This window comes from Pholis gunnellus (assembly GCF_910591455.1).
Source record: "Pholis gunnellus genome assembly, chromosome: 3".
In the NCBI taxonomy this organism is placed as follows: domain Eukaryota; kingdom Metazoa; phylum Chordata; class Actinopteri; order Perciformes; family Pholidae; genus Pholis; species Pholis gunnellus.
The window spans coordinates 17679789-17935435 of NC_136529.1; the positions used below are offsets into that span (position 1 = coordinate 17679789).

The following is a 255647-nucleotide window of genomic DNA, read 5'->3' on the forward strand; positions in this document are numbered from 1 at the left end:
GGGGTAGTTTGACATTTTTTTTAACCAATTCATATTACCAAGAAACATTCTCAGTTACTTACATTAAGACAAGTTTTCTGAAATTGTGAGTTTAGAAAATGCAAATGAGAAATGATTTAATGGTCTTGGTGAATTTAGGATAAATCTACAGACAATGTGTAGTAAAATAAACACCTAAATGTGTATTCTGGATATCTTTTTTTAACTAGTCTGAAAGAAAGCATGTTATGGAAACAAAATAGCCCAAAATCTGAAAATGTATAGGTGCATGTAAAACTGCCTGGCGTGCCTCGCCTTTAAAACATAATGGTTTACTTGCAAGCGATGAGAGGTATATGTTTTGCTTTTTGGGGGTTTACTTGTTTCTTGTTTTGGTGTCTCCCGATGTTAATGTTTTTGATAATGTCTGTGACAATTTTCTTTAAAAATTAAATTTCAATATTGTGTATGTATGTGTAGTACAAGTTAGGGAGGAAATGTGAGGTATTAGCTTGCTACATTTTGCTGCGTATAGGTTGATTGAAGATATGTAGTGGAAAATGGCATATATGTACCGTGGAATAGTTCATTGATTGTTAAAAAAATAGTAAATTTTTGTGAACTAAAAACATTTGTGTTTTTATGGAGATTTGGCTTTAATAATCTCTTCAACAGTATATTTTTTTGCGAAGCGAAAAAAAGAAGAAACTCTGGCCTCCCCAGGCCTCTGCCACCTCTCTCCCTCCCTCCCTCCCTCCCTCCCTCCCTCTCCTCCTCTCCTCGCCTCTTTCTTCATTTTCTGCTCTCCAGACGGCATCTCTCACCCGCTCCACTTTCCTCTCTGCTTGTTTACAGTAAGCAGGTCCGAGCAGGATGGTTTTACCTTTTATGGCCATTCCTCATCCACGGTAAAAGTGCACTAATACAACGGTATGTTGCCCACCTCCCCCTCCTTGTTCTGACCTCTCGGATGGGGTACCAGGGTTCGGTTGACTGTGTGTGTGTGTGTGTGTGTGTGTGTGTGCAGAGACTGGATCACCAAGTCTGTGAAGCATTACATTTCTGATGTGCGGTAAAAGCACCTTTTTAAAATGTCCCACTCGTCTACATAGACAGATAGTGGCGGAGGCAGAGGTTTGTTTTGAATGTCTGGCTGTTTAAAAAGCTCCTCTCACAAGTGTTTAGGTTAGACCGGGGGTCCCTGCGTCTGACACACATACACATGCGTTCATGCACGTATGCACACGCTCACAAAGCAGGCAGGTGTTATTGAGTAAAACCTGCTGTGAACACATGCAAGCATTAAAGGGAGGAATGAGTGTGAGCAGGAGAGAAACCGATGACATACGGCAGGCATAGTGGGCACAGACGGGAAATGTCATGTTTCAAAGCAAAGTTAATTACAGTTTCACACTTTAATTGGCAACCCACATTCATCAATACTGAGTTCACTTCACCCAGTCAGCACAGCAGAAGTCAATGTGGACTAAGCTGTGGATCACTTTCCATTGCTTTGACACAAAATGAAATCAATGACTGCATTTTAAAATTCACTGTTTTCTCACTCGCCAAACAGCTACATAACACAAAATGACTGTAAATTAGACAGCAATTTGCTACAATCTGCTCGTCATCATTTTTTTGTGATCAAATATAATTAACGAAACATTATTTAAACATTTTTGATCTTTTGATTTACAGATCATGACTTTACAGGGCAAACATTTCCATAGACGAAGGCTGCGACATAAATAATAGAATCATTATTTTACTTTTATTATGGTCTGAAATGGTGTGAAACAGCATAGTTTTCTTGTTAAAAATCTTCGGATTTTCTTGGAGTAGTAGCCCCAAACCCAATACCTCCCAGTATCCTTTTCTTCATTATAGAAATTTAGAATGTAATAAACGATTCCTGATACCGGTCGATATACACGCCAACATGTGAATTAGTGAAGTACTGGCACGTATTTATTTACACCTCAAGCACAGATTCTGCTACATTTTAGATGTAAAAAAAAAAAAAAAAGAATCCTAATTGGGACAGGCGATCAGTCAGTTAAATTATAAAAAAACGAATAGTTTATGCGACTATCATCTTGTCTTAAAAAAATGTATTTGCTCTTGATTTTACTGTTGTAGGCTCTGGTGGGGTTGTAACAATACTAGAATGATCAAATAGTTCCCTGTGTAAAAAGAAAATATATATAAAATAGTATTTCTGCTTAAAGGGCACACATGACCTCTATGAAAGCTTGTTGTAATTGAATGGGACTCTCTCTTCCAGTCACATGGGGGTTTACAGCCCATCCCGGGATGGAGTCACTTTTCCTTCCACTTTACTCTCTCTTCCTCAACCCCATGAGGGAATTATTTTCTTCATGAGCTGGAAAGTTTAAGCCCACCAGCCACATGATCATTGATGGATCAGGCATGTAAAAAGAGTTTGTCACAGGAACATTTCAATAATGTTCATTGCAAATACCCCAGGGCGGAGGCGTCGCTGTTGGGGGACAAATGTTGTCAGTGTTCTGGTCTAAGAGTTGATCCTGAGTGTGTCGGTAGCATCATTGAATTTTGAACGTTAGATTGTTCTGAGCCGCATGTCGTCTTAACAGTTTTGAAAAAGTGAACTCTGTAAATACAAATGTGTGTTACCAATTGTAAAGAACTGTAAAATGTAAAGATTTACTCACTTTGTCGTTTAAGCTCTGTAATGCCAGCCTGCACAGTGTAGCATCAATTCAAACCCTCCACACCTTCTCCACTGATGCTCTTAGCTGCATATCAAGGTCGGCATGTTGACTAAAGCCATCTCACAGATTTCTCACTGTCAGTACGAGCTACAAATGCTTCCCGTAAAAGTCATTCAAAAAATAAGGTTGTGTGTGTGTGTGTGTGTGTGTGTGTGTGTGTGTGTGAGAGAGTAAAATGATTTTGTGTTTTTGTGTGTTTTATTGATATATTTGGGGTCTATCTGCAGCAGTGGGGACTTAAGTTAGATAAGGGGGGCTACTGGGATCTGACCTCCACTGGTTATGAAATGTCAACGTGTGAGTGCGAGTGTGTGTGTCCGTCTGTGTGTGTCCGTCTGTGTGTGTGTGTGTGTGTGTGTGTGTGTGTGTGTGTGTGTGTGTGTGTGGCTCTGGAATGCCAGTGTCAAGGGCCTGAGAAACAGCCGTGTACAAACAAACATAGGCTCGTCTTTCCCTGTTGCCCTCCTCTGGTCCCTATCACTCACATGAAAAAACACACATACACACACACACACACGGTGTGGTTGCATGGGAGCGGTGTTTATTGTCTCAGTGTTAGCTAACGTTGCTGCCATATCTGGCCTCTGTAATTAGATTTACCTTTCCTTGTTTTTCTTTCCTTTCATTCAGCCCTTTCCTGCCTTTTTCTGTCTCTTTCTCCATCAAAGTTGTTTTTCTTCAGTGAGCGGCCTGCACAGAGGGATGGGGTGAAGGAAAGGAGGAGAGGAGGAGAGGAGGAGAGGAGATCCCACCTACTTTACTTGCCAAACATCTTAGTCTACATTTTCCCCTCTCTTTCCTCCCCCGACTCCTTCACCTGTCCTCTGTTTCCTCTGTTTCTGTGGGAATAGCAGCACCCTGCGGTTCCTCCCAGAGCGATGCCAGCGGGATCCACGGTCTCCCCCTGCCCCTCAGCACCCTCACCCCCACCTGGAGGGATGGGATAACTTGCTGGGGGGCGCACACCCACCCACCCACACACAAATCCCCAAAACACAAACATACAGTTGCATTACAGGCTGAACAGGCCCTCAATGAGTCCCTCTCAGTCCCTACTGAGAGAAGCAATATCTCTGCCGCGCAGTTGAAAGCGAGTATGTTAGTGTGTGTTTTTCCCCACAGAGGTGAAGTTGCAACTAACTGTCAGGGGAGATGTTGTGATCTCTCCATTGTTGTTTAGCCTTTTATCTCTTTCCTCCTTCCATTATGTTTCTCTTCTCTTCATCAACTGTTCCCGGATGCTTTGGGATGTGGAAACAAACACACACAGAGAATCTGAGAAACACACTCTTACAGTATACACGAGTGCTCAGCGAACCATGCGCATAGCAATCGTAAACCCAAAAAGTTTATTTTAATACTCATTATCTTGTGACCCAGGAGAGAGCACTTGCACTAAGTTTTGTTTAAAGTAAACGGTAATGTCTCTCTCTCTCTGTGTGTTTCTGTTTGTGTGCGGAGGCAACTGATTTTAGCAACTCTGTTTTTAGTGACACAGTCTCTGGTTCTGTTTTGGAAAGAAAACCTAAAAAATGTCCCAGTCCTGGTTGAAGTGACCCTGCCAGTGCCAGCTGTAAACTCCTCTTATGGTAGTGTTACGGCCATGTGTACAGCACAGTGTGTGTATGTCTACATGGGCTATGCCACTTTGTTTTCCCCTCTAGATTTAAGGCCTTACATGGATACAAACAGACACCAGAAGCTACATGGAAGTTCCCCAGACAGGTTTTTGTTGTGTGTGTAGATATACGTGTGTGTGTGTGTACACAAACCTTAGAGGCCCATGGGCTACCATATCAAAGGTTCAGTAAGCAGGGATTAAATATCACTCCCCCACTAAAGAAGGTCTGGTCCTGTTTAGAAGTGACAACAATAGGTGGCAAAACACAAGACTGTCACTAGAGGGGTGAAACCCAGTCCGCTATGCCCCGAAGTACGAGGGTTTTAATCTCCAGTTTAAATTTGATGGGCCTTCTCCAGCCAAAAATGAACAACAACCTACCACGTCCACCTTCCTCTCCTTTCTCCTGCTATTTTCACCTGGCTCACTCTTGGTTTTAATCATCTGTTTTTGAATACCGACACACATGTCTGGAAGGACCAGAATGAAAGACAGGAGAGTTGAGTGCAAGAGGGAATAAAAGAGAAAACTACTCAGCTGCCCTCTTTTCTCCCTCCCTCCCCTCTCCCTCCTCCTCAGCCCTCCCCTCCAGGGAATGTTTTGGGGCCCAGCTCATATTTTGTTTGCACAATGCATTCCTGCAGGCTCTTTATTTATGTCAATCTTCCTTTTGATCAGAGTCCGGTTACCACCGGTTACCCACTCGCTGCTCCTGTGAGTGAAGGAACCCACCTGTGATGCAGGACTGTGTGTTTGTGTGTGTGTGTGTGTGTGTGTGTGTGTGTCTGCTTGAGTCATGGGGCCTTCGTTCCATGGCAAGTTTACCGTCAATTAATATGGCTAAATGATTCCCTCACATGGTAAAGTATTTATGTAAGGTGAGCTGGCTGGTGGCGGAGCTCGGGACATCTGGCTGTGATCTACACCACAGATGGTTCTACCTGCTCACACACTAGCTTCACACACAGAAACGCACACACACACACACACACACACACACAGAGTCTGTTGGTGGAGAGGTGAGGTAGATGTTTTGTGTGTGAGCATATGCGTGGCGAACCCTGTGTGTGTATGTGCTGTACATGTTGGGCGTTAGTGCCCCGGCTGCCGCTGCTAAAAAGGAAATGGTGAAGTCGAGCCTTTCAATGGGATGCACGCACACACTGCTGAGAGAAGAGGTCACGCATGCTTGACTTCTGGGCTTGTTTAGGAGAACTAGAGCTTTGAGTGTGCACATAATGACACAGAAATAACAGATTTTAGGAATAACTTTTCAGAGATTGTGCTTCATGTAGTATGTCTTCAAGAGAATGGATAAGAGAAACCCAAAACAGTTTGACAAGAAGGAAAAAGCACAACACACTGTCTATGCACAGTAAACAATGGATTTGATTGGCTCAATTGAGTGAAGCTATTACCGTATTAACTGAATAAGTTACTCTTCACACTGGATATACAGGGTAATCATGTCATCTAGATTAGATTTAACAATGTCAAAGTACCAGCATCTATTTTACACAGTACAACATTTTTAACAAGTTTAATTGAGGATGTAGTGACAGATTGTTATTGTACTATAGTTTTTATTTGATATTTGTCATTGTTTCACATTCGTAACATAGAGAAGAAGCTCTGGAGGAAGTTGAATCATATCACATTGTACATGCACATTCATATACTGATAATGAGACTGATCTCGTATGGCAACAAGTAACCGTTTTTTATCTGCAAAAATGGAAAAAGTATAATATACCATCTCATAAACATAATAATTAAGCTTTCCAAATACTAAAGGTGTATACTCTTAACATAATAGAGATACAATGTCTAATGAAAGATGAATGTTGGACAAGCCAATATATGAATACATGAAATTGACATAAAGGAATAGCAAAGACGTGTTTTGAAACAGTATCGCCATTTTATATTTTGACCGCTACAGCGTTAGCGTTATTAGCGTTATTCTTCAACCGTAACATGTCCTGTCCAGTAGGTGTCAATCGTTTTTTTAACCCACTTAAAATTAAACCACACCCACTCTCATATGACGAGAGATCTGCACAGCACCGACATTGCATTGACTAATTTAGTGTTTATCACATCACAAATGAGACAAGCGGTCCCTCCGAGACGGACCTTCAGTTAGCAACTTGAATTCAGCCAATGCAAACCCCAACGCCAGGGTTCACAGCACTCTGGTGGCCACTAGTCTCCTATATATAGCGGCGGGGTAGTGAGGCAAAGTGACTGACTAGCGCTGCTGCTGGCCACCAGCCCTCTGATTGGTTAATTTTCTGAAACCAGTGTAGCATGAAAGCATGGTGGAAGTAGCAAGCTAGCTTTATTACCATAATGTTGTCTCGTTGCCTACATGTTCATTTCTCAGGCTTGTGCTGTGATTTTAATGCTACACTGGTTAATAAAAATTAGCCGAACGACGTTTTCACTCATAATTCCTCTGGCATCCAATCACAAGGATGAGGCAACGAGTACTAGTCAATCACAGCTAAGTCAATGCCGCGTTTCAACCGCGTTTCAAACGGAAAAAAGTTGGTTGGATAAACGATCGATGCGCCCAAGTACATTTCTTGGTCAGTCGAAGTGAAAGAATAATGACCTGAATAACTGCTATGGGGAGGCGATTCACCTCTGACTGCTGCTCGGTAAGACACCAGTTGAAGCATGTGGTTGTACTGGGCAGCTTCCAGGTGTGAAAGCGTGTACTTGTGTAAATGTGAAGCAAGGTGTTGTTGGAAAACCCTCACTATACAGTAAGACAAATTTCCCTGGATGAATAAAGATGAAAATACCGAAGTAAACATGACTTCAATTCAGATGTCGTCCGCTGTCTCTCCCGCATGGATGATGTTCATGTTTGTGCTGTTCTTGGTGGCTTGAAGATGGATGCCAGTGAATCTTTCCTTGAAACCAGCCTTCTACTCTCCACTCTTCCTCATCTCCCCCTCCTCTCCATCCCTCCATCCTGAAAGGGCCCTTGAGATGTGTGTACCCTCTCGGCGCCCGTATCCAAATAATTAATCCAAAGCAATTACTCTCCTCCTTCATCTGTCCGTCGGCCCGCTAACAAAACATTTCGACACGTGTCCTCATCACTCCCCTTTAATTAAGGCAGCACTATTTATCACTCCCCTTTAATTATCCTAGCCTGTTTATCAGTCTGCCTTTAATGGAATAGGCACCGGAGAGATACTCGTACAAAACACACCCCGCTACGCTTTCCTCGCTTCTGCCAGTTTTGAACTCGAGACGAAGAAAAAAACCCCAACAAAAAACAATTAGTCAAGGCACGAAAGAAGGCAAAACAGAGAATTAAAAAGAGGGTGAGGAGAGAAACTCGGAGAGCTGAAGGAGATATAAGTTGTTGTTTTGCTTCCTTTTCTGCAATCAGGGTGATGGCCACACTCACACACTCCGCTGTGCTTTTGTTCCTCTCTCAGAAAGCTTCCGCAGACTCCATGCAGTTCACACTGAGTTCAAACACACACACACGCACACACAAACTGAGATCAAACACACCTCCACAATAGTTCTTTTGTGTTCAGTAACCATGGTTTCTGTCAGGTTTAATGCCTAGCAACATGTGTCACGGGGCAACCACTCACTGAGAAGGGGAGGGCCTCTGGTACACTTCATAACAGCACAAGTGTTTGACCATGAAACAAATGTTACTTGCTCAGAGGAGCTGAGTTCGAACATGGCAGTAGCAGCCATTTTTTTGTTGTTATTCAGTCTCTAACTACACTCAACGGTATGCTTGTGTGTGTGTGTGTGTGTGCAGCTGATGTATCAGGAAAGACCATGTTTGCCACTCCTCACAAGCTGCGTATTAACAGAGTTGTCCATCAGCCTTTAACCACCTCAGACAGAAGAGAAACCCACAGGAGAAGGGAGGCAGCTCCAGAATCACCCCCATACAGAGTGCTCCTCCCCTGGATCCAGAACTCACTGGCTGGGCCGAGGCTGGCTCAGCCTGGGAGCAATTTGGTTGAATGTAAATTTTATCCACACATGGGTTGGACAACTAGTAGGTTCTCACACATACACTCACGGACGAACTCACACATGTACACGCACACACAAGCTGCTGGTAGGGTCAGAAGTCTGGGTGTCACACCCTGTCATTGCAGATTAAGTTATGCAAAGTGAGGTGGTCGGGCAGCCAACCCCTAGGGCTTAACAAGCAGGAAACACTAATTGGGTCGGCTTGCTGATTGCCATAATTGCTACTGTGTGGGCATATGTGTGCGTGTGTGTGTGTGTGTGTGTGTGTGTGTGTGTGTGTGTGTGTGTGTGTGTGTGTGTCTTCCTGCACAAGCCTTACTGAAAGCTAAACAACCTGCTAGGTAACATGGCAGCTTTCAGCATGGACCACTACCCTCTGAGGAGAAGAAGAAGAAGAAGAAGAAGATAAAGAAGATGGGGAAGAAGGAGAAGGAGAAAGATAAAGCAGGGGATTAAAATGATCATTACACAGAAATTCATGATAAACCAAAAAAAAAAAATTTACAATTTATTTTCCATATGATTAAGTTGTGATTGCAGATAAATGAGTTGGCGTTAGAGACAGTCACACAACTGGGTTATGATGTTTTAACCAAACAAAATAATTGATCAAATCAGTCATATTGATCATTTATGTCGCGGTAGCTTTTTAAAACATATTTTTCTCCATTTTAGAGAAGGACAAAATGATTACGGCATAAGTCTGGAATTCATATATGAAAATACAATATGTTACAATACAACAATTAGATGTACACTTCTCCTCCTATGGTATCAGCCTGAACATTGCCGAAATTGTTTTTTGTAAACTAGCTTATTTTTTCTAATGCAAGATGAGACGTAATCCTTTTCAGCCATTGTGACGTTCTACAGCTCTCCTCTTTTATCCATGAAGCAAAAAATAAATTTCATAAAGGCTTCAGGATCATTGCATTGGATATAATCACCATAATCACTTCAACATCCTTCTAGGTGTTAATACTTAACAGTAAAGAATAATCTCTCTCTGTTGATGTTGAATAGTGCAGCTTAATTAGAAAATATGGTATTCAGTAACGATTTGTAAGAGTACGGCGACCGCTCGAACATGAATTTATTTTCTTTTGAATCGAGGCGTCATACTGAAGTAACAGGATACGAGAAACATCTGAAATGTGTAAGATTCCTCTAATGACAGAGAAAATTGAGTGGAGTACTCTGATTGAAGAAAAAACTCATCAGTTAAAAGAATTATGGTAAATATGTCTGGTGGCTGCAAAACTATGTCATCAAAAATGACTCTTAAAATTCAGCAAATAGATCAGGTGCTTTAAGTATGTCACGCTTTGCTGAATGAGATCATTCAGAGCAATGCCGCTGTACAATCATACCACGCACTCATAATTAAGTGCATCTCATTCTTATGCTTTGTTTTAAAAAAGAGCATCCTGCTTCACTTAGAGAGGAAAAGATTGTCGGTCACACATTAATGCTAATAAACCCTGAGGCTAGCTTGCTTATTCAATTGCAATAGACTGCATCAACACGACAGAAAAATAATTTTCGAGACCGATTGATGGAAGCAGCTGTTGTGTGCACAAAGGTATGACCTCTTCATATATTCTCATCCAGCCAGCTGAGCCCTTACTGTTGCACATTATTGTAGTAGAGAGCTTCAAGAAGTGCATACTTTCTTTAACCAGAACGTAACTGTAATCCAGAATTTGAAAGTTTGTGTCCGTGCATTATTCATCTCAAAATGTGTATTCCTTTTTGCTCTCTGCATCTGCTTCTTGGCTCGATCTTCATGGACGAGCCATTCACCCACACACGAAAAGGCATCTTAACCTACACTGTCTCTCTGCCTAACTTCCTTATTAATGTGCTTTGGATTGTTCCACTTGTGGAACTGATTGAACTAGCACACTCCTCCAGTCCTAATTGCCTGCTTTCGTCAGCCCTTCCCTGACATTTACACACACACACACACACACACAAACACACACATCTACACAACCCCTCGTGCACTCACACACCCTCTGTGAGGTGCTAGTGCCCAGTGTGGCTAACGATGCACCGCTACAAAGGCAGTGTTGGGCCCCGTTAGGCTACTCCTTTAGCCGGTCTCCATACAAGTGTTCCCAGCAAGCGTGCTGGATTTTAGGGTTTAGCGTCCCACTGAGACAGAATAATGAGTGTATGTTTCTAATCTGTGTGCATGGCTGTGGGTGTGCATGTGTGTTTGTGTGCAACAGCAATGCTGGAGAATAATGAGTGTGTGTTGCTAATCTGGGCCCTAGGAGACTACCTCTCCCTGCTCCTCTCCCACTGTCTCAAATCAACGGCCTCGCTCTCCCTCCGTCTCTTCTCTCCTCCTCCTCACTCTCTGTATGTAGGCTAATTTAGCGCTGGCTTTGATGCGTTCTCCTGCGGGCCTGCGTTTCTCATATCCAAATGCAGGGATTAGCCGTCTTTTATTCTCCAAAGCCCATCTCATCCTGTTCTCCCTCTTTCTGTCTGCTTGCCGTCTCCCCGACCCTTGGAAACAGTGGCAGGGACTTAACAACCTGACAACAACTGCTTTGTTGTTGTGTTTTTGTGTATCGGTTGTTAGCTTAGGCGCTTAGGCCTTTGTGGGCCTGGTGTTTGCATGTGCGTTCTGGGGATACGTGTCAATAGGGAGTGGGATGTAGGGGAGATTTGCCAGGGATGACAGCGAATAAAGATGAGGAGAGGTGAGGAGAGGGGAGAAGAATGAAGAGGAGACTAATTTAACAGCCACTATCTTGTTTTAAGATTCATTAGGAGGAATAATGGGAAATTATGTGGAACTAAGTTACGTCTCTGGGTGACATCATGAATTCCTTTGTAGCAAGCTTTGTGCTGGTATTTCTACATGTTTGTGTGCGTGAGAGAGAAAAAGAGATGGCAGGTCTCTTGGTGATATTCTAAATCCCTTTGTAGAGACAGGGACTGTCACTTCTGAGCGTGTGCGTGATGAAAGTGAGTGTTAAGCAGCAGACGCAGCCAGCATGCTCCCACAGAGACAACACACACACACACACACACACACACACACGTACACACACGCACACCCTCACACCCATAGATTGGGAAAAAGTCTCTTGATGATCTTTCAACAGATCTGCAGAAGTGGCTTAGGCAGCTAGGGCACCTCTGGGACCCTTCACAGACTTAGACACACATGTATACACCACACACACACACACACACACACACACACACACACACACACACACACACACACACACACACACACACACACACACACACACACACACACACACTCTCACACCTTTTAAACTCAGACAGCACTCTGACAGACACACGTACTTTGTATATGAGGGTCACAGAGGGGCTACTGACCTGATGGGTCAGTTGTGAGAGAAAACTCCTTGGACCCATCAAACACACAGCCACACATCTACTGTCTCCCCTACTACAATCGCCATAGACAATGCTATGTTGAGCACACCCGCTAATGGGACTAAAGGCCGCGACAGGCCAGGCCGGCGGTCAGCGTTCGGCCATTGTTGTCTGGCCCTGTTTTTTGTAGTGTGTCCCTCACTGTTGGCACTATTGAGAGACAGAAGGGATGAAAGCAAGCAAACAACCGAATAGGGAACACACAGAAGGCTCTTCCCATTTTTCCCTCTTCATCTCAGACGATGATTTCAATAAATGCCTGCAGGTATGAAGAGTTATTTCCTTTCACGCAGGCACAGAGGGCTCGTGCTAGTTTATCGTTAGCTATAGTCTTTGCGGTCTGTTCAAGTGCAACTTTTTGGCAAAGACGCATGCGAGGCAACAGTCGGCCTTTGTCACTGCTCGTTCTTTCATGTTGGTTTTCAGTGTCTGGGCCTTAAGATTTCATTAACTGTAGTTAATTCACAGTGGAGCACAGACACTCACTTGCTGAGCTGCAGGTCTGTTTAGAAATAAAGAAGAATACTGCAAAAGTCGTGGGATTATTTTTTTGTGTATAAAAAAAATATATGATCGCGTAATAAATGGTGTATGCTGTAGGTAACCAGTGGTACCAAAATATTATTACATTTATTACATTTTCTATTGTATTCTGCACCTACATAGGAATAAAGGACATGCATTGGGCTGATACTACACTCATTGTCATTGTCACCATAACAACAATCACACACCTCAAATATCTAACTAATCAAGAAACATTGATACTAAACAACTGAGAATTGTAACAAAAGATGTGTACCTATCCTGTTTTGTCCACAACAAATTGAGGTATGCGCACAAAGGTGAGCTAGCGCTCTACACTTGTGTGCAAACAGCTTCCTGTACTGAACAAATGTTCCTGTTGAGAGCAATTTCTCAAAAATATGAACAGATTTCTTGACCTTCTTGGGAATCAGGGCCACAAAATGAGAGTGAAGCAGTCCTCTTCCACTGTCCTCAGAGCAACAAAGTGCCACCTGTTCAGTCTGCTTATGGTCTAACTGATTGACTGACTGACTGACTGCTATGTCTACTGGTCTTTCTCCCAGTCGATGCTGTTGTGTTGTGGCTGAAACTCCTGATTCTTTGCTCTGCGTTGACTATGATTGAGCATGACCTCTGACCTCTCTGGCTCTATGGAATTCCATACATTGTGCGTCTGTGACCCTCCAACCTCCAGCCGTGCTCTGACTCTATTGGCCGAAAGGCTCCCTGTGACTTACAGCAAAGTGCCGCCAGTCAGAATCAACGGGTTAAAGGTCGAGACGAGTGGAAATGAGGCAATGGAGCACGGTCTGCCTTTTACAGCATGGCCACAATACCGTCATTCTGTACACACAGTGGTGCACATGAGAATAAGAGAGGGAGAATGAGAGTGATAGATGGGAGGATTTAAGAGAAGCAGAAGACATCAGTCTATTTCATCAGGATGTAGTTTTTTGCAGAATGAGACTGTGAGAAGGGACAAAGTCTGTCGTCTGACAGCTGACAGTTTAGGTTATGATTCTACCGTTCATCTTTGTCTTCTCTCGTGTGTTTTTTTGGTTGTTTTAAACATCTGACTCATTTGTTTTAGCGATGCTGACCCGTTCAGAGATCGCAGCATTTAATTTGGTGAGTACAATATTATAATGGCTGAGAGAAATAATGTCTGAAACCACAAGAATAAGATAAAACAGGAGCGTGCCAGTAAGTGAAAATGTTGTTTTTGAAAGGCTAAATACCAGCAAATATAGATTGGAGCAGAATATTTCATTGGATAGAAACATGTTGTGAAACATGTTTAGAAATGCTAATTTTTTGGGAAATCACACAAGTTCCTGCCTTCCACCTCAGACGCTATTGTCCCAATTTCTTTAGTAGTTGTTTTACAACTTCACTGCTTATTTAGAACAACTTCACCGCGTTCTCCATGGCAGTATGCTGATGCCTGTCAATTTTGAATGAATCTGATTTACTAACATATGCACGGTGGGAAGAACTAAATTGTCCAATGCACACATGTCATGAATCCGGTAGTTTTTTTACGGTAGTTTTGCATATTCCCCTAATTTATGCGCAAGGTAAGAACATTTCTACAGACATATTAGTGAATGGGATCCAATGTCTTACACTTTTTGACTTCAATTAATTAAAACATATTTTTTAAACAATCGCTGAAGATGTTAAAATCTTAAAAAAAACGTTTACACCAAGATCACAACAACCCAAGCTATGTCTTAACCACTTCTCTACATAAATCAATTGTTACATACTTCATATTTGACTCGTGATGTGATCCCACACTTCCGAACTTACTTCAAGTGCAGTAAAAACTGTTTCCCCAAAACTCTGTCTTTCAGGTTATAGGAGAAATTCAAAGATCCGATAACTTAACGCACACTCAACAACGTCAATGTCCAGGTTGTCCAAAACTTTCTGTGATTCCTCTGTAGTCAAACTGCACTATTCCCCACCAGCCTTAGCCCCAAACCTCTGTCTTTGTCAAAGTGAAATGCCCTCCATCCTCAGACAGTAGGGGGGGTGGGGGTGGAGGTGAGGCTGTCAGCAGTGGCAGCACCTGGCTGTGGAGCGGCCTTGATCAAGGCCCTGGATTGGACATGAACATCGAACGCTCATCTCCCCGTACCGCTCAGCCCGTGACACCGTTACAGGACAGGCTGACAGACAACGCCTTCGCTGTCTCTCCGCTCGGCTTTGAATGTCCTTTAAAAACAGGCAGGTACAGGAGAGTGGAGACGAAGGAGAGCCGGTCCTCCTTCTTTCTGTCTTCATGCTGACAGGTCAAAGACAAGTTCCTCTCAGTTTGGTCTTTGCACTTTTTTTCCCCCTCTTTTGTTGCCAACCCCCCTCTGACTTCACCTGTCTCTGTTCTTCTTTTCCCCTCTTCATGCAGAAAGAATGAGCTATAGTCACCCAACACATTATAAACGCCACTTGTATACCCTCAGCAGAAACTAAGCTGCATCCAACCCCCTCTGCTCTGCTATCCCTCCATCCCTAAACCCGTCCACAGCATGCTGTTTTCTGTTGCTTCTGTTGTGGGATTACTTTTTCATTCGAGAGAGGGAGGTGGAGAGCTGGTAAGAGGGAAGACAAGGTCCAGAAAAGAGCCCTAAAATAACTGTCATGCAAGTGGACAGGCGGTGATTAAGGATTTAACTGATCATCCTGGGGCTGACAGTGAACCAGCTATTATCTAGCAGGAATCAAACGCTGCTCAAAGCCCTGGGAGGCTCTCTGCGCCTCTCAGCATCTCTCAGCTCCTCTCAGAGGCCTGGCCAACATGAAAGGAGACGTCAGGGTCTGGCAGCTGACAAGCCATGGTGAGAGAGGGAGAGAGGGAGAGAGCGAGAGAGAGAGAGAGAGAGAGAGAGAGAGAGTAAAGTAATGAGATCTTTATTTTGGCCGTTACCTCAGGGACTGTTGATCTGTGTTGTGGTGATGTGCAGCGGAATACAAAGACCCACTCTGTTTGTTTATGTGGGAAACTCTGTCTACGTGTGTGTGTGTGTGTGTGTGTGTGTGTGTGTGTGTGTGTGTGTGTGTGTGTGTGTGCGTGTGCATGTGCATGTTGGATGTCACTCAAAATTAGTGGAGTAAAAGTAATTCATTAGTCTTGCAAAGCCTAACAAATTATGGGAAAATAGATACTACCAGATGAATAAATGAATAACCTGATGAATAAAAGTAAATCTTATTGAGACTGTGGTGAGAACATAATTACAGTTTGGAGGGAATTAGTGAATTGGTCTGTGTGTGTGTGTGTGTGTGTGTGTCTGTGTTATGTTTGTGGGGTTTCTCTGTTTGTGTTCTTCTTCATCAAAGGCCATTCCATGACACAAGAGACTTTACACTTGATCCTCCTGCTGATCTCCCAGCCGAAGTATGTGCTTCTCTCTGTGTGTGTGTGTGTGTGTGTGTGTGTTGTGCACTGTGCGGCCCCATGTTGTGCTACACTGTAGTAGTTAAGCTTTACTTCCTGGATGGGTTATACATAGCACAATACTAGCACTGGTGTCTGCTGTTTTTGAGACAATGCACTAGCAATTAACAGCAGTGGTCGGGAGCAACCAATAGGTGGCCCTTAAATCTGAATGAATGTTTACCAATGTAGACAGACACCGACGGTACATTTGTATAGTGTTCGTTTTTCAGGTAACGCAGGTACAGTCACTTGTTAGATAACTGTTTCGACTCCTTTATATGGCATGTGTGCTTCGGGTTGTACGTCCGTCCCATTCTCGTGAACGCTTGGAGGGAATTTCTTCAAATTTGGCACAAACAGCCACTTGGACTCAAGGATGAACTGATAACTGTTGAAGGAAATGGCATAAAGTAGTTTATGACAGAAATGTTGAAGAAATACCACGAACATCATAACGGGCTTATCTGTACCACATCTTCTCAAAATGCCTGACCCCATGGTGTCCAAGGTGTGAGGGTCCTTCACATAAAACGCCACTTTTCTTCTGTATCAGTTTCTCCTGCGTCGCACTGCACACACTACAGCAGCACTACGTTCCTGTGTAGCAGCCTTGAACTTGGTACTTCTAGTTTCTCAGTGTCTTTAAGGACCACTGCATTTTCTGTGCTTTTGTCGCAAGAACACGTACACACATGCATGCATGCACGCGCATGCCCATACACACAAGCTCAGTCACTCGTGCAGAGACGAGTGCTGTGTTCCTTCCTGAGGTCCCTTCACACATTAGACCAGCTCTAATAATAAAAGGGAGAGGAGTCAGAGTGGATCCTTTGAGTGTTCAGTTGAGGGCGGGTGACCCACTTATCCATTCCTCAGGCTTTGTCTGGGCCTCTGGGTTAACCCACTTACCCACTCCCCAGGCTTCTGCTGGGCCCTGGAGTGAAGGCCGGCTCCTTTTCTCATCAAACAACTGCTCTTAATAAAGGCCAGGGGCTGGGGAGCCTGAAGCCCACAGAGCCCTGTGTGTGTCTGTGTGCGTGTGTGCGTGTGTGTATGTACATTCATACACAAACAGACATACACAACAGTGCATTCAGAGGATCAGCAAAAAAAACAACACTTACACGGGCCTCAATAGTTTTGTGCTCTAACAGCGAATTTGTTCTAAACCTTCATCAACGTTCGCTACATCGACATGCACAGTTTCTGCTTGTGTGTGTGTGTGTTGTCTGTAAGGGTTTGTGAGTGTTTGCGCGCGTGTGTTTCTTCTTCTGGGCTTCTGTATCTGTGTGCATATCAGCTTAGAGATCTCTCTCTGTCTCCTCCACCACCAAACTGCATTTGCATTTTAATTATGTCAATGTTTGTTCAAAAGCATGACAGGCGCTCAGACATGACAAAATGGAAATAAGGGACTTAAACTGGGGAATTACAGCCCATTCGCACATGTTTTGTGCGACGCTAACATGATGTACATCCCTGTGTCCCGCATGTGAAACCTTTCTTTTTCACGCTTCTTAATCCTGCTGTGAGGGTGACAGAGGAGACTCGCTCAGGAGAACCTGAGAACGGTATCAGGAGCACATAGGAAGGAATTTATTATCGTTCATCAATTAAGCTACGTTCTATTATTTTAAATAGTTTTGTTTCATGCTCTGTTCCTTTTGTGTAACCGTTCATCTTCAGTGTTCACCCTCATTTCCCTTGGTGAACAATGCAACTTGTCTGTACAGTGGCCAGTGTGTCAGTTGAAGCATAATGGCATTTAGAATTTTCCTTGATTTCTTGACTTTCAGTTGCTTTAACGGAATAGTTCAACATTTTGGGAAATATGCTTATTTGATATCTTTTGAAAGTATGAGTAGATCAGTATCATCTAGCGTAAAGACCGCAAGGGAAAACGGCTACCCTGGCTTGAAAAATGCGCCTACCAACAGCTGACTAAATAATTTGTTGTTGACATGATTCTAGGACACATTATGTAAAACGGAATAGCTTTATGAGAATTTACAGGTGTATTTTTGAAGTTCGCCATTGTCAGGCTAGTGGTTTCCTGTGCCTCCAATCGCACGGGAAGAGTAGAAAAGTCAACAAACTTGCACTCTTAAGCCAGTTACACAGAAATGTCTTTATCTATTTTAAGTTTGCCAACATACGCTAACAATACGCTAACAATAGCAACTCCCCTGAGTGTATTGAATAGGCCTTTCACAGACATGTCATAATAGATAAAAAGCACACTGTATGTGTAAATAATAAAATGAACGATGGCTGAATTCCATTTTCATTTTGGTGCTTCGGTTCAGGGTCCTGGTATTGTGCACGCTGGCTCACTGTCACACTGTCATGGCTTACTGGGATGCTCGAATAGAACAGCGCCAGCGTTAATGTTATTAGTAACACTGTGCTTTTACTACTGTGACGAGCAGAAAGGCCTGCAATGGAAAAAGTCTGTTGAGCAAGGGCATGTTTTATTGCTATTGTGTCATTTCTTCTGTCAAAGGTTACACAGTCCCTCTTTAACCGCACATGCATCCAGACGTGAATAAACACCTAAACAAGAGAGTACACACATTTCCCCTGAACTCCTGACACGCTACCTATTCCCTACACTCCCTCCCCTTTATCTCGGCCTGTCCCCCCCCCCCCTCTCCCCCCCCCTCTCCCTCTGTCTCTCCAGTGAGTGGCAGGGCCAGGATGGTGCTTCTGTTGTGTGTAATAAATGCTGTTGTATTGAGCCCACAGGGAAACCCTACTCTCCTCTCCCAGCCATTACTGTCTAATGGCCAGATGATGGGAGAGACACACACAGAGCCTGTCGCAGACAAGCTGATATACTGCCCTGCTATGTGTGTGCTCATGCACATGTGTGAGTGTGTGAGAATGTGTGCGTGTGTCATATAGAGGCTGATATACCACCCTGGCCCCTGGGCAAAGGAGGAGGGGGGGGGGGGGGTAACAGCAGTAAGTCACTCGCAACCTGATCAAGCAGTGATAAATCTTCTGAAGCCATCCTGTTTCCTGAGACACACAAAACACACACACACACACACACACACGCACACACACAGCTCCACCCTATCACTCCCTCTCACCCACTCAACCCTTAGGGCGACATTGAAAAGGATACGCGCGTCACTTAAACTGTCCCCTATGTGCATTGCATTACAGGAGAGATGTTATGGTTCTGACTCACTGGAGGTATTTAATAATATATTTTTCTTTTTTACCAGATGTATAAAACTCACTCTCTCCATAATATTTCCCTCTTAATCAATATGTTTTAATTGGATAATGGATGTGAAACATGTTGTTGCTGTCAGTTAATGTAATGTTCACAGTATAGCCTTACTACTAGACACACTGTCAACATTTCAGTCATTGGCTAGAGGTTGGGATGTATTTTCAGGGACTAAAGGCTCGTGAAATTCTGTCTTGTGCTCAGGTGGTTTAAGGATCTCAATCTTTCCTCATGGCTATATTTTGGAGGGAATGTATCGATGTTATTCTGTACTCAAATAATGCTCAAGGACAAACAATTAAAGTTGTTTTTTTTAACCAGTTCAGTCTTTGCCAACAACAATTTGTGAAAACAGTTTTTAAATGATGTTGTGCAGAAGTTCTAGGTAGCGATTATTCATGCCTGCGTCAAGATAATGGCAGCCTCTTTTAATTAGGAGTTCACTTGAATATTTTATTATGTTGTGTTGAACTGAGTTTGAGTAAAACGGTTTAAACTTTGCAAGCCTTCAACCTGTATTCAGTATTTGATATTGTTGTCTTGCTGTATTGTAAAGTGTCCTTAATAAATTCCAGACATGGAATTCAGACTTCTTTTGTATTGGGAGCACAGTGTCTGTCAATAAAAATGTTTTTCTTTAAATTTTGTGTTAATATGAAGATGCATGCAAGCACATGCATGGGCACACACACACACACACACACACACACACACACACACACACACACACACACACACACACACACACACACACACAAAACATCACACACACACCTGCACACAAATACAGCTTCACAAACACTAGAGAGAATACAAGGACTGGACAGTGCAAGGACACCAATCCACTTCAACTACAATCAGACCAACCTTGAGAGGCACTGGTCCTTTCTCCTCCACCAAGCTTAAAAAATAATTTGAATACCTATAACTCCGAAATTTGCTTGCTTTGAATGGCACAACTCATAAATACCCAAACATTTTTGATTGCACGCCTTTAAAACCTTGTCTCTAAAGATAAACATTGAAAAGGTTTTTTTTTTTTTTTCAGCTTTGACTTATTTTACAGCACAAATTGAAGCTGTTTAAACCCTCAAAGAAAGCAATTGTGCAACCTGACAAAGGATTCACTGCTTTTTGTTACTCAAATTGTCGGTGTGTGTGCATGCATACAGGCACACACTAATACTCTAACAATATCCTAGCATTTGCTGTTTTGAAGATTCAAAACACACAAAAAGTCTGTGTTAATATAGATATCCTTGTTAGTCTTTACTAGTGTGTGTGTGCGCATGTTCGTCCACCTTTTATAATTCACTTAAGGTGGTTATTGCAGTTGAGCATATTACATTTAGTTTGCCCGCTACGGACATCAGATTTCATTTCTGATAAGTCCTTGAATAGGTCCAAACAATGGACACCTATACTGTCTTCGCCAGAGACACGTGAAATTAATTCAGATCGTAAAGAAGATGTGAGTCGCTGTCTAGGGTCAGATGTTCATGTGTGTGCGTGTGTGTGTGTGTGTGTGCGTTTTTTCTGTCTGGCCTGTGACAGTCTTCCGTCGTAAAGCTCCTGTCTTACCTGAGGATTAGGTGGATCAGACATTGATTGACAGATCCTCCTTTTTCCTCCTCCCCCTCCTACCTCTTCCTCGAGCAACGCCGTGTTTGGGGTTACGGAAGAACACAGGCGGGAAACCATGACTACGACACACACTGCTGAAACGCGGGGTCTCCTCGAATTTGTGCGCTGTGTGTGTTTGTGCGTGCCCGCATTGGCGCAAATTACTGTACAGTGTATATAAGCACGTGTGTGTTTGTTATATGTGCATGTATATGTGAGAGCCTGTGTGCCGGTAAAGGAAGATGAAAGGTGCGTGTGTTGAGCCCTGCTGTCAGTCCCTGCCATGTTTTACAGCCCGTCCGCTCTGCACAGTGATTAGAGCTGTCGACTCTGATGTGATGACATGGGCTGAAACCACAGCAGGGGAGTGAGAGAGAGAGAGAGAGAGAGAGAGAGAGAGAGAGAGAGAGTTTGAGGGTCAGTTGGAGATCAGAGACAAAGTTTGAGAAAGAGAGGGTTTAAGAGAGAGAGTTGACCTTGACAACAGCTGCAGCAGTAGCTCTTAAAAGTGCCGGCCGGCGTTGGACCGCGTCTCCAGCCCCGATGGTTCAACATAGAAGTCACTACCTGCCACTGTACAGCTCTCAGCCCACCCATTGCTTACTAAAAGTCAGCATACAGGAAAACCTTGTATGGCAGGGTTGCAGAGCAAACTGATGATGTGCAGGTGTACTGTGTAACTGCATTAGTCCTTTTGCGAATACATTCCATGACGGCTATAAGAGAGAAGAAACAGATTTTCTTTTTAGATTTACAAAGCTCTACTTTAAAGCATCAAGGAGGGCATATACATAGTTGCTGACACTTCTTCACATATGTGTACTTCACAGTCGTTCCCCTCCCCTCTCTTTCACCTTTAGCGCGCCCCATATCCATATGTTCTTAATCGGGCCAGAGGGAGGGAAGAAAGAATTGACCGGGGGGGAGCACCACTCAGGGCCTGTTTGGGTTTAATGTCTGCTCCTGCTCTAATAGAGGATAAATAAACACTGCTCTGTTGTGGGTGCACAGCTCCCATAGACACACACACACACACACACACACACACACACACACACACACACACACACACACACATAACCCACCTTCTGGTTGCGTGGTCAGTCAAGCTAATACAGCAGAAAATGGCTTGCTCCCCTGTCCTCCCCATGTGCTGGTGCTGTTATTACTGGAGGCTAATAAGGCCCAGATGCCTAATATTAGACGTAATCTGTCAGAATAGTTTTGTTTATGTAATTTAATTTTTCCAGGCAGTTGTTTCCAATTAGGTTGTTTAAAAGTTTTAATTGAATTAAATGGGAGATATCTCCATGAAGACAAATGGCAAAAAAGCAGGGCCAGGACCAGGGTAGACATGTGGGAACAATGCTGTTTTGGCCTGCGTGTGTGTGTGTGTGTGTGTGTGTGTGTGTGTGTGTGTGCGCGTGTGTGTGTGTGAGTGCTCCCATGATACACACCTATCATTACAGCTTTCCCATTATTGTCAAGCCTCTCAGTAGTGAGTGCTGTAGCGTTTATGGTAATTATGACGTTATGAGGTGGCAATTACATTGAAATGTGTTTGACTGTCAAACGCCCACTACAATGACATGTCAGCCTGCTGAGATGAGCATAAAATGGTTGAAATGGAGAGAATGAAAGAAATAATGTGGAGTGACTGCTTTGCTGAGGAACTGACTCAGAGCAAATTCTATGCAAGAAATAAGAGGCGCTGCATTGTGCAAGGCATTTGACCATTTAATAACCTTTGGTTGTGACAGCCTAAAATAAGGCGCTCTTGTAACTTATAATGTGTAACTTTGTGTTAAGAAGTGCAGAAGTTGGATTTGGGGTTGCATTGCTTTCTTTGCCTGAAAACTTCCCATGACTCTGTGGGAGACTTTGGAGAATATGTTGACCCGAATCTAATCCAATTTCGACGGAGTACACAGTATTTATAGTCGTTCTCGTTTGTAACCACAAGGGGCACACATGAGCAGATATGAATGAGTCCTCCCTCCCTGCAGCTCATGCCTCGGGCCTGACTGTAGAGCATAGCCAGTGTAGTGCACGCATTACGCTAGAAGATGTGTCGGTGAATGTGCTCATCTCTGTTTATGTGGCACCTACCCACTGAAAGTAGGAAAGAGTTGCCAGGTAACAGCTGAAGGGTTTGGGAGTAGGGGTGGGTGGGTAGCGGGTTGCTGGTGGTACGGTGTGGAGTGGGGTTTGGGGAGCAACCTGTCATGTTTTTGTATAAAGAAAGAAAAGGCGAGTGCGTGTTAGAGAGCATTCCAGAGAAAAAAAAGAGGGAAGGGAAAAAGAAGAAAGACAAGGATCCCTTCAGCAGTCAGGGCAGTGTTGCGTGACTGGCGTTTCATAAACACACACACACACATACACACACACACACACACACACACACATGCAGCAAACACAGACATCGCCCAGCTATGAATTGTGTCCTGATGTGTTTTCTCTCACTGGTAACTTTAGTATGGATGATTTAACGCTTAACTGCAATCAGTGTTAAAGCGTTCCACAAGGCTCACTCAGACATAGCTGCTGTGTGTGAGTGTGTGTGTGTGTGTGTATATGTGTGAGCGCCTCGCTCAGCCATAACAGACTCCTGGGCTGTTTAGAGAGGCTGGCTACAATGCGGAGGACAGATGTGGAAAACCCCTGGCTCTCCAGACAAGGGCCTCCTTCATCCCTCCTTCTCCTGTCCTTCACTAAGACGGAGGGACGGAGGGATGGAGTTACTGAACTAACTTCCTGGATTACATCAAACACCCCTCTGCATGCAGGGCTGCTGTACCTCCCACCTCCTCCCTCTCTCTTTCTCTAACACTCTCTGCCTCTCTCTTTCTCTCTATCTCTTCCTTTTGCAGGGAGTCTATCTCTCCGTCTTTCTCATCCAGACATTGCTGTGCACAAACACAGCAATGTCTGGCTCTGCCTATATGGCCTTTTTTCTGCCCCCTTTGTGCTCATGGGTGTGTCAGAGTTCATATATATACTATAAGTACATTCATGTTTGTCAGCGTGAGTGTGCGTTAGCTTATGCTGGCAAAAAGGAAGAGTGAGTAATTATTATGACATTATTCCGAACTGGATGAATGACAATGAAATCATTAAACAGCTGCACACAAATTAGAAACCACACTAAACATCATGGAAAAAAAGGCTACAGATGGGGAGAGGTTTTACACAACCAGGAAGAGAGAAACTTTGCTGTGATTGAGTGAGTTGAAGCATTAAGCAGCAGGTGTTTGTGCTGTGTAGAAGGCATGGCCAAGGCAGCGAGCTGCAGAGGGCAGTCAGTAGCCACTGAGCCACGGAACAAGTTGGGGATAGGGATTGGCTGTTATCTGCCCAGCCGTCTGCAGCTGTATTTACCGCTTTTGTTTGTTGTTCCCTAAGCAGTCGGCGATATGTGTATGTGTGTGTGTGTGTGTGTGTGTGTGAGTGTGTGTTTGCTGTTCCCTGTGCGGCCTGGGGAGGACTGGGAATTTTCTGTGTCAGTGCGTTGGAGGATTTTGGCTGGAGCTTTGTTGATCCTGTCTTTGTTGATCCCGTGTTGTTGTAGCGAGGGGGGCAAGAAGATTGAGGCATTGGCCATGGCAGCCGGGACTTAACCCTCTCCCTGCCCCCTCTCTGCCTTTACCCCACCCCTGAGCTTGGCCACTGGGCAGGGCCAGACACCCCCTCTGACCTATCCCAAGTACCTACTAACCCCCGCACAAAAACAGTGCGAAAATGCTCTTGGTTCCCCTCTTGGTTTTGTGTCATGCTCTCTGAAGCGAGCCAACTTTCAATTATTGCCCCTCCGGTTCACCCAGGCACCAGTGGCCAGAGGTGTGTGGTGTTGATTGTGTGTGTTAACGCTCAGTTTGTTTGTGGCTGTGAGCCAAGTGATCCAGACACCTTTTTGCTTGTCTGACCAGTTAAGAGATAGCGAGTTGTGTGGGTGGATGTTTGTATGATGCGAGATAAAGCCTCTGTTTTCATTAAGCTGCACTTCTCCACATCTGATGTGGCACTGTGGTCTTGGCACTGTGTTTTTGGCATCGTAAATACATACATACAGTGACTTGTTTCACATTCACTAGTTCCCAGCCCTCTGTGAGCTGTGACCTATCCCTCTGTGAGCATCCTGAAGGTCAGGATAAAAAGTGGCCCAACTGACAAGTAAAGTGGAGTGGAGGCAGGCTGGAGGCTTTAGCTTTCCAGTGTGAGCCTGCAGTTCCAACCCAGCAGTGGAAGACACACTGCTCTGCTCTGCAGGACATCCTAATACCACTAGAGAAAGAGCAGAGAACGAGAAGAAGCTTCTGCACCTTAGGTTGCATGATTTAGCATGTTAGTGCTGTGCATGTGTGTGTGTGTGTGTGTGTAAGAGACAGAGAAAAAAGAGAGAGCCAAAGAACATAAGCAACCATAGAAAAACAGGAACTGAGCTAGTTAAAGACAGAAACAGGAAACAGTAGAGAGAGGGATAAAAGCTTCATTTTACAGAGAGAGTGGAGAGAAGGCAAAGGCAAATAACTAGAGAGAAACACAATTAGTCTCTGCTGTATTTCACTGAGTGTGCAACATAGTGATGTGCAGTTTAATTAAACTGTGACCAGAGGCCAAGGCACATCAACCCACCAGCTTTGTCCAGACAGGTGCAAGCATATATGTGCATATTTGTGTCTTTCCTCTCCGTCTTTTAGTGTTTGCAACATTGCCCAGGCTTGCCAAGAGTTTAACCCTCAGTCTGTGCTTATCACCTATAAACATGTGCGTAACAGTGTTGAAGACACATTCAGGCCAACCCACCAACAACCTTTGCTAAAACTGCTTTAAATTCTCAGCATTTCAAAAGATTATGCTGAAAAGGCTATTCTCCTGATTGAATGGGCCAGGTGAGAGTAAAAAGCCACGGATTAAATCACCAACACCTGTCACTGTCAACAACAGCATTTGGCACACCTGCTAAATCAGAATATTTTTACATCTAATGTGACAATGTTCAGATCCACAATTTTATGCCTGCAGCCAACTTTCCATTAAAATTGACTCAATTCATCACATAGCACACACACCCACTGGCACAGCTGCAGTTCATACAAAAATATTACTCTTAGCCTCATGCCAGCACATAGTTTAATACCATTTGTTGGTATGATACTATGTCACCATCATTATCATCATCTAACGGTAACTAGTAACATTATTAGAAACTACAAAAATGAAATTTGCAGATCAGTTTTTGCACATGCAGTTTTCCCTTAAAATACCCCCCCCCCCCCCCCCCCCCCCCACCCCCCCTCTCTTGTTATAAATAAGCTTATGTATGGCTCTTCCTCCCTAACCAGCAGACACAGCAGTCACCTGCAAAGGATTAAAGGGCTGTGGAGTTGGCGGTAGCCGGTTATTGTGTGTGCTATGGTTGTTTATGTGTCTGTGTGCTTGACGGGTGGTGGGTGTTCAGTGACCTATATAGTTAGTCTCTTTGGAAACCTTGACCTGGCTGACTCTGATATATTGGTTGATCTCTCTCTCTCTCTTCTTGCCCAGACTAGTTGGTTTTAGGCTCATCTTGTGGTACAGCTGTGCTTCCACCAGTGTATTGCAAGCCTGGCGTAACGTTAGCGAGTGTCCGGTCGAGAGAGAGAGCGTGTGTGTGTGATGATGAGTATAAGGGCTAGCAGTAATGTTACAGCTGTGACCGTGGCGGTGCAGTGTGTGTACAGTTTATTTTGTCGGTGAATAAATGCTACAACTCCTCCAGACCAATTAGGAGACCCAGGCCTAGCTCCTGCAACTTGCTTATCAGCCAGCTGCTGATTAAAGTGAAGGCGGTTAGCCCAATGTTAGCAACAACTCCGGTGCACTGGGTGGTGGGCTGTCCTTGAAGGTGGACCGGCTATTCTTCTGTATGTGACAAGCTGCTCGTCTGAGTTTTGCTCCGTTTTTTTCAACTTTTGATATTTCTTCTAACTGTTTAACTGATAGCACAGTTAAAGGGACCGTGTGTAACATTTAGGGGGGTTTATTGGAAGATATTGAATATAATATACCATGTTTTAATCAGTGTATAATAACCCCAAACTAAGAATTGTTATGTTTTCCTTGGCTTAGAAAAAGTCATTTATAGCTACGTAGGTAGCGGGTCGTCTTCCACGGAGTCCGCCATCTTGCACCGCCATGTTTCTACAGCAGCCCAGAATGAACACCGACTCTAGCGAGGGCCTTTCGCGTTTTACGTTATCTGAAGTAAGGGTTGCGTTACGAAAGCCGGTATTAAACGGGCCGCGGTGATAAATAATTAAAGATCGCTTTTTATTCGTACTTTTTCATGTTTTGATGTCATTTATTATCACGCTGCAGCGCACATTTGCTCTGCTCTCTCTGTCGGGCTGAGCTCCTACAAATGCACACACACAAAGACACAAACAGCCGCACGAAGCGCGAGCAGATAAGCTGCTCTGCTGAACCAGGTGAAGTGAAGGATACTTGAGTTGACCGCAGCTACGCTTGTTACTGTGCAATTTAGTTGGTTGAAACCTGCCACAAACGACTATTGTCATAGCTGGCCATTTCACTGTAATTTTAGCACAGCGTAAACACTGTGCCCGGTACAATATATTAAATGGTATGACATTGTGATTGTCCCCATAGCATTATGTGTCCCCATGCATTAATGCAGAGTGAAATAGATTTGATTTAATATAAGTAGTGTGGGTAAAATCATTGGCAGGTATACAGATCTATAGGCTAAAACTAAGTGTAATTAGTAAATGTAATTATTGTAATGGCTGCTTTGGTTTCATGGTCCTGGTATTGGCCATGCCGGCTCACTGTCACGTCATGGCGTAATGGAACACTTGAATAGAACAGAGTCATTGTTAATATTATTATTCACACCTGTGCTTTTTTTCCTACTCTGACAACTGAAAAAATCTGCTGTGAAAAAAAGCCTATGGGAAAAAAGTACAAGTGTTTTGTAAATGCCCCCTCCCAAATCATTGCTGTTAATGAAATTCCTATGCTTGTGTGCCTCCAGACAAGTATGAAGCATGCACGATACATTAACTGCCTACAACCTGTTTGGACACGCCATCCCACTAAGCTCTCCGTTAACACCACTCTACCAGTAGCTCCATTGGACACAAAAGAGTATCAGTGGAAGAATCAGTGTACGAATGGGCCGGCCATTCTTTGCTTTTTATTTTGATACTCCTGTTTGGTAGTCAAATAACGTTCGCTAAAGAGCAAACCAATTTCCAAGAGGTAGTATCAATATTCACCACAAAAGAATGGTGGGACTGTTGTTGCTCAAAGTTAGCTAAGCTGCTGCTAACTTAAAAAACGTCATCTTAATGTTAATTATAAGCGAACACAGCTTGTGTTCCTGGCAGGCCGAAAACAAAGGTATGAAATGGCCAAAGATGACTTGCGAAACACTGAAAACTGCTCATTAAGGACCTGGCACCAATATGTGGTATCTGCATTATGAGAAAGGAAAAGGACAGGTTGTTCCTGTTGTATACATTAATGAAAAGGTGACATCTAATAAACAGTTGTATTGTTATTTACCAGTATATATTAAAATGACCATCACAAGGGGCTCTGTAAATGAATATATACCGAAATAATAGATATTCTTTGCGACATTTACTTTGTTAAACAACTCACTGATACTCGGGTTGCTGGGCCAAGTTGCTGAATGCCTTAATCAAACTATTATATTTTAATGCTGGCCGATGCCACTGACTCATTTCTTTATCTGGGATTTTTTTGCATTTCATTTTCAGTCCGTCAATTTATTCTCTTCGTTTTGTGAAATCCATGTTCGTCAGTGAACTAAACAAAAGACTCACTCGTCACCGTTTCTCCCCTCGTGCTTCTTCTGTCTTAGCAGATATTAGGCGAGGGCTAGGTTCAAGGTTTCTGTTTTGATTGACTCTCCTTTTGTCGCTCGGCAAAGTAAAAATCCCCTCAATGCAGTTTACTCAACAAACTTGTGGAGCACAGCGAGGGAGAGCACGGAGAGAGAAACTGTGTCTCAATTTTGGGTAACAAGAGGAAAACCAAACAAAAGACAAGGAAATACAGAGTGAGATAGTGAAACGGAAAACCAGATATTAAAAGAAATACGGAGAGAGATGAAGAGATCCGTACACTTTGCCAGTGTGTGTGCTAAGGTCTGTCAGGTTGGCTCGGTGGCAGCGGTGTGTGTTTGTGTGCGTGCGGTTTTTGTGCGTGTTGGTGAATATGTGTGTGCATATGTGCACTGTGTGGAAAAGCAATCACACAAACAAATTAATTAGTCTCCCCCAGCAAAGGGGTTTGATAAATTGAGCTGCTCATCTCTTCCACCACCTCCCCCACCCCTCCCTTCCTCTCTGTCCCCCTCTCACATCCCCTTTTTTCATGTCCTGGTCTCTTCTATGCAATAAACATCTCATTAGATTGTCCCACAATTAAATGTATTTGTTCATTGTCTGGCGTTTCCTTGCTTTCCTGTTTTGCATCATCTGTCTCATCGCACGTTTTGTTTACATCATTGCATGTCCTCCCCCGCACCTACACACACACACACACACACACACACACACACACAGAGAGTCGTGTGTTTAAGCCTACAGGAAGCATTGTGGTACTCCGAGAACATACAGGCTGATTCTCAGCCCGAATGGCTTATTTAGGCCTCCGTACCACAGAGCTATACTCCACCTGCATTCAGATTAAATAATATGTTTTAATTATTCATATTTTCTGTTTTTATTAGACCAATTAACTGCAATATTATTCCCCCAGTTCATCAATGGGCACTCTATATAATAATCGTCAGGAACAGGAGAGAGCAACTTGAACAGCGGAAATGTGCAACGGACACACAAAATGTATTCATGAGTTATTTTCCCTGTGCGGGTGCTGGGGGCTGGAATGAAGACTGTGTCTCTATTCAATTATCACACTCACGCACACACACACACACACACACACACGCACACACACACCCACACACACACACACACACACACACACACACACAGGCGTTAAGCAGTGTGCACTCATTAAACACTCTCATTATACACAGGAGGAGATCCCTGCAGGTGCAGTTTACCAGAGTTTAGTTCATTTCCTGCTCCTCCTTCTCCTCCTCCTCCTCCTCTTCCTCTCCCACATCTCTTTCTCTCTGCTGCTCTGTCTTCTTCCGGCGTTATTTACTTCATGAACCAAAAAACGTAACCACATGGGGGTGTGTCATTGTGTGTCCGGTGTGGGGGAGCGAGGCTTTCTGACCCCTCCACTTATGTTCAGAGGTGTGTACCACATTCAAGACTTCTTCTGAATGTGTCAATGACTTTGCACGAGCAGAGTCTGGTGACCGTGCTGCAGGTGTATTCACATTTTATAAACCACATTGGAAATAAAAAAAAGGCTAGCATCAGATCGCTACTTATTTATTCTGTTTGGCACCTCTCAACACTGCTGCCATCTAATTTAAAGGCCTGGTAGAAACTTGATTATTCACTATGATTCATATGCTAAAGTGAGAGAGTCTCTGAATGGCTGCTGAGCGGTATTATTTTAGGCGGCTGAATGTTTCTTTGTGGCAAACCTCTCATTTTCTCTGCATGCTCATAGGCTTTCATACTTCTCTGATTGACATGCACACAAAAAAGCCCTTTATACCTGACCCATTAAAACTTCAGATGAGCCTGTTCAGGAAGCATTAGGCCGTTCTCTGTGTGCAAATGCGCGCATGTGTGCGTACATTTGAGGATGTGATAATAAGGACAGAGAGCACTCGCAGCTGGTGGTGCTGTTCAAATAGTTTCACTGGACTGTGGCTACCTGAGCGCAGATATTTCTATTGTCTGTGCTCCGGCAAAATTTGCATTTTATGTTTTATAATCTTAGTGACGGCTTTGTCCCTCCCGAGGAGAGTAGATTTTATGACCTTGAGTGTAAAGAAATTAAATTAGCAGAAAGTTATAAATGTATGAAGTATATGTGAGTACATCAGTGTCGGCAGCGTTCAACCACACATGTTTTATTCTGAATAAAGTAAGCATTATGAGTGACAGACGTTTGGTGAGATCAGTTTTTATTTTCAGGTTTTAGCTCTACATTAATTCCATGTATACCATGCATCACTCCATTAGGTAAAAAAAATTGTACTCTTTGTACTCCTACAGAGAAAGTAAAAATGTCACATTTCAAAATTTAGAGAAGAGTCCATGCCAGATGTTTTAATTAATTTACTGTAATTCATTCATCACTGTCCTGGCTTTTTTTTCCTTTGCAAAGTGAAGAAATAATCCATTTGTCTCTGGTGTGCAGCAGCACTGCAGTCCTTCTGACCTACTTTCATTTTCTTTTTCCGCTCCCTGCTGCCATCTTCTTTCTTCGGCAATGATGGAATAAGTTTGCCATTGTTTTTGCTCCGTGGCCTCTCTTTCACCAGGTCGGTGAAACTAAATTCCAATTAATACAACTTGTGTATATTTACCTCAGCTCTAGCCATGAACTCGTCCCACTCAAAATAAAATAACCTCTTTTGACCAACAAAGTGATTTAATAATAATGAATTTGTAAGAACACACATCTCTAGGCTTTAACTTCATCTTTGGTCAATAAATTACAATAAATGTTATTAGTTATTATTTAATATTTTCCTACCTTTATATAGTAGAATACACATATTTTTCAATTTTTTACTACTAATGATTTTTCTGTGAAAGTTGCGATTTAATTTCAAACAGAGACACACTATTTCCACTTATTTCCAATTTTCAGTACTATTTGCGGGTATATTCAACCTGTCAATCTCTTGTTCTTTTGTGTCCATGAGAGTTAGTCATACATACAGTGACAGGTGCAGCTCTATCGACACCTCCAAGTATAACAGGGAGTCAAATTTACTTGGGATAGGAGGGAAACAAATGTTGCATTAAGTATCACTTCACTCTCCCGACACCCCCCCCCCCCCTTCTCTCACTGTCAGTTTGTCAAAGCCTCTCTCCCTGAGCTTGTTGTCACCTATAACTAATTCCTCACCTCGCCTGTCTCCCTCGTCTTTGTATCATCTAATTCAGCAAAACTGGATCGAAACTTCTCTGCAGGAAGGCTCAGGATGTCAGATGGCATAAAACCCTTGTTCCACAAAAAGCTAAACCCCCCCCAACCCTTTAGGTTCAAAGCAACAGACGCACTTCACATGACGCAATCATTTTGCATTGATTGTTCCGATTCTCACTCGCATTCAGCTGTTTTTGTTCAGCGAGAGATAACATTCAGGGAGTGTGTGATTGTGAGTGTGTGTAAGAGTGTTTGTGGAGAGGTGGGAGTTGAGGAGGCAGCATCCCACTAGGGTTTGGATTCTTAAATATGCCTCCCTTGCTTTTGATAAATGTGATGCAATAGTGATGTAGGGCTGTCTGTGCGTGTGTGTGTGTGTGTGTGTGTGTGTGTCACACAATGAATGAGCGAGTAGCTGGGAGTCAGTGCAGATCTGAGTCTGTGTTTCAGGCTATTTTTCAAGCTGGAGGAAATTATAGGGTCTCTATTGATGAGAGAGGGAAACCCCTCCCCTCTCAACCGTGCCATCTCTCAGTGTGTGTGTGTGTGTGTGTGTGTGTGTGTGTGTTAATAAGAGCATGTATGCCTATGTACATGCACATAGATGTGTTTTGCACATGTGAATGTGTGTGTGAGTGGCAGGGCTGCTATCTGTGCCATCACACGTGGATGTGTGTGTTAATAGAGAATGCCCCATGCTGCCACTGCCTTTGTTTGCCAAGGACATACATATGCATGAAGCCCGTGTGTTCGTGTGTGTATGTGTGTGCATGGGGGGGTTTACTAATTACTAGATTTCTATCATGAATATGTATGGCCGCATCCTTTATTATGGGATTGGCTTAAACACATCACACAGACGGACGAGTGGCAGAGAGAGGAGGGGGGGGGGGGGGGGGCAGACGCCTCTTCAGGAATAAAAATATAGAAAAAAATGGAGGTTTTCTGCTGCCATTGATTTGAACCTTCAACTTCCACTGTGCTTGTTTTTATTCTGCAAGTATATAAATTCATGTTTTCCAACTATCTCAGATACTTAACCGTACCGTGTCCTCTTATTAGGGTTACATTTTATTACCATCTACATGACAAACCAGTAGAAAGTAGAACCTTGATTTTTCTTCTCCTAGTGATTAATTCCCCTCATGCCACATTGTTATGCCACTGATTTCTCAAATAAACCCTGAATGAGCTTCAAGTTGTTATTTAATGGTTGTAATGTCTTTGGTAGAGAGGAACCCTTTGTGTATTGTGTGTGCTAACTAAGTGTGTCATTGAATTTATTTGAAATAACTCTGTTATTAGAGGCATGTAATAAGTTCCTTTCTGTGTGGTAGAGGATAACACGAAAATAATGAAAGCTTTTCCACATTGGGTTAAATTCTGCATTATATCAATTGACAATAATAAAGCGAAGTAAACAAATATAAGTGATAATCTCACACACAGCTGTGGAAGTATACTAAGATCCTGAAAAGATCCAGATAAAGTAATAAAGTCACAGGGAAAATATTCCCTTACAGGTACAAGTCCTGCCTTCCAAAGTTTACTGAAGTCAAAGTACATAAATGCAGAAAGTATACTTTTTTGTGCTTTGACCCATACAGCAAGAACAAGTCCTTTAACCTCCCAGCCGCTCGGTCTCAGGCTCATTCACAAGAACATCAACGGTTGAAGGAAAATAATATATTTAGTGGTCAATTAATCTAATGACTAATTTATTGATTATTCCAAAGATTTCTTTTTTTTAATTCACAGTTAATAAAGCTATTTAAAATAAAATAAATTAATAAATATAAAAACGTGTCAATATGTTTTAGTCAATCATCTGATTGCTGCAACACATAGATTAGTTTAATCACTGTAAGTCAGCAATCTTGTTATCTTTTTACTCAAGTACTTGACATAAAACTTAAAATGGTTTTGGGATGGATTGATTCCATCACAACAGCATCACGCGGCGGACCTGCAAGTTGTAATTCTACTGTTTGGCCACTTTGGATATTGGATTTAGATGGATTTGACGTTTTGTCCGGCACCATCTTGGTTTTTTTGGAGCCACATAAGTGACAGTATTGTATCCAGTCTATGGTCCAGCATTATACCCAATCTTTGTGGTCTTAAAGAGGAACCTAGTGTCAAAATCTTGTTTTAAAACTTAGTTTTAGTTAACACTGTCATCACATGGGACCAGATAGTACCCCAGCAAAGCAGCACTGGTTGCTTCCTGGGTCGAACAACAAATCTTTTCCTCAAGGGTCCCCTGACAGGTTAATCCAGCCATGCCGTTGAGTATTTCAAACTATAACAATCCGTCGTATTTTTTAGATAATTAGTTTTGTTAAAGAAAATCTTGATCTGCAAAATAACTAGTAACTAGAGCTTTCCAATACATTCATTAGAGTAAAAAATACAACACTACCCTCTAAAAAGTAGTTATGTAGACATATAAAGAAACAATAACAGTCCCAGTGTAGCGCCTTTAGCTTTATAATGTGAGACTTCACAGTGAAACGGAATATTTGAGCGGTGTACAGTCACATGAGGGCTTTAAATGAAATCCTATGCATTTGATTGGACAACTAGAAAGTGTAGGCTGTAGCGCAGTACGGAGCCACAGAGGACTGTGGCTCCACCTCCGTTCTCGCTAAAAGAAGATTGATTGATGGATGGGTGTCATGGTATTATTAGTTGAAATTGACTTATGTAAGCACATTTCATATTTAGTTTTACATGAAGAAAAGTGGATTGATTTAGAAAAATAAGAACAAATTGTTTTTTTTTAAATTTGTATTTGCATATATTGTTAAATAGGTGCATAATATGATATAATGGTTAAAAAAGATAGTTACAAATTATGGAGTGTGGACTGGTGGCTGGAGAGGTGCTAGTTTGCCTCCTCGCTGACATCGCTCCAATAATGCATGTGTATATGTACTGTTTGTGCATGAGGGGGTATTTCGGGCTTGTGTGTGTGTGTAATGTGTAAAAATAACAACGGCGTGAAACAATTTAATTTCCCTTATGAGATCAATAAAATATGTCTTCTTCTTCTTCTTCTTCTTCTTCTTCTTGAGTAACTGTACATTCTCATAGATTATATAGATAATACAGTCAGAGATATCATCTGTTTGGTGCAAACACAGTCTCACATACATTTATCTGTATCACTTACTGAAGATAAAACTGAAGAAGCGTTTCCTGTCCATGTGTAGCGCATTTAAGCAACGCGCCACTTCATCTCTGTCTTTTTTTCTCTCCGTTGCCTCCTCTCTCCTCGGCTCTTCTCCCTCTTTTTTTCACACACAATGCACAAACGGTCCCAATTTAAACTTACACTCATGCGATCTGACATGTATACAAAATACCAGGCATTAAGTATTTTTCTGGCTTGTATTGTTTTTCCACATGGACAAACTCAATTACAAGAGCCCTGTCGTTTGCTCTGGAAACCTGTCCTTATGAGAGGTGGAAGGCAAAAAGAGCAGAGGAAGTGATAAGAGATGTAAACAGTGTACACGTAAGGTAACAGTAGGTGGGGGGAGGTTACTTTGACTTATTGACACTGTTATCATGCTGTTTTTGTGTAGCGGGCCTAAACAGGAGGCCGACTTGGATCAAGTGACACCTATTATCCACCTTTGCTCTATCTTACTTTTTGTCTCTTTTATTCTTTCCAAACACTTTTGCTATACCTCCATTCCACTCACCCTGAAACCCGGAAATCACACAATCAGAGGACTACGAAGGCTGCTATCTCTCCCTCCCTCCCCTCCCTGCCTCCCCAGTGCTATACCTCTGACAATAGTCTGGCAATCTGAGCAGAGCGAGGGAAATAAAGCAGAAGGACAGGTTTTTAAAGAAGAGAGAATGTCAACTGTCAGTCTGGCTGTGACGTCGGAATCAGTGCAAGCCATCAAACTATCCTGAGAGAGAGAGAGAAGAAAGAAAAAAGGAAGCAGAAAAAGAACTCGGTGTGTATTTAATCAAGCTGTAAAAGAAAAGAAGGGGAAGGAAAAGGGCAGCTAAAGAGCTTGGTCATGTTATTTTGTTCCAACGCTGCTCTCAGTACCTCTCCACGTCGTGCAGAGGCCGGTGTGACAGGTGTGAGCGTTCGAGAGGGCAAGCTCATTTTTGCATGGGAACGGTACTGAGGTGAGAGAGAGAGAGAGAGAGAGAGAGAGAGAGCGAGAGAGGTGATCAGGGCCGCCGGTGTTTGTGATGCGCTAACACAGACATCACAGGTTCCCAAAGTGAGAGAGGGCAGCGGGGTGCAGCAGGGCATTGAGCTGGAGAAAAAGAGAAGTTGCAGAAGAGAGCAGAGGAGGAGAGGAAGAGAGGCGGCCGTGTTTGAAGAGAGCTGTTGAGATAAATCAGTATGTTTACGTTCCGGAGGAACAAAGTGTTCCGTTGGCAGAAGAGCACTCGACTGTCCGTTTCCCCTTGGACTGTTTTTACCGGACCCTTTCGGCGTTCGTGCGCGTGCACGTGTGTACGTGTTTAGCGGCAGCGTCGAGGCCGGTTCTTGTGCCATTTGAGTCTAAGTAGGGCAATATTTAGGGTATCTTCCTGGTTGATGAGAATTAATATATTATTAATTCATATATTTAGATGTTAACATAATAAAGACTGAAACAACCATAAATGATGAGGCCACTGAGTCACACAGTGTTGTATTTGCAATTGTGGGCCTAGTATATGTGTGTGTGTGCCAGAAACACAGAGCTAAACCTCGCTGCTTAGAAATATTTACTGTATATTCTGGAGGTTTGTGGATGGGTGAAATTCAAGAGGTCCTTATGCTTTCTGTTCGGTGTCGGATGTCTGTGTATGTTATATAAAAGCACACTTTTAACAGTGTTCATGTAAATCTCATCCTGTAAATACTGAGGCTTTTTTTAGCACTGTTTACCAATGACGAAGGGCTGGCTCTCGACCCAAATTATAAAAACAAGTGCATTCCTTAAAACAAAGGTTTTTTTCTTTTTCTTATTTTGGCTCTGCTGCACTAACGCATAAACAATTTCTAATGATCCCAAGCCCTTTGAAAGCAGGACAGCATGAGTAAGAAATGTGCAAGATTCGTTCTGTAATTTTAACATTATTACAAGTGTCATTGTCCTAATTTACACTTTTTTCATCCTTAAAAGCCTGTTTAAACTCACAGTCAGCACCGTGTCAAGAAGGCACTTATTACACCCGAGGTGCTGGAATAAACGTCACTGACTGCTGCCATTAGACGGGTTAACGGTGTCAACAATGTGGGAACTGATGACAAACACACGTACACAGAATATTGCATTACTGGCATAGACAGACAGAGATTGTGAAGCAGAACAAGGACTAAAAGCAGAGAATAAAACTGGACAGGACAGACAGAAGCTGTATAGCTGATAGCAGAACTTGAGCGTTATCTCCTCCCGAGTCTAACATGTGTGACACGGCCAAGTGGAACGGTGCTGCAGTAATGCACGATATCAAGCAATGAGACGGGAAGGAAAGCGTCTGCATGTATCCGTAGCGGCTCCCTCTCTTCCTTGCGCCGTCGTATCCCATCCATTGTCCTTACATGTGGTTCTTCTATCAGTGTCCAAACTGCCCAGAGCAGAGACAGAAAAGGGGCGTGCAGGGGGTGCGGTGGAGGGGCTCAAGCGCTCTTGCGTACAAGAGAGAGGAGAGTATGATAGCCATTCTGCTTTTATTATCTAGAATGTATCAACTTAATCACAGCTCCATTCTCCCCCAGTCCTCCCCTGGGCTCAGTGGGAGACACTGAAGGAAAATTGGAAAAGTATCGCTGGGCTGGAGTTAGAGAAGAGTGGAGATGGACAGAACAGGGGGGACGGGGGCGTACAAGGAGTAACTACCATAAAGAGAGGGATAGAGAGACACAGAGGAGAGCGAACGAGAGAGAGGGGAAAGAGATAAACCTGTTAATTTTTCATGGCCAGCCGGTCGTAATCACAGTGTTCGCTGCCCTCAGAGCCTTTTGAGTTGGACAGTTAGAGTGTGTGCATATGCATGTGTCTGTGTGTGTGTGTGTGTGTGTGTGTGTGAAAGAGGAGAGATGGATCGGGCTTCATTACCAAGACTTAGGGGCCCCCCCCCCCCCCCCCCACTCCCCTGTGTCCCTGCCTGACTGCACAAAGTTATAATAGTCACTATCATAAAGACACATTATCCTCTGATAGGAGACTGCACTGCTGTCTTAAGGCTATAAAAAAAACTCATACTTCATTTATTTGCCATATATGGCCTCAGATAGAACTAATGAACTAACGGGAAAGTGTCGGCGCAATCACAAAGAATCCTTAATAAAGTTTTTTTTTTTTTTTAAGTCGCCAATTTGGAAGTTATTTGACCACTGGCGCAAAGTGTGAATGAGAGCCGGAGGATACAGGATTGTCCTTCAAAGCTGACTGGAGTGCCGATGCTCTGATTGCTCCTCTGCAGCTTGGAAGTTGATGCATTCAAAAGTACCATTCTCTCTTCCCCTCTTCTGCTAAATGGATATCTTGGGTGCGAATAAACCTAAACCACAGAGAACTTACAGCGGACAGCTGTGCGCGTGAGATGAAAGATGTGCCCTTTAGAGCGGCGCAGCGTCAGTGACATCAAATACCTGGCACTGTATAAACAGCATTGTTCTGGAACATGAGCTCAGTCCAGTGCACACACACACACACACACACACACTCCGAGCAGGTTAATAATGTCCATAATCACCCATCCTCAATACACACACACACACAAACACAGTTTGGCAGCACATGGCCATGTAAGGGGAAAACCAGTGCGTGTGTTTACACTAAAACACTGCTTGTCTGAGTGGCTTTAGAGCCCAGGCAGAGCGGGCAGCCTTTTTAACAAGCCTTTCAAAAAAAAAAAAAAAAACAGGCAAACACACATACACAGACACACAGCCTTCCTTTCTTCTTCTTCTTTGAATTCTATTTCTTCTGTGAAGAGTTCTGGATATGTTCTCGTTCATCTGATCAGGTTGAAAAACAAAGTAATGGTAATCCATGTGTTTCTTTGCCCATAAGTATAATTCATTGCCTGTATGTTACACTCAAAATGTGTCCCAAAATAGGAAATGTGGAAGAGCAGGTGGAGTGTTTGTTGTGTCAGTGACAGTAAGCTGTGGCTGCTGCTTACTTTGGTCCAGTCCGCTGCCTTTCTCCTTTATAGCTTGTGTCTTCATTACTAGCACTTGCCTCTGTTTCATCCGCTGGGGGGAGTGTGTGTGTGTGTGTGTATATATTTGCATGCTTGTGTGTGTGTGTGTGTGTGTGTGTGTGTGTATCTGCAGGTCAGAAAGGCAGCATTTGTTCTGTGAAGGCCTATAAACATCTGCGATCCCTTTTAAGGGATTGTTTAGATTGACGGAACGGGAAAATAAACGTTCTCAAGGAGGCCAGGCGCTCTCTACTGACAGAGAGATCTCCGCTACCAGCACAAAATGTGTGTGTGTGTGTGTGTGTGGGTAGGTGTGTATTTGTGTGAGTTGAGCCTAAAATGACAGGTTCTTTTTTTGGGAGCTGTTTTGGTGATCAGAGGGCTGTTTTTACATGAACCTTCCGTGACCTCTTTTCTTCTTCTTCTGTGCCCTCCTTTCTCCTAATCTACCCGCTCCCTCAGCACACTAAAACTCTCAGCATCTCACCCTTTTCCTCTTTTTTTTCCTCTCCTAAAAGCATGCGTGTTGATTCTACCCTACCCCCACCAGTTAATACCCGGGATAACTCCCTCTCCTCAGCAGCAGAAACTTCTCCCCGTCTCCTCTCTTTTCCATAACACTCCTCCGTATGCCGAGGAGTTGTTGTGTCTGGGTTGCAAGCAACATGTGGAATATATCAAAAACCCTCTCTGCCTCGCTGTCGAGCTCGCCCTCTCACTTATTCACACGCGCACACACACACACACACACGCACACACACACACACACATGCTGATGTAGTAGTGTAGCACTGGTCTCCTTGAGAACGTCCAGCGTTAGGAAATGGGGTGTCCGTCCAGCCGTGATTTAGGTCAGAGGGAAGCAGGGATGGGAGGCTTCTCTGCTCTCTGTTTATTTGAAGCAGGAGCCATTACTGCTGTCTCTGGGCCGTATTTATACACAGACACAGAACAGACGCACGCTGATACAACCGAACTGTGCGCCGAGTTTCGGTCCGTGCATAGTTGTGTGTGAGAGTTAGAAAGGGCATGCGTATTATGTGACTCGGGAGGGAGATGTGTGTCTGTGTACAACGCACAGTAAAAATAAACTTCGATGATTTGTGGTCTGGGCCTAATAGAGGAAGGGCCAGGAGTTTTAGCGGGAACAGAGTGCAGTGGTGGGCCTCAATGCAGCAACATTACTACAGGGACTGCTGGCTTCCCTCCAGTCCAGTCCCAACACACTTGATTCACCTAATGAAAGACATCTAATCACTGAACTGGGGAAAAATAAGCAAGCAAGTCCATCTGCTGTGTGGAGTATGAGTTAAGAGTTTGAAGCACAGTACAGTTTGTGTGTGTGTGTGTGTGTGTGTGTGTGTGAGAGAGAGAGAGAGAGAGAGAGAGATTGTGTTTGCATGTGCGCCAGGATTGTGTGCCAGCAGCCCGGCAGTGTAGAATCTGTGTAGTGTAAACTAGTCCCATGGCATCTATTGCCTGTCTGCCATTACTGCCGGGTTGCCACAGCTTGTAAAAGCCTCGTTAACACAAAGACCTGCTCACATGTTAATTGGCTAATTGACTAATTAATTTTTGCATAAAGGCGTGCACGGGGAGAAAGGCTAGCTAATTGAAACTGACTATAGGTTTAATTACGTGGAGAAAGGAAGGGGGGGGGGGGTTGTGAAGGTGGGAGGCACATTTATGTTGCTCTTTTTCACAGTATTTGCCTTATATGTTTTCTATCTGGCCCTTAATATCTCCTCACTCCAATCTCACCTGACGCTTCCATCGGTTTACTGCTCTTTTATGAACAATTGCCTTGCAGCGAAGAAGGTGAGTTACCCAAAACTGTGTCTGATATGAGTGTTTCTGTGTGTGTGTGTGTGTGTGTGTGTGAGATTGAGATTGAGAGAAACGGAGACAGATAGGGCCATTGGAGTGAGGGAAAGTGATGCCAAATAAAAGATAAAAGCATCAACCAAGGTGCTTCTTATTTTTATATATTCATTTTGCATTTTCCAGGCTCCTCGTTCACCACGTTTCTGAGAAATAATTTAGGCATGAATGCCAAGCTGTTACAGAAAACACGTCATGCAGCTAACCATCTCCGGACATCTGTTGCAGAGAGGCATCGGTGTGATCATGCATTCGCATCAATAGTAATCTAAGTCCAATTATTGAACAATATGTAAAACTGACACACACACCGGGACGGGGACAGAGGAATGTACGAGTGAACCAATGTCTGTTAATTCAATTCCAATCCACCGCTCACTAAAACACCACCACAAATTAAATCGGCCATGGGAGCAGACGGCTAACAAAGGAAATTAACAATGATGCTGCCTCTGTATTAGGGCATATGGATTCGCTGCATGTTTGCGGCGTGTGTGTAGCCACAGCCTCACGCCTCTGTACGCAGAGAGAGGGGGAAAAAGGCCACTTTTAATCAAGAAATCCATTCCACTTTTCTAACCTCTCCTCGCTTCTTGCTCCCCTCCCTTCGTGGCAGGCTTGTGTGGAAACAGAAGTGCTAAATTACCCTGGAGCAGTCAGACAAAAACATCTTGTTGGGTTCTAAATTGCTTTGCATGCATGTTAATTGGACAGAAATCCCTGCAGTGTATTTGGGTTTTTGCACGAGCCTTTGTGTGTAACTGTGTGTGCCTCTGTACTGTATCTGTGTATGTACAGTACGTGTGCGTGTGTCTGTGAAGTGTGCGCGTGTTGGGAAGGACCGGTGAGCTATTATAGCCGCAACGGCTTGCAGAGATTTGGAGGTTATCTGTTTTTGTTGGTTAATTGTGAAGCTGATAGTATCGAGGGTCTGGGCCAATTCAAGTGGGCTTTCAGCCAAATTACCTCAGTAATCGTCTGTGTTCAAGTCCCTAGATGCTCTCACCAAGACAGAGCCTGGGAAGCCCTGAAGTTCAATGGAGAGGGGCAGATCTGACCCCAGCTTTAGACAGCTTACACTGTAATTGAAATGATATTTTTTTTTCACGTCTTTATTGGATTGCTGACAAGATTTCACCCAAAATTCCATTTGTGGTCAATTTATCCTGTTTGTTTTTAATTAATGCGGGCAGCTAATGAACTCAGAGGGAATCTTAACCAAATAATCAGAATTTCCTCCATGTCCCCCCCCCCCCCCCCCCCCCCCCGCGCGTTATCTTCGAAGCATGTAGGCTTTGGAATTGGAGCATGAAATTGTTTGAAAGTAGGAAAAGGAATTCACTTGCATGGAGTGCACAAACACTGAAGCCAATACAAGCAGAGGGGACATTGGATTCGTAAATCCACTTTTCATTCACTATGGCAAGAAATTTCATTGACTATGACCGAAGATTATTTGAAGCTATAACTAGCTTATTGTGGCACAGACATGAAGGACTAATGAAATACACATACTGTTATCAGAATTATTTTTAAATATGTTGATTCAATTAATTTAAAAGTGGAGCACATTGCATTCAAGCAGTTTGTGGGCGCAGTCTGTTGATGTCTTCCTTCCCCTATCTGTCTTCCCCCCTCGCTCTCTCTCTCTCTCTCTCTCTCTCTCTCTCTCTCTCTCTCTCTCTCTCTCTCCAGGAGATAAATCCTCCCTCTGCTGTCCTTGTCAAACTAGAAAGTATTCCAGTCACTGAATGGGTGAATACATTAATAGAATATGGTTGATGTCTTGAAGCTGTGTATTTTTTTAAATAGGAAATTCTAAGAATTTGACAGAAAGGCCTCAAATGATTCTTATCTTGGCTGTTATTATTCATGAAAGATTGAACGTTTACACATTTCAGATCTGATAGGAAAAAAAAGCGATCACGCACAACCTTGACAGATGACCCCTTGATGTCCTCATGACCCTTCTGACTGCAGACTGTTTTTTACTTTCCGTCGTCTCTCACTGTGTCCAAAGTCCCACAATTACGGCAAACTGTTAATTAAGCATAATGTCTGAATATACTGTAGCCGCCTTCACATTTATATCCCAATCTGACATCCTCCTAACCTCATAACCTGCACAGAACTAACCCTGTGTGCGTGTGTGTGTGTGTGTGTGTGTGTGTGTGTGTGTGTGTGTGCGCGCTCATGTTCGTGTGAGGGAGAAAGAGGGAAACGTGGTCAAAAAGCAGCAAAGCAGATTGAGACCAGAAGACAGGACACAAAGTGATATCAAAACGGGGATGCCCCTGTCACAACCTCCACTTAAACCAGATCTCTTGACAGGAATTAGAGTGAGAGTTACAGTGTTAGAGTCTTGGGAGTGCACAAGGTGGAATAAAAATCTGCACGTCAAGGTTTGGCCTATTTAGACCCCAGTGAGCTCGGCAGGAAGCAGTAGGACTGAAATCCTTCACATGATCTTTTCATGCGAAGAATAAGTTGTCGTCATCGTCGTCATGGTGTGCTATGCAGGACTGCAGGCCATGAATCCCCAGACAGTGACCTCATATCTCACCCCACAACCCCACAGACACACACACACATGAATAGTCACACAACCCACACACACACACATGCATGCGTGTATCCCTTTTCTTTTTTTTTCTGCTTTTTTTCCTCTACATTTCTTCTTCATTTCTCCTCTGTTTACTTCCACATCTCAGCCTGCAAACTGCTTAGTGTCGGCGTGTGTGTGTGTGTGTGTGTGTGTGTGATATAGAAAGACATGCACCCACACACACCTCAGTTCTGTAGACAACGGGAGACAAGACGTCATTGTATTTTTTTTTCATTCAGTTTCTGCCACTTCACTTTGCAGCTGAAGGTTGGAAGAATATTCTGCCGAACACACAAACAAAATGCGCAAAAGAGACAAACACGTGTACACACAGAGAGCACGGTGAGCAGGCTGTGAACATAAACACTTAACCCTGGAAAGATTCAATGATGGCAGATAAAAGAGTGATTTGTGTTCTGCTAAGGGGAAAATGAGTAATCCTATCATTCAGCGTGACATGCAACACAACACGCCGCATCAGTCACAGACACACACACACACACACACACACACACACACACACAACACTAAACACTGCCTATCAGGATGATAAAAGCATGCCTCACCCACACAATAAAGCGTTTGATTTTTCTATTTTCCGTGTCATTCATTTTCTCTTTATGCTGTTGTAAACCTCCACCGTTCTCTCTCTCTCTCTCTCTCTCTCTCTCTCTCTCTGTCTCTTTCCCCCGCCGGCATCGCTCCTGACACGACAGCACATATTTGTGTATTCATGTAAATATCTCAGCTAATCTCTATAAATATATTTATGAGATTTAACACTTTTTGTACTGTAACACTATGCATGCTGAGCATCGGGTTTTATACCCTCATGAAGACAAGCGCACATACACACATACCCTCATGTAGACACACACACACACACATCTGCACTCAGCTCATTGGGTGCATACCAATCCCTTGGTCTTTCTTTCTTCCTGCCGGGGCATTAATTCCTGCCCATATTTCCATCTGATTATGGTCCGGTTATACCCGCAACTAATTGAACATTAAATATAAAGAAAGTTAATGAAAATGTCCTTTATCCCCTCCAAACTGGGCCTGAGAACGCATCCATTAACACAAATTAATCTGGCCCTGGTGCGTGTTGCAGGGAAGAAGATATATGCACAGTTTGCTGCTCTCCTCTCTGACCCGAATTATGAGCCCTCTCTCCGAGCAGGACAGTTAAATAACAAAAGATGCGTTGTTCTCCCCCCTCAGAGTATTCTGGTAAGCCATCCCCAGAGCTTCATATCTGGCTAAAAACAATGTGACACTGATGCCTTGGCTCTCAGCTTGGAGATGTTTTTGTCATGGGGTTGTCCTCTTACTCCTGCTGGCCCATATACCGACCACCAGCACCCTCCTGTCACTGGTTTGGACAGAAAACACTATGCAGTGTGGGCCTGAGAATACTCGATTTTATTATCTGAGGAAAATCATGTGGTTGATGTAATGGACCGGTGTGAGAACTATAGCACCAACAAACTACAAATTACAACCAAGTCCATGAACTCAACTTGACTAATGTGTCATTTAGACTTTAGATGATGAATTCTCGCAAAAAAAAAATAAAAAATAAAATCTGTCACTCTATATCACATCTGAGGTTTTGAAATAAAAATACATCTTGGCAAGTTTGAATAACACTTAGAATTTATTGGCAGCGTAACTGTGAATCTGCTATGAATTGAATTGTTTTCTAATGGGCTTGTTAGTTTTACTCCTTCTGTTCTTTTTCTTTTCACAAGCGCTTCCTGTGCAAGTGGCTCTAACAGAGCCAACGACACCCACTGTGAGCGCGGCCAACAGACAGACTGATGCACAAGGAAAAAGGAGGAAACAATGACTGGATGGATGCTTTCATTCTGATGAAAGGAATAAACGCTAAGGCATTTATATTGTCTATTATCCCACTAAAAAGCCCTCTCCATTCCTGCCCCCCTCCTTTTGCTCCCCCAGGCCCGTCATATTAGCATCTCTCCTGGACAACGAGGGGTTAACTAACCCGTTTAAGGGGAACCACAGAAAACAATACTCGGACCCCAAAAAGACAATGGCAGTGCCTTTCTCCTCCGTATTTGTAATTTAACATCAAAAGGCTCCTCTCCCAGCGACCTCTGAGAGCCAGCGTCTCTTTAATGAAGCGCCCCACCCCCCTTAATCACATTCAAATTGGTTAGTGTTCAGAAAATAGAAATATGTATTAGATAGCAATAAATTTTCATCATTGGCTAAGCCTGCTTCTTAATTGTCCTGTCCCAAGGCTTGGGAATTTCATTGTTCGTTAGGTGCTTAAGTCCCCCATCTCATTCAGTCTCTCTGACATTACTGCTGAGGGCTCTAATGCCCAACTAATTTGAATGGGGATTTACATGATAGAGCAGGGAGCATTAAAATGTGGAGGGAAGGGAAAAAAGGAAAAAAGGAAAAAGGGGGAAACGGCTTCTTTCACTTCAAAAGTCACTTTGTTCAAAGTCAAATGACAGTGTTTAAAGATGCTCTATCTCTCTCTCCTCAGGATTTTGGACAGTGGTGCCAAGTTTAATGGTTCGTTATCGTAGCCCCTCACTGTCTTCCTCTCTCTCTCTCTCTCCTTGCCTCCTTTTTCTCTTTCTGCCGCCAACCATACGCTTTTGTTTAGCGGCACCATACTGTGTCAGAATATACATTGTTTTTGAGTGACTTTGAATTGCAAAACACTTCTGTCATACTCTATTATTCCTTTCCTCATGTTTTTGTTTTACCGCGTGTCACTCAGTAGTATGCCATTAGGGGTTTTGGAGGCTTATTGAATAGGCATGAATGTTCATATTTGTGCACACACATGTACTGTGTATGTGTGTGTGTATGTGTGTGTGTGTGTGGTTGTAATATTAGGTTAGGCCTATCGCCACTACTTTCAATCCATTCTGCCATGTAACCCATTCTGCCCGGTGTTATTGGCTGGCGGCTGAGCTCTCGCTGTGAGAAAAAAAAGAAATGCCTGGAATTGTTTTCTGTTTGTTCTGGAGGTATTTTGGATCAGAGGTAGATTTTGTGTGCGCTTGTGCAAATCTGTTTGTGTTCTTCCAAGTATGTCTATTTTGGATCAGTGTGAAATAGAAGCAGTGGCGATAAAGAGAATCAGATGTTTTCTGATGTGCGCGGTTGAACGCGGTTGAACTCTGTCTGTCATGGTGTGTGTGTGTGTGTGTGTGTGTGTGTGTGTGTGTCTGGCACTGTAGACATAAAAATGTCCATAAGGCAGACACGGGGCAAACAGTTTGCGTGGGGAATTAGAAATGTGACAGTGCAGCGGCTTGTTCATGCACGAGTCTGTTTGTGTGCAAGCATTTGCATTTGGTATTGTCGGGTGTTTTCACATCAATAAAGACCATGTTGGTTTCACACCCCCGCCCACCTGTTGTTATGTAGCCAGATTTTGGCTACCTGCCTGATAGCGTTCCTCTCGTCGCATCCAGCATGATGGTAAATATTAGGTGAGCAAAGCTGAATTATGAGACATTGTCACAGCCTGCTGTTTACCCCAGCTTTAATTATTGTTTGCCTCTTTGTTGCTCATAAACATTAACGCTCTCCACCTACAATCCTCCATAATTAGTGTGTTTGGTTTGACCTGCGTGTCACTGGAGATGAGAGGAGGTTGCAGAGGGTCGGGACTAATGAGAGAGAGGGGTTGACCTTAGACATAGAGTCAACCAAGGGCAAGAAGGGCATCATCATACAAAACACACAATAACGCACACAAAAGTTGGCAGGGCGGGTCCAAAAAATGGCAAAGAATTCCTCATTATTTTTGAAAGAAGAAAGTAACAGTGCAGCAGAATGGAGCTCATTTTTTTTTTTGGTGAGAGTCATTGTGGAACTTTGTGTCAGTGGGAAAAGTGTTTTCAATTTGAGTCATTCCACACTTTATGAGGACAGTATCCAAGCAACATCTTTTAGCTTTAAAGTCGATACTCTGCCCGGCTGTACGCGTTTTAATCTTCAGCACATTATCTAAAGATATTGAGCTACATGTCTTGCTGTCCGTAGACTAGTCAGAGAGTGGAGGGTTAACTTTGATAATCACCTGTATTGATCCGTGTGCGTTAGAGGATAAACTGCTGGTTCCAGAGCAGCCGACCATGAATGGTTATTGATTCTATCATAAAGACCGGCTGTCTCCTGAGTCTACGGCTCTTTAGGTAATCACTGATGCCTGTTTTTTTTCTCCTTCTGGCACTCCGACAAGTTCATATCTCACACATGTCCTGCACGTCTGTACACTTTTGAAACTCATCGCTCCCCAACAGACTTGCACCCTAAATCATAAATGTCTCATTTGCCCAACACTTGCACTCTGCCCCATCTCCGTCGCATGTCTCATCCTCACACTCAGCACTTCATCCACTCTATGTTCTTGGCTGCTTTCTCACAATTGCCCGTCTATGCATCCCCCAGAAACCTTCTTCCCCCGAAAGCCTCATTGTCCACCGAGAGACAGACGAGCAAACAGACAGACGGGCGACAAACGAGGAAGCGCTCACTAATCGGGCTTATGATGCTAGTGGGCTAATAGAGCCGTGTGCCCTGCTTAGATCGCCGCTGTAAATGATTAGCCTGGCTCAGGCTGAGCTGTATTAGCTGGCCCGCCATCACTGATAACTCCCGGCTCCCAACTTTATTGCAGTGATAAAGCCCGCATTAGAAACAATCAACCAATCTCCTCTGGACTCGTGTCTGGGTGGAAATGGTGGTAGATTGCGTTTTCTACAATGAGGCAAGACTGAGAACTGAATGAGGACGCTCTCCCACGATGCCGTCTTCAGATAGCTGGGACAAGTTGTACAAAGAACAAAAGAGAGGTGAGAGACTCTGAAAGTGTTATCTGAGGGTCCAAATTGAAAGAATAGTTCATCAACAAGTGATCACCTTCTCTCTTGAACGTCTTCTTCCTTTTCTGAGTCTAATTGATCTGTGTTTTAATAGCTCAATACTTAATATATCATCTTAGACTCAGACTTTAGATCAAACCCTAATTCACATCACCATCACTAATCGAATTCGGCCTTAAAACTATACACTGATTAATGATTGTTGAGTGTGTGTGGCCACATTTGTGCCCTCGATGGCACCCCTCTTTAGTGGAGAGCCCTTATTTTGAGCGGTTACACACCAAAGACACACTGCCGACGCCCACTCATCACCCTTGGAAGCATACAGACACACACACACGCACATACACGTAGTAGCACACACTTCCCAAACCTTGCATGCTGACGGTAAGTAAGGTATATTTTTATTTTGTCCTGGTAGCAGAGAAGTGGGTGTGATATGCTGTGCGTGCCAATGCAGTAAAAAAAGGAACACACACAGGCTTACACAAATAATGTACACTGGCCCACACACACACACACACACACACACACACATGTGCCCTCGCACAAGATGCACGCACACAAAGACACAGACAAATAAGACCTTAGTGAAATAGCTGGTGGGTTTTCTGCTATGGTCATGATTTCCTTCAGGGCTGTGAAAACACTCTGCATATGGAGTCCATCTCCTCTATGGCTTAACACTGAGACGAACACACACACCACACACACACACACCACATACACACATGCACGCTCACACAAGGAAAAATATTCCTTTCCTTGCACTTTGGGCCCGCTACTGTAGGGGTGTAGTTCCTGGCTTGGTACAGAGAAAAAATAAGGTAGAAAGACCAGGAATGCATACGGCAAATAATAAATACGCTCAGTAACATGGCAGGGGTTCATAGCCTGAGCAGAAATCGCCTTGATTGAGTAACCCAGGCCTATAGATGTGTTACTCATATTCGTTGAGAATAGACGTTTGTTAAAGTGAGTAAGCAGTGTAAGGTATTCTGGCGAGGTTGGAAAATCAATGGGAACTGTTGTGTGTGTTTTTTTTTCATCAGTGCAGCTGTCTATTGAGTTACCACAGCTCTGCTAACAGGTTATCAACTCAGGGCAGTGTGTATGTGTGTGTGTGTGTGTGACTGTGTATATATTAATTAACATCCTTATCGCAAAACAGGCACAGAGAAACTCTGTGTGTCTCTCTCTTTCCTTTGACTGGGTCGGGGTGTGGAGGTATTGACCAGTTGCCAGGGGATAGGAGCTATTGATTGTGACTTATCCTTCTGTTTATATTTGAACCCCGGGTTTAACCTCCATCGATCGACACACACCTCGCAGTCTACAAGGTGTTCAACTCTGCTTTCCACTAATGGGGCTAAATGGTTGCGCAACTGTGTGTGTGTGTGTGTGTTTTTGTGTAAGTGATTCAAAGCATGACCTCCCCTGCAAAGCTTCTTTTTTTTTTACAGGTAGCATAGCCTGTAAAATGAGTTTTTTTTTATTAAAGGGAAGTAAAGGGAACATTTCTTTGTTGTCATTGTGTGATGGATGTTGGTTTGCTACACAAACACATGCACAGCAGTGCTCATTTTCCCCTCCACTCAAGGAGAACATGAACATTCCTAGAAAACAATCATTTTCCAAACCAATCTAACATTTTTCCATTGAGTCTTCTTCAGCACGTCACTGCCACGACAACATCGCAAGGTCTTGAAGGTCGCTTGATTTAATGTGAATATTCCCCTTGCATGTCTAATAATTGGCTTAATAACATGCTTGTTATTCAGTGACCAATACTCACTAAGTTTCCCTTGACACTCTCAAGATGTCAGCCTCCTACATTACATGCACATATACAAGCGGAGATACAATTAAATCATTTTTTATTTACATTTCTTTCACTCTGAATGGGAAGGTTACATTTTGATGCACTCCTATTCCACTTTAAAGGCCTTTATTAATTATGTTCTTGTCAGTATTGTGCGTCATCATGCGTCACTGTGCCATGACCCTCACACCAACCTAAGCGAGTTCAAATAAGCAATTATTATTATATTAGTGAATGTACTGGATGTGTGTTAGAGTCCGACCAAAACAAGGGGGTCAGTTTATTGGCCAACATTCTTTTATATGCTTCTTATATATATATATATACTGTTTGAGTGTGTGTGTTTGTGTGTGTGTGTGTGTGTGTATTTGTGTGTGTGTGTATATATATATCAAATGGCCTGCCTCAATTATTCTTTCTCACAATTCTCACAGTTGTTTGATTACCGAATTGCAAAACATGTGTGGTGTATAACAAATATATGTAATAGAAGCAGGTTATTTAACAGTTACAGTTACAGTAATACACTTTATCGTCCAAAATGACATCAGTGCACTGAAAGAGTAAACTTAATCGGAAATTGAATAATTATAAATGACCATAAATAATTAAGACTGGCCGGTGGTCAAAAGGCTCAGAAAAAAAGTGAGAAACGAGAGAAAATGAGCGTCCGTTTCCTGACCTCTCGTGTCACCGGGCATGTTTGGTAGATCGTTTGCATGCTGTGACCATGCGGCCGGTGATCCAGTGATCAGTGTTGATTCCCCTTGATGGAATAAAGATCAGGCATAATGGGCAACCTGTTCGCTGACGGGGCACGAGCGAGACCCACGGCGGGCCTGAGCCATGAAGACACCGCTTGGCTCTGCACCACCGTCTGCTCCGCTGTTATCCAAACTCTGCCAGTGCCGAGAGTACTGTAGCCACAGGGACGGCCTACATTTCCCGTCATGCCTACATGGTGTCCAGCGCTGGGCTGAGTATGTTTGAGTTTGTGTTTGCTGTTTTATGCAAAATTTCACTTTTTGTTTTTGTTACTTTGCGTTTGTCTGTTCAGAGCATTGTAGCTTATGTTGGTAATTGTCATTTGTTGTGCCGGTTCATAGTTTCATAGAAGTGAGGTGGCTGTTACACTTCTTGACACCAGCTGCATTTTAAATGATTGAGCATCTGATACGTGTGTTGAGTAACAGAGGGTTAACACTTTAGACAGCTGCTGCTAGTTCTTACTGCACAGCTTGCCATAATATTATCACGCAAATCAGAGTGCATTCGTCTAGACAAACTGTAAAATGACACTTCTTTAATTCAGCGTCAAGCTGCTTTTCCTGCATTATGTTCTATGAAAATCAAAGCTCCTATATTGTCGCAAACTAGACAAATACTGATATATCTGTGAGGCTAAAGAGTAAAATCGTCTGCTGTCCAATAAATCGGTCGGACTCTAAAGCGTGTGTTCATGTTTGTCAGGAGCTCAATATCAAATTTTTAAGTGGAAGTTATTAAAAGATAAAAAAAGACACCTTTTTATGATAATACCTTTAGTTTCTGTCTATGTATGCGTGTGTGTGTGTGTGTGTGTGTGTGTGTGTGCACTTTCATATTTTCATCTGTGTATGCCCGTCTCCTTTTCCCTCCCGCTCCATTTGAAGGGTTGTAATGAGTCATCAGGGAGAGCTGATGTGAATTATTAATATTCAATCATGATGCTGTTCATGAATTAACTGAAGCCGCCGGAGGAGGAGGGGTGGACAGGAGAGAATGAAGGAGGTAGAGAGAGACAGAGAGAGATGGTGACGATTCAACTTGAAATAGATATGTAGAAAAGATTTAAAGCACCAGGGTATGGAATAAAATAACAAGCAGTCTTTTAAAAGCCTCGCAGAGTGTTAGTTATAAGCTCGACTCATGGGACATTACTCGTGAATTATGCAGTAATACACTGTATTTCAATCTCTTCACTTATACACATTGTTATTTTTTTCTATTTACTTCATATAGCAGATACAAAGGAGACCTAAACATGACAGATTTGTTTAAAGTAAGAATTAACAGGCCAACAATTAAAAAAATGTATTTAATTACATGAACCGGGTACGAACATGAATCATGCCATAGTTTGTATAATGTTTCATATATTTATACTTTTCAATGCTATTTTATATACAAGCCAAACTGAACTGGTGGAGGCGTCTTGCTAATGTGTGTATTTCATTGTACATGTAATGGTTGATAAAATAAAAACTAAAAGAATATTGTTATTAGAAATTGCTTTTCTCGAGCAAACCATTGCTACAAATACCATAACAGATTAAAAGATGTCCTCCTGGAGTGAACATTATATTGCCTAATTGCTCAGAGGTTTCGCACAACTATCAGGAATCACATCACAAAAAAAACGCATTCCTGAATGTTAATTGACAAAAGAGTTGAAAACATGTATCATTCATTGTTATGTAACTGATGAAACACTTGTAAGCCCCTAAGCGCACAGATAGATCAGAAAAATGTGTGATGAAGTACATGCACAGATGGTGCTCTGCTCATCTAAGAGGGAAGTGGTTTAACCAAGAGCTGTGTGAGCCCCTTCAGGACTCCTCACTGCAGAAGAGAAATGTATCGATTCAGGTTTGGTGGATCAGACTTGACATAAATGCAGTGGTTTAGTGTAACTCATAGCTACAAGATGTCATTCTCTATAACTAGTTCACTTCATGGTGTGGTCACTGAAGGTTATTGATATATTCACACTCTAAGACTATGTGTGTGTGTGTGTGTGTGTGTGTGCGTGCGCCTGATAGGAGGCCTGCGATGCATTAAAGCAGCTGTCATTGAGGTTTGGTTTTGATGTGCTTCTGTGTTCTGCTGTCACTGCAGAGCTGGATTGAGTTTACAGGTTATAGGTTATCAGATGCTCACAGAGACAACACACACACACACACACACACACACACACACAAACACACTCATATGCCCATACGCACACAGCTCTTTGTGCTTGTAAACCTGACCAAGCTTGACAGTTCTATCTGTGTGAGCAGACTCTCGGGCTCTGTCGCTATCAATGGTGTGTGCATTCGTGGAGTTTGACGTGAATGGTAGGATCCCCGCCCACCATTCTACCTTCTTCTGTATGCTGTCCTGTGTAAGGGCCAAAAGGAAAAGGATATAGTATTTAAGTTAACAAATGGATTAGGGACACAATGACACAATGACATTGATGTTCTTTTTAAGTTCTTTGCTATATAAGTCACACTACACCGAATTGTCAATATATGCAAAACATGTTTTTTTTGGTCTAATGTAGGTCTATGTTCTCAATTTTGAGCAACAGCTTGCTCCACCTTTACTTCTATCCCCTGCTCCTCTTCTACTCTGATGGATGTCCCGTTGACTTCCAATGTTAACCACTTTTGTGTCCGGTTTCAGGCGGATGTATATCACATTAAGGTTACCTTTAATACCACATGTGTGTGTATATTATATATATATTTCATAGCTGCATGGAAACTTTCTCTTCCTGTTGCATCATTTCATACCCCCGACAGTGTTTTGACTTATTAAGTATCTTTGGAAACTTTTTGCGCTTGACTTGAATATAAACTTGGCTTCTGTGGGTTTTTATGAATTCTCGGCTGCACAAGTTGCATTTGTAAACTGGATGCACCCAGTGACAGGCTTGTGGAGCTGAAGAGGTGAACGTATTTTATGAGAGTGGTCCATGGTCTTGGCAGAGGTGCAGTACCCAGTGGTTTGCTGTGCCTGGCACCCTCCACCTGGCCTGGGCAGGAATCAAACCCACAACTTACACAGCCCTTAGCTCGCTCTTCAGCTGAGACAGCTACTGCCAGACCAACCACCAGTAGGAACTCCTGAAAGGATGCTGACCCACACATATACAGACACACATATAAATACACATTCACACTTAGGAATGACTTTACTGACTGCATTTACTCCATAAACCAAACCCTAAACTAATCTTTATCTTGACACCAAACTGAAATCCTAACCCCAAATTAATAAGGAGTGGCAAAATAGCACTGAGAGGACATTTTGATCCTTATAAGTAAAGAAAAATAAGCACAGTCGAACACACATGCACTCTGTTTCTCTCTTCTCTTTCTCATGCTTTTTTTTCCTCTCCTTTCTCTTTAGTTATGTTTCAAACCAAATGTTTCAAACGAATTTCCAAAATGTCTATCAACTAGTGCTGTTTGGATATTCTCAAGAGGGTGTAACAAGGGCACATAATTAAAAGAGCACCAGAAGCTCTTCTGTACCTCTGGTACATTGGGGCATTTCTTTGCCACTTTCCACCTAATATGGCGTTTATGTTATTTTCATGAATTAATTTGTCTGCTTTGCCAGTATTTTCTATTCCTTTTTTTTCCCATAGCGGGAACATAACGCTTTGTTGCAGCAATACACTGCTTGAAATAACAGAAAAAGATGTTGTTTATTTGAAAAAATCTGTTTCCATTCTCTGTTTATGGATTCACGATCACCTCAGCAAAGTACAGAAACTCATTCAAGTCTCCAAGTCAAATTGTGCATTAAAAACAAGTGGGTTCAAACTTCTCTCTCTACCAAAGGCCTCTAAATATTCAGGCGAATTATGATTGATGTGTGTATGTGGGTTTAATGAAACTGTGTTGAAAGATGATCAGCTGTTAGGCTTTCTGTGGGTGGCTTGTCTTTGTACATGTACAGAAAAATCTGGTTTTAACTCCATATTCCTCCATGTATACAGGCCTATAGACAGTCGGTTTGCACATGTGACAAAGAGTGTGTGTGTGTGTGTGTGTGTGTCAGTGCGTGAGACAGGCCAAAGGTAGAATGGTAGAATGCAGTCTAAATGAGGGTTTTGTTCAGTTTGCTCCAGATGTTGAGTCTATGTGTTTTATTTTTACATTCTTGGCCTGCGGCCCGTATATATTTTGGATTGGGCAGGGAGTATATAATATCAGTGGAAAATGCTGCGGTCTGGTACCTTTTAAATAACATTTCCTCCTTTTTCTGCTGCTGTCCTGTTTTTCTTTCCATGTTGTCTTTTATTCGGGAATGAGCTTTGAAAGGTGATGTTTAGAAAAGCGCTGAAATGAGACTGGCTGCAGGGTTCAGGGAATCACTGGAGACCCCTACACGCACGCACGCACACATGCTCACACACACACACACACACACACACACACACACACAAACACACACACTACACTCACACACTACACACTCACAGAAACTATACACACAAGCTGCTGGTGCGACATTCAAGGAGTGGAAGAAGAGGAAGAAGTAAGGTCTTAAATGGGAAGGTCAGTCGGGCAGTCCTGCGTCTTGGGGTGGCCCTGCTTTGCATGTTGGGAGAAATATTAGTACGACATATAGTCGTACTAATATTTAGCTCCCTCAATTTGGCCAGTGGAAGGAATTATACCAAAGGTGCTCAGGGACCCACATTTTGGACTTTCCTTTCCTCCTTTTCAGATTTATTTCAGAACAAATCTGGGCCGAAGCGGGCTAAAATCTGCACTAGAGCAGTTAATGGAGTTGTAAAGCTGGGGTAGGCTCCAGGGAAATATAACCACAGGGCTTAAAAGTTTTCTCTCTATGTCTGTCTGTCTGTCTGCAGCGTGTGTGTGTCTCTCTCTCTCTCTCTCTGTCCTGTGGTGGGCCTACTCCTGTTTGAAAAGCCCCACTTCCCAGTCAGAAACTAACGTTAGATCCCTCACATCGATCCTCATGGTGGGCTCTGTCATCACTAAACCTGCATGTGTGCACAGTACAGTATGTATGTGAGGACTGATAGAGTCCGTCTTAGCTTAGGTTACTCCCTCATCCAGTGTCCTGCTTTCTTTTCCAGAGGTTTTGTAAAAGTAGGGACAACAGAGTCATCAAAATTGTGCAGTGGTTAAGCAATGGCCAGCCCCTAAAAGAGAAGAGTGTATTGACCAGAAAAGAAGAGCAACTCTCAGCTTTCATGGCGGGGAGGGGGTGAATGAGTGTTGTTGAATGAGCGAGGGGAGAGGTGCTGCAGCACTCCTAGTGTGCCAGAGAGGGTGGGAGGGTGGCGGGGCAAAGGTCATGGAAGGGGGTGGGGGTAATGAAGGATGAGGGAGTGAGAGAGACACAGCATCTGGATTCAGAGCTGTTTCCCAGCCAAGTTACATTTGTTTAGTCTGAAAGACAAAGAGTGTAGGGGAGCAGAGGGGGCAGAAAATATGTAAGACTAAGAGAATAAAAGCAGTTCTATAACGGGAAGAAGAAGGGGAGAGCAGGTGTGACTGTGCTTCTGTGTGTGTGTGTGTGTGTGTGTGTGTGTGTGTGTGTGTGTGTGTGTGTGCGTGCATAACATGTCTGTAAGTGTTGCATGATTCAATGTGTTTGGTGTTTTTTTTTGTCTTATTTTGGTAGTCTGGCCTTCGGTCCTATCAGTTATGACAATATTTTAATTTCCTTTGGCTGAGATCTGGAGATATCTTGTGATCACCTCCTGACACAGCTTTAAATCATGTCCAACAACAACAGGTTGGACACATTTTTGAAAAATAATTCCCCATTTATAACTGTTATTCAAAAAGCTCATTTGGATGTTAAGAACAGAGATGATATCGGCGGATAGCGTGGGTAATTTTTTTAAGAAGGGAATTTCCAAAATACATAACGCTGTTGTTAAACAACCTGTCTGACTGCTGCTCATCAGTATAATTACCATAAGTACACTGGGACTCTGTATCTACACTAATTAACCTGATGAGCAAAATGTTGTCGCAACCAATAGAAACGATGGCTTTAACAACAAAAATATAAACTCTTTTAATGTTTGTTTGTGTGTGTGTGTGTGTGTGTGTTTGTTTGAGTGTCTCACCTCTCTCCTCCCCCTTCTCATCAGATTCAGGCCTCAGGAGAGGTCAGCTCTTCTTGACCTCTGCGTTCCACAGCAAGGCCAAGCACACACACACACACACACACACACACACACACACACACACACACATGCACCCAAACACTTCACACTCAAACACACCGCACACACATGCAGACATGAATGCATGCAGACACAGACACAGTGGCCAAGCTCATAAACACCCTGCTGCCCTAACAAGCTTGCAGTGGGGCAGACACATAGACTGAGGTGGTCGGAAAAACGGGAAAAGGTTGATTCAGTAAAGACGACAACATTTAAATACTTCTCTCCAGTGAACGAGGAGAGAACTCTTGAACAACCGTATGCCTAGAAACATTTCTAAAAGAAAAAGGGAGAGAGGAACATGCATCCGACATGCAGTCATCCAGACAGAGGCCAATGTTTTCACCTTTCAGTGTGTCCCAAAGCGTAGAAAACACAGATAGAGCTTTGTTAAGCTGGAATTTGGTTGTGTGCTCCATGAGCATTCCCCAGCCCCTCACTCACTGACCTCTGACCCCTAGATGCACACACACACACACACACACACACTCACACACACACATATGTGGGGATTTCTAGGATATACAGTATACAATATTATGCACATTAAGACAGTACATTGTGCTGTGGAACTAAGCTTGACGCCAGCTTTTTCTTTCTTTAAAGGCTGCTCTAATGTGTGTGTATGCGTATGAGCGTGTGCATGTCTCTGTATATAGATGTATGCGTGTATGTACTCTGGGCACGTTAGACCATGTATGTGACTAAATTAGAGTTTGAAAGAAGGTTAGTGGCAACAATTTATAGGTAATTGCAGCTGGAGACCTATTGAACAGAGTAATGTGAGTTTTTTGTGTTTTTCTGATGTCAATCTATATGGCTCCATGACCTCTGACCCAGTGTCTTGTCTGTGACCTCATCAAAGAGAGACGAGAAAACAAGCATCCCTCTTGAGGACAGCAGCCATTCATCACTCCATCTTTGTCCCCTTTTAGAGCCTTCTGTCCGTCGTAAGGAGAAATCAATGTCTTAAAAGGATAGAGAGAGACACAAAGATGCAGACACAAAGAGCACAGTCTCTCTCACACACGAACACACACTCTGCCATAACGAAGTACAAAGACAGAGAATCTGTGCGCAGCACTACTTTATGAGTTTGCTGTGAGGCTGTAGCCATTGTTTGCACTCAAAGCACTTGACCTTGTGATGAAAGGAGGGGAACAATTTTGCAGCGCTGCATTTAGAAACTTAAAAATGGGCTGGTCTCATTGAACCCTCTGAAAGTTGTTTATGACTTGAGGAGTTTCTTTGAAAAAATTTTACTAAATGATCAAACTGTATACATAATGTACATTACTGCAATTTAATTCTGTGTTTATTTTAGCCAGCTTTCGCTCTGCATTCTGCTTTGTGCCTAAGGAACAGCGTCAGCTGCTCAAGCTCGATTGTGAGTGATTGCAAGCCAGAGACAAGTCAGGACAGGTTTAACATTTTGGGATTGATGGTTAAAGTCGAGCTACATTTCATACATTTAAGGTGTATTTTCAGACACTGCTACCAGACAACCTTCCTGGAGTATTCTCCCATTTTTCCCGCTTGCAACCATTACTAGGGTGACCAGCTCCAGGATCTTCTATGTGCATTCCATACTGTTAGCCCAATTAGCCCAAACTATTTTTTGCATGTTCTTGTCGTTGGTCAGGTAGATGTATATAAAATGTATGAAGTTTGCCAAGTGCTGAGCAATGTTCACTCATGTAGCGTTTGATTTGCAGTGTGTGATTGTAACTCCAGCAGTAAATCTACAGTGTCACTGATGGCAAATGTTTAATTACAGTTAACACTTTCAATACATTATGTATTCACTTGTATATTGATTTAATAGTTGACGGCGACACGTACAAACTAGGGAAACAAATCCCTCAAACCAGCAGCGTAACATTGCAGAGTTGGAGGATAGATCTCTGCCAAACCTGAAAGAAAGCTCATTTGTCCTTCTCAATATTCAGTGTGAATAACAACGGCTGCAGCACACAAATGCTCAACAATGTTTAATGTTGTTTTGTCTTCTCTGCAGTTTTCTAATACAGTACACACAAAAAGCACAGTCTGTTTGATATCACTGATGCCGATGTATTATTACTGGGCCGTTTTTTGAGGTTATCCATTGTCAAATGGTTGGTCGAAAATCAGATGTTCATGTTTGTGTTGCACTGATTTGCACGCAGTGTCCTGTGTGTTCCTTGTGTTTTACTATACATCTGATGCGTAGCTACTGGTGGTTTAAAGGATTATTTTACCAAACCTAAGTTGCATATTATGTGAATGATCTGAATGAAGTACACCTACTATTGCTTACACTCAGTTAGAGGGTTGCCATTTACTGTGTGAGGTAAGGAGTGGGATATTGGATCATACATCAAACTGTAACAGTGAAATTGTATAAATTGAATACATTGTTCAACTGTTCAAATTCAACCCGAGACAATACTGTGACTACATATGTATGCACATTTACTTGACCATGAAAAGTGGAAATGTACATTTTGTTTATGGTTTGATCACAACAGTCACATAGTGCTCAATCCACGTTCAAAAGCCACAACTAAAGGGCCCTTACTACTAGCTTCTGTTCACTTTGGACTGCAAATCACTGGAGAAATCTGAAGGGAAACATTCGGTGCATCATTTATCAATGCTTTGTGTCTGTATGAATGCGGGTGTTGTGTTTAAGCGCGGGTGTGAGGCGGTTGGATGTCTGATACTGGCCGGCTTCCACATTTGCTGCCAAAACCCAAAATCGTAGCATGGATCATTAGCTCTTCAATCTAACGCTTTCCCAGATGAGTCATTTCAGCACATATTTGTGTCTTGGGTGGGATGAGTCTCGGATAGCACTGTCGGTCATGTCATGAGACCCCCGACCAGTTAGCGGGTGTTCAAACTCAACAACTCGTTAAAACAATGCAAGGGTCTGCATTGCTGGGGGTGTGCTAATAATGAGACATTACACAGAGACTTAAGGATTATGATACTATGAGAACAGCGAAGTCAAATATTTTTGTTCATGATGAAAAAGTAACCTACCAGGAAAGAGTGCAGGTTATAAGAAGCTGTAGTAGTAACAATGCAGCGGTCAGTGTTACCAGCTTCATCATCCTCTACTTGCCAAAAAACAGTGTTTACAAGTCCGACCATCGGGTGTACTGATATGCTGTGGTACTTTTGTAGTTCCTCATAGCGGCGCACCAAGAGACACTACAAAGTAATTAGAAAGAAAAAAGACTAATTCATTTAAAATGTCATCAGAAGTGATTTCAGACCATTTGTATATGTCGTCCTCTCAGTCACTGGTGGCTGTTGGATGTGGTACTTTAAAACCATTGGATCACCACAGTATAGGGGCAAACATATACAATACACATACACATACATACAGATACAATTGTGTTCAAGCCGGAAGGAAGAGAATGGGCATGGCAGCACAAGGTTAATACTATAGAAAAATGTGAAAAAGTGCTACCTTTGACTTCCTGTAGTTCTGAAGGACTCCTTTAATAATCCACTTGTCCTTGCGGTTGAATATCTTTCACGGAAGATAGAAAGCAACTGACAAACCAGAAGTCCTCAGAACTTAATATAAACTGACTTGAAGGTTTTTATTTTTGTTAAAGGAAGAATAAGAGGTAAGACGCCCTACATAGTTCAGCAGTATTTCAGAGAAGTAGCAACCACGTGTTAGTGGTTCACTGTGATGTCGGCACACATTACGATGCCTCCTATTGGCCACCGGGGGCAGAGTGGCCGATGAGTGAGTCAGTAAATGAGTGTTCTCAAAGAAAGAAAGATTTTAAGCAATTGCCTCTCTGGACAGATCACATGCTCAGCATCTAAAAGTCACACTTTTATGGAAATACTTCATATATGTAGCAGTTCTAATTTGTATTGGTCAGTTGTGTTTTAAATTCTGTTTTTCCGTTATTGCTAATGTTTCAAAATGCCTCAAATCAGTAAAGCATGCTAACTATGACAGCATGTGGCATTGTTTGGATTTAGCGTACATTAGATGAAGTTTGTGCATTGGTGTTGCTATAAGGACATCATTCATGGGTGGGTTTAATATTGTGTGTGTGCGTGCATGTGGTACTCTGTAATGGATCAGTATGAATGCCTCGTTAGCAAGCGCCACTGAAACCCGGTAGGTCCTTCAGAATATGAGTACCATTTTAGAGAGCAGCTTTTGCTGTCGCATTCTAACCACCACTTATACAATACGTCCTTCTCAAACACACTCACACACACGCACACACACACACACACACACACTAACCCACGCACACACACTCAACAAGCACTTGTGTGTGTGTGGGCAGCTGGCTGAATTGATGGAACGGGATTCTGCATCCTCTGGGGAGCAGAAACACACCACTCTATTTAGCATCAGAAAGGCTACATTCACTCTTTTCATCTGAGAGGCGAACTGAGGAATGCCCTGAAGGTGTGGACCGAGGGATAAAGATGGTTACAGGGGTGTGGTGTAGGGTTTAGGTGGCCAGCGGTCTCTACCTTTGGTGTTGCGTTTCTCGCTCTCCCCGCTTCTCTTTCCTCTCTTCTACAGTAAATCTTTCCGTCCTCAAAGACTCTCACGAGGCAGAGAACAGAGGTTACAACTGTAAACAGTAGGGGATCTTTTCATATTCTCCGTTTCCCCTCTCCTCGTGTCTGCCATGCCCCTGGTTTGTTTGGTCTCTTCTTGTGTCTCTCCTCTACCCTCCATGCCCCCCCCTCTCCATTTTCTTATCAAACAAAATGGCACTGAAGGGAGCACGCACACTCACACACACACACACACACGCACACACACAAAGACACAGGTAGCAAAGTTTCTCCTGGAGTTCCCTCAGCAAAACAAAACATAAAACGGCGCTAACGCAAAAGAGTGAGGGTGGCAGGGAGGAGGAGGGGGAGAGAAGAGAGGGAAGTTATTTTCTCTGGTTTTTTGAGGATGTGCCGCATGTACTTCTGACAGGTGGGAGGGGAGATGAAGCGTGCATTGTGTTCGCTTGCTAATTAGCATCGTTAGCGGGGCCCATCCGCTGTGAATGGCAGAGATAGTATTAGGTGAGGTTTATGCACAGTGAGTGGTAGAGATAGGGAGAATAGAGTGCGGTACAGGCAAAAGCTGTATGCTAACGCTACATTAAGTCTGATAAACTTGCAGGTCTTTAATGGACTCAGCAGGGGAGGGAGGTAAGGAGGGAGGGAGGGAGTGGAGAGGAGAGGAGAGCAAAGAAGTGTAAAGAACTATACACCAGTCTGCTTGAGGCTTTCCTGTCAATACTTTGGATACGACCTCTATGAGCCTCATAAAACCACGGTGACACACGCATAAGATAATGAGCCATTGTGTGAGTGTGTGTGTGTGTGTGTGTCTTTTACAGAGGTTTGGGTGTAGTGATTTTGAGATCAGACTTCTCTCCTTTCACCTCACCCCTCGAGGGTCAGGTTACACACAAGGTGTAGGTTACAAGCCACGGGCTATGTGAATACTCCTGTTAGCCCAAGATCTCTATTGCTGACACACACAAACATACAAACACACACACACACACACACACACACGTTTGACTCTTGTGAACAAGAAAGGCATTTCCCAGCAGCAAGTGCTTTGGATTATATCTGATGCTTTTATGTGTATCACAGTTGTAATATGTGTGTATGCATGAGTGTGCGTTTGTGTGTGTGTATGTGTGTGCGCCGCACAACCCCGGAGGTCACATAAAACTGTCAGCATCATCCAATCACCCAGTTTTTTTCTCATGCTGCCCTTTACCCCCTCCCTTCACTCCCTTCCACTCTCTTTCTCTCTCTTCATTTCATCCCCTCCAGTGTCAAGAAAAGGCCCTTGAGGCTGTATTGCTCTCTCTTTCTAGGTAATGCATATGCACGCACACACACACACACACACACACGTACGCACACACACACACACACACACACATCCTCTCTAAAGGACCCCTAAGGGAGAAGACCATCAGAGCAGTTTGGAGGGATGGGAGGCATATTGTTAGGGGTGGAGTTTTCAAACAGAAACATCTCAATGGAGCCTCTCTCCATCCTCTGAATGGGCGGATGGGTGTGCGTGAAGGGGGCGATGAATATTCAGTAAGGTCTAATGGCCGACATCCACCTCTCCTCCTCCACAGGAGACTCGAGGGATCACTGTGTGTGAGATGCAAGACACGGGTCTTATCACATGACTAATCTGTAGCCTATTGCTAGCCGGGCAACTACTACTCTCATATAATCATTTTTACAATGGAATCGATCACCTTTTATTACATGCGAGTCTATCTAGAGTATCTACAAATACGTTCCTCATTTTTTTTCTTTATTTAGTTTTAACAAAGCAATACATAAACATTATGGGTTTAAATAAACTCCTACCAACATGTGGAATTACATTTATGTACATGAATATGTATGCAAATATAACTGTCTCTTTAATCAATTTAAAGTAACTGACTGACTTCCAATCTACATTAATGTTATGTTAAAAGAGTTTTTAGTGTGTGTGGTGTGTGTGTGTGTGTGTGTGTGTGTGTGTGTGTGTGTGTGTGTGTGTGTGTGTGTGTGTGTGTGTGTTCGCTAATAAAGGTTACGCCATCTCTTTAAAAAATGCCTCGCTGGAGCAGTATTTGATAACCAACAAGGAGACCAACCACAGAAGATATGATATAATAAAACAGCCAAATATTACAGAATAACAAACCTGCTGCTCTTCTATGTTTTGAATAATCCCTGTTCAATGAAAGTGACTGAATCCTAGAGTCTGAAGTAACACCGTCACCACTATAATCACAAATACATAATTTCTGCAAATTTAATTTTCAGAAGGCATTTCATAAGCTAACAGTGTAAACAATAGCTTGGTATTACTTGTGCTAGCTCGGTGACCTTCATCTACCAGGCGAACATCTACGTTGTCGTGGTCCCTCGAGAGTCTCCCCTTCTTCCCAAAGGAGCATCTCGGATGTTGTATAAAGTGGTAATGACATACAGTATGTGTGTGTTTGCTGTGTGTGTGTGTGTGTGTGTGTGTGTGTGTGTGTGTGTGTGTGTGTGTGTGTGTGTGTGTGTGTGTGTGTGTGTGACGACCGCAGGGTTTTCAGAGTTAAAAATTGAAGTTACTGAGTTCATGATATGGTGTTTTCATGGTGGGCTTCTGTGTTGTAATGTTAGTTACCTTAGGGACACAATCGATCGACAAGCTGTTTTAAATGGTTGACGGCTTTCTCACAGATCTGGCTGACGGCCTCCTGCAGATATACATCAGCCGTGTCCTCTGGCTCTCTGGTCACTTATTTTGTGTTTTGATAGAGCATATGACGCGGCGCAGGTGTTGCCATTGACGCGTCCTTGTGTTTTGTCAGACAACTGCGCAACTCTATAAAAGCTATTTTCTGAAGGATCACATAATTCCAGGTAGCTAAGGCCACGTTCAGACAAAAAAAAAACACCTCATTGATCAGCTGAAGGGACATGGGGAAAAGTCCAAGTCCTGGATTGAAGTACAATGTCAATGGGTTTTCTAATTGAAGTATTTTACTTGCTATAACTTTATTTTAATAGACAAGGCTGATCTGTGACATCCTGGACAAAATATCTTCTCTGTCACGAAAATAAACGGAGGCAGATTGTTTTTTAAAGCCACTGTGGCAGTGACCTGCTGCAGTACTTTGCTTCTGCAGGTCTTCAAAATGAATTTCAGCTTGACGCTGAAGAGCTAGACTCGACAGCACACTTCCATTTACGTTCACTCTACCTGAGATAACCTCAGTCTGTCTTTTGTGTCAAGCTGCTCATTTAACCAGTCGACCTTCTAAGATAATTTAATGGTTCATTTATATTTTTATAGAAAAGAAATCTGTTTATATATGTCATTTAAAAAATCCTGTGAAACGCTAATCAGGCTGCACTTGGCTTTGTGCCTGGCCCACTGGCTAAGTGAGTAGCACAGCTCGATTGAGGAATCAAAAGGGCGGCCTCAAAAAAAATTGCTTTATTGGAATAGTGCATGTATGAGATTACAGTTTACAGTGGCTTTTTGGCTCTGATGAGCACTTCCCTCATTATCCCCAACTTCACTGCATTACAAATCCCCTCAGATAACAACATGTTGCAGGCCTCTATCATCCTCACACAGTATAGAGCAGAGGAGCATTTCATTACACTGTCACCAGTCATAATCCTCCGACCAGCATGGCCCTCACGGAGCATCAAACAGATGACTCTGAAACAGAGGAGGAGAGAAGGGTGAGGGGAGATGAGGAGGGGAGAGAGAGGGCGGCGTAATGGTGCGTGTTTGTAAATAATCTCTCTGTCACGGTGGTAAATAGGAGTTTATTTAACAAGCATCACATCACAGGAGCGCTCCCACCCTCCGCCGCCCCGTCTCTTCTTCTTCCTCCCCTTCATCCCTCTCTCCTTTCCCTCCTCTCCTCTGCTCTCGTCTTTGGGCTCTGCGGTTACGGCGGAGCATTAATAATAATAACAATGATAAACAGAGAGCAGAGATAACCACAGTAGTGTGTGTATAAGAGGCCCTCGCGCTCAGCCAGCTTACAGCGCTTAGCCCCCATTAAAGATGGGATGCGGGGGGGGGGGGGGGCTAGCAGGAAAATAAGAAGCTGTTATTTTGCATGATATTAACCACATGAAAGCGCGCGGCTGCCGAGGACAGTAAAAGTCGCTGAAGAAGACAGAGGGAGGGTGGGCGAGAGGGAGGCTCGCTGGAGGAATAATGTAAATAGCGGCTGGCTGAGTTATCGGGCATAGCACTGTCAGACGTGTGTGCATGCGTGTGTCTGCGTGTGTGTGTGTGTGCGTTATCGTACGCAACGCTGTCAGACGGCCCATTGTTTGGGAAGCGATAAAAGGCAATTTCCCAGAGTCCCTTGTAGAACCACACGCTCGGCTTAATTTGAGGGCCATTTTCCGTGACAGTGTTGACAGTTTATACATCTCTCTCCCTCTTTCTCTCTCTGTTTCTATGTCTCTCTCTCTCTCTCTCTCTCTCTCCTGTGCTCCCTCGCTTCCTCTGCTCATCCTTCCTGTGTGTGCGTGCTCGCTTTGTAGTAAAAAGGGTTGTATTCATGTCTGTGTTTATTAGTATCTCACCCCCGTGTTTGGCATGTTCTCTTTGAGGAAGCAACAATACCTGATAGTCTAATACCTGTCAGTGCGCACACGCACACACGCACACACAGAGCCCTCCACGTCTGATGGGAATGTTTTTCCCTTTGCCCCGTCTTAATCTTGCCCTGACACAGAGCATTGTGAGCTGTGTTGCGCTGCCATCAGAGGGGAGCATGTCCTCTCATCATCCTGAGAGAGGGCCTATTAGAGGAGCTGAGGATGATGGGAGACAGGGAGGAGAGAGGGAGAAAAGAGAGGAGATCGCAGGTTCAGGGCAGGATAATTGACACGGAGGCTCCTATTGCCTGCGGTGGAGGTTTTTCTCTACAATGCCTTTAGTGAGAGAGCAAACAAGATATTGTGCACAAACACACACACACACACAGACACACACACAGTATGTGAGCAAACCGCTTACTGTTCTGTTTGTGTGCTGCAATGTGATTTACTCAATTGCGCTGTTTGCTCAACTTTGGGGCTTGACTGTAACTGCTGCCTTACATCAAAGCTGGTGAGCTCGGTGACGCTAAAATATACTTTTCTCTTTTCTTTATTGTCTGTCACAAAGCAACATGAACTATCTGTTGGCAGGGCTCAACATCAAACAAACAATGCACATTTAAAACATATTTAAAAACACATGTAAAGTAGGACTAAAACTGTTCAAACTTGGGTTAACAAAGACAATACAATCGACAGGAACAGTGTTAACAGGTCAGGGTACAGAGCCTGTTTTCATTTGTTCAGAGGGACAAAAAGATTTTTTCGTGGATGTTTTTCCAGGTGAGTGGGACTCTGTAGCATCAACCTGATGGCAGAAACTGGAAGGATTGGTTGCGGGAGTGAAAGAGGGTCAGATTAGATTTCAACATACATTATATATGATGTTACAGTAGCCAAGTCAAACAAAACAAAAGCCAAATATTACAGAATAACAAACCTGCTGCTCTTCTATGTTTTGAATAATCCCTGTTCAATGAAAGTGACTGAATCCTAGAGTCTGAAGTAACACCGTCATCATTATAATCACAAATACATTTATATATCAGAAATGAACTTTTTTTTTTACCTGTCACTGATTATGTCACTGTCTCACATACGGTACTTCATCTTGTATATAAAAGCTTTATTCATTGAAAAGGTGACCTATCTCACGGGTGGACATTTTGTCTTGACAGCACAGATGTAATGTTGCATCGGCTGCATCTACACATGATAACCATCGTTTTCTTGGCATCCAGGCCTGGACAAAGGTAGGATGAGACTATACAGGAGCTGTTGCGTTTCTTCTTTTAAGCTTCCAACTCGAGTAGCAACAGAGTAGCTCAGACAAAGATAAAGCGGCGCGGCTATCTGCTTACCATAATCTATAACCTATAAAAAGAGAAGAAAAGTCTCCTGGCCATTCTGTTCCTTAACTCTGTTATCATTCTTCAGCGCTGAGCTCTCCTGCTTTCTTCTTAGCTGCAAGGCTGTTTTATTGTATTGTCGTGAAGAAGTATTCTTATTGTATGTATTTTTCTATTATTATATTTCTTTGTCTGTGGAGAGTTCCCCTCACTGGTGGTCTGGTGAACAAAGCCAATGAGTTGGGTTTGATAAAAGCACACATTTTGAGTTTGATGGGGCACTATCTACTCTTTCTGTGTGATAAGTCAGTTTTCAGTGAAAAGTGGATTAAAAAAAAAAAAAACATTTATTCAGCCTCTTTAAAAAGTGAAATAAAAGGTTTTCCTTATTATCTAAAGCTAACAAGTTTAAATATGACAGACTTTGTAGAAAGACACAATACATTCTCTGTGTTGTTTTAAGGGCCAGGCTCCTTTCCTCTCTGTGTCTCTCCTCCTCTCTGTTACAAATGGCCCCACGTAGGAAATAAGAAGATTGTTATTTCAAACGTAATAATGTTACACGACTCCATCAAGACGACGCTGCTCTATCAAACTCCCACAATCTCCAGAGATAATTTAATCACCAAATGCCAAACTGCCACGCCACATTTAGGTGTAATTTTCATCCATGCAAAGGTAATTTGTTTCAGTATTATGAATTAATTAAAGCCTAACGAAGATGGAGAAGGCTGCGGAATGTCTAATCAACAGACCCTTGAGATTGATTCGCTCTCCTCCACACTCTGGCCTATCATGCTTTCTCCTCCGTGTTGTCACATCTTCTGTTCTTCCACAATTGTTCCATTTTTTTCCCTGTCTACGACTGTCTTTCTTGCTCTTCTACATTTCTATGAGTGTGAGGATTTAGACGTCTCCTAAGCAGAGGCTCGGTAATCTGGTCTCCGTTTGACTGACTAGTTTCCAACTGTCTGCCTGTGGGTCAGGTGCTGTCTGCATGCATCTGCACCGCGCCACGCTTTATTATTTTAATCTTCCTCAGAGCTTTTCTTGTTCAAATGCTTTACGGCATTTGTTGACATTTAAACGGCACACGATACATTCCTCATTCCTATATATATATGTGCCAGTGTGAAATGCATCAGGGTGGAGCCATGTGTCACTCAATCATTCTTGCAGCTGCTTGTCCCAGGGGCCCGGGACTTTGTTTTCACATACATGTAAGAGCCGCAGGGTACCTGAAAGCGTCCTTTTCACCCCTAACACTCACTCACAGGCATACAGGAGAGCAAAAAAACACACAACACCATAAATCAAGGTTAGAACACGCCACAGTCATACACAGACAAGCCCTTCTCACGCACACACCACACGTCAGGTGCTATCTGGGCTTCAGATCTGAGGCCTGCAAACTGTGTATACAGTTTCTCGGAACTACACACACACACACACACACACACAGATGCCCACACCCAGACAAATACAGTAAATACAACAAATGCCCTCTCTTCCCCCTCACCAGTAACAACATACCTCACATCCATTTCTCGCTAAGGTAAATATTTATCCTGCACGCTTGAGATATTCAGGGCATGCTACGTGGCTGAGACAAAAGCTTCCTGGTTTGACGGTGCATAGTCAATCTATAGGTGAACAGTGAATGAATGAAACCTGCAAATTTGCTTTTGCAAACACCACAAACACAATAAGGGATTACGAAAATGCTGAAAAGAGCGATAGTGTCTTAACTTTTAGCCTGTGTAAGTCAAGTGGATCACGGCCATGGAGGGTTGATACTGTAGGTGCATTCCTTTACTGTACTGTAGAGAGAGAGAGAGAGAGAGAGAGAGAGAGAGAGAGAGAGAGAGAGAGAGAGAGAGAGAGAGAGAGAGAGACGGTAAGCAGAGGCTGCAGTCAGTGTGAGACTAAGTAGTTGAGCTCAGATTAATCAACTCTGAACACATATAGCAAATAGTTTTAGTGACAGGCACCAGGGTGTGTTTGGGTTTGTTTGCGTGCATGTTTATTTAGGCTCAGTGAGGCACCATGGGAAATGCAACAGGGAGTGTCAGCAGACAAACATCATAACCCTGCACTCAGACAGGCCTCTCTACTTGAAGGGTCAGTTCACACTGATTACAAGAAAAACATATTTCCCTAATAGTGTTGAGCCATACAGAGTTTATTTTTTATTTTTTTACCGTGGTATCTAGATAATGTTAACCACCACCACAATACAAAGGAGGTGTCAAGGTCAGCAGCAATGCATCTTCCAAAAAACCTTGTCTCTGTACTGTTCGGTGGGTTATTCACAGTGCTGTTTTCTCAAATGTAATTTTTTTGATGCTTTGAACATTACAAACACAATTCTGTTCATTTAAGAATTTAAGCATATGAAGCACTGCATGAAAGTCAGATATTTTTTATTTTCAAAAAATGTACGCATCTTCAACAATATGATTCAATGTGTGTTAGTTTCTTTATATTTACACAAAAGGAGATGGAAAGCTCAATGTTTAAATTCTCATGGTCATTGGTGGTGACTGCAAAGTGCAGCTTACAGTAATACTAAAAGTCCCAGAATTCTTGGGGCAGTAAACACTCCTTGAGCAACTACTTTGTTAGAAATACAGCAGTAGCCTGGAATCCTTATCACAGTGCAGCCAAAACAAAACAATGGTGGTTACTTTGCTGAGTTGCAGGTGTGCAGCCTCTCACCTACAACTTGCCGCTCCTTGTTCTGTTAATTCTTGTAATATCTAAAATCAACCGCTTTCAAATATTATGACACTTTTTTAGTTGTGCAGATGCATTTTTGGATGAACCATCGCGTCAGCTCTAAAATCTGTGACAAATGCATTGTGTGTCCTGAAACTGCTTCAAAAGAGAGAAAGAAAAAACCCTGTGTTTTCACCAATTTAATGCTTTTAATGTGAAGCTGCAGTATGAGGAACGTTTGGTTTGCATTAGCAGTAACTTAATACAGCTCTGATACGGAAGAGCGAACAGTAAATAAAGAGGCTGACATCAATGAGAAAAAATTAGAAACAGTAACGCTGGATTACATGCATGCATCATTCCCGCATCCTTAAGTAGGCAATTTGAAACCAGCGCAAATGGCAGACCCCGCCAATAACAATGAAAACTACTCAATAGAGAGGTAATTATTGAATGTAAATACTTGAAGGGCTATTGCTGAGAAAATGCCGACCGTCTAAAATTGCGGTTTGATCTTCAGGATTATGACTTTATTGAAATGCAACAAGGCTTGTTTTTCTATAATTTCTGAAGATTTCGGCTTCCGTTTGCCTCTGTTTTAGGTGCTTTTTGCACATACAACTACAATGACCCTGAGATCTCCTGCTGTTAATCACACTGTGGTGACACGAAGCAGATGACCAATTAAAAATCCTTGGGCAAATACCCAATCAGAGCTGTGCTCTGAGGGCCTTCCTCGCCACAGTGTGCCACTGCTTTTTCACAGCCCTTCCCGTTCTCTGCACCACGCTGAGCGACAGGGGTCTCTGCACCACACACGCGGACACACATACACATGAGCACATGCACACACGCACACATAAACGCAGGGCACCTTATTACTCTTTATTAATCTGCAGGGCGTTAATTGAAACCCCCCTGAGTCTGAGCCGTACCTGCATTCTCGCTCTCATTATCAGTCAAGGTGCCTTTGGGGGAAGAAGAGAGGGGGGATGGTGGCGGAAGGAGAGGACTCTCGAGTCTCCTGTGACAGGCCAGTTGTACATCCACAGATGTGACTGAATTAAACTTAGCAGCCAGTTGGTGTCTGCTTCCTCTTCCATCAGTGGGAAAAAAAGATGCCTGAAGCAAAACATGTGGATCTATGAACCTGTACGCGTTCACTACGTGCTGAGGTCGATAGCAGAGGCCTCCCTCTCCCATAAGACTGTCATTCCGACTTAAACGTGACCAAGATCCGGTGCTTGAAAATTTCAGTTATTATTATTATTTTTTGCAGTTATTTGGAAATGCATTCCTCTCAGTTCTTCTTCATTATTCGTGGACAACAAATACTTTCCTTAACCTGACACATGCTCACATTGTAACAGTTAGACCATGAATGACACCTCAGACTCTCAATGAATAATATTTCATGTCTGTTGTTGACGCAGCAAAAAACACAAATATCCCAAGCGGGTTTAGTTTGTAGAATCTGATCTCTTTCTTTGATGAAGCTGTCAGAACATTAGTTAGGCTATCAACCAGTGTCTAATGACAAGCGAAGCAATCACTGCTTCTCAAATTATTGTTATTTCTTTCATCAAAATGAGCAGCGTTTTGATGTAGTGTTTTGTTCTGCATGATTACATTACCAGACTTCAGCTGGTTCCACAACCAAAATCTTCTGTGAAACACACAACACACAAAAGGCTTCTGTTGCAGTGACAATGTCTGATGGCTGGGGAAAAAAAAGGGAGAGCTCTTACAGCATGCGAGTCAAATAATATTATACTAAAGGAATGGTTTAGTTTAATTAGACGTACAGTACGAAGTAGCTAATAGGTGTTTAATAATTCATAGTATTTAAGAAGGAGTGCAGTGGATCAGCAGACCTGGAGGTTGGCACTTCTGCTTGGTTTTCATCTACACTTGAACATTTTATTACTGATGTGTTCTACTTATCACAGGTGTGGAGACAAGCATATTCCAGCTCTAGACTTTAAAATTAGGTCAGGGTTTAGTTTACACTGGCTATGGAATATGTATGAATGTATATATACAACGCCAAGGTACTGAAGTGTGCATGAGTAAAATGTGTTCTTGCTGATGTGTGTGTGTGTTTGTGCGTGCGTGAGTGTACTGTACGTGTGCGCCAGGAGAGAAGAGGATCCGATTAGTACTACTCTGAAAGTAATTACCTTAATTAAAGCAGTAATGTGTGGAGACAGAGGGGAGGAGAGGGGGAGAGGGGGGTGGGGTGGGTGGGGGAGGCAGGGGAGAGCCTGCCATCTTTTATGGGGCAGTTTAGGGACCGTGTGATTTAGGGGCACACTCACCAGTGGGCAGAGAGAGAGAGAGGGGGGGGGAGGGAGGGAGGGGGGACAGAAAGACAGTTGGGGATGAGAGAAAAGTGGGGGTGAGTGAGGACGAAGGCGGGGTTTTGTTATGGGAGGACAGAAAGAGGTGGTGGGGAGACAGTGTGTGAACGAGAGAGTGATTGTGGGAGAAATAAAACAAGATCAGTTCTTACAGAGATCTGGCCAACGAGCTTCAACACATTCATTTCTCTTCATAAATCATTTTCTTCTCCTATCGGCAGACTTTCGTTTTCACCGTATCTCCAAATATACTTTCCTCACGTAGACTTAAACGCCCACACACTTACACCAGACACACACACACACACACACACACACAAAACAATCAACAAAGCCTCCATTACACACTGGTTTACCTTATGTTACAAAGCATCGACACTGGAACTTATCTTGCCTGGCATGACAGGTTACTCAACCCTGCTATGGCAGACACACTTCCTCTGCAACCTGTTTGTACCACACACACACACACACACACACACACACACACACACACACACACACACACATACTATGAACCAGTTCCAAGGTGGTGGCTTGTTCAGATATTGTGATTTGTTTCACAAGCATGTGTTTGTGGTTTGTGTGAGAAACAGGTAAACCCTGCAGGCCTTTACTCAGGTAAAGACATTACACGTCAGTGGAGGCTAAGGACACATCAACATTAGTTAAAGTGGGACTTCAACCCTCAGGTCTGAGCCTAAATCTGCATATTACATAATTTGGGTAAAATGCAAAAAAAAATGTTATTTATGACAGCTTGGAAAATAGCGATATGCCTTGTGAATTTGATGAATTTACTGTTTATCAGGCCACAAATTACACATGAATTACACAACCCCACGGTCCCTGTGCCTCACTCCCGTCTGCTGGAAGACCACTTCGCAGGGGGAGAGACTGTGCCAGCTTCGGAGACGGACCGTCGCGGCTGAAGCAGCTCAAATTCATCCAGCGCAAACCCTAGCGCCTGTGTCTCTGGAGCGTAGATTATTCCCAAACGGTTGGCTGTATCTCAAAATTGGCCTGGCAAGATTAGGGCTGATTTTAAAAAGTAGATGGCGTTTCGAGCCCCTTTCAACCATGAAATGCAGATTTTTATAAATTTGGTAGTTTATAGCTTAAAAACATGTTTAAGTGTGCAATTGTTTATTCACTTTTTTATCTCATTTTGTCCCCACTCCACTTCATATACTATTTGATGTATATATTCTTTATTGTTTTTGTTTGTTTCCCCTCAAATACTTGTTTTTCACCTGTGCCACTAGCTATCTCTGCCTTACTCACTTTATCACTGCTAAAAAATGTTCCCCATATTTTGTAAGGCCGAATTCTTATTTGTCGTTCGTGTTTTTCTCTGTACTCTCCAAGGCTCCGCCACTCCGTGTGAAGTTTGAGGTCTGCATTGGCCTTGCATGTGTGCGCATAAGTGTATTAGTACGTGTTTGTGTGTGAACTTGTGTCTGTGCATTCATGCGTACACTATTGGTTCTGCAGAACCAGACAAAGAGATGAAGAGCTGCTCGCACATTTGCATGAGTTGGAGGTCTCGTCGTAATGGATGGATAATGAAAATCAAATAACCTATGAAATACAGTCAGCGCTGTGTCCTCGTACAACATTCAGCTTACAGGTGTGAGCGTGTGTGTCGGCGTCGGCGTGTGTGCGTGTGTGTGTGTCAGTATTTGAATTGCAAGTGAAATAACATCTTTGTGATAGAGTGATAATGAAAATAATAACATCCCTGACAAAATATTCATAAAGGTAATGATGAATGCCAAATTTCTCAGAGGGATACATCAGAGGCATCTTGGTTAAAAGAAAACAGTGGCCGGCGTCTCCCACACCCTCAAATTATCTGCCGCTTTCACATTTCACTGATAGCATAGATGAGAGCTGAGGAAAATGGACACACAATTATGCTCACTTGTCGTATATTAATACTGCTTCTTGACATCTTCCATGGACCCTGAGCTGTCATCTCTTTGTCTGCTTTAATTGAAAATTAATGGTTAGTGTGTTGCCAGGGCAACCGCGGAGGTGGCGGTGGGTAGCGAGCCGCATTCAGACAGACACCAGTGGCATTGTTTGTCCTGTCTGACCTTGGAAGTCAGGAAAAAAAGAAAGAAGAAAGGCAGAGGAGGACAAAAAAAGACATTAAAAAGAGAATAGAGAGGTAAGGGTTGAATGTTGTGCATTGGAGCGAGGGAGAAAAAATAAAATAAAGTTATTATGGCCATGTTTTGGGCAGGTGGAGAGAAAGAAAACTGTGGTCGGGGTGACTGAGGAGAAGACTGAAGATATGATGTCAAAATGCCAAATGGGGAGAATTATGTTTGAGTAAGAAAGCAGAAAAAGGCCTGGTGATTATTCTCTGGAGTGACAGGATTACCTTTGTGCTGATGGAGTCAGAGGGCACCTTGTGGCCCCGTAATCATCTGGACACAGGTGTGGGAGTGAGCGAGTGGGGAAACAGAGAAATCGTGTGCGTGTGTGTAGAGGTGTGCGTGGACATGTTGGTCCTGTTTACAAATCCATTAGTGTGGACGCAGTGCCAAATGGACACTGACTTCAAGGCCAGGCGTCTGTAGATTGACGGAGGCGCGTATGGACGTCACACAATCTACTCCAGTGGAGAGCTCTCTGGGCCAAGATGAGGTGAGGCGCGAGGGGTTACAGTGGACTTGATGAAAAATCATTTAAAAAATAATTTTCAACTCTGATTTGCTCTCAAAAGATCTCAGCTGGTATGGTGCTTTTCATCATTAGTGGGCTTAGATGAGGCGCTGTAGAGAACATAGATAGTACAATTGAATCCATGTACAAGCGGCATTTCTATTATTTCATGCATAGAATAGAAAAAAGACACTTTAAAATGATGTAGTTCACCATGGGATGTATGTTGTACTGTACTCCGCCGTCTCTCTTAATGCTCCCCCACAACATTTGATTACAGCAACTGTTCAATCATTTAAACTTTGTTCCAGTATTTATACTGAGGGGCGTTATGTCCCCAGACAGAAGTTCCAGCTGTGTCATAGTACATCACTTTTGTTTTGTTTTGTTGGCATGACCAGGCCTTTACAGATCTATTCTACTGTCAGTTCAAACACTACAACACATTTTAATGTCCTCCTGTATGCTGAAGGCTTTGATTTGCTTAGCCCAACAACATGTTACACTCTGTGAAGGAATCAGAATGCATAAACTGTTGCAGAATGTTACAAAATGTTGTTACGCAAACTGCAACTGTAGTAAAATAAAAGACCATAAAAATAAATTGATGAATAGACATGCATACAACTTTTTGCTTCCTATTCAAAACAAAATATTTGAAGATTGTTGTATAAACGTTATAAACTGACCTTGATCACAGATCTGTTGTTGTAGAAAAGTGGGCGACTGTTCGTAGCTCCACTTTCAGCTTTCTTCAGTGTTGTTGGTACGATGTTGGGATAGCAGTTTTGCTGAAGTATTTTTGCCCCGGCAAAGACAAACCTCAAATCTAGTGTCATTGCTCTGAACCACTTTTTCTCGACTGTCTTCAGGATTGTTAAAGAGTTCTAGGGTTGGCCCTTATTTAAATCCCCCCACCGATAACATTGCTTTAAGAAAAACAACAATAGACGCAATTATAGTCCAAAACAAGCTGAGAGAGAAGCACATACATATAGATATCTATGCACTGGAGACACATATGTTGCAATAGCCATAAGCAGTGTATCCCATTAATTACCTAGACTGTGGCAGCCTACCAAAGTCAATTTTGTCCCGCCACAATTTCATAATGAATTGTAATATTTGTACACTTCTCAATGGATGGGCTGGCTGGCCCTATCCTATCGCATTCTCTCCACAGCAGCACAACCAGCTCTACACTACATCTTTCGTCCACAGGGACCGCCAAAATCTGCATAAAATCGCGCCCTGGTTGCGCTCTGGTTGCTCTCTGGTTGCGCTCTGGTTGCGCTCTGGTTGCGCTCTGGTTGCGCTCTGGTTGCTCTCTGGTTGCTCTCTGGTTGCGCTCTGGTTGCGCTCTGGTTGCGCTCTGGTTGCGCTCTGGTTGCGCTCTGGTTGCTCTCTGGTTGCTCTCTGGTTGCGCTCTGGTTGCGCTCTGGTTGCGCTCTGGTTGCGCTCTGGTTGCTCTCTGGTTGCGCTCTGGTTGCGCTATGGTTGCGCTATGGTTGCACTTTTGTTGCTCCCTGAAAAAAAGGCACTTGGGAACGCTTGCTCACCGCAACGGCGCCACTCTTGCTTTTGAGCTCTTCCTATTTTACGTCTTAATACACACGCTAGTTACCTCGACCGTAGCACTGCAATAAAAACCATCATTAAGAGATCGTGCTCAGACATGCTCAAAAGAACAGTTTGGTTTCTGATCAGGGTTTGGCAGCAGGTTGGCACACTTGTTGAACTCAGTACCCTCATTTGTTTCTCCTGAAGGTTTATGTTTCTGTATTTATCTGTATAATTTTACGTAATCACTATGATTTGATTCCAAATTCCTTTGATCAACAAATTAACCAACACAATAACGAAACCTTGGATTCTTGGGGTGCTGGTTTTTTTGGTTCAGTCTTACATAACAAATTCACAATTTAAGACAAAGGCGAGAAAGGAAAAACATACATTTCACAGCACTCGCTGCTGACCCTGTATGTGAACAAAGCTTTTGTGTATTTGTAAGCGTTAGCTTGATCACGGCTCAAGTACACCCACCAGCCTGAGTGCACCTTTATAGAGATGTTTTAATAAATCATGATGTATATACAATACATTTTCAGAAACATTTAGCTGCCAAGCACACTGTATACACTACATACACAATGCTCCTTTCTTAAGGTCTGGAGAAATCTAACACACTCTAACTTGTGTCTCAGGGTTGGGGGCCAGTTGTTTGAGTGTGTGATAGTGTGTGCGTGTGCGGACATAGAAGCCCTTCTGTGTGCATATTTGTGTGTTTGCCCATCATTGAGGCCAAGATAAAAACCTCTCCAAGGCCTGAGAGGTCAGGGCACATTTATTGATTGGAACTTTCTTATGCAGACATTTTGTGAAGGTTGAACGCCTTTCCATTCCCATTGTGTATTCTGTTACAAATGTGACGATACACTGCTTTTGACAGGTCACATAACAGTTTTTTCTTTCTTTGGCAAAATTCTCCAGAAATGTTTTTTCGCCACTTTCACACCATGTTTCTTCATTTCTGTCAAGCAGGGCGGACCAGCCAACATTAGAACAAGTCGGCCAGAAACACAAGGAAATGAGTCCCGGCTTATGGAAGAACATATACATTTGAACATCCAAATGATTAAATTCATATTCAAGTTGAAGAGGACCGGCATGTTCTGATTAATCATACTGGCCCATTGTGATGCCCTGTCAGGCCTCCTCTGCAGCCATCTGTAATTATTCAGGGTTCTTTGAGGTTCGAGGGGTTTTGTCTTTGTGTGTGTGTGTGTGTGTGTGTCTGTCAGTGTGCGTGACCCAGACTCTTCCATGTACTGCTTCAAATCTTAACATTTCCTTTGCAGCTTTGAACATACACAATGACATATGACTTCTTAACATATAACGCTTCATCCAAATCAAACTGTTCCTGAACTTCTGGTCATTGAAGGCAGTTCCTGAAGCACAGGCTGTTTTATTAACAAGGATATGAGGCCTTATAGCATTTATCTTATTGTTTTCCTTCTTTATTTCTTTTTTTATTCAGATAGATAACACTGACTTATGCAAAACAATACAGAGTTGGTAGCATTTCGGTAAAATATAAATCCTTCTTGGGGACAACTCAATTAGCGTATCACTGCCAATACTGTAGTTTTCTTAGCATGTAGCACAGGTTGTAGTAGTAGACCATTTTACTGTGCATAACGATTCGGTGCTTGAAATACAAAATTAGAAAATAATCTTAGTCATTTAAAACTAATATACTTAAATGCATAAATGCATGGAAAATCTGATGATCTAAATATATTTTAGAGTCCAGCTGTATTGAATCATGGCGTACTGTATTTAAATATTATTATGGTAGTGTGGGCAGGGATGTCATAAAGTCTCTCGTGGTGAGATGGATTGCAGGAGGAAATTAGAGGCTGGTCAGATACATTGGGCCTCATGCAGGAAGCGATAAAAATACAAATTTCCTATTATTTTTGTTCGTATCCAAGATTGCTTCTTATTTGTGTCCATTGATCCCAATTAAGACAATACAAACCCTTGGATGATATTACTTGCATTCAGCGTTTGAATGGCTTACAAACTGATCTTTGATGCTTTTTTTTTTTGCTGAATTTTTTTGCTAATACTGACTCTCAGGAAAGTCACATGTATACTTTGTTTAAGTTTACTCAACAGTACCTCAATTTCACTACTGCGGAGGTTCTTCCCCTTCTTGCGACCTTTTTTGGTAGTGTCTCTTCAATTCTTGGGCATGTGCCAGAGTATTTGCACACGGCACAACACTTTCCCTTATGCGGGGGCGTTACCTATGCTGATTTTAAATATTGGGCCACACTCGGTCAGGACTCATCGTTCAGCACACCTGGGAAAGAGCAGAATTGGATGGTTAGCAATACTTGGTGCATCCTGAGTTGACTTTTGAGTTGAATTTTTTTCTCTTAACAGAAAATTAAGAGAAAATATAGGATCAATTAAAGAGAATGTTGCTGCATGAGGCCAATTGAAGCTGGAAGGGAGGGCTGTTTAGTTTGAAATATTACTCAACATTGTAACAAGAGGTCATCAAGTCTGTCATAACTCTCACACAGCTAATCAACAGAGTCCAATAAAAACATGGTTATGGTTATAAAAAACAGATCAATAAATCTTTTCCTAGAATAACACTCATATATAGTAACAGTGTCGAAATAATGGCTGAAAACTAGGACGGACAAAGCTCTGCGATAGAAAACATGACTTTTGAGTGTCATTGAAGATTCTTGTCCATTCTCGTCTGTTTTTTGGGGGGAAACTAACTTATTTTTATAAATATATTGTAATAAAAATCCCCAAAAATTGTAGTATGAGCTGTCTTACATGGTGCTTCAACAGCAGCATTAGAAAGTCAGACAAATAGGTTGAAAAACATGCACAGACGAAGAGGACCGAGCACTCCCGTCAATATGACTGAACTGAAAGGTTTGTTTAAAAGTCTGTGCACACTCAAATTAAATGTACATCTGAACAAGTGTAATCATATTTGCTTCTCTCCCTCATGACATGTATGCGAGTGTGCTTTGATTAACTGGTAACAATAGCTATTATGAAATTAATTTATATGCACGGCAATTACCAGCACAGGCACAATGTCAACATGTTTGTAAAGTTAAATTACATTGAAATCTGCGTCGAGTAAACACTAATGAAAAGGAGTTTATGCCCGATGATTTGTGATTCTGTCATGACTGTGAGCTACTGGCCCTGTTGGATTGTATTTCTTAATATGCACAAACATGGCCACGGTGGTGGAAACTAACTATAGAACATTCACTCAAGAACTATCATTTTAAGGTTCTTGTACTTTACATTTTCATGCTACTTCAGAAAATATTGTTCTATTTACTCCACTGCATGTATCTGATGAACTTGAGCTTCTAGTTACTTTACAGATTCAGATTAATAATAGAAGATATAATCAACAGATACATTATGATGTGTAATGAAAGGGTATAATATGATCTGACTTTATTGATCGTAAGGAGGATTTCACAAGCTACCCAGCAGTATATAATGTCATTTATTTGAGCTCCACCATTATCAGCTGCAACATTAAGGTGATGTACAATTAATGCAATAATAATTAGAATCTAATGACATAATATCCATTATTCTGAAATGGGTCTACTTTTGGTGCTTTGAGTATACTTTGATGCTAATTCTTTTGTGTGTTTACTTTACGTTTACTTGAACATTTTGAATGCACACACACACACACACACACACACACACACACACACACACACACACACACACACACACACACACACACACAAACACAAAGAAATTTGACAAATTCTCTAAAACAATCAACCTGTCACACTGAGACACCTGCACCCATCTGGAACTGCAACACAGAACAGCAATAAACAGCTACGGCGAGAGACCTTGCTCACAATAAATCTATTCACCACAAATTCTAAAAGCTGTAAAATGTTTTTCCTCATTTCAACCAGATCTGAGCAAATTCAACGAAACGCAGCAACAATTCTACAGCAACACACAAAAAAAAACAAAAGCAACTTATTTATTGCACAAATGATAAAAATGTAAGATCACAAAGTAAAATATAATCCAGTTATTTAAATTTTCTGTGGCTCGTATCATCTCTCTCATCATGCTCCAGAAGAGCACAGTAAGACGCTGTTCACATCAAGGACAGTTGACCTCAGCAGAAAGAGGGATTGTCACTTCGACTAGTGGACACAAACAGTCTATGTCGGCAAGGAGGGCATGTGTCAAACACCATCGCTAACACTACCCAAATGTTACTTGAGATTTAAAACTGAAAATGATCAACCGCTTTAATGAACGCACTGACACACATGCACAGCTGCAGGCGCTGCTGGACCGTGAGAGGTTTGCTCTCTCCAAGCAAATTTAAATTCTTGAACTGTCAATCAGCAAATCATTTTGGAGTCTGACGTGAGGGTCAAAATGTGTCGTGTGTGTCGGACAGAGCTGCGACTTTCTCTCACGCAACAGAGGAGAGCGTCCAGGCGAGAGAGGTGGAGCTGCAGCTCCGTACGCTCAGACCAACTGAAAAAGTCAGGGAAGCAGGAAGGAGGAAGTGATGCGAGCGAGAGGCAAGGGGGGGGGGGAGTACTTGCGTGTTGATGATATGGAAGGCTGAGGTAAGGGAGTGGAGACTGCAGAAGGAGGGAGAAGATAGAAGAAAGAGAAAGAACGACAGATCACTTTCCCATATTGCATGTGTAGCAGAATCCATCATCTTGGGCAGCCAGATGTGCGTCATTCACATCAAACTTTCCAAATTAAAGGGCCACCTCACCCTTCCACTCCCCTCTCTAATCCTCTCTCCATCTCCTTCTCTCTTACCATTAAGTCACACACACACACACACACACACACACACATACACACATGCGAGAGCACTCGTGCACTCACATTTTGTACGTACTTACTAACTTCCTGTTCTTTTTTCTTTTCCAAGGGAACTTGCTGAGAGGGCTCATTATGATGTTTTGTAACAGCCGCGTAGCCTTAGGATGCAGAACACATATCTGCGCTACCAGACGCGGCATTGTGGGTTATCTTATCTGATGGGAAAAGGGGTGGTGAATGTTATTTGCATGCTGCATTGATGTTCAAATTGCAGTTTGAATGCTTCCTCAGCAGGAAAAAGGACTGTGATTGTATGGTTGGCGAGCAAACAAGTGTATCAGATGATATCAGCCTTGGCCCACTTTACTATCCTGGATGAGACGCATGAGTCCGTACCATAAAAACTTCACCCGGCTTATACATACATCTGTCTCCAACTCCACCATCAGCTCTCCTCAGTAACGTACGTATGCATGCGTGTCCGTGTGTGCAAGTTCCTCGACCCCTTGCGTCTGTTGCACTTTATTGCAGTGATATGTTAAGTACCTCATATTACAGTCGTAAAAAAAAAAAGGCTTGGAAGTAGCTTGATGCAGTTTAAAGCTGTGGACGTAATGCCGCAAATCAACCTCTGCTCTTCAGCCTGACACGCACCGACACAGACGCACACTCGATGCTGCTTGAGTGGCTGCCAAAGGCCCCTCTTGCCTTTTTCATATATACACAAAATGACAAGAGGGAAGAGAGGACAGGAGATGAGAGGACAAGAGAGGAACAGGAACACGAAGAAAGATGAAAGAAAAGGTGCAAGAAAGACAGTAATAAGGAGTCGAAAGTGTGTGAATTGTAAATGAGCGAATGTCACTCCGACAGCGGAGCAACCGGACAGACACATGATGGAGCTTTCATCCCTCAGCGTACTGTGTCATCGCCCCGTAAAAGAGAGTGTGCGATATATTTTCTCATTTTATGTCCAATTTCGTTGGGATAGGAGGGCACGAGATAAGTGAAAAGGCAGAGGGAAGCACCCCAGCACGTCTTTCTACCACACACACACACACCCACAGTGAGGAGACCAACTTTTCCTTTCTTTGAGAGAGTTCTCTTTTAGCCGTGCTGCCAGATGAGGTTTGATACCTGTGATTCCAAAGTTAATCCTGGTTAGAATTTAAATAGAAGGGAAATTATTGTCTTTCTCTGACTTCCCTTTCCTGACTTCCATTTTCACTCCCAACGCCGTCTCCCTCTCCCAATCTCGCTCTCTCTCCTTTCTCCGGTACGGGGGGGCGCGGAAAAAAGCCTGACCTCTGCGTTTTCCCCCGTCCTTAAGATTGGTTTTAAATACTCAGCAGATTAAAGCACAGGCATGAAAGCTCACATTAGCCATATATTTAAAAATCCCCCTGGCCGATAATCCATGTATTTGTCAGAATCAAACACAGGGGAATAGAAAAGGGACCAATGACATGATGAGTAGCCTGAGCCAGACACATTGTGAAGGGGAATTAGAAGGAGAGAGATACATTTAACAGAATGTGGCCCAAGAAGAAAAGTCCTTCAGGATGATTATTGAAATTCACTCAAGACTGGCTCTCGTGAGCGTTTGACAGGACAAAAAGCACCGTGGCAATTTGAAGACCTCTGCTGCCCTTCATCGTCTCTCTCTGTCTCTCTGCAGTCTGCACACACACATGCACACACATAGAGTGACCTGTAATGAAGGAAGACTGATAGAATCTGATGTGCATTGTTCACATACTGGATGTTTAACGGCAATTTTACTACGCTGCTATGCTGGAAATCTTAAACTTCACAGATCGTTATTGTCAAAAAAGACAAAACATGTTTGTGAACATAACCGTTTTTGTTTTGATTGACAATATTTTTATGTCTATTTAAAATTCTATAAAACCTTCGCATTAAGCAGTTCCATAAATATGAACTTTTTTCAAGTTAGTTGATGCTATTTTTTCCTTTTTTTTATGTCCAATCACACATTACATCCAAGCAGAAACACTGAATAAATACATGCATATTTTTGTCCATCATATTTTCTGTTCTGTGTCTATATTTTACATAGTCCTATTCATATACAGTCCTCCACTGCACCCTTGTTAGGGAAATCTCTGAGATTACTTCTTCTTTCTGTGTGTTTTCTAGCAAAAGGAAGACGAGATGAATAGTCCTGTGAGCTTTGAGTTGTAGGTCAAAAGAAATCATTCAGTCTTTCACAACCATACTTCACATACACAAACAGATCCAGTAAATGTACTTAACCAGTTATAGTGAATTACAGATATGAGGAAAAGATGTTGCATTCAATGGCGTGAAGCCTCCAAGGTTGTGAACACTACAGGACACTACATTTGTTTTACTTTATTCATCTCAAATGAGTGAACTTTTCTGAAGATTTACTGAAGAGAGCTTTTGTTAACACAAGTGGACCAAAAATAAACCTGCAATGCTTTCTTGAATTATTGTGTGTGGGGGGGAAGTTGTTTGAAATAAATGGAAGAACGTATTGTCAATGTCAAAAACATTATAGGGGCTTCATTTAATGCATTTGTCCTTCAATTGTTGCTCCTTTTAAGTTCAATGTGTCAAAGGACGAGGACTTCTACAGCCAGAGGGGAGATTTACGGAATTATTATTTAAAACATTTTTTTTTTTTGCACTTTGACACTTTCAAATGTTTGCACTCTTTGGTATTGGATCTACCTTACAGTATATATTGATAACAACAACAAAAAAGCTAATTTTGTTCCTTTAAAACAAACACTTTTTCTTGCCATCTCTCAACCTATCGCCACATGCATGATGGAGTCTTGAGCTGGTTATTGTATCAGGGCTGTTATGTATGTCAGCTTAACACTGATCGCCACACTAATGTGACAGAGCTCTCCCAGTTACATCTCTCTCTGCTGCATAAAAAATCTTCTGCCGAGAAATGCCGCGCATAACATCCCCCAAAAAAACACACACACACACACACACGCACACACACACACACCAAAAAGGTTGCTAAAGAAAGCCATTCCTATCTGTTCCTTCCTCTCCATCCCTCCATCCTAGCCTCTCTCCCGTTTCCCTGAACCAGTCACTGACGGCACACAATGCAGAGCTAAAATCACAGAAGCTTTTCCACATCTTTCTATGTGTGTGTGTCTGTGTGTGTGCGATGCTTTCGGAGACAAAGACCCCTGCTGTAGGGAGTCCTGTGGGAAAGACGTGCGGCCGGAAGATGTGAGCACGCCGGCGAGTGATAATGTCAGCTGGAGAGATACGGCGTGTCATTTTACACAACCACACATCAAAAAAGACAGTGGGGGGAGAGAAGAGAAGACAGCGTGTCATTTGTTTGCTTTGATACAAGATCGTACCGAGGGAGGGACTGGAAAGCTCTGAGTGTGTGTGTGTGTTTGTGTCTTTTTGACGTATGTTTGTGTGTCTCGCACATGAGCAGATGAAGGGATAGGGTTTTAGGGATATCCTAAATGTCTTGTATCAAGTTTCCCCATAAACGGACACATGAGCTGGCACAGTTCTGTCATGTCTGACTCTGGAGCTCTTCGACATTAGCATCTCGGAGGCCGTGTCACGCCACACACTTCAAATCATAATTGATCCAGTTTTGATGATTGCTGTACAGTTGCAGCGCTGGGTTAACTTGAGCCAGTAGCGGGGTTTGTTTTGACCAGCCGTGGAAGAAGTATTCAGACGTGATACTTCAGTAAAAGTTGCAATACTACAGTGTCAAATACTGTTGCAAGAGTCCTGCATTCAAAATCGTACTTAACGGGAGAGTTCATCTTAAAACCAAAAATACATATTTATCTTCTTACTTGCAGTGCTATTTATCAAAGATTGTTTTGGTGTGAGTTGCTGAGTTTTGAAGATATCGGCCGTCGAGTTGTCGGCTTTCTTGTGAATGTAATATCGTTTGTGGTGCTCGAAGCGTAAAAAAATACATTTGAAACAAAACAACAACTCAACAGCAGTGTTTCTTTCCACTAATCATGACGCGGTTTCTCAAGGTTATCCACAGACCTTGTTGTGAGCAGTTTCATGTAGGAACTATGATTCAAAGACATTAGTTCCTACATGAAACAAGGTCTGAAATGTCCCTTTTCAGGTAAAATTGTGTAAGTAATAGCATCAAAATATACTTAAAGTACCAAAAGTAAAAGCACTCATAATGCAGAACTGCCCTTATCAGAATAAGTTATATCACTGGATTATAAATAGTGATGCCTTAAAATGTACATCATTAATGCTGCAGCTGGTAAAGGTGGAGCTCATACCTGATGTACTGCATTAGTTGATACATTTTATTATTAAGCTGAATCTGCAAAGTAACAAAGAAATGTAGTGGAGTAAAAAGTGAAATGGTGTCTTCCAAAATGTAATGCAGCAGAAGTATAAAGTGCATAAGATAGAAAAATACTCAAGTAAAGCACAAGTACCTCATTTGCCCAAGTACAGTACTTGAGTAAATGTACTTGAGCTACATCTCTACAGTGGTTTTGACCCAGTGTATTTTTAAATTACTTGGATATTTTAATTCAGACACAATAAGCTTCAAATTTGACCTTAAAACTGTAACAAATGTACAAAAAACGTTGTGCATAGGCCACTCAAACCTGTGCTGGATGCACATATTATTAAAGATTTAAAAGTAACAAATAGTGATGTGTCAGTAGTTCCTGACAGTTACCCGCACACAAGTCTCCCATCCGTCCTGCTCATTTCCCCTCTTTGCTTTGACTCACACATTCCTTCAGTCGCTCTTACACTACATGAAAATGCTGATGATTGGCATTTTAAACATTAAACAACAGCTCCCATCCTTCTCTGTCCACCAGCCACATGTGAGTGTGTAACGTGTATGATGAAGTGCATGTGAGAATGCATGCATGTGTATGGACATCCACCACCTCAGATGTGGTACAATTAAATGACTTCACTGTCGAAAAACAGAGAACAGGCACACATTAGCGGACATACTCTCATTCCTCTCTGATGCATCACTGCATCTATGCTTCACCTCCAAGTGTGTTTCAGAATTTTAAAACTGTTTCATTACAGCAACTAAGACTTTCTTAATAAAGTTAGAGTGAGTTTACATGCATTACATTCAAATCCTTCTCTATCTTGGATTCAGCAACTACCTGGGCGGTTAATCCTTCATCCATCAAGACGTTTATTTCTTTTCTGAAGCGAAGGAAGTTCTGTGTTTTTTTGGTGTGTTTTTTGTCATGGTGACAATTTTCTTTTAAAGAGTAGGATGTTTTGGAGGATGAGTACTTTCCCTCACTTACTTCTTTGACTCTTCACGGGCATCCTCGAGGATTTGGAGACTTGTTGAGAGTGTTGTTCATATGTACTGAATGACAAAAGATAAAGAGAAGCTTTGTGTGGATGCTCTTAGTCATTTATTATTGTAATACACCCAGGCTTGACACAGCAGTGGTGTTTTTCAGCCTCAGTCGTCTGTTGTCTTTGCATAACCACAGAGGCGGCAGCGGCATGTTTGTGTGTTTGTTGATGTGAGTGCGTGCAGCCTTCCCACTTTGTCTTTATTTGTAAACAAGCACACTCAGATGTGTACCAGTGTGGGTGTGGGCACATATGAATGTTTGGATAATTTGGTCTCGGCGCTGCTTTCCCGCTCTGGGTGTGTTTATTTATTTGTATGTATGTATGCGTGTGTGCCTGTGTGTGTGTGTGTGTGTTTGAGGCCTCTCTTTGGGTTTGACTCTAAAGGCATTGTGGGGATTTTGTGGGGGTTGTTTGTAAACATCAACAGCAAGTACGTTTTATTTTATTGTGGCTTTATTTTTACGACATTATTCCCAGATGGCTGCTGAAGCGCATAGTTCTTTAATGCATCTACCGCACATTCTGCGCTCCCTCGCCTCACTCCCCGCCGCCACACATGTGCTTTTGCTCTCATACGCAAACAAACAAATTAGCCTGCAGTGCTGATTCGTTCAGGAATGAGCAGTGAAGAGGAATTCCCCTCCACACATATACACACAGAGGCCAGAATCAATCCTTTCTATCAATCTAAAATCCTGTGTTTAGAGGACCAGATTGAGTCATTCAAAGTTAGTGGCAGGAGCTTTCTTTTCTACTCTTTTTTTTTTTTTTCTCTCTCCAGCTCTGACACTGTGGGTGAGCTCTCCCATATTTCTCTTTAATTAAGCCAGGGAAAACCTTGTAGTACAGCCAACCCAGCTCATGTAGCCACTTATGTTTTAATTTAATTACCTGTCCACTTTGATAATTATTCCCCCTGATTAACAGGGAGAGAAGGGTTCCTAAATGGGAATAGGAGACGGGTGAGAGGGCCAAGCAGCGTTTCTCTCCTTTCAGCGAGAACAAGAATGAAGGTGTTGACTTAAGATGTCCAAGCCAGCTCTTATTTTGATCCGGTTTCTTACTTGGCCCTCTTCAGCCCAGCCTGGCTCGGCTTTATTCAGGCCGTGCGGGAACACAGATTCCTTCTGAGTTTCCGTGTGCTCTGTTTAATTTGGTCATTTTATGCATCGATGAGCCAAAAACAGACAAACAACAACTCTGCAAACAGGCCGGGGTGATTGATATCTTTAGTAAAAATGTCACCAGTTACACAACAACAAGCACAAGGATGATTCAGTCTCTTCGCTCTCTATTGTGCTTCTTCTGCATTCAGTTACTGGATTCAGGTTGTATGTCACGATAAAGATTTTAAGTAAACATACACTATGGGGTTCAGTTATAAACTTTCTTTTAAGAATACCTTCTCCTTTTGTCGATCAAACTTGAAAGTGCACCTTCATGATAACAGCCACTTAACAAAGCATGACTCGTTGCTCACATTAGCACCCGTCAATTCTCCGGAGATTTATTGGAGATATATAACAAAGTGTTCCTGGCAAAAATTTGTCAGGCTCAGAGGAGAGGTGAGTAAGTAAAAAAAGTAAAATAATATATATATATATATATATATATGTGGATTTTATATATTGAAAGTAAGGTTTACATTTTGCACTACCTTGTCATTTGCAATGCCTTCATCATTTCAAGTGTTGATTGTAAAAGTGATTTATTATGTATATATGTATATATGTATAGATAGATAGATAGATAGATAGATAGATAGATAGATGGGTGTTCATACATTCGCATGCACACAAACACACACCCACAACATTCGCACACAGACACACACACAGACACTTGTATTTTAGTGGTATTGATCGTGCTAATGAATGTGTTGTGATTTACTGCAGTCGTGGCCCATTGTTGGGTGGTACTGTGATTGACTGCCATCATTTTCCAATGGTAAAAGCTTAGATAGAGAAAAGGCAGGAGGGCAGAATACCATTTAATGGCCAAAGCAAAATTATTCCAAGATCTTTTTATGAGTTATGGCACTCTTTTTTTCCCCCACTCACTTTTTTTTTTTGCAGCGACAGGAATGATGTAATTTCCAAATTTCATCAGAGACAGTAATCTCAACACTGATTATGCTGTCAATTAGTAAATGAATGTGGCAGTGAGGGGGAAAAAGGTGGTAATAACTCTGCAAAAGGAGTTGTCAGACTTCCAAAATACATAAAGGACGTAGTGAGATAGGCAGGCACTAAAAATTGTCCAATCACAATATAACTGTCTATTTGCAAGGTAAGTGTAAAACAAGGGTGAACCCACTGAAACAGATTTTAGGCTTATTTTTTATTTGTGGAATACAGCATTTCTTAAGTTGACGTAATTCTTTTTGGCATAAATCGATAAAGGCTTCCATGCAGTGTGAAAAAGATGAAAGTTGTACCACAATATCATCTGTCCAGAGCAACAAAAAAAAAAAGATATATGAGAAAAATACAAGATATTCATACTTTTTTTTTTAATGTAACAGTACAACAAGTGCAAAGCTCAACAAAAAGGTGTAGAAAATAAAAATGTTTAACAGTCGACTAGTTTAGTTTGGATGATCGTGCTTTGTTGACGGTTTCTGAGCTCAAAATCTGTGTAGAGTAACATCTGTTCTTCTCTGCCTCCACAATAGCACAACTCAGCCGGGATGCAAAGAGAGGTCAAAAGATCAGTGCCTTCCCCTCACACACACACACACACACACACACACACACACACACACACACACACACACACACACACACACACACACACACACACACACACACACACACACACTGGGGGAGAGAGAGAGAGAGAGGGAGAGAGAGATAGGCTCTACCTCTCACCGGCTGCTGTTTTCCTTTTGTGCGCCAGGGCTTTACGAGGATAGGGCAAGCGATGAAAACGCGCACCTGCTTTAGAGGCATTACGGTAGCGCAGCAAACTGTCCCCCTCGCAACACACACACACACTCCACACTCGTACACTCACACAGCCCTAGTGATTCAACCCTGATTTCCAGCAAACGAGCAAGCAACAGACGGGATGCCAAAAAGTGAGGACCGGTGGAAGGGTTGTTCGCGCTGAATGAGCCTCTTGAAGAGATAGCGAGGGGAAGCAGACGCAACAAAACAAGACGAGAAGCTGCGCGCTTTCTCCGCGGCAACTTGCGCACAGTGCCAGAGTTTTAGCGGCAGTATTGTTCTGACTTCACTCCAGAGGGGCCACTCCGAGGAGAGAGGACGCACACAAAAGGGAAAAGGAAAGGACTAACGAGCACGCTTTGTCGTTTAAAGTAATGGCCGTGCGGTCTTAGATCCTAGAATTCTCTGTCTCTCCCTCTCTCCCCTCTCTGTTTCTTTCCATTTTTCTTTTTTTTTTTTGAATTTTTTTCGTCCCGTCGGCTTGTGTGCCCCTTTGTCGCCGTGAGAGAGAGTGGACGCGCCGGGGGTTTGAGGAGCAGAAGCGGGGCTGTCCACATGGTCCAACCACTGGCGTGAAAGTTGACTTCTCCAGAAAACAAGAGAACAGGTTGATGCATTATCTACACTTTCCTTTCCCCCTTTTTATTTGCCTTCCTCACTCTTTCCTCGCTCTGTGCTTCCATTGAAACTCTCTGATACACATGTTAGTCTACCAACAAGACATCGAACTTCAACTTTTTCATCGCACATTGTTTGTGAAACTCCTCCACGCGACGCTAATAATAAAATAGGGCATTAAAAACAGCTTGGCACACTCGGGAGTTTCTCCTCTTTCGGACTTCCCTCCGTCCATGTTTCATTTGAACTTTCTTTTCATCGGATTGTTGTTCGCTAAACTTATCAGCCACGTATTAAAATCCTCTTTGAAGCTTTCATCTATTCAATTTCTACAATAGCAAGGAGCCGGTGGAATAAGTTTCCTTCTATTTCTTCGCTATACGTTCACACGTGTTATATACCGCACAGAGGGGAAACTGAAGTATATTTAAAGCGACGTTTGTTTTAATGTGCAATTTCTTTGAACTCATTTAAAAAAAAAAAGAAAAAATCAAATTATTATAGAGTTTCGTGGACTGAGATACCGGTGGTTTTTAGAAATTGTCATTGTCGGAAGTCCTCGCTCATGAGGCAACAAAAAGTTTGTCTCGCAGGTTTGGACTAACTAAGATGTCGCGAGGGGATTTGATTGGAGGCAACAAGCTTAATTTTGCGTGCCCGTAAATAATCCCTGTTAAGGGATTTAATAATAAACACCGACGTTGGTTATGTGGTGATCATTTTACACTCTCGTGTGTGAATGCTTTGTCATCGCGTTGTACCTGTTTCGCTCCCAGACGTTTAGCACTGTCTTTAAATTCTTAAAGTAGTTCAAATAGTTGCATTTAGTTTTTGATAATTAAACAATAACGTTTCAAATAAATAAAAAAAACAGGACTTTGCGCCCCTCACTGAAGATAATAGACCCCCTTGTTTTAAGAGAGAGAGAAATGCTTTCTTGTGGATAGTCAATAGGTCAGGGGACAATACTTTCTTTTCAAACCATTTGACTTTTGAAATTGGAACCGCGTTTTGTGACCTTGCTGAGTTCTGTTGCATTTTCCATATTGACTCACCGGATTAAATACATAACAATATGCAGCTCTCGGTCTTAAGAAGGACGTTGAGGAGTTGTCCATAGTAAAAGTTTCACGGAGAATATTAAAACTGATCTGATCTGTAGGGTTGTAGACTGATAATTGGTGCATTATAACACTGTCTTTTTATATTTCATAAATTAGATACGTTGCATAAAATACAATAGACGTGTGAGACTTTTGATGATATCAAAATATGCCTGCATGTACGGAGCTGACTTTGACAATATTATAAAATAAGAAATTGAGGGGGTTGAAGTCTGTACCAGAACCTCTACATGACCCATGTTTTTCCTTTTCTTTTTTGCAATCAACAGCCGCCTGAAAGCAGGCCTGCACCACAGAGGAACATTATCCTTTCTTCTTAGAGAAAAGGAAAAAAACGCTACTATATGTATTTAATTTTAAATCGCATTAATCTCAATGAGATAAACAGTTAAAAATCCCGTTCGAACCTGTGTTACGTCAACTTTGTTGTGAAAATTAAGTTGCTGTCCCCCCCCCCTCGCCCCCCCCCCCCCCTAAAATACTTCGAATCAAATTTGAAACATCAGCCACCACATTCTCTTATGTCAGATGGACTCAGGTCCCGCGTGATGGAAAGCTGCAGACAAAACAAGCGCGAGAGATGAAACGACAATTAATTGCTGTTAGTTGTCTGTCAGTGAGAGAAAAGCATACAGGCCGTGTGGGTGCACACCCTGACACGGGCATTATTGCCCCGTGATTGATGGGCGCCGGGGCATTTGGCATAATTAATTTTATTTACTGTGTCCTCTCTCTCCTGTTGTGTGCCCCCCCCCCCTCCCCCAACCCCCACCTACCTTCACCCCCCCCCCCCCCGTCCTCTGTGGTGGCATTTCCGCGACGCAATGACACACTTTTAATTGCACTTTAATAGAAGATCCAGCGGGAATGAAAAAACTCTTCATCACGTTTTATGAGCGTGTCACATTTCTGGTGTGATACAGGAAAGCAGGTATTTTGTGGCGGCTCCGAGGCCCTGTTGTAAAGTGTATGCAAAAAAATAGAATAAAAGAAATTTAAAAAGAATCACCAAAGTGAATTACACATTCAGTTGTATTCTTCATAAACATCTGCTCATTCATGTTTTAGTGTTCACACATGCCCATGCAGCAGTTTATTTAAATCAGCAAAATTATATCAGAATTTTAAGATGATTCATTTGTAAATTTTAGCAAAGACACAAGAAGCTGAATGTATTTTATTTGCATATCAGCACACCTGTATCATTTTAATAATGTGACAATAATTGCCTGCTGACAGCAGCCCTCAATGCATCCCCGGTAATTATTTTCTATGTGCTAGATTTGCTGAAATTATTTCCCAGAAATATGGAGAAAAATAATAATTCAGCCAGTTTTGAATCTGACTTTATTCTTAAATATCTCGTCGCTGCAAGTTCTTTCAACTGCTTCATCTCTCAGGCTCAGCAGCTGAGACGTCTCAGTTACTGTAAAACAACGATGTTTGGAGTCGTAGGTATGATTTCCAACAATTACTGTACAATTTGGTTATTTGTGCATTTTGATTAAATTGAATGTAGCTCACTGCTAAATGATACGATCATTTTGTTAAACGTCTACTTCTATTTAAACACTGCAGCATTAACAGTATAAACTCTGTAAAGTTAACATTTCTATGCTGTGCTTTGCTCATTGATCACATCAGTGACAGGCTTTTCATCGAAATATAATGGGAGACAATGATACAAAAGAGTGTTTGAGAGGCAGAAGTAGTTATTTGGCTAAAAAAAAAAAAAAAAAAAAAGAGTGTACGTGTGCAGGAAGCCAGAGGTGTCAGAGACAGATTGACTCTCTGCTCTCTGTCGGCTATTGTGCGTCCGTGTCTGTTTGCCTCAGCATTGCCACCTTTTTTTTTTTTTTTTTATCTGACTTGCCTCAACACTCTTCCCTCTTTTTTTTCCCCTCACTTCTCTCGACAGCTGTGTCTTTTCCACGTCCTGTTTTGTTTCATTGTTTATACGAGTCGCTCATGTGCTGCTGATTTTTATCACTTTCACACTCTGTTCTTCACCAGACAATTGTTTCTGTTATGCTTACTGACACAGTACTTAAATGATGATTTTACAGCTCGGTCCTGTGTGTGTGACCGCGTGCCGGTGTGTGTGACTCCAGCACATGTATGAGACCGTCTAGAGACGGGCAGTAATGGCTGTGAATCTCATGCGCTTTAAAACCCCTTCAAGCAGTATTAAAAGCCAGCAACATGATTGTGTTAGTCCATAAACTCACTCAGAGAGTCCTTACCTCCGGCATTAGCGCATGTGAATGTATGTGTGGAAGAGTGTATATATCTGAGTGCGGGAGTGTGTGCGTACGAGAGTGCTTTTTTCTCAATTCACCTGTCCTGCTTGAGTGAGAATGGACAGTATTTGAAGTTTTAAATGTCCTGTGCGTCGGTAGCGTTGATGGCTCGCCTGTCCGTCTCTCCATCTCTCGCGCTCTCCTCATTAAAGCCCTCCTGCTATCCCAAGCCCACAAGTCTGAGTGGGCTTTTGGCTCCAAAGTGATGTTGAAGAGCACCCGTATACAACTCTGCTATACATGTCGAATTTGACCCGCGATAGATACTCGCAGGTTTACTTCTATTGCAGCACTCAGTGCATTCATTACCTGCTTAAAAAGCTGAAATGGTTAAACTTTCAATATCCTTTAGATGTGGTTTGAGAAAGGCGAGAAATGTTGCTGTGCAGGGAGTGAAAGCCTGTTTTTAAAATGGAATTGTTTTAAGTGTTTGTCCTGAAGCTGTCGTTACTGCACGGTGTGCGCATTTGGGATGTTTCGGGCTTTTAAATGTTAAAGCGGTGTAGGATTAGATTTTCTATATGTTGAAACAACTGTGTAATTATGTCTTAAAATGAAACCTATTTTAATCTATTATAGCTCTCCTTTTCATAGAATAAAACTTTCTTCTTTGTGATATAAAATTAAAATCTACACGTCTCCATATGTAATCACTGAGTACAATTACGAGAGCAATTGTGGCTTGTTACCTCTTAAATATATGTTAATGGCAAATAATTGACAAATTAATGGATTAAATAAAGGTGTTATTCTTCTTGGGCAGCCAGCAAGTGGGGGAGTGCTCTGATTGTGTATTGAAGTGATTGACTGCACAGTGAAAGTGCCGCCACATTGCTTTAGACTGAGGCCTGATTATACATGTGGTTCTAATTGAACCTGTTATTTAGGAGAAGTTGAGGGCTGAATACTTGTGTGTGTGTGTGTGTGTGTGCGTGTGTGTGTGTGTGTCTGTCTGTCTGTCTGTGCACATAATAAATCCCACACATTTTTCAAAGATGAGATGTGTTTTCCTGACGGGTCAGAAGGCGGTGTCATGCAGGAAAGTTGCAGGGCAGTAGAGACGGAGAGCGGGAAGATGCCTTTAGGCAGTTTTTTGGAAGTTGGCCACCTGTGAGAAGAAGCCGTTGTTGTCTTTTGTCGCCTTTTGTCGCCTTTTCGTCCTTTTGTGTCGTTTGAAAGAGCTGTCATTGCATACGTGGTGACAGCAGCCCCGCTCGCAGTCCCAACTTCATTCTTTAAAAACGCACTTTTCTTCCTCTGATTGATAAGACAATCATCTTTGCTTGACACAACGGTTTAGCCTGTGGTCATTAACATGTCCAATGCGTTTCAGATGAGTTTCTCTATAAGTGTGTGTGTGTGGGGTGGCCGGGAGGCAGGCCGGCTCAGAGATGTTTCCCCGGCTCCACAGAGCACCGGCCCATTAACAGCTGATGGATGTGGGAAGGAGTGACCCAACAGCTTAGAGCGGAAGAGACTGTTTCCTACAGGCTCCGGGGGGGGGGGGGGGGGGGGGGGGGGGGGGGGGGGTACGGAGAAAGAGATAGAACAAATGAGTGAAAGGCTGGTGGTAGAAGCGAGGGAACCGACGTGCATGTGGCTTTTTAGGCGTGGGACGTTATGGCCGAGGAAGCGTTAGATCAGCCTCTCCAGAGTGCGCTTGGCACCTGAGGCCAGGGCTGGAGCTGAAGGAGAGGGCTGTGGCCGCGGAGTCTGGGGGATGAGAGCACTGATCGTGAAGCAAGGCAGCTGAAGCTGTCCGGTTTGATTTCACCGACAGAAAGAAAGAGTCACACAGGATCGTTAGGTCAGCGGCACAGCCAGGTAGAGAGCAGCGCGAGATGGTCGGCGAAAGCGGGACAAATAAAGTAGCGGAGCAGCGTAGTGTGTAGAAAGTGGGAGAACGCCTGTTGTGTTTGAGCAGAGCATCTTCATGAAAAAGCTCCCATCGGTCGTTGTGTCCCCTGCTAACTCCGCATTGCTTCTGACAGCTGTATTTGTGTTATGGATTTTCCTTCACTCTCTCCCGTCTCCCTTTCCTTTTCCCCTGCCTCCCTCTCTCTCAGTAGTCGGCTCTCCATCGCCTCCACCCTATGACCTTTTGTAAGCACTTCATCAGAGAGCCGTTGGTGTTTTCAAAAGCGCTGCGACAAACTGACAGGGCAGCCGTCAATCGAGCGGGGGAACCGAGGGAGCAGATCAGTGGAAAGCTTCGCTCAGAACAACAATGTGACTAAACTTTCTGCAGCACTGCTTTAATGTGTATTGAAAGGATGGCTGTGAAGGGTAGGTGACAGCTGTGAAGCGCAAGACTCAGAATGTTATGGATACGCGCGCGCGCACACACACGCACACACACACACACAGTGAGGCGTGCGCACACACACACACACACACACACACATTTTGCACATTTCATAAACCAACTGTGGAGAAGCGTTACACGAGTGCTCGTATGTCCGCGGTGTTGCGGCGGTAAAAATCTGCGAGCCGGACAGTAAAATGCTGAGATTCACAGAAGAGGAGGAGCGCACAGGGATTCATATCCAGCTCCATAAACTCAACTACACCCTGATTGAACTCAAATCAGTTTAGTCTCTTTCCCCGATGAGTTAATAACAACTCATGGCCTATTTGGATTTCTCTGCTCATTTCATTTGTGACTGCCGTTATCAGGTTTACCATGAATCTGATTTATTTGAACATTTTTTTTAGTTTTTGATTTGCATCAGAGTGTTTGAATTGCTTCAACCAGGATGACTTCACATTAACATATGATGATAGGAAATTAGCATTTCAGTATTTCCCCTTGTCCCTGTTCCTTGCCATCCTGGACCGGGGAGGTAATAACCATTTAAATGCATCTCATTATGTTTTCTAATCCGTAAAGTATCGGGATGTTGGCTAACGCGGGCGAAAGTGAGGCTGCAGCGTCGGTGCGCACTGCTCTTTTATGGTATTAGTATTTATGGTATTAGTTCCGGGGGACATGGGACGCCTACTTAAGCTATTAGCATGTGAGGCGCCGTGGGATGATCCATCCCCTGACAGGACGAGCTGTTAACCAGTGTTAAACCAAATCACAATAGGCTGCCTGGGTTGACGGATTGACAGAGCTCGCTTGGGCCGCCCTTCCTTCCTCCTCCACTGCGCCTAAACTCACAGAAAGATTTCCTTGCTTAGGAATTAAGTTTTCCCCAAAACTTCTGGAAGAAATATTCAGAGATAATTTGTAAGAGTAAATGTGATGAATATGATCCGGCCCATAGAAAAGGACTACATGCTCCCTTTGTCTCTGTCTTGTCAACTTCTGTCCTCCCTCCCTCTTTCTTCTTCCCCCTTCCTCCTGCTGTGGCTCTCAAGGTGAAGAGACTGTACAGGCTTTGCCCAGTGTGCTGCGGACTCTATGGCTTCTATAGTGCCCTTTCAGAGAGGGGAGGGGAGGAAAGGGGGAGGCAGGAGGGGAGGAAGGGTGCCTGCTAGAGCCGCTATCGGGAGCCTTGGAGATCGTTCACAGACGTGCGGGATTCTGTTCTGCATGTGTGTACACTTCTTGTGTGTGTGTGTGTGTGTGTGTAACAACAATTAACTGTCAATCAACCGGTGACCCTCCACCTCTCTCCTCCTCGGTCAGAATTCCTCCGGTTTTAGGTTTTGTTTTTCAGACGGCTGTCGGAGGACAAGAAAAGCAAACAGGTCGTCGCTTTCCCAACTTGTGTGTGTATCTTGTAGACATTTCATCGGTGAGGAGAAAACGGGCTCTGTGTCTTTATTTTTACAGATTGTTTCATCTGAGTCGTTCCCAGACAGCGATAGAGAGCCGTGTTGTTAAGCACTCGGTGCTGGTTCATCAGCGGCCGTTTTTTTCACTCTGTGGCTGCTCGCTGGGCATTGAAACTCTGTTAGTGTGTATGCGCACACACTCACGCACGCCTGTGTGTGGTGGGCATTGTTGACCGAGAGACATCTGCCACTAGATTATACCCAGCTGTTATCTGAATAATTGTGTAATCCCACCCCCTCTCCCTCCCTTTTTTTTACTCCCTCCTTCCTTCCCTCACTCCCTCCTCCTCCTCCTCCTCCCGCTCGGCTCTTTTCTTGCCCCCACATCCCTTCTTTCTCACACTGATGAGACGGAGAGGGATGAGTCTCTTCTCTGGGTGGCACTTTGGGCTTTTTCAGGAGTGATTATGAGTGTGCGAGCTTGCGTGTGTGTATCTGTGCGGCCCCCGGTCACCGGTCGTTGTCTGACATTTGTAGAAGGATTTTATTCCCCCATCACCCCGCACGCACGCACACTCCCCCCCCCCCCCCCCCCCCCCCCCCCCCCCTCCCCATCCCGTGGCTCTTGGGGAAATAAAAGTAGCCTAATCCTGCCAGATCAAGATTGCTGTCCACCACAGCTTTACCAGCCTGTGAATTAGAGCCAGCTCTCATGTTCCTGAGGAGAGAGAAGACAGTGTGTGTGTGTGTGTGTGTGTGTGTGTGTTTGTGGTGTGGGCTGTTGGCCTTTGAAGCACCGTTCGCTGTTTGCCGACAGAATGCTGGTCAGAGGGTGAGAGGAAAGGAAGGCAGAGAGCTCTGAAAAAAAAACAAGAATAAAAGAGCAGTTAAAAATGAGAAAAAGTGGTGAAGTATATTCTTTGAGTATTTAGATTCTCGGCTCACCGTTCAAGCAAAGGTAATTTTCTAATTATTCTAACAGGCTACATATGATACCATTCAAATATATTTACCGGTATCAGATTTTATATTAATTAAAGAAAAGTTTTCTAATTGTTTTTCACGTGTGCCATAGTTTTTCATTTTCAACTTCAATACATCAATTCAAGTTTTAGAATGATAAAAAAATGCCTTTATTTTTTCTTTCAACAATTAATTAATAACATTTTTTTTGCTGGATTACAAGAGGAAAAAACATCATTCAAATAGAATGCTGTCACACTCACTGTTCCACTGTATCTACAAAGGCAAAACACAATGTTTTAAAACACAGACATTTTTCCTTCCTTCCACGGGCAATTTTGGTCAACTTGTGACGAGACGTATACAAAAAGAAAATTTGTATCCATTTTATTTTACTTTATTCATTTTTTTTAATGCAGCGAGAAAGATGCTTGTGTGTCACTCATAAGGCAGCACACACACACACACACACACACACACACACACACACACACACACACACACACACACACACACACACACACACACACACACACACACACACACACACACAGCATGCGTGCTCTGCAGTTGCCAGGGCTGCCTTCATTTCTGGTCCGTGGTTGGTTGGAAAGTGTTATTTTTCCTGTCGGAGCTCCGATAGTCACTCGCTGTGAAGGACTCAACACTCGCTGTCCCTCTTTCCTCCTCTTCGCCTCCTATTCTGTTGCACTTTCTCCTGTCCATCTACTCTCTCCCCCCCCCCCCTGTGCTCTCCTCCTCTCTCTGTCATGCCTGTTGTCTCTAATTATCGTGGGTCTGTGTTCCCTCAGCCTCTTCATTACATCCAAGCTGTCATCACAGTTTATCTCCAACATTTGCTACCTCTCCTCAGGCCCCATTTCAATAGGAATCATTTATTCTATTTGACTGAAATGACAAGATTCAACGCAAGGCCAATCAGTAGCTCTCTTAGCGATCTCTCAGAAGTTGTATTTTTTGTCATTGGGTGTTAAAAGTACAAAATCAAATTCTTATTTTTAAAAAGATTTAACAAGACATTCTAAACTAAAAATCTTTAAATCTTTTTGTTAAGTGAAGTATTTTGCAAGTAAATATTTTCTAATATTACTGTAGCGCATTCACTCATATTACTAATAATTCTGACTTGTAAACTCTCTGTGCTTGAGAATTGTTTTGTTCAGTACATTTTGTGATTGTAGTGAAATTTGAATGCAGTGTTTTTGTCAGCACACCTACTTGTCCCCGGACCAAAAGATCACGCCTCACAGTGAAAAAACAAACCAGGTCTAAGCCAACAAATGACGAGAAACAAAAACTATCCACTATTTCGTGCGTGCAACTTTCTTTTGAAGAACAATCAGCAAGTAATGGAGAACGAACTGGAATATTTTATCCAAAGACTGAGGGCAATCATTACAGTGTTAAAAGGCAGCCATTGGGTTGTTGGATTAGCAGACGCCACAATGCCCATTTGCCCAGTGAAGGTCAGCAATGGCGTATGCAACTTGTAGCCCTAATCGGCAACTTCTGCTGCTGCAAGCTTCCATTGTCTAAAGGTCAGCCAGGAACAGTGCCTCGGCCGCGGAAAGTAGTCAGCATAAATGACGGAGGGGACTGAGGGAGGAACGAAGGACTAAAGTACAAAAAAAAAACGAGGACAGGAGGGAGGGTGAGTGGCAATGAAACCCTGGCATGCTCCGTGGTGTCAGGCAGGCGTTCGGCTTCTGGGCGCTTTGTGAAAAGTTTGCCTGCAAAACTTTGCTGAAGGCTGGGTTTGGTTTGAGCAGCTCCCCCTGGGGTTCGCTCAGAGAGTGGGTGGAGGGAGGAGGAGGAGGAGAAGGAGGTTGGGAAGGGAAGTTGGAGAGGAAAGAAGACGAGGAGAGGGGAGCAGAGCACAGAGGCATGCCGTCACAGTTGTCCGTTGTTACGGCGCGCAGGCCCTTAGTCGCTGATCTAAGAAACACAACCCCTGGCTCACGCCCCCTCCTTATCCCCCCCCCCCCTTTTCCCCTCACCCTTTTCCTCCCCCTTCTCTTTCCCTCCATCCTCCTCCTTGCCGCCTTGCCTCCCTGTCTATCTCTCTCTTAGCTTTCGACAGCTCTGCGCTGTGGATTGAGCGCTGGTTATTAACATACAGTCTGCATTAGTGGAACAGGGACTGGGCCTATTTGCTGGTAATGAGGATAGGGGGCCTGTGCTGTAAAGTAACTTGTTTGACCTTTAGTGGCAGGGTCAAGTTCATCCCGAGGAGGTGTAATTCTCTCCATCCTCAGCCCAAACACATGACGGCCCCCTGGGGGCAGGGGGGGGAGGAGGAGGAGGAGGAGGAGGAGGAGGAGGAGGAGGAGGAGCGGACGGAGGTAGCCCTCTTCGTCCCAAATTTGAATCTCTCATCCCCTTCTCTGCTCTCTCCTTGCTCTCCCTCGTCCCCTCTCTTCCCACAGGGTTAATTGAAGGGGAAATTGATAGTTCTGTGCGGTAATTGTGGCTTTGAGAATTCTCTGTCTCCCACGGAGAAAGATGAGGGCAGCTGTACCAAAGGCAGGATGGCGTGTTGTAAGAGAAAAAGAGCGAGAGAGAGAGAGAGAGAGAGAAATGGGGAGAGAGGCAGATGGAGGAGCAAATAGAAAAGCCCCCCCCTGCACCCCTGGGGGCGGGGGTTTGACTGGTTGATGAGGGAGCGTGTTGATTGGCTGATGACGAGCAGAGATTTCTGCGTAACTTTACCAGCCGGGCTCTAATAATCATTCAATTCATTATCCAATCAGGGCGACTCACCATACTGCTCTGTATCCGCACTGATTCTCCTTTTAATTCTCCTTTTGAACCCCCTCCCTCCCTCTCCGTTCCTCCCATACCTCCCCGAGGAGCCGGGGGATGGACAGATGAGTGGAGCGCACTGTATCTGTTCGGTTCTGCTCTGCTGCTCGCTGAAGTAGGGAGAGACAAACTTATATTCTACTGATGCCAGTGCTGAATGGACTCTCTGCCTCCCTCTCTCCTTCAAGAGGGGCTTTTCTTTCCCAGGGGGCAGAGCTTTATAATTAGTCTTCTTCCAGAAATAGAAAACTAGTTTTCTGAGGTGAAGTCACCCTCTGATGTGCAGTTTTTAAAGCTGCACATTTGAATTGATACGGGACGGAGTAAAATCTATTAAATGTATATATCGCCACCACCAACTGCCACGTCGTCTCTTTGGAAAGAAGTATTACCGAGATGAAATGAATAGTTTTTGGTCAGATAGACATTTTGTTCCTGTAGTAACAGCAGGTCTTGTTTTAGCTCCTGGCTTAGTTGTTTAGTCTCAGCTCAGACCACCCCAAGGCTGTCACCCAGGCAACGTGTGTGCCTGTTGTCTTTTTATATTTGATTTTCTTCATCGTGTTCTAAAACTTGTCAGTGTATTCATTTCTCCCTCTGACTTTATCTCTGCCATTGGTTCTGTGTTTTTCTGCCCTGTTATTCCCACCTCTCGCCCCCTCCCTTACTCCCCTCTGCCTCCCCTCACCGCTCTCCTTTCCTCTCCCCCTTCCCTCTCCTTTCGCTTTCTCTGTCCGTTAATGAGAATTTGTTAACGAGAAAGAAAGATCTATTGGGTATAGCACAATTTATCAGAAAGGCAGAGGTTTGGAAGAAAAAAAAAAGGCGGCGGGCCCTTCAAAGAAGTCCTATTCTTGTGGTTGTGAATGTTAGATGAGACAGTGAAAAGTTCCCCCTCTAACGTCATGGTGTCTGAACAGAAGAGAACAGAACCGTTCTAATCATGCCGCGCAGAAAAAATGACTTCCAACCCGATTTAATTAACTGATAAGAAACGGCTTCAAATTAATTTTTCAAGGATGTAAGATTTTGATTAAGAAACTCCTAAAAGAAATAGACGAATAATCATTTTTTTAATCAACTTACTCAAATGGTAACTGGTTAATATGATAATTCTAGCAATTAGGGCAAATATTGTCGAGCAGCAGTTTCTATGCATCCTGTTAAAGGAATTATAATATCTTTACATCTAATTATCATGGTTATTTAATTTTTTTGTATGGCTACCTCTCAATTTTACCATTCGTTTTTTCATCTGCCATTATAGGGATAATGAAATGAGAAGTTGGAAAGTGGAATAAGATGAAACTTTTATAAGGGCCAACCTGAATGGGGCTTTTCACGCTGCGTGATTGGAGAGATATTTAGGCAAAGGGAAGGGGGAGTTGTTCCGAATGACATTATTTCTGCTGGTTTTACATGCAAAGCTGAGATGGATCTTTAGATGTATGATTCTTTTATTTCGTCAGCAGATTAAAGTAGCTAATAGCTCCTGGCTTCTCTGTGTGCCTCCTCTCTTATTCATAAGCAGGTAGGCCCGGCCGTGAATATACCATTTCTAATCCACAAAGTTTGAAATCATCTATTCAGTTAGAAGAGAGAAAAAATAGATTCAGCTTTGATTGGAGGAATGATTGGGCTGTTCATTTGCTAGTGGCCATAAAATGAAGATAGATGTGTGTGTGCGCGCGCGTGTGTGTGTGTGCGTGTGTTGCCGTAATTGGACAGGTATTGTAGCGGAGGTGAAGAGGGGCCAGTTGAAGGGGGAGGTGAACAGAAAAGAGCTGGCGGGGGGTCCGGAGCTTTAGGAGAGCCGCAGAGAGACAGAGAGACAGAGTTCCTTACTTCAAAAAAAGCCTTACAGCCCGGACAAACGCTAACCCCGCTCACATACCACTGCATCGCACACACGACTCCACACTCACATACGGTGGCTCTTTGCCTCTCATGAGATGAATATCCATCCCCTCTCACACTCCTTTCTCTCAGAGCCTCTGCTGTATCCCTCGCTCCCCGCACGCTGAACATCAGTGGAGTCGTGCGTTCAGAGGGAAATATTGACAAAGCGCTTGGAGAGATGGAATGGTTCCTTTTAATTATATGCTGCTCTTATGATGCATGGTGTTTCTGTCTGGCTGCTTCCACACACCAGCACAAACACACGCACAGAATGCACATGCACACTGATCAGCTGAATAGGTATTCCTGGCACAAACCCACTGTATTGAGCGTACATATTCAATTAGCAAAACGCATTAGCAAAACTTGGCATTTGTTGTTGTTTTTTTCCCCCCCCTCCTTGCCTCGGAATTAATGGTTTTGATATGCTAATTAGCGGGTAATTTAATTTCAAAAGGCCTCAATTAACAGCAGCGTTGTGGACACGAGGAAGTTAAGCAGCGTAATCTAATTTGCATTAGTAACGAGCAGGGAGTAATTAGTCTCTAATTAGCCACTTCAGACAGCACTTGTGTTTACTTTCCTAATGAAGTGGAGGGTCGTTTTTTTTTTTTTTTACAGGGAAGCCTGTGTATGTGTGTGTGTGTGTGTAAGTGTGTTTGTGTGTGCATGTGTGTATGTGTGTGTGTGTGTGTGTGTGTGGTTTGGGGAGTGGTGTTGCTGGCACCAGAGGGAGAATGGCATATGGCTTACAGTTTGGCTCCAGTTACACACATGGGCACCCCTAACACACACATACACATTATACACGCTGACACACAAACAAACACAAATGAACACACATCGAGGTCAGACCCTGCTGTCTTATGTGATTTGGCGCCTACTCACAGTAGTTTTCAATCCATTGAAACATCTCCATGAGCTCACTTACACACGCCACACCAAGGGACTGATTGTGTGTGTTTGAGGCGTTTTATCTCCATAGTGTTTCCTGGTATTCTTTTTTTGTGTTGCAATAGCTTGCAATATTTTTACGTTTCCTTTTTTTTTGTATACCCAGGCAATTACTTTCCAGATTACATTTTTTTTTAAGTATGAACTGTTTGGGTAAGTGATGACGTTACAAACCGTGGTTGCTGGCCGGCCTAATGCAGGGTTTATTTCTGGGATACGGTTGCCTGTGTTGACAACGTAGCAAAACAGAAAAGGAAAGACAGACAGACAGACAGATCGATGGATATATGGATAAACAGACAGCACACTGTTCTATTCCTTTCATTGCTATCATTGACGTGTTCTGGAAATATATCCTAACACTCAAGGAAAATAGTTGCCAAATTAAATCAGCTTTTTTTTTCTGGGATGGCCGTTCCAACAGTTGGAACTTTTCCATTTGCAGCCGTGTCAAAAACAAGTTGAAAACAACAGGCTTCCTCCTGGGCTTTTTTTGGGAAGGGAGATGGGGTGGAAGGGTTGCAGGGGGAGCAGCGTAGCGGGGCTTAAGGGGGGGGACGAGCAGCTGCCCTATTAGCCCAAATCTGTTGTTCAGAGGAGGTGGGAGGAGGGTGGAGCAACACCACTGAATTTCCACAAAGGAAAGCACACACTGTTTTCTTCACTTTGTGTGCAAAGAAGGCTCAGTTCTCAAATTATGCCACAAATGAACGTATTTTTAAACCCAAACACCTCTTCTGGTGTAGAACTTGTCTTATCTTTTTTCCCGTGATCCAGTGCAAAGGACAGAGGAGACCATGGGGACCCCATTAACTGACAGCCCCTCTGATGGGAAGGCATTTTTCTAAAGGCTTTTCCCCAACCTTCCCTGGGAATAATAAGAGAGGTCAGAAAGTTGGGTGACTTCCTGCTGCAAAGAGCGGGGTCAGAGCGCCGGTTGGCAGAAGTAGTCAGCGCTCAGCGGACATGACTTGGAACACACACCACACACACACACGGACACACACGCTCTGAATGGACGGCAACCAATAGTGTAGAACTTGTGTGATTTACACACACCGAGAGCAAAAGCTGGAAAGAATTCAATAAATATAATGAATGAAGGCGCTACAGTGATTATGAGCCTGTTTCCAACACTGACCTCTACCCAGATGCACATAGACACAGATTTATAGGCACAAACAGCAACACATATGCACGTACACACCCAAACACTCACACGTACACAGCCATAAATAGGCAACTGATTTACAAATGAGCTGACCTGTGTGTTGGCCTTGCTCTCAGATAGGCTCACACCCCCGCCAGGATGCATAAATCACAATGGACATGCATATGCATGAGCATCTGAGGAGGTGGGATAAGTGTGTGTGCATGTGTGTGTGCATGTGTGTGTGAGCACCAGCCAGCAGCAGAGTTTGTATCGATCATTGAGGCTTAGTTAAGTGCCTTTTATTTCATTGAGTTAACGTTAAGGACCGTGGACAGGCCTTTCTCTCCATGTGTGTTGCCTTTGAATGGAGAGAAAGAAAGAAAGAAAGAAAGGAAAAGGAGGAGAATGGACTCTTAACTGTTCTTTTTTTCCTATTTTTAGTGGCATCCAGGGATAGCACATCACATTAATGGAACCTAGATGACATTTCACGTCTCTTCTCTCTCTGGAAGAAGTGGTTTTGGTGTTGGACCTTTGCCTGATGTGTGTGTGTATGATGTGAGCTGCTTTAACCTCCTCTTGTTTTATGGACTTATACATGGCTCTGGATCTCACTGCTGCTAGATTAATTTACACACCACTCACACATGCTTGCCAAATCTCCTTCTGTGTCTCTCTCTCTCTCTCTCTCTCTCTCTCTCTCTCTCTCTCTCTCTCTCTCTCTCTCTTCTTTCCTCTCTCCTTTTCTCTGAGGACAGAGCAGAAATTGCCTGGTGAGGTAAATAAATTACTTCCATCGATTGCTGTAGTTGAAGATTGACTTTATCACAGTTTGACTTGTCCAGATACAGATCAGCGCATGACAGCGTGTGTTTTTTTTATGTCTCACTGTGTCTGAGTGTGTGTGACTTAGTTTACATGCATTTGTGTGTGTGTGTGTGTGTGTGTGTGATGTGTAAATCTGTGTAAAATCTACCTGATGGGTATCTCTATATATTAAAAGCTATTGCTGGTGCTTCTCTGTATTATCCATAATCTGTGTGTGTGTGTGTGTGTGTGTTAGAAGCCGCCATGTGCATATTGAAAAGCAGATTAACTAGGCGGGTATTAATATCTTCAGATGTTACAGCCCACCTTGTGACCAGGTGGGTTGTTGGCTGATTGAGTTTATCTCTCTTGTTGTTATCCATCTGCACTGGTCACTGAAAGGAGCTGCCGATAGATGACTTCATGATACCTACCTCTGATTCTCTATATTTCATCTACATCGCTGTGTGAACACAGCAATTAGTGTAAAAACTTTCGGCACACCTTAACCTCCATGACCCAGATGTCACTTCATGGAAAGAGGTTAAAAGTTCACCAAAAGCGTCCAAGTGCAGAGGCTATGTGTGTTTCTGTGTGTGTGTGTGTGTGTGTGTGTGTGTGTGTAGCAGTCTGGGACACATGCTGTTTTAATAGACGCTGTGCTGACGTTACTGCAGGGGCCAAGAAGCCACCGTTAAAAAGAAAGGATTTGGAAAAAGAGCGAGAAAAGGCCTCATCTGTTTGCATTAAACAGTGGAAGAACTGACCAGTGAAGGAGCAAATGAGCGGCAGACGGCTAAAAGATATCTGCTTTTCTGGCTTTGTCCCTCGCTTCAGATTTCCCTTCCTCATTCTCCTCATTTTAATCGACCTAGATCGCTCAGTATGCTCCTTCTTTTGTTTTATACCACTTATTTAACTTTTCCCCCCGCATTGTGATAAATGAATGGCATTTGCTTTTGTCGCTGACTAAATGCATCAACTAATTAGCTATATTTTAGTTCTGTTACAGTAAGTCTACTAAAGTTATTCTTTTAAAATATGAAGACATTCCAATATAAAAAAAGTCTCACAAAATCACACAGATATAATGAGGAACAAAAAAAACACTGAGCTCACAAGCAGGCAAGCGTTTTGTTTTTAATTTACACTCATGGTTTATTCTGACCTGTCTGCCTGTCATCTACACTATCAGGTTCTTTTCTGCATCAGATGCTCCTGATTTGAGAATGAATTAGGCAGCTTGGTGGCGTCAGGGTTGAGATTTTGGGCTTGTTCGCTAGCTATTTTAGTAGCTAATTACTGAGGGGGACAGTGTTAATTGGAATTCTCTTAGATAATGTGAACTCCTCTTCCCCTTTTCTCCCCCGCCTCCACTAGAGTTTAATAGAAAACCACAGCACTTGGACCTCTCCCTCACAGTCTCTGCGTTTCTTTCCTTCATTTTTTTTAATTTTGATGTTTCCGACAGTAGCTCAGCTGATGCATTTGGGGACAGAAGATGTTAGTGGTCATGTTGGCGCTCTGCATGTGCCGACTATATACTCACTGTGGTGTGATTTCTACTTAGACGAAGTGACATGTAGTAATCCTCTCAGACTTCATCAGGATATCGACTCCTTTTATCTCCTTGACTAGCATCCTTTTACCTCTCACAGGGCACAACATTACAGAGACACGGAGCTCAGCAACATATCACACATGGAGAAATAAGCAAAGGACAGGAGGCTACATTTCAAATGGAGAAAAAAGAGAGCTGTAGTTCACAGAAAGATCCTCACGAATGCATGATTTATGTTGCATTGCATTTATAGTCTTTGAAAAATAAGTAATGAAAAACATAAATTTGACAAAACTTATCTTAAGGGCTTGCTTAATCTTTTTTTTTATTCATGTATTTTGTGCTTAACTTGTGTTGCACTGATAATGAACAAAACTGGCCTAACCTGCATTTTGACTTCACACTTTCCCCATAGCCCGGGGCGCTGAAATGCTAATTCAGTGGCGCGCAAGTAGGGGGATAAAAACACAAAAAAAGTGATTTTAATTTTAAAGAATGTTTGAAATGAAACAATAGTTGCATTTGGATGTTGTTATAATTGGAGCGAGTGGCTAGATAAACAGACTTTGGTTGCTGGCGTAGCAGCACACACTTGGGGGTCTTTCCATATCTGTGCTCTGTTTAAAAATTAAAACCAGCATAAAGCAGAGAGGGAGCTAAATTAATATACAGGGAGAGAAGACTAATCAGAGATCTGTGGTTTCATTGTAATTCTTCCGTCGTCTTAAACTGTGACAAAAACATTATTTAACATCTTTACCTCTGCTTCAGCCACTCAGAAAGGCTCGGCGCACACACATAAGACCTTACAGTATTTTAATATCACTGCTTGTATATTCTAATCCTGACACCACTTGAAATATAATTCCTTCCTCTATTTTAAATCACGGATGTGAAATTGCATTAAGGCAAGAGTGTGTGGGCATGAAAGCAGGGATGCTAAATGGACATATGAATGCAGGGGTGAATCCTAACCTATTAAGTACTTTCCTTATTATTTCTGAAAGTGGAGCGTGATAATTAGTTTGGTAGAAATCCTATAGCGGGGTGGAGGTATGGGTCTCAATAGTTGAGCCAAATTAATTTCTTCTGTCACCTTGAGCATATGTTCCTCTTAATAGGTTTAATTTATTTCACGGTGATTATCTTTTTTCTTCTTTTCTTTTTTTTCAACCACTTGACTGTGATGCACACATTCACGACAAAAACCCCCACTTCAACCCGTTCACGTGAATGGTATATTCATACCTAAATATGATGGAGAGCCGCACAGCGTCATTACAGCTTGGCTCCCTGAGTCTGTGTGATCTGAGAGATGGCACTGTGCCGTTTTCCCAGGGGTCCCTGCTGCTGTGGCCCAGTTGTCATGTGATCCATTTGTCTGGCTAAGAGCTCTGTTTTTCTCAGGAGTCACTCCAAGTCTTTTTAGTCCTAAAAGTTAACAATCATTCCTGATGTTAAATCCATCAGGAACCTCCATGTGCCACGAGGTCGCTTTAATAATCTCCCTCGTGTATGTGTGTGTGTGTGTGTGTGTGCTGAGGGTAGGTCGGACCATGGGAAAGTGGCATACCTGAGCGGATTAGAGAGATCCCAGAGGACACTTTTGCGTGGGACAATATTCAAAAAGTAATTTCTTGTAAATTCAAGCACATTGAATGTAACACCTAAGACAAGCTGGGCTTTTTATATCTAAAAGAACACAAGTCACTATGAATGTGTTTAGTTTTCAGTGTGCATGAGTGTGTGTGTGTGTGTGTCCCAATATGTATGCTTTGTTTTTGATCTAGCAGGGATCACTCGAGTTGCCCTGTCTGGTTTCAGCTTACACTGGTAAATTACACCCAATCACTGAAATTACATCTCAAAGACTGTGTATGTGTGTGCGCGAGCGTGTGTGTCTGTGTGTGTGTGTGTGTGTACGCCTGTTTGTGTGCTCTCCATTGTCGTCATCTCACAGAGATGTACTTGATGTCAACTTTGATTAGGCAGAATGAAGTCCAACTGTTTTTGTGTTTTCGTCATTTAGGGGAAGTAAAATGGAAATGCAGCTGTTTTGTGTAAGTGTGTGTGTCTGTAGTCATGCATCACACAGGTTTGTGTGTGTGTGTGTGCGTGTTGGTGGAAATCGCTGTGTTGTGTGTGGCGGGGAGTGCGTAAGAGTGGTTGTCAGCTGGTAAGCAGTAAAGACTCGGTGCGTGGCGATGCTGATGGGCAAAGTCTCTGTTTTCATTCGAGCAGCTACAGTGAGGGAAGCTTGATGGGACAAAACTCAGACAGAGAAGCTGTAGTCTGCCAATTAGTGCACCAGATGTCAGTTATTGTTGGACTAGGATTATGGCAATAACTGCAATTGGCCAACGGTTATGAGCATGTGTGTGTGTGTGTGTGTGTGTATGTGTGTGAACTAACTCCACTGTGATAGATTTTAAACAATCTTCTTTTGGGACTTGCTCCTTTCTTTATTACTCTTCTGGCACCTGTAATGTTTTTCAGAATCCTGTCTCTCTTTCTGTGTAGTTTTTCAGAATTTTGGAAATGTAAACACTTCCAAAATACATCCAGATGTTTCCAGCTGTGCTCCGCCACCGCAAACACTGGGCAGGGAGTGTGTGTGTGTCTGTGTGTGAGCCTCCACGACTCAACTATTCACTCAAAGACAGACAAAATGATTGCAGGATTTTGACGTATATCTCTGCTTCTTTGTGTGAGGAGGTTTTCAAATATGGTCTGTGTGTGTGTGTGTGTGCTGATAAGACTATTGTAGTTGTTAAAAGCTGCTGCAGGCTAACATTGGCTGAATTAAAGGCGCTATTAAATGCAGAAAAAAGTCAGAACTGATGCAGTGTGACAAAGACCCCGATTTTATTAAAAACATTGACCTGATGTGCCCCATTATCTTTCTCTCAGTCTCCTCCTTTCTCGCTCCTTTCAACACACACACACACACACACACACACACACACACACACACACACACACACACACACACACACACACACACACACACACACACACACTCGTATAAAGCAAGACTAGCATTTTTATGGAAAAGCTCCATTTAGATTTGCCATTACAAGAGATTGGATTGAGTTCAACCACTTTGTGTAGGCGAAGTTGAGAAGGGACTAATTGTGAGGTGAATGGTGTTAGTGTATGTTTACGAAATGTCCTTTCATACATGCACACACACACACACACACACCCACATACACTTAATTACTACTAGAGTTCTAATTAGCAGATGTCCTTAACTTCCATTATTATTATATAATTACCAATATTATTCTCTCTTTGACTTTCACACAAGCTCCCATACACGCACACACTTTTCAACAGGTGAACACATTTAAATGTCAGCCTCATGCTGTTTCAGATGTATCAGCCTACTGTATATCTGTGTGTGTGTGTGTGTGTGTGTGAGCGTGTGTTTGTTTATGCACCATGGCCATGCTGAAACCTGGCTCCTTGGGGAGTAATTACAGAAGAGGTTTTCTGGCCGTTTTCGCTCATTAGTGTGAATATGGAGAGAACCTTAGTTAGCATGCGTACGCACGCACACACTCACACAAAACACACAGAGGCTGTGTGCAAGGCAGAAGTCCGGACATGTGCGCAGTGCTGATGCCATGACTTTAGTCTGGAGTTACGTGGTGCACTTCTTCTGCCACAAGTCTATTTCAGCCCCTGCTTCTCTGTATACATACACGCCGTGTGTTTGCGTGTGTTTGTGTGTGTTTCTCCCGTTCGACAGCATCTGGCCAAACAGACTCAGTCCTTCAATTCAAACTGCAGGTTGTTTGTTTGGGTTTGCCCTTACAAACACACCATTAGGCCTGCCCTCTGTACTGAGGACTATTCTGGTCTCTGGCCTCAGTTTAGCTCAGGCCTGCTGCCTGGCTCACTGGAGGTCCCTGCAGGCAAACCTCAGTCCTACCAGAACCCAGGAAGATCCGAACCACAGCGCACCGCCTAGCCACCACAGTGAAACTCTAGCCTGCTTCAACCAGGCCCGCTCCACGGCGAACCTTAAATGTCAGCTGGAGGGTTTTAGTGTGTGTGTCCTACAACTTGTCTTTTGTGTTTGACAGTCAAACCATCATGATGCAACAAGTTCACATTTTCTACAAACAAACAGGTATGGACAAGAAAAAGGCCCGAGTCTTTTTTCCGACTTACAGCCAGTGAAAAAGGATTTGGGAATGAGAGATGAAAAGAGAGGAAAAGAAAGAGAGGAAAAGAAAGATAGGAAAAGAAAGAGAGAGAGAGAGAGTCAGAGGCGGCAGGGAGAGAAAGAAAACAACAAAGGTGGTTAGGACAAAAGCAGTATTGTATCATTGAAATGACTTGTGAGTTGAAAGCCTGAAAAGTCCTCCCCAGAGCCAGGTCATAAAGCCCAGAAATGGGGTTTGGCAGCGGAGGCCAGAGCCAGACAGGCCTGGCAGTCGAGCCCAGAGAGCTTCCAGTAACAGGAGATGTAAAAATCAATTTGCCGTGAAAAAGGTAAACAATCGGAAATGACAAATATGCAGGTTCTTTCCATTGCTCTTTCTTCATCTCTTGCTATTTTCACTGTTATTAAAAAAGACAAACGCAGGGGCGAGGAGAATGACTAGTCCGGAGTCATGTGGTGAGGGAGCCCAGCAACGTTCAGGGGGAGGGTGAGAGAGAGGGAATGGGTTTTTTCTCTCTCCGTTTTCACTACCTGAAACAGTCAAGCCGGACTTTTAAAGTCAGCACTTGAAACACGTACACTCCATATTACTATGGATGTTGCGAACACACGCAAATGCCCACATGAGGACAAGTCAGCACTCCTGATTACAGAGGTGGAGGTCAATACAACCATGTGGATGGAGAAACGATTGAGGGACAGAGGGATGACACAGAGAGAGAGAGAGATTGAGGAGAGAAGGGGGCTGAATCCTCGGGGGCCTGTTTGGTGGTTAGGGGCCCTCGGGGGCCCCAACGGAGACCTCCATTAGTGGAACGATCTGAGCCTGGGGGAGCCGGTGTGGTGACGGTCCTTCAAGGCAGGGGCCAGTCTGTTTAGCAGCAGTTTGTCTGCATTGCTCATAGCATTGATCCATTGGCTGCAGCCAAAGAGAAAGCTCTTTGCTGCTGAATAGGCCGAGCAGCACTGTATTGATAAAGCAGAGTGGACCAACGGAGAGCCCTGTGCACCCTGTTGGTCATTTGGTTAAGACAGACAGATCTTGTTCAATACACACACACACACACACACACACACACACACACACACACACACACACACACACACACATACACGCACACAGCCCACGGCTACCTCATGGTATGTTAAATCCAGGCCATGTATGTGTCCGCGTGAGCGCAGTTGCACATCTATACGTGCATGTGCGTCCAACGATTTGTGTCTTACAGAATCTAATCCTCTTTGCTTTCTCCACTCGTCTATCTCAGATGAACAGATCTGCAGTGACTGGCTGGGAAAAATAATGAAAGGGGGGGAAAAAAAGACCAAGCGAGAAAACAAACATGTTTCCCAGGCCCCAATTAGCCCACTTTTATTGCCCCTAGATAGCTCTCCCACCCTCCTCACTCGCCCCCTTCACTCTCTGAAGTCTGCTTACACATAATGCTTCACATCACTGAGAGTGCTTAAACATCAGCAACAGAAACAGGTGGCCAGGGGACACAGTGACAGAGGAGGGAGGCAGTGACAAAGTGGGACAAGTGCTACTTTTGTACATCAATGTATTTACTTAAATCTGTGTTTTTAAACTTAACACACATTGACGTGTGTGTGTGCGTGCGTGTGTGCGTGTGCGCGTGTGTGTGTGTGTATTGAAGCGACAAGAGCTTTGCTACCATCTACTCCTCACATCTGTGTGTGCCAGCTGCACTGTAGGACATGTGTGTTTTGTGGTTGTTGTGTTTGTACGACATCAGTCGTTCACAACGCTCACAAACAAAACAGTTTGAACTCTGTGCAGAAGCCATCAATTCTTAATGAGATAATGAGATAATGACATGCTAACGTGCTCGCAGCAGCCGCTCTGTTTACAGATGAAAACAAACCACAAACAAGACACAGACATGCTGAGCACTTTCATTTTTTCTTTCATATACACTTTGTTCTCCCTCCCCCCTTTTCTAGCCATGACTTTGTGCTTTGGCCATAAGTTAGCGAGAATAACAGGTGGGGAACATCTTGATGATGTGAGTGTCTGCCTGATGGACACATACGCAGTAACGAGTCAGGCGCTATAATATGGCTGCAGACCAGATTCCCTAATAAGAGAAGAATGTTGTCCATGGCATCCAGAGTTTTCCACTGGAATCACACATTCATCCAGCCTGTTTCCTGCCCCGGGGTCTTCCTCTCGGCATGAACACATGAGGAGAGGGAACCCTCTGTCTCCCTCTCCCTCTGCCGGACACTTGCCATTGTCTCCCCAACCCCCTCCCCTTCTCGCCACTTCCTTTTTCTCATCCTTTTCATCACTTCTTCTACCCCCTCCATCACTCGGGAACAGTTAATGTGGGGCTATTGGATTGGTCTTTTCTTTCCCTCTGTTGGATTTTGCTAGTCTGGTTCTGGAGTGACATAAGCACATGACTCACAAAGTGAGTCAGACCAATTCAGGCTTATTGCTGAGGAAATGGTGCTGGATTAGGAGGAGAGGTGTCATTCTCGGACTGGTACAGGAAGGCACACACTCTCTCTCTCTCTCTCTCTCTCGCTCAAACACACGCACACACACACACACACACACACATATGCATACATACAGCTAAATAAGAAAAGAAAAAAACATCCGTGGTTCGCTGAATCTCCACATGAATGGAACTCTTCGTCTAGCTGTGGAGCAACTTTAAACAAACCAAGACAGAAGTTTAAAAATTCACATTCAAATACTTTAACCTTGAAATCTCCTCTTGCCAAGGCATCAGCTCCCTCTTTTTTTCATCTGTTAAATGTTTGAGTGTTTGATAGTTTGAGGTCTATAGCAGAACCCGCCCGGGAATTAATGTCATTCATATGCCCTGCGGAAATTACTTTTGAAATGCATATAATCTAAAACATGCAAATGAGGCTGACTTTGTGCACCCTGTTTAATATGAATTATCATTTTCTGAATACCTATTATTACTGCGTACATTTCTCCAATTATATTGTTCTTTTTTTGTCACTTTTGCATAAGGACGCACATGTGCACATCAGGAACACCAGAAACGCGCACGCACGCACTTCCTCGGTGACATGCGTATGCGTGCAGGCGCACTCATACACACACGCAGCAGAATGTCTTTGTGATGGGTGTATTTTAATGAGGAATAATAAGGACGGTAATGACCCAGTCCACTTCTCTCTCTCACTCACTCTGTCTTTGTTACTCTGTGCCTTTCTCATCCAGTGCCTAACACACAGCTGTTAGTTTACATGAAGCCAAAGGGAAGAGTGAGAGGAATCCTGTTTAAAAAAATAAATAAACATAAATGTTCTGCCTTTCGCAGATTCGGCACAAATTTACCAGCCAGAAAATCCTTTGACAGCAAATGAAAATAACAAGGCAGGAAATACAAGTGTTGCTCATCCAGTTTTCATTAGCTGACTGAAATATTGATGCGTTATAAAAGTGAACAGTGCATGTTCAGTTTGTCTTTTCCTTTTCTCTTTTGGTGATAAAGCACTGTTATTAATGTCCTTGTCCAACAGGCAGACTTTTTCTTTTTCTCTTTTCTCCTAATTTTAAATGAAGGCATCCCTTTTTCAAACGAAATACTCTATTAATTTATTTATACTGCGCCATAAATTATTCTATTAATATTAGCATGTTCCAAATTAATATGACTTCTCTCAATGTTCCTTCTACTTCTATTAATTAGCATGCTTGTCACTATAACAAAGATTTTTCTTTCTCTGATAAATTATAAAGGAGACATTTTTTAATACAATGAGAACAGCCTGAGAAATTATTAATATTTTAGTTGTGGCCTGTAAGACAAAAGTAAGGAGAAAAGAGCAAGAGGAACTGAAAACTAACAATTACATGGAATACATTATAGACTGTTATTGGCGTGCAACAGTGTTGACTTTTATATATTTTTTTTTTAAGAAAAGATATGCAAGTGGTGTGTGTGTGTGTGTGTGTGTGTGTGTGTGCCCATACTGAATGGGGGATATCATCTTGTTTTAGCACTTTTGGATAGGATGTGAATTAATTACCTCTGTAACAGCTTGGACCAAGTTCAAAAGTACTAAAATTCAATTAATTTGAAAAGTGGACATGCTATCATTTTCTCTGCATGTCTCCTTTAAAGTCTGGCCTGTTTTTACTGTGGACTTATTCAATTATATTTGATTAAACTCGCTCTGATCCAATCTATTAATTAACTAGGAAATGCAAAGTGCCCGACTTGAAAGCCGATGTATAAAATTGTATCATGTCCACTTTGATATTTATTTATTTATATTTTTTATACCACATTTTCTAATCCATTATAACCCTTTATTATTGTAAGTCACTGTTGCTCATTTTTAGGTAATATTAAATCTGTTCACTTTATAATCCTTGTAATGCAAATTTTGATCATAAATGAAATGATGTCTCACCTAAAGGCAAAATATACTTCCTCTTTCTATTTTTGCCACAATTTTGTCTTCTCACGCAATAAAGTATAAATTATCCTTTGTAATTAAAGTTAAGAACTTAGTAACTTGCTGAAGGTGGGGAATATCAGTGTCAGGAATGGAGCAATTCCGTGTTTTAATGGTCGGTTCTCGTAATATAAATTGAAGGATTGTTTTCTTTTTACGGGACTGAGCATTCATGTACTATTGACAGGTCACATGCACCTGCACACACACACATACACACATTCTATCAGGCTTGAGAAGGCTCAAAGACTAACACGTGAAATTGTGTTTGCTGTGTGTGCATTTTATGAATTCTTGTCACCCATGTCAACCTGGTTTTTGATACATGGGGGACTGAGGGTCAAGCAGATCAAATTCATCACATACCCTCTTCACGACGCACAAATACGAAAATGAAATCTCAATGTACTTAAGTATCAGTTTACTCATCTATTTCACCTTCATGTCATTTGTCAATTTCCCTCCTGACACCTTTACATCTGTCTCTATCAAAATGTCTCTTCCATCTCCCCCCCCCCCCCCCCCCCCCCCCCCCCCCTCACAGTGAAGGTCATTCTAATAAAGAGCTCTCGTAGGACAGAGCTGCTAATTGCTCCGCGGCGCTCTAGCTGGTTTCAGATCCAAATAAAGGCACGTCGCCTTTTTCCAAGCTCCTCTCCCTCTTGGCCTCCATTCCTCCACCTCCCCTCTTCACGTCTGTTCCACCATGTTAAATACAATCAGAGTATTAGCCGTGTGGACTGTCATGACCGGACCTCAGCCTCCATTACCTCTCCGGACAGAGGGGAGAGATGAAGGGGAAAGTGGGGATTTTTCATCCTCATGATCACAGGATGATTTCCAACCGGCACACGGGAACGTGCACATGCGCGAGCTTTACCTCTTTTGGAATTTACAACCCGTGATTTTAGGCTCAGATAAATGAGGTGTGCATGAAGTCCGCTCCTTCTACAAATATTTGTGTGTGATGTGAGCGTGTGTGTGTGTGTGTATCTTTGTGTCTATCTCCAGTATTTCGAACAGACAGCAGTCTGCAAGCTGGTAAATCACTTACTGCACTCTAAAGGAAGGGTCGAGGTGAAGGCAGGAGTGTATGTTTGCCCCGGTCATACACACATACGGAGCGATCTCATCGGTGCGGAATGTGCTGTGTGTTTACCTATGGCTCCAGAACCCACCTGACCGAGGGAGGCTAATCTTTATGGGCTCTGTAAACAGGGACTTTGTCTTCAGAGAACTGCAGGCGGGCAAGCAGACACACAATTCACACATGGACGTGCGCACAGACATACATGCCAGAGAGGAGGGAGAATGAACATATATGGTAGGCTACATACTGTACGGCCAATACACAGAAAAGCACAGATGCACGTGCAGAGGCTGCATGCACACACAGACACTCACTTAAATGCTCAGACAAACTGAACTCCATGTGTCAGACAGGTTTGCAGAAGTATAGAAGAATTCACCATGTTTATATAGCAGGGGATTTTCTTATGATCTGCAGTCTGAGCCCCTCTCTTCTTCTCTCCGCTCCCCAACAACAGCACTGGCTTCTTCATTAGTCAGCTGCACAGCACGCTGGAGGTCAGGCTATAGGCCAGTGCTGCTAGCTTCTCTCTCTGGGTTGATGATGCTCTTTGAAGCCAGCCAGCGAGCGAGCCAGCCGGTAGTAGATATTGGCCCACATCTGACTGACTATCTGTCTGTGGGATAATGGAGTTCACCTGTTAGCACTGGAGCATGGCCAGACCAGCCGCAGACTAGCATTAGCCCTTTGCTGTTAGCCAACCTGTTAGCGCTGGCTGGCAGCCAGAGTAGCCTGGAGCAGGGCTGTTAGCTTTAGCTATCGCCTGACCTCATTCTCTTTTATTGAAGCTAATACACGTCAGCTCAGAAATGCCACGCAGATATCCCTCCTATCCCTCCTATCCCTCCTATCCCTCCTATCCCTCCTCCTCTCCTTCTCCACTCTGTGAGAAGATTGCAGAAGATATCTGAAACATATAATATACCCCTCAGTGTGGCTGTTAGCTATACTTGTATACTTACATGATCACCAAATTATTTTAATGTTTGTGTTAAAGAAAGAAAATTAAATATTAAATGAAATGCGTAATTTTTCTTAGCTATTCTATGAAAATGGTGCTATTTCAAGTCTGTAAAGGGAGCTAGTAAACGCTTGTGTCGTGATTAGCAAATTGAAAAATTGAAGGAAAAACAATTAGTGGGGAAAATCCTTTTGAAACAGCTGGATTGCAGTGATGTAGCAGTGCAGATTTACTTCATGAAGTGAATCATGAACTGTCTGACAGTAATTCACTGAATTGCATTTAGGGGGAGGCTGTTCTCAGAATCAACACGTCTTGACGCGCACAAGGTAGCCTCGTTAGTTAGATATTTGAATATCTGCTTGCATGGAAAGATAAAGTAGGATATATATAGGAGGTGCAGGGCTGTGGTGGAAACTCTGCCTTGAAACTATGATGATACAAGAACATCTCGTCTCTCCAATTGTCACTGCTGCAGAATCACTACTGGAACGTTAATGACACCACCCATGTTTACTCTTTTCTTCTTATTACACACCACCTCTAAATGCCTCACTGAGCCAGATATTTTTTGTTATATTTATTTATTTTTCCTTTTGCTCAGTGTCTCTTGTTGCATCTCTCAATGGGAATTGAAGGAGTGATTAATGGAGACATAGCAGCACAGACCTGATAGTTGAATTTGTTCTGGGTTTTGGGGTTAAAGCATATTCCCTCAGGGCCAGTGTCACGGTTTATTTAGTGGTCTTGGGTGAGAGTGTGAGAACATGGGTGTGTATGTGTTTACTACATTATTAACTGGCTGTGTATATCAGTGTTCATGTCCCCGTCAAAGCATTGAAATAAAGCCGCTTAGATGCTTTGGTGGTGCTTTCAACAAACACATCCTGAAGCCGCTCCACTGTTGGTAAATAGATATTTTGTGGACACGATGACAGTAACCAGGGTCATTTTTTTCTTATATGTGTTTTTTAGTTCATAACTGTCAATTATAATGAAACATATTTTACAAATACACGCAGACACTCATTGTCAACAGAGGCTCCTGTTTCCTGATTACAAAACAGGTTAGAGCTCCAGTTCCTCAGATTTCTATCTCCGGGAAGTGTGTTTCTCTAGCTCACAAATATTGATTGAACTATCAGAGATCATAGAAGTAACCTATGTGGGTTCTATTTCAGGGTGAAAACTTTAATGTTTTCCAGGGCTGAACCTGCCAATAGTTACCAGGCATAACCAGAGGGAGAAAGACAGCATGCAGAGAGTAGGGGAAAGACAGATAATTCAAGAGTCAGATGAAAGTAGAAGGTAGATGATGGAGTGTAGATACTGGTACAGACAATTTTTTCCCTTACCCCCCTCCCTCCTTCTCCCTCCTACCCTTTCTCTCCCTCCCACCCTTATTCCCTCAGTTCTTTGCCTAATAAGCAGCGTTCCTGCGAGCTGATGCAAGGCGGAGGAAACAGAACAGGCGTTCTGGGACTGCTGGAAATATTCCCTCATGAGGCATAACATGATAAAGACTTATTATCTCACTAAGCTGCTGTAAACACAGATGCACACATAAATACACACTGTACACAACTCCCTCTCACACAGACAAACACACATTCACAGAGAGTGAAACTGGTCCGGCTTTACGGTTCTGACGAGCTGTGACCAGGAGGAATCTGACAGAGCCAATCCCTCCCAACAAAGCCTGAGAGTCAGCCGTTGTGAGCCAGCTCACTGGGCATTTGGCTCGGCTTGTTTGAACTCCACACACACCCAGAGCAGTTAGAAGGAACAGAGGGAGAGGCGAGTTCTGATTATTATTAGTGCAAGATTTTCGGGAACATCTGAACAAGCCTACGTGTCGAAACAGGACTCATCCCAGCTCCTCTCCGCTCATCAATCACACCAGACACACATATAAACACATGCACCTAGCGTTGGCTATGAGCTAATCTATTACAGTACAAAGGTAGGTGTCAGCCTCTTCGACAAACACACACACACACGTATACACCGGAGTCATCAGAAACATGTTGAGTCCCATTTCCCTTCTTCTCTTCTCCATCCCAATTAGAAGGCAAAGGAGGCCTTTTATTTCCCTCTCCACCAAACACATTCTTTATCTCTCTGATCTGCACCCCTCCCTCCCTCGCTCGGTCCCCTCGGGGTAGTGGGAATGTCTCTCCCAACACACTCTCAGGTCAGGGGTTCAGCTGGAGGGGGTCTGAGCATGTAGAGAAAGCGAGAAAGCGAGTAAGAGACACTGAAAGAGTGAGTAGCGGGTTGAGGCAGGCCTCTGCACGGGCAGCTCCTCTTCACTGCCAGAAACACTTAAACTTAAAGCACTGTGTGTGTGTGTATCATAGCCCTAATCAGAGACTTCAGGGTAGATTTATGCCCCTGCCTTTTTCCCGACCTCCATTACACCAGCTTATATACACCCATTACAGGATATGACAGAGTACACACCCTTTAGAGGAGCATACCACACTGCCTCCGTGTGTGTGTGTCTCTCTCTCTGTGTGTGTGTGTGTGTGTGTATGTGTGTGTAAAAGAGAGGGCATGCGCTCATGTCTTTACACACTCCCCACTTTCCCATTAGGTCCTTGTCCACCTGCGAGTTCTATCTCTCTGTCTGTCTTTATCTCTCTTCCCTTCATTGCTAATAAGGTCAATGAGGAAAAGTTAGAAGCAGATGGGTGTACAGTACATTACAGCACAGCGCAATGTAGTGTGGGCTAGATAGCGAGCCGGTGATTCATGCTTAGCGAGACGTGTGATGATGCGAAGAGTTTCTACTGCAGTGCAAAGCCAGTGGTCTGTGCGGCGGGATCTGTCGATCACTCAGCACTATGCCTTGCTTCATAATATTACCTCAGGGAGCAGTTTGACCTAGCAGAGGTCTGGATGAAGGCGGGAGGAGTCGGAAGGAAGGAGAATGAAGAAGGAAGGAAGTGTTGGGAAGAGGAATGAGGTTGGAGATTAAGCGACTAACTTTAAGTGTCACGATAACGCTCAACTTCTCAGTCTAAACTTCACAGGCGGTTGGGTGCCAGGAGGGAGACAGGAGAGAGTCAATGGGGAGGAAAAATACCGCAGTGTGATTTGTGGTTTTTGCAAATGGTGTTGCTCGTTAAAGAGGAACAGTGAAATCTGTCTGTGGGCACCTTGTACTTTTAAAGGTTTAGTTAGCAAAAAAAAACTAAAAAACACATTTGACAAACGCAACCTCACCCTATTTTATCATGTATTCTCAGTGGTATCAAGCTATATTGATTTTATGAGCCTTGAATAATCCGCCTCTGAAATGTCTAACACTAGGCCGATACAATACAAGGATAGTAAGAGGAATTTTGTTTGTGCTGCTGAAAGAGTTGGAAAAGATTTGCAGAAAAAATATCTATTTTTTATTATACACAGACCTTACTGATTTCGGAGTAACATTATTTAGTGAAAGGACCAATTGCTGAAGAACATTTTTTTCAATGCATCGGCTAGCACAAACCATGTTCTACTCACCTCTATTGTATCACTGCACCAGTTAAAAATTCAGTAGCAGTAAACTGAAACAGCAATATATTTTGAGGGATTTGGGTTAACTGATCCTTTAACTAGCACACCCACCAGCCCATCCACCTGCATACACTTGTATCCCACACACACACACACAAACACACTCAGGTCCTTGTCCCTCAGCAAGCATCTGGCAGCATTCCATTAACAGAGCCACCAGCGCTCTTTCACAACCTCACCTGCTGTCAGTCTCATAAAAACACACACACACACACACACACACACACACACACAGCGCTTCACCTGCTATTGCGTCAAAGTTAGATTCTCTCATGAAATGCCTTTTATCGTTTCCCCAGAAGGCATGGGTTGTACGCTTCTGACAAATGCACGCACACACACACACACACAGTCGCACACAGACGGCGGGTACAATGCCTCGATGGCGTTTTGTGTACCCACCTTGGTGTGCTGAAATAAAAGCATTAGAACTTTCCCCTTAAAAACTATGCGCTTGTGTGTGTGTGTGTGTGTGTGTGTGTGTTAATTTCTAAAACTGGATGAGGCAGAAAGACGAGATTGAGCTTGTCATTAGGAGTTCACAGCCTGCGTGCTTGTGTGAGGGTTTGTTTTGTTTTGTGTTAGCTGCCTTGTGTGTGTTCTTTACGCGCCTATGTGTGTGTCTCGGCGTCTCCTCTCTCCCACGCTCAAGCTCCTAACGATGGCAAATGCGCCCGTGTGTTTGCGAGGCCTTGTTTCTCAAAAAACAACAACACATCCAGGAACGGCTCGTTTTGTCGGGTTTTGTCGAAGGAACAAGCTCTAATTAGAGAGGCCCTATGAAGGTGCATCAAACGGCTCTTTCTCAAAGACCAACCTGCTCATGGCTCTCGCACAGCGCACACATGCCACCTCTGATTATTGGAGAAATGTCTGTGTTATTTAACTGTATAGCAGAGTATTAACAGCCTTGTCAGTTTAGATTTGCTGCGCGTCTGATCCTAATCCATGCGTACGCTCCTAGACACCCATTTACGTACAGACAAAAAAGTGTCTGCCTCAGGTGTTGCTTTGTGGCCACTTGGGCATGTTTGTGTGTGTGTGTGTGTGTGTGTGTGTGGGTGGTTCATGACCAAAAGCCCTTTTCTCAAAGTACACGTGCACACACACACACATGCACAGAAAAACACACAATTCACTTCTCTATCTCTGCGTGTGTTTACTTTAGGTTCCTGCCTTGTTTGTTCACTCAGATGGGAGCAGGCTTTCTGCTCAAACTGCCCAGGTCACATTTGTTCAATCTGTCTGTTGTTTTGCCCCATCCAACCCCCCGCCTCCCTCCTTCCTCTGTGCTCTCAGGTGCCAGTGATGATGGTGGAATCAGCCTCTGAGACCATTCGAACGACACCGTCCAACCAGAACGGAGTCAGCAGCCAATCAGATGGAGGGGGCGGTAGAGAGGGCGGTTCTAACGGAGACACCAACGGAGAGATCAGCCCAGTCGACTTACTGCACCTGCAGCAGCAACAGGTGTGTGTGTGTGTGTGTGTGTTTGTGTGAGTGCGTGTGTGTGTGCGGGAGACATTATGTTTACATATCGACCTGTATATATATATATATATATATATGTGCTTGCAAGACTTGTTTTGCAACACCTCCCACTTGTGCAACTCACGTGCATATGTACAGTTGTCAGGAACAGCATGTACACACCAGGCTGTTACATAATGTACAGATCTGACAACACGTAGTCAGCCAGACTCTGGTAATTGTCAGCCTTGCATGTGCGAACAATGAAAAGCTCTGACAGGTTCGCTCGTAGGTGCTTTAATTATCCACCGTTCGTAATGTGCAAGCTAATTTGACTGGGACAAAGTCCACCATAATAATTCATACGCAGGATGTTCCCACTGATATACTATTACACGTTACTGGTTGAGAAAGACACACCTGCTGTCCCGTCTAAGCTCTAAAGGTGAGAGGAGCCATTTTGTCCTATCGCGGGGATCACACATACACTCGCACATTCTCACAATGTAAACACACACTTGATATGGGACTCAGATGCTCAAGGAGTGTGTGTGAGAGTCTCTTTTTTTTTTTTTCACCGATCCATGAAGTGGTGTTTGTGTGTGTTTGACACGTCAGCGTGTAATGTTTCCAGTTATGCAATTAATCCTGCCTCCTGTGCGTCCCCCCCCTGCTCCATACACACACTCATCCCTCCACACACACACAGACACACACACACACACACACACGTCACTGTGTCAAATTACATTTTCAAACTTCCCGGAACTTCTTGGAGGAAATTCTTCATTTATATTTCTCATTCCACAAAAAATCCACAAGGGACCCAAGCCTTCACACAAAGTACACAACCACACAGATCATTTTAACAATTTTTTGGTTTCCAGAGGTCTCTACATTAGTCATTTGTCCATAACGGCACAAGAATGTCCGCTGAGTGTTGTCATCTAATGATGGAAACTCACTGATTCATGTTTCAGTCATTGATGTGGCATTTGCTGCAATTGAGAAGAAGTTCTTCCTATTCACTACGTGTGTGTGTGTGTGTGTGTGTGTGTGTGTGTGCGTGCGTGTGTTGTGTCCGCCCATCACAGAGGTTCAGTGTGAGTTCTGGGCTTTCCGACACCAGCTGAGTTTCTAGTTGAGGAAACCCAGGGGGAAAAAAATCTGGGTTTCCTCCCTGCTGCTAAAATGACTCCCCTTAATTATAATGATGGAGCCTTAGGTGAATGAAGAACACTCAAGGCCCTTCACTCCTGTCCGGCTCTCCCTCCTCCTTCCCCTGACTGCATCCTCACCCTGCTTCCTCAGCAACCTTCATCCGAGGACACACACACAGCCACGCACAAATGCACACACATAAACACCAAACCTGTAGCTCATACAAAGCAGGTCTTTATTCTCTCGGACGTGTCTCTGCTCTCTATGTTTTTGCACCTGTGTGTGTGTATATGTGTGTGTGTGTGTGTGTGTGCACGCTGGTATTTCCTCTCTTGAGCGGGTTACCAACCACAAACATACCTCCCTCTCTCTTTCCATCTTTTTCTCTTCCTCTCTCTCACTGTACTTATTTTTCCTTCTATCCGATGTGGACCATGAAAGACAAGCACAACCTTTCCTCCAGATCCCAGCCCTCACCTCACAAAAAGATAGGTTACATCCACATATGTAACAGTAAATACACAGCCATTTACTGTAGCAATTCCCTGTTTAGAGCTTTCTGTTGGTATATGATCAGAATTGATCAATTTAGGTTTACTCAGAAACCTTCTCCGTGGTTTTACATTCCCACAATTGATTTCCTGTTTCTCATGCTGGCCCTTTCTAATTGTTACAACTTTCATCAGCTCAGTTAAATTAGAGATTGACCAGTTTTGGGTTTTATTCATATTTGTTTAAAACGTGTATAAACTTACATGTCAGGTAAATGCCCTGACAGGCATACATCTCCTTTTCTGAAACCCTCAAACCTGCACATGCTCTCTCCACAAGATCATGTGTTACTTTTTGTATCCCTTATTCCAACACACTTTTGATTAACCCAGGTTTGGTGTTGTAATGCTGGGTGACCAGAGAGGCTGTATTCTTAGCATGTGCCCACTGCTCATAAAAATCAATATTGTCTAACAGAGAAGGCCGCAATACTGACACTGGTCAGCCTGACAACATTGTATAAGAACCTGCTCATGCTTTAACCTTAAAGTCTTGGATATACCTCCTCCTCCTCCTCCTCCTCCTCCTCCTCCTCCTCCTCCTCTTGTTCATTTTTCCTCCACGCTTGAGTCTCCCACCTGAAGGTGTAGTGCAGACTAGTGTTGGTGCTTAAACACCATGCCAGTGCGCACTGGAGCAAAAAAGACACACACACACACACACACGCAGAGAACTCCTGACAGCGAGGTGTTGTCAGAACACAAAGCCGTTTTTTCCTTGGGCCCCTTGGGAACCTGAGAGAAATCACAGCCATCTCCAGCCATCAAACCCCTCTTCTGGCCTCTGTCTTCTGTCTCTCTCGCCCAGCTTCTCCATCTCTCGCTGACTCTGTCCTTCTCTTTTTCTCATTTTTTGTCTTTCCCATTGATAGGAAGATAGGTAGATAGATAGATCTAAAACAAGGTCACACGTAGATGCTGTAGGTGGTCAGCGGACAAATGAGGAAGTGGGTGAGTGTAGAAGAGGTATTGGGGAGATGGGACATAGAGCCAGAGGGAAAAGGAGGGGCAAAGAAGCAGCACATGGGGGGGGGGGGGGGCATTGGTGTGCTAGAAAGGAGGAATAGAGGGATGAGGGAGGGGTGTAACGCTGAGACGTGTCAGAAAAGGGCGCCTGGGCCTCCCTGTGGAATGTGGCCTGTCTGCCTCCCCAGAAAGAACAGAGCAGGAGAGAGGGAAGAGAGAGGGAAGAGAGAGGGTAGAAAGGGAAGAGGGGGCGAAGACCAGTTCTGCCCCATCATCGAGGAGAGAGAGGAGGGAGGAAGGGAGGGAGAAGAGGGGAAAACAAAGAGCGGAGTTACAGGGCGAGAGGAAGGAGAGGTGGAAAAGTGAGAGTGCAGTGGAGAGTGCATGGCACTTTGTTGAGGTGCCGGGCATGGGTGTAGACGTGAAATGATGCATAGCAGAGGAGAAATGTAAGCAGGATAAATCCTAACAAACCTCAAAGTGTGTGTGTGTGTGTGTGTGTGTGTGTGTGGCTGGGTGGAGGGTGCTCTGACGAGAACCAGGTGTCTTCAATTCTTTCCTTTTCTTTACGTCTCTCTCTCTTTTTTTTGAGCAGATGTGAGTCTGCACTTTGAGCGCCGTCAATTCTCTTCTCCCCTCCATTCTCACCCATTTTCACGTCTCCTCCCTTTTTCCCTCGCCGTCTGTGAGTCGCTTCTGGTGTTCCAGCAGCTACAGTAGTCGCGGCCGCCGGTGATGTCGGGAAAGAGGGGAGGGGAAATTAGGAGGGAGAGGAAAGGGAGAGATGGTGACAAAAAGGTGCCGTTTCCTCTGTGCCACTCATCGGTCATCTAAAACAGCCAGGGAGGTTTTTTTCCCCTTTCTCTCTCTTTCCCTTAACTCGCTCTTGCGCACTTTAGAAAGTGAGAGGCAGATTGTAGCGGCGGTCTCCCTTACCCAAGGGTTTAAAAGGCACATTGGTTGAGAAAACGACAGTTTTGGAAATTGACTCAGAGCTCCGATCCCCACTCCCATTTCTCTTAATCAATTTTTCTCTCAAAGGCACACACACACACACACATACTGGCAATCTTTGTTTCTCTCCCTCTCTCATACACACACAGTTAGTTACACACATGCACAGAGCTGATGTGAGTTAATGAAGGGTGTAATTAAGGAGCCACTGTGATGACTGGAGATCAGGGGGAACCGATACAGATCTCAGATATACACAAATACGGATGAAAGATAGCTGGTTTTCTTTTTATGTGAGCGCACATGTGCACGAGTGTGCATTTGGGTTTGATGGCGGTAGTGCGTTGCGGACAGAATTATGAGATTGGCGTGTGCGTTAACAGGCGATGAGAGATGCTGCATCATTCAGATAACGTATGGCTTCCTGTTAGATTGGCTAGACTCTAATTATGGCCTGCGTGGCTGGAGGTGGGGAGGTTTTGAGACACATGTGATTCTATAGCTCCGGCTGCTCGGCCATTGCTAAATTATGGGAGGTGAATTTTGGTCACTGGGACAGTTATGTCCCGTTTGACCTCCAGCTCTCCCCCAGAGTTCACTTTCAGGTCAGGAGGGCATAGGAGACGGAGGTGAAGGGGTGGCAGGAGGAGGTGAAAAAAAATGTCCAGACACTTTTCTCCAGTTTGTCAGTGCAGTGGGAATTAAAACTAATTACATTATACTTCGTCTTTGAGCATCTGCACGACAGGTTGTATCCCATGTGTGTCTATGTGTCATTTTTTTGTCTGTATGTCTGTCTGCGTGTGTGTGTGTGTGTGCGCGTGTGTGTGTGTGTCCGTCCGTCGTGTGTGCGGGCCAGTAAATCAGTCCCAGGCCTCTCTCTGAGTGCTGTCACCTCCTAAAAGCTTTCCCTCGGTCTCGTCCAGGCCTTCCTCTTTATGTCTGAGGTCAGTACAGTTCACAGGTCACCAGGGGTCATGCTGGGACAGAGGAGGGGCCAGTTGGGTTGCCTAGCGTCGCAGAACACCCACTGCTGTTACCGAGGCGATACAAAGAGACCTATAGAACACCAACTTCCTCTAGGAGTCTTAAAAGCACCAGCAGGTCCCTTTATCCGTCTTCTTTGACTTTTACTTCCCTTTTTTTCTTGAGCTGCCGATCTCTCTACTTAAAAAAACTATTAATAAATAATAAAAACTATTACAATGTACTACATGCTCAATATTTATATTGGAGACAGCCATTCGGTCTCTAAACTGCTTCTACTGTTCAGGGTTGTGGGGGATTTGAGGCATACGCACTTCGCACATAAACGTTTGCATTCCTGTACACCAGACATGTAAACACAAACACAATGCAAAGCTCATGGTCAGTAATATATTTCACATGACTCCCCCTCATCATATTTCTCAGTCAGTGATTGGTCACATTGAGACCTGATTCCAAGATGCTGAGATGTCGTATTTATGAGCGGCCATAAAAAATGTTTTTAGTGCTTTTTCCAGCCAAGACATTGCATGTTGGAGAGTCCACTGAGTGTGATTTTTGTTCTCACTATTGATGTCCTTTCAATCCCTGTCCTTTTGTATTTCTCTGCTCTCTGACCGCCATATACATTTTCACTCTCTAATTACAGAGTGAGTGTTCTAGAGGGACAGCTATGGTTTGACAAGTTTCTGAAATCATAGCTAATAGATGCGTCATAATTTTCACTTTGACTTGAGTGGAACTGTGAAATCTACTCAATGGGGCTCAGAAAAAGCATGCGACACAGGCTGCAAGTCTTGTGGATAAAGAGTAGACGGACAGTAGACATGGTCCACCAGGCCAGATCAGCTGGCATGGACACGGTTGGTTGACCCAACCAGCCAAGAGGCTCGGGGACAAGAATAGACAGATATCAACAGAAGAAGGATGTGTGTGTGTGTGTGTGTGTTTATCCTCTCTGTTGTGGAGACTGGCTTATACACACATCCCCGGGCACCTGAAGGGGTTAGGTTGGGTTTGGTTGCCAAGGAAGTGTTTGGAAGCACTTACACTGGGCAGGCCTAGCTGCGCTGTCAGGTAAATAACACACACATGTGCACACACGCGCACACACACACACACACACACATGAGCGGGGACGGACACTGTTCATAGAGAGGTTTCTGAGATTGAAAAAGTAGATTGTTGACTCTTGCTCTTCAGACGGTATCGCCACGGTGACTGGGGCCTTTTTAAGAGGTCGTAGGTCAGCGAGCAGAGCTGCATGACCTCATTACTACTGCTAGTCAGTGAAACTGGGGGTGTGCATGTTCACATTGGTCACCGTCTTCTGCTTTCTCTATCAAAAAGCAGCACTAGTAATTGGTTTTAATTGACGTGTGTTCAGACGCAGTGTTTCAGAGATCACTCGGGGCTAGGTACTCAAAAAAGAGAACATTAGTTTACAACCCCCACCCGCACAGGTCAGACGATCCTCATAGCTCGGTCCTAGTCTCCTTTCTTTTCTTAAATATCCTTGCTCCTTCATTCCCCCACTCCGGACCCACAGAAGGTGACACTGAGAGGGGAAGGAGAGAATGTGAAGGGTAAAGACAAAATGTGCAACGCTTATGAGGCTGCTAGGCCAGTAGTTACCCTGGAAACAGTCGAGAGCCCGGCAGTGCACACAATGAACACACACATAGGTATACACACCATGCACACAATAGCTGCAGAGACCTAAAGTGTTGCTAATTAGCTAGTCCGCGCTGGTTCTTTGTGTGAGCCATTTTAAAGGAGAGATTAGAGTCAACAGGGAGGAGAAGAGGAATGTAGCTCTTCTCTCGCTCTCTCTCTTTGCTTTCTTCATGAGCTCTGGGACAGTGTGTGTGGGACAGTGTGTGTGACGGCCTGTTTTTCACCTGACAGACAGAAGATTTGTCTTTTCAATCAAGTTTTCCACAACAACAACAACAAAAACATGACAAATATAAGTGTAGTGAAACTTTGTATGCGATAAAGTGAGGTAGAACTTTGTCCTCTCATTAATAAAATCATAAAAAGTTAGATCAGCAAATAATCCAAATTCACCCCAAGTACTATATATTAATATGGGTATTTATAAAAACTTAATTACAAGCTTTTTCTCTGTTGTCACGCAGATTTCATGAAATTAAAACGTAATAAATACTGGTTTTTATTTATGCTAATTCAAGGAGAAATTTACCAAAGGGAAAAAATCTATTACATGTTATTTACCAATTTCATTGCTTTATGATTAATATCTATTATCTGAGCCAATTATTGCAAGTGGCAACCAAGGTGAAAACCTTTGTGTGTACACACAACTACATTATTTACAGTAAGTAAAAAAAGAAAAGAAGAAGTTTGAGTAATAACTTTGTCTTTTGAGTTAGTTGGATAAATTGGTGATAGGTGACTCAAATCGTTCTCATTGCTCTTTTTACTTGTCCTGATGGACTTCTAACAGTTGTCTAGCACAGTCGCCCAAATCTCTGAACAAAATTGTGAATTTACAAAGTTAGTAATACAGATAAAAGACAAGGTTTAAAAGAATCAAAATTAAACTGGGCTTTGAGGTATGTTAGATTGAATAATGTGCCTGTTCACATCTGGATGTATTGACCCTCTTACTAAATCACATAGTCCAGCGCACACAAACACACACTTCCCCTTTTTGGGACACGCCCCTGCTTCTCATTTGGAGAAGTTAAAGATTTTGTTCTCGTTCAAAACTTCTAACATCTTGTGCAGCAGCCAGCCTTTGTTGTGCCTGCCCACTTCCGGTGTTTGTGTATGTGTGTGTGTGTGTGTGTGTGTGTGTGTGTGTGTGTGTGTGTGTGTGTGTGTGTGTGTGTGTGTGTGTGTGTGTGTGTGTGTGTGTGTGTGTGTGTGTGTGTGTGTGTGTGTGTGTGTGTGTGTGTGTGTGTGTGTGGTAAGGGTGGGTGCGAGGGTGTGTCCATCACCATCTCCACAGCCACAACCAGGTGTAAAAACCCTCTGAACCAAAAACATGAAAGAGTTTTATTTCCAGCAAAGCGGGCAGGCAGGCTAATACTTTTACAGGCCACTGACTAGGAGCGTGTTTTTCTGTTTAACCAATAGGCGTCTGTGTGTGTATATTTGTCTTCATGTGTGTATGTGTCTGTGGATGCATGTGCACATGGCAGACAGTCTCTGTTTGTGTATGTATGTGTTTTCCCTCTGTCTCCTGAGCTGAGTCTTGGCAGTGTCTTGCATGTGTTATTAGTTTGATTTTTTTGGGGGGGATATTAATAATAACAGTTAAACGGTTTCCATATGTGAGGTCTGGTTGCCAGGCTAGTGCTATCCTCATCATGGCCTGGCCTCTCACAGTCTAGCCTCTCAGGAGTTGCTCTTGTTGGGCAGGAGAAGCAACTTAAACTCTGGAGGTCACCCAGCTAAGACCTACCACCTAAGTGGCCTTGTCTTATGAGCATAACCAAACTACTTAACTGTCCTACCTTATACAAGAGGAGGGCTAAATATTACAAGGTACGCCGTGTGTGTGTGTGTGTGTGTGTGTGTGTGTGTTTTCCGCTGTGGGCTGGGTCTGTCTGGAGTGAGACCTTCCTCTCTTGCCAAACGAGCTGTGTTGCAAACCGCAGGGAAACTGCATGTGTATATAATGTATGACGTGTATTTGTGCGTGCGTGTGTGTGTGGAAGGAAACTGCTGTAGAGCTATTTGCCATCAATTAGCCGCCTGGACTGAGATGAGGCCTGCAGTACAGAGGGAGCTGCTTTTATAATCTCAGGAAGGGAGTTCCTCTCGCTTTCTGTCCCCGCTCACCTCATCATTATCTTTAATTGTCTATCTCTTTATGCCCCTTTCCCTTCACTTAACAAGAGAAAAGCTGACAACATCTCCTTAGGAAGATAGATAGATTTCTCTCTGTGTATGTGTTTAAGACGTGTGTGTGTACGATGATGAATTGTGTAATGATATAAAGCAGTACTGGGTATTCAGTCAGCTCCTTTTTATGACTGCGCGTATACCCCTGTGAATCAATAGAAACATTAGATGAGTGTAGGGACATAGTTGAAGGGGAGAGGTTTTCTCGTTTCACAAAACAGTTTTGAACTGAAGAGAACCATCTGGAAAACGGCAGGGTCCCCGGAGTTTAGAACAGGTCCCTTTTGTGAAAAATAGGATGTGAAAAAAAAAAAAAGAATCTAAAATCAGCCAGGGTTTTCAAACATTACGGCATATTTTGAAGTTCTTTTGGAGTTTGTGAGTTTTTATTGCGTTGGCTCTTGAACGCGGTCTTTCCTCTCTTTAATGGTCAGTCTGGGCCCAGAGAAGCTTGCTTCAGCCGTTTTAAAACCTCAGCTCTCGAACGGTGCCTTTATATTGCGGAAACATTACATTAAATAGCTGAACGGGATCGCGGCTGGCTGGTGTTTCTGAAGGTGTCCCAGATAGTTCCAGCTCGGCGGCGGCGGCGGCGGCCTAAACTGATTGAGGTATTCAGCGTCGTTTAAGCTCAGTTATATTGCTGGACCACTGGTTTGAAGTCCTCGTTGCTATGAGCGAAAACAAATGGCAGGAAAGCTGGTGAAGGGAGGCCGGAAAGGCCTGATTAATACCAGAAAAGGAGTATGTGAGGAAGAGTCAGGGGCGAAGTCTTGGCAGAGCATAGTTTATTTGTAACCCACCGTGAAATTGAGCGGCTTTAGCAGGCTTTGGTTCAGGCTGCCCCTTGCCCCTGTATGTTTACCCCTGGAAACCCCTGATCTGCACTAAATATATGTACCAATCTGTTCCCTTACACCTTTGACCTATTATAGTGAAGTTGCACAAACTTTAAAGAATTTATTTTTGCTGTTAAGTCAGTGTATTTTTTACAAATTCATTTTTACAGTAATGTAATTATGTGGACCACGTTCACTTATTGCTGATTGCAACAAAGAAAATGCTGCTGCCTGCTCAGCAGACCTCCCCTCATTCCGTGCAACAGAGCAACTTCTTTTTTTCAATATTTTTAGTTTTCCAATTATAACAAACCTCACATATTAAAAAAAAATGGTCAGTCTTGGCAGCAAATACAGTGTACCATCACAAGATTATGGAAGTAGATAAAAGAAACAGTTATTAAAACGGAGGTGAATATACAGCTACTGCTGTAATTATAATGTACAAGAACCTTAAAAGAGATTCCTGGTCTTTGGCTTTATTAATCATTACTAACATTTTGTTTCAAAACCTCAATCAAGCCTCCCTTAGATAGTTTCAAAAACAGTTTATAAAACTTGATATATATATATGGTTTGTTCACATTTTTTTCATTTTAGAGCTATTCCTCCAAGCAATAAAATTGCCAACAAGGGATTTTCAGTTTTGTTATCTGGCTGTCGATATCAAGAACCTCCTTCTAAAAACTTTAACTACAGAGCAACTTACGTTTTTTGCCCAAACATAATCCTACAAATTTCCCCATTACATTTAATGTCTGGTGGAAAACATGAGCTTCAGTGAAATCAGCTCCTGTAATGTTTGGTTGGGATAAAAAAATCCAGACTTGGGCCTTGACCGTTGCTCAGTCAATAGTCTCAACAGTTCATACTAAACTCTATCAGGTAGTTATCTTCATTGTGAAAATGCAACTAATCTAATCTTAAATATTCATGAGCTAATCCTAAACCAGGTATCCCAGACCCACAGCTGCCATCACGGTAGTGGGTCTCTGTCTGACAGTCCAGGGAAGGCGAAGGTCCTCTCATGAGGCCAACAGCTGTATTCTCAAGGCTTGGTTTCATTTGGCCTGTGCGATCTATTTTAGGCCTCCGTCTAACGCATATCTGCTCTCAGAATTTACTGTGGCCAATAAGGGTATGGGTAACAGATCTCTTGAGAGGAGAGGGGGCAGGGCACAAGAAAGACAGAGTACTTGGAGACACGCCAGCCAAACTTTATACATTATATGGAGAGGCCGTGTGAAGACAAGAGACAGATCGGGTGATATAGACGGAGAGAAAGAAAGTAGGAGTGATCTGGGAAAGCAATCTGGTTTTTGTGGTGACTGACAGTGATGCATTTGATACGTGAGATTCCACCGCGGCTGTAACCAAGCCTTCACTCACATATGCCCCAAAGTCATATAGCAATCCCACTAACTGTCACCTCTCCAGTAATCCCACCATGTGTGTGGGTGTAAGTACTGGGCCACTGGAACACAGGTGAGCTGGTGGTACTGTAGTATCATCATCCTTTCAACAAATTTACATGCTTTGTAGATTGTGTTACATCTGTTCAGTCTTGTTTCATCATCTTCTCTGATCATGAATCGCTCTGAGCAGCCATAGAAAGAGAAGGAATCGAAGATAAGAGAGATTTAAAGGCAGAAAAGCTAGCAAAGACCAAGCCAGGAGGAGGGAGTAAATTAAAGAAGGAAAGGGGTTTATTGGCGTTTGGAGGTTGTTTTTTTGGGGGGTTTTCAGGAAGTGCAGTGCAAATGGATATAAGGGATCACAGGGGGGGTGACCCAGGAGGGCGGCAGCATCGACGCAGCTTTAGCTTGGCTTTCAGCTTCAATGACAGCACCCCAGAAAGGAGATAGAGAGAAAGAGGGAAGTAAGTGTGGAAAAAAAGAAGATCCACCACTCCTTTCTGAACCTGGTCTCTCTCACTGATCCAAAAATCAGAGAGCGTGCAGGCCTGTAGAGAAGCAGCTGGGTGTGACGAGCTCTTTTTCTACATCTTCACCCTGTATCTATCTACTTCTCTAGTCATCTCTCGCTCTCTCCTGGGGAAGAAAGGGGGTTTAGAAATGGAGGAGCGGTGCATCACTGGCCTCTCTTCCCAGGCTGCTGAGCTGGTAAGGTGGAGAGGGGATACTTGTTTGGCACTGACGATATCCGTTGCGTCCGATGCTGCTGAAACATCTGAATCACTCACTCTTCGTCTGGCCTGGTTCAGCTGCGCGTCGCAGACAGATGCAACAGTGAGCCTCTCACTCACCCTCACTTGTGCACCTTTCTTTCTTTTTTGTACTCTCCACTTCTTGGTCTAAGAGCAAAGAAATCTGATACAACCTGCCTCCCCCTTGCCCTTCCTAACTCCCTCCCTCCTCCTCCTCCTCCTCCTCCTCCTCCTCCTCCTCCTCCTCCTCCTCCTCCTCCTCCTCCCTCAAGGACAGCCCACTGTCTGCCCCGGGGGCTGTTTATCTACGGGGGGAGATGAGGAGGAGAGGGTTAGAGGGGGACCGGTTTGTTTCGTTTCGGCCGTCAACAATGGACCTCAGTCTGTGGTGACGGACTACTCCAACATATGGTACCCACCTGTCTCTCTCTCTCTTTCTCTCTCTCTCTCTCTCCCTCCCTCTCTCCCTGCCTCCCCCTCCTCCTTTGCTACGTCTCTCTGTTTAGATTTCTTTGCTTATTCCTGCGTTCTCTCCCCCTGTCTCACCCAAACACACTGGGGGGATTAGAGGCCAGATTCATCACACACAGAGACCTGTTTGCTTTAGCAACCTGAGCCACACACACACACACACACACACACACACACACACACACTTTCACATAGAGCATGGACATGTGCATGTACACACACACTGCAAGATCATCATACACACGTAGCAAAATTACATTTCTATCCTTTTCCTCTAATGGATCCTCTAACTGCCTCACCAACCCTCCCTCCTTTCAGAAACATAGTTGTCAGCCATTTTTCGAAATCCTGTTAAGGAAAGAAAGTATCCCTTACCTTGTGTGTGTGTGTATGTGTGTGTGTGTGTGTGTGTGTGGGTGTGCACGCATAGGTGTGTGTGTGTGTGTGTGACCCTGCTGAATTAAAAAATGCACTGTTATTAAAGGCTGTGTCAGAGGCGATGATTTACAGAGGGGAGCGATGACAAGTCAGAAGAACTCACACACCGAACTGACGCACGCACGCACACACACACACACACACACACACACACACACACACTCTCACACTGTGCTCTCAGGCCTCCAAGCTGAGCAGTGACCTCCTCACCCCTCCTTCCCCTTCCTCCTCCTCCTCCCTCCCTCTCTCACTCTAATAAAACCTGTCTGACACCACTGATGTGTGTATATGTGTGTGTGCGTGTTTGGTGTGTGTGTGTGTGTGTGTGTGTGTGCTCCGCGGCAGCACAAAGACTCTGTTGTTGGGCCTCCCTCTTAGGCCTCTCTCATATTTTCTTTAAAGGTGCAGTGCGCCCCCAAGAATGCCACAGGGGGAGCGGGGAGTTGAGGTTGGGGGAGTCTAGGAGGAGCTGGTGTGTGTGGATGAAGGGGGGGCGTGCTTTACAATGCTACAGCTCACCCAGGTCACGGAGAGAAAAAGGCAAAGAGTGAGTGTGAAGAGGAGAAATGAAAGAGAAGGGTCAGAGCAGAGGAGTGCTTCTTGACAAGGTAGATATGAGAGCGTTTGGCTCTGTGTGTGTGTGTGTGTGTGTGTGTGTGTGTGTGTGTGTGTGTGTCTGCACCAAACCTGTTGTCCTCTTGTTCACTTCATATGTTCAAAGTTCAAGGTGCAATTCAGACACCATAACATCTGTGAAATAACAGAGCTCCCATCCCAATCAGTAACCATAAATAGAACCATAGATTCAGTGAAAACCAACCTATCCATATGGGGCAGTGACTTGTAAACAATATAAAGTGGGGGTTCTAATACAAAACACGTATAAGACAAATATAACAGATCATTATCTTTTAAATATATGTTAAATGTAATAGAATTTTAAAAAGCGATACACGACAAGATGCCCTGATATAAGAACATCTAGCCTTTGCTGAAGATGAAAATATTTTCCATTAGAGTCCATTATTTATATCCTTCATGTACTAATACCCTTACCGAAGGGAATAAAAAAACACTTAAAAGTTTGTTTGTATCCGGTTTATGTCTCACGACTGGTATTGTAAAGTAATATAGAAGCACTGTTGCTATGGCTACCTGCATTTTCCTATTCTTTGCGCACTGATTCACAACAGTGACTAAACGTTTTAGTCTGAACTGCCCTTCGCCTGGGCAATATCTCAATTTCACCACATAATGATTTTCATTGGAATCATATCACGATGATCACATCATGTTATACTTTTACAAAATAATGTAGTTCAGTTAATTATCGCTGTAGAGTGAGAGAGATTTTTGTGATATTTGGTGTGTGAACAGTGGGACACATTAAATGCATTAGAAAAACATGTAGTAATGTTTGTATGTACTGTATATAGATGTCAACCAATAATAGAAACATCTTCCTGTAGTTACGGTATAAAACTACACTTCAAAATATAATCTTCACAGTGTCTTATAACAGTTTTGCCTATTTAAATAAAGCGGGACCTAAATCCACAAAGCACATTTAGATGAAATATCGAGAGAACCACATGCTTTGTTGTTAGTTCTTGTCCCTCACATTCACCCACATCCATGAATACAGCCATAGGAGAGGAGACAGGCATCACCTCTGCTTGGTTGTAGCGTTTATGAAAGCCATAAATGGCTCTTTAATATAGTGGTAATCAGGGTGGTAATTTGGGTGGAATTGTCCCTTATTGTTGCCAGACATGCCTCCCCAACTCCTGCCAACACACACGCATACGCACACACACACAGACAAACACACACACTCACTCCTGGGCAGACAGGGTGTTCAAGGAGTAATTCACACCACATGCCAACAAACTGGGCGGTTGTGTTTTTTTTGGGTTTCTGTGTGTGTGTGTGTGTGTGTGTGTGTGTGTGTGTGTGTGTGTGTATGTCTGTGCCTGCTTTAATGCTGAGGTCAAACCAGTAAATGGGAGGGGGTTCCCAAGATTTTTGTTAAAGTGTTAAAATACGTGTGTGTGTGTGTGTGTGTGTGTGTGTGTGTGTGTGTGTGTGTGTGTGTGTGTGTGTATAGGCACATCCACAGCCACGTCCCTGTGTGTGTTTTAATTGCGGTCTCAGCAAAAGTAGCAAGTGTGCTCGATACAGATGGTTTTCATCACTGACTGCACAGCGGACTTCTCTCTCTTTCTGTCTCCCTCTAATCTCTCCTCTCTGTTTTTGTAATTAAACGTTACTTAATGTACCCGAGCTTCTAATTTGACAATTCATTAAATATGTGACAATATACTGTAAGTGTGTGCCGCACTGTTTCACAGCGTTACAGTTTTCTGTGGTTGTGAAATGATGCAGGAGAACAGATTTCTGGTGCTGGATGATTGAGTAAGAGCTTCCATGGTAAAGAACATCCCTCATTCTGGCCGTTAATTTGCGGTGTGCGCACACACACGCGCACAAGTGTGCACGCTGACACACCACAGACACACACACAGACTTTCATAAATCAATATTTACTAAGGAACCTTTCCCCTTTGAGTCAGAGGAAGCAAATGTGCATCCTGCTGTCTCCCCTCTCTAACCCTCTGTCATGAGGTTGTGCCTGTGTGTGCGTTTTTGTGTGTGCGTGTGTGTGTGTGTGTGTGCTTACAGTAAGTGCACGGCTCTTGTGTTTTGAGATGGGTGTTTTCTTGTTTTGTTTTAGGAGCAGTTCAGGCACACCAACGAAAATGTCCATTTCTCTTGGACTGATTTGTCTTAATGATAGAGAGCTTGAGCGTTTAATGCTGCAACAAGCAACACAGCCAAGAAAAGAGAAATGTAATGACAGAAAGAAAGACAAGAGAGAGATAAACAAGGAGATATGAGGAGAGACAATGGGAGGGATGGCTGAGGTCGCTGTGTCGAAAGGATGAATCGACAACACTCAAGGGCAGAGTGAAGGAATGGAGACAGAGAGCTAGAGAGCGATGGTGTCACTGGTTTGAATGGACAGCACCGCAGGGCAGAAAGGGGAGAAATGGGAAGAGGGGGGAGGAATGAAGAGGTGGGTGGTGGTTAGTCACAGCTCTTTAGGGCACATCGGGGCAAACGGTTCCTTACATCACTGTGACACACACAAACACAGTGCAACTGACACACATGAAGATGTGCTGACACACTTCTGCCTCAGAGGATGTGGAAAGCCCACTTTGCACCTTCCTCGGAAAAAGAGAGGAAGGAGGAGGAAGAGGAGGAGGAAAGGGGTGTGGAAGAGAGCGAGTGAATCAGAGGGGAGGGCAGAGAAACAAAGAGTGGAACGGAGGAGATGGTCAGGGTTTGGAGTTAAGGAAGGTTTTGAATGAGTTGGGCAAGAATACAGCCAAGCAGACGCACACACTAACGCAGATACTCAAGCACGGTGTATGAAGGCCAGGCGGACGTCTCATGTTGGGGAAATCTGACCTGACAGCTTGGCAAAGGGGAGGGGGCAGAGTAGGAGAGTTTTTGTGCTTCTCGTTTCTCTAAATCAAAATAAGAAGAAGTTTGAAATAAACTAAACTTACTCACATGAATTTTGTAAAGATATTTGAAGTAAAATAAGGTATATTACCTTCAAGAGTGTGTTGTTGTGTAATTGTACAAATATTTCACTGTATGACCATGTGTGCATGATGAACATCTCTATTTGTCCCTCGTAGGCGCTCCAGGCAGCCAGACAGTTCCTCCTCCAGCAGGCCTCTGGACTCAACTCCCCTGGCAGCAACGAGGTCAAACAGAGCGCTCTGCAGGTCAGAGCACACACACAGACACACACACACACACACACACACACACACACACACACACACACACACAGATCCACACTCACATGCACAACCCAAGTGTTGCTTTGTCAAAATCTGTAGAATATTAAGCCCCTGGCTGCTGCAGCTTTGCCTTCACCAACTTGCCACGTCAACTACACAGTATGATATAGGCACATACTTCTCTCTCTCTCTCTCTCTCTCTCTCTCTCTCTCTCTCTCTCTCTCTCTCTTGCTCTGTCTGTGTCTCTTTCTGTGAGTGCATGTGTGTGTGTGAATGAGGTCTTTGTAGTGATTGGGTAGTGAGCTGTTTTCAGAGTTGAATTCCACAGTAAGCAGAGAGAGTGGGGTTAGCTGGAGTGCAGGATCCCCACTGTAAGACACTTGAGGAGGACACGCACACACACAGAGACAGTACACACACACACACACACACACACACACACATTATTACTATGTGTAGGTTGATGAATATCACACATGACATTACTTCTGGCAGTTCTTTACATTTATGCGATGTGCAGAGAACATGCAGAAGTGTGATTTGTAGCCATGTCTCATATCAATAAAGTGGGGCCAAGGGTCTACTAGAGCAGCAAGCAGGCTGGCTATGGCCCTGCTCTTCTCGTTAACGTGCCACATGATAAACAGACAGCTGGACCATCACGGTTTGGGAAATAAAAGAAAGAGATAGAAGGGAGAGACAGACATATGTGAGTCGGAAGCAAGAATAAGGTCAGATTTCATTTGCAGTTTCGGCCGACATTAAGGTGCTTGTGGGAAAAATAGGACTAACGTTTCACATTAAAAGGTGATAATACATTGTACGGCATCTAGATAAAGACGTATGACTTATGTTTAGGGAGATATGCTGCGACATTTACATGCAAGTGAGAGAACATATGATTAATGCTTCATGGAAGCATTTTCATTTGTTCACATAAATATTTGGTGTTGGCTCTTGTTTTTCCAGGAAAACTCCTCTGGTGCAAAGAGACTAGCTTTCAAGTTCAGCACAGGAAGGGGGGGGAAGGGGGGGGGGGGGTTGTTTGAAATAGTCAGAGGAAGAGCTGGGTGTTGAATATGAACAGCAGTGGCCATCATGACAGCAGAAAAAGAAAAAAACAGTCACCTAGAACTCGTCAACAGAAAGAAAATAATTTGCAGTTTTCGGCCACACAGTTTAATTGCCAAGTGACCCCTGGAAGTGCAAAAATGCCACAGATTTAATGACGATGTGAAGATGTCAGAAATGAAAAAACATTTTTTTTTTAAAAGGAGGATCTCGCAGATTACACTTGAATTGTATCAGAATCACTTTATTTACATTGGATAGCAACTGGCAGTTGTATAAATTACCTGGTGACTCTTAAGGGCTATGAGATTAAAATAGATACCGTTTTATATCAGATCTGTATTATTAAAATATTCCAAAGATTAAAGTTGCATTTGCTCTGTAAATCACCACAAACTGGGGCACATGTGGCCTAAATTGATATTAATACATATGCCGTCAGTCACAGTAGTTCAACCATTCACCTAAAGTCAGGTCTCCTCTGGCTCTGGCTTGCACTCCTATTATCTTATCAGACCGACACACACGGTTTAAATCGTCATTTGCGGTCGATCCAAATGGGTGAGTGTGTGTCGTGGGTCAAACACATACACTGCTCTGCTTGGGTCTTAGGATGGGATTTTGATTACATTTTTCTCATGTTTAAACTCTGACACATCTTAAAAATAACGAAAGAGATAGAAAGTGGGGAAGTAAGAGAAAGCAAGCATGTAGAGGGAACTGAAAGTGAACATGTTACGTACATCTATTTGTTTAGCAATGAAGTGTGAGGAGCTACTGTTGTGTCTCTGTGAACACTGACAGCGGATTAACCTGTGACAGTATTCTCACAAGGATTGGGTCAAGCACAGGTGCTTTATACATGTTTGTCTTACGTGAATTACCTTACACTGCCTTCCTTCTCTCTCTCTCTCTGTCGTGAACACACACACTCTCTCTCTCACACACACACACATAGACAGATCACGCTAACCCTCCTCTTCTCACTCCATATCTGTCTTGTTTGTCTTGTTTGTTGTTGCCTGGCCTGGCTAGCCTCCCTGGACTCTCCAGGGCATCCACGCTACATCTCTGTTGTCTGAGCTGTCAGCTCGCATGGCCCCACATACCCCGGTAACACACTCTCACACACACACACACACACACACACACACACACTTGGATTTACATTTGTGTGTGTGTGTGTGTGTGTGTGTGTCTGTTTTCACTTGGATCCTCGCAGTCAGAAACACAGACACAAGCAACAAAGCAAGTGCTGCACTGAAGTTGTTTAATGGACCTCACAACAAACCTGACTACCAAGGTGGCGCGCAGGAACATCTTAATTACCGTAATTTCCAGCTTTATGATTATTTTAAAATTGCAGCAACTTCCCTTAGTTGCTGTAATTGAAGCAATCATCCGTCGGCCACAGAGAGGGTGAGTGAGCGATGGAGTGAGAGAAGCCAGACATTTAATCTGGTCATTTCTAAAGGTGGCAGGAAGCGACTGTACAGTGTGACTGACAGTGGCTCACATCAGGCACAAAATGGCCGTCCTCAGGTTGGTTCCTGCTGGGCTGCTCTCACACATGCAAATGAGCCTCAGCCAATAATGAGATCTTTAGGAGCTCGATAATTAGATTTTCCCCTTCTCTCTGAGGGAGAACGACAGAGGCAGACAGGGAGAGTGGGAAGACTTCTATTCGTGTCTTGACTTCTCTGGAGAAGCCTTGGTCTGCGCTGACAACCCCCCTCTTCTCGTGCCCCCCCCCCGCCCCTTCCCCGTCCCCATCATATTTCTCTTCTTTTCTTTATTTATAATAGAGGGGAGGATCTGAGTTGAGAGCAAAAGAAACTCTGAGATTATATCTGCTTTTTGATTGGTTGTTCAGAGATTGTCTCTGTGTTTGGCTGGCTGTGTGAGATGGTATCAATCCACTTTGTGCGTGTGCGTGTGTCACTGTCATGTGTCACATTCAGGAGAAACTCGACAATAGCTCAAGTCTCTAGACAGGCAATTGCAGGAAAAATTGATTGTGTGCAAGAAAATTGTAGTTACAGTTGCTGAAAAGCACGATGATCAGAATAGTGTAACGGGATTATTTGGGAGTTTGACAATTCAAGACTAAAGAGGAGTTTTAATTTGAGGTTAGAAACAAATTTCACACAGATAAACAAACAATTCTTTATAATGATAATAATTTGGTGGACGGTAATAACACTTAAGATGAGAAAATCGGCAATGGAATGGATACGTTACAAAGACTGTTATGCTTATGGTCTTGTCTGTCTGTCTCTCACTATTGGATTATGTTTACGAAAGAAATCAATCGTAGTAACTCTATGTCCTTCATTCAGCAGTCTTTCCCGAATAAGTAAAAAAGGACTTTCCTTTGTGAAAGACTACATAGATATCCATGCCCTCTGACGTATTTTGGATAATTTCTCTCTTTAGCTGTGTGTTTGTAGTAGGTATTGGCCATAGTTCGCCACAGTTACTGTAATTGGTCGTGGCACGTGAATTGGTTGACACACAGTTGGCAGACAGAGTGCCAATTGGCGGATTACCCAGCATGATGCGTAGCATGCCTCCGTGACCTGCCACACGTTCTCTACAATGGGCACACTTGGCACGCGCTCATGCACTGGGTGGGCACACAAGCAGACACATATACACCCACTTGGCAGACGCACGCCTGGCACACTTAACACACTGCCACTTGGCATGCACACATACAGATTAACGCACGTGCTTGGCTGCGGCCCATACGTATGTAATTGAATAGCGCGGTGTCCTGTTTTCATGTATTATTGAGGAGCTCGTTTAATTAGGAAAAAAATGAAAAGACTCATTAGAGATATGTTAATTAGCTTGCCTCTCTGCTCTCTGGAGAGGGCTGGCACCAGCACAGTGGGATGGAGGAAGAGAGGGAGCCACGTAGGAAAGACGGGAGGAAGAAACTGAGTCATGTCAGTCTTAGAGCTGAGCGTTTATTGCAGTGAAAATACTTTTAATCAATATCACAACCCTAATTCACCAGTTTTCTATACATATACTGTATGCTGCTAAATAGATTCCTGCCTTCCCATAGCTGCCTTATTTGAACCACTACAGATTTGAAAAACCACTGAACATAGAAATTCTGAGGCAGGGTTCAAAGTCTTTTAACTAATCAACAAAAGTATGTGGAAAGATGAGTGTTTAGCCCCCCAGAGTCTGCGATGCTGAAGCGGGTCCTTCTCTTTTATTTCCTTTCAAAGTGTTTTTCCCAAAGCACTCCTTTTGTCCACTCAATGAAAGTGCTTAGTTGGCAGTTTCTCTTATTTGATGTGGAGGGAATTGGGGCTGCGTGTGCACGCGCATGTGTGTGTGTGTGTGTTGGGGGGGGGGGGGGGGTAGTATGGGGTCCTGACAGTTTGTGAAGGGTGTACGGGAGGAGGTTGAGCAGCCAGTGGAATGGGTTTGGCTCTGGGCAGAGGGGTGGACAGACAGAGGGGAAGGATGGAGAGGAGAGGTTTGGGTCTGGCCACTGAAGTGTGAAACTCTTATTTTGTGATTTGAAACATGAGTGAAATCAGTAATGAAATATGGTCGATAACAGCCTCTCACACTTCCCAATGAAATGCCCTGAGTGTGTGTGTGCCTGTGTGTGTGCCTGTGTGTGTGTGTTTCTGAAAATGTGTTGTCATTTTTATTCTGAACCACTGGGGCGTTAGATGGAGGGAGGCGGCGGACGAGGGGAGAAGAAGGGAGGGAGAGAGGGTGGGGAGGAGAAGGAGGATTTTCCACTTGAACTTGCTGGTCTTTCACTGTCCTCTCCGAAGTTTTTTTTTTTTTTTCGTTTTTTTTCATTTGTCTGGCCCCTGTCAGGGAGAGCCGACTGTTATGCGGGTCCACATGTATTGTGTATGTGTATGAGTATGTGTGCCTATGTGAGCATAGAACAAGGCCCAGCTCAGGCTAGTTGAGATCCCCAACTCCCTGCTCTCAACAGCCTGCGTTCCTCTGTGGGCTCAGGTCCGTCTACCGTCTTCGCACTATCGTTTCATCTCTTCATGCATGCATGCATGCATCCACACAGCCATCCATCCTGATCTCCAATTCAGTTTGAATGCATGGCAGCTTGAAGTAACTTGGAAAACAATGCAATAAACTGCAGTAGCAGCTCAAAAAAAGTAAACAATAAATGTCTCCAAAATGTCTGTGAAGAAAAACAAACCTGTTTTCAACTTTGCAGCATTCCACTTCACCACATTTAGCGATACGTTGTTTTTTTTACTGAACAGTGAAAATATCAGCTACGTGAAGTTTTATGCAGAATAACGTGCAATTCACCAAAAAGCTAATACAAATACTGCAGCCTGTTATTATATTAGTGGCATAGAACACATACTGTAGATGCTTGCACTTGAGGCTACCACAAATATACATGTGATGTGAAGGCAATTACTAATAGATAGAAACATATTCAATAAAACTCAAACCTCCTTTGTCACATTGAGATTTTGTTTGGCACCAGCTTACTCACACATTGTTTGTAGACACAGACAGACTCATGACTCAGCAGAAATGAGGCGGTAAGATGCCTGTATCATCCCCAACCCCACCTGGCTTCGCTCATCAGTTCCCCCCAGAGTAATGTGGCCCCTGGCCCCGCTGCAGATTAGCTGGAGGAGGGGTACTCACCACACACAATGGGGCCCTTTTACTTCCAGTGGAGGCCTGGCCCTGAGCTCCAAACAACGCTCTCAGCACAGTGGGCGCTCCTTCTATTTCTCTTTTTCACTCAAATGCTTTTCTCCTTCACTCCTTTGCTTTTCTCTTTCTGCCCCCCCCCCCCCGCCCCTCACCCCCCATGCTCTCCTCTCATTTCTTGGCACGACGAGCACAGACAGACTGTTTACCTGGAAGGACCGTAAGAGGGTATAAGTGATAGTGATGATAGCTGGTGAATAAACAACCAAAAAAGGGGAATTCACCACACACCATTAAAGCCTCTACACACCAAGACACAGTGCTGACTGTATATTAAACGAGAGGCTCTCATTTAACCCCCCCCCCCAGCCTGCACAGGCAGCTACGGTGGCAGAAGAGAAGAGGGCCGTGCAGTTGCCATGTGCACAGAGTTCTCTCTTTTCTGTTGCTAATGTGTCAAACTTTTTCCACTGTCCAACCAGAAGAAGGGAAGTTTGTGGCAACAGTGACATCCAAGAACGATTTAAATATTTGTAAAGAAGGATGCCAGAAAAAAGCAAAACGTTATATACAGGTTATTATGGAGTGAACAAAAGACTGGAAGACAGAGGCACAGGTTTTTATGCGCATGGAGGTGTGTGTGTGTGTGTGTGTGTGTGTGTTTGACAGGAAGAGAGGCAGGCGTCCCTTCCAGGGTGAGGTGGTAATGCTCAGTGACAAGGATAAACAGCGCTGGGGTTTGCTCCTACCAGGAGAGGAGGAGGAGGAGGAGGGGTGGAGGAGGCCTGTGTCAGCCTCTCTCTCCTCCTCCTGCTTTCTCCTCTGTCATTTTTTCAATTATCCCTCTCTCCTGCGTGTCCCCATAGACCCAGAGGCAGGGCCCGCATCATTTAGACTGAGAGCCTGTTTAGATTCTGATTATAGCCTCCTTTCTTCTCACCACTCACTGCCGTCTCTCTATCTCTCTCTCTCTCTCACACTCACACACGGTTACACACACACCACATACTGGCTGGACATTTTTGAGCCGGCATGAGGTGTCTGCAGGTGCATCTGTTGAGGGCACACTGGATGTTGCTCTTTTACAAACTGTTTGCGTGTATTTTAGTTGATGATTTGGTGTGCGCAAGCATGCATTAAGTGACGGCAAGTTAGAAAGAAGGAGAAGGTGTGAAATCCAAAGTTCGCTCCTAAATTAGAGAAGACGCAATCGTATAACCAGCCTGTCTCTATATAAACACGGTGCTGAGCCGCACTGGGCTTATTCCCCTGGCTGCATGCTGGTTTAATATCAGATAGCCCTCCTTCCTCTCTTCCTGAGGTTTCATCTGAAATGGAAAATGGGGCTTTCCTCCTCGTTAGAATGAAAAGTCATCAAGGGAGGAGAGGAGAGAGGGATGGAGGCTCATTGAAATGCAAGTTACATCCCCCTTCTTTCTCTCTCTTCACTCCTCTGGGACTCCATGCCTTTCTCCTCCTTCTCCTTCCCATCTTCAGGGCACTCCCTCGCTCCCTCTCTTCCTTTGTTAATCAGTTAAACTCCCTCTTCAAACAACCCCTCTAATTACGCTTCCACTCACTGTAAACGACAAGGCTGTCTCTCGCTCCCCCTCTCCTCCCTCCTTCCCTCCCTCCTTCCCTCTCTACCCCCAGCTCCCTCTCTCCAAGACAGGGGTTGACCTCTGTCAGCCGTCGACCCCTCAGCAGTATGTGTGTGTGTGTGTGTGTGTGTGTGTGTGTGTGTGCGTGTGTGCACGTACTGTACATAATGACTAATTCTTGCGTGACATCTTAGGTTTTTAAATCCCACTGTTATTAGTGGTTCAACTTTCACAATTATCAAACACCTACTGTACAGGATTGTGCGATTGTTCACCTGCATTTGTGTGTGACTTCGCTGTCGCAACCATCTCAGGCTCTAGGCCACATTTCTCCATCAACAAACCTGCAGGGTAATGTTGCAGTCTCTCCATCTCACTATTTTTCAATCATTACTTCCTTTCTTCCTCCCTTCCTTCACCTCCTGTGATTTCTTCCACTGCGTGTGTGGATGGTATCCTTCCTTCTCCCCTCTCTCTGCTCGCCCCCCCCCCCCCCAGCTTCACCTCTCTCCCACTAATCTACCACGCATCTCTCTCTTTTAAATTAACATGCAACATGAAAAAAATGGAACGACAGCGGGGGGAAAAAAATTAAATGCATTTAATAAATGGCTGACTTCAAATCGCCCGGCTTTTCAGACTGTCCCTATTCACAGTCCAATGAAAGGGGAGAAATCATTCACCGGGAGAGACAAAGCCGAATGAAAATATAATTCCGCATTGTGAAGCGCTTTTGTCCTGGCCCGTCAAATCGCTAATGGCGAGGCTTTTGTTTTGTGGCGGCGCTCTCAGGCTGGCGGTGTCGTATGGCGGTGGCAACGCGTGCCCCATAATCACCACGCTTTGTGATATTAGATTATAGGGGCAATTAATAGCGTCAAACCTTAACTACTCAGCATTCAGCCTGCCACACACACATTCAGCCTTTAAACACATGCTCGCTTGCACACACAAGCACACACACACACACACATGCATGACAGTATATCAGCACTTGCACACATGGACGCGCGTTTGGTTCTGGCGTCAGAGCGTCAGCCAACACACAGAAAGGTGCTATAACTCCAGTAATTATTACGCCTGTGACTTGAAAATGTCAATGGCGGTGTGTATAAAATAGAATGTATGAGTTGTCAAGGAGGAAGAATGGGATGCACAAGAGCAATTAATTACAGCTTTTCATTTGGCAGCTTAGACTGACAGGGCCCGGTGGCGGGGGCAAGCTGGCATGACGCCAAGCGGCACCCATCACCACCCCCACCTTACTCACTACACCCCACCACCCCAACGCCTCTGCCTGTTCCTTTAACAACTGCCACGACATCACCCTTCCCCTGCCTCACCCCTCTCTGACTCTTTTCTTCATCTCCCTCAGCTCAAACACAAACACACACACACACACACACACACACACACACTCTCTTGTGCTTCAGCTCATTCATCTACATACCTTATTCTCTATTCCCTCACCGTTACATGTGGCTGGGAGTGTGTTTAGTTAGGGAAGCCTGCTTTCGATAAAGGCAGAGTGTCGGTCCACTGATGGACATAGAGAGAAAAGGAGACGTATTGGAGGAGGGAGGCAGGGAGGGAGGGAGGGGGAGACAGAGGCCAGGTGGGAAAATGGGTGTTAGTATTTATGGCCAATCTTGTTTACAAAGTCAAATCAGCTCTTTACAGATTTAATTTACCAGTGACAGCTTCTCCTCTCTTCTCTCTCCACTGCACAATTCCCTCTGCCCATCACCCTCCCTACCTGCCATCCCCTCAGGTGGTGAGTAGATAGACTGCTCTGAAGATACTGCACACACTGGCACTTGCGCATGCCCACACACACAAGCCCACACACAGACACACACAGTTTGACCATGAGAGAGATTTATACTAAACTACTGAGTGAAAATAGATAAATGGCCAATTTCAGCGGTGATAACTCACCCTTGTATCTCTCTGTAAAGCAGCCATCCCCTCTTAACAGACAGGATTATTTGTATTGACAAGGCAGTATAGTTTATTGATTTGTAGGCAAGGAGGGAAGACGGACTCAATCACCCTCCCTTTCTCTCCCTAAATATCTCTCTGTGTCTGAACTCTGTCTCTTTTATTCCACGTATTGTTTTCTCAAACCTTAATTCAGTTAATAAATACAGAAGTACTTTGTCAGCAAGATTTTTTTGTGTTTTTTTCATTCATACGGTCTGCATTTATGCATTCATGAGTCTCAGTGTCTCAGTTTCTGATTCATGTGGTTAGTTTGTCTTCAATGTTGCAGTGTTTGTGATCAGATCAGCATCTCAGATGCCCAGCTCTGTGTACAATGCATGTGCATTAAGAGTGCTTGCACAACACATCTGCAAGATTCACCACATTTCTCTATCCTCTCACTGCCTCGTTCTCTCTCTCTCTCTTCCTGTGTCGCTCTGTTTTTGCCTGCCTGCAGCTCTATCTGATGAGATGTCTATCTCATCAGATAGCCACTTTGTTGTTCCTTTCTTCTTAGCCAGCCTTGACTGTGTGGAAAGAGAATCGGAGGCCGTCCTAATCATGTATTTATAAAGGCAGATAAGATTTTATATTTTATTGGGAGATTGCATAGCTGTCCTTTTATCTCCCTGTTGTCACTGAAATTGCCAGTTGCTTTTTTTGTAACAATGCCAGCCTTGTGGAGGAAAGTGTCAACAATATGTGTGCGCTGCGATGCGTCTGTCTATTTATCTTTGTCTGATGTTGCCAGTTTTTCTTAGCAGTGACTGACAAGACAGAATAAGAGACAGCACTCCTCTCTAACTTTACCTGTCCATACCGGCATACTGTACAACCTCCATTCACATTGTTTGTTTTGAGTGGAGCATTAAGTTGCAGGCACAGTCATGCTTAAAGCTCTCTGTGCCGGCTGGGCCTTTTCACACAAAGCTTAACCCATTGATTGAGCTGTCCTGCTATTGCAAGCTAGAATGTAAGTGTAAATAACCTAAAATGTCTGTTTGCTGTGCTGCCTTTAGGTGCCTGTGTCCATGGCAATGATGAGTCCACAGATGATCACTCCTCAGCAGATGCAACAGATGCTGTCTCCCCCTCAGCTTCAGGCCCTGCTGCAGCAACAGCAGGCTCTAATGCTACAGCAGGTAAGGCACACACACACACACACACACACACACACACACACACACACACACACACACACACACACACACACGCGCACACACACGCACACACGCACACACACGCTCTGGTTGGAGCCGTTCCCAGGCTGGCATGTTAGAATGTGTCTGTTTTATTAGACGCTGACACACACTGGGCGTGATTGTATCTTATTCAATGCTATGAGATCTTTGAAGATAAATACACATCCACATATCCACTTATACACACATTGTCATTTCGAGTACCTCCTCTTTAGCATTGTTGCTAGGAGAATGTGCATGCTCCCGCCTGCAGATGCACATGTGCACACATCAACAAACACACGTACTTTTTAGCATCACCCAGTGAATCATAGTGATTCAGGAGTGTGTGTGTGTGTGTGTGTGTGTGTGTGTGTGTGTGTGTTGATGCCCGGCAGGTGAGAGAGGGGTTGCCATGTTGACGCAAACCAATAAACACTCTTCATCTGCAACCGCACCAACTTGTGACCCCCTACCTACACACGCAAAAACACTCAGGCAACCTTGTAAAGGCTGTGAAGAGGACTATTAACAGAGTGAGGATAGAGAAGTAATTACGGCATAGGGGATGTCTAGAAAACACATACATAACACAAGCAGGTGAGGCCAGAGCACACAGTAGATTTAATAAGGAATAGTTAATAAGGAGTATGAATTGCAGTGGGAAGATCTGACAAAGTGTATCATCATGGAAATGTGAAATGTGATGGCTTTCTGCATGCAGATGGCTAAGAACCTCTTCACCAGCTCTTCTCTAACGAGGAAAAGGGAGATTGGGGGGTTTAATAATGCTCACTCACTCACTCACACACACTAACACACATACATTACACCCCCACTATTAAAACCACTGAGTTCAACATTGCTCTCCCACTTAATTAACCACAGTATGGACTTGCTCTTAGTGTATATCTGCAAATCAGGCACTTTTACCCCCCCCCCCCCCCCCCCCCCACACACACACACACACACACACACACACACACACACACACACACACACACACAGAACAATCAACCAACATATCACTCACTGAAGCATTAAATTTCATATCCCCACGGCAATACAGCATTGTGTAAGAGTGTGTAAGTATGGTTTACGGCCCACTGCTGCACAGCAGCTGTGTGTTTGTATGGTGGATTTGCGTGTGTGTGTGTGTTTTAACCTTTAAGTTTCCTATAACCTTTACTTATGCTACAGCTGCTCTGCCTTTCTTTCTTAGTGTGTTCACTAAAGTCAAGGTCATGGTAATAGGCTGGAGAGGTGAGTGCCTCACTTACACATACTCTTAATGCACAGAGCCACTGAATCAAATCATTAAAAAGACCTTAATTATCACTTAATTATTCCCTCAACTCACCACTCTCCAGTCAAGAGTGTGTGGTTGCGCACGCGCCTGTGTGTGTGTGCTTGCATATGCATTTGTCTGTGTGATGAGGAGGCGATCAGGGCTAGTGACGCGGAAAAGAGAGATTAACTCGGCCTAAGGAGCGATAAAATAGAGGGGAGACAGATAGAAAAGAAAGAGCAGCAAGAAAGAATGAGTCGTGCATTTAAAATAAATGAAGGACAAGAAGGAACAAAAGAACAGTAAATTATGTAAAATTGAAGCTATGGCTGGGATAAGATTGAAACTGGAAATGTAAAACAGCTTTACACAGACTGTGTTGAGGATGGGCAGCGGTGTGTAGTCTGCTCACTGTGGGGTCAGACGGATGAGAGACCGAAACAACTGCAGCACTGTGAAGTCATTTCTGCTGAAAAGCCTCTTTGAACATTTGACGCACCATGAAACAAAGACAAACTGCAGACAGACACATGTACTGGCTGTTCTCAAGAGGATAACCCCCCCTCCCACACACACACACACACACACACACACATACACTGTGGTCAGTGTGGGTTTTCCTGTCCGCCTTGCTCTCCTCTCAGCAAGATTAGAATCTTAATAGAGTTTCCTGAGTAAATTAGTGATTAGTAACTCAAACAAACAGACAGGCTGTGGCTAATGTGTGTGTGTGAGTGTGTGTGTGTGTGTGCACTGTAGTTTTAAATTATTCCAGTTTGCTTTGCAGTCTAGAACGAAATCATCCAAGCCGGTTCAGCATTATACAGTTATGACATACACAGTCACTTTACAACACAAAGCGACACACCATAATAGCTCCATAATATTCTTCAGTCGTCTTCTTTGTCAGGTCTGTGTTTGCTAGTTGTGGTGTGTGGTTTGTCAATAAACCGCACACGGCCACACAACGATAAACTGCGGCCTTCACTGAGGGGAATAGAAAGCTACTGAATTCCTTGAGACTCCCGTTCAAGTTACAGTGTCTGACAATCGCTGGGCGTTCCACCGTCGGACGACTGTGGTATTGTTGAGGTTGATACAAAGTGTGTTGTGACTCACTCGCCTCATATTTCTCCCATCTCCTCCCCCCCTGCCTCCCCTCGTTCTGTGTCTGTCTCTAGTTACAGGAGTATTACAAGAAGCAGCAGGAGCAGTTGCATCTCCAGCTTCTGAGTCAGCAGCAGCAACAGCAGCAGCAGCAGCAGCAGCAGCAGCAACAGCAGCAGCAGCAGCAACAGCAGCAGGCCGGGAAGCAAGCGGCAAAAGAGGTGAACTTCACCAAGTACACACTCACTCAGCTCAAGTACACTCTGAAGTACACAAGTGCCCTTAAACGCAGTAAAAGTGGTTGACATGGGAGCCAGCAGAAGGAAAAAAAATCACACGGAGGATCTAATGTATAGAATATATATATATTCCCTTCTCTCTTCTTATCCTCCTTTTCTCTAGATTATTGTTGTGTGTACAAGCTTGTCTCGAAAAAAAGAATTAGTGAATATGGATTTTCATTTCTTCCACCAGCATGCCATGTCGAGGCAGCGATGGAGTGCTGTGTTAAGCCATACGCTGCCCTGCCAAAGTATTCATTGCACGCCTTCAGCTCAAAGCCTGAAGAGAAATCTCTCTGTAGGAAGGGTCTGCCACTCTTTTAATTGTCAATTAACCCCGCCAGCATTAGGAGCCTCCCTTGCTCTCTTTTCTCTCTCACGCACACACACACACACACACACACACACACACAAATATGCATAAGTACTCACACACTGTACCGGGTTTAACCACCGCTGTGGTACAGTAGGATATCAGAGGATCAACTACAACAAAGAGGATCTCAATCGATCAGACAAGATTACTGTCATAACTTGTGTTTGTGTGTGTGTGTGTGTGTGTGTGTGTGTGTGTGTGTGTGTGTGTGTGTGTGTGTGTGTGTGTCTGTTTGTGCATGTGTGTACTGTATGCGTACAACAGAGACATTTGTGTTACATGAATGCTCATTCGCCAAAATTGTCGAACACACAGAGGGCCATGCAGGAGACAGACTTAGGGAGAAGGGCCTTGTGAGACTTTTCTGATAAACGCATGAGGAGACACATCCTAGATTTATCCTCCTCTTCCTCATCCCCCATCTCCCAGTGGGCAGACCGCCCCCCTTCCCCACACCTCGCCCCACAAACTCCTCGCCGACAGCGGTCAACCAACTCGACCGTGACCAAAGCAAACCAGTTGTGGTTGACTCGCATGTTGAGAGGGTGTCTGATTCGCTTTCCCCTTCTCCCTCCTCTCCGCTGCTGTCCCAGTTTTCAGGTTTGTTGTCCTGTAACAACTAGACAAGTGCAAACATTGGTCACACAGCTACACATACATGCAGAGAGGGAGAGGCTTGATGTGTGACGGTTCACTGCACAATCACATACACTTGAGGGAATATGCCTCCCCACAGAGCTGCATACAGCTGATATGACGAAGGCCATTTCCAGCAGTCGGTGTTTTTCATTCGCGGCGAGCCCTCAATCACAACCAAAAATGCCTTTTTCGTCACCTCTTGTATCTCCCCTGGTCAAGCAGGTGCTGTCAGATATTGAGGCAGGGGGTGTGTTTCAATAATGTAAGGTTTGTACTGTAAGTCTGTCCTACAGTGCAAGATAACCAGCAATCAGCTAAGAATATTGTCTCTTGGCAATCTGCTGGTCAGAGTAGTGTAAGGCAGACCCGTTGTAGATGAGGATTTGAACCAACTTCAGATTCCAGCAGGCCTTGAACACACCCAGAAAACAGGAGAACAGGAAGAGACAAAGAAGACAGAGCAGGAAGGAAGGAGAATGAATAAGAAAGTCTCTCCTTGCCGTTTGTGCTCGAGTGGCTGTGAATGTCTGCCCTTTTCCTTCTTTTCTGCAGTTTTTCTTCACTTTCTTGTCTGCGTGGAAGTGATGCATTGAAAGAAAGAGTATGTATGTGTATGTTGGGTGAGTGTTTGTGTGTGCCGCCGGTGCATTTGGGACTGGTCAGGAGTCAGCTTAATGAAGTGACTCTGACCACCGCAAGAGATGTGTGCATGTGTGTGTGTCTGTCTGCGAGTGTCCATCTACAGTGTGTGTGTGTGTGTGTGCGTTTGTGTATGTGTGTGCACGCGTGCATGTGTCTGTCTGCGAGTGTCCTTCTATATGTGTGTGCGTGTGTGTGTGGATCTGTGTGACTGGCAGGCTCAGACAGTGTGTGATGTGCTCATAAATCACATTGACAGCCTGTTACTGCGCTAGCTTTGGCCACTCAGCCACAGCTAATGTAAACAGAACACAGGCACACACACACACACACACACACACACACACACACACACACACACAATGTGTGTTTTAAAGAACCGTAGCCATATCTCAGGAGGGAATGAGAGACAGAGGAGGGGGGGAGTGGAGGATATAAAATGGACAGACAAGTAGAAAAGGAGGGGCAGGAGGGCTGGAAAGAGAGGGAAAAGAGCAAGACGGGAGGAAACGGTTCAGTAAGGACATTCTGATCATGATAGACCATTTATTGCAACAAATGAGAATTTGTCAGTTCACTTCAAAGAACTGAATCATGTAAGCATGACAGAGATTGTGTCTGTGACCACAACATCTCTTGCCTTTGACAAAGTTTGCGCCGGTCAAAGGAGTACAAAAAATTCTGGGTCTTTTCTGTGGTCCTAGAAGTGTCCCCACTTTTTCGTTTATTTTGGATTCATTCCTTGTAGCCACAAATATCCAGAAAATACAGTAAACTATTATCTCTGTTTTTCTTAATAGTTGTTGTACTTACTCGTCTGCACCCCCCCACACCTCCCTAACCGACACAACTCTCCCTAACTCTCACACACAAACACACTGCCATCACACTTCTTCTCCCCAGGCACCAAGTCTGAAAGGAAGTGACCTATATGCCCTTCCTGTGAGATCCTCTCTGTTCAAAGAGTTCTAGGCTGCCACTCTCTCTCACTTACACACACACACACACACACACACACACAATGAGCAGTTCCTCAAGTTGTATTTATTTATTTTTCCTCTCCAGTAGTTATCTGTAAGAGATAAAGTCCATCTCTCTCGGGGGTTGGTCGGGTGGGACTTCAAACAGCGCAGCACAGGCCAGGTTTGCCCCAGACTGGGAGGGCAGGAAAGGGGACATTTATCACCGTAACACACACCGACATTATCGCCATGCTCCATGTAGTCTCTCCCACTCTCCCTTCAACCTCCCTCCTTCTCTTCATCCTCAGGGTCCTCACAGCTTGGCCCTGGGCTTTTCTTCCTTTTAATACAGGACTTTTATTTATTTTACATGGTGTTAGTTGACTTTATACTTGAATTTGTTGAGACTGAATGGTGTAATGGGACAAGCAGACCAATTGAAATCATAATAACAGAACAGGGAAGGGCTTCCTTTCAGATGTAAAAGAGAAAAAACAAAATCAAGGGCTGCTGTCTAAATCTGGCATTTAGTTCAAAACTACTTTTAACAAATGTAACACTTTCCCCAAATGTGATTCTTGTCAGAGTTTGTAATGGGTGCAAGCAGATATCTGCAGGTGTTCTGTCATGGTTTGACATGTTTTTGTGCCAAAATTAGCAGAGGGCTTATTAAATACACATTTTGGAAATAATTTCAGAATTAAAAGATTAAATAAAAACTAGATAAAGATCTGGTTGAAGATGCAAATAATACGTAACTTGAACACCTTTTCTAACCTCTGTCTTCTTGTCCCCAGCAGTTAGGTAGTAAGCAGTTGGCCTTCCAGCAGCAGCTGATCCAGATGCAGCAGCTTCAGCAGCAGCACATCCTCAACCTCCAGAGACAAGGCCTGGTCCCACTGCAGCCCACCGCCGCCATGCAGTCTCTGCAGCAAGGTATGTGCACACGCACACACACACACACACACACACAGGCCCGTACCCAATGCTGCATGTGAAGCCTGTTAAGTTAATCAGCCAATAAAAGATAAAAGGAAACCTGATTGGTGGGTTTGTGGAAGGTACTCATTTGGATAATAAGTAAAATATGCCACTAAGCCCCCTGCTTGGAGGTGTGTGCATGTGCTTGCGCGAGTGTGTGTGAGCTTGTGTGTGTGTGTACTTGAGATTAGCCAGACACAAGAACATCATCGTCTTGCTATTGCTGTGCCCACAAGATTTCTTTTATTGTTCCGATATGTAACTTCTCCCACAGTCCCTTTATTTTGTCAGTATAGCTTTAGAACGATAAAGGTTGACTGTTGACTGGCCCGCCCTTATTGAACTTGTGTGTTTATGTGTGTGTCTTTGTCCACTTTTGCCTGTACACACATACACACACTACCTCACACGCAGAGAATGCTTTAGGGGCTCTAAAGTGGCCGTAACATTGCTAAAGCGCTGACTGAGTTGACCAAACAGAGCAGTTTCCTTCCCTCCGTCTGTCTGATCTCTCTCTTTCTCTCATGCGCAGTCACGTGCAGTCACACACAACAGTTCACACACACAACAGTTCACACACTCATAGTCGCGCTGTAGTCTGAATCTGAAAAAACTCAAAAAAATAAGCTCAATCAAATCAATTTAATTTTCAAAAAGTTCATTTCACATAAGCCTAATACAACACTCAAGAATTGCATTCAAACTTAAGTGTGATTTTTGCATCTGTGTGTTTATGTGCTCGGGGGGAGGGTGTGTGTGTGTGTGTGTGTCCGCCGGAGGGTGAGTGGAATTACCAGTTCACAGAGAGTAAAAAAAACGGAGCAGATACAAATCGAAAACAAATAAAAAGACGGAGGCCACAGTTTTGCATAAAAGACTGTTGTTTTTTAGACAGTTGCAAACATTTGGCTTTGGCATCTCCTTCTCTTTCTCTCTCTCTCTCTCTCTCTCTCTCTCTCCCTCCGTATCAGAGTGGAATTTCCCTGCAGTGTGAAAGAGCCGGTCCATTGTGACGGCTCAGCCAGGCGTGAGCCAGAGCATTCCTCTGACCAGCCATGCCACACAAACACACAAACACACATGCATAAACACTCGCACCTACACACACAACTGCACACATTATTGCCCCGCCTCAAAGGGTCGTTGTGTCCGGTGGGTAGTTGGTGTGGGGGGGGGGGGGAGCCCTGAGGGGGGATCCTGCTGTGGGTTTTTGTTTATTTCTCTTACTGCAGTAAGATGGAGGCACTTTGTAGAATCTCATGACAGCCAACCTATTAAGTTCATGGCAAAAAAAAACAGAGAGCACTAAACCACTTTGTTTGAGAATCAAACTGCTTTTTTTCTAAGCACAGACCAATCATTGAGCGTGTGTTTCGGGAACTTTCTTCACTCTCATATGAAAAAGAAAAGAAAAAAATCCATTAGATTTGACTTCATCCTGTTAGACCCCACCTTCTTAGTAACTTAAGGCTGCTTCCTAGCATGTGTCATGTCTACAGACATCATGCGAAAGAAATATGACCCTAGCAGCCAGATGTGGCTGTGTACGTTAAACAGTTAGCAAAAGCACTCGCATCCACGTTTTAACACTAGCTGGAGGAAATTGTGAGTACATACATTCACTCGAATGCACACAAAGTCAGGATTTTGTTGTTTACAAATCTGTTCTGCTCTTGGCTACTTACAATTTGAGCTTTACTTGCTTTGTACTCATCAGTAAACAGCTGACTTTCACCAGAATGCAGAACATTTCCTCTAAAGTAAAATTTGTCTACTACTTTAGTAATTTAGTAATTACTACTTTACACTTTCACTCCCTGGGCGTGTCCACAGATCGGTCAGGTTTCTTGGATAATACACACACACACACACACACACACGTAAAGAAATCTATGCACACACTGCCTCATTCCTCCAGAGTGAGAACTTTTGTTTTGGCGGGACCACAGAAGAATGCAGACAAAGCAGACATAATATTTGGATTGCTGCGAGGTCTGTGCATGTGTGTGTGTATGTGCAGATGTGTGTGGCTGCATGTGTGCGTGCGTGTGTGCGTGCATACGTGCGCGGTAAGATCCATTGGAGTAGGCTGTGGCATTTTAGGCGTCTCTCTCACTGTGAAATTGGAGCAGAAATAACAAAGCAGCGACTAGAAAGAACTCAAAGTGTGCACCCACCCTGTTCAGACAAACAGTGGTAGTGACAGGAGCAGTGGTGCTGGTAGACAGTAGCAATTGCACACAGACATTAAGAAATAGTTGAGGAATAGTGGATATCTGGAAATAAAATAAAAACTTGCAGAAATTAACCTCTTGTCGGTTTTAGTCTGTCCTATTTACCTCTTTAACCCCTCACAGGGGACTGTAATAGTTGCATGTGTGTTTATAATTGTTAGTCGCAGCTCTCTTTGACCCAAGTTCATTGGTTCATTCGTGTCTTTAGGTGGGTATTATTGTCTTATTACTAGCTTGACTTAACCTAAATATCCTATTATCATATTTGCGCTGAACATGTGAAATTAAGCAACTAAGTAAGGTTGCCAAGTTAACTGTGCGTTCCTTCTCTGCAGCGATGTGTCCGTCAGACCTCCAGCAGCTGTGGAAGGAAGTGTCGGGGGTGCAGAGCAGTGAGGAGGCCCTGAAACAGGCCGAGGGCCTGGACTTGAGCACCAACAGCTCCAATTCTACCTCAGCCTTCCCCAAAGCTGCCAGCGCTCACATCCCACTGCACAGCCTGATCAACGGACAGAGCCACACCCCAAAGAGAGACAGGTACAGGGATGTGCAGTACGTCGAAAGGCTTAGAACATCAACAAACGTCTGTCCTCTGTGTGACCTGCAATCTTTCTAATTCACACACTCTTGCCATGTCATTTTCTGGCATTTAACTTTTAGCTTTTAGCTGTTCCTCCATACCTAAGCACGTAAACACAAAACATGCACACGCAGCATATCACACATCACCAGGGTGCAAACGTCTCTCAGCTCATTTGATAGGAGGTGTGTTGGGTTCAGTATGTTCTGCCAGTATGCTGTCAACCACATGCAAGTGTAGTATAGAGGAGAGGATGGTGGATGCAGGCCATCTGGGGAATTATTTGTTAGTCATATATATTTTTAGATCTGAAATTGCTGTGGACATAAATTCATTGTTAACATGTTGACATTTTGGGGATGCATGTTTAAGGAGTACTTGTACTTCTACCGTATGAGGGCTGTGTTGTTCCATGGCTTTTGTTCACTGCTCATGGGCTTGTCTTTGTCTTTAAGAGCCAGACTGTTTGAGTGGATATCCAGCTTCACCAAGGCAGACAGCGGAGATGACCATGTCCCCTTTTACCCCAAAGGCGGCCAACCCCCCAGCAGCCAGTGAGTAGCACATCCACACACACACATGAGTGGACAAGACAAAGACAGAAAGACACTACTACTGGAGGGTGGTCTGCAGTGTCACTGTGGCACTGATTCAGCGTTTGCTTCAGGAGCATTGACCTCTGACCTCATTTTGGAGGGGGTCAGTGTGGGTGTGCAAGTATCAATTATAAGAACTTCTATTAGCTGATTGGCTTTAGTAGACAGAAAGAGGGAACCTCGCATTAGTGTGTTAGCCTGCTAAGCTAATGCATGGCTGATGTGGAGGAGAATGTGGTTTCCAGCAGTTTGTCATGTCTGTTGTCTGAGCGGCTTCTGAGTTGACTCAACCACAGCCAGCACACACACACACGCGTACGCACACAAGCTCCAACCTCAGCCAGCACATATGATCAGGAAGAGCCGTAAAGGCAAAGGGAGAGGGAGAGAGACATGTTTCCATCTGCGAGACAAATGGTTTTTGTTAGACAACCTTCTGATGTTGATTTGGGAGAATCCCCATCCCAGTCCCCACACGCACGTGCACACACACACACACACACACACACACACGCACACACGCACACACAGACAGTCATGTAAATATATGGGGAGACAGCAGTCGCCGGCGAAGTTCCAGGTCTGAACCACATCTGCTACTGGACCTGCCACACACACACACACACACACGCGTGCATGCATGCACGGTCACAGTTATTTTACCCTAGGCCCAAACCAAACCTGGCCCAGTCTTTCATTGCCACACACACACACATACAAACGCTCATAAATATGCACAGATGCACACATACAAACACACACGTGCACACACACGTAAGCTCACCACAAAAGAACAACCAGCACATGACGACAGCCGCCGCCAATCAGTCATGGCTGGTTGGTCCTGTGCCGACTCTGTGTCAACTCCTGAAACACAAGAACACACACTAACACGCGCACAACACATACGCCAAGGACAGAAACAGACAGGTCATGGACTTAAGAATTTGCCTCTGAGGTTGCTGGATCAATTCCCGTATTTGCCTGGCTTCTGTAACTGACCCCACTCTGCTCTATCCTCCTCTCTCTGCACTTGGCTTCGTGAACAGTACAAACGAACGACTGTTAATCAGACTCAGATGGCTCTCTTGATGCTTCTGCTGCTACAGTTACTTTTGCATTTGCGTGTGAGAGTGTGGCATATTAAGGCTTAGCTTCTCATTATGAGAAAGTGATTTATTTTATGTGCTGTACATTTCATGTACATAACAACATAGGAAAAATGAAATATTCTGTTTTAATACCTCACTCTTCTTTTTGTGCCTTTCCCGCCACACAGTCATGAGGAGCATGCCGGCTCCCATCCTCTCTACGGCCATGGAGAGTGCAAGTGGCCTGGCTGTGAAGCACTGTGTGAGGACATGGGACAGTTCATCAAGTAAGTCCGCCACCCAAAAGGGCAGTTACACAGAGCCCGTGAATGAATAAGACCTCAGCTAAATTGTTTTGGAAATCAAAACAAAGTTTGATATCCAAACACACATCGCTTCCCGTCTCTCTCCGTATTGCTCTGTTTGCGACATACGACCCACAAAAGGTGAAGTGGGGTTTTATATGACAGGTGTGAGCAGCTAGAAGCCCAAAGAGTCATTTGATTGGATGAGTTTCTGTAAATGCCCCTGAGTGAAGGATTCGTCATGAAACATTTGAAATACATGACATATATTTGGCCTATAACAAGAGATCAATGAACAATGAACACAGGATTACAACTGGGAAACATGTTTTCATTTCACTCAGTCTTTAGGGGTTCTTGGATGTGTCTATAGTTGCATTGGAGAAGGACAATATTTCCAGAAGTTCTTTAGTTTCAAAAAGATTAGCAACATTTTCTTACTTTCTCTCTTTGATCACAAACCTGGTTTAAGACCAAATTAGAAACTTCCCTTAAATTTCATCACTAATTGGTAAGAAACACACCTGTTTTTAAAAAAGCTCAACAAACGCTGGTAGAAAATAGATAAAGCATAAAGAAAAGTGAAGCTGTGGTTTGTGCTAAATGTGGAGTGTCAGTCATGAACATCAGTGGCGTTTGGCATTGGCTCACTAATTCATCAGTTGCAATCTGTTACATCACATTTGCTCGGAGGCACATTCATGCATACACACACACACACACACACACACAGGTACACAAATAAACTCAACATGTATGTAAATTCTCAGTTTTTCGAGGAATTATTTGGGCTCCTAAAACACTATCCTCTTCTTCTTTGTTCCCGTGTTAGTATTTGTTTTTTCTTTCATTTTGTTGGTGGGTTTTGTCTGTGTTTGTTTGTGTTTTATATGCTTTTCCTCAGAAGGATCAGACACATTGTTTCTGTTTTTTTAAATAGAAAATTACTCTTAATTAGCTCATCCGCATTCACCTCTTTTTGTTGACACTCATTCCCACTCTGCCCCCATCATGCCACTTGCTAGTTTGGAGTCACTGCGGGATGTCAGTGCAGTCGCTGGCCTTGACATTCTTCCATCTCCTCCTCTGTCACATGAAGTACAACGGACCTCCCTGTGGCACTATGGCTGCTAATGAAGGCTTCACAAGCCTTTTAATGAAGCCCTAAACAAACTCACACTCTCATTATCGGTGTGGAACTCTTTAGTTGTTTAAGCAATGGAGATATTAATAAGCCGCGGTGATGAAATATGTACTCATGCACACGCACACACACATAGTCATAGAAGTGTGCGTGGTGATTGTGATGCCATCGGACAGTCAGATCAAAGCATGCAGGCAGGCTGGGAAAGTTTGGAGAGGAAAGCTGTTGTTTGGTGTCTCATTTCACGTAGCCCCGGGGCAGATGGAAGGAGAAAGAGAGATAGAGTAAAAGAGTGTGTGTGTGTGTGTGTGTGTGTGTGAGTAAGAGAGAGAGAGAGGCAGATGGAAAAAAATGGAGGCAGTGACAGATAACGCCGTCAGTGCGCTCCCTTCCAGCCAGCCTTAGTCATCGCCCCAGGAGGGAAAAGGGTAGAGCAGAAGAACAGAGGAGGGAGACACTCCACTATTTCAGGCCTTTCTTCTCTCCTCTTCTCTCTTCCCACCTCCCCTCCCTCCCCGTCCTCTGGTATAATACTCTGGCTGTGGTCGGTGGAGCTGGGTGTAATGTGGGTTAAAGCCTTGTCTGCCAGCACTCAGAGGAGTAAACAGAGCCTCATTGTCGGGACACATCGAGAAAAAAAAAACTGCTACTGTTTATGGCCCGGCTATAGAGAGAGGGGAGGGTTTTAGGGGGCAGATTTGGTTGGAATGAGTGTGAATCACAGGCATTTGGGGAGTTGCAGGAGAAGACGAGTGGGAAGGGGAGAGTGGACAGAAGTGCGGGCGAGGGCGAGAGAGCTTAACAGAGAGTGAAAGAAAGAAAGAGAGAGAGAGAGAGAGAGCGAGAGAGGGGTGAGATCATGTTTTTGTTATTATTATCGTGCACTTGTGTTGAGCCGTCTATCTGACAGGATTAGCCGTGCCATGACATCATTGTTTTTGTTTCATTTCCAGTCTTCGCCTGTTATTGCCTAACTTTCTGCTTTGTTAAAGACACACACATTCAAATAGCCATACACCACACAGACGCACATCGCTACTAATGTACTTATCACAATAAACAAGTCAGAAAAGTGAATTTTAACTTAGAACCACAGGATATAAGTCACTTTAATACACCAGCAAATACCGAGCACACGTACTCAACACACACTCACCATCACACACACACACACACACACACACACACACACACACACCGCACAGGCAGCAGCAACCTGTGAATAACCTTGGCGATGACAGAGCAGAGAGAAAGGGATGGAGGAAGGGAGACAGGGGGGATTGGGCTGGGAAAGATCAGAAGGTCCCGGGTCCTCCCACATTGGAGGAAACAAACAGCGCCACCATTCACACACACACACACACACACACACACACACACACACACACACACACACACGCACGCACCAGTGTTAATAAGTGGAGTGAAGTTTAGCTCACAGAAAGTCTTAAGATAAGGCTTTGTGCGATAACACATGAGCTCATATCCAGGTGGTTGTCTTGGATCATGGCTCACTGAGCACCAATGAAGTATACACACACAAAACACAGCTGCTGCGTTCTTCGCTAGACAAAATAAACCTCCAAGATTATGATTTAATTTTCTCGCGCTGAAACAGCTCACAACTCAGTTTAAATGAAAGTCAAAGAGCTGGGTTTTGTTACTTCATTATTCAGCACCTGTGAACTGATTTTACAAGGATTTCTGTTGAGTTGAGTTGGAACTATCAGTGCTTTGATCTTTTTTTTATTTGTAGATATCAATTTACACTCTTGCATTTCCTCTTCACCTCTAGGCACTTGAACAATGAGCACGCCCTAGATGACCGCAGCACTGCCCAGTGCCGAGTCCAGATGCAGGTGGTTCAGCAACTGGAGATTCAGGTGAGTCACATACACACACACTTCATTTTCATCCGCTCACAAAGTTATGAAGACTGTTTCAGCCGTTCAGTGGCAGTAACGTGTCTGAGTCAGGGCAGAGTTTATGGAGAGCAGTGGAGCTTGTAATTTAAAAGGATCAGTCGGCAGGGAAGCTGCCATCGCTGTTCCAATTATAAAGCTGCTCTGGTCACCAGCAACAGAGAGAGTGAGGCTGAGAGGGGAGGAGGGAGAGAGAGAGAAGAGAAAAGAGAGAGAGAGAGAGAGCGAGAGAGAGAGAGAGACATGAGCTAGAAAGTGGAGGACCGGGCTGCATGGCCTCTCTTGTTCTCAAAGTGGTTCATACACGCAATGCTCTTGAAACATCTGAATGCTCCAGCAAAAGCAAAATACCAACACTGGACAAGAAGTGAAATGCTCTACGTAAGAAAAGTGAAAGTACAACGGCTGCCTCTTCACTCACGTCTTGACATAGTTTCCGAAACACTTCAGAATAAGCCGTTCACATCACTGCGTTTGTGTGTGTGTGTGTGTGTGTGTGTGCGTGCGTGCTGTCCAGCATTAGGGTTGGCATTGTGTTTGGTGGTGGTGGTAAACAGCGTTTAGCTGAGCCCCTGAAGCCACCGCCAGGGAACACAAAGTGACAGAGAGGCAGCTGGTGTCACATCACATCAGGACGGCCGTCTCTCTGACATGTCACTTCATCCCTCAGCAGTCCACAGGCAGCCCGCCACTCTACCCTCCAACAGCACACACACACACACACACACACACAACAGCACAGTCACTGTGTAAATGTCTCATATTTGCACATCTCTGCAGCGTGTGAGTATTTTAATGGCGCTATCTATCTTAGAGTCGATCCGTTGTTTCTGGAGGCTACACGTGTGTACGCCTGTACTCATGCACAAACACACGCGGGATGCAGCGTTTCCACGGGCTGTAGCAGCTCCCATTAAAAGGCAGTTAACAATGTCAAACGGGGACGAGTGTGTCTGCAGGCTAGTGTAAGTGTGTGAGAGAGCTCCGGGTGCTGAGGTGGCTGACTTTCATATTCATCCCTCTGCCTGAGGTGTAATTGTAATTGTAATTCAGTGTCAATACCGCATTATATCAATCTAAGCGCTGTGAAATGAGGTAAAGTGTTTTCCATGGTGATAACAACCCTTGTGTGTTTCACAGCTGGCGAAAGAGAGCGAGCGACTCCAGGCCATGATGACCCACCTGCACATGCGCCCCTCAGAGCCAAAGCCTTTTAACCAACCTGTGAGTACACACTGGCACCCCCGAAACCCAGATTACATGACTTTTTCTTCCATCCTCTCACCCCAAATCTTTGCTCTTCACCTACAAACTCCTCTTAAATGAACAGTTTCACTATCCCTAAACCTTCTTGGGATTTCAAGTTCCTCTCTTACTGTCTAGCTTGGTATCTACGCCCCCTATTGACCAGTGAGGGTTAATGTGTTATTTAGAAGTCATAGGGACTACTTTGTTCTTTTCAACACTTCTTTCTGTCTTTCTTGCTTCCTTCTGTCTCTCTTTCGCTGTGTTGAACTGCATAATGTTCTTATTCCAAAGAGAAAGTCATAAAATCAGATATTTGCAGTGTGTCCGTGTTGAACATTATTGTGTTCATTCAGCATTTGAAGATTGCAATTTTTCAGCTTTTCAGAGAGAGAGAGAGAGAGAGAGAGAGAGAGACAAAGTGGTCTCACAGTATCTTCAGTGTGTTCCCACTAAAGGGATTAACATTTTGATGTGATGTGATGTGTGTATGTGTCTGTGTCTGTGTGTCCACACTGGTTGGTGAGGTTGTTATTAGGTATCTAATGAATATTTCATTATTCAGATTGACGAGGAGTCTTATTAAAATATGAAGATGTTGAAATTAATTGTCAATTAGAGGTAGAGTGTCTTAATTTGAGGGGATATAAATGGGTGCAGCCGAGTGGCTGTGTGTTTGTGTGTTCTTGTCTGTCTGGATGATGCGTTGATCGCTGGGGGATCAGCTGCTATTAACATCTAATGGGAAATCAGGAAGAGGCGTGTTCTGTCACCACCGGAGACGAGCCTCGGGGTCAGGGATTGGAGGAGGAGGGGCGGGGGAGGAGCGTCAGGAATGGAAACAAAGCTTGGCCTCAATTAACAGGGTTCGACTGTTGCCGTGGTGATGTGGCAGGGTTGCAGCGTTAATGAAGTACCTGTTAAACAGCCCCGCCCCCTCCAGTCTACTTAAATGGCAAAGAGGGGGCAGAGTAGAGAGAAGGTGATTTACACATTTTACATACATTTAGACAACACACATACACACACTGGTTTTAATTAGTCCTAAACTAGCAGCCCTGCAACGGCTGTCCCAGAGAGACTGGGTGTACTGGTTCTGTGCGTTATGTATGTTTGTGTGTGTGTGTGTGTGTGTGTGTGTGTGTGTGTGTGTGTGTGTGTGTGTGTGTGTGTGTGTGTGTGTGTGTTTTTGTATTTGTGCAAGGCTCTGCCTAATTGGGCCGTATTGGTCCGTGAAGACTTGGCCACCGCAGAGTGCATGTGTGTGTTCCCTTCTTACAAACATGCTGTCTTGTGGTTTTGTATTTGTAAACGCAGGGTTAATTGCAGCCAGCGCTGTGTGTATAAATGCAGTATATGAGCATGTTGTGTGTGTGTGTGTGTGTGTGTGGGGTTCATAGGGAGTATTTTTTTTTTTCTTTAATTTGTTTATGTAGTGTGACTTTACAATAGTAGCCATCCCTGGATATGTAGTGCCCTGTTGCTATAGGTAAACACTTTATTCTGACACAACTAGTAGACACAACTGTAACTTAAGAGACAATTTCCTGGAAGAGACTTGTTACTGTATGTGTATGACACACAAGTATTGACAGACCTGTCCTGTGGAGATGATGCTTCTCTGTAAACAGCAGCAGCACTCAGTCAAAAGATGTTGACATGAAAGAAGTATTATTCATACAGAAAATCGGAGAAACTAAATCAATTCTCCGCTCTCAGTAGAGAAACTATTGTTTTTTATGTTATTAATGGATAAGCCCAGCTGTAGACATCATTAGACAATATTAAACCGAGGTACAGTAAGTTATATGAGAATGGGATATTTTACTAACATTTTATAATTGTTCACGTGTATTTTAAAATAAAGCCGTTTAATTGGATTGAAACATTTCCAGTTGATTTAATAGAAGAATTCTTGGCCAAAGCTGAATTAATCACCGCAATGTATCTGTGTGTGTGTGTGTGTGTCTCTTTAGCTGAACCTGGCTTCCAGTGGCTCTCTGTTAAAGCGGGACAGCGATATCTACCCAGAGGGTCTTCCTCACCCCCCCACCTCAGCTGCCACCCCCATCACCCCAATGCGCCAGGGTCCCTCAGTCATCAGCTCCTCCAGCCTGCACACACACTCCCACTCCCACACGCACGGTGTTGGGCCCATACGTCGGCGCAACTCCGACAAGTACTGCACCCCCATCGCCTCAGGTAGACTGAAACAGAAACTCAGTGCCTGCCTTTTTATTTTATTATTATAATGCATTGTATAATTATTGATTTAGAATTGATTCAAATTGTATTTGTTTTTTTTTATCCAATGTTGATGACTGCTTTAGTTTTTTTAGATGTTCCTGTTTTCATGTGTTTTCCCTGCAACAGCAACACAATATAGCCTCAGAAATCACTTTTATTCATGGTTTAATTAAAGAGCCGCCGTCAATTGACGTTCCTTCAGTAGAACATTTTAGTTTTAATTTCAGGCATCAATATATTTTTAGTGTATGTGGCTTAGAATGAAGTCAAAAGTAAGGACAAAGCTATGCTCATGCTTTTCCATTATAATATGCTTAATACTAAAATAGAGAATAATATCAAACATCTAGTTTTACACATTTTTAACAATGTGTTACACAACACACATCAGTTCATTTAAAATTGTCACGCCTCTTCTTTCAGAGCTGGCTCAGAACTGTGAGTTCTACAAGAACGCGGATGTCAGGCCTCCCTTCACCTACGCCTCTCTTATACGTCATGTAAGTCTCTCCGATGATCCAGTTGCACCTTCTCTTCTCTCCATCTGTGTGTTCTCCTCCTCTAAATCGTGTTGTATCTTCTCTCCTCTTCCTCAGGCCATTCTGGAGTCCCCAGACAGACAGTTGACTCTCAATGAGATCTACAACTGGTTTACACGCAAGTTTGCCTATTTCAGGAGGAACACAGCCACATGGAAGGTAAAAAGCTTACGATGTACACACCCTCCCTTGTACTCCGTCCCTCCGTCAGTTTAGTGAGGAGAACAGAGCAATTGGCAAACTGTTTAGATGATGGCGAAAAACCCAACAGCCCAGAATTTAAAAAGTGAAAGTTTCAACCGCAGCTCAGACTGGTTGAAAGCTGATTCAATCAAAGCAAAAATGTTTTGACTCAAACTCAAATATGGTAAACAACACTGACTGGGTAAAATCTGATCAAATTGACTGCAAAGTTATTGTGGTCTGTGCCCACTGATGAAGCCCCCCAACCCAGAGCAGATGCCGACTGAGACCACAATGACAGAAACTAAATTTGCAGGCAGGATTTAGTGTTATTTGAAACCTTTGGATTGGCCAAATTACCTCACTTTGCAGAAAAGTCTAAATTTAGCACTTCAACTTGAAATGATGCAAGTACAATAACACATACACAGGTTTTAACGTTGACTTTGCTCAGCTCCTAAAGATACGACTGATTTGACAGTTATTGGCTCTTTTTGTCCTTTATGAGACACTTCCCCACTGCTCTCATTCTCTCCTTCTTCCTCACTCTCAGCCATGAACAATTCTCTCGCCTCCTCCTTTTCGCACATGGAGAGTCGGCCCCACTTAGCCCGGCAGAGCCACATCTAGCTGTTATACTGTCTCATTACAGAGATGCACATGAAAAGCTGACACACACACACGCGCGCTGCCCATGATCACAAACATTGAATTCTCTCCCTCTCCCTCCTCATCTCTCCCTCACACACACACACACACACACACACACACACACACACACCTGGCCTGATCCCACCATTGTAGGTGCTGACCCATTTCTACAGAAACCTCACACTAATTTGAGTGTCAGTTCCTCCAGAGAGGGAAAGTGAGAGAATGAGCAAAGGAGGAGTGAGAGAGGCAGTGGGAGGAGGGGTGAGGAGGGACCCCGTCTGTTCTCTAATAGCCCTAAACCAAGGAGGGAGGGATGGGGTGATGATGGAGGGAGGGGTGCGGAGAGGGTTAAGAGATGGGGCAGCCAGGAATAGCTTTACCTCCTCATCTGACTTTTATGAATTTTAACTATTAATGTCTGGTGTCTGCTTCTTCTGCCGTTGGCCTCGCAGACCTTTAAATATAGCTCGGCATGGCCTTATGTATTTATATAGCAGCTCCGTGAGTCAAATAGGGCCGTAGAGATGTATGTCCTTTAATAAGCCGTTATATTTCATGAGGAGAGCAGCGGTGTCAAGGAGTGGAAGTCATTGATCATAGATACGAAAGGGACAGTGAATGAGGATGAGTCAAGAGACAGAGAGAGAGAAAGTAAGGGATGATTGAGAGAGGGGGAGAAATGAGTGCTGAGTTATTTCGAGGTGCTGCATGATGAGTTGTAGGCCTTAAAGAAGAGGTTTCATTTTCTGTTTAACTTGCCATAATAGCAGTGTCCCATTTTTTTCCATTTTTTTTTTCCAGAGGCATTTTGTATAAATATCTACTTTGGGGTTTACTGACCCTACATATAAAGACATTGGAATAGAATCAAATAGAATACGAATAGAAAATGCAACCAAGACTCCGTATTATATGCTTCACTTGGACTTCCCTTTGTGGAATGTAACTCATTTACTCAAGTAACTACTTTATATTTCGACTCTAAATATTATACTTTCCACTGCAGTTATTTTACAGCTTTATCTACGTTAAGTTCTTTGCTGATTTTATAAAATGTGATACATTATTATAGATTAAACTGCCGAACAGCATATTCAATTGTTAAAATTAGCTCGACTTGACACTAATTGTATAGTAATAATCCTCCAATGATATAATATATTATAGAAACACTTACAGGAGCATTTTTCTGCATTGTGAATACTTTTACTTTATATACTTTAACTACATTTGATAATAATACATACATACTTTGAAATAAAAATCCAGATGAGGGACTACTTAGTACGTAGTATTTTGTACAGTAATATTTACTTCATCCACCACCATTTTACACTTATCTGGTAGCATAGTCATCACAAATTAATTTGCTTATTTATTCATGATTTTATTTATCATCTTGCCTGCTCACGTATATATATATATATACATATACAACACAGTGTTTAGGATCATATGGGGGTGGCCTATCCCAGCATGCATCAGGCAGCAGCAGACACACAACCAATTTACAATAGGAAGACATCCACGCTTTTAGTAGCACCTGAAATAAATTTGGTCTTGTGACTTTTTTCTTTTCTTTCTTTACAAAATTCTGCCTCCAGTTGCCCCCCTCCCCCCTTTCTCTCGGCCAGAGGGAGGGGAGATGAGCGGCACATGTGCTGTGACCCACTGTAAATGACTGCTAATGTTTTAACTGGGAGAATTAGGCTTTCATCACGGAGACGAATGCAAATAGCACTGCAATAGCTCTGGCGTCTACGGTGTCTAGTCTGTCTGTATATCTGTGTGTGTGTGTGTGTGTGTGTGTGTGTGTGTGTGTATATGTGTGTGTGTGTGTGTTATGGTGTGTGTGTTTGCACTGTCAGGGTGGCGGGCGCAGATTGGGGTCAGACTCATTTACAAAACTTAGCATCACGGCTCGGGGGTTGAGGGGATGCGGGGGAGAAAGGGTTCCTCCGCTGATTATGGCTTGTGTAATTACGTGTGTGTGTTTGTGTGTGTGTGTGGGTGTGCGTGTGTGTGTGTGTGTCTGTGTGTGTGTGTGTGTGTATCTGCGTGTGTAATTACGGCAAGGAGTGATGCATGCCTGGCCTGTCCCTCCCTCTCGGCTTAGAACAACGTGTCAGAGAGAATATGCAGGATTTAATTATAGACGAATTAAAATTGGTAATGAAATTGGGCATGAACAAACTACAAATAGCAGATGAAAAGGGAGGCCTGTCCCTGGGGGGGTGAGACGAAGATAGTGGTGTGCCTGCCTGCCTGCCTGCATGCCTGTCTGAGCTCCTGTGGATATGTGTGTCTGTGTGTGTGTGTGCTGATGGTGACTGATTAGAAAAATGCTCAGATAAAATAACGCTACTAGAGAACGGCTACACTGTGTTAGCACTGTACATGGAGCTACAGTATGTGTGCGTAGAAAAAGGAAGCATTGTTTGTACTGAACACACCCTGAGTGAGTGTTTGTACCTCGAGCCAAGTGACAACTTCAAGTAAAGGAACAAAAATAACAATTTGAGCTGGTGTTGAGTTTCTCTTCAGGGATACGCTGGAATATCATGGAAGTCATGGAATATCACGGCAATTTAAGATTATACATTTCTGAAATTAACAGGAGACATCAGAGAATATATGTGTCACATTACAGATAAACATTAGAATGCCTTTTACAGTTTATTCATGCATTCTTTGCACGGTGGTTTTCAGGTGTTTTTCACCACCACGAGCCAGACTCTTCAGAAAAGAAAGAAGGGGCCACTAAAAAATTAAATATGTGAAAACTTAGTCAAATATAACAAATAATAATAATACATATAAGATAATACCTTTAAATATATACCCATGCTAATGAGTTGTTAACTTATCTTTAGTCGTGTTAACGCTCTTCCTTTTTGCTCTCTCTCCCTCTTCCCAGAATGCTGTGCGCCACAACCTGAGTCTGCACAAGTGTTTTGTTCGCGTTGAGAACGTTAAGGGGGCTGTGTGGACTGTGGATGAGGTTGAATACCAAAAGAGGAGACCACCAAAGATGACCGGGTAAGAGCACACACACACACACACACACACATTTGTTTTCTTGGTGCACAGTTGAGCTTGATGTGTGAGCTTATGGGTGCTGGCACTATGATTGCCTAAATGGACCCTCTATTATTACCAAGAGGCCAACTCAGCAATCAAAAAAAAGGAGAAAAAAAGGCTGCTGACTTATCGTGTACGCACTTTATTCTACTGCATGTGTGTGTGTGTGTGTGTGTGTGTGTGTTTGTCGACACCATTAGTAAGCAGCTGTGTGAGATGCAGGAGAGGAAAAAAACCTTGTTAGCGTATGTAAACAGATGTTCTCTCCAACCGCCAGAGAAACCAGGGATAATTACACACACACGCACACACACCTGCACGCCAGATATTAGACACTTTAATATGTGTGTGTTTTAGCATCTGTTTACAGTCTGTGTATGTTTCTACTTGTAACAAACATATTTGTGAGATTTGTCAGAGTGCTTTGGCAGATCTTTTCACATATGCTCTCAATCTGTGATTCTCACCCCCTCTCTCTCCCTCTGTGTGTGTGTGTGTGTGTGTGTGCAGAAGTCCCACTCTGGTGAAAAACATGATTTCAGGCCTGGGCTTTGGATCCCTAAATGCCAGCTACCAGGTAAGGATTGCCCTCTCTTCCCCATTTCTCTCTATCTCTCGCTCACACACACACACACACACACACACACACACACACACACACACACACACACACATACATACACGTAGCAGCCAATCGCAATCAAGGGCACTAATATCAATTCCCTCTTATAATTAGCAGAATCCCTAACGACGTCCATGCCACCTCCCTCCTCCCACACCAACACACACTCACCTCCCACCTCACTTTCTCACACATGTGCCAACTCTGCACACACACACACACCCACACACACACACACACACACATCAACACACATTCGATCCATCTCTTCACTCCTACGCAGACATACACACCGAACCCACACACACATGCAATTTTGCCGCTGAGATGATTTATAGCGTCAAGTAGTTGTCAATTAAGGTTACCGCATAAAATTATCGCCTGTTCCAGAATATCCATCTCTTAGCGAGTGAGAATTCCCTTCCTTTTGTCTTTTTTTCACCTCCTGTGTGAGCGGGGAGGTGGGGTGAGTCTCTCAGCTAGTGTCCAACCTGCCTCATCTCAGAACAGCTGGATGTGAGCTGTGACAGAAAGCTGCCCCTGTTGGTTCAGTTGTTTTCTCTTCTGCAGACATTGATGTGTTACCGTGTTTGCGAGTGCGTCTAAGTTGAGGTGGTGGATCAGTCTCGCTTAACGTTTCTTATGAACACACACGCACTTATGACTTAAAAGCACAAGCCGTGATGGGGGGAAAGCACTGTATATAAGTGCCCCCTAGTGGTTTTTCAAGTTCACTAGCAAGTTATTGGATTCAAATGTGCTCCGTATGGAAGAGCTCTCATCAGTGCATAAAGAAAAACTATCCATCATTCATTGTCACTGTGACCAATTCTTATACCGTGTTTAACGTGTTATGTGTGAACTTACAAACACACTTTGAGCATTACAAGTTAAATGTACAAGTAAGATTTAGGTGTTTCAACATATCTGGTTGTAGTGGACGGATCATTTTATTACGTCACAAACCCCTGCAGCCATTATCATTTAGCGTCTTCTAATTTGATGGATCACGTTTTTCTTTCCTGTGTGTTTGTGTGCAGGCGGCTCTGGCAGAGAGCAGTCTGTCCCTGCTCAACAGCCATTCCATGGTGTCCCCGTCTGCGGCCAGCCTCAACATGCTGCATGTGGGCCACGATGATGTCAGCTCTACTGTGGAGCAGGTCAACAGCAACGGCAGCTGCAGCCCCACGCTCAGCCCTCACCAGTACAGGTACACATGGACACACGCACACATGCACGCTCAAAAAACAGGTGTAGGGCCAGTGTATAAGACTAATAGTAGCGTCTTTATCAGCAAATCAGTGTTGTCTATCTATATAATATATCTATATGATGGAGGAATGATGGCGATACTGATGCAAATATTAGCATCTTCATAGAAGATGGCTGACGAGAAATCATTTTAGTTTCGTTTATTTACATAACTGGACAATCTAAACACAATGTACAGACCTCCACAGACACTAACATATATTTTGTACATTCATCAACTACAACCTTTAACAGACAATCTTTTTTTGTGCTCTTGTTGCCTCAACTTTACTACACTTTGACTGTACATAAGTGACAGCACACATGCACTTCCAAAAGTAACAACAGAACTACCTGGATAGCACTCGTTACATTTTGAACTAACTCTGAACGTGCCAGAAAATATTTGCCGTGACAAGTTCTGCTATTGGCAACTTCCTCTAAAACTTTACCCCTCGCCCTGCTCACAGCTGTTTGCACTCTCCTCCAGCCACCAGGTGCATGTGAAGGAGGAGCCCACTGATTTGGAGGAGGACTGTCGGTCAGTATCCCTCCTGGCCGGCGTAACACACAGCCTGCCATTGCCGAGCGACGAGCGTGACCTGGAGGAGGACCTTCCTACTGAGGAGCTGGAGTAGGAATGATCCCAGATGGAGCAGAGGGACGAGACATAGCGAGATCAATCCCTGAGCCCTCTCGTCAGCGTGAAGAGGAAAAAATAGCTTCAGTACACTTAAAAGAAAAGAGAGAAAAAAAGAGAATGTTTTTTTTTTTTTGTTTTTAAGAAAATGCAAGCAACCAAGGACAACATTGAGAAACTCCAAACAGGGTTAGATGACCTCCGTTACTTTCAAACGCAAAAACAAGACTGTGGAGCACTGCTTTACCTCCATGTGTTTTGTCTTTTCCAACACTTGGCTCAGAGGTGTAACACCACTCACTGCATACACACACGCACAAACACACACACACACACACACACACACAGAGAAACACTTACACTCATTAACTTGTCAAACCATGTCTCATCATCCTCCCTGGTGAAATCAGCCTCTGTGTAGAGACCCTTAGAGGTTAGGACACACACTTTCCTCCTTGCCCGACCACTCTGCATACGCCCTCCTCGCTGTTGTCTCGGGCTGCCTGGCTAGCCGTTATATCAGTTGAGAAGACACACAAGTGTGTGTAGGTGTGTGTGTGTGTGTGTGTGTGTGTGTTCGAAAGAGAGACACACACAGGATTATGTGTATATAGATTTGGAGCAGTCACCAGGGGCTGTGCAGACGTGTACCTCTCCTTCTTCCCCCTCTTTGAGTCAATGACTTGCTTTTTCATTTTCTTTGATTTAAATTGAAATGAAACTGTCGGGCTTCAAGATGGGAAGGAAGGAAGGAAGAGCGCTTTCATAGCTCAGCAGTGCTCCCAACACTTCTGCAGAGCAGGCTCCTGTCTCCCAAGTCCACGTGTGAGCCCATTTGCGAGGCTGTGGCCCTGGTCCCTGTCCAAACTTCTGCCCCCAGCAAGACACTTAGTGACGAACATCTTTTAAACTCTTTGCTTCTAAGTGAGAGAAAAGACATTTTCCTACCGCACCTCCATCCCTTCCCATCCCCACCCCAAAAAGACTGCAGGAATAGGACCATTTGGTGCTGTCCTTCTCCTCTCCTCCGTCTGCGGATGGAGTGATGAGCTTGGAACACTTTGAGAACGAGAAGAGAAGAGGGGAAGCAGAGAGAAATGAGGGTGGAAGCGTCTACAGAAATATTGTGACTAAAAAAGAAAACTGTTCATGATTATGGAATATAACAAGAAAAAAAAGTGTGGTAGCTTTTGTCATTTCCTTTTTTTATTTGATGTTATTATCATTGTTTATTTTTGAGGATCAATATTTCCACGGTGGCGTTCTGTTTCGACGTACCTTTTCTAAGGATGCTGTTTTTGTTTTTGTATTGTAAATTGTTTGATTTACTCTGGCTGTTCACACCATTCCAAATGAGTATTGGCAAAAAAAAAGAGAGAAAGCGCAGTATTGTCCCAACTTGTGATACCCGACCCCCCCACTCCTGCCCTTTCCCTTTCTGTCCCAAGTGTAGCAGGCAAGAAATTTGGAAATAGCACTTAAAGTTGCCATTATCCAGACAGATTATTTAACAGCTGAATCTTTTTTTTAATTCTCTCTCATTCACTTGTTTTTGGTTGTGTATTTAGTTGAGAAATATCAGTAATGCTTTAAAAATATATATATTATTACTGCAGTCAGAGAATACCTCATCCCACAAAGGTTCTGCCTGGAACTGTGTCCAAATTGATTAACAAATAAGGGGGAATTCTTTCCGTGGGACACCAAATGTGGCAACTCTGCTCAGCTTCGATTCAAAGCTCTATGGTTGTAATAGTTACTGTGTAGAAGCTATCTGCAATTCACTGTGTGAGTTTGTGTGAAAGGAATAGCACGTGAGATTTATTTTTTTGTTTGTTTTCCGTGAGCATAAAAGCATTACTTTTCTCTACAGTGCCATACCAAATTTAACATTTATTTTAATCTATTATCTGCTTATTCCCATTTTATTTTTGTTACAGGTAACCAAAGAAATATGTAGAAAACCAAAAACCCTGTAGTTTATTTTGCCCTTTTTGAGTTTCCTTTTTATTTTCTTCGTAAAGAATTGGCCAAAAGACAACAAACCAGGAGTTTGAATTCTTGTTATTGTATTCATATAACTATTGTGTTCCAATTATACATGACTTACAGTGCACACCATTCCGAAAAACCAAAGTGTGTAAAGCAAACCAGGATTTGGAGACATCAAAGCTTTTACATGATAAGCGGTTACGAATGACTCACATTTGGTATGAGGCCAAAAACTAGTATTATCAAACCTCGCACAGTTCCTCTGAAAAACAAAAAGAAAGAGAAAAGAAAAAAGCACTTAGAGGTGAAACCCTGTCTCTCCCACGCTCAGGCTAAACCGTGTTTCAAACACAATCCTCGGACTGGCCCTACTGCTGTTTGAGCAGGCCTAAAAATGAGGCACTCGTGAGACATTTGAACACTTTTCGCTTTACAGGATACTTTTTCTGGTGCTGTCGTAACAAACATTTGGAGTTTTTCAATCTAGGGAACAAACACACCCTATTGGTCTGTATGTAGTATTTGCAGGAAGAGGAAGTGTACTGTAATGTGGTTTCAAAGGTCACATCTTGGGACAGGGAGGAGTTATTCCAAAAAACATATATATTACAATAAAGAGGGAACAACTCAAAACAATAGAGAAAATATACCAATGTAAGAGGAAAACAACCAAGGGACATCATGTAATTGAAAGTTGGGTTCATATTTTCATACTATCTCTTGCACGATTTTTCTTGTTTAATGAAAGAACCTTTCTGATGACTTTGTGTTCAAACAGGACTGTTTCCTGTCACATTAGAGACTGATTTCTAACAAAGTACAAAGTGGCAGACAGACATCTTGAAACGAGATAAAAACCAAAAATAACACTACCTCCTTTTCAAAACAGTTCAACGCATAGCCAATAGGAGACTGAACTCTCTTAAATATTTTCTTTTCCTCCATTCTTCCTCAATGATTATAAGGAATGCCAAAACTGTTGTTACACTTACTGTATTACTGACAGAAAAAAAACAAGTTATTTGGCGATCCGGACTCCCTACCACATCTGCTTGAGCCCAAAAACATAGAGATGTTTCACTTTCCATGGAATTAAAAATGACTACCTCTCCTTAAACCACATCTAAAGCACTCTCTACGTCTCAAAGTGTGTTGTGAAGTGCTCACTATATATGAAAGGGTTTTCTATCAGCTGTGTAAAAACTGACCATATTCCTGCACCCAACTAGCACTAAGCTATGTGAGCAGCCTCTCAACTGTGTGCTCTGACTGTACGTGTGCTCTTCGTGATCTACGCCAACGAGAAACTGGTCGTTAATGGTTATGTGGTGTTGCAGGGAGCTGGTTGTATGGGTTAATGGTGGACAGACTATGTCAGTGCCACATCACTCACACAAAAACACACACACACACACACAGGGGTGTAACAGAAGCATAGAAGCAGGGCGATGGGTTAGTGCAATGGAGGCTCAGACCATCCAGATATCCAAAGACCCACAACACAGCAGCACCCACTTCGCCAAAACACTCGCAGAGACGCTGAGAGGACTAACACACACACTCGTAATGAAACTCATCACTACTAGTAATATCCAAACCAAGAGGAACTGCTGCATACAGTACATAGATGATCTCTGACTTGTGCTTTAAGGTACACCTGTAAACAAAGCTGTTTTATAAAGATGTAGATTGTTCACAGGTCGCCATGTAACACTTCTGTTCTTTCTCCAGCTTGGCATAACACGATGTATTCTTGTATAATAATGCTTGACTTATCTCTCCAGGGCATTCTTTCCCATTTTTGTCCTTTGATTTTTCTTTTCTTTTCTTTTTTTTCTGCACCTGTTTAGCTATTGTAAAGCTTTCAGCTCTGATTCCTATACTGTACTGCTAATGCTGAAGTATATGTATTTATCATATTAAGTGCTGCAGGTATCTCGGTTTATTAGTTTTGCTTTGTTTTTTTTGTTTCCATTTTTCAGTTCTTCATAAAACGTCTGGGACGCTGATTTTTTAAGTGTATTATCTCTAAAAAAATGTAAAAGAATAAAAGTTAGATCAGTGGTTTAGGTAACACCTGTTTGTATATTTATCTTAGCTAGGTCTATTTTGATACTTTTTTGTCTCTGTACTGCATTTATGCATTTTTAAGGAAAGAAAAAAAACAAATGGAAACAAACTAAAAAGTTACTTCATTATGTATTGATACCTCAGAAGGACTTTTTCTCAAAGACAGGACCAAAACCTCTGAAAAGAAAATGAGAAAAAATGTAAGAATATGTAGCCCCTCTCTTGCTTTAAAGAAAAAAAACAAAAAAAAAACAGCGGAGCTCCAGAAAGATATTGCTGTTGGTCCTCTCAGGTGCCAATATGTGTCCCAGCTCCCTGTGACCCCTCCCTCTGACCCCTGACCCCTGTCATTCCTCTGCTGAACTCCGACCCACGGAGCTGTCAATCATCTGCAGGCGCCATGGGGGTGTCACTGAGTCACAAACCTGGCTGGTGGTGACCAGTCACAAACCTCATCTCCCAGTCCCACAGAGGCAGATCAAAGGCTGACACTGTTGCATTTTTGATACTCCTCTTCTTGCATAGTCCCAATACCAAAATGTCGAATGGCTCTCAGAGATGCAGCTCATCCTCTGACTACCAAAGGCATTGAAAGCAACCATTTGCTTAGTCCAAACTCCTGAACTGTAACCAAACTGCAACCAAACCAATGCCACAACCTTAACCAAACAAAAACCAAGCTACTTCCAAAAGTCTCCATCGACTTCACTGATCACCTTTACTGATAGCTGTTATCTCTCTTACATCCACGCAATGGTGTTGTAGGACCAGCCTGCATCCTATTGGCTGGTGACTGACTCAAAGGACACAGGGAGCCCAAATCCTGACTTGTGATTGCACAGTTCTGAGGTGTCATGTGAGAGGAAAGGGACTCTCAAAGTGGATGCATTGCCTGACGGTATTATCAAGTAGACAGCCAGAATCCGATGGATCTACCACTTCAGCTCTCCTCTGGTTAAACCTAAGGAATGTGTGTACATTTTCAGCAGTGACTCTCTGTTTCGTTTCTTAGTTTCAGTTTACCTGTTTACCTCTCTTTATCCTTTGATTTTTGTTCTGTTTCTTGTTATTTGAAAGTGTGACCCGAGGAAGAGGCGGGGACAGGGACTGGGTGGTGGCTTTAGACAGACAGTGGAGCCCAGCCCTCTGACCCTCCACCCCGGGTAGCCATGTAATGCCAGTCACTGCCCTTTCCTTCATGCTGTATAAAAACACACACATATATCTGTGTATTTGTAACCTGAATCTTCTTGTGTCTGTCCATGCAGACAATAAAAAACTGTACAGTAGGTCTAGTTGCATGTAATCTGTACTAATTATTGACAATGGCATTATAAAATGCAATAAAATACTTATTACACTGTCCTTCGCTGCGTCCTTGTGGTTTCTTCTCCAGAGATATATAGCAGCGGTTCCCTGCTGGAAGAAGAAGAAGAAGAAGAAGAAGAAGAAGAAGAAGAAGAAGAAGGAAGAAAAAGATACATTTCTGCAACACAGAAATATGTTTATTTCTAATCTCTGCTTTTCTCTTATGGATTACTGCATAATTTGACCTCCTTAGACCTCATTCAGGTTTTGATGTATATTAGTCTGCTATGGAAAAATTACACTCAAACACAAACTGAAACTGCCTTGATATACTTACAGAAAACATACTGTGTTACATGCAGCTACTCCCATTTTCACTGTGACCACTGCCAGAGTACTCCTGCAGTCACTAACCTCTATAATTAAGGAAAACCAATCAAGGCAACTGTTGTTGACAATGAATGAATACTGAATGTTTTTAGCAAATTTCACCAAAAGAATAATGCTGCACCAAATGTCCAATCATGTTGATAATGTTGAAGTTTAGTACGAGCCTTTCATTTGAGTGTAACATTTTTTTTAAATGATAATAATACCTCAGATTTATATAGCGCTTTTCAGGGTTTTCAAAGACTCTTTACATACTGTTAAATGAATGAAAAAACAAGCAGTAAAAAAGACATAAAAAGAGAAAGAAAAGATTAGAATTAAATTGTGTTGACTAGGAAATAAAAACAAGGGGGGCAAATCTAAAGATGTAGGTTTGATGACAATGTGGGGGCATTTTTGATGTGGTTTGTTGATGATTTCCACAGAGAAGGAGCGAACACTGAAAACGCTCCGTCACCCCGGGTTCGGCGCTTGGTCCTAGAGACTTCCAGGAGGTTGGCGTCAGGAGGGGCGTGCTGGTGGAGGAGGTAGAAGAGGTTTGGGGGACCCAAGTTGTTGAGGGCCTTGCAGATGGTGAGTAGAGTAAATTAACATTTTACACCTCATAATTAGAAAACTGGTCATTTATATTTGTGATTAAAAATTAATTGTCTTGTAAGAAAATCTGTCATCTCCCTTTTTACAACCGCTGTCCCAATCAGTTTGCTGGTGAAGGGTTCATTATGAATGGAGTTGTCTTGAGGGCAGTTGATAATTTGTCATTTTTAATAGATAAGACCGTAAGATTTTTCATAAAGAAAATTCTCTTCTTTTAATTCATACTCTTCATATAGAAAAACATAGACAAACATTTATAGCCTTTAAAGAATGTTTGAAATCATTCCTGTGGTGCCGTCGCCCTGAAGTAGTTAATCAATCCTACCTGACATGTAAACCTCATTAGACGACAAGCTGCTGCTCAAATGGTAACATTCCCTTGAGTTTCAAGTTGAGCCTGTGTCAGCCATGCAAAGCCAGAGAGGTCAGCATGTGTTGTGATACATGAAGTGGCCACCAGGAGGAGTAAACAAACCGGACAACACAAGCAGCATCTGATAAACACAAACCCAGCAACAAACATCACTGTGGTCCACTGACATGGTCCGACCAACAGGGTGGGCCAGAGAGTGAAGAACAGTCCCAGAAAGAACTACCTGTAGAGTGTGTGATGGAGTGAATTACATAACAGCAGGTGGCTGAAGTATTATAAGATTATGGAATCGGTGCTGAATATGGTAGAAACTATTTTTTGTGACCTATCGGTACTTTCCCTTCACTCACCTGCTCCATTTTTCCTTCTCCTCCTTACCTGTGTCTCTCTACCGCGCAGGGTTGGCGCATGCCCTGCAGCTGATCTTTAAACCTGTGCGCCGCCATGCATGGTGAATGTGTTGCCACAGGGAGAACAAATGGAAACTGGCTGGATGTATTTTGGAAAGTTGAAACTTTGTTTAATTTTGTGCTTTTAGTGAACTTCTCCGTTAGTCAGCTGGGAGGAAACTCACTCTTGACGCTTAAATCCCTGTGACATTTGGTTTTGGGAAAGACCCCATCTTAATCTTATTGCAGACACACACGCACACGCACACGCACACACACTCACTGGCATGCGCACATCGTGAATGCTGAGCAGAAACGTAGCACTATATACTTGTACAAGGTGAGCCAGGGTGCAGAGCAACACACAAAGAGGTTATTCTTGGCTGACACAGTGGTGTTTGCATTCAGCGCTGAATATATTTCTTAATGCTCGTCTGGACAGAGTAAGCAGCAGGTTTGTGCACACACCTGGATGTGTATACATGTTTATGCATCTGCTTGTCTGTGCATGTGCATTGACTTGCAATGCTAAATAAACCTGCGTGTGTGTGTGCGCGTGTTTTTGTCTGTTTGTGTGTGTGTGTGTGTGTGTGTGTGTGTGCTGCTCGTTCCAGCATGGAGAGCACTGAGGTCCAGGCAGACCCTGTGAGTCACAAAATAAATGTACTGAGAGCCATGCTAGCATGTCTCTCCCTATTCACACACTGTCATCGTCCCTCGCCCTTCTTCCCCTCCATATTTGTAGCTGAAGGAGTGGGCTGCCCCCCCCAAACAATATTTTGACTCACTCAAAACAACACAACATAATGTGTGTCTGCTGCTGCATGCACATGAAAAGATATATATTTGTTTTCTTTGCAAAAAAACAAACAAACAGGCAATGATACAGTATCTTTCATGGTGGTGTTACAAACATTTTGATGTTTCTTTGAGGTCTAACTCCCCCAGGTAATGTGTCATATTCTGTAGGGGATGTCTTAAACGAGACTTCTGTTCTAAATCACCTTTAGAGGCAAATCTTATAGAAGTTACAAAACGGCTCGGGATTTCTGGGACCCCAAACTGAATATTAGGGATAATTGTTTGGTCTTGAAATCCAAGGAAATGTCTTGAGAAATGTCCATCACAATTTCCCAGAGCCCATCAATAATCCAAAAATCCAAACATATTCACTTACACATCATATTACAACGATATATAACAGAAAAAAGCAGCACATCTTCATATCTGAGAAGCTATAAACAGTGAATTAAGTTGATTAATTGACTAATTGATTAATAACATTGATTGCATAAACATCAAGTCATCTCCGTTGAGCTCTGTTAATTAAGAAATCCCTCTGTCTTCAGCAATGACCAATCAGATCACATTCTTTTAATCAAACTAATATCTTATATAAAAAATGAACATACAATCATACATTTTTAAAACATGGCAGACAAAGACGGCTCTACGATACTTTCCCAAACCAAAAAGGAACACAACATAATGTTGAGTTGATGGGATAGTGTGTGAGCAACAACTTGACTTGCACAAATGCTGGATTGTTGTTGTTAGTGTCTCTCTTTCTCAGGTATGCTTTTTCTTCCCAAAAACCCTCAGATGAGTCATGAATATGATGAGAAAGGGACAAACATGGAGAATGTCACTTTCTGTGTGGCAGAGAGAGAGAGAGAGAGACAGAGAGAGAGAGGGGGGAGAGAAAAAAAGAGAGGGAGAGAAAGAGAGAGAAAGAGGGAGAGAGAGGGGAAGAGAGAGGGAGAGACAGAGAGATAGAGGGAAAGCGGGAGAGAGAGAGGAAGAGAGAGAGAGAGAGAGAGAGAGAGGGCCCCAGCTACAGAACAAAAGCATCTTTGTGAGTGATTAGAACCACATTTTCAGCCTCCTCCCCCCTCTCTCTTTTACTCTCTCTCTCTCTCTCTCTCTCTCTCTCTCTCTCTTCTCTCTCTCTCTCCCTCTCTCTGAAAACCACTGAACAATCAACGTCAAAAGTTTAGAAAAATATTCGGAGACGGTCTACGCAGATACTCTCTGTGTGCGTGTGGCTCCAGTTTCACCTACACACACCACACACTGTACTCACACACACACACACACACACACACACACACACACTCTCTCTCTCCCTTTCTCAATCTCTACATGTCCCTCCCACCCTGCCTGTCTGCTGATCTGATGCTGGGTATAGGCTTTGGATGCGGCATCTCGTGCAGTCTGGGCAGAAGTCCTGGAGCAGTGGAGCAGCTCTCACCTCAGTCCTCCAGTGCTGGCGAGCTAGAGAAGGCAACCTGCTATTTCTCTGCTGGATCTCAGTGGACTGGAAAGCCTCTGAAGCCTCAGAGGCCTAAGCCAAACAAAGAACAGGTCTACGTGCTGTGAGAGAGGTAGAATTGCTGTCACTATAGTGAAGCATGACTTGATTGCCTGTGTGAGGACACGTTGCCCTCGGTACTGTATGTAGAACTTTCCTTATGCATTGGTACTTAAATTGGCCTTTAAGCTAGAGTTGTGACTCAGTTGCTGTGAAAAAGAAATTCTATTAAGCAGTAGCATGAAAGGAAGTGCTATTTTGTACTTACGTAACTAAGTATTAACTTAAATATTTTGGTGTGATGAGTATTAAAAGAGTGGGTTGGAATTTTTTAACATAATATTGTCCCTCTTTTTTACATATTCACCTAATGGAAAGAAGGATACCACTCTCACGTCTCGTACATAGACCGTATAAAACATGGAAGCAGTCTCTGTGAAGTCACCCATTGGTTTCTGAAAGCTCAGAGTGTGTGGGTCCGTCCTTCGCCATCCTTGCAGTGACGACACAGCCTAACGTCCGGCTAAACCAATAATTGGCGAAGAGGTGGATAGTCGGTTTAGCTGAGGCTGGCCTGGATAATGCTGCAGTGGAGGCAACTAGCAGCTAGCGACCTGGTACGGCTCACATCTGTCACTCAAAGCGGCCACGCCCTTAATCACGCCTTAATTTAATAAAATGAGACATACCATCTCACTTTACAGGTGCTGGTAGGTGGGATTTTGTTACCTTTTGATAAAGCCAAGCTATTTCCTATTTACTGTGCAGCCATGAGTGTGGCCACCTTCTCATTTAACTCTGCAAGAAAACTATTTCCCTTAATGTCGAATTATTTCTTTAAAGTTTGTACGTGTATGTGCCCGTGTGTGTGTGTGTGTGGACAGCTGATTTGATAGCTGGAGGTGAGGAATGTGGAAGGACACTGCCATGTTCGTCTGCTTGGTGCACTAGACCTTGGACGGTCCAAAGAGTCCCCGTTCACCTCGACATGGAACTGCCAATTACTGTGAAACCTTTAGCCACAATGTAATGTCAACAGTCTTCAGGGTCTATTGGAGCTTGTATTTGGTTTATTTATGCGGCGCTTCTGTTTTTATGACACCACAATTGTACAGCATGATTTCTAGGTGATGTGATGATATCAGATTAAATATGAGAATTTCCCTCATTAACACATTAAACACATTGTGATCATGTGAGTTTGTTGAAATGAGGGTGGATTGTAATTTGATACAATTTGGGAGTGGTCTTGTACTATCCTGTTAAAAAGCAGTCGATGACAAATTGGTGAATTATGCATGTAAAGTAGCAGGGAGGGCAACTATTTGAAATGTTTTGATATGAATTAGCTCAAAGAGACTTTGAAAGGCTGAAATTGGTTGGTATTGTAGTGGTAGGCTTTGTTAAAATCATCCATGGGACGGGTGACATTTATACAACTCAAGATTATCTGTCTTCATGTCTATAAGAATTATGTGTAACAAAAATATCTGGATCATAAAGTGAGTCTGGTCTGCTTTACCCCTGGTAAAGCACAGTATGTGTAAAAAATAAATAAAAATACAGACAATAAACAATCCTGCTGGAAGTCTGATTTCTCTAACTGATTATTGCCCACACAAACTCTGACCAGACAGCCGCTGAGCCCCCACAGGTCATGAATCAAACAACTATGTGTTGGTGTCAAAGCCTGTCTGTCTCAGATGAGTGATTGTACACACAAATTGAGGAGGAGGCCATCCAGTTGTTTGCAAAAAGGAAGCCTGTCTCAGAAAACGCCTCGGAAGATTTGCTGCTGTGAATGATCTCATGTCTCTGCCACGCCCCCCAAACATCAATCACAGTAAAACAGTCTCATCAGCCACAACCTCCAGGTGTCAACATGGCACGAGCAGACAAGGCCTGTCAGTCATGTGTTGGTTTTACTCTTGTTTGTCATACAATAAGTTAAGACGATTCTCAATAATACCTTCAACAAAGTTAGATGAGTTGTGGTTTCATTTGTTAGAAAAATATTGTAAAAGGTAAGAAAAAATGTTTGGGTTCAAATTAGACAAATAGGCTCATGAGGATAATTATTGTTGCCCATTAACCGATACTAATTTATACTGTTGCAAATTAAAATACACTACATAGCATGGAGTGTTTTCTGTAAATATCAAATGGTACCAAGAGTCTTAAAACATGAATATCAGGTCCTTTGATACTGAAACAATAACATTTTCAGTAAAAGTTTAGTTTCAGTAGCTCTGCTTTTCACATCAAAGTTACCATTTTTGAAACTTCTGAAAATGGCAATGGCAAATATAATATATAAGGTGGGGATGTGCTTTTATATGTTTTTTTGTAATTGCTGTTGAATTCCCAATCACTATCATGAGCATGACTCATGACCTTGTTTGGTCTTGCGACATTTAAAAAGGTCTCGTGAGCACCAGAGTGAATGAAGAAAATTCCCACAGTGAGTCACAACATGTTAAACTGAAAACAGTGACAAAACTACTTCTTGGTTCCTCAACAAGTAACATTTATGTTTTCACATAGTTTTGTTAAAGTTGAGATAAAAAAAACAGCATTGGCTGACAAAAAGTAACCAATGAACTTCTTTTCCCTGCAAACACCTACAGTTATTATGTTGCTGTAAGAGATTAGAATGGCATTAAAAAATAGTGGAAATCAGGGCTGGGCCGGGGATTTTGGTGGCCCTAAACAACATTTTGTTTTTGGTCCCCCTGACATAGCCTCTTATGGGCCGTGTCCACCAAAGCGTTTTTCCCAGTTTAAAAAGGCCTAGCTGTGAGCTTTGGATGAAACACATAGGGCGTCAGACCTGCGGGTCAAACAAGGGGGACAACAACACTACTTAGTTAGGTTCAAGAAAAGATCGTCGTTTGTGTTCAAATTGAAGTGACGTAACTACATTATGTGTTTTTTATTTATTGCGTTAATAAATAAATAAATCAACATTGTTCTTCTTGCTTCATATGGGAAACTAACAGCGGTCTCCTGGCTGGAAGATCGCTGGTTGTTATTTATCAATATTCATATATGAATGTAGAGCTTCATGCTATGTAATTACATGGACTAATCCACAGATTCTTCTACGGAAACTGAATATAATATTTGTGTTGTTGGTGTTTTGATACAGCCACAAGTCGGTCACGAAAAGATCGGAGCTCCCGCTAAGATGGCTGCTGCCAGGCCTCATGGTAGGACGAGTGAGTCGCAACAATCTGACGGTTGTGGCGAAAATGGCACATACCTTGTAGAAATGTTTGGGTAATATCATCTAGATTCTATGTTTGACTGAGTCTTTTCACTTTTAAATGCACACATTGTGTGTTTCGGGAAGGCTAATGGTGCATTTATGTGATTTAGAAAGCTAGGAAGTTCTAGTATTTTTGTTATTCTAGTTTCCAGCGATAACGAACATGCACGGTTAACTGACCAGAAAATGATCCCGTATCTTTTAGACACATCACACACACCCACACACACACACACACACCCACCCACCCACCCACACACACACACACACACACACACGCACACAAAAGAACGCCCCCCCAAGTGGTTGTGGCCATTAACAACCGCATTATTTATGCCAGCGGCTGGTGTTAGCGCCTCCCTCGGTGGTTACAGTTTAGGTAGAGGGAAACATGTGACATAACCCTGTCTATTGTGACTATAACTGAGCACCACAGAAATGCTACATCTAAGTGATTTTGAGTGAGTATATACAAATGTGACATTGTTCTCTTCTCTCTATTATTAATGACAAAACATATGGTTCCTGGGCTCGTAATTCTTGATGAAAGCTGCCCTGTGTTAGTGCTGTGCCTGGTTCGGGTTAAGGGGGTAATTATATGACAGTATAGTTCAGCCCAACTAGTTTGTAGCCTGGAGGAAGCACAATCACTGCTGACTGTAGTTTCCTGTCCAATAGCAGCAGCACAGAAGTCTGAGGCAAAGTATAGTGCGAGTGAAGGGAGAGGAGAGACCGAGTAGCCTACACAGGACGGTTCACTGCTCAGTTTAAAACGTTTGGGACAGTGGTGTAGCCTAATTAAACTTTGTTTGCAGAAACACAATAGAAAGTGAGGAAACCCTGCAGTGCAGACAAGGAGCAGTCTGCGAGCTGCCTGCAGAAACGCACAAACTTCCAAACATCTGGTCTGCTGGAGGACTGGGCGAGCCGGAGAGAGAAACTTTGGAGGCGGAGAGAGAACTATCTTCGCTGGAGAAATATGCATTGAATCGGGAGTTCTTGGCACCTACATGAGCCGAAGAGAGATTTGGTGGTCGTGTAGGGTGACAATAGTGGAGGGATAGAGGACGGAAAGGGTCTCCGAGGGCGAGAAGTCCACCTGGAGCGGCCAGAGAATGAATTAGCCGAAGGTTTGGCTGCACCGTTTCCCAGCCAGAGAGAAGGTAAGAAGTTATTTTGTTTGTTTGTGGTGGTGTAGTTGTAGATGAAAGCGACTTATTCTGCACCATCTAGGCAGAAAAATTATCGCCACACTGCAGCTGAGCTCGGTCTGAGCATGCAGGGACTCGTTTAGGGAAACAGCTAGGGCGCAGACATGCAATAAAGGTACAGAATACGCCCGTTATTAGCAGTAACATTTAGTAGCCCATATACAAATTGTAGCTACTTTTAATTTCAGCATACATTTGTCTTGAAAGGTAGACAACACTATTTTAAACGTGTACACGTAATTCACATTTCAGCTAGAAGTTTGGCACTGTTTGTCTGTGCAATGTCTTTCCCCGACATTTCTTTACACTTTTTTACCTCGTCAAAAGTATAAAACTCAGCTCACTGCAGTTATTTAGGAGTGAATACATTATTATTATGAACTCGTTAAACTTCGCTTCATCCAGCACGTTCGCAAAAACTCAGCTTAAAGTTGTCAACTGTTTTGGGGGCAGCGAGTGCGGAGCGAAACCACGGGAGCGCGCAAACAGCTGTCCAGCTGAGCTTCGCTTCCCTGGCAGGGTTGGCGCGCGCCAAACACACATTGGCACGTGAACACACTCAATTAGTCCCGTGTTAATGATGAGAATAGAACCTCCCGAGCGCCTGGTTCTGCCTGCCTCGTCTCTCACGTGACCTCATTACAGGAAGCTAAGCCTATAGGCCTATGTCGCTTAGCGACCATTCAGTAAGAACGAAGAAACAATAAATACTACCCATATTGTTGTTATTTTCACAACATACGTTTAAAGAGTTTAAACACTATTAATTAAAAGTAGGCTATGATTAGGCACGTCCGTTGTTCTACCACTGTTTCATGAAAGCAGCTTCCTTTAGTGATTCTATAGCTGGAAGCAGTTCATGCTGGTTCAAGTTGTGCCTGATCACACCTTTTTCTCTTCAGCACGGCATGTTGGCTTGTTGCTCGACTTAAAAAGATAATGAGAAGTCTTTCTCATGACCCATGATGATATCAATGTAATAATATTTTTTGGCTGTGTCCTCTCTCTGCTTTAGGCTCACTCCTTGGCCCCTCCACCTCCTTCCATAAGAGCCAGGCCTACGCCCATGGATGAGGAGAGGAGTGCCCCTGCCATCTCCCCAGAGCCACCTGATGAGGGGGACCCCAGTCTACCAGCTCCACAACCCGAGTCACACCCGACCTCGACAGAAGAGAGAGCAAACAGCTGCCCGAACCCAAAGCCCTGTCCTAGTCCAGGTAAGGAAGAGGTTGCAAAAACAGACGGACCTACACAAACTGCTCTTCCAACGCTGGTGTGTATCTAGTTATGTGATGGGTCTGAAAAAGCCTTGAATATGCTAATGTTTATACTACAAAGTTCCATTAAACCTCCTTTGTTGTTTTTTGGTGTGTCTTTGTATAAGCGTGACTGCCTCAGAAAATAGAGATTAAGCCATTTATTATGAAAAAGAGCAGCTGGCAGATTTGTTCTGGGAGAGGAGACCACTCTCTGCTCTTTCATGTATGTAAACCTCATTATAGAAGGTTGGCCAGTATGTGAGTGAGAAGCTGGATGCAACATATTTTCCTTTCTTTACGAGCTATAGGAGACCTTCTTACCCCCAAAAAGAAAAGAACAGTTTATTCACCTTTGTGAAAGTGTGTATTGGTTGATGTTAGTTTTCCACTGTGGAATAGTCTTGAGTCATTGTTATGTTTAAAACTTTACACACCGATAATTACTAATGGCAGATGCAGAAGCTGAGTTCCAGTGACTCCCACTGAACCCCCCAAAAATCATCGTGTGTTTTTGGTGGATGTCATGGTGACTCATAAAGTCGGAGGCCTTCTCACTGACGGATAAAAACAGTTGTGTACTGAGGTGATCGGCCTGTGTGGGGGACATACCGCCGTGGATGATCTGAGGGGTCAGGACCAATTCAGCGCTGTGGAACGCTTAAAAGGCCGGAATGAGACTCCTGGGAATTGGGGAATGACCCCATGACCCTTCCCCTTTGTGTGATTGGTTATGGTAAGGGTTGACACTGAGGTGGGAATGAGGGAACATGGACCAACTCAGGGCATTACTATGCCTGAATGACTCATCCAGGATCAGCCAAAATGAGTCAATTTTCCTCAACATTCAGTGAGAAAAATACACCGTGGACTGTAGATCAGAGTGCAGACCCTATGGCCGGGGTCACTGAAAGGCGGTCCGCCGTCCGGACCCGGACCCAAACACCGTTGTATCTGGACCCAGACCTAAAACCGATAGATAATTGAGAATTATTACATTTTGACGGAACCCCCTTTATTCTCACCGGCGCAGCTTTTCTAGCCTTAACTGCAAGATGGGAGGAACATAATATCGTAGCTTTTTTGATTGATATAATTTTACCCTGAATTAACTGAGTTTAAAGCTGAAGGGCAAAGATAATTCAGTTCAGTTCATTCAGTTCAGTTAGTTTTTTATAAAGCTTTCTGTTATGTATTTTATTTTTTTTAATCCAGTCCTTATTTTACTTGAAATGAGAGAACATTTATTTATTGTTAGATCATGTATTATTTATCATTCATCCAGTTCAATTTGAAATCTGACAATAAATAATGTTTAGATATTATTCAATTGAACTTTCTTTATTTGAAATGACTGTCAGCTGTTGACTACATACAGACATTACAACTGTTGGCTACTTCAATATATATGGGACTAAATCATAGCCCAAGTTAGACGTTATTGTGATGTTCCAGACCTTTGCACGAGGACATTCTCTCTAACTGGACCTCGTTGAATTTGAAGTGAATACCCCTGCCCTGTGGGGTAATTGGGGAAGGTGTGTTATGAAAGTGTGCGAATATTTAAGTGGCTCGTTTCCATGGGATCCTGCCACCAAAATTTCCTAATGGTTGATTTGGAGTTTTTTTTTTTGTTTGTTTGTTTTTTAAAGACAAGTCTCAACCCAATCTATTTAGATTACTGTGTTGAATGTGCAAAAGCATAGAATCAACACACGCACATCTCTGTTCCCCGCCACACTGCGGTTCACCAAGATGAGTGTAACTACAGCATCAGATTTAGTGATGATACCTCTGCGAAGACTTTTACAGTTATTAAACTGCAGGTTTGTGCCTGAACATGTTCCCGTGGCTGTGCTGACTCTACCTGTGCTTGCTCCTCGGGAAGCCAACACACAAAGTACAACTGTGGCTTCCCGCACTAAAGTTAGACGGCTTGTCTGGCTGACTGGTATAATTTGTGTGTGTGAGTGTTTGTGTGTATGCTGACGGTGGGTAGGTGAGCCAGGGTGGGGAGGAGAAGATTGGTCAGGCAACCACTGAGGGCAACAAGGCCCTGCTTTCAGCGCTGTGCTTCACCCCCCACCCATCCCTCTGCCTGCAGAGTGCCGGTTTTTGGAACAACACAACAGGCTCATATATAGATCTATCTGAGGCTTGAATCTTTTCGCAGATGGATGCCTTATTAGAAAGGGATAACAGGCTCCAAGATGGCACTGCTTTATTCCAATCAAAGCTGCTTAGCCAGCGCACACACCAGAACATTCTTTTCTTCTTCCTGGTTTACTTCCTCATTGTAAAGTCCAGGACAAATGTGCAATAGTGTTTTTTTAACCTGTTTTACCTAAAATAATCAATAGCAACTGACATATATGTCCCACCAACAGCATTTTTCATTGACTAAATAAAGTACATTTAAGAGTTATTTCTGTATGTTGACTAACATAAACTCCGACATCTGTGTAAATGTCATCCACACCTTTTGTCATATTTCTGTTCCTATTTTCCCATGTATGTCGCTTAGTAGCTAGCTAGCTATAAAGGAAGATGCCCATTCTTAATCCTGGTTGGTTGATTGGTCAACTTTTTCCATCTGCTGAACCAGATCTATGTGAACAAATCTGAAATGTGGGTGGTGTTAGTTCCTGACGGCTTGTTTAAGACTACATTATAAAGACGCCATGACCAAATCACAATGCACCAGATGAGTTCGGTGAGAGTTCTAGCCCTCTTGTCACCTCATATTTGGATTGCAGTCTTTTCTACTGTAAATGAGTTAAGCTCTGCTCAGTCGTTACAAGGTCATTGAACAGTGGTGTGTGCGTGTTGATAGATGTGTGCGTCTTCTCGCTGTTGTGAGTGTTTCTCTCACTCAGGCATGAAGATGCAATGAGGCTGTCTGTTTATGTAGGAGCCTCTTACTGTACCACCACATCCTGATTCCCTCGTTCTCTTTCATCACTGGTGTCTCTCTCACTCTATTTTTTCTCTTCCTGTCTTTTTGTCCCCTACTTCCCTGCTATTGTCTCTGTTTTATTGCTTTCTTGCTGTCACTCTCTGTTTTAGGGCTGAGCAGGTTTTTTTGTTTTCATGTTCCAATTGCAATTTGAAAGACGCCCCAGACGCCGTTGTATCTGGACCTTGAACTTATAATCAGAAGAATTATGCCATTATGCCATTTTCATGGAGCGCTTCTATTTTAACCGGCGCCGGTTTTCTAGCCTTTACGGGCCTCGTTCAGCAGTCAAGGAAACACACCGACCAATTATATGCGTTGTAAACCGTGTCACGGGATGCTACTCGGCCAATCAAATATGTGTATTCTGATAAGTGTCGAGACTCTTACTATGTTTATTATTCCCACAACCAGTTTAAAACCAGTATGTCTCATGTTCAGAGACCGTGACGATTATTAAAAGCGGCAATGTGAAGCGCCTCTACGAGGCTGAGCACAAATCTTTTGAGCAAACGTACCCACTCACATCCGAAATTAAGGCCCAGAAAAACAAACCTAAGAGCCGTATGATCAGAATCAATTTGAAATCTGTAATTATAAATATATTTGAGATATTATTCAATTGAACATTATTTATTTGATTTGACAGTCAGTTGTTGACTTGAACAGACGTTTATACAACTGTTGACTACGTCAATATACATGGGACTAAATCATAGCACAAATTAGACGTTATTGTGATGATCCGAACCTTTGCGCGAGGAAACTATCTTGAACTTGACCTCGCTGAATTTTAACTGAATACCTCTGCACTAAAACTATGATTCTAACTATGCCTTGCATTATTATTAGTGTCTGAAACTATAGGAGGTTAAAGTTTTATTTGGAGCTTGTTGATGTCGACAGTTATAAGACAGAAAATGAAGATTTGTTTGGTAATATGATCTCTGGAAACCTGGTGCTTCTTGCTGCTGTCTCTTTATCCTGAGTTAAACCGGCGCTCTCTTATAGAGTCTATAATAAAAATGATACAATTCACTCTCTACATCACAGTCTAAACGACATTTATTTTATCTCTCTCTGAATTCCAGCGTGCAGATTTGCCTCCTTGTCCCTCTTTAGTCCCTGAGGTTTGTTGAGGCTTGTGTCTAATTTGGTTTCTCACAGAGATAGAAATAAACTGGGAGCAGTTTGAGGCATTTTTTACAGCATGTTTGAACTACATGAATGCTTTTTTTTCCTTCACCACCTCGCAAACATTTGATAAACTGTTGCTGCTGCTGCTTTGGTGAGACTCTCTCTCTCTCTCTCTCTCTCTCTCTCTCTCTCTCTCTCTCTCTCTCTCTCTCTCTCTCTCTCTCAATCTCTCTCTCTCTCTCTCTCTCGCTTCCCAAATCCTCCTAACCCATGTCATATGCTGTTGACAGTTAGTGTCAGCATGATGTGATAGTACTAAATAGCCAGCAAACTGTCTGTCTTGTTGAGATACTTGAGCCAGGGGCCTGTTACTGTACAGATACTGCTACAGTGACAGATTAGATGGTTACCACTTCAAGGGTGTGGTTGTCTCTTCCAGTGTCCCGTCTACAGTTGAAGAGGGGTTATGTAGCCTAAACGATACTGTTGTTTAAGCTGATATTGATGAATTAGAATAATACAAATCAGACAACAATATATCAATATATTTACATCTGCAATAACTCAATGTCTGCCTATAATATCGGCTTGCCATTGTGTGCGTTAGAGCAGGGTACACACAGTATATTTGCCACTGTGCTTTGAATGTAACATCCGTCTGAGTTCTGTTTAATCCTCTACTGTTTATGACCGATAAGCTGTTTGCACCGCACAGTGTGTGTTTGTAGATCTGATCACGGTGTCTGTGCTTCAGGCTTCTTGTGTTGAACGCAGCTGTATGGCATATTTTCTATGGAACCAGAGGATTCTCAGAGACAAAGTAACACAATTAAATTCCCACTCAACAGTTCAACAGAAGACAGTTTTTGTCGTTAATGAGCTTACACTGCTTGATTCTCACAGCATAATCTTTGAATTGGGACATATTCCAGCGCTGCACTCTCACAGCCCCTCTGTGCAATGTTTATGTGTGTGTGTGTGTGTGTGTGTGTGTGTGTGTGTGTGTGTGTGTGTACCTTTGGCTGGATTGCAGCTAAACAATTGCCTCTTCTTTAGTTTTTCTTTGTGCGTGTGCATGTACGGGAGTGTGTATATTTGTTGAGGGATGTTGAGGGATCGTTTCTGTAGTTGTGTTCTTCTCTTTGTGAAACCACACAACCAGCGGTTGTGTGTGGTTTCAATCAGTTCCAGTCATTACTGCTGGCCAGAGAGTGGCTACTGCGCCGGCTCCACTATCTCCGCTCTGCTGAACATTTTTGTGCTTGGATGCTCTTCAACTCATCTCATTGTATCTTCTTTCCAATTCTCTCAACTCGTATCTCTATCTTTGTGTTTTTAGCGATGAGTCAGCAGGGTGTCCACCCATTTATGTATGTGTGTGCCTGAATAATGCACTTTAAGTAGGGCTGCAACTGTAATGAACATTTGTATTATCGACTGGACGAATTGTTTTTACAATAAATTGGTTGATTATTTAGTCTATTAAATGTCAGAGAATAGGGAAAAGAGTGAAGTATTAACATATCAAACAGTATTTAATTTTACATTGCATTATATTACTTGCATCTAAATACGACAATTATGATATAGGATCGGCAATAACACTCAGAATAAGTTAATTTCGTTGTGAATTTCCATATATGGGGATAATCGTGAATATCCTTACATTAATGAATTGAAAAAGCGGTCTAGCGGTCTAATGGAGAAGTGAAAAAAAGAGGATGATTAAAAAATAAAAACAGCAGGAATTATCATGTAAAAAAGAAAAGACTCTCACGATCATTTATTCATGCAGAGGGACCTTATGATTTATGATTACCTTATTTAAGATTGTTTGGTTGTTTGTTTTTCTCTAAAAGAAAAAAGATGCCTGACCTATCTGTGATGCAATGAAGATATTTGTTTCTTAACAAAATAAATGGTAACGTTATTGTGGTGTTTCAGTGCCGTTTTAAGAGTTTTGAACATATTTTGATGATTATCGGGATAATATTGGGAATCAAAATGATTATGGCCGGGATAATCGTGACAAGAAATTTTCATATTGTCCAATGCCTAATAACAATACTATTTTAGATTGCGATTGTGCTTTTCTAATTTAATATGATATGCTTTATCATAGTATTGTATTCCATTCCATACTTCATAGTACTGTTTTGTTATTGTATAGTGAGTCTACTGTATATTTCACATGCTGTATATATATTAAATATAGCATATATTTGATGATATTGTTTTAATATTTATAATACTTATCTTTTCATCTCAGTGTATCGTAAAATGCCCATCACAATCACAGAGTTAAGCCGCTACTGCTCACATTTCAGCATCAAGAACCAGTAAGTGACTCATAATTAATCAATTTCCAAATTGTTAGTTTAGTTTCAATTAGTATGATCAAACACTGCACAGAGATATTGACATCTTGACAGCATTAAACAGAGTCGCAGCTTAACATTCCAGCTGCATAATGAAAGTTTCACTGTAAAACTCACATTCTGGATGCTGGTTTGCTCCTGTTTGCTGGGGGGGAGCGTATGTACTGTATGTCTTTGCCAAAGGGATGTACACACCTAAGAGACCTCCTTTACTCCGCACATTAGAAGTTTGTGCCTCTGAAAAAGTACAAGTGAAGTTGTAGAAACAGGGTTGAGGTATAAGGCAGCAGGTAAACTGAGCTGAGCTCCCACCTTTCAGAGATCAAACCCAGAGGAACAGCAGGTTGTGCTCTCCTTCAGGTGATCCAGGATATGTCACATCCTTTGCCAGCTCACATAATCTGGATCTGTGTGTGTGTGTGTGTGTTTATGGTAACCATTGCCCTTTGTGATCCTCATGTTTTTGTTTTCATGGTTAACTGTTTCGGGAAATTCCTCTGGATCACCCCTTCAGGCCAACTGACACGTGTACCTACACTAAATTATAAACACACATGAACATGCACGTACATGAAGCACACATACATACACACACACACAGGCACACAGCCAAGCATCCAAAAACAAATACACATACTCACCCACACGTGTAAACATACAGCCAGGTCTCCTCAGCGGCTCTTGATTGCTCTGGTCTGATTTGAATTAGAGGCTCATCTTTCTCAGATCTAAAAAATGGCTCTGAGGTTGAGCGGTTTGGTGGTTTGATGCTGATGCCAACATACAATTGGTTGAAGGCCTGCTTGGATGGCACAAGGGGGTTGGTGGGGATGTGTTTAGCTCCAACAATCGTGGTTTTGAACGTTTACAGAGGGAACGCTGGGAATCTACATACTTTTAACCCATAGTGCTCCATTGGCAGCAAGAGTATAAATGAGAATACATAACAGACTACTGTGCTGAAGTATGAAGTGCTTCAGCTGACCAGATGATTGAACACATACTCAGTATTCATGTGCAGGTGTGAAACAGATATTGAGATACTTGGTGTACAATATGTATTTATTGCATATCTTTTACATGTACTTTTCCAACAAGGGCAGCGATACAGACCTTTGTCACACTTCCAAGGAGTTTCCACAACTGTTTGCTAGTGTAGCTAAATATGTGTTTCTCAGATGTAGTCATGATGTATTCTTCTTGAAATGGTTGGTTGTGTAGTCATGAACCTTACACTGAAGAAGACCATCCTTTTCTTTCCTGTAGTTTGCTTACGCTGGGCTCTCGTGTGGCTTTGATAATGACATAATTGCCCCCAAAAGCAGCTTCCACGAAATGGGACCAAAACAACATGGGAAAACAGATGAGTACAACCGTTAGATGCCACCTAAAGCACTTTTTGTTTGAATTATATTTCTGATCTCGATATTTTCAAAAACCTGCCAACTGTCTTCTGTCATTAAAGTCAATTGTTGCCCGCCAGCACATAGTGAAATATTACTTTTTTATGATCCATCCCCAATATTTTGATAAATGGATACCAGCTGCATAGAACAATGGACGTTTATAGGTAACTGATGAGCTAATTGATAACTGATTTTAGGAACATTTAAACAGAAAATCAAAAATACATGACTAAATGTATGGCTGGCTGGCTCGCTGGGCCTTTGGCATATTACAAATATTGTCTTTTTTGCATACATTTTCTTTGAAACCTTTTTTAAGTGTTATCCAAAGTAATTACAAAAAAGTAAAATAATGAATGTTGGGTGAATGGATGTAATGATAGACAGACATTTACACTGCTCGCCAGTGACATACACAACCTATAATACTCACGCATATCTCTAAAATAGACATTTGGCAGTGTTGAGGGCAAACGTTCTCACTAGTGGCTTTCATATCTGAAGCTGGCTGATTGAGACTAATGGATACAACATGGGCCTTAGGAATGGCTTCCACGTGCAAGAGACAAGCATGTGTGTGTGTGTGTGTGTGTGTGTGTGTGTGGAGAGAGCTGGTACTACATGTAGGAAGGTAACATTGGAGTATAAGTACATGTGCTTTATATGTGTGTGTGTGTGTGTGTACAGGTATGTGTGTGTGGTTTGTGTACCACCATCTAATAGAACGGAAGAGCAAGAAGCACTTCCCATCCCTTCAGGCCCTGTTTACGTATCCTCCAACTTCACATGCACAGAGATCCCATTACACACAGATATGCCCGCTAATAGACACACACACATACACACACACACACACACACACACACACACACACACACACACACACACACACACACACACAAACTCATAAACTCATGGAAGTAAAGGCAAACACAAATCCTCCAATGCTCAAAACACTGTTCCTCTTCATCAACGTTAGACCACCTTACATAACCAAGTAATTCATACCAGTGGCTTTGATATACTTTGTTTTCTAAGAAAATAAAGATAGTGTTGCTTCAGACAGGCCAAGGGGGTTTGGTAGCCTCATCCTGTTTTGGTTCTGGGTTCACTGCTTCATCAATATACAACATTACAAACATTAGCATTAACAGTGCATGGTACCAGAAAAAATGGAGCAGCAGCTCTTGTTTGACAAAACAGAATTGTTGCCATATTGAAATCTATCATCGATTAATTATTCAAAATGAAACATAATGGAGTTTTTTGTTCAATGTCTCTGTCCTTCTGTGTGTTACAGACACACAATGCACGCAGCACACAAACAGCTACTGGAATTCACTGGAAACATGTGGCGAGGCTTCACTATATCAGCGTCATTGACTTAGTCTGACGTAACTTACTGGTAGTAAGTCGTTGTTACAATAAGTGAACAAAACATACTGCTGTCATCCGTTTAATAAAAACCTCCTCTTTTCAACATCGTGATAAGTATTCTGGGGGATTTATGTAGTTCTTCTAAAGTAGGTTTAGTATATATTTTCTTCCGTGTTAAAACGTAACATTATAAACAGTAAAACTCATGCCCATCTCATAGAGTCAAATGTTTTTGACTTTTTTTGTTTCTGTGTATGTGTGTTTTACAGGGAAATAAAAAATTGTAGCTGCAACTGACATAACATCTCAGTACAGTGTGAGAATCTTGTCATTTGTAGATAGGAAAGACCCCAACTATTAATATATTGCTCAGCCCTAGAATGTTGAATATGTGTGATATCTTATTAAATAGGAACTAAACTGGTTCTCTTTTCAGCAGTTAAACTAAGTTTATTTAAAGCGCAGTTGTGAGTGAAATGTGTGCAATGGCAGTTCAGCTTCATTTAAAGAGACAGCTCTGCCATGTGGATTCATTTGTTCTTGCATTCTAAGATCAGCTGATGTACCTTGGTGGTACTAAAGACTAAATAAGTAAAGCAAAGTGTTTCATTCCATATGATGAATACTGTACAGTAGTTATATTTGGACAAACACTATACCAGAACCAGATAACTGGATACTATCAACTACTCATCTCATTCCCAGAAATCACTTTTTCGTTTTTTTAACTTTTACCTCTTTTCTTTCACTTCATACAAAGCACTCTGTCTACAGCTGAGCTACCTTTGCATAGACATTGTACAGCTGTATTTAGCTGTAAAAGTGGGAATTAATCTATGGAGTTATGCCAAATATGTGAAGGAATTTATTTGTAAGAGTGAAGAGGGAACGTGAACTGGGGGGCGAAGAGTGCGAGAGGCAAGGGACAAGAAAGAGAGGACAGATAGAGAAGTGAGCGAGAGTGGACAGAGTAAATAAACATAGCCGGGAAGTGTTGAGTCCACGCACAGGACGCGGTTTGGTTTGTGTGTGTGTGTGTATGTGTGTTTATCAAACCCAGCTGGCTCCCATTTGCCCAGGAATGAGTCTGCACCTCTCAGAGGCCCAAGCCTGCCCTGCTTTGATGGCGTCTGTGTAGTGTGTAGTGTGTATGTATGTATGTATGTACATGTGTGCATAATAACAGCTTCATTAGAGCTCTGCATGGTACCGGTGAACACATAAAACACCCAGACGTGTATTTACTGTATGTATATTATGTGTACGTTCTCTCATGTGTTCATTTTGAACACACATACATCCACTCTCAGTCATCGCCGCACACACGTAGACCCACGCAGATTTCAGCTTTCACAAGCATACACATAGACCTCTAAACAGTCCCAAGGGGTTGGATTTAACTGCTTCCAGATGCGAGTTCAGGACAGAGCGCACACATACAGACAAAATCTTCTGCTTTGTTGAAGTCAGCAGAACCACTCTGTTTAAATTAATTAAGTGCTAGTGGATGGGAAATGACATGGGAGTAGACAAGTTTACTACAAGTGGGAAAACAGCTTGCTGCTGATACACGATAATATCCTCAAGGAAAGCAGCTGCTCACTCAGGAAAACCTGAACCCCAAAACCTTCAAAATAAACTCTGTGGACTTACGGATTTTAATTGTATATGTAATTGTGTGTGTTTTTTAGATGTGGCCCACACCTATACTGAGCCCCTCATATTGAGGTTAAATGGCACCCCAGAAAGGTTGCGAGGCGATGATGGAGACAAGCGGAGCAGAATCCTCTCACACTCTGAGCTTACAACACCCAGCAAGAGCATCACATGTGAGTAAACACACACACACACACACACACACACACACACACACACACACACACACACACACACACACACACACACACACACACACACACACACACACACACACACACACACACATAAGGAGACACACACTCGGCGAAGCTGGTAAGAGTTTTGTTTCCATTACTGATCACTGGTCTGATGAGTCACATTGTCCTGACCTTAAACAAATACATTTGCACACCCTGAAGAAATAAGTCAGGTAATCATACACACAGAGAGAAATATTTACATTGTCAGCTAAGTAGGTTAAGTTTCTGATTTCTGAACACAATCACCCAAATATTCAAACTTGAAATGAAACATATTTCTCCTCTTTTGCTCTTTATTCTGCATTGTGTTCTCTGTCTGGCTGGCACTGTGGAATTTACTTATTTAGGGTTCATTGGACATCTTTTTCTATCTATATTCTAACAAACAGTAGATGAGTACAGCACGTGCTTCTCATAAAAATCGTATTTTTCCAGCACAGCCATTCCTTATCCGTGATATCCACCCACATTCATGTTACTAGTGTCATTTTTCCAACGTATTAGCCATAACCTCTGGGGCCTAGAGCTTTAAGATGGCAGCCAAGTTATCCCAACATCCTTCATTCTAGTCAAATCGGTCATCCATACCTCTCACTCCTCATTTCCTGTCACCTCTCTACTGTATATGAATAAAATGAAGGAGAAATTATAAAGATAATGGAAAGAATGCCTGAAAAAATACGTCTCTGCAATTTGTCCCTCTCTGTTTATTCGAATAGCTCCCCACTCAACTGGCTTCAGTCTGTCACTCTTTTCATGTTTAACCCACAACAGTCTTATTGGAAATGGTGTTTGTCAAAAGTTGCTTTAAACTAATATGTTAAACAAACATCACTATTACATCATTCTATAAAACAATTACAATCCCTGTCTAGACATATGAACTAAACATACATTTAAGGATATTTTTTTGGGCTGAGTTTTTTTGTCATTTGCATTATTAAAAATGTCAATGTGAGTTTTATTGAGTTTTTCTTACTTCTGTGACAGAAACCAGAAGTTGTGCTCTCTATTCTTTCATCTGTGATGCTGTTTTCTGACCAATCCTCTCCAAAAACATTTCTAATTGCTTTAAGAAAGTGCTACTGTAGTTGGCTGTTGTATTGAAGTAAGAAAATGGCTGTGTCTCAAATCGTGTGTGTTTTATTTACATTCAGCTGTCCAAGTCTAAACTACTTCCCAAAATCCCCAGCTGTCGAGTCATTACACTCCACCCTAATTTGCTGGCGAGAACCGTTACAACACCTGGAAGTTCTCCTTCCAGAGTCATATCACTAACCGCCACCACCCATTTCACTCCCTGATATTACGAGTCCCACGGTTATGTTTCAGCCAGAGAGACTCTCTTTCACTCTCTTTGACGTGCAGTTGCTCCAACTCTCTGTAGCACAGCCAAAGGTTACGCAAGTACGCTATGTCTTTACCCCACCACATATATTTTCCTTGCTTTCATTCCAGTTTAAAATGAGTAGAATCTCAACCTAATTTTCGAACTGGTTCTACTATGTCATTTATTCACTTAGATGACCGAGCTTCGCAATAATAAACACCCACAAACCTTTAGCTAAGTTGTCAGCTACTGTCAGCCACTGTTAAGAAAATCTCAATGCCATACAGTGGTCTAAATTTGCCCTTCCTGTCATTCACAGAATAGGAGGGGTAGTGTAAGTGAATGACAGGAGGAAAAGAGCGTTGAGAAGAGAGTTGAGTAACCTGTAATCTGAGCAAGTGTTATAAAACTACAAGCATTTTTTTCCTGGAATCCAGGGCCTGCCATGGGTGACATTCACAAACGCACAAACCTGCCCCATGGTAATAGCTAGTTTGCGGTAACTGAATAACCAGAAGTTCAGTCAGGAAATGAATAAGTAGGTGAATTCAGTGTGTTTTGAGTAGGTGTGTGAGTGTCTGTGTTTGTGCCTCTACCTGTCCTGTCTGCTGTGTTTGTCTATTTCAGGCCCAAGCTGAAATTAGACTTTCTGTCTGCCATTCTCTCCCTGCCTTATTTTACATCCCAATAAAACCTATGAAACCCACCAGCTCCATATGCTGTGCAGAGAGGGTTATGCAACTACAGCAGGCTTGGACAAAATGTACCGCCATGAACACCAGTCCTCACTGGCTTTCCATTTGCCTTCATGTGCCTCCTCCCTTCATCCATAGCGTCCTCTTTCTACAACATACACAATCACACATGCGTTCACAGGACTTGAACCGTGAAGTAAACAGTGAAAGTTCTAAACTTTCTCAGGTGAATATGCAGCATATCCCTGCTCGTCTCCATAGTTATATGTTTGTCTCTCCTTTTTTGCCTGTGTGAGTTGCTTTGTGTCTTCTGTGAATCTCATAAGCCACTATCAGTCTGAATGCAGTTTACATATGTTCTGTGTCATCAGCAACCAATCAATCAATCATCAATCTGTTCCCCTGGCTTGACGATCTGCGTGAAGATGTTACAAAATAGCTGTGACGCAAGTCTGTGGTGAGGTCATGGGTGCCTGCGTGACACATGTGCATGTGTGTGTGCGAGTGAGAGGGTGAGGAAACAGAAGCAAAAACAGAAAATCGCCTCATTCTCTGTCTCGCAGTGATGACATCAGAGCTATAGTATGCGTCTGGCCCTGGGCCTGTGACAAGCTGTCTGAGAACAATGTGCACGCAGAGGTGTTAACAGATGTGAGTGTGTGTGTTATGACCTGAGTCAAACACACACACACACACACTCCCTGACAGTGATGTCATAAATGCACTGTCGTCTTTGACGTCACAGTCACACATGTTCACAGATGTTTAACTGCTCACACACTTTTGGACTCACAAGAAACCAATGAAGCATGTAATTCATCACTGACAAGATCACAGTAGCATTTATGACACTTGCACTTCAATTTGAAATATCTTCACTAAATGAGATCTTAACATGGACCAGAGAGAAGACAGTCCTTCATTATGTATCAGCGAATGAGGACATGGACTTGTGTGCAAGCGAAATGCTGTTTGTTATTATCTTGTCGTGAAAGGGGAGGAGTGTGCAGTGTGTTGTTGGTGGTAATTCTAACAGGACTATGATATCGCCTTTAATTAGAGACCAGTCACTGTGCTCCTCTGCCTTAATTCTCTCTTTCCTTTTCTGTCAGTCTCGGCTGTCTTCCTCTGAATTTACTATCTTTTTCTGTGTCACATGTAAACACATACACACATAATTTACCTGTTCTGTCATGGACATATAATAGTGACACACTGTGGGTAGTGATGTCACAGATCAAAGATTAGTGTTGTTCTGTGTTGTTCTCGCAAATTCGCTGTTTTTTTCCTCTTTTATTCAAAATATTGGCCGAACCCTCTTCTTGAAATATTTGCACACTTTTTCCAGTCATTTTTAAGGAGAAGTTCACGGAAGTGAGTCAAATGTTGCAACAAAAGGGGAATTGAGGTGCTTTTCCAACCGCTGGGTTAAAGGGAATAGATAGTGTTTCTGAATGTCAAAAAAACCACAAGAAAAAAGTTTTCTTCCTGAATGTTTGGTTATTGGGCCTGTTGTTGTTTTGCATCAGCTAATGTCATATTTCATGTTTTCATGCAAACACAGAAACAAAGAAATATACTTTCAAAACAAAAGACTAATGCCCATGCACAGCTGTGTTCTTTCTGTGATATATTCCAGGGAAACTTGAAATCGTCGACCCTTTGAATTCTGAGCTAGTTTAATCATATTTAGGCTATTGTATGTAAACACTTTACAGGTGAATGTAATGTGCATATTATGCTATCAATTTGTGGTTTATACACCTTCCGTCAGTATGAACTACTCATTGGAAAAAGGTTTCACCTCCACCCTTCTATTGGTAGTTACAGATAAGGTGTGGGATTTTTTTTGCAGGCTTTGGTACCTTTAACGTGGCAGCACAAATAACACAAACACATACAGTAAACGTAGCAGCACCACTGACGACAGTAGTTCATTAAGATCACATGGACATTATAAATTGTGTAGTAAGAACCTTAACAGAGGTATTCTCTAAAACGTTGTAGTCTTCATTTGAATGATGGGATATTGTGAGTCACACAACTCACACCTAATTTTGAAGTCGCAGTCTGACTGAACTCTGCGCTCATACTACTTTTTCAATATAGTGAGTGCAACTAAACAAACCTCATTAACGCTGTAGTGTTGGTTGGAGCGCTGTATACATGTTGCAGACAAAAATGTGGGACAATCTAATTGAAAATGGTTTTAAATAACATTATGCAGCAGCAGCAACGTATAGTTTTAGTAGTTGCTACTTTTGACCCACAAATAAAAACAACGCTACTCTGCGAGAAAACCCCAGAAGGGAGTCAGTGGGTGAGAGGTTTCTGGGAGACCGGGCTGACAAGATGTTTTAAAGGCTCTTTAAAATGGTAAGAGGATTTTGAAATATGCAAATATTGCGATACTACGCAAATCAAGCCAAGCCTACGTCATTCTTTTTTATCATTAATGACATATATCCTCATAGACAAAACAATTACACTGCAGAACATCTGAATTTGTTTCAGTGTTGAGAGTGAGTAGGAAATATTTGATTGAACACCCAGATACTTTGCCTCTGTTGTGCTTAATAAGGCAAAAAAGCAATAAAAGCCTGCATGTGCGTTTTTGTAAAGTTTTAGATTTGTGGATGATCGCACCATCCATCCTTTTTCTCTGTGTTGTTTGCTGATTAAGTTGCATTTGGAGTACAAATTTGATGTTTCTGCTTTTTTTTTTTTGACTGATCTCATGTTTCACTTTAGACATTTTAACGCTTTGACCTACATAGACAGACAAACTGCACCAGAGGAGACGGTAGGATAAAGCAGCTGGAATAGAGACAGAGTTCATAGTCATTCTGGTGACTCATTCCAGCAGAGGATAAGAGAGAGAGACAGACAGACAGACAGACAGATCTCTGGTCTGGGAGGGAGGTGTGTAAGTACAGGGTATCTGAGAGACGCAAAGGAGAGAAAGAAGAGGTGTGGAGGGTGTGTGAATTATTATGCGTGTGCCGTTGCATTCAACTGATGGTAACTCACTCAGGCTCGCTCACCAGCCCAACACATCTGCACAGACCTCCATGTACATACACACACCTTAGAGGTCGCAGGACCCCCAGTGGCCAACGCTGCTGGTTAGCGTCACACATGCACGCTCTGCGGTTTCCCAGTCTCATCATGTTAATCACACAGTCATTTGGCTCTTTATTTGCTGTTATTTTTAACTAGGTCCCACTGCTGAATCATTGTGTTTATGAGTCACACCCATGCTTCCTCCTGTTCCAAATATGCACAAGCAGCAACCCATTTCTTCGACTTTGTTTTCTCTCTTTCTCACTCAATCTTTCTCCCTTAGTCTGCTTTCTTGATCTCAGACAAAGGGACCTTGTGTTTTTTCAGTGTGTGTGCATGTGCATGAGTGTGTGTCTGCACGTGTCCTTGCATGCATATATTTGTGTGTCAGTGGGCCTAACCTCAAGCTCTGTTTGGAGACAGTCTTGACTCCCTGCCTGTCTGTTTGCCTGCCAGATCCGCCTATGTACTGTGTTCATACACTCACGCGCGCGCACACACACACACACACACACACACACCTCAAACTCACAAGAAGTATGAATTTCTCAACCACTCACAATCCCCTGGACAATACAGACCTAGAGGGAATACAAAAAAATTGTGCACAGTTTCCCTCCCTTCTCTCTAATCCCCTTCTTCTCTTGCCGACCTATATCCTGGCCAGCTCAGAGTGTTAAAATACAGTATTGTGCAAAAGGCTAAAAGAGAGCAATAAGACAGAGAGACAGAAAAGGGAGGAGATAAAGTTGGGTTGGAAAAGAGAAAGAGAGGGAGACATAACACAGGAGAGCATTAGGTGTTGACTTTTGACATACTTTAGAGGAGAAAGCATTACACACTAATGCACATGAACACGCACACTGGCCCTGCAGCCTGCCAAACATCTGGAGCAACGTTAGAAAACGCTGAATGAAAGAATCTTTAATAACACTGGATTGGTTGTGTGACCACTGCTATCGGCCAATCAAAACAGGCCTGGATGGGTTATCTGTCTCCGAGTGGTTATCGAACGGACGCTTTTATTGCCAGTCGTGTTTCATAGCCAGAGCTCAGGACCACACTCTCTGTTGTGCTCTCCCCTGCCCTGTTAATTCTCACCACACCTCTTGACACCAGATGCTTTCAAGTCAAGAAAATATGTTAGGCCTCAATAGGGTGGTATTAAATACTACAAAAATATATATAAACCAGGCGTCCATTTTATTCTTCTTTTCAAGGTGTGTGTTTTGTTTGGCAGCGAAGGTGTGCTTTTCTGCCTCCATCTGTCTTGCTGAATAGTACTCGATTAGAGGTAAATTACACCAAAGTGGTATATTGAGCCAAGATTAAAAACTGTGCATGCTCTCAGGGGTTTATGTTTGTAGATACTATATATGTCGTATCAAAACTGCATTCTTCCAAAAACCCAGGTATTGAAATGATGGGCTCTTCCCTAGACAAGCATTCCTGTCTTCCTCTCTTACACTCATTTCATTAATGACGTTTTTTTTATCCCGTTGAATCTTTGTAGTTATGCAAGAGTCTAGACAAGTAGGAGCAGTGGTCAGTTTAGTAAATACGGAGCTCTTCCTAGAGCTATTGCCTTTGGGGTGGGCTTTGTAATTGACCTCAGTTTCCCAGAGCCTCCCTGTGGATGACGCTGCATCAGCACAAGTCTGCATGCACACACACTGAGGGGGGCCTCGGCCCTGCCTCAGAGCTGTACAGTGATCTGCTGCATTATCCACACATGTTGGCAAGCCTGCTCAAGCACTTACAACAATGCTGACATGCTTATATGGACGTTGACACTACTGTTGTTCACTGTACTTGTTCCTCCTGTCCATACAGGCGAAATCGGTAAAATCCACAGTCCACTATTTCTGTGTCAAAATGTATTCCATAGTGCAGCCAAAGCTAACATCTGCAGTCTGATTTAGACAAATCAAGCCGATATCTTCCATAGTTACAGTCTTTCAGTCTGTCCCTACACTGCGCTCAGGAAGGGATTAGGTAGTAGGAAGACATTAACTTTGGATGATACCCATTTGATTTGACTCACTCAGACGGCTGAGGCTTCATTTTGGCTTCAGCTGAACTTCAGAATACATTTTTTCACAAAAAGAGGACTGCAGGTTTTGTCAGCCATGTAAATTGAAATTGCTTTTGAAAGGGGATTTCTTATTAAAGCAACCAACAGTGCTTTCAGTGTATCTACTGTATATATATATATAAACTGAAATTATTTGTATTCATTTTGAAAATGCTTATTGTCCACAGCTTATTGTAAATGGATGTCCTTTTGTCCCTCTCCAGCTCAACCAGCAGCCAGATCCACACCCAGTCATCATACCCAGCCATGTCGGACACAGCCCAGCAGCCAACTACGCAACGGAGCCAAGCACCACACACACTCCTCTCACACGCACTGTACGCATCACACGCACACGCCTCACACGCACACCCTCCAGTCCAACGGGGTCAGGATCGGAGGCCCTCGTGAGCATCCTAAGCTCGGCTCCCTCCCGAGAGGCGGCTCATCCACCTCCTCGTCCTCTTCAGCGGGACCAAAACACACCAAGAAATTACGGTCCAACCCCTCCATCACCTCCCAGAGCAGCAAGAGAAGCAAGAGCAGCTCCAAGAGCAACAACTCTCAGCTTCCCACAGAATCACAAGACGGTGAGATGCAAAAACGGACAGAGGGGCTGGAGGCAGCAGGAGAGGGAGGATGTCAGAGGATCAGGATAGAAATAAAAAATGATTTATTTTTTTGTAATTCAAAGAAGAAAAATAAATGATGGACATATTACAAAAGCAGCAACTTATGGTTCAGTTGAAGAGTGTATTTTAACCCTCTCAACATTATATTTATGAATCTTTACTAACTCTAAATGCCAACTGAAAAAATATAAATCAAAAACCAAAAGAGAAATTCATCAGGATGGAAAACATCAAAATATGTTAACCTTGTCATTCTTTTAAGCATTCCTGCTTTGAAATGCCGGTCCGTTCATCCACCTCTTGTCATGACTTGAGTGGGTTAATTAACTTTTTTTTGTCTTTGAGAGTAAGTAGGCTAGATTCATGGCTGCAAATAGTTGAAAGTTATCATTTACAACTCAAGGTAACTGTTATATGGTGAAAGGGGCCACCTTTTCTTTTCACTAATACTTAAAAGTGTCGACTGGCATGTCTTCTACGTGACTAATACCGAGAGCTCAACAAAGAAGAGGGTGGTTTCAGTGGTGGAGCTGAGAGGTAAAGATAACAGGCTTATTTCCAGCAGAAATGTTTTATTCCCTATTAAATGCCATCAGGACTGGGCGTCCTTAGACTCTGGCCTGGCACTGAAGAAAACTAATCATGTTTCATGATGTCTGACCTATCACAGTGACTACCCTGCAACTATTTCTGACAAACTCAGTTTCATATTTTTTTTGATTTTGCTTTATTGCCATGACATGTCAATTTGTTTATGTATCCAAAGCATATAGAGAAAGAAAATATTACATAAAGGAGAAAAAGAAAAACAGATTAGAATACAAAATGGTTACACCAGAATATAATCAGGAATTGTTCATGTTAAGAAACTCACTCTGTCTGTTGCTCTCTCTCTCTCTCTCTCCAGACTGCTGTGTTCACTGTATTCTGGCCTGCCTCTTTTGTGAGTTCCTAACTCTGTGTAACATCGTCCTGGACTGTGCCACCTGCGGCTCCTGCGCGGGGGACGACTCGTGTTTCTGCTGCTGCTGTGCGTCGGAGGAGTGTGGCGACTGTGACCTACCCTGTGACATGGACTGTGGCATCATCGATGCCTGCTGTGAGTCTGCAGACTGCCTTGAGATCTGCATGGAGTGCTGCAGCCTTTGCTTCTCATCCTGAGGGCCCCAACCACCGCCACCACAGGGGGGCAAAGTAGATGTCAGCTACACACTCCCACAAGCCCAGGAACAACTTTGACCCGTGTCTTATCAGAGCTGAGAAGTGCTCCATCCAGTCTTTCTTGCCTGGGCTCCTTGGTTTACACTATATTGGCTGGCCTAGTTGGCTCCACGATATGTCCAATGTTTCTTACAAGGTTTGCCGGGCAAAAGATGCTGAGAGCAGTCACTGGTGAATTCTTCCCTCTTTTATTGATCAAACGACAGGACAGAAGCTTCCCTGCTTTGTCTTTGCTGTCGGTCCATTGCTGCACAGCTGGATGTATGGGGCAGAGTGAGTTCCAGCTGTGGTCCACGAGTGTCTGCCAGGCTGTGCGGACCGGGCCTTTGGACCCTCACAGAACGAGCTATTAATACAATGGAGCCCCTTGTGCCATCTGAGTGACTGGAGTTCTTCAAGCATGAAAAATGACCTCCAAAGGCAAATGAGAGAATGGCTCCATTTAACCGGATTTTAGTGTTTCTGTAGATAAGAACGGCTGCATAATGGGAAAATGGACGCTCAGATCTCAGTAGAAATGTAGTCTGTCCTCCTGTCCTTGGCAAGGTTAAAGTCTTCCAGTTTGATTGCATACAGTGGCCTTTGTGACACACACACACACACACACACACACCCTTACGGGAGGATGTTGAATCCACCGCTTGTCTTTGTTCTTGTTGCAACGTTCAAAATAGAAAAAACATTAATGGTGGCTTGTGGCAATATTACACACAAATTTCTTTTATTCAGAGAAAAATCATGAGAGCGTCGTGCATCAGCCTGAAGATGGGTCCAATTATATAAGTACTGTAGGTGATGGACATCAGAGCGAATGGTTGATAGCATCTGTCATGGACACATTCTCTACTCTAACATGTGAAGGGAGAGAGTTCTTAATCAAAGGTCTCTCCTCGTTTAATGTTTCACATCTTGTTTACTTTTACATTGTTTATTTTGAGGGGCTTCGGCTGTATTCAGTGAATTCCTGAATCGTCTGAATCGTCAGAGCTGGTGACGGACTGGTAGAGGATTGGAAGTCATCATCTCTTTTTTAATACGTTTCATTTTTCTTTGTCGTTCTTGCTATGTGAACAAATGGCCGTGGCTTAGCTTAAGGCCTGAATTTTCAAGTAGATTCCTCGCCTTTACCCAATCTCTATTAATCCTTGTTTTGTAGATTTTAGTTAAGATATTTGCATTTCTCCTCTAATGTGAAAATCACATTTCTGTGTTATCGGGTGTTGCCGGGCTCTCTGTAAAGCAGACTTTGCTCAACATCTAATTTAATTCCTTGAGTGAAAATCTCACGACGCTATGCTAAGATAGATCCATATGCTCGTAGTGTGTGAATGGTACGCTTTTGATAACAGGCCCGCACTCTCGTATGCTCAGATGCATACCTTCTCCAACCCAATACCTCTTGAGATGACACCTAGATCTGTTGTGCATTTTAAAATGACTTGATACAAATCTCTCTCCTCTCTGTTTGTGCAATCCCTTTCTCTTGGAAATACCAAAGAGTTTTTCCCTCTTACTGGACTTTAGTTTCTAGACCTACAATTACTTTTACTTTAAAGGGTCTTTGCTTTGCTTATGTGGCTGTGGTTGATTAAACCCTATTTTAAGGGCTGAACTATAACACTGTTGATATGAATATACACTAAGGCTGTAAATTAACCTGATTACACCGAAACAGGAAAAGCAAGTTTTCAGAAAACAACAAATGCAACTTGAGAAGATATTATGACTCTTTATGTTAGTTTATATCAGAATGGATGTGTTTCAAATTATGACAATTTAAACTGAGACAAAATCCTGGAGAGCCCTGGAAAACAATGCAATTTTTTTTTTACAGTATAAAGAGATTTATGAAGGGAGAACTGGACTTTATAATATTGTGTATTGACGGGATAACAATGTCATTTGTTTAGATTTACAACATATTCCACGTGCAGATTTTGACAGCGTTGCTTCATCTAAGGACACGTTCTCTGTCATCAGACCAGGCTTGTCACAAAAAGAATATGGGTGGACTGTGATACATTTCTGGGGGGGTTGCTAGTTTGAAACCAAAATGAAAAGAAGAAGAACAATCCCTTATTAGTCCCACAGTGGGGAAATTTATTCTCTGCATTTAATCCATCCCTAGTATACAGGGAGCAGTGGGCTGCCCCTGAGGAGCGCCCGGGGAGCAGTTAGGGGTTCAGTGCCTTGCTCAGGGACACTTTGCCACAGGACATGTCTTAGTCAAGGATCGAACCGTCAACCTTGCGGTTGACCGGACGACCCTCTCTACCCCATGAGCCACGGTCGCCCAAAACAGTATTTTGTTAACAACAGAAGTTCATTTTTACAAAAAAGAAAATTAGCCCTACAAATGTTCGTTAGCTACAGAGTCAACAAGCTAACTGGCCTCCACTGTTAGCCGGCAGTGGTGTGATAAACAGTTCACCTTGATTTCATGCAAACCACTTTGTTAAGGCGAGCAGATATATGAATACATATTTACAAATGTTTCCTACCTGCAAATTCTTTCAACTAAAACAATTGTTTCACTGTTTATTTACTCAACCCAACTGAAATGATGTTTCCTATCGTTCATGAGTCGCTCACTCAAGTTCCAGTTTCAGGATTATTATTCTGCCGCTTCTCACTGGACTCAAACACAGTCCAAGGAGGCAATCATTCAAAACCAAAATGAATAGTTTTGTATAAATGGAAAGCTCACTGACAGGCTTTTATGTGGTCTGTTGCTTTCTGGTATGTTGAATCGATTTGAGTTTTCTTCTTCATTTTCTAATACAGAAGAAATAAAGTGAACAAAAACCTACCTGTGAGAGGCAGCATGGCTTGCAGCTCTCTTTTTGGCAGTAGCACATATATACGTGTCAGACCGTCCTGTGAGGTTCCTTGTTTCCAAAAGTATCTTCACATGCGTTGTTCAACAGGTCCTGTTAGACTGTAAAGCAGTCACAGGGGTAGCAGAGGTGTAAGTCTGTCAATACTACTGCTAGTTTCTGCCATGCAATATAAATCATGTGAAACAACATTTTAATATGGTCTGGGTTGAAAAACAGTGAACACATCATTTGAGTTTTATTTAATGATGTTGGAATAATATTTTATGACTTGATCATTAAATACTACTTTATGTCTATACAAAGAAGTGCCTAACACTTTGTGGAGAATGGAGGCAGTCTGGAGGGATAGAAAACACTGATTGGTTGGTCTGGAGATGGAGAACGCTGGCTTGAGGTAGAAAATCCCCAGTTGAATGACATTCTTACATTTGGGTCATTCTCTGGATTGTGGAGATGGTCTGGAGATATGGATTTGATGTAGTGTCTGTACCAGACAGGTCATCATATAATCTCCAAATATTTCTCTTGAACTCAGTCGAGCTATTATAGAAATACTGGAAGAAAACAAGTTTACTTTCAGTGTTGTCCATACAGTATTATCAGTATTTTTGTTAGAATTACCTTGACCACAGAAATTTCTAACTGTTGATTTTTATGGATTGATTATCTTATGAGATGTAATTTGGATATTGATTTAAAGGGCTGGCCACCTCTGCTAGTACTCTGAACGTTATCCAAGCCCAGCTGAATTGTAACTAGACTCTAGTCCACTATAATGTCATTTTGTTTACACTACCCCCATTTTATGTCAATTTCAATTGCTGTGCTGGAAGTCACATTAAAATCTCTTAGTTTAATACTGAATAAACAATGTGAACTCCAGGCTACATGTATCATTCTTTCTTCATTTTCACATAGGCTCCAAGCTTATTACATTATGTCCTTATTACATTATGGTTATATAAATACTCCTGTTGTACTGTAGTCTAGCGTCTTAAAAAAATGTCCATTCTATGAAATGAATCTAATAACAACAAAAAATTGCTTATACATCACCTGGACAGTGTTGAATTACCAAAATTCCAGATGCAGCTTAAACATTTGACCATCGGAATTGGCACTGCTTGGCAAACTTCCATAACTATTAAGAAGGCAAGAAATGTATCCATTACAAATAAGGAGCGAATACACTCTATCTGAAAATAATTACCACTCATCGTAACTTTCTTCTCAAATTCATCTACTACTTCTATGTATTCTGTGTACACAAATTCAAATGTGTTTATAAACCAATGATGAGGAGAGATCAGTTTTCATGGCTGCTCTTTACTTGTCCTTTCTTTACCCTCGTACATGAAATATGCTTTGCACTTGATTTAAGTTTGGATAAAATGTCTTAAACTATAGAAGTGTCTCACTCCTCTCTGATGCATATATATTCATTCTTCAATTCATAGTTGAGCAAAGGAAATTCTATCCAGGACTTGTCTTTACTTCCTGGATAGAATTGCTGTTCCACAAACCAGAGTTCGTTACAATAGAGAAGAAGTATTCAAATAATCTGCTTAAGTAAATATAGTGATACCATACTATAGAAATACTTGATTACAGGTAAAAGTCCTGCATTCAAAATTTCCCTGAAGTAAAAGTACAAAAGTAGTATTTGCTAAATAAAAACCAGGGTAATAGCGTTACATTACTGGACCATTATTATTCATGCATTAACATGTAAAATGTTATAGCTGGTTGAAGTGGAGCTAATTTGAAATGCTTTAAATACTTAGTAGGTAGTTAACTCTATTACGATAAATGATAAATTGATAAATAACCTGTATAATCCTATCGAAAGAACACATTTGGAATTGAAGGATGGTGTATATGACGTATTTCAGCTCATCTTACAGGCCTGTGGTGGGACGTCATAAGGTAGTGCAGGGAAATACTGATACAAACAAACTAAAGAACATAGAATTAGGATAACATTTTGCTGAAGCGATTAGAGTATGGCCAACGTGCAGCGTTTAATAAAGTGACCATCTGTGGTAGAAGCAGTGGATCTACAGTATAATCTGTAATTTTCTCCCATTTTTTGCAATGTTGTTGCTCATCTTTTCCCTGCTGTGTTTTATTATTTATCCATTATTATACTGTCACAATCATCTTCTAGCATCTGCAGATTTTCCCATAAACCCACCAGATTAGCTGTCTCTGAGCAGAGCAGAGAGAAAACGGGGATAAAGGGAGAAAACAGAGGAAGAACTGGGCTCATGCAGAACAGAGCCCTTTAATGTGTTTTTTTAAAGGCTTGCCAGAGTCGTTCAGTAGGAATGCATGTTCAGGCCAATACATCAATATGTGGAGAAATGCAGGGGACTTTTAAGGTTTGAGATTTTCCTTCTGCCCTAATCTTTTCTCCCTTTTCATTTTCTTTTTATCTTGAAAGTGGCCAACGCAGTAAGGTCTTCTTTGTTTGTGCACATGTGTACTTTGGTGTTGACATGTGTGTGCTGTCCACTGAGTGTGAAACGTTGCCCATCCTTTGCTTCTTGTGTCAGAATTTGGCTGTGAGGCAAAGGCCTGTATAGAGGTCAGCTACTGTATGTTTGTGTGGGTGCCTGCATGTACTGTAGATTTGTGTGTGTGTGAGAGAGAGAGAGAGAGAGAGAGAGAGAGAGAGAGAGAGAGAGAGAGAGAGAGGAGAAAGATGTGTGTATGAGGGAGGCTATTCAAATGACTCAGGTTAGACAGAGAGGCAATTCAAACCCCTCAGTAGGAGTAAAGACACAGAGGAGATCGCTGGACATCGGCAACTGTTTTGCAGGAAGCCACGATGTAGTCGACCCTCATTTCCTTTTCCATGTATGCACACATGCACAAACACACATACACAAACTCAACAAATCAAAAATGATACACACCCCCTCCAGAAATTTCACATGCACAAAGCGGGCACAGGGGACAAGTGGCTATTGAATATTAACCATGAAATTACAAAGGCTGCATTCTAATGGAGGTGAAGAGGTCAGAAGCTGGGATGGAAATCATAAATTAATACCCCTGACATGACAAGCCACTCGCCCTTGGCTCTCACCAAACACAGCTCTACCCTCCTCCACTGAAGTCACAAAGACACCTAGGAAATACTTGATTTTTTTTATTAATTTTGGGTCAAAGGAATGCCACAACAGACACAAGAACTCATACAATATGGCTAATACATTTTTGATTTGACTAATATATGAGGCAATAAAAATGTAGCCTTCATGTGTGGCTACATCTATAGGGGTTATTGTTAAAGTGTTCTCAAGGGACCTCTGATACAATTTCAACTATTTTGCATCCTTTGCGATCCATTCAAATCTGCTCCTTTCATATCAACGCTTTGGCAATGTAATTTGTGATGATTCTGAATGGTAAGTATGGTACAAATGCACTGCTTGGTTGCTGATGGTGTGTGAGAGTTTGACTTTACCAGACACAGAGAAAGGAACATAATGTTCAACTGCAAACTTCAAAATGTTTCTACTACACAGCGGCTCTTCAGATGAACTCATTGGTGCTCAAGCACACATGAAACTCATGAAAACACATTAATTTGAATGAAAGTTGATCATTTCATTGATTTATAGTATCATGTAGATGAAAGTGCTAAGGTGAAACAGCACACAAAATGATTCATTATTACAGATAGGCAGAAGAGACAACTAGATATGTTGTCTCTTCTCAAGCTCTACAAATGAATTCTGTCACAAAAAAAGTTCTCTTTCTAAAATACAGTTCAAGTCTTTCAAAGTCATTCAACCGCAAGAAATCTGCGGAGAGGGAGGACATTTTTCTGAAGTGTAGTTCTTAAATCTTCATATGGAGCAATGAAGCATAAAATGAACTTTGTTTTCAATCTATCCTAAATCACATAGCATAATCTTTTCGCTCAGGGAGACCATTATCTGTTTCTGCACACAGTTATGCACGCAGAGTTCTTTGGAAGTTGGTTACAATTTGATTTATATATTAGGTTCAAAGTTATAGTTTTTCGCAGGTTTGCACAATACATCAAAAGAAGCTTACACTGGTTTCACATACAGAGATGCAAAACATACCAGCTCTTATTCTGGAGTAACGTGTATTCATGTGACACCTTAAAACCTTCACATTCAACATCAACATTTAGTCTCACATGCTTTGCACAGACACTTAACCACAGTTATTTTAATAAGACTTTGGTAAGAAATTGCGCCATAACTTAATTGGCCATTAAAACATATAAAAGTAGTCTGAGCAGCGGTCCAGAACTCCGACAAGGTATTGAATATCCAATCTGAAGGAAGAATTTTTTTTCAATACAAGTCAAAGAACTTTGCAGTGAAAATCAACTTAACTCTCTTTATTTATTGCATAAACCACATCCTGTCACATCATGTTGCTCTAAATGTCAAAGGTAAAACAGTACAAACATCTCTGCACAAATTGCAAAAACACAGACAGATGGATTGAAAGTGCCAGTAAATAACTCTGGAAAAACAACTAGAAACCTATAATACCACTACTGGCTGTAAATTAGAGGGAGGAGAGCTCTATTGGGGCAGCTGTGTGAGTCAGTGGAAGTGGTGCCAGTGAGTCCTTACAAAGAAACATCTTTTCTTACATGAGAGGCGATGAAGAGGAGGGGAAGGGGGGGGGAGCAGAGACACAGGAAGAAAGAAAGGAAGAAAGTTACTTTGGCATCACCATGTACTCTATACTGTAACTTTTGGAATGGAGTTGTGGAGATTAGCTAATGTTCAGATAATAATTTCAGCTCAAAGCATTAAGATATGATTTAGAGCCATTTCAATGCTGAATCAAAGTCTACAGCAACAAATCAACGCCATTAAAGCGCATATAACCATCTTGCATAACGTGGCACACTGGGTTCATTAGACGCTGATTACATGTTCTCCTCAGCGCAAACTGCACAGCAGTGTTTTACAACAAGTTGAACTAAACTAAAATGATGGCAAGCAGACAAGCTTGGATCAGCAACAAAAATGTGTGCGCACTGTATCGAGTTACTGCCGCTGCAGGACTACTGAGGGAACCGCAGCCCAGTGGGCTTCCATGGAATACACACTCACATACATGCACACTCATACAAATACACATGCACACAAGAGTTGGCAGGAATGACACATTTGTTTCTGCTTCGGCCTCCCGGAAGCAGCAGGGGCAGCAGAGCAGTAGGTCTGAGCAGTGAGAGTGGGTGGAACACAGCCTGGGCGGAGGATAGATGACCATGTGCATGTGTGAGCCTTAAAAAGTTTCCCAGACCATCTGAAATGCATTTTGACGTCAGTTAGTGTGAGAGAGATGAGACAACTAAACGCTTTCTACAGCAGCTGGAGCTCTGCTTTAGTAGAACTGCTTTAAAAGGGGTGGATTTGTGCTGAATATCTCTTTATAGGACAGACACATAGCCCCTGATTCCCAATATGATCTTGGAGTGATGTTCTCATTAAAAATGTCTATGTCCAGTGCTGATACAAACCCACTCCCTTACTTCATCCCTGCTCTGTTGAACAAAGACCATATATCTTCCTTATACAACGATGACAGATATATTAATCTCTGAGCTAGATCCCTCTGCTGTGAGAGCATCCGTTAGATAATGAATCAACTGAAAGATCTCACTCTAAGACAGAGTAAAGTCATTTGATTTAATGGCTTTGCATAGCTGCAGTGTAGCACATTACCTGATCAATCAGAAGTGCTGATCAGGGGTCAGTTTGGGTCATTTCCCTGCAGAAGTTCAGAGTCTGATCAACAATACTTAAGTATTGGGTTAGGTTACAGTTGTTCCATTTTAGAATAAAAAAAGATATTAACATAGCAAGGTTGTAAGAAAATAGGAAATAAGTATGCACACATATGTGCAGTGTACTACAATATAGAACAATAGTGTACATTATATTAATGCTGAAAATTGGGGTGATTAAGTATTTAAAATGCAGGAATATTATAAATAAGAATATTACTTGAAATATATTACAGTATATATAAATATATATATATATATATATATATACAGTATATTACAGTTTTAATACCAGAGTATATCAGAGAACAAGTTATGTACAGTCTGTACTGCACAGTTTTTATATACATCTATAAATTATGGGGTTATAGCTGCTGACAGGAGTGAAATTAATCCAGGGGCCAGTCTATTGACTCAGATTGTCTGACAATTTGAGAGAATTGGGTTGAAAAGTTTGACGGCAACCTGTGGCGGCTGGCCAATAGAGGACGCTAAGCTCCGCCCCTCCACTCCCCACTTCCTAGACATTGATTGAATAAGACTGAGTTACTTAAAAAAAAGAAATACTGTGAAATATATAACATTTTCAAATGAACATGTTAATATTATATACTAAGAGGGTCAAATATATAATCGTCAATCAACAGCCGGGAATACGTGAACCCACCACCAAGAATCTCTTCCCATTGACTCTAGTTATGAAGTAATTTCTGCCTGTTGCCATTAAATTACTTCCTGTGGTGAGTCCTGAACTGAGTGCACTCCTGAGACCGCCTGAGGTTTATTTGCCACTGCATCAGCGTCTCAAACAATATGAAAAAACAATAAAGGAGATTTTTTTGGAACATAGTAAGTAACAGTCATTTGACCCGTTAAATACTATCACTGCTGAGTTTTAGAAACCAGACCGTGAAACACTGAATGAGAAAGACTCCAGAGTGCAAGGCAGGGACAATATATATAACTCCCACTCCACTGAGCACAACCACCTTGCAAATTTCAACCACACTGTATCCTTGCCTCTACTTTATGGCGATTTTAAAGCAAATTCAGAAATCAGTTAGGGATCATTAAAATGCTTTATCCATACTTGCTTGTGAATTCAGCATAAAGGGAGAGAACGGTAAACACAATAAAGAGGGAGAAATTAAAAAATGGGGAGATATTACTCCTAACTGAATAAATAATTAATATAATGTTAGCAAACACACAAGCACACACCAATCAGCTCCATCACAGTGTTGGCACTCCTCTCTCTCTCTTAGTGCAGAGCTCCTGTGTCAGACAGGGGGAGGTGCATACAGAGCAGACACTGCCACTTAACAGTTGGCTTTCATCTGTGTGGGTGGGACGTGCCAGATACCCAGAGCTCGGACTTCAACAATAAAGCACTGCCTAAATGCTGGCTGGCTCTCCACCAGCTAGGGTTATTCCTCCGGTTGGCTGCTGCTTTATGTGTTGTATTTTTGGCCTGATGACTCACCCGAGGCCTTGTAAAAAAAAAAGTAAAACTCATGAAACTGACTTTAGAATTTATTTGATAATGGGTAATTAATCTGTGCTAATTTGCTCTGCTTTTTTTCACATTCAGAAAGTTATGTTAGCAATGTCCAAATCCCCCAACTCCATTAGACGGAGGACATAAGACATAAAACAAGACAGTGAGTGATGTCTTCAGATAATCTAACATGTTATTAACTTAACATTACAAATATTCATAGTGATGTCATGTTAGAAACTTGTAAAACGTTGTAAAACTCTTCAAATTAGCTAGCCATAGAAGAGAGTACTGTTGAATTGCTGTTATCGTGATAGATTGATTTTATTAGGAATCTGAACATTGATAAAAATGCAATAGGTAAAAAAAACAGTGAACGGAAATTCATTTATAAATAAGTCATAACTAAACGTGTAAGTGTCCTATAACAGGACAGTGATGTTACTGTAAAAGGATGTCTACCTGCTAGAGGAGTTAATCTATTATCTGATGAGCCTTTTTGAGAGACGACACTTGTGATTGATTAGTCATGCCTATAGAGGTCTGAAGGGGGAGCTGCCGGTCACGAGGCCTCATTTTCAATGAGGCTGCCAGAGAGGAACTATCGTGTCCGAGAATGTTTATCGATATCTCATCTTTTCAGGTAACAAATGAGTAATGTTTTAGACGCTCTTAAACTGTAAAATAGGTTTTCTAGGTTGCTTTGATTGTGTCGTTAAAGGTGCCGACTGAATTTTGAGTGTTGTGACAGCATTATTTACATTTTTTGATTGTTAATTGATTGTTAAGCAGCTAATGTTAGCAAAACTATGTTTCCTCAGTGGCTTGCATTAGGCCCGCATAGGTGCATCCAAAGAGGCAGATTACACTTCCTGTCTGCTAAGAGGACGTGGTGTGTGTTCCTCTATGGTTCTGGTCTATGTACCAATCCCCATCGCCACACTCATGGACTCGTGGATTTTAAAGCGCGTAATCGTTGCAGTTCAAAATTCACTCGTGATAAAAAAACACAGACATTTGTTTCATTGTTTCCAAAAATACCTTGAATCACTTTGTGTTGGCTCAGTTAAGGCCTCAACACAGCATTAAAGGTGGGAACATTACGAGTCACAAACATATTACTTGCACTTTTCCATCTTGGGAGCTTGAGCAAGATTCTAAAAGCATCATTAAATGCCACCTGAATCTTTTTCATTTTTGCTGTACTATAACTGCACCACAAGTGGGCTGTATAGAGTGGAGTACAGTAGGCTCTGAAGAGAGCTGTTTTAACATCATGTGTACACATGAAATTTACGTGCCAGCATATTGGCTTGTGCATACAGTTTGCAACACTGGCGCTGCACATCGTCATCATCACTTAGGTCATTCCTGATGATGTAACCCAAATATCTCACTTTGTTTACCACATTTAGCTCTGGGCCTGCCATAAAACACGAAGGAAAATGTAGCTTCAGAATCAGAATCAGAGTCAGAACCGTTTATTGCCAAGGAAGTTTGCACCAACAAGTAATTTGACGTGGCGGGTGGTGCGTAACATTTAACAATAAACAAAACATTAAAACAATCAACAACAGTCAACACAGTGCAAGTTTTTGAAATTTACAATAAAATGTAATATATAAAATAAAGTGCGCAACAAAACAAAAAAAACAGATACAGGACTGTAAGACAAGTGAGTGAAATGTTAAAAGTGTCGGGTGTGTTTAAATAGATGTGAAGTTTAAATAGATGTGCAGGGGAGTGGCCAGAAGGAATTGTCCTGGGGTTAGATTTGTTTTAGAGATCATGATAACACTCTTTTTAGAGTTGAATTTAATGTCATACTGTGTCATGACTTTTTACGACATATTATACAATTACTTTTTCTTCAACTTTTGTCAACATACTATGCTGACTTTTCTTTATACACTATGATTTTTTTTTGACACTTTACTATGACTTTTTTTATATACCATACTATGATTTTTTTTTGCCAGACTATACTACGACATTTTGAAGGCATACTTTAGTATGACGTTTTTATTTTGATGGGATACTATACTATGACCTTTTTAATGATATTTCAATGGCATATTATCTTTTTTATTTTTTTTTACATTTTGATTACATACTATACTATACTATTTCTTTACTTATTGTATTTTTGAGGACATATTCGTCATAAACTATAGTATGGCAATTCTTGACATTTTAATGGCATACTTTAATATTGCTTTTTATTACCCTTTAATGACATACTAAACATCAAGGCATTATGTAATGACTCTTTTATGGCACTCTATGATATTTCTATGTGATTGTTATGAAACACTATATCACATTTTTTAATGGCATACTATACAATGACGTTTTGTATGACATTTTAATGACATAGAGGACTATGGTATTTTTATGACATTTGAATGGCATACCATACTGTGACTTTATGACACACTATACTAAGGCACTTTTATGGGATACTATACATTAACTTTTTATGACTTTCTGACATACATTTTAATGACATTTTTATGGCACACTATACAAAGACAGTTTTTCATTGCATACTATAATACAATATTATTCTGACATACTACACCTACTGAAACAATAATTAAGGTATCGAGAGAATATTTTTGCTCTGCTGGGGTTTCCTCACTCTGAGTTTGTCCAAATTCCTCTGCTTGTCTTAGATCTGGTCTTGGAGGCGGCTGAGCTACTTCTGATGAGCCATTCTGTAGTTCTCTAGCTGTTCGTCTAGCGATTTCTGGAGGACTGAGAAGCAAAAAACATAATAAAAATCAAACACACTGTCATTTACATACAAAAGTCAAGTCTTTTGACTGTTGCTGCTTCCAGTACAGATGGTATTGTTCTTCATGTCCACTTCTCCTTACTGTGATGTCCTTGTCTCCATACAGTCTGCTGCTCCTCCCCCTACACCTTGTGTGTTTTCTCTGAGAACCAACAATGAGGACAAATGAGCTCCTTGACATAACAAAACGTTAAAATCTCTAAAGCTTGATCAAACATCACAGCATTATCTCCTAATTAGCCAAAAAAAAGATAAAGATCAGAAAGATAATTGACTGATTTGGCCAATTCTCTAATCTTATTGTCTTCATGGAATTGTAGAGACCTGGATGTGATCTGGGCTGTTTGTGATGGGAACTGGAACTCTATGCTGGAATAATCAAAGTTTAAGGACACCATAACATGTTGACACTTTATATTTACTTTTTGAAATAACTAACACATTCCATTATGCACATCCAAGCAAAATATAATTGGAGACTACAATCTAAAGATGTAAATTAAAACAATTCTTTACTTGTCAATGTAACATTTTGTGATCAGATTTGAGAGATACAGACTGGAAATATAGTCTGGTGTATGTGAAAGACTATCTAATCTGGAAAAGATGATTTGTCATTTTACCTGTAAAAACAGGTGTATATTCCATTCTTTTCTTTAACTTGAGAAACACCATCTGTGGCTGTTTTAATTCCAGTCATGTCCACATCAGATAAAAGACTTGGGGGGCAGTTAGCAAAACCTTTGTACTCTTGCTCAGTTATATTGATGACTTTTACTTTTTCACCCCATACAGGTAATGTACCAACTGTACAGACAATTAGCTGGCTGAAACGGACACAGCAACCATGTGTTTGTTTGTTTGTGTGGTACACAGAGAGCAGGGACTACATGTAATGTAGTGGAAAGTGAAGAGGTGAGTGAATTAATGAAACAAGAGGCCAGGGTGACAAATTAGAACCCAAGGTTGGTGATGGCTTATACTACACCAGAGTACTCAAATACATTTTTTAGTCTAGATACTCACTTTTTAAATGCTCCATCACAGTTTCCCCCCCCCCCCCTTATCACCAAAGCCTAGAAGAACGTATTCTGTAAGCCAAAGTCTTGCTCACAATGAGTTATTTGAAACAATGACCATTTTTATATTTGTTTTCTATTTATGGTGATGTAAGTATTTATACATTCATGTGACATCCCTATAGCATACATATTCTGATAGCCCAGTCTGTCCTGAAAAAAGAGATGTAAATAATATGATTGTTATTCAAATCCATTGTATGGAAAGCTCAAAAGCAAGGGAGACACAGTTACAGTGTACAAGCGCTCCCGAGCATCTAATTTATTTTAGAATATTGCCATTTACATCGCATGTCACGTGAGGAGGAACTACGATTCACAGCCGACATATCTTTTCTTTTTTCCATACATGTCAGTCTATGGTAAAGATATGGAAGAGAAACTAATCATTTAATCATTTTACTTGATTCACCCTTTCTCTCCAATGATGTTACAACATCCGGATGAAACGTCAGACAAATTGACACAGACAAATCAGTAAAGCTACTGTGAGAGATTTACTGTGCTGGAAATACATTTATCATTGTTTGGTTTAGTCAGCGGGGCTTACTGCAAACATAACTGCAACTTCATCATCATTGTCATTGCAGCACACGTGTTTTGGTTGCTTCGTAATGACAGTAGCGCAAACAATAAGTAAAATAAGTAAAAAGATAAAAGCCTTATTCTTGAATGGCAACATATACTAAAAAAATGTTGAGTGGATTTTTTGCACAACTTCTATGTGTTTTTTAACATGTTACAAAGAAAAACTTTGAACTTTCAGTGCTTTGTTGAATTGTTGTTGTTATTAATGACACTAATGAATTATTATGAGATTAACCCTAATAATCAACCCTAATAATTGATGAAGGCACGTGGATGCTCTATCTGAAATAAGATTATCAAGTGAAAAGATAAAAAGCAATGGTTGGTGCTAGAAATGTATCAACAGGGAGAGACTAAAAGCTGAGGTGATGAAAACTAAAGAGGGGAGAGAGGCAGAGAGTTGAGTAGAGGCATGGCACCCCACTGGTTTAAGGGCATGGTTATGCAACTTCAGGCCTTCAGCCAAACCCTTCTGGCTGCTCATAACCACAGCAATGTGGCTCGGAGGGGCACAGGGGCGGATAAAACTGGGAAACTCTCCCCCTTAACACATCCTCCAATCCCTGATACCAGACCCCCACATCAGCACAAACCAGCTCTCTCCCATCCTGCATGAGCCAGCAAATATATGCCTTCAACTCATCAAACCAGTTTCACCATCACAACTGTTCCTCATTCCCAGCATCCAGTCACCTATATTTACATCCCACATCTTCAGTAAGTCTCATCTGACCATACTCTTTCTTTTTCTATTTGAAAATCCTGATTTAATAAGAATAATGTGAATCGAAACAGAATTTATTTATTGTTATACTTTTGGTGGAAACATGAGCTCAGAAAATTAGCATTCAGTCGATGGAGAGCAAAGGGCAGTGATGTTGACTTGCAGCTAAGTGTGTGTGTGAGAGAGCGAGAGAGAGAGAGAGAGAGAGAGAGAGTTAGCTAAATGTCAGACAGGCAGTTGGCAGGCCACACAAAAACAGGCTCCTGTTTTTGAGTCAAGCTGACTCATGCCACCTTAAGCAAACAGGGAGCACAGACCAGACCCTTGTGCTCACACGCATGTATGCGCACAAACACACACACACACACGCATACACACACACAAACACATACACACACACACAGACACAGAATGCAATGGCAACAAGTCAACATCTCACAGGTCTAAACAGTCTCTCAGGTTTCTGCTGCGTCTCTGTTTGGCTTTGATACACACAGTTCTGTCTACTTCACCAATGACCTACTGCAGAACTGGAGGCCCGTGCTGCCAGTTGAAAAACCTAATGTGAACACATCTATTGGGTGATCTGGAGAAAAAAAATTATGTAAAAGTGCCAAAAAAGGTCAAATCCACAAACAAAACTCTATTGTTTTCCATAGCCAGTAAAAGCAGAGAGAGTGAGGGAGAGACTGACACAGTGAGGATTAAAAAGAGACAGAATGAGAAAAATCCAGTGTGAGAGAAGCATGAAGCGAAGAGAAAGATCTTTCAGAGAGAATTCTATCCAGAGGTAGTGTTTTTGAGGGAAGGTGAAATCAGAAGCGCACATTGAGCCTGGATTAGGGGGTGGGGGGGGGGGGGTGGCGGCCTTCTGGGAACGCACAGGAAGGGGCGCCTCGTCCACATAAACACTTATTTCCTGTCCAGTGTCAGACAGAGCGCTTTGGACCATTGTCTGTGTGTTTCTGTGTGTGACTTAAAAGAAAAAAAGGACAGACTAACAGCATGGTGGGTGGGTGTGATGGTAGGGATTCAAAAAAGATCTGGTCCAGTTGACCTCAGCGCAACGCAAGGGGGGGGGGGGTGTTAGCGTGGGTTGGGGTAATAGCCCAGAGACTGTTTGGGTCATAACGCTCTCATTACCATGACAACCTCAAAGCCCATTTCCTTTTAGCGCCTGTTGCTCTTGTGTAGTTGCCCACCTGCTGCCACATATCCACCTCGGAGAAAAGACGTCTTTCAAACACAGTGAAACTGCAGCACATCACAGTGCTCCATCAAAAGCACCACAATCACAATCACTGTTTACCAAGGCAACATCGCAAACCTCTCATATGTGTTTTCAGCCATTTGTGAAAAATAAACTTGGAATCTAACTCTGGCTGTGTTTTACTGCTCTATGTTCCTACATGTAGTTTATATAATGGCCTCCATAACTTACAGTTCACTGCTGTTTACAGAACACTGGCCCTTAAAGGGTAAGTTCGCCTAAATCACAAATCTCTATTTAGTGTCTGGCAAAGCTAAATAAGTACGGCTCTTGGAATTGTTGATCTGTAGGTCCACCACTTTGATCCGAACTGAAATATCCCTAAAACTAATGGATGGATTACCATGACATTTGTTACAGACCTTCATGGTACCCCAAGGATGAATCTCTGACATTTCCTTTAGTGCACCCAGCAGGCCAACATTTTCCCTTACTCTGTGAAATATATCTCAACATCAACTTCATAGATTGGCACAACATTTTGCACATGGTTCCGATCAATACAGGAATACATCAGCTATAGCCAATGTATCCTAATGACATTGTAGATCCCCTGACTTGATGCTGCCATGAGGTTCACATTTGTGGTTTTGAGTGAAAAGTCTCATCAATCCTTTCCATTAAATTTGGTACACACATGTATGGTCCCGTCAGAATGAAACTGACTCACTTGGTGATTAGTGCTAATTGGCAAATGTTAGCATGCTCTCATGTGCTCTAACTCCATTGTATTTGTACGACTGAAACTATCCGTATGGCTAGACATTGCAAGGAGTAAGGTAAATGCGCTTTAACATTCAGTGGCTTCAGACTGGTCTAATCTGCCCTAACCTACCAGAGTGGCTCTGTTTCAGAACTACTGTGATTAAATGTATCTCAGTACGTCTTGTGTCTGAGATGGGGACTGAGCATCTGAACTTTTGACTTGATGAGCCATGAGCCTCACTCCATTATCAGCCTAACGGAGGCTAGAAAGCCACCAGCAGGCTGCAGCTATCTTGGTGTCTTATCTATTGTTTCTGTGACAGGTGGGAATGAGGCTGCTCTCAGTTGCCGGCCTTGCACTGGTTCTCCTCGGACGGGGCCGTTAGATAGGATGGTGTCAGCAGAGATAGGGGCAGGAGGCAGCTCTGCAGACAGCTGGTAATGATGTCCTCTCACACACTACACCCTGTGGATAATGGCTGTGGCGAGGCCCGGTGCGTAGATCGAGATGAAGCAGAATAGTTGGCGTAACCGAGTCCAGGGTGCAATCGTCTGAACAGTCTTGTCTAGTCATCTAGCTCTGTTTCTAGGCTACCACGGGTAAGTCAGTGTAGCGTGCAGCTCATTTCACACTGTGATTCTCTTTCTCCTATCTAGATCTGCTAGCTGCCAGATTGAGTTTAGAGAAACACAATTAAGTATTTTTTCCAGATGTGACGAGAAGTTAAAGGATTGGATTTTCAGTGGCAGGAGTTCAGCTTGGCTTCAGATGCAGTTCTGAAACAGTAGTATTCACGGCGCCAGAATACATGCATCTCTATTGTCTTTGGCTGTATTTTGCTTTTCAAAAAAAGCAGAGCTTTGTAGGTTTTTCACTGCTGTTAAAAAAAAACTGGACTGTGCTATGGCTGATAATGGCACCTCAGCTGTCACTGTTCTCCTTATGAATTTCCTTTGTGCCCTCTCTGTGTGACAGTGAGGAGCAGAGCAGTGGTGTCAGCTGCTTCATGGATGAGGACATCATGGAGGCCTGAGAGCCAGATAGCTCAATTACACTGCACCACTACTTCTGTACTACTAATGACAGATTGACTGGTCGGATGGAGATATTTAAAGGTGTACAGAAACACACACACACACTCCTTGCACAATGCATCATGTCCTCAGTTCAGCCTGACTGCCTCTGTGTCGTTTTGTGTGTGCATATGCGTGAGTTTCCTCTGTCGGGCCCTGCAGTGGACGGTGCTGACCTGCTAGGAAAAAAGAGAGGAAGAGAAGGGGAGTGGAAAAGCCAATTAAAGGAAAGATCACTTGTGTGTCTGCTGGAGTGTCTCTGAGAGCCTCTCACAGTTAACCTTTCCAGCTGGAGAGTGAGGAAACGAGAGAAGAACGAGGGAGAGGATGGAGAGGAAAAACCGGCCAGGGAGATCAGGCGTTTCGACTTTAATGGTCCCTCAGTGTTAGAGTGAAGCTGGTTAATTTGGCTTTCCTTCTCTGGGTGCTGCAGGGTTTAGCTTCTGTCAGGCCAGCGTTCTGCCAGGAACTTATGCAGGAATAATAGGCCACATGGATGTAAGATTGTGTGTGTGTGTGTGCGTGTGTGTGTGTGTGAAAACATGTGTGTTACCAAGGTGGATATTTGGGGATTTTGGCTTTCTTTAGTAGTTGATTTGATTTTACATTTCACCTAGGAGATCAAAAAGTGCCGCCATCAAAAGTAAATGACACCAACTCTGCGTGAGCTACTGTTGCCTTTGTGAGTGTGTGTGAGAAAGTGTTTGGTGCGAGTTCTGTATGCATTTGTGATTGTGAATCCAAGAGCGTGTGCCATGCATCACAGCAGCTGAAGACAACACAAATTGGGGCCAAATTAATGGGTTTGTGTGAGCGTGTAAGTGTGTGTGTGTGTGTGTGTGTGTGTGTGTAGGTGTGTGTGTGTGTGTGTGTAATTGGGGGGCAGGGTTGCGACTGACAGTGTGTGGCAGCATAAATTGGGGTTAGATTAATGGGATGCAGATCTTCCTCTGTGCTCTGACCCTCATCAGGGCAGAGATGAGCTGTGTGTCTCAATTAACCTCGGCAGCACACGGGACGCATGTATACAAACACACACACACACACACACACACAACTCAAGATGCTACTGACAACACAGTGCTGATACACAACACACAGATATGATCAAGCTAGAGCTCAGTCCTCTCAATCTGCTCATTGAGAAACAGCTTGTTTAGAAAACTATGTGTGTGTTTAGATTTGGGCTGGGTAGTGCATACAGTCATGGTATCAAGGAAAGAAAGTAGGACCAGTAGCATGAAGTCTCTCCTCTTCTAATAGTATGCATGACATGTAGATCCCTGCAGTGCTGCCAGAATGATTGCAATTAAAGGGAATCCCTCCTTCTACCCTCCTCCACCTCTTCACACACATGCACACACACACACTCTCTCTCCCTCACATACACACACACTTCTCCAGTCCTCCCTCCTCCATTGAAGGCCACTGCTGCTGGTGTGAAGTAGAACCACCCAGACTGGAGTGGTCTTAATCAAGCTCGAGAGTCACATTCTTTCTCCTCTTCTATCCCTCCTTCACTGTCTGCTGTCTTTCACTTAATCATGCCTTTCTCTCCTTCTGCCTCCTCTCTTCCTAAACACACAGACGATTGAAAAGAAGAAATAACAAGATAGGAACACATTTGTGACCTTCATGTTTGCTTTACATGTGAATTCTAATGATGGAAATCCATACAATTTAAGACTTGTCTATATAGATTATAATAAGCAGCAGAGTCGGTTCAAATTGTTGCCCAATCGCAATAGGTGATGAGACTGAGCTGTTGCTGTTGCTCTCTCAAAGTACAACACACCACCTGCATTGCATTGACAGCAATCTTATTGTGGACAGCTGTGTGGCAATTCTACTAAGAAGTGAAATCAAGGAGTGTGTCTTACGAGGTTTTAAAAGAAAAGACATTGCTCCTCCCAATGGCAAGAGGCAGCACTGCATGGGGGTGAGGCAAGTAAAGGTGGGAGCAAAATGAATGTAGAAGGCACTAAAGTAGGGAGAAGGAAACAAAAATGAACCCCCTTTTGGCAGACAAACATGGAGGACATTAACGACAAACATAATGAACTTAAAGGGAAACACACAACAAGAACTTTGGGGTTTCTTTTGTTTTCACTGGTGGGTAATTTTTCTTAAAACCACAGACAGCAGGTGAGCTTTCACTCTTTCAGTGACTACAATGCTGACAGAGGAGTAGCAGATAAAAAGATGTATAATGTGACACCAAAGACAGTGGAAGAGAGAGTGTGTGTTGCTTTTCTTCTCTCTGTTTCTGTGTGGCTGGCCCACTGACTGGCCCAGATGTTGGCTAATTAACACCAGTGTTAAAGACGCTCTTCATCTGGGTGATTAAATAATCAAATAATTAATTAATTAAGCAGGGGCTTGCACTGCCTCCTATGATCTCTGGCACACAGCCTGCCAGGGTGGGAAGAAGAGAGTAGAAGAGGTGCAGGAGAGTGGGAAGCACGCTGCCGAGATACAAGAAAGGGCCACAATGACAAGAGGGGAAGTCAGCATGTCTGCCAAAAGGTGTATTTAAAGTTCATAAAAGCATTGGTCATACGCATGCATTTAGCAATTTTAAACCAAACAGTGTGTGGTGGCAGAGGGAAGGAATACATTTTCCCATTGCGCTAAAGCTAAAAGCCTTCATCAAGCAGATTAGACTACAGTAACAGTGCCAGGGAGCTCTCGCGCCATAAAATGGTCATAACTTCAAAACCCCAAATGCACACGTGGGCCTCTGTATTTATATGTTTCATTATCTTCCAAGGCAAATGAAATTAAACAAAAGCCAAATGCAGTGGAAGAAAAACTTCATCTTATGTGTACGTGTGGGGAGTGTGTTGGGGACAGAGAAAGATCATCTCTCATTACTTGGAGAGAACATTGCCGTGCGTTAACAAAGTCAGACCAGACAGATAGATGGAGTAAAGATATGAGCCGATGGGGGCCAGCAGGGAGGAGAGACACAGAAGGATGAAGAGAGTGACAAAGATGTTTCATCATGCTTATTTCCACTGGTGTAAGGTGGCAGCATCAGCTGGGCAGGACAGGGGGGGGGGGGGGGGGGGGGGGGAGGGTGGAGGGGGTGGCATGCACCACCTTCAAACAAAGCCCTCATACACACACACACACACACACACGTCCAGGCTTTCGCAGCCCTCATTTTAAACACTCCTTTAGCCATAATCATTTTCATATAATTCACTTTCATACAATTCCTTCTCCTAATCATTATCAGGCCCACTAACGTCTTAATGACTTCATAAATTTAAGCTATAAAAAGTAATGGAGAAAGACAAATGAGATAATTAGGAATAAATCTTAGTGGAAAGCCATTTATCAAAACATGGAGAGGCCCTGAATATTCCCCACCATTAGGCTCTGCTGTAATTAACACGGGCTCTCAGTTATGAAGGAAACCTGGTAGCAGAGATATTAAGATCCAAAAGCCTCACTGTTATTAAATTGACCGATGAATCTGCGACGTATAATATGATGTGGATTATTAGGATCCTTTTTAATTAAAAAGAGCGTTAAGATTTTTTTTTTTATATATTTAAATTTTTAACGCTTTAATGGTGGCTTGAACTCATCTCTCTGTGGTTATGGGGCAATGAGACGGAGAGAGAGAGAGTAAAAGAGAGAAAGAGAATGAAACAGAGGGAGAAAGAAAGCGAGTGAGTGAATAAGTGTGCGTCTGCATGTGTGTGTGTGTGTGGGGGGGGGGGGGGGGGGGGGAGCAGCAGGGAAAAGCAATCTCTTACACTCGTACTTGCATACTCTCCTTTGGTGGAGAGTATGTAAGTACATGAGAGAAAATGGTGTTCTAATTTAACAAACTCCTAACTAATGCACATATGGACTAATGCATATACAGACAAGACATTATTAATTCTTATTATCTTTAAAAGTGTAAAATGTAATGTAATGCTTTGCTCTGATTAGTGAGAGTAAGAATCACATTCAGCGTTTTTTTTTAATTAAAAACTATATTTCTATTTCTCTCGCCCTCTCACACGCACACATAGACACATAACACTATCTTCTCCTTTGTGTCCTAAAAATATTCATCCACCACTTTCAAAAGGATGTCATAGAAAAAGTCGAGGATTTTCCTTTTGTCCCCCTTGACCTTCAATCTGGTTCTGGTTCTTAAACAATGGGCCCCGTTTAAGATTCATCACATCTCCATTGATTTTTTATTTCCATCCATTCAAAATGTACTTATGCGACTTTTACAAAAAATGATAATATGAATGTATTGTATTTGCCAGGAGAGCCATGCAAATTCAAAATCATCTTGTCCATATCAACATTTAAGAAATTGTTAAGCCCACTAAAATTTTAGATGTTTTCATTTGAATGGAAATATTTTCAACAATGATTCATTTTGTTGGATTGCTGAGGCCTTGAAGCGTTACATTCAGATAAAATGACTGCATTTATTACATTTATGAAATCAACTGTAGATATAAAATGCACGTTCATCACTGGGAGAAGACGAAGAAGAAGAAGAGGAGGAAGAAGAAGCAAGTAACGTGTGTTTCAACATATAGAATCTGGAAAATGCTTTTGAAGGGAAGGTATTGCTGCCTTATGCAAATTATCTTCATATAAATGACATGCCAACCTCCAATCACTGACCAATTAATGACCTTTGGGGGCATCTTGTGACACATCAACGGCACTAATTTATACTTGACAGGTCCCCTGGTGCATGCCGGCAAAGTTCGTGTGTGTGTGTGTGTGTGTGTGTGTGTGTGTGTGTGTGTGTGTGTGTGTGTGTGTGTGTGTGTGTGTGTGTGTGTGTGTGTGTGAGGTGCCCTTATGCACCAGTTGAGCTCATTACCATAGAAACCCAGTGTGCAGATGTGTGAGTTTGTGTCACCAAATGAAGCATCCTCACCACAACATACTGCTCATGTGTTTTTAATTCAATGTGTGTATTACCCCACTTGTGTTTTTGCATGTTTGATGTGTGTTTGTCCATCTCAGTCCAGTTTTGGTCAAGCTATTCTCTGCTACTGTCTCTACACTATCAACTCCATCAGCTTCTGTTATGTCCCATCAATCATTGTAGTTAGTACATCTCTCAGTCTGTCTCCTCTACGTGCGTGTGTGCGTGTGTGTGTGTGTGTGTGTGTGTGTGTGTGTGTGTGTGTGTGTGTGTGTGTGTGTGTGTGTGTGTGTGTGTGTGTGTGTGTGTCTCATTCACTCCCTAACTGCCTTATCAGACTTCTGCACCAGCAGCTCTCATTAGAACATTAATTGAAAAAGTGTAATTAATCCTGAGAGGTGGTTAGACTGGACTCTGGCCAGAGAGAGAAAGCGAGAGAGAGAGAGAGAGAGAGAGAGAGAGAGAGAGAGAGAGAGAGAGAGAGAGAGAGAGAGAGAGAGAGAGAGAGAGAGAGAGCGAGAGAGAGAGAGACAGGGGTGGACAGAGACCTGGGTGTTTAGTATGACCCAACACTGCCCCCTGTTGTTGCTTCACAGTGTTCTACATCAACCTCGCAGCCTGGACGATGCTGCTGCTGCTTCCCCACTTCATGTACATCCGCAATGTCAGATTGAAATCTTTTTTATTTTTAAAGTAATTAAATCGTACTGAAGGAAATATTTAATTGCAAGGATTACAAAACAAAAATCAGTTTTAAGTTGTTTTACTTTTTTTAAATGAGAGAACACGCATCCACACACCATTTAGCCATAAGGAAGATGTGCACATTCAGTTCTTAAGTCTCTCTCTCTCTATATATATATATATATATATGTATATATCTTTAATGCTGTGTGTATCTTTTTGCTTTGTGTTTATTCTATGTGTATAGCAGGAGCCACATCAAAGATGGACAACTACGTTTGTTTTTTTTTCAGATTGGTGATGATGGGAGTGAGAAAAATGAAATCGACATAGCCAGAGCTCGTTTGCGTTGTGTAATGGGCTATGATCTCTAAATGATAGGGTTAATTGAAATGAATCTACTATTTAACAAAGGTAAACACAAATAATCAATCAATTGCTTAAAATAATAATCCCATTTTGAGCAAACAGACCATTACAAATTCTATATATTAAATCAATTTTTCAAACAGACACATAGGTGCTCACTAAGACTATATAGTACATATTAGGAAACAGAAACAGAAATAAATGAAGAGAAGTGTCTTGTTCTACCTCCTCCGTGCGCCCCGTTGAGAGGAGAAGGGTGGCGAGCCGAATGAGAAGGAGGAGGAGTAGAAGGCCTGCTCTATTATTCTAATCCTTGGTTGTGTCTGGTTGACCTTTGGAGGGATGATTGTTTCTCATTTAGGAGTGTGAGGTGTGATCTTCCCACCCGTTTGATCCCACTCACCTGACCTTTGTAAATTGGCTGTTAAGCATATCGCAACTCGACCCTCATGCCTTACACATGGCTTGTCAATACACACAAGCCCACCAGTCGCACCCTCATACGTATTTAGGCCCTTACACCCGCACACATACAGTACAGACACATACATGTTGTTTTGTCTATCACAAAACTCATTAAAGAAAATCATTGCTGTGGTTATTACACAGGTTTTTTTCTCTTGGCGTGAAAAAAGGAAGTCAAATTTCATATGATTTTGTACATAGGTGATATTTTTCACATCACGCATACTGTGTGCACATATTTCTGGTTACGGAATAATTTATATGCATATGCATGCCATCAAAAGAAGAAAAGAAACATAATAAAATTGTCAATTGTGCCAATCACCTTTTCTTGGCTTGGTTAATGAGTGGCAGCGCTGAATGGCGGTGAGGTGATTTTTCCATCAGACTGATGAGAGGAGAATTAAAGCCCACAGCTTGGGGTCTGCAGACTCTGCAGCACCATTACAGAAGGAAGAAGGTCTGAATTCATTTGGCCTGGCCACGATTCTAATTAACAACTCAATCCTGCACAGCCACAGAGAGCGAGAGCGAGAGAGAGAGAGAGAGAGAGAGAGAGAGAGATAGACAGACAGACAGACTTACAGGGGAGGGAGGGAGATGGGGGCTCGTGTATTGTGTGGAGAAATGTCTGGAGAAATGTCCAAAAGGCTGGTTCATCTTTAATCACACTGTAGCTACACTAAAATGTTGCAACCTCTAGCCTTCTCTGTTTGTCCCAGATTTTTTTAATCATCCCAAACATCTTCTACTTTTAGAGAGCTCAGTATCTCTCCCTTCAATTGTCTGCCTCTACCCGAACTTATCCTGCACTGTGTTGTCGGCTGCACTGTGCGCCGTGTGTCCTGTGGTTCTCTTAAGCTGTAGGTTTATGGGGGACATTTCCCTGGATTAAAAGGATGATTTCATTAGCCTCCACGGGTGTCAGGTTTCAATCTAGGGATTAAGTCCTGCAGATTAGAGGCCAAGGCTATTCTCCAGCATCTCATTAATATCTAATAGCACGAGAAATGTAATTTGGAAAGCCTGTCTTTCTGATTACTAAGCAAATGACTGCTTTGCTCTTTAAGACCATAAATTGGGCTTTGAACACTGTCTCTGTCCAGGGTTTAGCCTTCATCCCCGGGCAGGGTCACACAGACAGTCTCCCTCACAGCCAGCCACATGAAGCACAACTCGGGAAGGTCAAACTATGCGCAGCAACTTTTATCTCGCTGCAAGCCATGTTGATCAATATTCGCTAAATTTCCAACTAAATTCTGTAATCACAAAGAATTACTGAAGCGGTGCTAGGTCACAGCACATCTCAGACTCTCCTGGTCTCGAGGGTGAGCTTGTTCTGAGATGTGACTTCAGCAGCACTGAGGATGCCTTCTTCTTCTTCCCTCGCAGAACATTAGAGCCCTGTCCCGTCAGCCTGTGCTGGCCTGGGCCGGTCCCCACAGAGGCCTGCTCTGAGTGCTGTGTGCCTCCTGTCAGTCAGAATGCCCCTCAGCAGCCTCCCTCACTGATGAAGTATGGACAATGGAGAACAAGGTGGGCGCAAGGGGAGCCAGCCGACTTAATGAGCCAATTTCTCAGATAATAAGATTGGTGGGTATGCTAATATTTCTACCTTAAGGAGATAATTACGATGTAGAAGATAGAATATTTTATCTTAAAGCGACAGTGCACTGGTCCCAAACCTATCTGGGATTTTTTTTTCTTAAAGAGGGTATGGGGAGGAGATGGGGGGGGGGGGGGGGGGGGGGGGTGCTCAGTTTTCTGTGTTTGAGCTGTGGGACAGTAGAAAAACAATGCCAACAGAGCCTTGATGCTTTTAGTGTGTCGTGTGTTTTTGGGCTGCGCCTTTGATCATGCTGAGCATTTGACACAAGGAGGAGAGGCAGGGGACTTTCAGCCTTCATAAATATTTATCTCATTACTGCGGGCTAAAAATCACAGAAGAAAGGATAAGGAGATATCAATTGATCTTTATTGTTAATTGACCCAAAAGTATACTCTCAAAAATTGAACAACAAAAACATTGTTCATCGCTTTATTCCTTTGCTGTCCCCTCCCTCTTGTGTCTTAGTTTCTGATACAAACTTACTCAACTTATTTTTCTTTGTCCTCGGGCACTTGTAACAACTCGCTGGTAATTTTGTTTTTGTGTTTAACTTTCTTATCGACAGAAATCCCCCCCCCCCCCCCCCCCCGCCTTAATTCCCCAAATGGAACATGCTCTGCCACCTTGATGCGTATAACTAGAGGTTAAATGATAAAATGTGTTATTGAAATGTAGGCCTGCTGATTATGACTGTAGTTCGTGGCCCATTCCAAATAGCCGGGGGCAGACAAGAGGGAGCGATAGAGACCTTGTGGGTTAACAGTTTAATATAAGGGGGAGGGAGAGAGAGGGACTGAGTGCTGCTAGTCTCCGTCTCTCTCCCTCGCCCTGCTCTTTCACTCATTCCCTCTCTCTACCCTGTGTTTTACCATTTTAATTAGGCCATAACAAGCTCAATCATGTAATTAAGAGCTCAGCTGGACCAGAAAACAAGTCAGCTATTAGCCCCGACCAGCCCAGATTACCCAAAGCAGCTGCTAAACTCAAGTAGATATAACACACAGATGCCCACATATTGAAGTGTCACATATTGGAGAAATCACTCCTGTTCTACTTATTCTGAAAACTTCAACTGTTTGAAAAAATGTAAGTAAGACTCCACTGGTACTGTGGCAGCCTGTACAAATATTTTGACAAAAAAGTTTTTTTTTAATATCAGTCAAGGTTTTAACCAGCCCTAGGTTAAACTTACACTCACACACACTTGACAGCATGCATGTACACACACACACACACACACACACACACACACACACACACACACACACACACACATCTGTTTTTGTACTGAGAGGAATCTCTACAGTGACAGGTATCCCCCAGGTGTTTTGTTTCACAGAAACACTTTATTTTCTTTGTTCCTAAAAAAGTGCAAAGTGAGAGTGACAGCACGATGGCCCTTTTTTTATAGAACACACACACACACACACACATACACACGCACACACACATACAGACTCACGCATACAAATCTCTTTATCAGACTGATGGATGTGAGCAGCTCCCTCACTGCTGCCTTTTGTGCCTCCCTCCAGTGGCAGAGTTGCCTAATAGAATTCATGTATATGTAAAGATTCTTGCACCCTATTATGTACAATAAACTGCTTGCTTTATCCGTGGTAGCACCTGGTGAGTGGCACAATCTGCCAAACACAACCTTTCCAAATCAAATTTATTTAGTTAGACCTCCATTCAAACCCACTCATGTAAGCTATCATGTTACACTCTGATCTGAATAACTACAGGCGGGAATCTAATTCATTTCATATTCACAGCACTGCCGCATCCAGCCCTCTAACAGGCCTGTATCAGTAAATTGTCAATTGTAGATGCGCTTCCACGCAACATTACAATGCAAACAAGGTTCGTTTTCAAACACCTGATTTGAATAAGCTCAACAAGGAAACATATCAGGCGGCGCTGCTTCAATGGTCTTTGTATTGCTTCCAGGAGAGGTGAGGGAGGGGAGGAACGGAGGGAGCAGACGGAGGAGGTGCAGGGACACTTTTTGCAGGCAGGGTGATGCCGGGCCGATAGCACCGGAGGAATGGCAGTTAATTTGAATATGGCACCTCAAGCCACAATGATCATTATCATCACCAATTCAAGGAAATAAATGAGAAGAGGGGCTCCAAAAATAGCGTTCAGAGCCTTTTGTGCATAGCAGGTAGGCCCAGTGGGGGGGAAGGGAGAGTGTTCGCTACCTCATTATCCAGGGCTGGGCAGAGGGAACAGAGGGATCGAGAGAGAAATTGCATTAATGTGACCACGGACACTCTTTTCATAAGCACCCAAACACACACACACACACTCACACACTAGTATCTCTCTCTCTCTAGCTCTCTCTCTCTGTCCCTTTCTTTCTCACTGTCTCTCACTCTCACTATGCCCTGTTTAATTTGACTGCCAGCGGGAGGTAATTTAGCCATGCTGCTGTCACCGGCAATGAGGCCAGAGATAGGGGTGTGAACGGTGAGAACAGATTGAAACTAGTGATGCTTGAGACCTTTCCTTTCACTCTCCTCACACCCCCCCCTTCCATTCCCATCATCTTGACACCTCTTTCTCTATATATTTCTTCATAAACGCTAATAGCGCTCTTTCAATCTCCCTTTCTTCTTTGGACAGCACATATTCTGCATCCCACGCTTGTTCTGTATCCCTGAATGCTCTCTTTCTGTGACCCCCACCCCCCACCTCTCCTTTCAGCACACCGTCCACTGTCTTCTCCAGCCCTCTCTCCGTCCATCGCTTGTCTCTGTCTGAGGGTATAGGAGATGGTGCTGGTGAGTCATCCTGGCAGTCGTTTGATTCATGCCGCTCCAGGCTCTCATCTCTCCGGAGAAATTACCAGTCATTTTAATCGGACCCACGTCTCTAATTCATTACACAACCCCATCCTGACACATGCACACACACACACACGCACACACACAGACACACACACACACTGAAAAACCTCTCAGTCAGATAGCTACCTTCACATAGTCACCTCCGTCTTTGGTGTCAAACGGCACTTAACATCCCTGTCAGTCACACATATTCAGAGGAGAGCTGAAGGAGAGAACGAGAGAGGGGAAATGGGGCGGGGGGGTATTTAGCCTGCAACCCATTTCTCATCGCTTTTCCACACCGTCTATTAGTTCTCCACTTAGTCCTCTCCTCTATACCATCTGTTCTTATCTGCCTGCCTTCCTAAATGGGTTACCTACTTCTCTTCTCAAATCCCATCATCCCATTCCCTTTTTTCTTTACTTCCAACGTTCACTATTAAATACATGCACTTCTGTTGGCACCGGAAAGTTAAAGGTGGGAGGTTTGGTGTTCAAAAATCAATAGTGTAATAATTTGTGGACAGGAGGTTGTGATTTTTGCTCTACATTCTCGATACTTCTACTGCTATTACTTTTTACATGATGGACATTTGGACTTTCAAACAAAGGTGTAACTTATGACATTGATTGCTGCATTTCATTTAGCAGTCCCAGTTTCAGTGACTTTGTGCATGCTGATTCACTTATTTACTCGTATCATAAAAGTAACATGTAACAAAAATCTTCCTGTGACAAGTTAAAATGTCTGCAGTGGAAAAAATATCTCAGTGAGTTATGCAAGGCGGTATAGATGTTTTAACCCTCAAGACATTTTCTGTTTTGACTTTCTCAAAGTTCTCTACGGAGTTCTCACTCTCTGGTAGGCTATATGAAAGAAACATATTATGGACATACAAAAGTTTAGCTAGAAGCTAGTATTAAATACAATATTTTAATTGTAACACACGATTATTTTCTTTATCGATCATTAAGACAAAGTAGTGAAATGTGCAAAAACAAAATGCTCACCAAAAAAGGCAGAAAATAGCTCATCAGGATTTCCAAGACCCTAAAAAACATCTGTTTTTGCATTTTCTATCAGACTAAAAGTTCAAAACACAAAGACATGAGAAAAGGAGTGAGTCTTTTGAGAAGCAGGAAACAGAAAATTTCAAGCACATGTGCTTGATAAAGGATTAATGCGATTGAACGATCATTAAAATAGTTGGTCGCCATGTAACCCACATGGGGTTCACAGAGTATACTCAAACATATTAAGGACCAGTATCTAATCTAGAGGAGGTCTTGAAAGAGAGAATAACTAACGCAATAAGCAACTGGAGCCACAGGGAACTTAAAGTATATTTAAACTTCTGCCAAAAGCAAAAACAGACATTTTAGTGTTAATAAATTGGATGAAACACTTAATGCATTTGATGCAACAATAATTATTTTTCACAATTTGAACACATAACATAAGTCTCATGTAACTGGTTACGAAACACATTTCACTTGCAACGGATATGTCTCTGTGGTCAGTTCATCTAGCTTCAGTCAGATATGGGTAGAGAGGAGACAAGTCAGTTTCAGTTCCAAAGTGTCCTTAGGTTTGTCAAAAAGTGAAATAGTAAGATGTGAGCTTTAACAGTCCTACCACACTGGTGTACCCAAGTGATGGGAATGAAGACATGGTCTCCTCCCCTCCTCGGACAAAAAGTGATCTCGGTCCATCTCCCTAAGGTAAAGGAGTGATCGGGTTCAAGGTTGGCTCGCTATCTCCTTCACCATGGAGAATCGGGTATTTTCAGGGAATCTCAAAACCGAGCCTGGAAAAAAACAAGGAGATCACTATATTGAGACATAACATTCCAACCATCTATGGCCCAGTGTTTTCCACACATAGACTTTACTTGGCAGGTCGCCCAAGTATATTTAACAGCTGCCAAAGTACTTTTTTTATTTAAATGTGTTTATCCATCCAAGAGAACAACGCCAATCGTGATCGATTAACAAGTGGACTAATAGCGGCAGAATGCCACCAGGGAGCAGATGGAGAACTCTGGTATTACAATAGTGTTGTAAAATAAATAAAATGTCATACTACTATATGCTATAATATCAATTTCGGTGTAGATCAGATAAATACATCACCCTGAGAGAAACAACATTCTCAGTATGATAAGCCAGAAAGGCCTACAAAGGGCAGAAAGATCTGCAAGAAGAGACAGCAACAAGATCACACTGCGGCTTCACTGACAACATAAACCAATTAAAACACACACAGACACATATACACACACAACCTCTCAGAGATGAACAGCAGGGTTAAATCCAGGGTGAAAATACTCAACTCTGTGCTTGATGCAATTCCCTAATTACAGGGTCTTGGTGAATAAAAAAGTAAACTTTAGTGGCCACTTGCAGGTCATCATAATCACTCCCACACATGTACACATCAGTTTGTGCATGTTATATAATGCTTGTTTACTGGGGGCCAGAGGTAAGCAGCTGTGACAGCGTAGAGGCCAGACGGGCAGTTTGCTGATGGGAAGTGAGTGAAGGGGAAGGTTAGAGGAGAGGGGGCCACCGTGTTGGAGCCGGCTGGGACAACAGGAGAGGCTTCTCCTGGCTCTAATTGGCTCTTTACATGAAGGAGAGGTTCATGGCGTGTCAGTCGTCCTTCCCCATCACCTACTCTCCACTTCTCTCCCTTCTTTTTCCTCTTCTTCTCTTTGTCAGGATGAAGCTGTGATGGGTCACTGATCAGGATTAATGGCTGTCTTTTTGATTCTTCTCTCATCCTTTTATAACATTTCCTATCCCTCTCATTCTTACTGTGGAAGAAAAGTACAAATACTGTGTGGTTAATTGTGGTTAATTGCAGAATTTACCATCTTAATCATAACATGTGTACATGCTTATCGTGGGGGAAAAAATGAAACAAACACCTCTTTTAAGTTCCCTCCTATCCAAAAAAACCCTCCTGCACGTTAACTTCTCTGCACCCCCCACAACCTCCCTTTTTAAAGATTCCTGAAAGCAAGCCAAGGTGTACAGTTGACAGCAGGCTCTAGTGATTAAGTCTTTTCATTGGCTAATTAGCCCCTACAGCAGTCACACACAGGCGAGGCAAACAAGGACCGACTCACCAAACGATCAAAGACACAGCCTGTCAGGAGGCTCTAACACTCTCTGTACCTGTGGGACAGTCACACAGAGACACACACACACACACACACACACGCTCGTACCTGTGGGACGGTCTCTTTCTCTCTGTCTCACAAACACACACATAGACACACACTCATCATGTATCGTACCTGTGGGAGATTCCCCCGTGTCTCACTGAGTTGAAGTGATGCACACACACACGCACACACACACACAGGGACAGATGTTAACGAGAAAACAGTCTTAGACACTGAAATACAGGCATGTGGTTGCACATACACACACACACACACACACACACACACACATATATATATATATAGTCCTGATTATGCCATGGTTACAAAGAAAATGAAAAGAAAGAAAGACCCCTTAATTCATATAATTTCCGTTCTGCAATCAAAATTTTTCCCTGGCATAACCTGAGGTTACGTCGTCACGCAATCTGTTCCTTCTATCTTCTCGCAATTGAGGAAACTGGTAGCAGGTCAATTTGGCTCGTCGCTTGTAGCTTCGTAACCTGAGTTAGAACGGGTGTATGTTGCCTATTGCTGTGCTGTTGGCTCTCTGTTCTCGGAGGGACACAGCAACGGTGGTGAGTACATCGTTAGTTGGTAGGTTATTGATGTAACCTGGACACACTTTCCAGTGCGATAGCTTAGCCTAATTTGTGTATAAGACAGCGGCACTTAGCTTTCGGGCGTATCTGTCAGCCCTTGTATGATCTGTAGTTGTATACCACTGTCAGTAAGAATGGCTAGTGTTGCAGAGATAAGTGATGATACTAGGCTGCCGCCTCCTAGTGTGGCTGCAAACCCAACAACGTCAAAGAGGCTCAGAGGGGTCCCACATGGTCCACCAAAAAAAGTAAGGAAGGTTGACGCTTTAGCTCTCAAGTTAGTCAGTCTTTCATCCGAGTTTGCTCAGATTACAGAGCTCCTGCTCTATCTTCAGCCTCATAATAGGGGGCCAGCTCCCCTTGGTGACTCCGCCACAAGGGACTCGCCTTGTCAAGAGGATGATGGACTATCAACTGCAGCCTCCTACAGTTTGTTTACAGATATGGGACAGAACAATGACAGAGATCCAACCTACAGGGCATCTGATGTTTTTTGGGGGGTCTGATGGTGGGTCTTTACATAAATCAGAGGCTGGACATGCCACAATGAAGCCAGCTATTCAGATGGCCTTAGCTTTTTTCAGGCAGATGCTACAGCCCTCTGCCTTATCAGTCCCCCCTTCTAAGCCCTATATTGAAGAGCTCTAGAAGGGCTGGTGTGGACTCTTCTGCCCAGACCCTCAGTGAAGCATCCCTTCAGGCTTTTGCTTTTATGTCTAGGGAGATTGGAAGGTTTATGTCAACTGTTACATTGGCATGCTGCCAGGTCTGGCTAGTGCAGTCCCCTCTGTCAGAGGGGTGTCGTCGCACCCTGTGTTCACTTCCAGTGGTTCCAAGTCGGATGTTTGGGCCAGCTGCGCAGCAGGCACTAGAGCGCAGTGTGCTGGCCTGCAATGCGTTACTAGGCAGAAGGATCTTTTGCCACCTAATTCCAGCCACTTTTATCCACCTGCTCGCCCAGGTGGACAACCTAGAGCCCCTCGCTAGCCTAGGCACAATGAGTAGCACAGCCGGGCTCCTTCCCGGCCGGCTTTTCAGGTGCCAAGAGCAACAGCCCCCTGTGGTCGCTCTCCCAAAAGATTTAAAGATTTAAGAATTAAGAGGCTCAGGTCAGACCTGAGGTGCAAGGGGTCGGTGTCAGACGCTTCTCTCAGCAGCACCTTAGCTACTGAAAGAGGGAGGCCACAGACCCTTGGGTGGTGTCCACATTCTCCAAGGGATACACATTACAATTCCGATGCCAGCCAACCACTTTCTGTGGGTCAGCATGACTGGGGTCAGAGATCCAAAAAAGTCCCCTGCCCTCAGGCAGAAAATTGTCACCCACTAAGACAAAGACGCAATCGAGCATGTGAAGTGGCATACACAGCTCAGTGGGTTCTATTCAGTGTACTTTTTAATTCCAAGGAAGGATGGCTGGTTCTTTCCAATCCTAGGCTTGAGAGGGTTGAACAAGTATGTTACAAATGGCAGATGTTCTCCAGTCAGTGGCACAGGGGGCCTGGTTTGTGTTAATAGACATCAAGGATGCATATTTTCACGTGCCTATTGCACCTCACCACAGGCAGTACCTGAGGTTTGCCTTCCGAGGACAGGCTTACCAATTCAGAGAGATGCCATTCAGTCTCTCACTGGCCCCCTGTGTATTTACAAGGTGCGTGGCAGCCGCCCTTTCTCCCTAGCTTCCCGATAAATCTGGGTCAACTAGCTCCACTTGGAATCCAAGTGGCACCGGGGAGGAAACATATTACATTACAGTCATTTAGCAGACGCTTTTATCCAAAGCGACTTACAATTCAGATTCTATCACAATTCTACACCGTAGGCACAGCTACAGGAGCAATTTTGGGGTTAAGTGTCTTGCTCAAGGACACATCGACATGCAACTAGTGGAGCCGGGGATCGAACCGCCGATCCTCTGATAATACTAGTGCATTTGGAAAATGCAGAAGCTTAAATTGTGGGAAATATGTTTTCGGTGGACTGCGCTCACGTAGGAGACAACGGGCTGTGTGACCTCTGAACCTGGAAAAAAAAAATCCCACAGTTAAATCCCGACTCACAAATCCGTTTCTCCTCCTCCTTCAGCCATTGAATGTTAGAAAAACAAAGCTAGGTAAAAAAATTATAATCTACACCAAGCAAAATGCAAAGAAAATGTCATAATTTCTTCCATATCTTTCAATTTGAACTCGTACTACTCCAACTAAGCTCTGCTGGCTACCTTAAGTTTTGTTTCACAATAGTCACGTGCACGCCCACTGACCAATCACAGCTCACGCTGCACCTCACTGCAGAGCTGCACCTTAAAACTGAGCTGCACATTAATGCTGAAGTACTTGTAGGCCAGCTAGAAGGCTCTGGCACATCAAAGATTACGCACAACATGTCAAACTAAAGATCTGATTGGTTGAAGACTATGACAATCAACAATATTGTCCCCATTCACTTAAACTGCACAGGGATGCACTTGTGAGTCTGCAGGCCTGGGGCCTCTCTTCTTACCTAGAGACACAGAGGTGAAATCTGATTGGATAAAAGCTCTACTTAAAACAAGCTGCACTGGATGCAGAGCAACTGAGGAAGACAGTAGCTGTGCAATGAGAAAATAAGATAATGGGGAAAATATTTTTATAAATTATAATACATGTAGTGTATTTAAGAAAAATTATTAAATTATAAAATAGCTATAACTTTGTGATTCTGTTTAGTCCAGAAGAGAAGGCCTTGCTGGCCCTGATGGCCCGCCACTGGTATAAATATATTGATAGTTGTGGGTGAGTTTTGGTTAAAAAGAGCTCCATCTATTTCAATTGAGGCGTCCCAGATGAGGGCAAATACCAACTAACAACTCTACTGAAACTGTTGCATGATTACAACTAACATTGCACTTGCTGCGAGAACATGTTTTAAGTGAGACATGAAGGATATACTGTAAGATTCTTTTTAAACGGTCAAAACTTTTTTTTTAAACACCTTTTGTATGCCCACACCATTATCTGCCCACGTTATTCTACTTTTAGTGAGGTATTTGAGAGTAAAGAATAAAGGTCTAATGACATACGGACATATGCTATTAATAATTTATCTGTGAACTGAACATTTTGTGTTCCCCAATGACAATCCGTATTTCCCCTCTCAATGTTGAAACAGGAACTTTTTTTATTTAAATTTTAACAATGATTTACGCATTTGTTTTTTGTAAGATATACAAAAATGTAATGTGGATTATTGGCAAAGACTGAGTTGGCTGTTAACATACAAAACAAAATAGCCACTCTTGTATTGATGTTTTCATGTAACTTAAGGCAGAACAGCAAACAATCCTATTTCCCAAAACCCTTTTTTGCATTAGCCTGTTGGAAAACACTATGCCCTTTATCAGTGTAAACTAATGGTTTGCATTTCTTTTCTGTCTATTCGGTGTACAACGTGTTTTAAGTTTTGCACACTAACCAGTTTTTTCAAAGTATACTAAGGAACATATAGCATTATAACTTAATCTTTTGGTTTTGTGTTTCTGGAAGATGTCTTATTATATTTTTGATGTCTGACATACAGTGGTTTCTTGCAGCCCCATGTCGGATGGCACACAAATAAAAGATAAGTTAGTAATGTTTCACAGATGGCATCATTTGGCCTCTCCTCAAAAATGACTCACAGAGAGCGAAAACAAAATTCTATAAATATCCCATATTTCTATTGTGTATGTAGTTAACAGTGAAGAAACGGACTATTAGATCACAACCCCCTCTTTAAAGGTAGTCATTATATAATGGTGGGAACAACTGATGAGGAGTTGACGTGTCTCAGTAGGCCACCATGGCATTAGCTTCTTAAGTGCATTCTGCTTTTGAAATAATTTAGTGCTGTTAACCCACTTTGTATAAGACTGCATAGGATGCTGGTCAATTGCCTCAACTACATTTGTGACAAAGTAATGGTTTAAAATGTTTCATTTTGAATGCTGTTGATGGACACCACAAAGGAAGGAACACACTAAGCAAAGCAACCTCTGTGCTAGTAGCTGGCCAACGGCACTAAAGAACAGTAATGGTTCTAATTCCAATAAAGAGAAAATCCAAGGTCACACTGTGAACTTCCTCCCCATCAGAAGACTACAGAGACTGGCTGGGAGAGTGCATAATATCCTCACAGCTATTTTTACCCTCAAATTAAAATCTATGACATGTTGAAATGACTGCAGTGTGCAAGAGGGGTATTCAAAGCAGACACTAATGACGCTTATTAATGGCGTGAATGAAGTCTTGACAGGTCGTGTGTCATTCTGCAGGCAATGCTCCACTGGCATAATGGCTAATGTAAGTGGGGATAATTATATATATTATACCCTGTCTTATGGTATTTTGGCAGGAGTATGAGGAGCCAGGCAGTTAGAGAGGAGAGTGAAAGCGCTTGCTCTTTTGGAGACAGAGATGTGCATGTGTGTGTTTGTGTGTGCACACATGCATGTATATATGTTCACCATCTTCAGCAGTGGTCCAGGGGATGAATAATAGTAAGACAACAGCACCAAACAGTGGTCGAACAAGACTTCTGCATAAAGAGACGTGCATCAGATAAGCAACATTCACAACATTTGTGTCCTGTGTTTTATTCCAGGCAACAATGTGATGCTCAGAGACACTGAACACTGTGTGTTTGAGGGTACTGAATTAATTAAACAATAAATAAATAAATGAAACAAAGATGGTTTTCTTTGACAGAACAAATGTGCGCATTGGAAACGTGATTAGGTATGCACATGTGTCTGATGTATTGTTGTTTGCTTGCTTTGTCTGAGGCAGAGAGACAAGCAATCACCATTAAATCCATGTTAGAGGCCCTCAGCTGTCAGGAAAAGCCTCATAGATCAGAAGAGAGAATTAGGAAAGGCGAGAATAAAGGATGCCATTGGTTAGAACGGAAACATTAAGAAGTAAAAATAAATAAAATAGAAAATAAAATCAAGAGTTATTATAATCATCACCATTATTGTATAATTATGAGTATGATCCCTCTTTTCAAAAAGAATAGGGTGATCTTTTTATTCAAAAATGATTTAAAGGCCTTTAAAAACAAAAACAAGCTAGTTAAATGTTAAATAAATAAATATGTTTTTACAGCTATGATTGTTGAGTAAATACTGATACGGAGAGAATTTAAAAGAAGAAGGAAAAGGGCAACATTGTGTGACTAAATTAAAATCATGAAATAAAAATCAATCATTTGTGCACGAGCTTCATTTAGATAAATAGACAATAAACATGATTAGTCTTATTACTGTTGCTACAACACTTTGCAACCCTTTTTTTCAGCTTCATGCAATGATTATGATGATGATGATGATGATCATTATTGTTTTTCAAAGTATATTTTAGCACTATAATAGAGCAAGACTATCACATTCTTGCTTCAGTTCAATTGAGTTCAGTACAACTTTCTTCATCCCTATAGGGGCAAATGTATACAGCAGCTTGCCAACCAGGTCGACACATACCGTTCAGTGGATGTGTGTGGAGAGCCAGGGACAGCTGCGAGGGGCCAGTGGGAGGTGTTGGGAGGGGGAAGGTTGCTGGCTGAGTGGATCTTGGTGGATCTCCACTCTCTGTGATGTTGGCGGGAGAGAGTTGGCTAATTGGAGGCCCGGCGGTAAAAGCTGTTCATTAATGCCTCTTCCTCTTGGTCCCCCTGCTCAAACACCTTGCCTCATTTATCTCTGTATTTACCCACTCCCCCCAATTCCAACACAGGACCTTAGAACACACCAAAGGTTCAACGTGGAACGAGGGGAAACGGAAGGGAGAAGGAGAGAAAGAGAGGTGGGGAGGGAGAGAGAAAAACATGGAGAGAGGGAGAGAAAGGGTAACTTATGCTCAGTGGGAATTAACAAAGCACTTAGTAATTAAATCTAAATTGACATTCTGGTAATTAGCCTCTTGATTAGGAGCAATAACACAATTAGCCAACCAGTCTTTGCTAATTGTTAATTAGTATAAGCAAAGTTATTGTGTGTGTGGCAGAAGGAGGCATGTAAAAGAACAAATGTTAATCTGTCTCTCTTTCAACAGCCGCGTCCCCTTTCTTTTTTCTTGCTGCCTCTCTATTGAGCTAGCAGGCAGGTTCATTGCCTTTCTCTTCACTGAAGCTGCATTCAGAAGCAGCAGTCAGTAATTAGCTAAAAGTCTTATCGAGGATATCATCAGAGAGCAGGCTGAGCCGCGCTGGCACATCTCCATGTCTTTCTACCTTCGCCGAAACATTCCTCTTCCCCGCCTGCATTCGGCGAGGTGTCATACAGAGGGTATTTGTTCTGAATAAAGATGTGATGTGGATTAAATACAATCATAAAAGGGGAAAAGAAGCCACGGTGCTGGAGATGAATCTTAAGGAGATGTAATTCATCTAAAAGGTTTTAGTTTATGAGGCAGAGGAACAGGACACCTCATTAAAGCCAGGGAGAGGAGAGAGGACACAGGAAAATAGATGAAGGGACAATAAAGATGCTCCAGGAAAAGGAATTTACATTGGCCACAGGTGAAACATGTGTTATTTTCAATTAAGATGGACTTAGCAGTACAATGAATTTCATTTACACAAACCCAAAGTAAGTGAAGGCTAATCAGACAGTTCTTAGAAGATAGACAGGAACTGGGGAATATCTTCCTTTTGATAAGTTCATCCTTTCATCGCTTCACTCATTCGTTCATCGATAAACACAGCAGTTGCACTTCAAAAGTAAATATGGCTGACCGTTAATCTTCTGTAACTTGGCAAAATGGTCGATACGCTGGTCAAGAGGGTGGAAGATACACACCGGTATCAGCAGCTTCGTAATCATTCACATACACAAAGACACATGCATCAGCACACATAAACCAACTTGTGCACTGATAACCCTGCCTGTGCTAGTGTGTGTGTGTGTGTGTGTGTGTGTGTGTGTGTGTGTGTGTGCATGTGTGCACATGTGGATAGGAGCATGTAACCAGCTCCAGATTAGCTGGCCTCCCAACACAAATATTTGGCAGCAGGATGAGCTGTCTCAGGACGCACCGGAACATGAAATTGAGCAGGAGAGGTGGAGGTGCCAGCAAGAGCTAAAGCAGCCCCGCTGAGAGGAGAGGTGTGCTGGGAGAAAGAGGTGGATGGGCAGCTGCTCATCACCACCCAAAACTATGCTGCAGAGCATGAGAGATAAAAAAGAAAAAAAGAAAAAAAAAGGTGAACAAGAAAAATTGGCTCTGCTTGCAGTAAATTTGTACATTTATACTCAATTTCCTGTAATGAAATTTGCAGATGAAAAATGCAAAAAGCGTGTGTGTGTGAGTAAGTGTGTGTGCGTAGGTGTTATGGGGTCTGCCTTGTACCGAGGCTCCTGCTGTGCCCCACCCACTGAGGCTCTAATTGGATCCTTATTACCAGGCCAGCCTCCATCCTAGGAATGATGGATTCATACCACGCAGAATTCCATTAATCATTCCTTATTCACAGTCCACTCTGAGGAGAGGGCAAATTCATTTCTTGTCCCGCCGAGCGGCCACCATAATGAATATTCATGAAAGGAAATTTGGGGTCAGGCCTAATAAGGGAGGTAATTTGTAATTTGCGCTGTTCCCGCTCGGGTCTTGTTCGGCAGGTTAACCTATAGAACAGGTAGGCACATGCGGAACAGACACCGGCACAGAGACTCTGCAACCCACACTTAAACATACTGTATTTTTACTCCGAACCTGCCGGGTGCCAGCAGGAGTCATGTACATACTAGTCTCAGTTTTTGAGTACTAACTGAATATTATAGCAATATTATGAGGAATTTATGCTGAATGTCACTCCAAAAAAGTGTGCCGATGTGTGCATGGTGTGGCTTTAAACGATAGATGTATTTGTTCTTCCAAAACTTCAAACACATGAGCTGAAAATGCTGATGTGTTGTATTTTTATTTCTAAAACGAAATGCACCGCGTGACCCCTTAAGGATCGAGGCCACGCTTACCAAGTAGAAGACATTCAATCTAGCAAAAATGTGATTCAGTGAGTACTACTACTACTCCAGGAGCCCTGGAATAAAACAAAGAATGAAAAGTGGCCTTCATTTTTGCAAAATGGCGGATCCTCTCTGCCTGACCAAATAAGCCCTGTAGACTGTTCAACACTTTGTGAAAAATCCCTTTTAAAAAAAACAGCTGCTTTAAGAGAAGAATAACAACCGCCTTCGCTCTGCTTTCACATCACAGCACTTCACCCCCAAAAGCATTTTACTACTCCTGAAATTATGCCCACCTGGCATCACTTAAAGTCACTTAATTAATAATTTATCAATACATTTGAAGTGATTAAAATTCATGACCAGAAAGTGTTTTTAAAATAGTGCCCTTGCACCCTCAGGGTGTCCAATCAGTGCATTGCGTTCGTTAGATCAGGAAGGAATAATTAATTGTACCTGAATGTTTAGTGGGGTCAGGCAGTGGGGGCAGGATGCCTACAGCCCTGCGTGTGTATTTGTGTGTGTGTGTGTGTGTTTGTGTGTGTGTGTGTGTGTTTTTGAGGAGGGAGGGTGTTAGTTACAAGCAACACAACACCTTTGTGTGGAGTCAGATCCAGTATGCAGACAGCTCACTCTATTCCACGTGTATTTATATTTATACCATTAACACACACACACACACACACCTCTGGTAGCATCCTATCATTTTTTTCTGCCACCCTGTCATCACCTTCTTGTCGTCTCTGCCCTTCCTCTTTGTCTCCATCATCAACCTCTGTTGGAAAGGGGAACAGCCATTAAGTAACCATGATTTAGACGTGATGTCAAAGACCTGTCACTTACACACACACACACACACACACACACACACACACACACACACACACTCACACACACACTCACACCCACACGACATGATTGACAGCTTAGAGGCTCGTCGCTTGGTCAGCATAAGGGTTAGCACATGCATACATGTACATAGAGGTGGATAGTAACTAAGTCGATTTACTCTAGTATTATGTAAAATATTGAAATACTGATTCTGTATTTAAGTATTGACATTTCTTTGCGATTTTGAGCTTGTACAGCACTACATTTCAAAGGCAAATAATACCAACAATATTGATGTTAAGGCTGCAGTCACATAATGATTTTACATCCAGAATATGATCGGCGTAAAAATATCAGTCACTTAATTTGTACAGCACTTTGCATACAGCTTAAATCCGTAAAGTATTCAGATGTTTTACTTGAGTAAAATTATTAATGCAAAAATGTAAAAGTACTCTTTTACAGGGAAAAGCTCTGCATTCAAAATCGTAATTAAAAGTACAGAAGTATTCTAAAAGTACTCATAATGCAAAATGGCCTCTTTCAGAGTGTTATTTTTTATCATAAATTAATATTATTGGAATATCAAAATAATAATATATATATATATATTGTATTTTTGTGTTATCAAGGTGGAGCTTATGTTTACAATTTTCTTTACGTTGGGCATTGCATATTAAAATAAATAGTGGAGCAATATTTACCTCTAGGTTGTGGTGTGGTGGAAGCCAAGTAAAGTCCAAGAATGTGAAAATTATTTCTCAAGTGCAGAACTTGAGTAAATTGAGCAAAAAGGAATAGGAAACTTTAAAAATGGAGCAGTAATGCACACTAAAACCAGAAATAAGGTTGTTGTTGTTTTTCAAATATCCAGTATGTATTTAATCAAAGCATCACCTGGATAACTTGCAACATTAAAATGCTGATTCATTAATGCATTAATAACGTAACACTCTGAAAGGGAGCTTTCTGCATAATGAGTACTTTTACTTGTCATATATTAGGATATTTTAATGCTGATATTTTAACGTTTTCTTTAAATGCAATCTTCTTTAAATTGGGGTGTTCCTATTTTACATTTGTAGACACAGATTTAAAGATGCAGACCAGGTACGGGGGAGTACTAACCTGTTTTTAAAAACTTTGAAACTTGAGCACCGCTGAGCTGAACACCGAAGGGACCAGAGGAGGGCAGAGGGGTGATAGAGAAGCGCCTCTGCAAAGAAAGACAAGTGCCATGGAAGGTCTAAATAAGGAACATGGTGTGTCTTGCCATAAAGGTGAGCAGACTGGTCTGTGTTTCTCCGTCCTCTCATGTATAATACATCTTTCTCTGTTTCACCCCAAGGTTCAGAAGCCCAGGGCCCCAGAGACCAACACAGTCTTTTAAAGATATGTGCTCACTTAATCACTGAAGAAAAGGGCCCCTAGAGCTAGCCTAATATTATAATTAATTAATTCAACCAAAGAGGGGTATTAAATTTCCTCCCTCTTAGGATATCAGCTGAATACATTGACCTTTGTGGAAATCGCCCTCTAATTCGAATCAGGTTTTCGAGCCGCTTACAGACTAAACTTGTTTCTTTTTCCCTTCTCCCGTCTTTTGCTTCTCTTTGTCCGTACGAGTTTGTGCAAAAGAGTCAGAAAGCTTCACATGCGAGGGTGAAGCTTGTGTGTCAGGGTGCAAGTTTTTCTCTATACTGTTCCTCCATTTTGTGTCTTGAGATTCATGCTTTGCTTTGTGTGCCTTTCCAAGATCATGCATGTGAGTGTGTTGCTGAGCATATGTAGGTGGGTGTGCACAAAGGTGCGTGCTAGTGATCCCTAGTTTTATCTCCCTGCTGTAACACAGAAAAGAACAGAAACTTTTCTTATTACCGGAGAGAGTGGTAGAATAGCAGGCAGCTAAGTCTCTGTCTATCTCTGTCTCTTTCTCAGCGGTGTAGCTGACTCCCCAGTGTACTCAGGGTCTTCAGTAACTCTGACTGAAGTTCAGAGGGGTTAGGTAGTATACTCAGGAGGAAGAGGGGAGACAAGAGGGGGGGTGTTAAGCAGGATTGTAACGGTGGCAGTTTTAAAACAAAACTTTAAATCTCCACCTACGAGAGAGAGAGAGAGAGAGAGAGAGGGAGGACAATGGCGTCATGTGGCGTGCCGTTATCTTCAGGTCTCTGAAAGGCAGGAGAAGAGAGGATGAGAGTAAAAAGAAGCTTGAAGAAGGGCATAAATGTGATAACAGCTGTGGGCTGTATAATCTATGCTGCTTTTCAGGGAGTTATGAAAAAAAATGTCAAATCTTTGCGACCTTCAGATTTTAAGTTCAGTGAAACAGCTTCTCACTCACAACAACACCAAACGAAATGGAAGAGGATTTGCAAGATGGATGGATGAATGGATGAGTGGATGGCTGGGTGGATGGATTGGCTGATAGAGAAACAAACACAGCAAAAGAACAAATAGATGTCAGGAGCTTAGGTTTGAATGAATCCTGTGCGCCAGACCATCAGTTAGTCAGTAATCTTCATGGTTTTTTTGCTTGTCAAGGACGATGATATTGTCCATCATTTGAGGTCCCGCTCAAGATAAATTCTCAGTTCTGAAAAAAAAAACCTGCAATGAAGACATGATGCGGGATTCATCACTCTCATAGCCACTCCATCAGCTGCCAGAGGAAAGGATGGAGTAGTTAACCTTCAAAATGTGACAAATTCTATGTCAGACGTATTATTTATCATAATACAGATAAGCTTAATTTAACACCCCTCCAACCAACCCATAAAAATACGAGATGTTAAGGTATTTGTGTTCCATCTTTGATCATTCAAACAGCCGAACAACAGTTTGCCCATTATGTTCCCGGGCAGCCTGCCGGTGGAATTTAGAGAAGACACCATGTCTTAATTTTACAGAGGTTGCACCAGATGCTCTTTCTGTCAGTGGATGACATTCACTGCAATTCAAACAACATATTAATTTTCAGTGTTAAGAAATGTCAGTCAGGCCTTGTTGGGCTTCTGCTTTAACTGTGTTGTGGACCACTAACTCCCCCTACTGGCCATCTAGATGGAAAGACTCTTCTACAGCATATGAGGAGAAATTACTGTAAGAATCCAGGATACATGGACTTAATTTTGGTACAAAATGTAATTCCATCAATAAAGAAGCGACGATAAAATGACTTCTAATTTATTTTTCATGATGTTGGGGGAAAATCGAAATTATAGCTTTTGCAAAATGTACTTTTTTTTACACTTGTTTCAAAAGAACAAAAAGTCAAAGACTCATTTTAGATTTTAAAGTGAACTTGCTGCAGTGTGTGCATGTGCGATCAGTGACTCAGCTCACCACCACACACCTTTCTCAGCAACTATCTTACTCTGTGAAGGCCACATCCAGGAAATCTCCATACAAGTCACTCCTCATCTCTCTTCTGCTTCTTCATCTGCTGCAGAGGAAAGTTAAAAGATAAAAGTTAGAATGAACGACAAAGACTCATACCATCA

The 255647-nt window shown here is 42.9% G+C and overlaps 2 protein-coding genes across 2 annotated transcripts; both read left to right on the plus strand.

The window, feature by feature from the left end:
• The first annotated feature begins 90119 nt into the window (after window positions 1-90119).
• foxp4 (forkhead box P4) lies at window positions 90120-180422 on the plus strand. Its single transcript, XM_079186487.1, has 18 exons — window positions 90120-90602; window positions 123482-123652; window positions 139773-139862; window positions 150233-150355; window positions 152864-153010; window positions 156487-156622; window positions 159237-159438; window positions 159937-160035; window positions 161357-161455; window positions 164413-164500; window positions 165680-165763; window positions 167761-167986; window positions 168455-168531; window positions 168628-168729; window positions 172325-172446; window positions 172999-173065; window positions 174151-174320; window positions 174852-180422. Exons 2-18 carry the CDS (start codon window positions 123491-123493, stop codon window positions 174997-174999), a joined length of 2142 nt encoding a protein of 713 aa, XP_079042613.1. The 5' UTR covers window positions 90120-90602; window positions 123482-123490; the 3' UTR covers window positions 175000-180422.
• An 8036-nt stretch (window positions 180423-188458) lies between these two features.
• On the plus strand, window positions 188459-213997 carry mdfi (MyoD family inhibitor). Its single transcript, XM_079186502.1, has 5 exons — window positions 188459-188862; window positions 189926-190127; window positions 201112-201249; window positions 208705-209070; window positions 210020-213997. The coding sequence occupies exons 2-5, from the start codon at window positions 189977-189979 to the stop codon at window positions 210271-210273; spliced, it is 909 nt and encodes a 302-aa protein (XP_079042628.1). The 5' UTR covers window positions 188459-188862; window positions 189926-189976; the 3' UTR covers window positions 210274-213997.
• The last annotated feature ends 41650 nt before the right edge of the window (window positions 213998-255647 follow it).

Coding starts and splice junctions, on each gene's coding strand:
- foxp4 (XM_079186487.1), top strand. CDS start 123,491: ATGATGGTGGAATCAGCCTCTGAGACCATTCGAACGACACCGTCCAAC. Junction 167,987..168,454: donor CTGCACCCCCATCGCCTCAG/GTAGACTGAAAC, acceptor CTCTTCTTTCAG/AGCTGGCTCAGAACTGTGAG. Junction 168,730..172,324: donor GGAACACAGCCACATGGAAG/GTAAAAAGCTTA, acceptor CCCTCTTCCCAG/AATGCTGTGCGCCACAACCT.
- mdfi (XM_079186502.1), top strand. CDS start 189,977: ATGGATGAGGAGAGGAGTGCCCCTGCCATCTCCCCAGAGCCACCTGAT. Junction 190,128..201,111: donor AAAGCCCTGTCCTAGTCCAG/GTAAGGAAGAGG, acceptor TGTGTTTTTTAG/ATGTGGCCCACACCTATACT. Junction 209,071..210,019: donor TCCCACAGAATCACAAGACG/GTGAGATGCAAA, acceptor CTCTCTCTCCAG/ACTGCTGTGTTCACTGTATT.